Source organism: Barbus barbus (assembly GCF_936440315.1).
Source record: "Barbus barbus genome assembly, chromosome: 43".
In the NCBI taxonomy this organism is placed as follows: Eukaryota; Metazoa; Chordata; class Actinopteri; order Cypriniformes; family Cyprinidae; genus Barbus; species Barbus barbus.
The window spans coordinates 8,586,025-8,874,382 of NC_136721.1; the positions used below are offsets into that span (position 1 = coordinate 8,586,025).

Below are 288,358 nucleotides of genomic sequence, written 5' to 3' on the forward strand. Positions count from 1 at the left end.
TTCTGTATAAGCCTATAAGCCATTGGGGATCTAAAAATGTCCACAAGGTCAATATTTTGTGGTATTACTATCTTTGTGGAGTCATTTGGTCTCCATAGCGTATAGGATTACTAACATACAAACACACACACTTAATACAAAACAAATAAATAAAGAAAGAAAATTATCATTCGTACAACAAATGAGACCTTATTGTAAAACATAACCAAACTGTGTTAATGGTACCCTCAGTTTCACAGACCAGCCCCAGACTAAAGTGTAATTCTGAGCTGTTTCAACTGAAAGAAACTTGCACTGACTGATCTTTAAAAATATCAGTGCCTTTGTTTTGTCTCAAGATGCACGCCAGTAATGTTTTTTCTAAGGCATGTTGTTGAAAATGACTTAAATGTCCTAATTGAACTATGGCCTAATCTTGGCTTAGTCTAAGCCCTGTCTGTGAAACCAGGCCATAAATTCTCAAACCTTTACTAGCACCAACATTAAACAGGACCGAAAGGTTTCTTCTAAAATCTTACTCCAGCATTAGTGAATGCAAATTTGACTAAATAAACAAAGCTCCAAATGAACTTGCTGGGAAGTGTTGTTTGTCAGTGTCCCAGAAGCTCTTCATCGGCAGTAAACTTCAAAAGTCTGAAGTTTAGCTCCACACCATTTCTCCACAGTCTCTGTGAACGGAAATGTTCCAAAGAGACAGGAAAGTCAGAAAAAAATTCCTTGAGGAAAAAAAGAGGAACAATTGTTAAAAAACATATCCAGTCATTATAAATGGTTCAGTTGAGTAAAAGCAATAGACACAGTTGAGGTCCAAAGTTTATATACACCTTGCAGTATCTACAAAATGTTAATAAAAGGTTGCAGGTTCGAGTCTCGGGCCTGAAATACGCTGTCACAGAGGGAGTTTTGGTTCCTTGCCATTGTCGCCTCTGGCTTGCTCAGTTGGGGACACTTGATTTTTTAGCGATTATCGTCAATTTGATTTCACAGATACTATTTAAACTGATCTAGACAATGACGTCACTGAATTCAATGATGAAATGCCTTTAACTGAAAATTGAGTGCTTAATATTATTATTATTATACATTACTAACACTCTATCCTCCAATTTGATACTGTTAAGTGCTTTGACACAATCTGTATTGTTAAAAGCGCTATATAAATAAAGGTGACTTGACTGTATCTCCAGTAACAAATCTGTACTGACCCTGCAAAATGAATAACTTCAGATAAGTACAAAAATATTACATATTACAAACACAACCAGTAATGGAACATCTCGCTCTTCAAATGCAAAAATAAACACAACAACATTCTTTCTAGATGTAGCTGATATATTGAATATTACTGGTGGTTAATATCAATTATGTACATTAAATATTACAAGATCGGATCTTTGAATTTTGTTTTGTAGCCTGACATTGAATTTTAAATCGTTTAGTTAAAAATACAATATTGTATTTTCAGCAGTCAAATTTCTTGGTCCTCGCACGCGATAACATTCCGAAATCAGAATGCATTTCATAGGTAAATTATAGGACATGATTAATTCCCCTCCCGATTCCATAGCAAGAACTGCCGGGTGTGAATGGCCGGAATGATAAGACTAACTTTAGGTTGATTTGAGAAAGCCTAGCCTGAAAGTTTAAAGCAGTTGTAAAAGCCTGAAGTTTGAACATTTAGATTAGATTAGATAGATGTTGATAACATGTTTCTAGCATGATTAGCATGTTTTTAGCATGGTTAGCCTGTTACTAGCATATTGTTGGCATGATTAGCATGTTACTAGCATGTTGTTAGCATGATTAGCAAGTGAGTAGTATGTCTCTAGCATGTGCCAGCATGATTAGCAAGTGACTAGCATGTTGCTAGCATGTCTAGCAAGTGACTAACATGTTGCTAGTATGTTTGCTAGCATGATTAGCATGTTACTAGCATGTTGCAGCATGACTAGCAAGTGACTAGCATGTCGCTATCATGTTTCTAGCATGATTAGCATGTTACTAGCATATTGCTAGCATGATTAACAAGTGACTAGCATGTTGCTAGCATGACTAGCAAGTGACTAGCATGTGCCAGCATGATTAGTAAGTGACTAGCATGTCGCTAGCGTTTCTAGCATGATTACCATGTCACTACCATATTGCCATGATTAGTGAGTGACTAGCATGTTGTTAGCATGTCTAGCAAGTGACTAGCATGACGCTAGCATGTTTCTAGCATGATTAGCAAGTGACTAGCATGTTGCCAGCATGACTAGCAAGTGATTAACATGTCGCTAGCATGTTACTAGCATGTCGCTATCATGTTTCTAATATGATTAGCATGTTAGTACCATGTTGTTAGCATGATTAACAAGTGATTAGCATGTTGCTAGTATGTTTCTGGCACGATTAGCATGTTACTAGCATATTGCTAGCATGATTAACAAGTGACTAGCATGTTGCTAGCATGTTTCTAGCATGATTAGCAAGTGACTAGCATGTTGCCAGCATGATTAGCGAGTGACTAGCATGATTTGCAAGTTACTAACATGTCGTTAGCATGTTTCTAGCATGATTAGCATTCTACTAGCATATTGTTAGTATGTTTCTAGCATGATTAGCATGCCGCTAGGATTCTGGGAGTTTAAATTTGAATTTTGACAGTTTTGAGTTTGAATAGTCTTGGCTCATCTGAACATTCCGTCAATGTAAATCTATGGGATTTTTATGACATTTAATCTTATTTTTTATGAAAACTATAAATCTGATCAGTCTGAAAAGATAAGGCAACTTGAGTCAGAACAGTCTGAAGAGCTGGGCTGAGTTTGGTGGTTCTATCTTGAAAGCTCTAGGAGGAGATGCATTCAGAAATGTAGTCTCATAAGAATAATAATAAGAAGAAGCTTAAATAGCAGATCAGTAGGTTGGCTTTCTCAAGCCAACCTAATTAAGAATAAAGAAAGTTTATATCAAGATATACTTTATTCATATATATTATATGAATATATACTATATTCATTATGCATTTTTCAAACTCTGCTGAAGTAGAGTGCCATCATGACGTAGTATTTTTGGCGCATGCACATAAAACAAAAGAGATACGTGCGTGGTTACATGTTATTTCAGGCTTTTCATTTCTGTTCAAGTTAAAGTTGTTCTAATTCATAGTGTAGTTAGTCAAAAGACTATTGTTAGATTCATTCATGACTCATTCACCTAACTGAACGTCAGTCATTTTTTACAGAGCATAGCCTAGTCTAATTAAAATCAAATGTATTTGAATGCAAATTAATTTTGTTTAGATCTGTTAAACTTTTGCCTGCAGTTAATGCAATTAAATGTGTGTTTAAGTGAGAACAACATAATGATATTGAAAGTATTCTGTACACAGATGTAAAGTACAGTACTATTACATACAAATAAAGTACTCCCATAAATGACACTGAATCAAATGTTATGTAAAAAAAATTAACTTCATAGAGTTCATAGCGCAAGAGCTGTGATGAAAATCGGAAAGTAAAATGGAAAGTAAAATGGTCGCCATGGCAACCACAAGGTGTTTTTGCGATGGCTCCATTTCTGAACATGTTTAGGGCCGCAAACTATAACTATAAGTGTACCAAATTTCACGCTTTTATGAAAAAGTGAAAAAAAAATCACATATCACCTGGACTATAAGGAATTTTGGGAGAAACATCTAAAATGCTTAGGAAGAGCAAACTTTCTTAATTTTTCCTCTGGGAGGGCCTGGTCCTTCTGGAGCTCCTCCTGCGTGGGACTCGAGACCGGTGTGTGCCACAGTTGTTGCTCATTATCATTTGCGTCACCGGCTCCACCCTGCTATATATATTTTATGTCTTGACTTGATTGCATGTAAATGGTTGCATATATGGGTTGCATAAATTTAAATAGAGAAAAAGGCCACTCTTAAAAAGTTTGAAAACCACTGATCTACACAATATGTTGAAGATTATCCATTTAATAAAAAGAGAGTTATTTCTCAAGATATCTTAAATGTTCCACAGAAGACAGACATGTTATACAGGTTTGGAACCACATGACAGTCATTTGTCAGTGAACTATCCCTTTAAGATCTTTCACAATGGTCAACTGTTATGGGCCAGAATAAACTACAATATACACAAAAGTCTATGTTAAAGTGTTTCCTGCCATTACAGTTACAAAATTTTGCAAATATTGTGTGCAGCCAAATTATAAACAGCAGAGGTCAGTATAACAGTTTCAATTCGAACCGTTTTTATTTAGGCATGTCCCCCTTCTTAGTGTGATGTATCTCTTTGATAATCTTTCTCTATTCTACATTTTTGAGTTATCTGCTGAATTTAATATATGTTTGGCAGAAATAAGACAACCACTTTTTCTTTTGATCAAAGAATACCTGAACCTAAATGAGCTTCTATTTATCAGCAAATCCAGGTTAACTCAGCATTTAGTGTGTTCTGGTTTCTGCAAGAACATTGTGAACAAAAATGAATGGGAAACATAGAACTTTGTGAATGATGTGATTGTATAGAAATGTGTTGTGTTTATATACGTGTAATATATAGAGCTTTTCTGCTCTATATAAAGACTTTGAAACACTGTGAAATCATGACACTTGATTTGAGGGAGAAGGACAGAGAAAGAAAGAAAGAAAGAAAGAACAGGAAATATATATGTATAGATATATGTCTTTAAAGTAATCTTTGTCAAAACAATCACCTCTGGTATATGTGCTCCTGTTTTTAGTGAGTCTGACCAAACATGACGAATGATCACTATCCAAGAACAATTATTTAATGTGTTTTGTAGCAGAGTAATATTTAATGCAATGAATTAGCTCTGTTTTCAAACACAGAAAAATAAAATGGCTCATTTTGAATTAGCAATATGATTAATTTAATCATGTGGCCATTGATACCTTGTCCTTGAACAAACAGGTCAACAACAGGCCAATGTCTGCCAAAATAACTGTTGTGCTGATTGAATAAGGTGTTAGAGTAATAAATCACTTCACTCACCACTTGCTGCTCTATACACGGTAGGCCACCCATTTGTCTGAAACAAACTTAGTCAGCACTTCCAGCACATAGTCAACGGTCTTGTACAGGCTACTGTCCAGAAGCAAAATGGCAGACAGCCACCTCACTGTTTCTTAGAGGCATCTCCGAAGCGTTGGACATTTAGTAGACAGATTATCCCAATTACTTGCCAAAGTAAATCACCAGCTAGATTTAACCTCATACAGGACACAATCAGTTTCAGGGAACTATGATGAAATCAAAATTAACAGAATGATTTTCAGATGTCTTGCCAGCAAGATGACATGTAAGCAATATCTGTTATTTCTTTGGAAGGCATAGCTAAATGTAATTCAAGTTAAACTGTCATTTGCCCTTCTTATACATTGTACATTTAAAAAAAAACACAATATAATATGGAATTATTGGTATCAAATTATATTGGGTAGTTAATTGCTGCATGCTCATTTAATCTATTTTATTAAATTGAGATTGTCAATATCTAACACTGAAACTTCATCTTTAAAACAATAATTAAAAACAATACTATAAAATTGAATCTTATATAAAGAATATCTATCTATCAATCAATCAATCAATCAATCAATCAATCAATCAATTTTAATGTAATTACTCATTTCATTTTAAGATTTTCCCCTGCAAATTTATTTTAATTTACATGTATGCTTATGGCCAACAGAAATTACAAGAAGGTGGATGTACGTACTGTTTAAGTGGTAGTTACATAGAAGTTAACTAAGGAAACTGTTGACAGAATATGCTTCCATTAATATCATGACCCTGTCAGTGAAAATATGGGTGAGTAGCTCTCTCGAAGCTGAATGTCATTTATTGTTAGGTTGAGTCAGGTGGCAACAAAGGGGTGGCAAGTTAGTCCCTCAGTCAACATATTCTTTAGAAAATATTTTTAATGGTTTTAGTAGGCCTATTGCATGAATAAGATCCCCAGGGTTTTCATGTAAGTTTCTGGTGCTATACAATGAATCATCAATGTGTTAGCTAGCTAATAATTGAAGTTTACTGTTTTCAATCCTACCCATGTGTCTTTTTAAGCCTCTAGTATATTGAAGCGCAGGTGCACAGTTAAATGAACCCCATTATCTGATCAGTAGCGAGTGTGTGAAAATGCCATTTAGGTCTGGGGTCAGCTGCCGCAGGACCAGCTATGCAACTATGGAAAGAAGGTGGCACCTCCTAGTGCTCTATATTCAGTGACAGGCTTTTTCAGAACCACATTCAGTGCTCTCCGGGTTTCCAGGAACATAAAATGAGGTTCTAGAGCAAATCATAGGTTACGTCAAGACAAACAGCTTCATTCGCTTTTGTTATTCATGGAAAGTTCTGGGCGTGGAAAAGGGTGGTTGCTTTGACTGACATTTTCCTAGAAGACACACTGCTGATGGAAATGATTCAGGCTGTTAAAACTAAATGTCATTTAAGGCATTATAATTATCTCTAATAATAAATACACTGAATGAAGTCTATGCATTTAACACAGTGGGTTGATTCGCAGGTTGAATTGACATCCTAGTGTGTTTCATAACATGATGGCTGAATGGAGATGATGGAAATATAAAATGGCTTGAAATTGTTAATAAAAATAAAACAAAATTATACACTATCCTATTTGTGGCCTTGGACCACAAAACCAGTTGTAAGAGTCCTTTTTTTTACATCATCTGAAAGCTGAATAAATAAGCTTTCCGTTTCCATCCGAGATACAACTATTTGAAAATCTGGAACCTGAGGGTGAATATCAAGTTGTCCAAATGAAGTCCTTAGCAATGCATATTACTAATCAAAAATAGGTTTTGATATATTTACAGTAGGAAATTTACAAAATATCTTCATGGAACATGATCTTTACTTAATATTCTAACGTTAATGTTGGTGTATTGTTGGCTATTGCTACAAATATATCCATGCGGTTTTGTGGTCCAGGGTCATATTTAAGGATTATAAGGATTATCCTGTCTGTTGTGCTGCTGAGAGGTTTGCGATTGTAGCTCTGCTTTTTTATTGAATCTTTACCTTATTTTCACTCTCTGTTGTTTAAAGTGATAATATATAACTTAATTCCCACCATATTTCTGGTATTATCTATCAAACTAATCTAACTAATTTGATCATTCGCTATTAAAACCAGGAGTGCAGCGCGTTAGCATTCGTTAGCCGGCTAGCTTGTTACTCGCGGTTCCACTCGTGTTTCTATTATTCGCGCCTATTATTATTTTCTTTTTTCTTGCTCAGTTTTCATTTCTCTTTCGCTCCGTTTTTCACGAGTTCATCAAACAACAGTGGTAAGTGGTAAGTTAAGTTGGTATATTCATCAATCATGGTGAGTAATGGCTTCTTCTCCTGCTATTGTTGTTTGCACCTCTTGCCACATGTACAGTTTATCTGTCTCTGTCGGCGACGAGGGATTCACATGTGATAAATGCAGGGAAATAGTTAGGCTGACAGAGAAGATTTTAGAACTAGAGACACGCATCCAAACTTTAGTTGAGGATAGTTTGGGGGAAGTCGTGGCCTAATGGTTAGAGAGTCGGACTCGTAATCGAAAGGTTGCGAGTTCGAGTCCCCGGCCGGCAGGGATTGTAGGTGGGGGGAGTGAATGTATAGCGCTCTCTCCACCCTCAATACCACGACCGAGGTGCCCTTGAGCAAGGCACCGAACCCCCAACTGCTCCCCGGGTGCCGCAGCATAAATGGCTGCCCACTGCTCCGGGTATGTGTTCACGGTGTGTGTGTGTGTGTGTGTGTGTTTGTTCAGTTCTGGCATTAGAGCCCATGCAGCAGGGCAACTGGGTGACTGTGATGCGGCCTAGTCGCGGGTCAAAACACAGCTCTTCCGTTCCGATCAAAACATCAAACAGGTTCTTCCCACTCAGTGACGCACCCACTGAGAAACCTGATGAAAGTGCTCTGGTAATTGGCAATTCTATTGTATGGAATGTGAGAATAGAGACACCAGCCACCATAGTCCAATGTTTACCGGGAGCCAGAGCGCCTGACATCTTGGCAAATTTAAAAGTGCTGGCTAATGCTAAACATAAATTCAGTAAGATTGTTATCCACGTTGGCGCTAATGATGTTCGATTTCGCCAGTCGGAGATCACTAAAAATAATGTTAAAAATAAGAGGTGTGTGAACCTGCAAGTACGATGTCAGACACTGTAATATGCTCTGGCCCCCTCCCTGCTTACAAGGGTGATGAGATACATAGCATTCTGTCGTCACTCAATGGCTGGATGTCTAAGTGGTGCCCGCAGAATAACATAGACTTTATAGACAATTGGACAAGTTTTTGGGGCAGACCTGACCTGTTGAAAAGAGATGGTCTTAATCCCTCCTGGGGTGGTGCCACTCTTCTCTCTAGAAATATGTCACATAGTCTTAGAGTCCGTACTTGACTAACTGGGGCCCAGGTCAAGAAGCAAACAGACTGGCTAAACTGATCGTATGCTAGCCGCCTCACGTCACAGAAGTCAGATAATTCTCCGCACATAGAGACTCCTTCACCTAGATATAACACTATAGAGACTGTGTCTGTTCCCCGAACTAGAAAATACAGGTCCAAACCAAATTAAGAGTAACAATTTAATTGATGTTCAACAAATAAAAAATGTTTTCAATACAGAGAAACAATTGATAAAACTTGGCTTACTAAATATCAGGTCCCTTTCTACAAAAGCACTTTTTGTTTATGATTTGATCAACGATCATAACCTAGATTTGCTCTGTTTGACAGAAACCTGGCTAAAACCAGATGAATACACTACTTTAAATGAGTCTACCCCCCAAGATTACTGCTATAAAAATTAGCCACGTCCAAAATGTAAAGGGGGGAGGTGTTGCTACAATTTATAGCAATGTTCGCAGTATTTCTCAAAAGGGTAGGCTTTAAGTATAACTCATTTGAAGTTATGGTCCTGCGTATAACATTATCTAGAGAAACACGTGTTATTGATAAATCCCCTATGATGTTTGTACTGTCTACTGTATACAGGCCACAAGGGCACCATACTTTATACTTCACTTATCATTCTAATACTTTATTAAAGAATTTGCTGATTTTCTATCTTAGTACTGGCTGCAGATAAAGTCTTAATTGTTGGCGATTTTAATATCCATGGCAATAATTAAAAAAATGCATTAGGATCAGCATTCATAGACATTCTGAACTCTGTTGGGGTTAGACAACACGTTTCAGGACCTACTCATTGTCGAAATCATACGCTAGATTTAATACTGTCACATGGAATTGATATTAGTGGTGTAGAAATTCTGCAGCAAAGCGATGATATCTCAGATCATTATCTAGTCTTGTGTAAACTCCATATAGCCAAAACTGTCAATTCTACTCCTTGTTACAAGTATGGTAGAACCATCACTTATACCACAAAAGACTGCTTTGTAAGTAATTTTCCTGATTTATCTCAGTTGCTCAGCATATCCAACAGCGCAGAAAAACTTGATGATGTAACAGAAACTATGGACTCTCTCTTTTCTAGCACTTTAGATACAGTTGCTCCTTTACGCTTAAGGAAGATCAAAGAAAACAGTCTGACTCCGTGGTATAATGAACACACTCGCACCCTAAAGAGAGCAGCCCGGAAAATGGAGTGCAGCTGGAGGAAAACAAACCTAGAGCTATTTCGTATAGCTTGGTGGGAAAGTACCCTATCCAACTGAAAAGCATTAAAAACGGCTAGATCTGATTACTTTTCGTCTCTTCTAGAAGAAAACAAACATAAACCCCGGTATTTATTCAATACAGTCACAAAATTTACGAAAAATAAAGCATCAACAGGTGTTGGCATTTCCCAAGAGCACAGCAGTAATGACTTTATGAACTACTTTACTTCCAAGATCGATACTATCAGAGATAAAATTGTAACCATGCAGCCATCAGCTACAGTATCGCATCGGTGCACTATAGATCCCCTGAGGAACAATTCCACTCATTCTCTATTATAGGAGAGGAAGAATTGTATAAACTTGTTAAATCATCTAAACCAACAACATGTATGTTAGACCCTATTCCATCTAAACTACTAAAAGAGCTGCTTCCAGAAGTCATAGATCCTCTTTTGGCCATTATTAATTAATCATTTTCATTAGGATATGTCCCCAAAACCTTCAAATCGGCAATTATTAAGCCTCTCATTAAAAAACCACAACTTGACCCCAAAGATCTAGTTAATTACAGACCGATCTCAAATCTCCCTTTTCTGTCAAAGATACTAGAAAAGGTAGTATCCTCACACTTATATTCCTTCTTAGAGAAAAATGGTATCTGTGAGGAATTCCAGTCAGGATTTAGATTGTATCATAGAACTGAGACTGCTCTCATTAGAGTTACAAATGACCTGCTTCTATCATCTGATCATGGTTGTATCTCTTTATTAGTTCTACTGGATCTTAGCACTGCGTTAGACACTATCGACCACAACATTCTTTTACATAGACTAGAACACTTTGTTGTCATTAGTGGAAGTGCCTTATCATGATTCAAATCGTACTTATCTGACCGCCATCAGTTCGTAGCAGTGAATGAAGAGGTATCATATCGATCACAATTGTAGTATGGAGTACCTCAAGGCTCAGTACTATGGCCATTACTTTTCACGCTTTACATGTTAGCCTTGGGAGATATTATCAGGAGACATGGTGTTAGCTTTCACTGTTATGCAGATGATACTCAGCTCTATATTTCTTCACGGCCCGGTAAAACACCAAATTGAGAAATTAACGGAATGCATATTCGATATAAAAAACTGGATGACGAGTATCTTCTTACTGCTAAATTCTGAAAAAACAGAAGTGTTAATTATCGGACCTAAAAACCCCACATGATGGCTTCTCTGTCAATTCTTCTTCATCAGTTATTAGGAACCTAGGTGTGCTGTTTGATAGCAATCTTTCATTTGAAAGCCATGTTTCTAGCATCTGAAAACTGCGTTTTTCCTAAATTGCGACCTATGCTCTCAACATCAAATGCAGAAATGCTAATTCAGGCATTTATGACCTCAAGGTTAGACTATTGTAATGCTTTACCGGGTGGTTGTTCTGCATGCTTGATCAACAAACTACAGTTGGTCCAAAATGCAGCAGCTAAAATCCTTACTTGAACCAATAAGTATGACCATATTAGCCTGGTTCTGTCAAAACTGCACTGACTCCCTATCAAACATCGTATAGATTTTAAAATCTTGTTAATTACTTGTAAAGCCCTGAATGGCTTAGCTCCTCAGTACTTGAGTGAGCTCTTATCACATTATAGTCCTCCACGTCCACTGCGTTCTCAAAACTCTGGCTGTTTGATAATACCTAGAATATCAAAATCGACTGCAGGCGGCAGATCCTTTTCATATTTAGCACCCAAACTCTGGAACAATCTACCTAACACTGTTTGGGAGGCAGACACACTCTGTCAGTTTAAATCTAGATTAAAGACACATTTCTTTAACCTGGTTTATACATAACACACTAATATGCGTCTATTATTCAAATCCATTAGAGGATTGTTAGGCCGGGAACACTCCTCATAACACACAATGTAATCATTACATCATAAGAAGAATGGCATCTATGCTAATATTTGTCTGTTTCTTTCTTATTCTGTTTCTCAGTCCTTGTCCGGATCAGATGGTGCATCGGCGCTGGGAGATGATGTCTGTGACCCTGATCGTCAGCGGAGGCCAGACACCTGGATGAACCCCGGGGACATATCCCCAGTGAAAACCTAGACAAAAAAAATACAATAAAACTAAAAATAAAACAAAATAACTAAAAATATAATAAAATACCTAACTACATTATAACTACTATTATTGTTAGAAATTGCAACAATATATATTTTTATGTTAAGTGCTTTGACACAATCTGTATTATTAAGAGCGCTATATAAATAAAGGTGACACACACACACATCAGGCATAAGTGTAGGTTATTATATAATTCATATTACCGTTTGAGTAATATAATAAATGGGCTTGTTTTACGTAGTGCACCTAAATTTCATTGTATGTGTCATGCAATGACAATAAAGGAAACTGAATAAAATAAAATCTTATCAAATATACAGTGTAATATCTATACAGCTGAACAGCAGCTGTTTTGTTCCTGAATGATTTGGTGTTTTTGAACAAATCGTTTGAGTGAATGATTAAATTATCATTCTCATTTTGAATAAATCAGTTGAGTGAATGATTTAGTCACTCATAAAGTCAATGGGTGCATCTGAAATTGCATACTCACCTACTGTACACTAAGCAAAAAACAGTATGTGAAAAGAGTAGTATGTTCTGTGTTAGACATGTTATACTTAAATTTGACCTGAATTTGAAGTTAATATCCCAACTTTTTTCAGCCAGAAGTTGTATATTACTGAATAATTGTTGTGGTATTCATATCATGTGGATGTTTGCTCTTTGTGGTGGGTGTTGGATCATTGTAGGTGACGTGTGGTAGTAAATTATAGAAGCATCTTGATTTATTGAGGTGTCAGTATCAGCATGCTGCTATAACTATTGCTGCCATCCTGGGCAGCTGTATTAAATAAGAGGGGGCTTTCTGGGGATTTGTGGAGGCACAGCAGGTTTGAGTTCCATGAGCACACTGGCTGAGCACGCACCTAATGGCCTTTTATTGCTCAGTCAGGGACACAGGCAAAGAAACAGGTAGTTGTAGGGTTTGGGGATAATGAAAGAACCAGAAAATTCTTTGAAACTAACATTTTCAATGGTAGAGGTTGTCAGAGCCAGTCAGGTACTCTGTAACCCTCTGGAAGTATTTTGCAATCAGCTGAAATTGTGCAGTGATGCTTTATTCCATGTACTGTTTAGTTCAGTACAGTCAGATTCTAATCTTACATTTTGCATTTTCTGAAGCATTTTTATGGTGTCTGCTTGCATAACATGTCTATTCTCCATGTCAATTAAAAGAAATTTCTACTCTACATAAAATACAACTTGTTTAATTTGAGCCTGTGTGTGTCTTTGGGTGCAGATATTCCTGTCTGAGCTATGTAGAGCCCGTGTCAACGTGTCATTCTTCAGTCGGTTGTGATTGTTGTGTCTGTTGAAGATGTGTCAGTTGTGCATTTTCAAAGTAACAGCACCTCACTTACCCCTGGGACAGGGATCATCCCACAGTCACAGTCAAACAGCTGCTTGTCTTTCAGTCTCTGTTCATTCAACTCTGTTTTGTAAGTGTCCCACTCATTAAACCTGGAAGACTCAGGTGTTGCTTTGTTATAAGAATCAGTTTTGGGAAGCTGCTTTGAAACTGTAGTTAGAAACTGAAACAGGTGAAGTGAATTACATGTATCATATTGTACCAATGGTACCTAGAGTCTTCTTTGGTGTTACGGTTATGCAGTGGTTAAACCTACCAAAAGTGGTGCAAGGAAAGACAACCAATCAAAGGTGCCCAAGGCTCACTGATGTACTTTGGAAGTGAAGGATAGCATGTCTGGTCCCATCACACAGATAAGCTACTGTAGGTCAAATTGTTGGAAAACCTAATACCGACCATGGCAGTAAGGTACCAGAACACACAGTGCATCACAGTTTGCTGCATAGTCCAGACCGGTTACAGGGCTCACGATGACCTCTGTCCACCCCTGAAAAGGCGAGTTACAACTGTATAAGCAAATGAACAATTATGGCTTTGCAATAATTTACAATCATTTTTGCTTTGTTATTTCTTGTTTGTTTTCAAGTAAAAAAGTTTGTTTTCAAGTAAAAAAGTAATTCTATTTTTAAACGAGTAAATTTAGATTTTCAATCCAACTTTCCAATGCTACAAAAAAACAACTACTACAGTGAATCTGACGTTACGGTGCTGAGAAGACAGTTTAGATTAAAATTCACTGAAATTAATCTGATTTTAAAATGCTATGATCCAGTTAACTCAAATGAATCAGACTTTCGTATGCCATATATGAGATCATTCAGATTAGCGCTTTTGTTTACTTGCATTAAAAAATAGTGATGTAGCATTTGGTCACTACAGGGTCATTCATAGGATAAAGCAGGCTAGCTTGTTATAAGTTCCAATAATTTAAAAACTACTGTCATTCTACAATAAAATATATGAATACTACATTTAGTTATTTACTGCTTAACACAGATTTTGTTCATTAAAAAAATAGGTTGCCATGCATCACTGCAGAAATAGTCTCTTTTGCTCATTGGTCCTTATTCTGATTTTTTTGGTTTACTTTTTGTCATGCCCTATTTGTGTTCTTCATTTACTAAGTTTAACCTCTCCACCTTTTTAGGATTGCAGGCCTACAGCATATGACAATTGTTTACGGTCCACTGCCCTGTGATCCCTCTCTCTTCATCATTCTCCGTTTATCGGTCAAGTTAAATGTGGACATACTCCTACTGTGTGCAATGTCCTGGCACAGAGCAAAAGGCTGTAAACCTAACTGCATTAGTCTGATGAGAGACAGTAAAGGTGTTTAAATAAGACAAGTAGACAGATAGTAAACCATTCCTAAATTAGCTGTAGATTATGCAGACAAAATAAAATCAGTGTGCATTTGAATTTCAAAAGGGGGAGAAAACTATATTAATTAATAAACAATAATAATAATAAGCTATTATTTTAAAGGTGCTTTATAACACAATTAAGGTTCTATATATAGCACTTTTAGAGCATGGTTCTTTTAAGAGTTATTTTTAGCACAAACATGTTTACACTGTGAGCCTTTTTTCTTAAGAGTACTCAACAAAGGGTTTTCTCTGTCTCTGTTCAAAAACAACATCCTTTTATCAAGGTACATGGACTTGTGCAATAATTGATGTTTTGATGTTTTCCATTTATCCTGTTTCTGACAGTCTTTCTGACATTGCTTATTCATGTTTTGCTTATCCTTTTCAAAATCACACAGCATCTTAGAATTAATTTACATTTCTACATTAAGGTTTATGAAACAATATGCTGAAAAGTGGTGTTATTCATTTATGTGTTTTATTGTGTGTGTGTGTGTGTGTTAGATCCTGGAAGAGATTTGTTTACATGTGATGACCTCTACAGCAGAGGGATTTGGACAGGTGGGATGTGTTTGTTCAGATATAATGGTGCTAATCTAGTGCCTACAAATGGGACACATGAGCCTCTCATGTGCTGTCAGTAGCAATCGTCACATTCGTACATCCCAAACCACTGATTTTCCAAATTGCTTGTCCTATGTAGGGTTGCGGAGCTGCTGGACTCTATTCCAATATCTTAGTCTATAGGTAAGGAAGCACCCTGGACAGATGGCCAGTCCATCACAGAGCTCACACACACTCACACATTCAAACTTTTCACTCACACCTACAGGCAATTTTACAGTACACACACCAAATGGCATCGCAAAGTGATGTGAGTGCATTGACTTTGTGGAGCTCAATGTTATCTTCTGCCCAAAAACATTGAATTCTGCAGAAAAATATACAATTACATCTGAATAGTGTTTCCTTTTTCAGAGTCATGCTTAGCCAAAATGTTCCAAGTTCACCACCAGAGGTCCCTCTCTTCACAGTAGTACTGTGTGCATTATTTCAGTGGTTGATTACTTACATTCACACAAATATATATATATATATATATATATATATATATATATATATATATATGTATATATATATATTTTTTTTTATTATTATTTTTTGTCCACTATCTGAACTACTTTCATGGGTATTACATTATCAGTCTGATGATAAAGATTCCCATTACTTCCCATCTCTTCACAGAATGTCTTTGCCCTCTTGAGCACTCTTCTTTGAGAGTGTGCAGCGCTAGCTGTGGTCCTTTTTTAACACTATCAAGATAAAACGTTGTGTGGTGATCTGTGTACTGCATTGTAGAGTATTCTTTTAAACAGTGCACAGCGGTGAAATAGTAGGTAGTATGCTTCAAATACAGCAATTGTCATTAAAGGGATAGTTCACCCCAAAATATATTCTGTAATCATTTACTCACTCTCATGTTGTTCCAAATATGTATGATTTTCTTTCTGCTATGGAACTTTTGAACAATATCCAAGTGTTTTTTTTTCTGTCCACACAATAAAAGTCAACGGGGCCCAGTGTTGTTTAGGACCCCATTGACTTTCATTGTGTGGACAAAAAGAGTGACACAGGTTTGGAACGATATTCAGGTCAGTAAAAGGGTCAGTTTTGGATGAATTACACCTTTAAATGTGGTAAACCACTGTAACCACTTTTGTTTGACAGTAATGCTGGGAGACAAACAGGCAAAGACAGCCATTCTATCACTCTTCCCAAGATGAATGATTTTTCCCTTAGTAGATCCTCTTTTGTTTGACAAGAAGACAAAAGTAATCTTCATAGCGCCGGTAGTATTTGCATAATGACAGTTAAGTACGTTTTATGAGAACATTGTCTAAACACAAGACACTCATTAATCAATGTTGGTATTAACTGTACTGTATACCCGGTTACTGTTCCTATTAGCAGTTCTCTGTTCTCTACTAGGACTAAAACAAATTTACATTAGAATGTGTACATTCCCAAGCTATATGTATGTCGATCTTGCACATACATAAAGGTCTTGTACACATGGAGACATATATTTACTTCTGGCCTAAATGGAGGTTGCCATAGTGCTTAACAAATTACTGCAATTATGCTTACTGGGCTAACTGCCCGTGGGCACCAGCTGGGCAGCAGTGCTTAGGAAAGGAGGTATAATTCTGTTTGAATGACAGTCAGTGGGGAGATTGAAAGTGAAGATGCTGGAATGGACGTGTGGTCTGTCTCTCAAGGAAAAGTCTTTCAGTCACAGTGGTTAGACCAGTCTAGCTTATATATTGTCAATCCACAAAAGTCAGTGATACTTAAAATTAATCAGTGTCATGACAAATTGGGTCCTCTTTTCGAAATTGAGTCTCCAAGTGATCCCATGGTTTCAAGAATATTTAGGCATACTCTCTTTAGCTCCTAATTACAATTCCTACAAAACGACCATTAATGTCTGGTTTAGTTAACTTGATTAGCCTGACTGCTTACTTTAGTTGTACACCACACATTTGCACTTACACATCATGCATTCAAAACTATTTTTAATGTTAAAATAAGTGTTAAATGTCCAAATGTTTAACAATGTTCAATTATTATTTGTAGTAATTTTCTATAAAGTTCAATTACGTTATGGCCTACTTGTTTTAATATGCACTATATAATCAATTATATCTACCTTTTTCTTCCTGTAAGAGTGGGTGCGGACATTTGTCAATTTTATGGGTGTGGCTTCCGTTCTCATCCGCGTCCAGCTATTTTTAACTGTACAAAACTGCTTGTTATCATTTGTGTGGCTACTTGATACAACGATTAACTGATATGGAAACCCGATTTTGAGGGACACCGGACTGGACAACTAGCCTAATTATCTGAGTAACTGTGCGCTGAAGTTAAGTGTGTTTTCATGTGTGGTTTTCGATAATTTACATAGTCGTTCATTTAGATCTGAAGGAAGAGCTTATGCCTCGTCTGAACCGTTGTCGTTTTAAAGTAGCCAAGACTTTACAGTCTTATTTATGTCGCCATCTTTGAAAATTACTTTCACTGTCGCTATGGTCTGCATATTGACTGCAGTTGCACATTAATACTCAGTACTCAAGCTTCTGTTGTAAGCTGCTGCATGAACAGGACATTTCGAGACTCCCACATGTAAATACGGTTGTTAATGGGATAGTTCACCCCAAAAATGAAAATTCTGTCATTAATTACTCTATGCAGGTTCTGAGAGCTCTCGGATTTCATCAATAATATCCTATTTTGTGTTCTGAAGATGAACGAAGGTCTTACGGGTTTGAAATGACATGAGAGTAAGTAATTAATGACAGAAATGTAACTATCCCTTTAATCCCAAACACTGACAGTATAAACTTAGCCATACACACTCAATTTAAAGTGTTTGTAATACAAAAGTAGATATTTTTAAAAATGTGTTTGTATTGTCCATTGAGTAATCTGTGGCATGCTGTTTTGGACTCCACTAACGTTCAAGTATGCATAAAAACAGTTGAAAACTTTAAAAGGCTATCTTCTATTGTTTTTCACAGAAGAAGAAAAGTCATACAGGTTTGGAATGACACAAGGGTTCCCTGTCAGAAATGATAACACCAGGGATGTGAAGTCCTATGTTTTGTAGTAATATATTTGCCTCTAAATCGGTTTCCTCAGGATGGTGGCAATATTAAAAAGCTAGCCTTTCTTCACATAGGCTAATCTGAAGATACATTTTATGCCCTGCATGCAATCCAAATTTTACACACCTAAAATGATTGTCAGCAACTAACCAATGAAGGAGTGTTTTAAAATCCTAAATGAGCAATCCACATTTTTGTCATTTCCATCACTTTCACACTGACAGACAGAAAAGGCCTCAAAAGAGACATATTAACTAGCCCTGGCAGAGCATAGACACCCTAACCCCTCACACTTCACATTCTCAGGTAATCACACTAGAGACATTTTGAGTGCTGCAGCTGATTGACTTGCTATCACTGATTTTCAAAGGCTAGCAATCACTTTTACAGTGACTTCATATCAGAGCTATGGTGTAATTTGTTACAATGGAAACTGACAGGGAACAAAGCGCGACTGGGGAAGGTGAAGGTAAGAGAGCGAGGGAGAGGGAGAGAAAGAGATTTTCTCTTGTTTGGAACAAATTGCATAAAGGTGATGAGGCTCTTACCTCTGACCTGAGAAACGGCCAGCTGAAGCGACAACCCTAAAACAATTCAGAGACAGGGATCAGAAAATTGTCTTAGTAATGGCGCAACAAAATTATTTTCAGAGACCCCAGCACTGGCCCTGTCCGTAATCTGAATCTTGATTTCAGTCAGCTGATTACTGATTGGTCCATTTTGTCTGTGTACAAATCAAAGTCTTTATTTCAGATGTAGCTATCTAGACATAATCGCCTTGCCATTATGTAAGCATGGGTGTCAACAATATATGGTATGATGAAAAATGTTGAATTTGGTTTGCTCCATTTGCTATGAATAGTTTCAACCCAGCAGGAGTCACATCAGAATTCAAATGACTCTAGAAGTACCGAGCGAGAGCTAGAGAACACAAGTAAATGACCAAATTGTGGAATGATGAAAGTGAGAATGCAGCTTCAAAGCTATCAGAATTTATAACAGAGACGGAAAACCAAGTGCAGTTCTGACCAATCAAAAGCAAATAAATACACATAAAGAAAAGGGCTTATTGGGAACTGTACAAAAAAGAAAAGGGGCGATGTGATCATATTTCAGGTATGTCTAATATAAATGCATAAACAATCTCAAACAATCTGAAATAAACCCCTTAAAACAGAATCCAGAAAGTAATCATGGTCTATATAATATAATATATCAAATAAAATGTTTCTTTAAACTTTATTGGTAGGCCTTCACTTAAAATGACAGTTTACTGGGTAGCCAGAGCAGTTTCATTCATTTCACTCATTTAGATCATCACAGAATGAATCATGTTAGAATTCCTTCATATACAAGCAACTGATGAAAAACAAAGTTTAGATGTAAACTAATGCCATTTGCAACCGCCTTAAGCACAGCTGCACAGGACATTCATGAAGAAAAAGCATACAGAAATAGCCGTAATCTGAAACGCTCAAAAAAACCAAATAATAAGAACGGGTCCATCCTCTAAGACTTAAGTAAGACTTATGCTATGAGTCAATTTATGCTAATCTTTACAAAGCAAACAGTGTGGGAAACAAAGACATTTAACTGAAGCGCACGTTGACGTCTCCACACTGCGTGGTAGATCATTTCACCCCTTTCAAAACATAATAGCCTTCTATTTAGCGATATTCAGGCTCAATTTTCAACAATTAATTACACTGGATTGGCAGCACAAAAATGTCAGTAGCCATGAAAAGGATTTGATTTCAATTATCTCGGCTCAAAGGGGGTATGATTTCCGAATACACTTAAGCAAAATTATAACAGGACTTTGCTCCCCAGAAAATTGGGTGTGTTTAAAGAGTGATTATGTGGTGAATGGACGGGTGTTGAATGGGAGTGAATGCTCCAGGCTCCCTCTGAAAGGCACTCAATTATCCCTGATTGCTCCCCTTCACAGTGTAGCCAGTGGAGATACCTGCTATTGCTGTGATTGGGGAGAAATTTACATGCAGCACTTTCTACTGAGGGAAACAGAAAGGGCTGCAGGGTTAAAGATTTTCAAAAGACAGCCGAAGGGTCAGTTCAGCAGATGTGGTAAAGCGGTAATCGAGGAGAAGTAGGCATAACAGGTCATTAAGGGGTGGTGGCGAATGAGAAGACAGTGAAATCAAAAGAAAAAGGAAACAAAAGAAACATCAGAAGTGGTTAAGGTTGCATATATGTTTAAAGATAGCATCATCTACATGTTCCATGAGGCACTACTTCACATTTGGACATTTGAATGAAGTCAGATGCTGTCTGTCCAATATTTTCCAAACCTTCACTCTTTCTTTATAAATTACAATTTTCATTTCTTCCACTTATTTTTGCTAAGAAATATATGGTCTCGAATGCCAAGTTAGGGAAAGAATTTGCTATAGCAAGGTAGGTTCATTCTGTTTCTTTGCAGTTGCAAGTCTCTTTCTATTTGACAGCTTAACAGTGGCATTCATTCATTTGTAGTATACTTGATGAACAAGAGACAAAGTAAACATTTCAGAAACATGACTGTTGAAATCTACACTGATTCAGCCCTTAAAAGTGGATCCTTCTCAGACTGTGATGATACATTTCACCAGTTATTAAAATTGTAAATCTAGCAAAATATCATAATTACAGAGAACCAGTTGATGTAGCTGCGTGAGTGTTTCTAATACAACAGATGATTTTTTTCCCTCTTTTGAAAAGTCATAGAAAAGCTATGTTGGATTTTTTCTTTTGTTATTAGATTAGAAATTATCTTTTTGTTGTAGTTTTGGTTCCCAACTAGAAGTGTATGATATGATGCCATCTGCTTCTGAGAACCCCAGTAATGTGAAAACGGTCCATGACCACGTGACCTAAAGTCAGGTCGACTCAATCATATGAAATATTGATGTTTTTTTTCCCCCAGTGCCTGATAATATATATTATGAATATAATATCATATATTATATAGTATAATATATGTGTTTCCAAACTCCTTTGGGTGCTCATATAACTTCATGAGCAGCTTGTAATTGTTAAAAAATAAATAAATAAAATAAAATAAAACTGTAAAAGAAGAAGGCACCTGCACTTCTGTAGGAATAGGATACTTGCTTTAATCCTGATCCTCAAAAAGTCACATATAACCACAGGTCTCACAATAGCAAGCCTGGAAAATGTTCAGTTCCTTTCTGTAGCCTAAAGAAAGTCTCTTAATCCGTGCTTGGTAATCAGTGGTTTAAATTGACCATTCAGACATTTTAACATGTTAAGCCCTACGTCATTAAGGGTAGATTTCTGAATAGTGGTCTCTGAATAGCGTTTCAGATCTTAAGCAGGACATTATTTTCTGTATTATTCATTGCTTCGATGTTAGGTCAAATATGCCCCACACTGGTCCAACGACATGCTGTTCTCTCACTTATCAGATAACAAATCACCATATACTCCAAACTAATTGGATGAAGGCTTAGTTAAACTAGTTTAAAAAGTGGTTTACAACGGGCATAGACTTAAAAAGCCTCCTTTGACAAGGAAAAACGCAAAGCAGGAAGCTGAGGTAAACGTAAGCTTCTTAATTTGCGTGAATAGTGAAAACAAGTCTTTGGCATTAATGCCCAGATTACATGGACACCTATGGAGGTGTTAAAGCTCCAAATTTCGCCTTTCTTCACAGCAGTTCCCATGGCTGCAAAAATGACAATTTGTTCCTAAAAGAGATGGAAATTCGTTCCCGACTACAAATAAAAATCATTATAAAATAAACCATACAGCCTACTGATCATTTTGTTCATCGTGGGTATCATGTGGTTTTCAAAACTCAATATTTTTCAGAGCAAAATCTGTTCAGTTCCAGTCACGCAACCAAAACATTGATACATCTGCCAACTAAAGACTCATAGGCTATTTCAAAATATTTAGCGCACGTTGAAATACATCTTTTGGGTTGCAGAAAGCACTGTCTTGTGCAAAATCCTTGGTTTATTTTGGCTATTGTAAGATGATGAAAAAAAGCATTTTAAAAATCCATAGGCTATTACAAGGTCAGAAATTACGCAATAAGCCTTTTGTAACCTGTCCATCGTCCATTTATTTAAAGCATTAAATACAGAAGAAATTTTAAGACAACACAAAACGTTTCTGTTTTTTACTTTCACATTATCTTATTTTCCCTGGCTAATTCATCAAGAGAAGCATATGGATATTTTGTTTATTTCCCTGAATGGTGCCTCGTTGGTTTAATAAAATATAATAAAGCTCATGGTAATGCAACATAACCATATACTTTAGTATTATTCTGTGAACACAGAAAGTGCAGCCTTAAAAATCCTGATATTGTATGATGCAGAATAAATACATGTATAGTAAAAAATCCCTTTTACTGTTACAGAACAAACTTTGAAAAAGTGTTGGATGTGTAACAGATTAAAAGCAGCTTGTCTTGTTAATTTGTTTATATGTAGCTGTTTGATGATTGTTTTATCCATTTCCTAATGAAAACAGGATGAAATGATCTAAAAAGATCATTCAACTAATGAAAGAAAAAACATTCAGCACTAATTAACAACCAACATTAAACAAACGAAAAAAGCTTTAGAATGCTACAGTTCAACTTCCAGAGACTGAAAACTACATGTGTCTATTAATATACCTATTAATAATAACGTAACTCTCCAGATATCAGTGCTTCTGCTTGACTTTGGTCTTTTGCCATCTCTCAAGTGAGAGTGAGTCTTAGCACTCCTCTTTTCTAGCCCTTCCAGCAGCTGTGATGTGAGCCAGCTGAGCAGCATGCTCCTTTGCTTTGAGATGCAGTGCTGCTATGCTGGAAGCGCGGAGGTCCACCGTTGGGGATGAAGGTAAAGGTGGTGAAGAGGAGAGAAGGTTGTTGGTGAGGTGGGAGCGTTGAATTGGACCCTCGATGGCAGGAAGGGGTATCCTTTGCAGTGCCATCGGACCTAAGCTTGTAAAAAGTCTGATGTGAAATGTAACAGAATATTATAACCATTAAGAAGTGTGAAAGGTAAGGTATAAACTTAATGATTTGTGTTGAACATGCAGATGAAGCTCACCTTCCAAAAGTGGGGTTGATGAAAGCAGGATGTCTAAACATTGCTGCCCCTAACAGAGCACTGAAGCCATGAGGGGAGGCAGGGTTTAGGGGAGGCTGAGCTAGTCTTTGGAGGGGGGCAGGCCAAGATGAATCAATAGCTGGATGTGTGTTTGGGACAAAAGGATTCCCACTCAGGTAATGACACAAGGACTGTGCAGCAGGGGGGGTTCCAGGATAGTGTAGGCTCAGAGTGTGTGACTGGACCCCAGCCTTTTCCCTTTTCCTCCATTTTGCACGTCGATTTTGGAACCAGACCTTGAGAGGAAACAATGCTTTTGTCAATTACAAGTAGTTATGACTTTTTTTTCTTTTTTTCTACATTTAGCAAAGAATTACTGTCACTATTGTCCCCTTAGTGAAGGCCTGTATTAGTCTTGAATATAATAATGTTGGTATGACAAGAAAAATATAAACTTGTCTGAGAATATCTGTTAAGGAGTCCACCCAAAAATGTACATTCTGCCATTTACTCTCACAGTCTTTCCAAACCTGTATGATGTTCTGTCTTCTGTATAGAACACAGCAAAATGAACACTACAAAAATATATTTTGTATTCCTGAAGCAGAAAGAAAGTCATTCTAGCTTGTATCATAAATGATGACATAAATTTCATTTTTGGCTGAAAGTTGTTTACTGATGAAGGTAGTTTATAAAACAGAGGGTCAAAAATATACACTATTGGAAATGTAAAGAAAAATTGCCAATAACATTCTAGGCCAAAATTGCAATTTAAAATAAATAAATAAATATGCGATTCTCCAAAACATCTGAATAAACGAATCTTTTATATATTCTTGCGCCATTTTCCCTGTTATATAGGCTATAAATATGACGTAGCCTAATATTTAACAGATCTTGTTAGATTTTACGGTACTTTTTCAATACGATGTATTATGTATCGAAAAAAGCTGTTGAACCAAGTCCAGTATAGCCTAAATTATTGCAACGATGTAGCAAAGGCTAGGAATGGCTGTATGTTTAATGTGAATCTTATATATTTTATATAGCCTGTCGCATTAATTGTTGCTAGCTTAATGTAGAATTTTAATAAAAAAATAAATTAAAAAAACGCATAAAGCCTAAATGTTTTTGACTTAACGGTGACCTTTTGAATTTATAACTCATTGTGATTTTGTTCAATGTTTCTTGATATATTGAGCCCAGTCGCGAGCAGATTAACAGATTAATAGTGAATGTTGATAAGAAAGTGACTTACTTGCACTCGTGCTTCTGTCAGATCAAGCCTCGTTGCTAATTCCTCCCTTAAATTAGAGAGAGAGAAAAACAAGTTGTAGGTCGAGTTTCTTATCTCAATTTTTTTACTCAGATTGACCATGAATTTGACTAAAATATACTAAAAATATAGGCTAATTATTCGTTTGCATTCTAGTGACAAATAAAGCCTAAATTCTAATTTGTGCTATTGAAACTAACACTATTGCAACGAAAAGAAGCAGCGACCAAATATAATTTATCGGCTTAAAATACAACTGCTAAAATCGAAATAATTATTGTATGATTTTAAGCATAAACAATTTGCTTTTAATTAATATATAGCCTATAGCTACTGAAAATGATTAGTGATGTTGTGTTAAAACTTAAATGAAGATAAAGACGAATGGTGTCTTCCAACCATCAATGAATCACTTTATATATATATATATATATATATATATATATATACACATATATGCATTATCGTCTACAATTTGTTGGTGTTTCCGTAACCTTGTGAAAACATCTGGATAATGAGTCTTTTGAAAAGCTCTTTCCAGCTCCTCAAGCTGATAGCTGGTAAATGTGGTCCGGTATCTCCTCTGTTTTCGTTTTAACATCCCATCTTCAGTGTCACTTCCCGCTGAAAAAGTAGTTTCCTCACTGTTCTTCAAATATGCCTCCCGTTTTTGCATCAGACCCGGAGACACAGCTGTCTCTCTATATAGTCTTTCATTGTCGGTTTCTTCCTCTGGTCTTGGCGTGCTAGAGGTGTCTCTACAGGATTGTAGAGAAGCATGCTCCTGATACGATCTAGCACGACTGGTGTTTACAAGCGAGGCCTCTGTCATTTTTAATTTCTCACAAGCTGTGTGTAGCAGTCTTGGGCCCCCTGCCTCATTTTCGTCTGTGTGAATGGAGGAGTCTGTCAACGGGACGAGCCTCGGCGGCAGGTGCATGTCTGGTTGAAGGGGCCACAAAGTGTTTGGTGTTGCTGTAAGCAAAAATAATTATCAACACGTCACGTAAGAATACTGATCATCTAATTAAACTTAGAAGATTCCTCTAAAAGACCACTTTTAGTGTCCATTCTATAATTTCACAGCCTGTCTGTTTTGCATTTAATTAGGCTAGGCTTTTTAGACTGCATTTATAGATACGCTATAGCCTATAACTGCAAATTGTTGTTGTAATTAATTATAGATAGCCTAATAGCATGCAATATTTGGACACTGTAATGAACTTTGCCTATTAAAATAGGTTAAATTCTAATACAAGGCTGTAGCTTCAGCTATTGAGTTTACAAAAAATAATGCAATTCAGTGGACAACATAAAAACAACTAAAACAGAATCACCAAATTAAAGAAGAAACGACTAACCTTTAACTTTTAAGGGACTTTTCCTTCCTAGAATACTGTCGATGCAGTACGATGACAACAGAGTAGGTGATTTACATTTGCAGTTTGTTTGATCTGGATTATCCCCCTCTGCTCCGTTGCTCATATCTCTGGCTTTCATGAAGGCTACAGAAACCAGTGATCTATTGCGCGCGCGTCCCGGTGCTCTCACTGACTGCTCGCGCACGCCGACCTTTGTACTGATGCTTCAGCTCCAAAACTCAGCTACAGCATCTGATTGGTTCTGCGGTGAAGGGCTCTGCCTCAGGTTGTGCGATTCAGTTTAAACATACTTATCAATTCTAACTTTACACATTTAGCATAAACATGTAATATTTCATATAATAATAATAATTATTATTATATCTAGGCTACTTTTGTAAGTGCATATTAATATATAGACCATATTAAAATATATAAAAGTTGCCTGTATTGACTAACTATTAATTTATGCTCGAAAATAATTACCAAAACCTATCGTGCTTTTATTCCTTACACCTGAACCAACTTGCGTGCACATTCAAGCAAACAAATAACATTATTTCAAAGCATTGTTACAGAACTGTCATAGATGTATAATTGTGCATTCCTGTTTAGTGTGGAATTCGCTCAGTGCACTGCTCCTTGTGCGCCATCTACTGTTTATGATGACATATTTACCCTTTCAATCACATGCATGAAATTAAAGGTTAAAAAAGAAAGTAAATAATCACGAATAATTTCCAAGTTACAACGTTGTCAAAAATGTAAAAGTTTAATTAAAAGTAAGCTTTATTATGTGTAAATTTTATAGTTTGTGTAAAACTGTAGTTTATAGTTTTGTGTCACTTTTATATATTTCATGATTTTAAACGAAACAGGTAAAAAATAGCACGGAATATAATTACAACATAATTAATAGTGTTTAAACGAAAACAGGTCTCACGGTCACCATGGAAACAATACACAACTTTGTACAGCGCAACAAAGCGACGTGAAAAATGGCAGCCAGATACGAAGTAGCAGAAGAAGCCGTCGACGGTCCATATTACCTCGAGAACGTTTTAATTCCAGAAGACTCTGAGGATGATTATAAATACGACGAAGTGACTGTCGACGACGAACTCAGCATACCTGAGGGGGAAGAGGACTTGGAAACTGCTATTAAAGCAGTGCAGGATCAAACTGATGCCACCGAATGCACAACACAGACTGAGAGGGTCAGCTCGGCCAAACATCCAGTTCCCAAAAGACCTGAGGTGGTGGACGACTTTGTCCGCAATTATCTGGTAAAAATGGGTATGAAAAGAACATTAGACTGCTTCCAAATCGAGTGGTTTGAGATGGTACACAAAGGCTTAATGAAAACAGACCACATGGAAATCGTCCCTGATGTCTATACACACAACCAGCTCCTGGACAACGAGCTGAAGAACCTGCACAGAGAGCGGGATAGTTATAAACAGGCTGCATTTGAAGCTGGAGAAACCATAGTAAAAGTTCAAAGAGAGAGGGACTTTCATAGGATGCAGCACAAGCGTGTTGTTCAAGAGAAGAATAGACTTATTGAGGACATTAAAAAGCTGAAGAAACACTATGCATCCTACGAGCCTGCTCTTAGACAACTAAACGAGAAGTATCAAACAGCTGTGAGGCAGAAGATGCTGGTTAGTCTGGAGAGAGACAGAGCTGTCAGCCAGGTTCAGAACATAGACAGCTCTCTTCGTACCGCACATTCTTCCCCAGGAACCCAGAAATCTGCTAACACGCCACAGCAAAGAGAAAAAATCCAGAAGAGTCCAGAAAAAGGTGCACACCTGCCATGTGACAACATTGTATCAAGCGATGCTATAAAAGACCCCAACAAAAACACAAGGCATCCTAAAGACTCTGAATTCCCAGCAAGCACTCGAGTCAATCCCTACTTGCCACAAATCAAAGCTCTTTCCTCACTCAACACCAAATCAGCCAACTTCTCACTCTTCAAGTCTTTTAAAGCGCACACGATGGCAGTGAGCTTCCTCGCTCTCCATCCTCGTAAAATGATAGTAGCCTCCTCAAGTGATGACCAGCTTTGGAGATTATGGGGAATACCAGAGGGAGAGATGATCATGACTGGTGAGGGTCACACTGATTGGCTGTCATCCTGTAGTTTCCATCCCAGCGGTGGTTACCTGGGGACCACAAGTGGGGATACCACAGTTAAAATTTGGGACTTTGCTCAAGGTCGATGTGTGCTCAGTTTGGAGGGACACATACACACCACCTGGGCCTGTTCCTTTCATTCCTGTGGTGATTTTGTGGCCTCTTGTTCTATGGATAACACGGCTAAAGTTTGGGACTTGAATAGCGAGCGTTGCCGATGGACCCTGCGTGGACATGTTGACTCGGTGAACAGCATTTCTTTCCTGCCTTTCTCAAACATTCTACTTACCTGCTCAGCAGACAAGACCCTCTCTCTTTGGGATGCTCGTGCTGGATTGTGTGCCCAGACTTTCTACGGGCACAAGCATTCATGCAACTATGCCGCCTTCAATGCCGCAGGTGACACAATTGCTTCATGCGACTCTTTTGGGGTGGTCAAACTATGGGATGTGAGGAATGTCTCAGCAATGGTGACCATGGACACTGGGCCTCATCCCAGTAATCAAGTGGCCTTCAATCCAAATGGAAGAATTCTAGCGGTGGCGAGTAATGATGGCACTGTTAAAATTGTAGAAGTGGCATCTTTACATACGTCGAGTCTAACAGATCATGAAGATGCTGTTCAGAGCATCATTTTTGACCATAAAGGGGAATACCTTCTATCTGCAGGCTCTGACGGTACAGTTCATGTCTGGTCATAACAATATATATTTACAGTGCTTGAGAAATTGTTTTAACATTTAAATACATTCTGACATCCTTTGTTATTAATAAATATAAATATACATTTATTTGTTTAAAAAAATACTAAAAAACGTCTAAATTCTGGAAGAATTTTATAATAAGATTTAAATAACTAAATTAAGAAACTACTAAAAAGCAATGCATGGAAAGACTTTTTTTTTTACCCAAAATATGAATTTACATTCACAAGCATATGGGAACCTTTATTTACTCATATAATAATCATAAATGTGCACTACAGTTCATTTTTATTTATGTTCTTATTACTTAATTTGTATATACCATTTTTTTATAACCTGCTCTCATGACTAATGACTAATGTTTTCCATGTTCCTATATTTTCTCAATGTTGAATTCAGAGAATTAAAAATGTCAAATAAAAATCTGATACAGTTGTTCTCCTTGGTAGTCTAGTTATCTTCATTGCAATGTGTTTACACTACCTGTCAAATAACATTAAAATGATTTTTTAAATGTTTTTGAAAGAAGTCTCGAATGCTCACCAAGGTTGCATTTATTTGAGGAAATTACAGTAAAAAAGTAATATTGTGACATTTTATTACAATTTAAAATAATAGGTGGTATGGAATTAGTTTATTTGAATGTATATTTAAATGTAATTTATGTCTGTGATGGCAAAGTCGAATTTTCAGCAGTCATTATTACTCTATTCTAATATGCTGATTTAGTGCTCAAAAACATTTATTGTATGGACGACTTTTATAATGATTTCATGCTGCTGATTCATTATTCATACTACGATGCTTTTTTGGCAATTTTTAATTGCCAAAGAACTGGGTTACACTATTGGGTAACCCAGTTCTATTTCCTGTCCAAAGGCAATTTTTACACTAATTTGCCATTTGCCAGTTAATTTGAGTCACTATCTGCAGCTGAATCACATCCTGATACTTTGAAAAGTAAATAGAGGGACATAGTGTATCTCCCCTTTGAGATGTCACTTACCTGGTAAATTTATTATCCACATTTCCATTCAAAGTGATAAATATAAACTGGTAAAGTGAGAGGCTTAACCTATCTAAGAAATGAAGCATAATAGGAATGGATAACTTTTATAGATTATCATGTTATAATGCTAATAAAATTGTAGGTGGGTTGTATGCAAGAACATAATGCAAAATGAACGTTTCTCTCTCTCTGTGTGTGTGTTTTTTTTAAATGATAAACTAATAATACTTAGTATGTGGGTCTGAGTCACTCCTGTAATTTCCAAATATGCCAGATCTATGAAGTTCAAAACTATATATTTTACTCCTGCACTCATTGGGAACACAGTGTGTTTGGATGCAGGAAGGAGCTTTAAGAGTATTACGTTGTTAGTGCTGCTTTTAATTTGAATTAATATTATATAAACAGTTGACTTGAAATATCAAAGTCCCTTTAAAATATTCAGAAATATTCTGTCACTATATGTGTAGCTATACCTTCTTTTCAGATGTAGCCTTGCCCACTAACATTTAATCACAGACACATATTTACACAATCCAGAAAAAAAAAGTTCGATAAAATAATGTTAAGAAGGAAAAGGCAAAAACAGTACACAACAATAAAACCCTTATTGCAAATAAAAATCTGATAAACTATTCTCCTTGTCTTTGGGTGGCGCGTTTGCGCCTGCTGATGTGAAGCTAAAGACGGAAGTGCGTTTCTACAAAAACACAGCCACACCCCCTCATGTTATTGGCGCGTGTGGCGGACTGGAGAAGAATGATACATGCTGATAAGCATATTTATTCAAATCACTCGTTAAATATTGATTTGATTGCAGCAATAGATTGAGCTTTACGTACATCTGCATGCTCGAATCAATGATTTAGTATGAGACAAATTGCTGAATAATCATTCACGAGATGGGAATGTAATTTCACAGCACGCGCACGGAAGCATCCTGTTGCTGATCATGTGTCTTTAGCTATAACGTATAACAACTGCTATAATATATTAAGTTGAAAAAATAACAATATTTCTCGGTGTAGCTGAGTCAAGGGTCACTTTTTCTCCGTAAAAATGATGAAAAGCGTAGGAAAGCTTTTTGGGCTGAGGCGAAAATGCCCGCCCCCCAAGTCTCGCATTGACAAGAAAAAGACTCGCGTGAATCCCATTGATCGTATGCTGGATGACAGCGACGAGGGCTCGTACGCCAGCACCACGAGCATCAGTTCAGAAAGTGAATACCAGAACTCCGAGGATGGGTCCGGTACCTCCGACAGCTCTTACCGAGCACGTGAGAGCGACGGGGATGACAGCAGCGAGACGGACGAGAAATGCGCCGTGCCTCGACGACAGAGGAAAAGATCCGCCAGCGCGCCTCCGCTCGACGACAGCGATTCCAGCGATTCTTCCAGCGACGTCGGCGGAGAGCCGCTCAGGAGAGTGTTGCAGAGAAAACGACTCAGGCTGCCGGAGGACTCCGAGGACGAGGCTTTGCGGGACAAGAAGAGAGAGGCAGAACTAAAAGAAGCTGCTGCCAAGAGAAGAGAGAGAAAGAATAAACTCATGGAGCTGTCAAAGAGAAGAAAGTCAGGCACCCCGCGGCGCAGGCGCAGGACGTTGGTAAGTTGACAAGGACAGAACAAGAAAAAGTACATAGCAGCAAGCAAACTGCACTTTTCTGGGTCAAGCACCATAACCTCTTTAGTCCTTAGTAAAACACTTCTGTTTGCATATTTTAATTGTTTACATTTGCCATGCAGATACTAGTGCTATTTACATGTTTCCATCTTGCAGAGCAACCATTTGCCCGAACAGCATCAAGCGTAACATGTTACTTCAGGTGCATGATTTACAAATGTAAAATAAAATAACTATCATCTATCCATCCATTTTCCATGCCACCTATAGGCATGGAAATTGTGTGCATAATATAAAGTTACCTTTAGTCATTTTGTGCATAATATATTTCATTGAGAATAAATTCATATTGATCCATTTTCATGAGGTTCCCATGTTGATCAAAGGTCGTCATGTTTTCGAAATTTATTGACGGTAATGAATTTGATTTATTTGACTGAGTGAAAAACATGTCCTAGTTTTCTGTCAATCGGCCATTGTCCAACTTTATACTTTGGCCACTGAAATCTGATTGGTTGATGGTGATCATTGTTTTAAAAAGGGGTCTCCAAACAGTGTTCTCCAGAGCTCCAACCCCAATTAAACACACCTGAATCAGCTAATCAAGGTCTTATTAGGCATATTAGAAACATCCAGGCAAGTGTGTTGAGGCAAGTAAATTCGGCAGGGCACTGGCCCTCCAGGACCGAGTTTGGAGACCCTTATTTTAAAAGATTGTTGTCCTAATAAACCCACTTATGACATCAAAGATACTGCATACACAATTTAATTTTCAGTAATCATTAACTCTGAATTCAGCTTGACAAGACAGGCTACATTCATGTCCAATTTGATAAAGATTTGGGAAACCCTAGGAGCAGTTTACAATATCCAGTACCTAAAATGATGGCTACGTTTCCTTGTAGAAATGAATAGGAAATGTCTCAGGCTGAGGAATTGATGAATATGAAACACTTCTTTCTGCAACTCATGGTTCAGGAAAATCTGAAATGAATTTTTAATTCTATACATCCAGCACAATTAATGTGACTCTTTCATTCCATGAGTATCTTTTAATACAAACAAAGAAGTTTAAACCATTTACAATTTCCACTGTCGGGCAACAAAATCATGTTACAATAAATAATGTTAATGGTGACCGAGAAAAATATTGGTTTATAACTGGATACCTTGTCTATATGTTGTTTTCTACAGGGTTCAGAAGAAGAGGAAGAAGAGGAGAGAGAGGAGATCAAGGAGGACAAAGTCAAAGAGCAAAGTAAAGCAGATGATTCTGATGATGAATCTAGTGTGGAAGAGAAGGGCAGTCCTCTAAACAGCAGCGAGGAGGAAAAGCTTGCTGATAGCAGTGACAGTCTGAAGGATTTCATTGTGGAGGAAGAGGGACAGAAAAAGGATGAAGATCGGGAGGAAGAGGAGGAGGCCAAAGACAAGGCCTTTCTCTCTCACCTTCCACGCCAGTGTAAGACCACATGATTCTGGCTTTTGTTTTGCTTGCAATCTGGTATCCCAATGTGTGTATAGGGTGAGTAATTTAAAAAAATCTTCTATGTTTCCCTTCACATTACAGTTATCACAGGATCCCAGCTTACCCACTTTCAGGTGGTGGTCAAGGCCTTGCTGATCAATGTACTGGACTCAAGCTTCCTCAAGTCACTTTACAGTATGTTCAAGTTATTCTGTATCTTCTTAGCACTGGAGCTCGCTCTCTCACTATAGCATACAGTGAAGACGTTTAGAATGTTATACAAGACTTCTGCTTCAAATAAATGGCCTACTTTTGAAACGTCCATTCTTTAAAGATTTCTGAAAAAAATGAAGCAGCACATCTGTGCGATGTATGAATATTCAGCATCGCTAATTAAGAAATGTTTCTTGAGCACCAAATCATGGGGAAGTGGGGAAGTCGTGGCCTAATGGTTAGAGAGTCGGACTCGTAATCCAAAGGTTGAGGGTTCGAGTCTCGGGCAGGCAGGGATTGTAGGTGGGGGGAGTGAATGTCCAGCACTCTCTCCACCCTCAATACCACGACTGAGGTGCCCTTGAGCAAGGCATCAACTGCTCCCCGGGATAAATGGCGCCGCAGCATAAATGGCTGCCCACTGCTCCGGGTGTGTGTTCACAGTGTGTGTGTGTTCACTGCTGTGTGTGTGCACGTTGGATGGGTTAAATGCAGAGCATGAATTCTGAGTATGGGTCACCATACTTGGCAGTATGTCACTTCACTTCAACATATTAGAATGTCGTCTTAAGGATCATGTGACACTGAAGACTGATTAATGGCTGCTGAAAATTCAACTTTTCCATCACAGGAATAACTTCTGTTTTATTGTAATACATTTTAAAATATATTTCACAGCGTTTGTAAAATTTTATATAAATATTTACATTTACTGTGTATTTGATCAAATAAATGCAGCCTTCCGAAACATTAAGAAGTCTTACAGACCCCATATTTTGAATGGTAGTGTGTATCTGACATTGTGTTAATGACTAGATGGCGAACGAACAAAACGATACGCCCAGGAGATGAAATCATCATTGCTTCATTTTGATGAGCGACTGGTCCTTCCACGTCTGGAGAACCTAAAGCAGAGGAGCCGCTGGAAAGACCGTTACAAAGTAAGCCGCTTGTGTTTTTGAGTACAATTGATTGCATTACTATTAGTCACTTGTATGTGAAGTTTAAAAAAATGGTGTGGTGTAGATTGCTTTCATGTCTATTTATCATTTTTATTCATTAAAAGGAAAGGGTAGAATGTTATCCCAAATTGCGGGTTATGATGACAAGGGTCCAGACGAAGGGATGCGAAGCCTGTGAGCTTCACAGAACGGGGCGCTTCACCGTGCGGCTCTCTGGCCAGTTGTACTACAACAACACCCTGCAGGAGGACCAGTTCATGCCTGATGATTCCCAGGTTGTTTTCCATGCAAATCACAGTTTAACCGGAAATTGTTTGAAGAATAATTTTGAGCACCACTTGATGGAATGTTTATTTGTTAACAATTGCAGAGTTTCTTTGTTGGCTCTGTCTGTGCCAGTCGCACCGAGGTCTACCATGCCCTGAAGCACTTCAAATACCATCTGTTTGAGAGGTGTCGTACAGCTTTAGAAGCTCAGAAGGAAATAAAGGAAGAGGATACAGTAGAGGATGAAGAACCAGTTAAGGACACAGTCAACAAAGTGTTTACTAAACTGCAGGATGGAGGATGGATCAGCGAGGTGTGAATATGTAACCTTCTTTTATGTGTCTTTTAAAAGCTATTTAAATATGTATGAGCAAACTGATTCCTGTTTTCTTTCTATCCATTTAGCAATACGAGAAGTTTCAGGAACATCTTAATTCTGCCGATTTCTTCCAGGAAGAAAAGCTGGACTGAAAGTGTTGAACTGTTCCTAATGGCATCAAATCTGCAGCTTTATTTCTGTAAATATATATTTTTTAATGTCCTTATATAACGCATGGCTAACTTTGAGTTGTTAAAGTGTGTACCCTGAAGATCTAGCATTTTAATTTTGCATTTATACTACTGTGTAAATTGCTTCTGTATGATCAATATAAATTCAATACTGAGAAAATATACAAACAATAGTACAACCCGAAATGTAACAAATTTGTCCAAATCGTACGGTTTGAAAAAGACAGCGTGAGCATTGTGCTTTCAAAGATCTGTATGCTGGCTTTATGCTTTCATTTATAAATAATCTCATTCTAACGCTTCTGTAAATGCATCCAAATCGTTTTACAGTGTTTCAGTGTTCTTGTAATAAACAAGATTCATAACCAGGTTCTGTTAAATGTTCATGTTATGCAACACAATTTCTGAATTCAAATTTTACATTTTATTAGAAACCGGGGTCAAACAATGCATATAACACAATCTACGGGCTTGAGGTGAAAACAGTGCAGAAACGCCATCTTCACAGGACACCAAGCTTGTATTCGGTCATGATGTGAGGATCACCCATCATCTCACTCTGGACAGGATCTGGGAGGAAAAAGAAGCATGAGACCTAGTACACTGCACAAAATAACAAAATTTTTATAAAGCAAAATCATGCATGGAACTAAACGGGTCATAACTTTGAGGACTTTAAAGCTAACGCGTGACAAATGTTACATACCATTGAGGATGTCCTCAAAGCCAATGGTGTCATCAGAACCTCTGAGGGTATCCAGGGACAGATTTGAGCTTGGCAGGAAGGGCAAACGCTGAATCTGCAAGCAAGTGAAAAGTTTAAAGACTATAGTCTTCCATAATGAGTATAGGGTATATACAGTATAATTTACAGGTGTTTATGACACCAATAATACCTGTCTAGCCGCTCTGTACTCCATCTGTAGTTTGAGGGGAGCATGGAGACCCTGGATGTTCCTTAGTGTGTTGAAATTCATCTTGTCCTGGTTGAGCTGAAACTGATTTCACATAATACAAGCTGCTGTTACACTTTACACAATTACACAAGTATGAAGCCAAATGAAATAACAGTTACTATAAGATTAGGGTTATCTGCTTGTAACGATGCATACTTTAGTGTTATTAATATAGTAAATACATGTAGCAAAACTTAGAAAAAAAGTTATCCAAGCTGATCATAAACCTTCACAGCATGTTACACTGTGTTCTACTTAACAATAATAAGCTTTTCAATACACACTTATTCAGCTAATGGCATAAATAATGTGAATTTTTCATGTTTGCATATTTTAAAATGTATTATAAATCACTAAAACTTTTGTATGTAATTAAAACATTATGTAATATTTTTGTACTATTTAAGATACATATTTTAGCATGAGCATCGTCATTTACTACCAGTACTGTTCTGTATATCATTTATACATTTATATGTCTTTTGAAGGATCACGTACATTGTCGATAGACTGAAGAAGCCAAATCTCATCGCCAATTTCAAACTGTATAGCAGCCCCTTGTGGATTTCCTCCAAAATTTGAACTCAGAAGTGTATTACTATTGTTCTCACTGTTACAACTCGATTTACTCTAATAATCGAATTTAATTTTACGATTATGCTTTGCTTATGTTAGATGTCCCCCACTTGTTTTGTTGGGATTGTTATGGTTGTGTTGTATTGTTTGGTTTCCTTTGTACTCTTTTAGGTTTGTATATTATGTAAATAAAAAATAAAAATAAAAAAATTCTACTCACATTTTTCTCAGAAAGCTCCAATGGATGACTCGGCAGCAGCTCATTCTTTACACTTGAGAACCTATAATCGCAGCAAAATGAAGAATTTAGAATATAAATTAGGCAGAAACAATCATTTACAGGTTTATATGACCAGAACATACCCTCTGCGTAGAGAGTCCTGAACCCCATAAGGACCAGCCTGAGGACACAGACCTGTCACAGGAACACTGTCCTTCAGCTGAGAACGCAGGCCACGAGTATTCTGCAGGAAACACGTAGTATTTCAGAAACATGCACAAAAGGAAGCAGATGTAAAAAATGAAAGAGTGTGAATGAGACAGTCTTTTAAGGTAAAACTACAAACTGAAAGTTAGGCCATGACGCATCACAATTCATTTAGAAGCTAACAACTTAGTAACAAAATAAATTCTGATATGAATAAATTTCTGTCGCGGCAAATAATACCACATGGAGACATCAAATTGCAAACTGACTAATTATTGTGTCCTGGAATATAAATAAACACGAGCTGTTGTGCTATGCTATGTTAGCTAGCTAATAACCGGCACAGCACAAATAAGTACTTTATTAACGCTAAATGCACATTTCACACTGTATGAAGAGCAGAAAATGAACACACGTCACCACCCTATAAATTGAAACAAAAGAAAAGAAAGCACTAGATAATAAACTGGAGCTCTACACTACCATCTTCAAGCGAGGTTCGTCTTTACGATCAGCATAAATTCACTTCCGGTCAATGTCGGAAATACTGTTATCATGTGATCACGACGTATGAAATGTTTTTGGTCGCTGTTTATTTTTTTGAGAATACTCTCATGTTATTATTAATGACAACATATATCTCTTACAGAGATGTTTGGTTGAAAAATACTAGCCAAAGTAACTGAAATTCATTGCGCAGCTCCTCGGTTGAGTTTGAGTAGGTATCTGCGCAGCGGTGAGACGAGGAAGGGGGTATAGCTCAGTGGTAGAGCATTTGACTGCAGATCAAGAGGTCCCCGGTTCAAATCCGGGTGCCCCCTCAAGAAGGGAAAACTTTTTGTCTTTTATCCTGACATAATAATCATTGCGTGCATAACACATTTTGAAGAAAGGCAGTCACCGCTGTGTACAAGCAGCTATTGGCACCCATACTTGTGTGTGTGTGTGTGTGTGTGCATGTTTGTGTGGTTTATGAAGACACAAATTTGTATAATGACATGGGTATGACAGAGGTATTACAATATGAAGGTGGTTCATGAGGACACTGCCTATATATGTCCCCGTAATTCAAAAGGCTTAAAAAACATACTAAATGGTGTTTTTTTGAAAATCTAAAAATGCACAAAGTCTCCTGTGAGGGCTAAGTTTAGGTGTAGGGCAATAGCACACACAGTTTGTTCAGTATAAAAACCATTACACCTATGGAGAGTCCCCATAAACCACAGAAACCAACATGTGTGTGTGTGTGTGTGTGTGTGTGTGTGTGTGTGTGTGTGTGTGTATTTGCCCGCGGTCGGCTAGAATGATCTTTGACCATTTACGTTGCTTCCTCTCCCCTCAGTTGCTTTTTTTGGGCCTTTCTCATGTTTAAAAATAACAGACCTTCGCTCTTTCACTGATCCTTTGGTCTCTAAAGAGTTTCAAGTCTCGAAGTGTGAGTCCGGATACTCAAGAAAGACTAATCAGATTTCTTTCAATTAATTTTCAAAAGTCTAATTACACAAAGATGTGAGAACAACTGTTTTTATTTAGCTTTTCCTTTGCTGATCTATAGCTAAATTATAACCACACTAACATCCATTCAGACAAGAGAAAATAAGCTATAGCCTAGTAATGGTATAGTAGAACAGAAGGGTATAATCAAGGAACCTAATGTCAGGTTGGGGTAAGTATCATTATATCATTTTCTACCATTTATAATAACAATGACTGTTGCCCAGAAACCCTCCCTGAGAAATATTAGGCTAACCAAAGTCAACCATGTGGTCAGGCTATTTGCATTTTAAATGGTTCACTTGCCTATATATGAGAAGTGAACTCAGGAAACTGAGGTGTTTGGGGTGTTGCTACACTTCACAGCGAGAAAAAAAAGGCATTTCATAAGTTCTGCTGTGCAAAAGGTCATCTGAAAACCTCTTGGTTATTTGCTTCTCTGTACCGACTAAAACCCTTCACCCACACATTCTTGGCACTTTGCAGTGCAAATGAAAATTCTATCATATACATTCCTGTGTTACTGAATGTATTTGAACCATAATATAACTTAATGCATATTATCCTAACATTTTTGCTGATACCAGGAAAGATGTCTCGGGCTACTCCAGGTAAGACTTTAATATCATTCACAAACACAACTTGGTTTTGCATTCATAAATTGGTCTTAATTTGACTCAGTGCATGTATATTTTACACCCTGCTTTTTCGCATAAAACAGCAGAATACCAAAGCAACATAACATTGTAATTTTTATGTTCAGCAACATAAAATTTTTAAATATAATTCTTGTTTAATTGTCCAGTGAATTATTCTGCCATTGAAGAAAATGCAACTGTTAAGAACAATTGCTCAGGCAAAGATCCTCTCATCAGTATTTCTATTGCACTGTGGCTTGGTGTCACCGCATCTGTGTTCTTTCTTTACTTGTACTGGAGGCACATCAGTCTCAAAGCAAGGTATTATTCATTTGCTTCATTTGTTTTAGCTACATTATAAAAAATCCACTTATATAAAGATGTTTCATCATGTGCGTATCAACTTCATTTTCCAGTGTACATAATACAGAGATGGAAGAGAGCAATTTACGTTCTGAAAAAACTACTGCTCATACATTCAAAGAAGGCAAGCAACAAGTAAATTCATGAAAGTTAAAGTGCTATTTAATGCTGCATGTTGAAAAATTGCTGCACGTTTTGTGATGTGATACATTTTAAGAGATTGTTTTATTTGTTACAGAGCTTGACCAGAGCGAAACGGAGAACTATGAATCTCTTCAAAACAGAAATGAGGGTAAGCGCACACAATCTGAGATAAATGATCTGATAGAGCGACATACAAAGACGTGCTGTTTATCTGGGATGCATTTTGTAGATTTGCATATGCACACTTATATCAAATCTCCCTTAACATCAAAAACGAAAGCCCTTTACACTTTCGAAGTTAGCAATATGTATTTGAAATGATGCTGTTTTGTAGTAAATGTCTGGTAATTAAAACATTATTTCTCAATTTTAAAGATATTTATGAGAGTCTGGACACAAAACAAGACGAGTTCATCTCAAGAAATGAGGATTCTACCAGTGCCAAAGACATTTAACCTGAAAGAACGCAATGGAGTAATACACACAATAACATAGGCCTATATTTTCTTGTTCTGGACACTTTTCCCCTCAACAAAAGGAAGGAGAAGAGGGATCTGAAATGGTGAGGAAAAAGCAGGTGTTTAAGACACTGACACACAAATGAAAGACAACAGAGCCAGAGATTCAAGCAGTTTAATGTCCCAACACACTCCACATTCATTCTGATTAATAACAACAATAATAACAAACCATTTACATGACATCCTAGTTTGTGCTGAAATACTGCAAATATATAGAGAAAGATTTCTTTACAGAGAGTATAAATAGGAGAAAAATAAGAAACACAAGGTGCTACATGGCCGTTAACTAAGACTATCAGTCAAACTTTCTTCTAAAGGCTTCTTGTCAATGATCTTACATGCTGAAGAGTCGTACGCTTCTATACTTCCCCCTTTGTTTTAGCATTAAGGAAACCTGAGTTCATTTGTGATACATGTTTTTTTTTTAAGTAAGTAAGGGAAGGGAAGGAGCAGTTGCATATATTAGATATAGCATCACATAACTTCCTTCAGTGGCATTCGTGTGGGTGCTTAAGTGCCTGTGGGCATCTCAGATCAACATGCACTGAGGTTGAGTGCTTTGAAAGAGCTTATTACATTCAAATAAATGCGAATATATTGGCTCAAGGGTTGTTGTTTTTTTTGCAGTGAAACCAGTTTTTCCTGTGGGTTCTTCATCATCAAGACCTGCACTGCCTTTGGGAGTAAATCACGTTTTGTATGTTTTTAAGGTATAGTCACATAAGCAAAATTCCACAGGCAAAAAAGGACCATTGTCTATTTTCAAAAGTGTAGCAATATATAAAGCTCACACAAAAGTCACTCTCAAACCAAGCAGCTTTCTATTAGTAAACGCAGTGAATCCACGTGACGGATTTGAACACTTTAACCCTTACACAAAATTCCCAGTCGTTAGGATTCCTATTGAGATGACTGGATTTTGCTTGTGAAAATTTGCACAAGGATGATAAATGTGACTGCACCTTTACTGTGTTTTTTAAAGGATTTTTCTAAATGATCCAAGTACATACTAGTTTTCAAAGCTCCAACACACTCTGCTTGTGTTCTCAAGTGGGGAAGTTGTAGCCTAATGGTTAGAGAGTCGGACTTGTAATCCAAAGGTTGCGGGTTCGAGTCTCGGGCCGGCAGGGATTGTAGGTGTAATGTTCAGCGCTCTCTCCACCCTCAATACCATGACTGAGGTGCCCTTGAGCGTGCGTGCGTGCGTGTTAAATGCAGAGCACGAATACCGAGTATGGGTCACCATACTTGGCAGTATGTCACTTCACGTACCCAAGCGAAGCCTCGAATTTCCTAGCATGTGCAAAATCATGCAACGGTGGCACTAAACTGAGGACTCTACGAACCGGAAGGATCATAACAAGCAATGTCTCTGTTTGGGGTCACTGATATCTCCTCATCTGCATTTCTGAGCTCACAATAGACCCTGATTGTGTCACTATCATTGTTTCTATCTAAAGCACGACTCTTGCACTGATAGCACTAATGTTATTGAGGTCTGTTTGTTGTGTGTGAAAATTGCTCTGTTTGCTCAAGATGGAGTAACGACCTTGACTATTCTTAGCTTCATTTGATATTAAAGGTGTATTAGAACAGAAAACAACAGTCTTTTTCACAAACGGTTTACTGTTAATATATACGGATACTCCTAATAGGTTTGAAGCTAAATTTACTTTCTGAACATAAATGTGACCTAAACAGAAAATCTCTACCCTCTACTAGTCATACAAGAATTAGGTCACTGACTGTACATCAATACTTGTAATCAAAATATTTCACATATTTCGATTCAACTGCGATATACATCTTATTGCACGACATACTGTTGGTCATAGAAATTTAAAATGTCGTTATGATTCATTTATGATTCTGAGGTTGTAATTGCTTAGCCAATGAAAAAAGTTTCTGAGCAACACACAGTTGAGTCAATGATTCAACGACTTAAGCAGAAAGTATACTTTTCCACGTTCTGCTCCAGTTCAAGGAGAGTCAGCATTACATCATTTTCGTCATTAACACAGTCCGCCTATGTCCACATGCAGCTTTTATTTCCGCATTAAGTTATGTGACAACTAGGGGTCGACCGATTATCGGCACCGATATTAAGCATTTTTATGATAATCGGCATCGGTCATTTTCAAAACCGATGTGCCGATAAAATTATTTAATTATGAAACGCGCTATTTGGCTCTGATGCAGCCTGTCGGAACTCACCACTCTGTGGCCTAGAGCAGTCTCCGCCCACCGCGCATCTGATTTGTTGAGAGTCAGGAGTCCGACCAATCAACGTGGAAGACTAAAGGCGCTCTCACACCGAAAGCGCTTGCTAACTGGTGCTGCTTCACGCATCATTTCTCTCTCAAAGGCAGCAGCAGACCTTGCACAAGTTGCAATAAATTACAATCCACTACACTGAAGTTGTAAAAACCTCAATATTATCTATTTATGGTTACCGAGATGGGGGAAACGCAGGGGGAATCGCGGAATCCAGTCATATAAATAGCATTTACTGTATAACGCGGAGTCACGGAATTAGTCAAAGTTTGGATGAATTAATCAAAAGTAGGTCAGTACACTTAAATCGACTCATGATATGGACTATCTGTAAACATTAAGCTGCAAAAAGACTATTTAAATATGAATTCTGCATGTTCGGCGTGTCTCTGTATATGTGAAAGGCACAGACGCGCGGTTTTGACACACACACACACACACACACACACACACACTGAAGTGCGCGACGCTCGCGGCGTTTTCCGCATCTGCCATGTCACTAAATGAGGACATAAATACATGAACATCATCCCCAGAACTGCTCTGAGAGTTACTTCATGAGCATTTGACTGTTTCGTTTGAGTAAAACGATCGTCATATCATAAATAGGCTACAGAAACTTTAAGAGGTCCTGACGGCAACCCGTCAAAATAAAAGTTCGGTTTATTTACTAATACTACTACAATTATTACAACTTTTGTTTAAAAGAACAATCACACAATACGCTATTTCTTAGATGTTTTAATTTTAATAGTAAACCCATTTGTTTGCCAAAAAATAGAGTTCAACTCTCATTTGATTAAAAGATAAATTAAATTAATGTTTTATGCCTTCATTTGCACTGCTCTGTAAATGAAAACTAATGTAAATTACTGTCACATAGGCCAAGACTAAGATACTGTCACATAGGCCAAGATTAAGTTACTGTCACATAGGCCAAGATTAGGATGACGGAAATTGGGACATTTCAATAGGCTATTGAACCAAGTGAGCCTATAACAGGCTATTAGTGTTATAGTTTCATTAAAATAGTTGCAGTCTTCTTCACAACTTCTACAATGGAGCTATGAAGACAATTAAATTATTTACACTTATTATATACATTGTGCTTTTTAAATTAATCAACTGATGTGCATTAGATGATGAATTGAATTGTAGGTTATGATTTAGTCAACCGAAAATAATTCATGAAGAATTATGAGAGGTTATGCTATTACACATACATTTCTAACATGTAAATTATTGAAGCCAAATACTTACATTTCCCCAAGCTGTTTAGCTGTAGTATTTAGTATTCATAGGCTTAATCATGAAGCATGCAGTGGCCCCACTTTTAACTCTCTCTTTATATATTACCCTTATTGTAGATGGATGCATGGGGGAAGACAAGAGTAAGAAGTGCAACCAACACTAGGGAAGGCCGTTTTTGTCAGAGCCCTTGTTATTCTTAATTTTGACATTCATTTTCATTTTTACACCAGACATATATATCGGTTCAATATATCGGTTATCGGTCTACTTGGTCTGTAATAATCGGTATCGGCATCGGCCCTGAAAAACACATATCGGTCGACCCCTAGTGACAACAATAGAATGTGTGAAATTTGAGAGCTTGAAAAGTAAAGGTAAAAGTAAAATCCCAGGTATACATTTTCCATGTTCTGCTCCATCTCATGCACAGTTGAGTGTGTAAGCCTTTCAAAGTATCTCGAAGGATGTGTTCGGATAGTTGTTTCAAGTGCTCAAATCACTTGCACATGTGGTGATGTCCGTGCACAAGTCTGTACAGACCCAATCATTGGGTAGCACCTGAATGTTGTGCACAAACACCAGCAGACAGTGCTGATAATGAAACTTAAATCATGCAGAGTCTCCACGAGCCAGACCGTAACGTGGTCAGCAGAAGACTACTAGATAAAGGTCTACTAGATTCATTAAGACTCATCACTTGTCACCACCTGGCGTAACAGTGTAATCTGCAGAAAGAGTCAAAGAAAAATCCCCACCGCTAATATATAGACTGACAGTCTGTCTGGAACAAATAGACAAGTGCTACAAAGTCCCAGAGAATTTGTACTCTTAATTCATACTGAACTGACAGACATCGATCAATGCATCAATCCCTGTCTGTCTGTGCCGTGTAAATGAGCCTTTTACCAATCACATTTGAGGACAGTAACTAACTGTTGTATAACAGCATTTAAATTTCAGAGCGTTTGGAGTTCTGTCAGTTTTTTGGAATGTGAGAGCACAGCACCTCAATGTCATTTAAACACTGTTCTGCACACCTACATTCAGATATGTCAATCCTCAAAAACACTCTTATTAAGGGCTGTTTTTTTTTTTTTTTGTGAGGTCATACTGGGGAATTTAAGTTGGATTTTTCTAAAAAAGGATACTCCTATTTCTAAGCTTTTTAGGCTTCATGTTTATTCATTCTTCTCATTTCTCCATCTCCTCATATCCCCCTCCTCAAAGCCCATCAGGCCCCATCCTCCTCCCCGAGTTGCTGTTGTTAGGGTGTGGGTACTGCAGAATGTGTATTCCGGAATGTCTCAAAAAATGCCAGCATGCCCTTCTTCACACTGGGAGAAGCCATTTTGGAAGGCGTGTGTCCTTGGTGTCGAAGTGGGAAGCTAGAGCTATCCATGGAGTTGGCTCGTTTGACTTTGGAGCCTGCCCGCCACATTTTGGACCTCACAGGAGGAGTTTGTGCAACCAAACACTTTTGGTATTGAACCTGAAGGGGGCGCCAGACATTTACAAAAGAAATACTGTACTTAGAACACAGATTTTGGACAAAATTATATATCAGTGCTATGAAACTATGAAGGGTGTGTGTGATATTTGTAGGGTGAAAATCAATTAAATTAAAATTATTGCCTCACCATGCATGCTGCCTGAAATGCCTCAGAGATGATCCCAGCATCGGGCTCACACCAGAACACATGGCATTCAAAGCGCTGGGTTCCTGCGTCCACTATGACTGCAAAAGTGTGTGTGTCATGACCCACACCTAGGAAAGTCAAGTAACGTACTTGGCATTCCCAAAATGGGTCATCTCCATCCTGAAATAAAGCAAATGGGAAAGAAAAAGTAAAACACAAGAAAGACTATGTTTATATTAAAAAAGCATACTACTCGTACTACTTCTTTAGTATATAGTGTGTGTACTATGCATAGTATGCAAATTTTCCTGTACACTACTCCAAAATGCATTGTATACTTCAAAAAACAAATACAGTATACAGTACAAATTGTGCAGTATGCAGTTCACTAGTATTTCTAGTATATACACTAAAATGCCGCAATGTCAGTTAGTATATATTCTCACCTCTCCTCTCCATAATGACAGAACTGTATCAGACACATGGATGACTATCGGCTCCCACTCATCTCTGTCTCTGGAGTGCATGATGCTCTCAATAGCTCTGTTCAGCACTTCCATTCCTGTCAGCATATACACAAAAACACATTAACCACAAACCTATACAATACATCACTACCAGGGTCAAATTTGAAGACCATGACTTTCATGGACTATTAAGCTAGAGTTTCCAGGTCTCTATAAATTAGCCACCGAAATAACAATGAACCTGGTTTTAAATATTAATCTTTAATAGCCAGCTAAAACCACTAGTCTTCAGTGGGAATGTCTTAACCCCTGAAACTGTTCGATACTGGTTCAAATTGGATCCACAATCTGTTGTACTGATATTTGACACTTTGTAAATGCTTTAAATGTGACGTTTTAATTCAAACTTGAGGGCCAGGATCTTACCATATGCCAAACATGAAGTCCTAGTTTATAAGAGTATTACAGAGCATAACTCAGCAAATACTCATTCATAGAGTGTAAAATGTGTTTATTAGGTATCTGAATGGCCCAAAACCCACTCACCCATTGCTCTGGATACAGGCAGGTTTCCAATGTACTCCACCTCGAACTTCTGCACCTTTTGCCTCACTGCGTCCAGGAAGTCAACTGGAAAGCATTCAAACACATCAAGTCTCATGAAAGAATACAACAGTAGAGTCAACCAACCATTCAGGTTTAAGAGATGCCGATTTCTCAAAAAGATTGCAGAGGTCATACCCTGGCGGGGCATGTCCTCTGGGCAGATACTCTCCATGGTGAGAGAACGAGCCATAGAAGGCTGCAGTGCTGCCTTCTCTACCATGATCTGTGGAAAGAGACCAATCACAATGAAAGCTGTAATCCACTGACTTTGAAATCTGGCCATTTTCTAATTACAAAATTATGTTAATTATGAGCTTTAATAGTATTGTGTGATCGTACCTTGGAGCACATCTCATGCAGGGCAGATGCAATGGTCTTGGCTGGAGCGTTGCAGCGAAACACATGGCACTTGAGCATGAGGGTATCTTTATCACTGGCCACAAAGGCAAAGTCCCTACAGAGGACCAGGAGACTGGAGTAAATACTCATCACACTCATCACTTTCATGCTTATTCTAACAGCCTGGTAGCAACACTAAACCTACACACACCTAAAAATCACACAAAAATGAGAAATATATAATCTGTCACATGAATGCATTTATGGTCATGAAAAGGATGGTAAAAAAGAGCTATAGCAAAACAGCAATAATGTTAAATATTGTTACAATCTAAAAGAACTGTTTGTTATATTAAAATATTTTACAATTTTATTTATTCCAATAATGCAAAGCTGAATTATTAGCAGCGTGTTCCTTCAGAACGTGTTCCTTCAGAAATCATTCGAATTTACTGGTTTGATGCTCAAGAAACATTTGGTTCTGTTGCTGCCTAATATTTCTGTGGAAACTGATCATTTTATTTTTCAGGATTCATTGATGTAAGGAAAGTTCAAAAGCATTTATTTGAAATAGAAATCCTGGGTATCATTATTAAGGCCTTTACTGTCACTTTTGACCATTTTAATGTATACTTGCTGAAAAAATTATTTCTTTAAAAAAATTATAACAATCCACAAACTTTTAAACAGTAGTGTAGATGTCATATTCTGTATAATAGAATCAAATCTTATTTTGACACTTAAACTATAATGTGGCACCATAATGATTCAGTTGCATTTGACTTTGCCATAAGCAAGCTGAAAGGCCACAGTAGTGAGCGGCCCTTCTAAGAATAGGGCTGTAAAATGCTAAAATAAAATAGGACAAAAACCACTGCAAGCTGGAAATGACATTGGCCAGCTGGGCATTTACAAAGTGATGTTAAACCATCTCTAATCTCTCAACCTATCTTGGTATTCACTAAATCTCTTCACATTAACCATAGAAAGTCTCTTTTAGCATCAGTATCAGATGTCAATGTTCTATAAATACAGATCGATCGGCATTTCTGGGCAGTATGATTTTCCAAAATGCAACGCAGTGACGCGTGCCTACCGATTCTTCAGCTAATGCTGCATGCTGGCTCCATCAAAGAGAATATTTCATTGGAGAAATATAGAGCAGTGGTGCTTCACACGGCGTGTGGCTCAAACTCACACAGCATACCAATGCTCGTGAAATCCAGCACTCGTTTACTCCCAATTTTTAAGAGAGAACATGCAAGTCAAATGGAATAACAAATGAATTTGTCTGGGCAGTAAAGAGAGAGATGGAAATTATGGGAGTTATTGTGCCAGCCCATGCAGATCTCAGCAATGAAAGAGTCCAGGGTTCTACACTTACACTGTAGCTCTGGAGCTATTTAGACTGAAAGGGTCTATTTTTGGATTTGGATCTGAGCACATTGTCACAATATAAATAAGTTTAAAATGTCTCTCATCTAGGAAAGACTATCTCTCATTGGCACGTCAACATGCTCTACTGATGGGTCCATTACAAACTAGTAAATCCCTGCCCCCATGTCCAAACAAAATCCATCAAATTAGGCTTTGATTGGTCAGTCATGGAAGAATCGTCTGCATTTATTGTTTGTTTGAGCACAGGGGAAGGCATTTCTGGAGACATGCAGAGCAAAGCAATACTTCAGTCAATGAAAAAACAGTTGTGTTTTATTATATTTTTTGCATTTAGTACAAATTACACAACCTGAGATGAAGCATGACTGTAAAGGAATGAAAGAAGAGATGGCTAAGGAGCACTACTGTACTTTATAGACCACAATGGAACCCAGACATCACGTTTTCTAGGTCTAGTTGAAAAAAGAAAAAAGTGCAGTTATTACCTGTCTCTGTTTTCACGAGTGGCGGTTTAAAAAAGAAAAAGGAAAAAAAGGTTAATAATAGTTAAAATAAAGCAAAAAAACGTTTTCGCAAGCTCAAGACTGTTGGGAAAAAGAGGTGCATTTAGCATACTTTTAAAAATAGTACATAAAATAAATTACTTAAAGGAATAGTACACCAAAAAAATGTAAATTCTGTCATCGTTTACTCACCCTCATACCTGTATGCATTTCTTTTTTTGCTGAACACAAAAGAAGATATTTTGAAGAATACTGGTAACTAGTTTCCCACTGATTTCAATATGTATACAGATTCAGATACGAGAATAAGATAGAATTTAAATTTTTGTGTGGACTATCCCCTTAAGTGGCCCTTTATTTCATTATTACTATATTATCTGCAAGTACATTAAAAAAAAAAAAACACTTTCAGAAAAAAGTGCACATTCAATACAATTAAGTACACTTCTTTTTCACAAAGGGGAGCTACTCTACTCTCTAACCAGTTACAGCTTTTAACAAAACGCAAATCAAAAACAAAAGCAACACATTTCATGCAAAACATGTCCTATTATAGCTTCAATTGCCAATATTGATCTTCAGTTTCTCTGTGTGTTTTACAGGAAAGCCACATCTAAATTCAAAATAGCTACACTGGGCTTCGCTTTAGCTCTAAATAATAATAAAAAAGCTCTACATTTTCAAAGACCTGTCACTGCCTGTCACTGAATGAGGAAATATAACTTGAATAGAAGGGGTTTATTGGCCATTTATCATTTTCCAGGCTTTTAAATTTTCTCTTAAACTGTAGTGAACAGAGTCTCTGCGGAAATCCAGATATAATCTATGATATACCACTGGAAATGGGAAAAACTGAGGAATTATAGACCCAGAAATAGAACAAGTACAAAGGTCAGTCTACCTGCCATTGTTGCAGCCCACCCCCCATACACGGATGTTGATTATGGGCTGACAATGGATGAGGCTGCGGTCCACAGGGTCCATTAGACTGAGAGTGTCCTTCTTGAGGACCATCATCATATCCTGACCCTGAACACACACACATACACACACACACACACAATTTGAATAGTTACCATAACCTTCTGTAAGAACTAAGATAATTGTACTAAGCAACCAAATCTAATTTAATATAATTCAAACTGGATCGTAAAATAGTGCATAAACCTTATGAAACTTTACAATGGGTAATGGACCAAAATATATACTAGCAACACTCAGCAGTATGTAACAGCAATTTCTTTTGCTGTTACAGAGCTAGCACAATAGTACTACTATTATGCATGTCTGAATGAATAAAGCGGACCTCCAAGGATACTGGTGGGCCCCGGCTAAGCACATCTCATCTATTCTAAATCACGTGTATGAGCCCAGGCTGTTCTCACCTCTCCCCAGGCGCCTACTGCATCCCGGCCGTCTGCTTTGCTGTGAGAGAGCTGCTGGATGCAGTTGTTCACTGCCAGACTACTTTTGCCAGGGGTCAGTTCCTCCTCAGGGATCTCAACCCAGCCCAGTGAGCGCACAGCAAAACACTGAGAGACAAATGCAGAGTTTTTCCTAACAGCACTCATACAATATAAGGCAAACATAAGTTGACACTTGTTGATAAATCCATTAATCTCCCTAAGACTTTCCACTCTATGGTTAAACATAAGTAAAAATAAAAAAAAATGTAAGCTATAAGGTATATTGTGAAATTTAAATTCACATTGTGAGATACAGCTACAGCTGTAAGAGATACAGTTGCAACGGTAAGAAATAAAGTCACATTGTGATATAAAGTCATAGTTATAAGAAATAAATTTGCAATTACAAGAAATAGCCACAATTGCAAGATCTAAAGTCACAACCATAAAAAATCCACACAATCCAAGTAGTGATATTTAGTCACAGCTGAGAAATATATAGTCACACAATTACAAGAAATAGTCAAAATTACGGGAAATAGTCATATTGTGATATTTAAAGTCACGACTGTAAAATATAAAGCTTCAATTATGAATTGTAGTTATACAATTACAAGAAATAAAGTTGAAATTACAAAAAATGTCAAAATTGCTACATAAAAATTCAAAACTACAAGAAATACCAAATTACAAGAAATTAAGTCATATTGTGATATTTATAGTCACAACAAAATATAAAGCCTCAGAGCCTGAGATATTTAGTAATGAATTACAATAAATAAATGTACAATTACAAGAAATGAAATCATGTTGTGATATTTAAAGTCACAGCTATGACATATATTGTCAAGAAATAAAGTTTTTGTTTGTTAATCTGAATTGGAAAGAGCTTTCTATACCAAACTCTTTAATTAGAAGGGTGACATCGCATACATTTGGCCTGTAACTCATGTTGACATTCTGGACAATTTAGATGTTTCATATAATCATACCTTAATATTTCTTAGTAAGCGAGTCATTTAGTAGATGCTTTTATCAAATGTGACTCACATTACACATACACTATATTGCCAAAAGTATTGGGTCGCCCCCTTCTAATGAACATGTTTGACTACTTTAGTAATTTCTATTCTAACATGACAGTGCCTCTGTGTATAAGGCAAGGTTCAAAAAGAAAATGATTGATTCTGTCAGTGTGGAAGAACTTAACTGGTCTGCATAAAACCAAGTCCTAATCCCAGTTTAACACCTCTGGTGTGACTGTAAATGCAGGCCTTGAGCCAAAAACTCATCACGATGGGAACATACATGAATTATGTTCCCATCGTTGTTGCCACAGATTTGGAAGTGCATTTTTCTGTTCTAAAGAAGTGGGTGTCCCAATACTTTTGTCCATTTAGTGTATTTACAAGTCATTGGTGTTTGGTGATGAGTTTTTAGGTCAAGGTCTGCATTTACAGTCACACTAGAGGTGTTAAACTGGGATTAGGACTTGGCTTTCTGCAGACAAGTCAAGTTCTTCCACACTGACTGAATCAATAATTTCTTTTTGAACCGTGCCTTATACACAGAGGCACTGTCATGTTAGAATAGAAAAGGGTCCTGTCCAAACTGTTGCTATAAAATTAGAAGCACACAATTTCCTAGAATATCATTATATGCTTAAACATTAAGATGTGTACTCATAGAAATTACTAAAGTAGTCAAACCTGTTCATTAGAAGGGGGTGACCCAATACTTTTGGCAATATAGAGTATAACAGCAACAAGCCCATGGAAGTATCCTGGGGTTAAGTGTCTTTCTAAGAGGCACATTGATAATTGTTCATGGCTCACTCCTAGGAATCAAATCAGCAAGCTAACGTTCACCAGCCTGGTGACTGACGGAAGTCAAAATGTTTTGTACAGAGCATATATCTATGACCCAGCCTACTAGGATCATTTTACATAGACTCAATAAAGCTGTGTCTTAAAATTGCATCTCTTGTGCATTTAGAGGTTGTAGCCCTCCACCCCCACCTTCTACATTATATACACTCCACCAACACGCACACACATATACACCCTACTGCTTCACTAAACATTGATGCTCCTTTCCAACTCTGACCTTTCACCCTCAGTGGCTGCCTCAGGATGTGCTCTGCATTTCTTTTCGGTGTGATATTTGTGGGGCACAGTGACTAATAGCAGAGAAAACAGTAATAAATTTTACATGTTGAAAAGTATTAGGGCAGCACACAGCAAGATTCTACCTTGGAGTCGGGATCCATGTTGGCACAGAAATACTCTTCCTGCCAAGAGGGCCTGAAGCAGAGCAAGAGAGCACATCATTATGATAATGACTCATAATTAAATACTGGGCTCATTTGAGCAGAAAAAAATAAACAGGAATACAAATTAAGTCCTGAGATGCTGAACACTTGGTTATTTTTCTGTTTGGTGTTCTATTGAAAGCACTTTCATTTATGCTCTAGAAAAGGCTATTCAGACCGCTGGGGTAGTTTGTCCTGTAAACAAGAAACAGCTCTTATAATTATCACTCCCAGATTTATGCATAAATTCTTATGAACAAGTCACAGCTTTTTGCGTATACTTCCTCCCTATAATAAACAGTGGTCTCGGAGAGGAAAATTATATAGTATAGAGCTATAAAATGAAAAGCCCTAGACTGGGTATTTGTTTCAAAATAAAATAATAAAATAAAAATGTATAATTACATTCAACAGAATAGTAGGTCCCACTTTATATTAGGTGGCCTTAACTACTATGTTCTTACATCAAAAAATAAGTACAATGTATTCATGATGTGTTCATAATGTATTGCAAAACACTTTTGCTGCTATTGAGATGGGATACGGGTAAGGTTAGGGACAGGTTTAGTGGTCTGGGTAGGTTTAAGGGTTTACACCTTTAGGTGTAAGGGATGGGTCAACAGTTTAATTATAAATATCATTACAGAAATTAATTACAGATGTAATAACATGCAGGTATTTTAAAAACATAAGTACAATGTAAAAGCATGTATGTACACAATAAGTGCATTGTTACAAATGATTCATTTAAATGTAAGAACACAATATAAGGCCACCTAATAAAGTGGTAACGAATATTATTTTAAAAGTTAGCATCTGAGTACAGTTATTAATATTGTTGATTTTTTCTAAAAGCCTGGAAGACACACTTTCTTTGTCTCATGAGAAATAAGTAAAAAAATAACTGAATAAATAAATAAATAATCATTTATTACAGCTAAATAATACATTCAACTGAAAAAAATTAAGCTGAATACATAATTTAACTGAATATTAAATGAAAAATAAATTATTCATTTTTATTCTGCTCAAGTACACAAACTGCTCTTTAACCTATACTGAGGACAGAAACTTAATGTGCCAGAATCTAATGTTTCCCTCTGCCGTGTTATGCTGCCTCAAGGTGCTGACAAAATAAGTGAAGGTAATTGCATTCCTTGTAGCTGTCAACAATTCCCAAACAACTTAGCAGCAGCCAATCTCAGCTTTCCGAACAAATTCAGAGGAAATGCCAGTCAATGACAAACCTGACACTTAATAAGGGCACATTCCAGCCTGTTAAATGAATGTGTGCACAGTATTTTGTCCTTCACTGGCAAAGACCATGTTTAGCACCACAAAGTGAGGGAAAACTCTTCTCAATGTTCTCAATTCCCCAGGTGAGTGCTCGCTTTTGTTCGAGCATTAGTGTGACTGGGGCCTCATGGCCTGATATCAGAGTGTTTGGAGGTTAGCCAAAGGCAAAACGGCCTGTTTTACTCTCCATCTTACAGTTGTACAGGCCACACCTGACTGGCTGTCTAAAGCAGGGCCGCTTTCGTCATTTCCACTAGCAGCCAGTGGAGACAACATCTGTTCACAGAACTCCAGGTGTGTAATAGCACCTTTAGGGATAAGAATGTGTTTGTTCAAATAAATGTCTTCTGGCTTCATTAGAGGACTAAACAAAAGGTGAAACAGAGAGAAAAGGCTTCTTTTTTTATTTCCAGCAAGTGTGTGTGTGTGTGTGGCTGCTAAGCTGTGCCAGACTTTAATTTACATCAAGGATGCAAATTGACACAGTCCATGGGTAATGTGTTACTACACCCAGCACATTAAAACAATTGCAACAAATTAGTACTGTAGGAGACACATTTTTACCCAATTATTTTGTGGCTGTTGACACATTTGAACAAACTATTCAGTAGTATAAAAATAACTTTGAAGACATGTCCCTAATAACTTTCATTAAATATGGATTCTGGATAAGCATTCTGGAATACTTCATTCTGATTGGTCAAACATAAGATGATGTGGTTAATAACTGACCATTGAACTGCGTAACTAAGCAGAAGAAAACTGCATAGCTTAGAGGTTTCTTTTTCATACTTTCATTTTTCTACTTTGTTAACTTTGCCTCAGACGTTTCTCCTCAATTTCCTTAGGAGACGTAAAAATGGACATGCATGAGACTGTTAACATATTACTGGGGTCCTTTTCACACAAGAAAAATATGAGAAGCATGAGATATAAGTAAAAATTGCCCTCCGTTTAATATTATGGAAGCCCATTTCTACCATGTAAAAAAACACAATCATAATTTAGTATGTCTTTAAAAGTTATTTTGACACACTAAATCATAATTATGATTTTCAAAGTTGAAATTGAGACAAAAAAGCTGAAAGGCTAAATTATGACTTTGAAAGTTGTTATAAAGACATACTAAGTCATAATTGTGAGATTTAAAAAAAAAAGAAGTCACTTTCAACTTTTAGTATGTCATAGTTTTGACTTGCAATAGTGATTTAGTAAGGTTTGCGGTATTCAGTTTACTTGTATTTGCCCCATTATTTAACTATTAAAAATCATGTCTTAAGCCATTTTGCTCCTGTGTTGTTTGTAAACCAACTAATAACAAACTAAACTAATAGCAACTAATTTGAGCTGCTCTTGGTAGATTGCGTTAATGATTGTGGAAATGATCTGGCAACATCTTTGTTCTTTAATTTGCGCATTGTCAGTACTCAGTAGAACTTTTCACTCTCATGAGTGCTTTTATGGATTTGTGCTCTCATGCTAATGTTCTCTGTTTAGTACATCTAGTCCTAAAATAAATGAATAATCTTTGATATCTCATCTCATTGGTTATTGATATTGTTGAGATTTATTTGAATAAAATAAAAGATGTCTGTTGAAGCACTCTACAGTCTCTCTGTTCTCACATAATAAAATATTTTAACTCAAAAGTCAAGATGCCATGCAATAAGTGGAATGTTTTACAGCCGGTCATTATCCTGGAACAACATTCCAATCTATTGAACCTGGAATATTTCTAACTCTTAGAGGGAAATGGCTGATAACAAGCCCATTATCCTTATCCTAAAAAATGTTTTATTCCAACAATGATGTTGATCTAAGAACATTTCCAACTTAATCACGTTAAGCTTTACACACTTTGCAAGTTTTAATGTCTAGTTTCAGAGATACATATGCAGCTTGTCCTCAGCTGTACAGTCATCAGCGCAGGTGTGATTCCCTCACCTTTCGTTCAGAGAGGGCAGAGGGTTTTCAGTCAGTCTGCCTCTTGATTCCCGCCTGCCATCTGCTGCAGTCTGAGAAAATCAAGAGTATAGGGATGCGACAGTTGACAAAAACATACCCAAAACCACATAAAAGCACACACAAACACACACATGCATAGATCAGAGTATCTCACCTTGATCTGGCTGGCAGTGATGCCGTTAATGGCGTTTTGTTCCTCCTCTGCGCTGTAGGAGGGGTGCTGCCACTGTGTTGTGCCTGTGGGCACATGCCAGTAATAGGTGCCAGTGCTATCACGTATAGTGCGCCATCCTGGAGGCAGATCTGAGTCCAGCTCCAGACTCTGATCATTCCAGATGTTATCTGCACAGAGATCGGATTTCTGGATTAATCTGCATCTTAATAACATGTTATTAGCATTTCACATGCATGCTAACTTGAGGGCAGCACACACAGATTCTTGTAAACATGCCATATTACAATTCCCACCAAGTAACACAGAGCCAGCAGTCTTCACACACACACACACACACACACACACACACACTGAGATTCAGCGAGGCATACACACCCCGAGGTGAGGTCACCGGGCTCAGATCTACTCATGAGACAGACCAGGCCATAATCTGCCCACATGACACACAGCCTAAAATGAGGTCAAAACTAAAAGCAGCTCTCTCTTATTAAAAAAAAGGGCTGGACTAATGTTCATTTCCATTATTTTCACCCTGTCTCTTCCACACAGATATTTAGTTGTGGTCAAAAGTTTACATACACCTTGTAGAATCTGAAACATGTTAAAATAAGAGGGAGCATACAAAATATTTCTTATTTTTTATTTAGTACTGACCTATATAATACAGTCACATAAAAATATGTTTACATATACTACACAAAACAAAATAATAGCTGATTTTACAAAAATGACCCCGTTTAAAAGTTGACATACGCTTGATTCTTAATACCGTGCGTCGTTACCTAGATGATTTTTGTTTTGTGATGGTTGTTTATGAGTCTCTCATTTATTCTGAACTGTTGAACTGGCCAATATCAGAAAAATTTGCTGGTTTTCCAGCATCTTTTGCGTATTTGAACCCTTTCCAGCAGTGACTGTATGATTTTGAGATCCATCTTTTCATCAGTTGTGGTGACCATAAATGCACATTAAAAGATTCGGTGAGAATGCTTTAGAAATGAGCAGACAATTCTGTTGCCTGTAGATTTTAGAAGTTATAACCACATAATTCATGATGAATCAGAGTTCATCCACACAGTTCATAAACTGACAAAACTCATGTATAGATGGTGCAGAGTGTCATACACACAAAGACAAACCATCATCAGGGTAACACATAAAAATAATGAAGTAAAGCCACACAGGGGCCTCTGGGATTTAAACTGTATATTACATAGTTCCTTATTAGTAAATTGTATCCTTTTACTTCCAAAAAACATACATAACATTCCATTTAATGTCATTTGAAAACTTTTAGATTTTTTTTCACTTTATATGGTAAGATAGCTTACAACCAAGAGGCAGTTTTTCCTGTTAAAATGACAAAGGTTTTTGCCGTTTTTATGCGTGTCAAAGTCATCCTGTCATGTCTCCTGATGATTTAGTGCTTCAGACATAGGCATAGGGTTACTGGCAGAACAGCAAGCAGGAAAGAGCAGCTGTGTCTGCTGAATTATATGTGCCTGAATTTATCTCTAGCCTGAGAGAATCATTTAACACAATGCATCTGGAGAGCCCTGTCCGTTCTCACAAATAACACAGTGCAGAAGGTTGGAGGGGAGAAAACAACAATGTAAACGTGTGTGTGCGGTATAGAACTGGGTCAGTAGTGACACGAGATTGCTTGGGACGAGTATAAGAGTTGCCTCTGACACAGCAAGACACAGAAAGACAGAGAGTCTCATGGTGACATTTTACAAATGTCATTTGCACATGAATTTTCATGTGCTGCCTTAAAAAAACTTATTTTAACTGTTAATTTGTTGAGGAAACTATTGTGATTTCTAGAACAGTTTTATGCATGCACATCACTGTATGAGTGAAACAAACACACGTATTTATACTTTACTATTATTAAAAGCTACCACTTCATTTCAATTTTGTAAATACACTTGCCGTTTTAAAGATATTTCTCTGAAAAAGGGCCTCCATCGTTTACTGTATTTGACATTGCTGCTACACTGTAAATACAAATATAAATATATAGGAAAATAAGAAAAATTGACATTATATCCATAAATTGCACTTTTAGTTACTGATACTAAGAAATGTAAACAATATTCTTATCAATTTTGCCACATTTAGCCTAAAGGTTCAGTCACATTTACCACTGTTTTTTGAATTCTGTGAATTTATTAAAAATATTTGGTGAACATTTCCATGTGGTCATGTGGACTGAATTTTCATGAGGGCAAAAGATCTTCCCACTCAGATTTCACATCGGGTTCAGTTGGTCATGTGAATTTGGCCTGTTGGTCCACAGAAAGCTGCTTGATTTGAAAATGACTTCCATGTGAGCTATCGCTACACTATTGTCAATAGACATTATACACCTTAACAGGGTTCAATTATTATGTTAAACAGCTGATATACAAGCTCTCAGGATTATGAATAGTGCTACAGGCTCAGTTTTGTTGTTTGTTGACTTCATTTATGCAGCTGTTGTTGTTTTTGTCATCACATTTACTAATTTGTTTGTATTTGTGGAATGATTTTAAGAGCTCATCTTTTTCCTTTTTTTAGTGAGGTCTGCATGTTAACTATTTAAGTCTGTGTGCAATGTAGCAATGGTTTTGCTTTGAAATATTTGTCTCAAAATAAGTCACACATATGTAAAAAGAACTACATTTTAGAACCTTTGAAGTCCAAATTAATATTGGACACATCAATGCCTAAACTTAAACAAATGTAATACATTTTGTGTATTTATACGTACCTTTTTTATTCTTCCTGAATAAATGCATTACAATAAACTTTAACCTTAGTTAACTAAATAAAAAAAAATGGAAAATTATTCTAAAGCGTTAATTAATCACAGTCTAATCTAGTCAACTGTGCTAATGCATTTCAAAACTTGTATCTTTTCATATTATTTAATGAATTTGAGCTAACATTAACAAAGAACAGGTGTATTTTTTTTGTTATCTAACATGATCAAATATTCATAAATACTGTAACAAATGTATTGGAAGGGTACTGCAAAGTTATCAAAAAATAAAAAATACTGACCCCAAACTTTTGAAGCTATAGTGTATAGCTAGCTTCTAAGAGTGTGCAGTGTGTAGTGAGGTATAAACACGAGTGCTGAATGGAAAGGAGATGGTATTACTCAGCTTTGCTTTCAAAAGATTTGAGAGCTTGGAGAGTCCCGTTAAAGCCACAATAATTTTACAACACAAAGGACTGTGGGTTTAACCTCTAAACCAACACCTCATATCTGCTTCAGTCCAATTAAACTTGTCGCAGTGTCGAGGCTTACTAATAATCTGCTTCAAAAGATGCAGTGTCTTTAGTAGGCATGACTGCCAGAAAAGTTTTAAACAACTGGTTAATAAATAAATACTACAAATATATAGAGTCTTCCATTTTGATTGGGTGAGCTGTGTTCATATTATAAATATATAAGTCTTACATATTGAAAACCACTGTAACACATGGCCTCTTGTGGCTTATTGCCATTGTCCAGGATCCATGAGGACACATCTCACTGTCTCTGTTTTACCCCAATCCTGGGTTCACCATAACCAATCCCAAGATGGAGTCCCAACAGTTTCCATAAATCTATAAGAATAATAACCTTAATTGTTCTTAGAGTCTCAGCACACCCTTTATGTTTTTTACTTCATTTCACTTATGTCATCATAGCAAAGGAGTATGGGTGTAAGTGTCTTTGTGAGTGTTTGTGTGTCTCCAGCCCTCTCCAGAGATCATAAATCATGTCCATATCAAACTCCTTTCTTTTTCACAAGCCGCCCCTCGCCTTCTGACAGGCCATAATAATCGCACTGTGTTGCCATGACATTTTTAGTGTTTTGGGCTGGAAAGCTGTGCTGTCAGCTGGCTGAAATAAAACACAGGCAGAAAAAGGCTGAAGGAAGAAGAAAAGCTATTTTCGGTCTAATTCTGGTCCCCATTCAGGGTGCACCTGAAATTATGTCTGCAGACTGTCTGTGTTTGGAGCTGAAGGCAGTTTTAATAACAGTGCAATGTGTGGATGCATGCTAAAACACAGATGCCTCATTGGTTATCGCTTGTTTCTAAGCCTCAGGCCAGTAGATAAATCTTGATGGATATTACAAGAATAAAAAGGTTGCCGATATACAAAACATCTGTTATTCTGTCACCAATCTGCTTCAGATGACGCCTTTGCTACCTACTGCATAATTTGCAGATGTGATATTACACAATTCATCATATAATTTACTATAGATGGATGGATTTCAAATGCAAGTCTGTGGTTTTAAGAAAAAGCGTGGGTTATAAACTCAATAAGCGTACTGGGATGCAGTGAGATACAACCTCACTTCCTGTAATTGTGGTATCACAGCTTTATGCACGTAGGTGGTGCCGCAGTTCCCATCATGCACCCACTAACAACTCCAAGGCTATGTCATGAGGGTGAAGCGATAACAACAGACTGAATGCTGAAAGCAGCAGGGGGTTGGGGGGGTTGCAAAGAGGATGTTTGTGAATTATTGATGATCTCCTGAGAAAACCTCTACTGCCTAATCAGTCCCTATAGCAACTGCTATATAGGGACTGTGTTTGTGTATGTGTCCAATTTGGTGTAGGAAACCATGACAAAGTTTTATATATGCTCATTATTTGGCACTCTGTATCTCAGAGTTTAATGTTTGAGTAGATTTATACATTTCCTGCAAAGTTCTGCTTGGGTGGTTGCCAGGCCATTGCTATACATTCTGAATGGCATAAAGCATATTGCGATGAAGTTGTTGAAGTGTTCTGAATGGTTTTTAGCATGTTGTTTTACAGTTATCAGGGTGTTCTGGATGATTACAAGGGCATTTTTAGGTGGTTGCTTAAAAAAATATTGTCTCACTTTCTCTGTAGTATGAACAAAGCCTTAGAAAAATACATAGCACCTCTCCTTAAGAAGCTGTTTAAGCAATACTGAAGCTCACAACTAAAACACCACTAATTACTGAAATCTACTTGAACAATAAAAATCTGTAAATCTACTTGAACAGTGAAACGGGACACATTACTCAACACCTCCGATCACTCTTGAGAGTGACAACAAGCACATAAAAGAAGAACTGTGGGAATTCTCCATTGACAATCCCTCGTTGTTCTTGATGCACTTGATGTTCTTCTTCACCACTGCAAGCAGTCTAAAAAAAGCTTGCCTGAATTGTGTCTTTTACCAGAGAGCTTTCATGTGGCCAATCAGAACTGACCACTCCTGACACCCATGAGCCACTGAAACAACTGTAATAAAAGGCACCATTACTGCACTGATTGCAATCAATAGATTTTTTCACCTTCCAGTTCAGCCACTTTTAAAGTAAATGAGAAGTATGAGGTAAATACAGGTTACAGAGAGAGCGAGAGAGAGAGTACAGAAATGCATTTAGACTACTCTTAATCCTTGGTTAGGGTCGCTCTTATGCCTGGGTTATAACTATTCTCCACTACAGGCTTAAGGTGTGTCACATTAGCAAAATTGCTAAAATGTTTTTCAGACCAAAAAAGGTCCATTGTGTATTATCAATAGTGTAGTGACACAGTATGAAGTACAGCTCACACAGAAGTCACTTTCAAACTAAACAGCTTTCTTTTGGTCATGATGGTGAATCCGTCTGACCAACTGGAACCCGTTGCGAAATCTTTTGCCCTCACACAAAATTCCAGGTCATGTAAATTCCTATTGAAATTACTGGATTCTGTAAGCGAAAACCAATGTCCAATGTACACATAACCGAAATTATGGTAAAATTTTGCTCTGCAAAAAGGTTTATTGTCTATTGTCAGAGTTGAAATGTATGAAGCACAGCTCACAAAAAGTCACTTTAAAACCAAGCTGCTTTCTGTTGGCCAGTGTGGCGAATCCACGTAGCCAACTTGAACCTGGTGTGAAATCTTTCGCCCTCACACAAAATTCCAGAACATTGATTGCTACGATTTCGCCCACCAAAGTTTGGTGATGGCACCTTTAGCCCTGCTTTTTTGGCACTAAACATTTAGTGTGAATAAACACAGTGTAAAGCAGTTGTATTGCTACATAAAAAGAGTTCTTTAATAACAGACAACCAATTATAAACTAGTGTAAAAAGACCAAGAGGCACCATTGGGAGAAAAAGGGGAATATCGTAAAAAGCCAAGAAAAGGACAAAGCTCTAATATGTCCAGGTTTAAACTCTGTTAGGATAAAAGAGAGAAAGTGAGAAGCAGAAAGAGATAATTGTAGCTACATCTGGAAAAAAATAATCCCAATGGCGTTATGTCAGTGGTCAGATAATCCCAATTCTGCTATGTCCGTGTGAGGTCAGACTAGGAAGATTAAGACTCGCGGTGGATCTAAATGTCCATCTGGAACTTAATCCTTGGGCCTTCAATAAATCAAGAGGCAAGACACAGCATTTTATTTGAGGTGTCCTTATGAAGACATCCACATGGCCACGAGGCAGGCAGTATTTCACTAACTGAAAGTACAACATTGATTAAGACAGAAAAATTTGACGCAAATGCAATCGATTCCTGTACATCAACAGAAGCTCCTATCATCAGCGTATACTCAGCACCATTCAGCATTGTGTCTAAATGCCTTAATGTCCATGCCTTTGCTTTTGGAGAAGGTATTCCATCATTCACTGTCTCTCGTACACAAACAACAGACAAACACATTCTCACACGCACCCCCTCTCAGTGTGTTTAACAGAAGTTATTTTAAGAGCGATGACATGGAGAGGACGCGGTGAGGACAGTTTCTGCCTTTCTACAAATACTGGGTACTTGACGCACTCTTTATTATAAACATCAAGATTTTAGGTTAAAATTTACATGAACGTATAGGGAAAAAAATCCCAATTTTTTTAGACCCTGTGATATTTTATGCAAACAAATTTTTCACTAGTTCTTTTTAAATGGTCCTATGCTGTAACATAACCTATGGTGTGACATAAATTAATTATTTTATTTTTTACAACAAATCTTCCAGGTATTCTCTGAATAAAAAATTACATCTATTAATATATCAATAATAATTTTAGAAAGATTTGGCAAAAACCAAAATCAAGTTTTTAGCATGTCACACTTTATGAAGATTTTTCTGTGAGCAGAATATGAGAATTATACATTGAGATAATGTGATGGTTCAGTGGTCAACAACAGTCTTAGGTCCCATTAAAATGATTTTATGAAAGCAAAAATGAAGAAATCAGCCCACCAATGCTCCATCATCTGGAAAGTTTCATTTGAGTACTTTGGAGACCAACTTTTAGCAAGATCTCAAGGCAGGTCCTTTTAATTATAATAGATTCAATGCTAAATGGATCATCTTTGATACTACACCTCAGGCAGTCGCGAAAATCTTTAACAAACATTACGTTTTCTTTGTTGGAGTTCGCTGTATAAATCATTATACACGGATTCCATTCCAAACTGTAAAAATATCTAGCTCTACCACATGAACACACAATGGGGAGGAGTTTACTGGTCTATCTGATGCTTAATGTTGTGTGGGCAAATTATGCTGCTGTGTTTCCATAATCTAATCCTGCAACAGATGCATAATCCCAACAGAACCGCACAGGTGACATTGTTCACGAACGCATATATGCCTGGTGCTCTATGGATTTTTCAATATTATCAACAGGCTGCTTCTTTTAGACTGTGTGGCTCTCGAGTGTCAAAATCAGTTGATGCAAATCTCCTTGTAATTAATTCCAGCAAAATCAAGTCCATCTCACTAAACACCTCAAAAACAGGGTCTTCAAACAGTCGGGTGGGTCTAGTATGACACAGCACCAGTAGGTAAAGTCCATGAGTGACCAGTGGAGCATGAGAACAACAGACAATGACTGATTACGATCCTGTAGAGGATAGAAAACTCTTCGGCTCACTCCGACACCTCCAGCCTTCACTAACTAGAGAGTGACAAAGAAGAACAAAGAGCAGAGGAAAGTGCAAATGCTTCTATGTACCTACCGTCATAGTTGACGATGATGATGGCGAGCATGTAATCCTTGCCCAGCATGGTGTCTTCCCGAAAGCCCCCAGCGGTTAACTCAGACACATTCCAGTCCAAAGCGTCCCAACACCACCGACAAACTCTGCAGCACACACTCACACACAGGGAGACCACCGCACTCAGTGTCAAACAGCCAGGAATACACTCGCATGCCAAGAGGATTAAAAGCCAAACTCTTCTTTTCCTCTCTCCGTCTATCCCCTCTTTTATTTTGCCCTCAGTTAATTTCACTGCTGTCTAAATCAACCTCATATTTGTCTTTCTGTCTAATGCTTGTGCGATCACGCTATTCTGTTCTCTTCTCTATTCTGTTCACTGTCGTTCCGTCTAATAGAGAGTGATGCGGTTTTGAGATTGCTTCTATCTCTCTCTCTCTGTAACTGTGCGTGTGTCTCTCTGTGGATTCTGTAATTCAGTAATGCCTGCAGCTATTCCCCCTCCTTCATCCCTCCATCCCTCTCTCTCGCTCACTCACATCTCTTTAAGGATGGCTGAACATATAGCCGATGAAAGCAAACTGCCGTCTGCTCCCTATACAATAATTCAGGTGTAAATGGAGACATGCAGCATATATACAGCCAAAAGGGTAATAGTATTTTTCATTCATCAAACAGGGCACAAACTGTGACGTGTGTTCCTGAGAAGAATTAGTGTCTCCAATCTGTTCCACACAGTGAGGCAGAGACTCACCATCTGTAATGTGAAGAGTGAAACAAATTCACATTCTTGACACAGTAGTTGAGTTTCTGTACATTTAAAAGCCTTTAAATTATTGTTAGAATATGCTATTAGGGTTTATTATGTTATACCACAAATTATTTATAAAAAATTAATGTAACTAGCTTCATTAGACTTCATAACAAGGTTTCTGGGAAATATTTAAGTACCCCTTTAGATGTGTTGTAGGCTACTGCGATTAGCAAGCTAATGTTACAAAATACTGAGGCGTGTATAAACATAATAATATGAATATATGACTCATACAGCCGCCCGGGAACTATTATTTAGGAATAGATCAAGAGCTGAGGATGTGTAAAGGTTGTGTTGGTCCACCTTAATTCCTCCCGTCATGAAGTCGAGCGAAGTCCGTCATCTTCCAGCCTCCTCTGTTTGCATCATCCTTTTGGTTGCCGTGGCAACGACTTCTGCAGAGACGGGCTCGCGCCTTTCCGTGATCAGTGTAATAGGCTGATGATGTAACGATAACATAACAACATAATTATATTTTATACATGCATGTTTAAACCATGTAGTTGCCTACACTACACTACTTAAGTGCAGTTTGTAATAATATTAAATTAAAAGTTTTAGTGCTTTAAAGTATATATTAAATTATTATGATTAATAGGCCTAATCGTTTAAAGCATGACGAACCCTTATTTTGATGTTTTGACCAAAATACTAAAGCACATATAAAGCTGCAGTTGGGTTATTTTGATGAGGTTTAAAAATAAAAATAAAATACAGCTAACTAACACAATAAAAACATGATAACATAATAAAATACTAAATAAGTTAAATAATAAAATAAGTTATCTGTTTTGCAAATAAACTCTTCATATACAAGTTTTAATAGAAATTTTACATTTTAGTTTACCATTAATGTTTGTAATCTACTAATATAAATTTATTTATATGAATTTAATATAAATACAAAAATAACTAGTGCTGTCAAAAGATTAATCGTGATTAATCGCATCCAAAATGAAAGTTTTAGTTTACATAATACACACTATATTGCCAAAAGTATTGGGTCACCCCCTTCTAATGAACACTCTACGAACAGTCTAATGGCTAAAATTGCCCACAATCCATTGCGCTTTGGCGAAGGATTCGGTCCAGAACTACAAACACGAATAAACTGCGTTAGAAAAACTACAAACGTGGCGGATTTGCGCGATCGACGTTAGGTAGAGAGGTTTACAAAAAGGAGTTTGAGTTACTAATAATCAACATTTAACCTGGTAAAAAAAAATTTTTTATTTATTATTATCCGTGTTATTTTTCACCTGCAACAGCAATGTGAACTTTTATAAACATCCATTTGGTCGTTAACTTTTAAATGCATCATTATGCAGAAAATATGAGCGCAGAGTTCTCGCCATGAAAGACCCGCGACTGGCAGATAACGAGCTACTTTTTTCTCTCCAATACGGTATGAAATGAAATGCGGAGGATGTTAACAGTGATAAGATGATTTACAGGCCAGTGACAGGGCGCATGTAACAGATGCGACAGAGCGGTCCGTTAAAGACGCAGTTGTGTGAAGTGATAGTATGTCCTACACACTCAAAAGTGTGTACTTTTTCTTCACCAAAAGAGTGCACACTTTAAGGGCGTAGTATAAGTAGGCACACTGGGTCGCAGCATATGTCCCTCATCTATCACACCTGATTCAACTCATTAGTGGAGACTGCAGGACCTGAAGTGGGTCAGATATAGGGAGACGTACAGAATGAGCAGGGCTGGGCTGGGTGTAGGCTACTTCGTGGAGAAGTTTGAAATCCATTACTATAACCAGTGGTTTTCAAACCTGTCCTCGAGGACCCCTAGCCCTGCACATTGTGTATGTCTCCCTAATCAGACAACTAATTTAATTATTGCAGTCTCCACTAATGAGTGGAATCAGGTGTGACATGAGGGAGACATACAAAATATGCAGGGCTGGGGGGTACTGTTTCACAAAACAAGTTTACCAAATAAGCCAGGTTTATTTCAGTTAGTCTGATTTATTTTGAACCAAATCAACTGGCAATAAATCAGACTGAAATAAACCTGGCTTATTTGGTAAACTTGTTTTATGAAACAGGCCCCAGGACAGGTTTGAAAACCACTGCCCTATACTATTTACGTAACAAGTAATTTTTTTTTTTTTTAAGGATGCTAAAGTTTACCGATTTAATTTTCACAAGGGTTCCTATATCGTTAATAAGCGACCAGACATTAATGAGGGCCAAACATTTTAGAAGAATTAAGTGTGGAAGTTTGTTTTAGCGCAAAACAAATGATCTTTTAGTGCCCTTTTATGATGAAACGTAGAGACTTTGTATTTTGTAAATCACACTAAAATAAAACAAATTATATTCCTATTTATTTAACTGATTATTTGAAATCGTCGAGCATGAGACAGACCCGTGTAATCAAACCTGGAGCGCGATCTAGAGCAGGCATGTGTTTCAGGTTGCTCAATCGAGCTCAGCATCTCTGATCCCACACAAGCAGACATGGCGGACAAGGTTGGTGTGCTACCGAACTTACCTAGACGTTTCAGAAGTCACTCTCTGTTCTGTCATTTTGATACTGTTCTCGATTACTGTTTGGCTATTTTGTATGCCATTTTTGGGCAGCGAGATCACGGAAACAAAACTAAATCTAATGTTTCGTACTGTTTTAGATGGTCGCATTGTAGCAAGTTCAACAGACATCAGTCAGTTACGTTTATTTCCTCGACCAGATAACTTATCTGTCTGTAATGTTAAAGACCTGTACTTTATCGTGTCCTTTAACAATAGTTTACTGATACATCTTTGATAGATGCCATTTCTGCTGGCACACCCGCGGTGACTCATACTGCTGACAGGCCATCAGCCACAACTATGATGCGGTTTGTTCGTTTCTCAGTATTTGTTTCTTGATCAGGATCCATTCCGGCAGCTGAAAGACCTGTCTCTGCTTAAAGACCAGCTCGATAACATCCAGCGTCGGGTGGAAGATGAAGTCGGAGTTGGGATTGCACAGGTAACCTAGGGCTTTATATTTTTGGCAAACTCAGCAATGGACCCTTTTTTGACGTAACGTTACTGCGATGACGCATTTCCGCAACAACTAAGGTCATAAGTGTTTATGTTCATTAAAGCAGAGCGAGAGAAAAGAAAACACTGCTGTGAGAGTGCAACAAATGCCCATCTAGTTTTTTCAGCAGCCCGAAAGTAGAAGTATTTGATCTTTTCCTTCCTGTAGATCATGATCCGAGTTGTTTATGCTCACTAGGCAGCTCGTGCATGCTGAATGTAAACAACGCTCTTTACTTTGATTATGTTCTGGGGTAACGTTACTCTCCAAAATGGCGAAAGTTGTTTTCTTTGCACACAAAAAGTATTCTCGTAGCTTTGAACCCCTGATGCAACGTGGACTATTTTACCGATGTCCTTGCTACGTTTCTGCGCGTTGATTGCAGAGAGCTCTCAGATTCCATCAAAAATATCTTAATTTGTGTTAAGATGATGAACGAAGGTCTTAGGGGTTTGGAACTACATGAGGGTGAGTAATTAACACATTTAAAGATGTTTAATTCATGTTTTAAAACGTAGATTAATAAAACTCTTTTCTCTCTATTCACTTGGACGGGCATTGCTGGGAACGCCCACAAAAACGTCATATCCGTTTAGGCCTTGGGGGAAAACAAACCATTCCAATTAACGCGTGGAGACCTTGTTAGGCCATTGATTCTTATTTTTTGTTAGGATTTCGATTGATTTTTGCTTGGTGCAATGCCGAAAAGTTGCTGTGTGGCGTTCTGTACCTCTAATAAGTAAGTAGATAAGTAAATAAGATTTATATAGGCTACTGCCGAATAAACAGACGGAGGTAGCACACAACATCAGAACAGTTACGGATATGCAACATATCAAGCTTAATATTCATATTTATATGCACTCCAGATAGGCTGGACTACTTCCCCTTCAATGACCTGTCATTAGTCCCGTCCCCCACACTGCAGCCCAGTTCTGATGGGGCTTACCCTCCTTCACATCAAATAAATGTCACTCCCTGATATTTTGTGAGGTAAATGTCATAATCTATTAAAACGTATTTCATATTATTATACGCAATCCATTACGAAAGTTAACAATGGTATTACTATAGTAAAAGTAGGTTATAGTAGGCTAACCGTGTTTTTTGGACGTTTTTATTACCAGTTGTAGCCTATAACCACAGTTTTATTACAAATACCATGGTTAAACTAGTGTAGCCATGTTTTTTTTTTTTTTTTTTTTTGGTTGTAACCACGGTTAATTTTCGTAAGGGATATTTTCATGTTATTTTATATCTTTTTATTTTACGACGTGTATTTGTAAAAATTAGGCTATACGTTGAGCGCACCACATAATGTTCTGCATTTCAAGGCACTTCAATAGACCTTTGTTACCCATGTTTTGTCAATGTTAAAATTATTTTTAATATATCAATAAAAAAGTATGAAAGGCTTTTACTCTAGTCTTTAACACTTTATTAAAATTAAGCGAAACAAAACGACAAATGTTTACTTTTTGTAAGCGGTCTCTTTCCTGGAGACTCAATCAGGTAACAAAAAGTGTCGGGAAATGACACCTCTGGCCATTCCGTTGGGTCGTTTGTCCGGTCACAGATACGTACGGACAGTCCGACCTAATACGGCTCGGCTTTTCAACGTATCTTGCTCTGTCGAGTAGCAGAAATGATTTTATGTAGACCATTCTGGGTCAACACCATGCTTTTCCAATGAGGGGGAAAGGACCGTTCTCCCCCACGCCGACTCCGCCCACACAGCTATAACGCGACACCGGCCAAGTCTATTTGCCAATTGCTTTTCTTTATCCATTTGTCAATCGAGTTAAAAAATGCCATTGGACAGTACACACGTGGGAAGCAACCAATCAACTTTCGCCTCGATTTGAAGAACCAACCCCTCTCTTGCTTGTAAATGTAGCACTTCATTGGAAAGTGAGAAAAGCTATACGTCATTACAGCGGGAGTAAGAAGACGGATTCAAGCAAGGCAAAATGTCAGGGGAATCTAAACGTGTTTGGAGAGGGATTGTGGATGATTTGTTAGTTGTAGCTGATTTCTGCGATAGAAAGTCTCCTCTCAGTCATCAGGGGCTGGCACAAAATGCGGCATTGGCATCTCCAGCAGCACAGACTTTCTTCGCTGGCCAATTACATAATTCAATATAATACTTTTTTATTTTAAAAACTAAATTTCAACAAAATAACATTCTATACCATAGGACTGTCATTTGCATTATTTGTGTAAACCATGCTTTGTACTTAACTCGCTTTCTGAAGAAAATATAAATCATCCTCTTCACATGAGCAAATGCTTGGCCCGAGTTCAAGCTGGAGGGCACAGATTGTAAACTACCACTGACTATTTAAATGAATTATTTTTATCATGTGTAAAATGACTGATTAAAGGGGTCCTTTATGCTCTTTTACAAAGTCTTGATTTTGTTTTGGGGGTGTACTAGAACATGCTCTCATGCTTGGTGGTTCAAAAATCAATAATTTTTCACATCATTTACATTATTACAATACCTCTCTCACCAGCCTGACACAAACGACTCGATTAGTTACGGGTTTGATGAAGGCCCGCCTTCCGAAAAATGAAATGTGTTGTGATTGGTTAGCTGTTCCAGTGCGTTGTGATTGGCGAACAGCTTAGTACTGCCCCGCCCCTTACCAGAATGGCAAGTTCGTCAATATTGCATTTGCACGCATGGATATAGCAAGACATATTAAAGTGGTAAGTTTGTTGTTGTTTTTTGGCTAAATCACGTTTTAGATGGGATGTCAACAACAGCTTAAAATAACTGCATTGCCTATGTACAGATAAGTGCAACAGTGATATGTATTGTTTATTGTTCTTTAATTATAACATATTACATGAATTGCACTGAAACTGTTATACAGTTGAATTTATTTATATAGATGAAAACACCCGCACTTGGTTTTGATTTTGAAACGTGCAGAGCTCAACCAAGCCTTCTCCCCACCCGCCAACCACAGTCCAATTTCCGTAGGCGGGATTTACAATTTATGATGTCATAAATTGAGGAAAACAACTTTGTAGTCCAAACGAGCCATTCATTGTAGTTCTTGAAAATATTTCTCCCTTTGGAGTGGACTTTGAGATTTTTAACTTTGTAGATCGTTTTATGCCCAAACATACACACTACACACTAAGATTCAAAAAGTGAAAAAGCATAATAGGACCCCTTTAACAGGGCGGATAAAAGTGAATAAAATGCCAACCCACCGAACGAATATTGGAACAATCTAATATTGTGGTCCAGCCCTAATCCTGAATCACTACAGTACACCTGTAATATAATGTTTATATTCTGACTTTTTTAGACTGGTTCAGGTAGGCACCGCTGTGGAGTAGCCCAGTACATGACTGATTTGTCATAGACATAAACAGAGGGAAGTAGCTCCGCCTACAATGTTCTTCCACAAGATGCATGCAGTTCTATTTATTAACTGCGAGAGCGTCAAAAGTGGACATAATCTGGGCAGATGGTTTTAACACAAGCATATAGAATTGATTACCAACCTTGTAGCTCACAGTAGGTTTGTTTTAAAGGTTTATGAGATCTCCTTAAAAAAAAAAAGTGTTCTGTTGTGGAGAAAGTGAATGAGATTTTTGCACTGTATTGAGACTGTTGCACTCTATTCAGCAGCTGTACTTTCTGCTTTTTTCATTCATTGCAATTTCATTCATTGCAATTTCTTGAAAATTCAATATTCAAAATTTGTGTTCCACATCTGTAAATGTGAATAGGGTCCATCTGATCATTTTGCTTTATGGAGTTCTGTGTTCAAGTTTCTCTCTCTCACACACTTTTGTTTTTTGTTTTGTTTCTTTCCCCCTCTTCCTCAATTTAGGGTGGAAGTGTGCTCAGTTCTCCCTTCCTCAAGGGCTTTTTGGCTGGGTATGTGGTGGCAAAGCTCCGCTCCTCTGCAGTCCTGGGAGTTCTTGTAGGAACCTGCACCGGCATCTATGCTGCTCAGAGCTATCAAGTGCCTAACGTTGAGCAGACCATAAAAAACTACTTTAGCTTATTTAAGAAGAGATAGAGGGAGTCAATATAACAATCTCAGAAATGGTGCCTCATCCAGAAACCTCAACATGTACCTCAACTGAGGTGCCACTCATCAGACCACATAGGATAACTGGATTTATTTAGATGATACTTTGGTGTCCAAAATAATTAAGTTTCTCAGATTAGCAGTTTTAGGTTATTTTTCTATTTAAAATGGGTTAGGTCTGTGCAAACAGCTTTTTTTGAAAGACTATATACACTTGAATTCCTTAAGATGGTAAAATGGCCAAAGCTTTGCTATCAGTTCTTAATATGCTCAAAATGTTAATGTTCTGTCTGTTACATAAACAGTTTTTCCAGTGCCTTTTTGAAAATAGAGGTTTGCACTAAACGGGTGAACAATCAGCCACAGCACACTCTGTAAATAATGTCGAGCATTGAACAATTCCTGTACCTGCCAAATGTCAGAGATTGCTGGACTTGAATAGCTGAAGCCTTTAATGTAGTTGTTGGATAAATAAATGTTGCACTTTACCACACTCAACCACTTCTGCTTTAAATAAATATAATGGAAGTCAGCCTTTGGAAGTGAAATAGAAAAGAGGAAGTAGTCCAGCTTGAGGATATGAAAACTGATTTTCATGCAGTTGGTATTCATACGGAGTACTGAATTCAGTGATGTGGTTTTAAAGTGAAATCAATACAGTGCATACTTTTTCTACGTAAAGAATTATTTCAAAAGAATAGTTTTGAATAATAGGAATTATGTCCTTTGCTTTATGCGAGTAAAGTTTTTCTTTGGCATGTCTTCTAATATCATTGCCATCATGTGATATATATATATATAATTATTTTACATTCATTGCATGTGTTTTTCCAAGAATTTTTGAAAATGTATTTTAATGAATAAAACCTTAAATTGGGTCTAGAAAATGTATGGTTAATTTTTAATAGGAAAAATATAAGAGCTAAAGACAAATCCTTAAACATGTTTTTGAATTTCAGACCATGATATTCAATCCAATATCCTTAAAGTAGGACTTATTGGCTTGACTTTTACAGTATTGCCCAAGCACTGGCCAATACTTGAGCAAAGAATAAAATAATGATTATATAACAAAATAAAAATGCATGTTTTAGAAATAAGAAGATTACTAAGACTATAAAATAGAATATTTCAGACTTTAGTTTGTCTGCTGGCTGACTCACTTTGTAGCAGGCTGTTACATATTTTGCTGCTGCTTTTGTGATCAAGCTAGAGTGTTTTTCCACTATATGCCTTACATTTCTGGATTTTGTAAAGCCATAAAATTAGCTGCAATTTGTTGAAATTTTGGGAAGCAGGCAGATGGAATGTTCTAATGTAGTGACCAGATTCTTCAAATTCTCTATGAGAGCACAAGTGAACACTGTATCTGTTCTGGCATAGATTAAATATTTTATTCATCTTATAGAGAACAACTGAAGAAGTTACTTTGCATGTTTGGGAAAGTTAGTTGGCCTCGTATGTCAGCTGGGTGCATTTTGAAGGCCTCAAGGCCAGGCTATCTGACTGTGTAGGCCTTATGAGTTATGTGACTGCGCTTATGAATACAGGAGGAAGTGTGTAAAAGTTTTTCATTAAAATCCTAAAATGTATATGCCTCTGCAACCTTGGGTACTGAAAAGTGGTAGATAAGAGAAGTTATCTTTTGAGAAACAGACTAGCATGTGGTTTTCTACAATGAAAGCAAAAATAATAAACAATTGTGGAAAGTACAGTGAATGACATATCAAAGAATGGTCTGTACACTCATCGGAAGTGACCGATAACAAAATAGTACAAAGACGGTAGTCTGGACAGAGACAGATTCAGGTGTGCTGCAGGCATCTCGGCTTTAAAGTTACAGGAATTTGTCTAAATCAGACACAGTACACAAGTAGTTGGCAATTAATTTTATTGTCCATCTTTGTTAGCTGTCCATCATCCAATTTCAGCTATCCTTCTATACATTACATCTCTCTTGATCCATTTTACACTCACAAAAAAACATTAAAGGTTAGTCTAAAAAAAAGCAATAGTACAATTCCATCAAGTGAAAGTTTTTCATAAAAGGTCAACACTGCTGAATCTACTATATAGTCTGTTATAATTACCACAAATCAATTAACTTTATTTTAGATTTCCACTATTGTGACAGCACAATATCTTAACTGGCTGAATGAAGCTGTTTACCTCAAACCAAGCATAAATGTGAAAGTAGAACTGTTAAAGACACCAGAAAATGATATTTATGTGAACTGCTCCTTCACTGCTCCTGTTCAATGGCCATCTTTTCCCAAAATAGGCTCTTCCACCACTACATCAGCTATATAAGAACATAATAAAAACAGTCATATGGTAGCATGTTAACATTACTTTAACTGAAAATAATTACAATTGTTGAATATTTAAGTTCTTTAAAGCAACTGTATGCATTTTTGTGTAATTTGTGAATTTGGAGACCCCCAAAGGTATGTGAGTGGAACGTTACTGTTGTAAATGCTGCTGTAAAGAAACCTGGCCTTTTTCCCCCCAGAATTCTGTACCTGCGCTCAAAACTTAAATACTCCCAGAACAGAAGTGTGGGAAAGAAACAGCAGCCATTTGCTTTATTAGAAGTCAGTGTACCATAAGAATGCTTTTGAAACTGATATTTAAAAAAAACTTACATACAGTTGCTTTAAATTATTTGATACACATAAAAGGAAAGCTGTATTTATTTCTGAATATGTAGCATATTTGCTGCTCTTGATCTTAATATAATTATTGTGAGTTGGTCATGTACATCACAGAATAATTCAGCGTCCAGAAATAAGACAAATATTCAGTTCATACCGGAATCGAAGCCCAGACACTTAGCAGTGCCATTGGTCAGGGAATCAGGCATCTCAACACCGTTCTTGTCCACACACCAGCAAAAGTCAGTTTTGTCCCAGCACTGCTGAGCCAGATAGTCTCCGTTCTCATCACACCTGGGGCGGAAAGATGGCAGGAGGCTCTTGATCTCTCCAGAAGTCTCCTTCTGGCACTGGGTGAGCTCTGTGTTACAGAAAATACATATATGTGTGTGAGCAAAAGAGAAATAAGAGCTGAGAAATAATTTGATTCAAAACAGCAAGATCTTGATACCTGGTTTGGGATTTGTGGAAGAGGAATCCTGAAAAATAGAGCCACGATAAAAATCATTTATCTCTTCCTGTTTTGATATTCATTATTTCTAAAGGAAAACCATTTAGTTGTCTGACTCAATCCTGACATCAAGTGGCTGCCAGCCCACATTAAAACACATTCAAGAGGAGAGGAAATGAGTTTTACCTTCTTCTCCTTGGGCTCATCATCATATGTCAGAGCGAGGGAGCTCATGGGGAGATGCATTTGCAAGGGGGCACGCATTACTGCACAAAAAAAGGGGAAGAGAGTCTGTATTATTATGCTTTCATTAGAGGACATCAGTGGTAATGGGTTAAAGGTGATTTAAAAGGTAGTATGACCAGAAGCCCATGAAATAAATATTTGCTGACCAGACTTGCGGCTGATCTCCTGCAGGCGGTCACTGCGTCTCTCCAGGGTGTTGAGCTGCTGCTTCTGGTTGTATGCCATGTAGGCGGTGAAGGCCTGACCTGCGATCAGTATGCCAGCCAGCAGAGTCACTCCTGCCACCCTCAAGGCCTGATTGTTAGATCTGTTAGGAAACATAGACCAGTGTATTCAAATGAGTGAAATGGAGGTGGCAATAACAAATTATTTTTTAAGTCATCCCTTCAAAACTGTTGCATGTCCTAAAATGGACAGAAAAGTTTGATAGAATTTTTTTTGGTAAAAACAGTAAAATATTGTAAGCTAGAAAATCAAATGGAGTGTCTGGTATTTTAATCTGTACTAAATTATTAATCAGATAAATAAATTTGATGTGTGATCAAATGGAAGCAAATACGAAGTTTGCACAAAACACATATACATCATTTTAGTTTAGTTTTTAAATGAAACACTGACAGTGATGACTAAATATATAGTGATCTATTATAAAAGTCACATATACACGTTTTTCTGCCTAATTATTGAAGAAATCACACAAAACAGCTCTTTACACTCAATCGCTTTCCGTTTACCTACACTTAACATATATAAGTGGGGAAAAAATAAAAAAGATTTAGCTATAAAACTGTTTCCTCACCTTCCTTGAGTTCCCATGTTGATTGAAGTTTGCTCACTTGGAGCTCTGATAAGTGGTGAATCGTTCCCGTCGGTGGACATTTCTGATCAATAGTCACAAAAACTTCTCAAAATTTAGTCAGTTTGCTCAAGGGGTTTTTGGAACAGCGCTCTAATATGAAAATATGAGAACTGAGAGTCCAGCACTCGGATGAAAGTGTCTGGAGCAGAGCGAGTTTATTATTTCATTGGTTATGACGACTGCATCATCAGTTGTCGGACAAAAGTGAGCTGGAATATAGTGTCTCCGCCTGCTTCACCTTAATCTTATCATTGTGCAAAGGATTCAGTGGGTCGAAATCGGTTTTGCGAGATTTGTCTTTTAAACAAGACCTTTTGTAATATACTTCTCAAATACAAATGCGCAACAAAGTGATAAACAATGACAATGACAGTTCTTACGTTTTGTTGTTAATGTAACAAAAGACCTCGAGCGGCCTGTTACCACAGTAACCTTTGCAGGAATATTGAAATACTTGCTGAAAATTTGTAATATCTAGTTTTTTTCCCCTCAGTAAAAATAACTGACAGAATGCATCACGAGTCTTTCCCTAATACTAAAAATACATATTAAAGGAACGGTTCACCCAAAAATGAAGATTCTGTTATCATTTACTCTTAAGTTTCTCCAAACCTGCATTCATTTCTTTATGTTCACAAAAATAGTTATTCTAAAAACATACTGGTACCCAGACAGTTAATGGTAGCCATTGAAAAAATGACAAGTCAAGGCTGTTTTATTAAAAATATTTTCTGAAATATCTATGTTCAACGAAAGAAGGAAACTCATGAAGATGAGTAAACAGAATTTTTTAATTTCTGGGCTAACTATCCTTATGAAGTGCAATGCTTTCACTTTCAATTATCTTACCCAACATGAAATAATATGCTCCAAAAGTGAATGACAGCTTATGAAATTCTAGTTTATAGAACCATAAATGAGACAAAGATTATATCTGTTACTTAAAATACAGTTTGTGTTATGGCATTTTTCTTTTGAACTTCTACAAATCTTGTCAATAACCAGCTAGAATTGTGACTTGTGTCTGCACAGGTTGAAATTCTTCAATGAGGAAATTAATTGTTCTGATATAATCTGAACAAGGATGTTTTCTTGGTATTCCCCTAGCATTCATTCATTTGGTTTTAAAAAACAAACGTATCAGATATATCAAACCGGTTAGAAATGTAATCCGCTTTTAAAGGCAGCCGAACAGTTGAGAATCTAAGCTTTTGGTTCTGCTATCCTAAGAAATCATTTCAATGAAGACAGGAGGCTAAAGTATTATTTGACCATTTATTCTGAAAAAATCCAATAGTTTACAGACGACGTCCACGGCGACCTCCCTTTCTGCGGGTGCTGTCTGATGGAATGGGGGTGACGTCCTCTGTAGAAGAAAATGAAAGTGAATGAGACTTCCTCATAAAAACAAGTTTGCACTGAACAGACATTAGGCATCATTCGATGGCAGTGCTAGTGCTAATGCTAACATACCGATACGGCCAATCTTCATACCGGAACGAGCCAGAGCCCTGAGGGCGGACTGTGCCCCTGGTCCAGGGGTCTTGGTTCTTAAGAGGGGGAGGGGGGGGGGAAACAAAAAAGTAAATCATGATGCAATCTCATTCGTTCTTCTCATAAACATGATATTTGAGTTCTTGTCTGTAAATGGGTTGTGCATTCAGGGCCTCACCTGTTTCCACCAGTGGCCCTCAGCTTGATGTGCAGAGCGGTGATCCCCAGCTCCTTGCATCTCTGAGCCACATCCTGAGCCGCCAACATAGCAGCATAAGGAGAGGACTCATCTCTGTCGGCCTTCACCTTCATCCCACCAGTAACACGGCAGATTGTTTCTCTGCAGATCAAGAGGAAGGAAAACTCATTCAGAAGATGATCACCATCCGGATCACCACCTGAAAATAATTTGTTCACCCAAATATGACGAGTCTTTTTTTTTTTCCTCTCTCTCCATGAAACGGAAATGAATTTAAGAAAATCTTGGGCACTATTTACAATTAAATTACTCCAAGAAATAAAACTGCCAATACGACTTGCATGCTATATAGCACTTCTTCAGAAACAAAGTTTAGTAGTTGACAATAATTTTTTTCCTTCTAAAATTAAATGTTAAAATGTGGAAATTACATGTTGTGTGTCTCATATGCAAAAGTCGTTGACATAAAACCTGATATGATGCATCTAATAGCCAGGTTCAATTAGATCAGCGGTTCTCAATTCCAGTCCTCGCGTACCCCCGCTCTGCATATTTTGTATGTTTCTCTTATCGCTTCAGACGTTTGTTCTATTTGACTGTAAGTGCCCTACGAAGTGGACATCACTGGATAGTCCGCCATGATTCCAGTTCGAAGCGAGCGCAAAGGGCATTGATGTGTGCGAGACGTGACTTTAAATTTGATTTATTTACAGAGGTATATTATGTCACTTCTCTAGTAAATTTTGTCTGTGTGCGCAAATCCGTGAATGAACGTTCCGAAGTGAAGTAAACTTCAACGGATTTCCCCTGCTCAGGGAGAAGGAAGCAATAAACCCTGTGTAGGGAGCATGTTGATCAGAACACAGTTCATAGATGGAGCTCACTTCTAACCAGGTGATGATCTGAATCAGGCGTGTTAAAGAGAGACATGCGAAATATGCAGAGCGGGGGTACGCGAGGACTGGAATTGAGAACCGCTGAATTAGATAGCCACAGAGAAGGGATAGGAATGCTTAGTGAATGTAGTGCAACAGTAGGTCCAGAAGTAAAAACCCCATTTATTTTCTCCATAGGGGGATCAAATGTTTAGCAGTGGAATTCCTGGGGATAAACTACATTACCCATGATTCTGCAAAAAAAATCCAATCAGAGAATCCTGACAAGCAAATCATGCACAATCATCTCAGAACTCACCCACACCCATGTACTATGAAGGACAATCTCTTTATTTCTTCCAAAACTAAATTTGTATATTAGGGCTGTCGCGACTAGTCGATTATTAAAATCGTCGATTATTTTGCTCGAGTCGACTAACCGGCAAAATACCGGAAGTGGTGCATTTCATGGACGAGAATCCATAAAACACATTATTAGACTATTTTCTAAGGCTGCATGATATATTAAACCCATTTAATAATTAAGCATAATTGTGAATATATGTGAATATAAATAATTATATGCGATGCAGTTCACACAGTATATGCTCTGTAATTATTTACATGCGTGTAGTTAAGTTTGTGCGTCTCACAGCGGCTCCGTTCACAGTAGCTCCACAGAAACTTATTTATGTGTGGAGCGTCTCATACTCATCTCTGCACGTTGTTGTGAGTTTGGGTTTATTATAACCTTCATCTGGGAACGCAACGCGCGCCATTTCATCAGATTTGTGAGGTAAATCATTAATAAATCTATTCTACACAAACAGGAGAATACATCACGGTTTCAAAATAAAGGCTCAAACCCTCACTCTGAGTTTACACGGTTTGATGTCCACATTCATTTAATTACAGTGTTATAGCATTTCTGTCCTAAAGAAATGGCCAAATATTAAAGATTAAGTGTACGTTTGAATTAAATGGTGTTTTATTACCACTAAATAAATAAATAAATAATAATAATAAAAAAATTACATATATATATATATATATAAAAAATTATAGGGCCCTATGAAATCCGTTTTATTTCCAAATTCAGTTTTGTTAAATTTTATTAATCTAATTAATTGAGTTTAACAGTTTTATCTTTACCAAATTCTGTTTTCCATTTTAATTGTTCTATTACATTTTATAATAAAAAGCATCTCCTTTATATATTAAAAAAAGTATTTGTCAGAAATACTGCACATTTACATTTTTCACCTAAATAAATTCTGGTAAATACTATTTCTGGTAAATACTCCTTTAAAAAGTGTTTTTTGATTATAATATTATTATTAGTAGACTAGAACACGTGGATATGTTGTCATTCTTACACTATAATACTGAACTTTGATTTCAGTGATTTGAACTATGAGATGGACACTTGCTTCTTGCACTCTATGTTGCACTTCACTTTTGTGTTAAAAAAGGATTTCATAGAAATTTAGATTTCATTTGGTTTAATAAAATATTTTAAAGTAAAATTGTTGATTTTTTTTGCGGGAAATTAGTCGTTTAGATTAATCTAAATAAAAAGTCGTTAGTGGCAGCCCTATTGTATATGCATATTATAAAAAAAGGAGCAAATTGTATCTTTTCTATACACAACTATAGAACGTTTAGAGCAGAGGTCTCAAACTCAATTCCTGGAGGGCCACAGCTCTGCACAATTGATCTCCAACTCACAACTGTTTGGAGGTTTCTTGCAATCTTGAAGACCCTGATTATTTGGATCAGGTGTTTGATTAGGGTTGGATCCGGCACATACAGAAGTGGCAGGGAACGAGGAAGCCGATCAGTTAGCTAAACAATTAATGCAAAGGAAAATATAGATATGCAAATTCTGTACAGTAAAGCTGAACTTTAGTCAATATTTAAAAAGGGGATAAATAAAAATTGCCAATTGTTTTGGGATACTGAGTTAAAAGGCAGACATCTACATTCAGTACAACCAATGGTAGGTAGAGGAAGGAATTCGAGAGGGAGAAGAAAGGAAGACTATTTTCAAGACTAAGGTTAGGACATACAGGACTTAAGTCAACATTGCACATAATAGGGAAACCTCCAACATGACTGTGTGATTGGTGTGGAGTCAGAGAAACTGTAGAACATGCACTTATTCAGTGTAATGGATATACGGAGGAGAGAAGAAAGCTAATCAATGAACTTCAAAAGAATGGTGAGCAGCAGTTAACGTTAAGAGAGATTTTGAATCCAGTAGGAGGTGATGGTTTGTTAATACAATTTCTAAAAAGAACTTAATTCATAGAATATAGATTATTAGTATTAATATTATGATGATTATCGTTATTCCTCTTCTCTGGGCTGGGAGGGACTTGGGCTGTAGATGGAGGACCTGAACATCGAAAGCTAGAGTCCTGAAAGGTCTGGGGAAAAGGGAATTCAAGTCTCTGATCCATTGCTACAGTAGATGGCGGTAATGCTCAATGTGTGATTGTGAGCCGCCAATAAAAAACGAAGAAGAAAAAGATTAGGGTTGTAGTTAAACTGTGCAGAACTGTGGCCCTCCAGGAACGGCGTTTGAGACCGCCGGTTTAGAGCAATAGGAAAAATGCAAGATGAGAAATAATTAGGACAAAATTTGAATTGAAATCTATGTAGTATCTGACACTTTACTGTGCGAATTAAAAACCTCACTTCATTTGTTTTGCTGGTTTTTGTGTGCAGAGATTTTTCTCCATGTTCTTGGGGTACCTACTTGCCAGAGAGGTCAGTGACGTGGACGAAGGTGTCGTTGAAGGATGCAAAGATGTGACAGACTCCAAACACATTCTCGCCTTCGGCAACCTGAGGTCCCAGGCTGATGACCTGCTCTTCCTTCTTTTCCTTACCCTTGCGAGGTGCCATTGCTGAAAAACAACAGTCAACACATGGGTCAACTTCATATGAAAATCATCTAGGGACTAATGATAATTTAAACCGAGGTCTAAAAATTTATTTCAACTTAGCTTTAGCTTTTTAACACACTCTTTTAAACCATTATACTGAACATAGGACAACGCATCTTCTTGTAAACATGCTGGAGTGCAACTATGCGTTTAAACTACCAAGTCATAGTGTAATAAACTCCAGACTTAATTCAGTGTGACCTGCAGACAGAAATACCGAGTCAATGATTAAAAAAAGCCCACGGTTTCATTGGCAATGGTCCTTTAGAAGCCAAGTGGGGGCTTACAAATCTACAGTCTTTAGCTCAAGTTCATTGACAAAACGTTGAGGATATTATTAACCAAGATTTGGACGAGAAACCACATTTCTCACACAAACTGTATCGCAGCGCAGCCTATCTGCTCTGAATATCGGTAACTTTAGCGGATCATGCAGCTGCGTTAGCGAGACCAATATGGAGAGCAACACCGAGCATCCGACTAAAATACTACTCATCACTATTCATAATAGAGTAATGTCACGTTCTTTTGGCGCGTGAGGTGTTATGGAGCGTTACAGAAGTGAACTTTTATATGTAACACTCTTTATAAAGGTAGGATTTGAATGGATTGAAACTATAATGCCTTACCTATGTGTATCTCTGATCGAGGCCGAAACAGGAAAGGAAGGAGAAACCGCTGCCGGGTTGAAAGTTCAACTTCCACAAGCGGAAGTGATAGTATCTATATATATATAATAAAAGTCATCTGAATCTGTATGTTCTTTTACCCTTTCCCACTTGTTTAAAGGTACAATATGTAAGATTTTCATAATAAAAGATCAAAAACTACTTGGTGTTCAATATTTTATGCAGTATTTATGTTATTCCAAAAGTTCCCAAGGATTTGTAAATCCAGAGAAATTCCAGTTTTAAATAATGACTCGTCGTAATGAATAACAATTAGGTTAACATATATATGGGCTCAACAATTCTTCTTGATGGTATAATCCTAAGTAAGTCATTTGAAACTCAAATATCCCTCTGCCTTTATATTAATTGGTGGTGATTTCAATGAGGCACCAGATTTTGTAGTCGATAGATTTCCGCCTAGAACTGTGTCTAATAGCGTTAACCCCTAATAGGAAAGTTATGTCAACGGCTGCACATAGATATTTACACCCCGATAGCCACATGTACACTTGGTTTAAATCTGATTTTGCTCAAAAATCTCGTATCGACCTGTGGCTAATATCAGATTCTTTAATTTCATATTTAACATCAGCAGAAATTTCACCCTCACCTCTAACAGATCATGCAGCAGTTGATATGAATTTTTCTGATACAAAATTTAAGCAGAGAAGAAAAGTAACCCCTGGTTATTGGAAGTTAAATTGTTCTTTTTTACTTATCTGCAAAAAAGAAATCGCGGAGAATTTCAAAACGGGAACTTTTTAAATACGAATGTAGAAAATTCTCTATAAAAGTTGGAAAAAATAGTGTCTTTTAAAAAGAAGTTAATTAGAAAGATGAGTGAGATTGGAAAGAATCCTAACCCGGGAGAGGATGACAAGGAATCTCTTTGTACTTTACAAAGCAGGATGATTTATTTTTAGAGAAAGCAAGGGGCGCCTTCATTAGATCAAGAGCAAAATGGGTTAACAGAGAAAAACGTGGAAGTAATAAGACTATCTCCTCTCTATATATTAATGATACATTATCTAATGACCCCTCTGCGATCTCTTCTCATGTTTTTAATTTTTATCAAAATCTATACACCTCTTCTTTTGATCTTAATGCTTCATGCTTGTTTTTCTGTGATTCCTAAAATGAATGACCAGAATAGAGAACTTTGCGAGGAACCCTTTAGTATAGAGGATCTGTTTAATGCAGTAAAAGAATGCCAAACAATAAATCTCCAGGACCGGATGGCTTACCATTTGAATTTCTTTTGGGATTAAGTTTCTTCTTTATGAAGCCCTTGTTGAGTGTTTAAACAATGGTGAATTGGCAGAATCAATGAAACAAGGTCTCATTTGTCTTATTCCTAAACCTAATAAGTTCCAGTCTTTTGGATAATTGGCGCCCAATCACCCTTTTGAACTCTGATTATAAAATATTGGCTTCTGTATATGCTGAAAAGATCAAACATGGCTTAACAAACATAATTTCTAACACTCAATCTGGATTTCTAAAAGGTAGACATATCTCTAACAATATTAGATTAATTATACTCCAATATTGAAGCAATAAATATTGGAGGGAATAGATTGATCATAAGTCAGTTAGCTGACGATACTTGTCTTTTTCTTAAAAATGATTCGCAAGTTTCTGCTGCTTTAAATGAATTTAATCTTTTATCGAAAGCTTCAGGTTTAGTAGTAAATTCCAACAAAAGTGAAATTTTATATGTATATGATTCAAATAAAAAATTCTGTTGATGGTATTAAAGTTAAATGTCATGTAAAATATCTACGGGTTGATATCTGCAGATCAGATTCAGACCGTCTCCATCGCAATTTTCAGCCAAGGCTAGATAATATTAAACACAAATTATGTTGCTGGCTGCAGAGAGACTTGACTATTTATGGGAGAGTCCTGCTGACTAAAGCTGAGGGCATATCACGCTTAGTTTTTTCCCTTTATGTTGATCAAAAAACTATCAAATCTATTAACTCTGCCATTCTGCTTTATTTGGAAAAATAAGACAGAATGTGTTCAAAAGAAATCTATGATTAGAAATTATAAGGAGGGTGGTCATACCGTGTTTAAAACCATTATCCAGACTTTCAAAATGAACTGGATTAAGAATGGTTTATCTAATGATGAGTTACCCTGGTTTTGGATCCCTGACCTAATCTGCAAATGTTGTGGTGGCCTTCAATTTTTATTGTCCTGTAACTTTAAGTGTAGTAAATTACCTACTAAACTCTCAAATCTTCATAAACAAGCCCTAGAATCCTGGAAGATTGCTTTTAAACATAATTTCTCCCTGCACTCTTGTATTATTTGGAACAATGAAAATATCAGAAGTTACCGTGCTGTAACACAATGATCGAAATTACAGAATCTATCATTTTCCTGTCAGATTTTCATTCTAAAGACAGCAATCTTGAACATACTGTATTATTGCTTTGTCTTCTGGGTAAATTTCACCTTCATAAAGCCAGAAGCATTCAATGTAAACCTAACTTTCGAATGTTTTCATCTGATGTAAAATCTCTTTTTACTTCTTTTAAGAATGTGTCCAAAGCTTTGAATTCAAAGGCTTCTAAAACATGTAACATTCTTGAATCTGCTGTGCTGTAAGGTATCTGTAATTATTATTTTTTATTTTTGTGACGATATATCATGCTGATTTGTGTTGCCCTTATGTCCCATGTTCATTCTCAAGTATTGTAAAGTTTTGATTTGCAATAAAAAAATAAAAAAAGACTCGTCCCTCCCTGGTTATTGTCGCCGATCAATTAAATTTTCATTCGTAAAACCGTATATAGACAGCTTTACTGATTATAAGGTTTTTTTTTTGAGTGCTTAAACTCGCGCTAGACTGAAGTCAGTCATAATGTTCTTTGCTTGCATTCTCTGTATAATTTATTCGCTGTTTGAATAACACAGGTAATAAAAAATGAATTCTTTACCTCATCCGTGAACATCTTCCTTCATCATCAAACTTCGCCTTTGTTATTGTTTTGAAAATGCGACCTCTAGTGGCGAAAACCTTTAAAACATAACCTCTGTATTAATATGTACAATGTTTTTCTATATACTTTCATTTCTTCAAGAGTGATTACTTAAGTCATTAAATCACTCTTATCCTATTTACTGCTTTTATCTTTGATTTGTCCGGTGAATATCTGTCATTTTGTACTATGACAAATTCTTAAAAACCCGCAGATAAAAACATGACTTTATTACAGCTGTAATGAATACCAATAATTTAAAAACATGCAATAAGAACAAAATATTTCAATCTATAGTATAGTATATGAGTTACTGCTATTGCATTTATACTATATACATGTATTTGTATAGTAGCCTACATTTGTGTGTAAAATTTACGTTGTTTGTTAATAATTTTCATGTGATTTTCTTAAAGGGTAATAGAAATACTGTTTGCCAGTAGCAAGACAGATTTTGTTTTTCGATTTCTTTTTTCCATATCATATATATTATGCGGTTTTTGAAACACGATCCTCAGATCAAGATTGTACCCCATATATATCTAATAACTGAAAGTTATCTTATGACATTATTCTGTATTGCCTATACGTCAATAACAAGAGACTTCATTAAAATGACAAATGTCTTTTAGGACAGTGTATGCACCTATTTGCATGTTCACCTACTAAAACAACCCACAAATACTGTGGCTATACTAAATGTTCAGCCTTCCAAATGTAAATGAACAGTCTGTGGTTAATGTAGCAGCTCATTGACCGTGTCAGAATGATGGAGTGTATGGCTCTGGCCAATATGCACTCTGCTTTGATGAGTGTGTGATGTGGATGCAAGCCATGCTCACAAATGCCCTGCCGCTGACAGATTGAGATGCAGCTGTAGTTTATGTTCGTTATAAATATCAAACCAACCAGTGACACTCCAATGTTTCATGGATCAAGGATCAGCTGTGAGGTTGCTAATCCGTATGGAATGAAAGATGCCTCTTTTAAGAATTTTCTGTGCTTGATAAATTACATCTATATAACGGTGTCCAAAGCCACAGAATTTGTGTAGAATATATAATTGTTCCATTTCAAAGAGATATTTAATTGTTGCTGTAATTATTTGATATGCACTTAAGTCTAAAATTAAATTATGTTCATGCATTGTCACTTTAAAAAGTAGTCTCCTCTTTAACAAAAGCTATTATTTAATGTAAAATAAATATATGTCTATGTGAAATAATAATAGCAATTTCATGCATCACCATAAACATTAAAAACATAACCTGAAGAGCTTCTGAAGAGCTGATCAAATGTAAAAACTGTCATTTGAATGCAATGTAAGTCGCTTTGGATAAAAGCGTCTGCTAAATGCATAAATGTAAAGCTTATGAAAAGTGATGATAATCACAATATTTATATTTAACTAGTATTATTATATAAAGAGTTTTTTTGCATTGCAATGTCTAAACCATAAATTAAAGTCAAACACATTTTTTTCATATATTAAATGTCATGTGTATACAACACAAACGTGTGTGTATTATTTACCCACTGAAATAATAAATGTGTACTTAATAAAGACAAAGAACTAAAAAGACAGTGGTTTCTTTATTTGCAAATTAATCACAAAAATATTGGCTACCAACAATAAAAAATATTAACAACGGTAGGTTTGATTGTACAGTCCAGATGATTATTTCCTTACAGTTATTTTATTCTATTCATACCCTACATTATGATACTGAAAGCACAATATTGGCAGTGTGAAAGTCATGGGGACTTAACTAGTTCATTCATATTTTATAATATCTCTCTGTTCCATTCACTCAAAATAAATGGGCTCTGTACACTGCGACACATTTTATTTAAACAATTTTGTGCTTGGTGCAAAACTTCCCATTTTACCAGGAAACACAATATTGCATTATTAGATGTCAGTTGTCGGTTTGGGAGCAGGAATACTAAATGATAATATCAATAATAATAAGGTTATGCGTCTGATTATGACGAATCCGAGAGCAGCATGTAAGGTGCATGGTTCTGTACCGCACACAATTGTAAACTACTTACATTTGAACCAAAACCAAGTAAAACTAACTGTAAAAGTTTCTGGTAATACAAAATGCTCTGTGGACCCAAAAGTCTTCCTGTGGACTGGTGCAAAACCTGTGTGGGAAGTGATATCCTTGCACACAAGATATGCATTGTACGCTTTTCCACTCCTTGGTCAACAACACAAACATTGTGCTTCTCAAGCATCACACTCTGAGGTCAATGAAGAAAATTAAGGGTTGTACAATTTTTACAAATAAAATCTGTATTATAGAAAATAAACGATCTTGAGATACTGTCAGTTGTCCATCTGCAATATTGCCAAACCCCTTCCCAAGTGTCCATCCTAAAGCAGGGAATATCAGGGGTGATTAATCATCAAATATGGTTCAATTTGCACTATTTGGTACCTTGTTTTTCCAGAACTCACTAGTGTTATTATGAAAATGCTTGACCTAAGGATGCACTTGAATCGAAACGCCAAATAACTGTAGAGGCACACAGCTGTTAGAGACTGATATATGCTGCGTGAAGTGAGTCCGATGTAATTGTGCATGGAAGTACGGAAGAAAGTGCACAAAAACCTTTCAAAGACGAATGAAAAACAGAAGGGAACAAAATTAAATCCAACTGATTTTGTTATACATAAAATGAGATTTGGGTTCGTTTCATGACTACTCATTTCAGCAGCAAGAGAAATGAAATGCATTAGCGCAGTGGTTTAATTCAGCCCCAGTGACTGGGTTAAGGGGCTTTGTGGAGCTTTCCGTGGATCGCCATGCCTGCCACTGAAAAGGCATCGTGTCTATTATATAGCATCCTTGCTTACATTCATGGGTGTAATTCATACGGTTCAGTAGCAGTCAACAGTTCCCACAGAACACAAGTCATATAAAATGGCCTTTTAAAATGGTCTCTTGGCAGAGGCAATACATTCCTGGACACATTCTGATGACAACCCTGAATGAAAAGTGATTAGATGTTGTGATATGCTAAACAAATCACATAAAAACTGAAAAAGGGTAAAACATTCATTAAAACAAGATAAAAGGGTGATAAAAGGATTATTGGCGGACAGGTTTTATGGATCACTATTAAAACTGAAATACCATTACTTAACGCTCCAGTGAGATTTGTGATATAATGCCAAAATAACACATGGGTCCAGTTCTCGACATTCATCATTCGAATTAAGATTAAAAAGATAAGACCCTTGAGGCCTGTCAAAACACATCAGCTTCTATACTTTAGTGAATTTAACCGTAATTGGCTTGATAAAGTTGCATTAAGGCAGTTACTGCACGTATAACGGGCCAAAAACATACCCAGCATTTTTACAGGTTCATATTTACAGTCACATTGATTATGGATGTAGCTTATCTGTGTTTTAGTACCACAATTTATCACGCATTATTAAGCTGTCATGTGGATTCGCAACTAATAGCCATAAATACATTGTAATGAAATTTCACCTTTAAATGTCACATTTTAAGCCCGGAGGGTGCAGCTGTAATGAATGGGCTTAATATCCTATGAAATAAAAACGGTTTAAAACAGAAGAATGAAACTACAAGGCGAATAGCCTTGTGTTGTGGAACATGAGTGTTAAAATAATATTTAACCAAGAAAACAAAGAAAGTCTGACTTTAAGGTACCACCCTGGCACTTATTAATCTGTTGCAGACTTGAGTATGTCCTACAGCTCAAAAGAAATATGTGCCCTCCTCTCCCATATTGCATGTCCATTTGTTCTGACATTATGTCTTCCTGGTACTTCAACAAACCAGACACAATTAGAATGTCTTTTGGAAGCCTCCCGTTGTGATCCCATGTTCAAGCCAAGGATTGTAGCGGGTGTACCCCAGGGCTATGTCCTGGGCACATCACTGTTCTCCAAAACGGAACAGAGCCACTAGTGCACCTAAGGGCATCTTTCTCTACCTCTCTGTCTTGTCCTCTAGAAGCTCAGTTCTCCGAACTGAATGTCCACAAAGCCGCTGGAGGAGACTTGACCAACCACTGTGGCCGGCGGCATACAGGGGTGGACAAGAGGGCGAGTCCCCTCAAGAGCAGAAGGAGGGGTGTCCGAGTCTGACCAGTGTGTCCCCACCCCCTTCTTCAGGTTACCTGCTGTGGAGCAACTCCTCCCTAAGCCAGCTAGGCAGCGGCTGGCCCATTTTGTACAGTAGCTTGGAGAGCTCAATGTTGTGCTCATGGTAATACTCTCTCAGGAAGGTCCGGGACTGTGGAGGAAGAGGATGGTGTCAGTTTTTCTGCAAATATGTAACGCACAACATGTAAAGTCATGTTCAAGCTATTGGTGGCATTATTATGGAGTTACTTAATTTCCCAATTTTTCCATTTAGATTAGACTTTTACATTTAGCAGACCCTTTTATCCAAAGTGATTTAACTATTATATGATGCTCACTTAAAATTGATTTTTAAAACACAATTTGTATTGAAAGATTATTTCAATTAAAGTGCATTTTCTATAGAGGTTGACCGATATGGCTTTTTCCTCTGGCCGATATTTACAAATCAGGGCAGCTAATGGGCGATTTTTGGGCCGATATGTTTTTGCGTTTTGTGAGAGATTGAGAGAGAGAGAGAGAGAGAGAGAGAGAGAGAGAGAGAGAGAGAGAGGTCACGTATAAGTCACATTTGATTATTTCATTCAGAAATAGGCCTAATGTCGATGCGAAATGTTCACAAACATTATAATAAACACTGTAAACATAGCTAGGCTATTTTAGTTCCCCTCACTCCACAGCAAATTCTTTCAAAACACAGTATTTAGAAAAGAACAAGAATTAAAAATATAAGAAGCTAGCTATAAACGACAAGCCAAAACAAATCTGAAACCAACGTTGGGTCTCTCATTCGACAAAATCAAATGTTTCCGTATTCGCGATGTAATTGAATGCCAAAATATTATTTATTATGTACAGGTGCATCTCAAAAAGTTATTTTTTTTCTTGTAAGTTATTTCAAAAAGTGAAACTTTCATATATTTTAGATTCATTGCCTGACCTGAACCCCATAGAAAATCTATGGGGTATTGTCAAGAGGAATATGAGAGACACCAGATCCAACAATGCAGATGACCTGAAGGCCGCTATCAAAGCAACCCGGGCTTCCATACCACCTCAGCAGTGCCACAAACTGATCACCTCCATGCCACGCCGAATTGAGGCAGTAATTAAAGCAAAAGGAGCCTCTACCAAGTATTGAGACCAATAAAAAAACATTTTTTTTTTTATTGGTCTTATGAAGTACTCTAATTAGTTGAGATGAATTGTTGGGTTTTTGTTAAATGTGAGCTTAAATCATGCATTAAAAGAACCAAAGACTTAAACTACTTCAGTCTGTGTGCATTGAATTCATTTAATACACGAGTTTCACCATTTCAGTTGAATTACTGAAATAAATGAACTTTTCCACGCCATTCTAATTTATTGAGATACACCTGTACTTCACAGAATTACTGAATTTCACAGGAAAGATTTGTTTATTTTTTATAAAAGAACTGTATTTCTTTAGTCAGTTATTAAAGTATTACATGTTACACGGGCTGATTTATTCATTAAGTATTTGGGATTTTAAGAACAAGTGGAAAATGCGCTGAATGTTTCATTTCATCCAAGTGAAAAGACTTGATTTACATTCGTTTCAAACGCGGAGCCAGGCGCGATCTGCGCGCGTCAGGCCTCGTCCATATTGCCAGATGCGCTCGTGAGAGACTTACGGAGCAGAACCGGACGCGAGACCGTGAATATAAAAGAGCATTACGAGACAAGCTGCGTGTGTGCGGCTCGTCCGTGAGACGCACAGCGTGGGGCAGAGCAGAGCGAGTATGAGAAGCATTCAGAGACACGGGCTGTGTGTGCGGTCTTCTGAATTAGCGAACATGCAGGATTTCTTCAGTTTTAATTTGCCTAACTTTCGATCTGACCCTTTTTAAATGGTGGGCATATACGCAGAGCAGTGCTGATCGGGGAGAACGGAGGTGCGCTCACTCTGTTGGTTAGTAAAACTGTCACTCAAGGCTGGCAGTCGTGCATATGCTCTGGATCAGAATAATATCGCGTCCACATCACAGGCTTTGCGATTAGCAAATCGCAACATCTCAAATCATGATTGCGATTCGATTTCGATTAATCGCACAGCCCTACCAGGTAGTTCTCTCTTCAAGTTAGCAGGCAGAGGGGGACATCACAGGGTTATCCGTTGTGCCAGTGGAATGGCAATCTGCGTGCCGCACGAGGCAGCATCACGTGTTGCTTGCAGACGCGCCTGTATATTAATCGGCCTAATTTGCAGCACAATCGGCCAATGCAGATTCATTTAAAAATGCCAAATCAATCGGTCGACCTCTAATTTTCTATAATTATGTTTGACCTTCTGTCCCTTATTGACAGGAAAACTATAGAGTGGAAAGGAAATGCACATCAAAGCATGCGAGCTAACCACTAGGCAATGACATGAAATACTAATTTTCTAAAGCATTACATTTTCATTCATTAAAACATCATCATCACCACCATCCTGGCTTATATACTCATGTTAAACAGCTAAATATTTTTGACTGGATATCAGACCAAACACCTCTGGCCTAGAAAAGGTCATGAACCTTAAGCCACTGCTGTGAATGTGTGTGTTAAATGACAATGTCGTGCTCTTTGTACAGCTCTTTCTTCTCAGGAGTGCTGCTACTGCGACTGCAAAGCCACGACACATCAGCCTGTTCTTTCACACCTCATTAACTTTGATGTGTCTGCCAAGAAGCCTCAAGGTAACATCAAGGTCCTCAGCATCCGACTTAGCCTCTCTTTATCATAGTCTGTTAAAAGATCTGACTGAAGCTGTGCCCTTGTAGAAAATACACCAGTCTGAATGACCCTGAAGTAACACGTTTTTGGCAAAAATAGGCTAAAAAAAGTCTGATTGGTTATAGCAGCACTTTGGGCGGCACCCTGAGCTCTGATTGTTTAGCTTGCAACAGCATGCAGTTCAAAGTATAGACGTGAGAAGAGAGAGAAGCTTGTCTTTGAAGTCACGTAGTGATGTCTGGGTTAGCTACATGCATATCTGATTAATCTAATATAGGATGCGTTGGGATATTAACATGCTGAATGGGCTGCATTTAGTCTTTAGTTTTATGCTCAAATGCAATGCCCGATAATTAGTTATTTGAGACTGTCATATTGCTTTTAGATGTATTCATATTGCTTTTTAAAAAATACTGATCCTATAAAATGAAGAAAATATAGCACAAATCTGCCATACACATTAAAGACATAAGCATTATAATGAGAAATTTATAGAATGGGAAACCTATAGTAAATTCTGTCCTTACCCGTGTTTCAGAGCGTTGCTGAAAGCACATCACAGCAGTAGTTCATGGCAGTGTAATGTTACGTATCTAAGTTATCTGATTAATATCATAGGAAGTGTCATTGAACAGGTTTCAGTTTACTGGCATAAAGTCAGCTTCACCTCAGGCAGCTATTCTTTTTTTAGATGCTTCTTTTTTAATAACATTGCAGCACCATAATCAATCTAACAATGTTCTAATCATGCATTAATTTTTATTTTTAACATTCATTTTCATAACAGTCTTCAGACACTTTCATTATCTCCATTACGGCCACGCATGCATGTTTTATTGTATTTTGATCAAATAAATAGAAGTAATGATGAGCATTAGAAACCTCTTTCAAAAAAAAAAGAAAAAAAAAAGACCAGCATTTTGAACGGTAGTGTATTGATTTCATGTAGTTTTTGCTACTGAGGTTATGAAAACTGAAGGGATTTGAGTCAAATATAACAAAAATGTTTGAACAAGCTTCCTTTTCCCCTTTGTCTTCCAACACTCATTGTAATGCCAAATAACCCCCAAAAGACAGGAATGTTTTTAACTGAAACCGGAATATGAACCAGAATCATAATCTCACATCAGCGTCCATGTCAGGATATCTCCTCCCTTTACTCTTCCCCAGGCATTTGGTCTTCCCTCCATCTAGTAGCTGGCACCAGAAGCCCTTCTTCGGATCGAACCTGCAGCAGGAAGGAAGGGACAAAATGAAGGATAGGCAGCAAAAACAGGGCAATGCTTCAACATCAGCTTAATCAAACGGGAACATAACAAACAGATGGTGCACAGCAAGGCCTCCTGAGAGGCTGCCACAGGACAAACCATCTTCATTGTCCAGTGGGAGATGTGGCTGACAGATGTTACTGCTTATGAGATTATGTGGTACAGCATGAGACAGAGGACAGATAGAGAGAGAAAGAGAGACAAGTGGAAGGGATTGACTAAAGTGAAAGAGTTTACATGAGGTGGTAGAGAAGGCAGAAAATGAACAATTCTCTGTCAGACTAAGGGGATCCATCATGACGAGAAGTCTACTGTGAAACACTTCAAAGCAGCTCTAAACCAAACACTCCAGGTGCTCAATAATGTATTGTATATTACTGACTTTTAATTGTCAATCATAAAAAGACAAACGAGAAACTTTTGGGGACAAGCTTCTTACGCAAGGATCTTGTGGTAGTTGAGCATGTTTGTCAGGCCTAGAAACTTCTGGATTTTGTCCATCACTGAAGCTGGTTCTGTCCTCAGCATCTGTCCATCCAGGACCAGGGTCTGAACGGAAACAAACGGGTTAATATAAATAATAGAAACCTCCTCAATTGCACAGCGCATCTATGGACATGCATGAACTCAGCTCAATACCTGACTGGGGTGATAGTGTGTGAGCCAGCGCTGTAAGTGTGTGGCGTAAAGTCCGGGCACTAGACAACGGCTCTGCAGGACCCTCAATTTGATGGGCGAGTCCCGCCCAGCAGTGATGACATCATGGAATGTGTATTTCTGAGCCACAGGATCATCATGAGCCCTTTGGTGCTGGAAAACAGCCAATTAAGACAATTAATATTTACAATTTCATGATAAAATACAGTGCTGTGAAAAGTAATGAAACCCCATGAAGTGCGTTTTATTTCAGGGTAGAGTTTTCCTGTGATGGGGTAAGCAGCGATAAGAAGAGTTTGTTATATTAAATGCCACATAATTGTGTAACCAACATACCAATAACCACCAGGAAAAAAGATTTTATGCACATGTTTTTTTATTAAATATAAAAAAAAACTAAAATGCATTAGGACTAATATAAAGATAAAATACAAACCTCTACAATACGAAAACCATTAAGTAAACTTTATTTATATATGTAAACTTTCATTATTATGTACGGTCTTCATAGCATGAACCTGTGAACCCACAGAATGCACAATAGGTGCTGTGTTTTTCATTTGAAACATGCAGTGCTCATATTTAAATCACAAACTTGATAATCATGATTAATATGGTACATACTTAATATATGTTCGTACCAAGATATTTAAGACATGGCCTCAAATGATGACATTTTAAGCCTTTTTAAGGACATGCAGAGGCCATGTATTTTGTTTTTCTGTATTAGAACATGCAGATAATACATTTTACAGATGATAATAGATAAAAGGCAGTATATTGCCACCATAACTGCTATTATGAATTCCAAATTATATCAAAGAATGCTTGAGATGAACATGAAGCCATCTGTAAAAAAAACAAAAACAAAAAAAACACACATGCAAACATACCCACAAAGTAATATTTCAGAAAAAAGAAATTGAGTTTTAGAAGTCAAAATCAATATGTCAATTTAACTGAAATGCTATGAGGGAGCTGAAGTCGGCCACACATGCTACAAATCACTCCAAATTCACAGAAGTAATGAAATTCTGCATGAAGGAATGGGAATTAATTCTTGTAGCCAACCATTACACAATTTGTAAAAGATGCTAAATATATGGGTGTATCTCAATCTTCTTCCATCCATACCATCCAAATATAGTTACAGTATCAAAATGTCCACATTTAAAAAAGGACATTCATTTTCATGGGCCATACTTTTTCAGAGCACTGTTGAAGTTGAAATGTTATATCATGGAAAACATAACTTTCCATGCTCTCTTGAAAAAAAAAACAGCAAAAACTTGTTGTTGCAAAAACTACTTACCTTGACTAACATAAGCAGGCTTTTGGGAAAATTAAAACGCCACATGCAAAAGTATAAAATATGGGCCCCATCAGAGCAATGCTGTATACAATTCCTTCCGAATTACATATTTTTCCCATTTGCTGATCTAATCTTCTGTCCAGAGCAGGCATTATGGCCTTGAGTGACCCTGGATGTGACTGGATGACACATGAACAGTTAGATACTGACCTGATACCAGGAATAGGCTCTGTCGGCCGGGTTGATAAGAATGGTGATGATTTTGGCTTTGGGCAGAAGAGCAGCTGCTCGCCGGGCTGCGACCTCGGAGTCGAAGTAGTTGGCACTTTTCTCAAAGTAGAAATCTGAGCTAGTGTTGGAGGGTAGAGGGAAATACTCCATGTACCTAGCATTAAAATAAGCCAAACAATTAGCATTTCATTAAATTTGGTCCACACTTTTGAGAGAAACCAGATGGTGGACATGTGTCAACACCTGTAAAAAAACGTTTAACTATTGTTGCACCATTGTTTATCTCTGTTTGGTGAAATGCACCTCTCTCTTTATAATCAGCATCGTATCCAGCACTTGTTTTTGCGAACGAACCGCCACATGAACCATCAACCTCCGACATTTTTTCCACAAACTGATTAAAGAGAAAAAGAAAGGCAGGGAGAGAGAGACGGTTGAGGATGTACATCAGACACCTGCTTTCTATTAGCCACATTTCAGACTACTGAAAGATGGAAAGAAAGAGCTGGTGGTGAAGGCAGTGCTGTGTTTTGAAATGACCCATAATGCCTTCCGCTCATGGGAACATTAGCTTCCATGTCTCTTAATACTCTTAACATCAAAGCATACCAGATTTTCACAAATCACAGTACTTCACAAGATCTATCGACTGTAAAGAACCCATGAAATCATGCGGTTTTCTTGCCCATGTACTCCCTATAAAACAGGAAGTAGGACGCATCATAAATGGGTTGTTTTAGGGGGAAAGGACATTCTCATTCTAGAGAGCAGTTTTAGACACATTGCATGAGTGAAAGATGATTTTAAATCAGTAATTTTAAGTCAAGGCCTGTTAACACCAAGAACAATAACTGTAACGGTAACTATTATAGCTTCTACATCAATGCACAACAACTTTCTGTGCATTATATGAACATGCCACAATTTTGTTGTCTGCCACTTTAAATGCTGATGTTTTTATAGTTCATCAGCTGGAGGAAAATGTTCTGAAACTGATAGCAGTGATATTGTTTCTGTGTCACGTTACCAATTTAGTTGTGTTGTGGATTTCACTATTCTCACAAAATTACAACAATTATTAAAAACTTTATAGTTATTGTCCTTGGTATGAATGGATTTTCAATCTGCTAAATGTTTTAGGTGTACACTAGCATACAGACAACCTCAAAACTAATATATATGGAGTACATGTCAAACACGTTTTATTTTATTTTATGGGGTCTCGAAATCAGTCATGATTTCAAAGAGACTGCAACTCATGAAGTTGGTAACATATGAAGGAGACATTTTCTTTTACAATATCACCACTTACCAGTCAATGCCTTTGTGGTAGTTTCGGCCGTTGAAGAACTGGATTTCTTCAAAGGTCTCCTTGCTGGGGTAGTTACTGGTCAAATCGGGATGCATGCCCAGGAACAGATAGAGAGCAGTAGTTCCTGAATAGACACAAGACCGCATATGTGGATTATATAATTAACAAAAAACAAACTTAAATTACAAAAATTCCTTAAATATAATAATAACAAAACTATTTCATTAATAGTCTCAAGACTTCTTGACCCCGATTGTGACTCCTAAAATTCTGCAATTGAGCTATAGAGGTAAATATATGTTTGTACAGTATGTAGTATAAAACCTGATTTAATTTGAGCCAAAGAAAAAGTTTCTGTGAAAGTTTACTGAAACGATGATGCTAGCTAATATACAAGTCTAGGAAGTGAAGTAATAACAGTGCAAAAAGAAAAATAAATAAATATATAAACATTGGTCTAAGGCCCAACCCCCTAATCTAACTTTTATTGAGAAGATTAACACAGCCATTTTACTGCCCACTCTTAGAGTGGGCTATTGCTCCCTGAAGACATCTTTAGAAGTTTAATTAGTCAACGCTGTAAAACTGAATTCACATTTACTGAGGAGCAGCCAGGGTTGCAGTAGAAAGCCTGCATACATCTATGAGCCTGAGCCAGTAAGGAAATAAAACCCCACCAATGCTGTTGTGCGCACTTGATTCAAGAGCAGTGGATGAAAAAAAAAACCTGTTGCACGACAATCACAGCTTTAATTCACCCCCATAACGGAGTAATACATTTAGAAGAGAAAAAAAACACAAATCTAAAAATTACTTTTATAAATACACCAAAAAGTTGTAGCTGTTTACAAATGAACCAAAATGAGCCAATGATTCAGTGCCTTGCTTTGTTTATGAATGAATCAGCAATTTGAACATTTGAATGAATGACTCATTCATTAAAACTCACTCATTGGTTCTAGTTTCATATTTACAGAGTGTTTCATTTTTAGTTTTTAAAAATGATCATTTCAGAAATTTCACTATTCGGTTTATTTTTCTTAAAACCAACTAATACTTATTTAAAATCCTTTTTTTCTGCGATTATTATTAATGCATTTTAATTGCAATGTAAATGCATTCCTGACACCTAAACAGTAAATATACAGTTTGTGTAATAAATTCTATGTTGAATCAAAATATTTCTTTCCAAGGCTACTTTTTTTTTAAATGTCTATTCAACATTGTTTTTTCCTCATTTAATACAATAATGACTTTTATTTAACATTTAGGGTAATTTCTCAACCCAAATTGATGTGATTAATTTGATTAATTAATAGGCATATCGTGTAAATTAGATTTTTTTTATCATTTGACAGCTTTACGACAGACAGACAGACAGACAGACAGACAGACAGACAGACAGATAGATAGATAGATAGATAGATAGATAGATAGATAGATAGATAATCTTAAAATTGCTAAATATTGCATCACTATTAGTAACATTCTGAGATGGTCCTCACTGCAGAACACAAGCTCCAGGGGGCATGAGGGGCTACTGAACATTCTGGCAAGCAAAACAATATCCACTCAAAAAAGGGGGATTTATAATAACTACAATTAAAATAAAAGTTAGAAAAAGAATAGGAATTCCTAAAGTAAACTGTATTATTGTAATTTACAGTATTACGTTGGCTGATATGTGCTGGAAGGCACCCATATAACACTGAATCTAGATGGAAATCTGCTATAATTGGTTTTAAAAGAGCATATCCGGCCAACACAGCTAGATGGTGCAAGTGCACACGTGTGTGGATGTGTGGTGAGCACAACACTCACCGGTCTTCTGAGGTCCAATGATAAGCAGCTTGGGGAAACGGTCACAGGTCTTCTCTTTAGACCAGATGTCTTTATGTCTTTTGTCCTCACAGGGGTCCTATAAGGGTAAGAAATGAGCTAAAGTGAAGTGCTACCCATATATCACTAAAATGAGCACATTCACAATAAAAAACACTGCAGCGAGGCAATCGTTGTGCCTCAATAACCAGCAGGAAATTATAAAGAAGCTGGAAAAATTGTTCTCATTCACCAAGTCAGCATGAATATGAGAAACGTACTGTTTTACAAAATTACCCAGGGTGAGATGTTCATTTTTTCTTTTCTTTTTTTTTTTTTGCAGGGAAGTATGCATATTCAAATGTAGGGTACGGCAAAATAGTAGGATGTCCAAAAGTTCAGGACATGCTCAGAAAATATAGGAATTTGGATGTAGACTGAGCGCTTGACTCGGATTTAACATCAGCAGGAAAAGTGCATTATGGGGGAAGGCTGTTTTCCGGCCAAATTAAAACAAACTATTCAAGCATGTCAAATATCTTACAACACATCAGCAGAGTCCAATAACAAGCAGATTTCAGATTAATTCAGACTTTAAATCCTTTAGACTTGCCCTAATAACATCCCAGAGGTGGACGTTTTATGGGATTAACCAGATAGAAATCAGAAGCATAAACCATAAACCAACCCCTGTCAAGAGCTTTGAAGCATCTCAGGAGAAAGATGTCCTGCGGCAGCCATTTTGAGCCCTTCATCCATCACAGCTGAAGATGCTGGCAACGGTGGTAATGAATTAATAGCGTTAACCCTTGCCTCTAAATTAAAATCTTGCACAAATGCAAGATGGTCAAACGGTGCATCAAGACTGCAAATCCAACACCTGTCCGTTCTAATGATTAACAGCTAGGCGCCACGGCACTAACGACCAAAAAGTCACTGAATTAACACATTTGGTTTGTGAATGTATTACTGATGTACTCATGGGGTCACAGTTTATACTAACAGTAAATATGAGCTCTGTTACGAAACCTAGTGAGCTGCCAACATAGACAGCACTTTAATGTCCTATATGATTCCTTCTTTTCAAGACAGCATCACATGTATTCATTTTGGAAAAGGCAATTCGAGAATACATTGCAAGTTAACTAAGAATTTTTGATTTTGAAAATAAATGAATACCTTTATTTAACAAGGACATTAAGACATCAATGTTACAAAAAAAAAAAAAAATCAAATAAATGCTGTTCATTTAAATTAGTGGTTCGCAAATACGTTCCTGTAGCCCCTAATGCCAAGTTCACACTACAGGATCTTAAACTGGATTTAAGCGGGACTTGCACGTCAACAAGCTCGCCGACAGGTCAGGCTGTGATTGTGGGTAAATCAGTGTGTGATCAGCGCTCAGCAGTCTTTATGTGTGAACTACTCAACGACGCATCTAAGAGGGTCCCTGACGCCTCGCCAACGCCAAACAAATATCTAGCATGCTAAATAATTAGACCAGTCAGCCGACTCGATGAGAGTCTGGCAGCCAATGAGACAGCAAGGCATGGGTTGAGACCACAAGAAGAAAATGGCAGCAGCAACATGGCTTTAAAGGCATAGTTCATCTAAAAAAAAAAAAAGAGGCAAAAAATTGGACTAGTAGCACAATCAGAATAAACATCAGAATAAATTGGCCAAATCTTACTGAAATTTAATTCGGATTGTAAGAGGTGGTTTGTAAGTGTTCGACAGGACATGTAAACACTTGATCAGATCGGAAAACTGAAACTGGAGAGTTATACACGTGCAATGACGTAGAAATGGCGTAATGATGTATGACACATGAAACAGCTGCTGCTGTTGAATCAGAAGCGTCATAAATGACTGTCGTGTCAATCTAAAATTCTCCTTCTACTCACCGTCTGTGAAACAGTGCAGGACAAATGTTGTCTCACCAGTCCTTGCCACAGACGCCTTGTTTTGGAAGTGGGGTTTTTACTGTTTGATAAATATATAAGCAGCACGGCACAAAGCTTTGGTCAGCATGCTAACATGAAAATGTATCGCAGGGGTTCTCCCAAACATCTGTATTCTTTAAAACAGTTTACATCGCTTCTGGATCAGGGCTGTGTTTCTCAAAAGCATTGTAAGCCAAGTTGATCGTAGAGACCATTGATGGCAATGGTTTTACAATCTACTTAGGCTTATGATGCCTTTGGGAAATATTGAGCTGTTTTACTTAAAATGCCTTCAAAGAAGATACCAAAGATGATCATAACCGATGCCCCTCACATATGCTGACTGCTATCTGATTCTCATATTCTGATATTAAAACTAAATAAAATGGCAAAAATCAAAAACAACTAGCTAGGTTAGTTGATTACTTGAAAATTCCACTGAAATCAACATCAGTTCATACTGCTGTTAACACTTTCTCTGACAAGCGGGTGCGATGAGACCTGTTTTCTGGTTTGGTCAGGTGACGTTTGACATGGCATACCCCATTGGAATCAATCATAAGGTGAGTCTCATGTTCAGTTTAAGACATGATTTTGCCTTATCTATCATACATTTGCTTTATCTACCAGCACTGTGGCAGGAGATCTCTCTTAGAAAATAGCTGCCCATGTAAGATGTAGACAGAAGAACAGCTCAATGGATTTTGGGAAAGAGCCATGGACATGCTGTATTAAGTATAAAATAAAAAGTAAACTCTTTCCAAGTTGTATCTTTCCTCTGCATGTAACAGCAGCTTGCAGATTTCTTGGGAAAACAACTGCAGAGGAAAGAAGATTATTCAGAGCAGGGCAAGCTGTGGAACGCTGGAGAGCCGACAGAAAAGATGGGACCTCAACCTTGACAGGAAACGAGAGAGATCAAAAGAGGGATTTAGAGCTTTCAGGCTCCCACTTTCTCTTTCTCTAAGGGTGAAACAAAACAAGTGAGTTAGAAAGAGTGAGACAAGAAGAAATAAAGAAGCCGGATAAATTGAAACGGGGAGAGCGGGAGAAAAGATACAGAGAGAAAGACAGATCTTCGGCATTGCCTCCAACTTTCAACTGAATTATAAGAAGCAATTTCAAAAATAGCATTCTCTGATTTCCTGGCAGGCTACACGGAAAACCATTTTCACTCTTCGTACATTAGAGTAAATGTGCAGACAGCCATAAGAAACCTTTCGCCACATATTACGGCAACACCGCTCAATACTCTCAACCTTCGCTGATCTACTTCCACTAGAGTTGTATTTGTTTCCCATAATAATCCCTGGACAATACAGACCCCCAAAAGAGCTCCTCTGTTACCTGCCAGATGGGGTCTCTCTCTTCAGGGAAGATTTGGAAATATCTCTGCGCCAGCTGTACAGGCGGGAGAGTCTGCAGTTTCAGGTTGGTCCACATCTGTATGAACTTCACCAGGTTCTTGAAGGTGTACAGGCCAAGACGATCATTCCCATAGTTGGACAGGTGGGTCATAAAGATGCTAATCTGGTTTGAAATAAAGCGTAACAAGTCATTAAGCGCCCAGCCTATCAGATTAATGAATAATTGACTTTTAAAACCAGCTGAATTTTCACAGCCTTCAGTGTCACATGATCCTTCTAAATTCATTCTAATATGCTGATTTAGGGCTCAAGAAAAATGTCACATCAACTTTGAAAAACATTTTTGTGGAAAATGTTTAATTTTGATTAATAAAAATGTTCAAAGAATATCCTTTATTAGCAATACAGTGGAAATTGTTTGTAACATTATACATCTTAACTGTCACTTTTTAGCAAATTATTTAATTAAATTAAATAATTGTTGAATAAAATTGTAAAAAATCTTACAGACCCTAAACTTTTGAATAGTAGTATACATGTGCTATGTAGAATTAACACTGTTTAACAAAAGAACATTTTCAAAGTTAGATTACAAAATTAATGACCAATATATTATCATAATTTGTTCATTTTTTTAGTCTTTAAAGGAATGATCTAACTGTAAATCGTACAAGATATATTAACAGCTATAAAGGATTGTGAGTGACATTATTCAGTACATATCATTAAATGCATCAATAAATACATATTTAAATTTAATTAAATTTTTCAAGATTAATAATTAATATGGCACTCTCTATCTTTCACAGAAATACGGCAAGTTTGAACATGCAAATGAGATTTGAGTGCTACAGTGTACAGGAAGATTTCCAGTGAATAGAGTAAACAACTAAACCCCTCCACCCCGCCCCCCCCCGAAAAGTTAAAAAAAAAAAGGCCCAAAAGTGATTTTGGAATTCTTTATCAGGTCTGAACCGGTGTGTGAAATACACTGTGTCACTACTTACTGGGTTGAGAAGCACAGTTAGGAAAAGCTCTCCTCCATTTATGAGTTTGTCCAGCTCTTTAGAGCCTCCAGGATACTCATTGTAGAAGATGGTGTGAGTAAAGAGACCACAGGTCTGTCTGGGCAACACCTGAAAAACAAAGACATTGCCTTTCACTATGTAATCACTTTATTTAAACATACACACACATACATTATATACACACACACACACATATATACATATATATATAGATATATAGATGTGTGTGTATACACTGCATATCAAATTGCAATTTTATATACGGTAAATGAGAAAAAAAAAAAAAAAAAAAAAATCACAATCTATACATATTTAGAAATTTTATAGAAACTATAAGCCACTTAAAACCGTCTGTTACTGAGATTTTAACATGGTTAAGGAGCATTGTAGGCTTGCTGAAAAAAAAAAAAAAAACTAAACTAAAAAAACAAACAAAAATGCATCCAAGCAGAAATGTTTGTTTTTGGTTATATGGCCAGTTAGCTTTGGTGTTCACAGCTCCACGTTCAAACAAAGAAACACGTATTTCATCACGCATAATACATCATCTCATTTGAGAGTCATTTTAGACTGGAGTGGCAAATAAATGACTGTCTGACCTCAGCTTTGAAAAATTAAGTACAATAACTAGAGCACGTCCATTAAGAGTTGACATGTAACGAGTTGGAATGCTTCTGCTCTAAGAAAACAGCATCCCCAATAACGTGACCCATGCATCAGCATACATGATCTTATTTGACAGCCAATGATGGTAGAATGAAGATGGTTAACATTAAATGGGCATTTTCCCCTCATTCTGACAGGATTCTTTACATAATACATGTATATACTGCATAATGAGACGACTGTCTTTGCTTCTTTGTAAGCATCTTTCCCTGATATGAACCATGGATAATAATGGTATGTCAGGATAAGGAAATGTTAGATGGTCCTTTTGTGCATATAAAAATATATGTAACACAGCTGCTGTATTTGATTCTCAAGGTGATTTTGTTTCTGCCCATTGTTGCCAGTTCACATACATTCTTACATTCACACACTCAGAAACCGCTCTGTCATGATTCACCAAGCTTTTGTCATGCTCTCTCTGTTGTCCCCTGAAGCGATGCACAGTTGCTAAAAAAATTAAAAAATAAATAGAATTGTACTCTCACAAACAGTTTGCCCTCAACCCCCTACTGGGATTCAAAGCTCAAACCGTACACAAAATAGCCTGGGGTTTTTCGTACGGAATAAGAATTCAACATACTATCGTTTAACCATACAGCTGCACAGGCTACAGTCTGAATAAAAATGTGCCATCTGTTTATTTATAGAGGAGAACTGGAGCCTTAGTGCACTGGCAATGCATGTGTTAGCAACATGTTTGTCCCAAGGATACAGGTTCAAGTCGGTTTTATTTCCAAATTCCATTCTGCCAATTTCTCCCACTTTTTATCTTTACTTTACTCAAAGGCGTTCTTACACTGATGCCACTGTGTATGAAGCCCCTGCGGAAGCGTGCGGGTTTGAGGTGGGGATACTCCTCTGTACTGGTCACTTTGATGCCCCACACTTTCTTCCAGGCCTCATACAGCTGCAAGTGGATGGGATACACTCCAGAGTGATGGGGAGCCACCGCATAACCCATGTTTGTGGGAATACCATGCTCCTGAAAGGAAACAGCAAAAAAAGTGCGCTTCAGCATATGAACCACTAATTGTGCATAACTTCATCCTAACTACCCCTATACCTCTACTAGGCGCTAAAAGTATAGTATATATATATCCCTGGTGATGAGAAAGCGCTTTTGATATTTGTGTTGTAAACTTGTGCTTTGCCACATACTGTGTGGGTTTGCATGTTATTTGTTAATTTAAAATTAATTACACTTTAACTTTAAAGTAAGTACATTTAAAAACTGCTGAGGCAGCTACTGCCTACAATATCTTGCTAATCTTTTACAAAAAAAGAAAAAATGAAATAAAGAAAAAAAAAAAGTTACAAGCCGTGCTTGTGAAATAAGCTCAAACATGCATGACTGCGCAAAAAATAAATAAATAACACATCACAATTTTCTTTCAGCCCGAACAGTGTAAAATAAAATATAGAAACGTTTTCTTCCAAAGTATTATCTGACCAAAAAAAAAAATCTAAATGTAAAAAATGACATAAATATTAAAGGTGCAGTAGGAGATCTTGGAAAATGCTAACTTTAGCCTGATAGTACTGAAAGTGAACGTTCCACCCTCCCTGCAAATCGCCGTCCAAAGCCACGCTTCCTGAACGCGATGCTCGCAAACAGATCAGACGACCAGAAACAACATTACTACAATACATCACATGTCATTTAGCGGTGAGAAAACTTTATAGTACAGTTAGTAAAAGTACTAGAGTACCAGGAAGGAAGATCAGGTTGTTGATGCTTGCCTGCCATACTCGCTCTGTCTGCACAGCGTACGTGAACGAGCTGATGACGTATCCTGTCTGCGCGAACCGGGTGCACAGAGGTATGCAAATACTTATGTTGACAGGCAGGTAGGAAAGTCAATCAAAACGCTAGGATCGAGTGTTTTGATTTGACGAACATTTTGTGGTCCTACGCCTTCCACAGAATATATAAATACATATACCCCCCGTTTCACAGACGAGGCATAAGCCTAATCCTAGACTGAAATGTAATTCTGAGCTGCTTCGACTGAAAGAAACTTGCACTGTCTGATCTTAAAGTATATCAGTGCTTTTGTTTTGTCTCAAGATGCACACCAGTAATTTTTTTTCTAAGTACGTTTATAAAATAAATGTCCTAATTGAACTATGGTCTAATCCTGGTTTAGTCTAAGCCCTGTCTGTGAAACCGGGCCATAAATACATTTAGACCACTTAACTTAATGACTGCTATCGGGATGTGAAGAGACTTTCAACCAGCATAACAAAAAAATGTTTCTGAAGACAATCACCTATTGCACCTTTAACTACAGACATAAAATACATAAAAGGAGCAGCTGGTGCTCAGGCCCTAAACAGCCTAATTTCTGATTATTTTATCTAGAGTCACCTCTGCAAACTTTCGGTTCAGCAGCATTTGTTCGGCCAGCACGGATTGGTTGTGGAAGAGATGTGGCTGCATGTGACTCCACATGTGGGGGAACCACCAGAACTCCTTACTGTAGGACAGAAGCAGGTCATCTCCAAGATCCTCCTCATCTGTGCCTGAAATATATTAATTACATGGACACAAACGGTAAACATCTGGACTCTATTGCAAAAGAAGCTCATAAGTGACTGATGATCACTTGATCAACACTCACACATACCAAAAGAGCATGTTGTTAGCATCTTGCTAAGCTAACAATTTGATATTTGCTTACCAGCATGGAAGAACTTTCCAGAGAATCCTAAGTTGAAGGTGAAATTGGGCACATGGGTTCGGAGTTCGTTCTGCGTCTCCAGTAGGGCCTTTGAAACAAGGAGTATAGAAATGTAATAAAAGTTGTTTAAAAGTCAGTAAACACACAAAACGCATTCAAAAAGCACACAGACAACAGACGAGAACACAAAAGCGATACACAGCCAAAAGACGTACGCCAACGCACGTATGCGCATAAGCACAGCGGTAACACAGTGCTAGAGGGACAGCATAAGCATGTCTGCTGTCTGTTCGTCTCCTGTGTTTGCTTCATTACCCTTCTCAGATTTAGCTCTGCATCTGCCTCTCATTTGATTTGTTTACTGCGCTTGTTTTTGACTGCCTGTCTCTCCAGTGTGACTCAATCAAAAGACTGATTCATATTTAACTGCACAGAGGTCCACAGACAGACAAGATGGCTTTGATTATGTTTGCTTTCTATTCCTTCCCTCGACTGAACATCTGCATCGGGGCGCTCCGAAGATGAGAGATTCACAAGAAGGACGCAGAAAACTATGTTTGAAATATTCATGCTTGCGGCGAGTCTTTGGATGCCCTTTGAATAGCGAGTCGTAAAAAAATAATAAAACAAAAAAGGGAAATGGAAAGAAGAGGAGATGTTTGGAAAAAGAACAGCAGAGGTTGGAGTATTGAAAAAACAGATAACTGATGATAGGAAAAGTGCAGTCACGTCAAAGTTTTGGTGAATTATATGGATCTAACAAACTAGTTTCTCAATGTTCTGCTTCTGAGGTACTATATAGAGAGTAGCATCGCATCCCTATTATGAGTTTTTATCCATGCCTTTTTCATGGCCTCTTCTTTCCCCCAATGTATGTTTCCCTCGTTTTAAGTTATTTCCTTTTCATTCTGTCTCTCATTCACAAATAAGATTTTTTTCTGCTGGTCCAGTCAGTCAGTAGGTCATCATATTTACAGTTCTCCCCACAAAAAAGAAGAACTTTTTACATTTTGAATATTTTTTAATAAATTGTGCAAAATTAAGTAAAAATAATGCCAAATTTAAATCATAATAATGAATGGAAATTGCACAGCTATAAATGTAACAATTTGACCGCTACAAATTCATATAAGTTTGTTACAAAACGATGAAATGCGGTGCACTGGTCATTTACTTTCATTTTCTCACTGATGCTTCAAAGACTATCACAAATCATTCTCGCTATTTCAGAAAACTTCATCCAAATTGGCTAGCTAATGTATGATGTATTTAAATTAGCAGAATTCACAATGTTCAGAACATCAGCGAAAGCTCCCAGAGCACAAAAACATGTACATGATTAATATAACCATCATATGACATAGTGGTCAATAGGGCAGCATAAATAAGTCAACTGGCCAGAAATTCTCTCACACAGGTTCTGGTCCATTTTTCCTATTGAGCCCTGCTTTCTCTCTATGCGCAAGTCTGGATCACAGGAATGATAAGCAGAAAAGGAGCAGGCAAGAGAGGTAATATGATAAAGAAAAGTGGAGAAGAGCAATAGAGCATTAGTTCTGAGTGTATGTATGCTGTGTGGTTATATGGCCCTAAATCCCAGACTTCAGATAGCACAAACAGAATTATCAAACAAAACAGCGCTCACCTTGACATCAGACACCTTCATTCTTGTGCCCTCCTTCCCAACAAAGATGTCATCGATATCCACCAGTATGTAGCGCTCAAGAGCCAATGAGAGACGTTTGCCGGTCAAGAAACTCACTGCGTCCACCAGTACCAGTTTGTGCAGCCAAAAGTTCAGATTGTTGCCAAAGAGTACCCGCTGGATGCCATCATGAAGACCCAAATCCTGAACCACAGCTGCATGAAGTGGTCCAGGGGCTCCACTGGACTCTGTACTCCGTCCCCGAGCTAACAGCACAGGCTCATAGGTGGTATGGTTAGACTGAAAGACCGTCCAGTCATCTCCAGGTAAGGGACCGTGCTCCACCTCCCGGGCCTTGGTGATGAGTAGCAGTGGAGACTTGGGATTGATGCTACAGTCCCTTAAACCCAGATTGGAGTGCAGGAATAGAGGAAAGCCCTTGAGCTGGGCGCTCTGCAAACTGTTCTCATTAGCCTTTCATGAAGTGTTGGAAGAAGAGAGATAAAAATCCACATTAACGAAGCAATATTCACAGACAGGTTTTTAGCATTTTATTTTTTCCCCATTCATACTGTTAGTCTAGGGCTGGGTGATAAAACGATAACTATAATTATTGTGCTATAATTTTATTCAATAAAACGATATGAAGAGTTCAATAAATGTTCAATTTAATGTATATGTGTCAAAACAGGAACAAAAAAGCACAACTCAATTGAAGCATGTCACACGAACCTTTTATCCACTCAACTCAAAGTTCAAACGGCAGCGCAGCGCGAGCTCAGTAGAGCACATGCGTTTACTCGCTGATGAGTCTCGGTCAAGCAAGCAATAAACAGCTCTGTGAGATCCAGTGTGAAATACTTAAATTCAGCAAAGAATGCAAACGACTGTGATTTAAACTAGTTTAAAGCCAGATGAAACAGAGCTGACAAACAGGAGAAACACTGTGCACAACGATACAGTCAGAAGGCTTTTTAAATCTACAAATCGCCATCATTTACCATGGATTTACAGTAGTAACTAACTGCACCATGGTACTGTGTCAGAGATGTGGGATACTCATATTGAATTTTATTATATGATTAATGTAGACATACATTAAATGTATTGATGGAGTAATGGAATATAATTACAGTATATTCTGAGATTTATTGCATTTATACTTAATGTATTTAGGCTACTGTTTTTCATACAAATACTTAGAATATTTAATATAACTCAATCAGTCAGAATAATAAAATTTCACTATATAAAAATGAGGTTGTTACAATTTTTTCTTTTACAGATTTTTACTGTTTTTGATCATGAACATAAATTTACATCTGCATCCTAACTCAAGCTACTACTACTTTCAACAAATTTCTAAGAGACAAAAAAAGTAATTATTAATATTGCAGCCTGCACTGCAAACTGTGCTGAATATACTCGTCAAAGTCAGGCAACACAAACCTGTTTTATGATTTGAAACAATATCATTCATTAGAACATGCGGAAACTAATAATTTTTTTTTTCTATTAAGATATTTATTTTGTTGAAGAAAAATTACTGGAAAAGTTGACATTCAAAAAAGTGAAGTGTTTGACCACAAAGAGTAGTCTAAAACCACAGTTTACACTGTACTTTCTACAACTTTCACTTAGGAGTAGTGTTGTCAAAAATATCGATATTTCGATAAATATCGATACTGAAATATCTGAACGGTACCAATATTAATTTCCCGAAGTATCGATACACCGATACTAGCCGAGCTGTCACTTTCGCTTCTCTCCAAAGGCGCGTGGACAAGCACCACACGTGACCGCACTCGTCTCCTTCGCTCTGGTTAAATAGCAAAAGTGAAGTGAATAGAAAGATGACTGCTCTGGTTGTTAAAGAACACAGCAGGAGCGCTATCTGTAGGGATCTATGATCTCCGCGATGCAGAGAACGCGCACGGAATCCAGTCATAAAAACGGAATTTACAGTTTAACGTGGAATGTCACGGAATTTGTCAAAGTTTGGATCAATTAATCAAAAGTAGGTCATTACACTTAAATCAAATCGCGATATGGACTAGTATATGTAAATATTAAGCTGCAAAAGTGGATTTAAATATGAATCCTGCATGTTCTGCGCGTCTCTGTGTGAATGTGCTGCACGTGCGGTTTTGTTTACTAATGTGGCGCTCGCGGTGATTTCAGCGTCTGCTGTCTCAATGAGGACATAAATACATCAACAATATCTCCAGAACTGATCTGAAAGGCACTTTACGAGCATTTTACCATTTAATTTGAGTAAAACTAGCGTCATATCATACACACACACAGAACTTTAAAAGTATTCACGGCAACCCGTCAAAATAAAAGTCTGGGTTAACTTAGCCTATTAAAGACCGTGTGCCAGAAATAGGCTATATTACTATTATTTAGTAGAATGTACATAATACTACTACTTACTACTACTGTTCATTTTTTTTAAAAGAAATAATCACAAAATATTTTAATTTTAATAGTAAATCCCCTTCATTTGCCAAAAATGTAAATGTTTAATTTTCATTAATTCAAATATAAATGAATTAAAATTGTTTTATGCCTTCATCTGATATCCAGTCAAATTTAAATACACAACACAGAATTTCTGAGGGGGAAAACACATTTCATAAGGCTACTGTAAGAATAAATAAAAATTGTTTGTATGCATTTAAATAATAGACATGCTAAAACACAGAATTTGTTAACAATAAAACATAAGGTGAAAAAAAATAAAACATTTCATACGGCCCTAAACGTGTCATTTTTGTTACACTTTTAATAAATTAAATGTTAAATTGTATAATTTTCATGATTTTAATGAATTAGACATGCTTTTAGATTAATAGCATTTAATTTGACCATTAAAAACAAAAAAAAAGAGTCCAGAAAAATTCAAACGGGAAAAAACGGAATCCAGAAAAATTAAAATGGAAAAAATTGAATGTAGAAAACATTTTAACGGAATTTGGGGAAAAATAAAACGGATTTCATAGGGCCCTATATCTGGAAATATTTTGGTTATGAAGCAAATGAGAATATCAACAAATAGAACTTTGGATTTTAATTAGTACATGTATTAGTAAACATTAGTTTCAATTAACATTTAACTAAGATTAATAAAAGATTAATAAATAAATCAACAAATGCAGTACCTCAAGACATTTTTTTGTTCATGTAAAATATACCGCATGTTCTCGACTTGTTACATTTATCTTTAAATAAAAAAAAATTACCCCCTTAATATTGTGGCAGTTTTTTTCACCGTGGTATCGAAAATGGTATCGAGTATCGATATTTTTCAAGGTATCGTATCGAAGTTAGAAATTCCAGTATCGTGACAACACTTCTTAGGAGCAAACTTTTAAAATAAATAATACATTTAAAATTTATCATGATAATTATCAATACAGATAGGGCTGGGTGAAAAGGAAAAAAAAAAAAAAAGCATTTAAAAAAATAAATAAATCTAGACTAAGTGATCACTTACTGGTTTTTATTACATGTACATGTAACTGAAGTAGTGCAAAACAAGTACAGAACGTGCATTCTGTCAACCTTTTTAGTGCATGCAATTGACAATTTATACTGTGCAACTGGAGTAAATAATTAAAACTGGGATACGTATTTTTTTAAAGTTTTTCGCTAAGAACACAAATCTGTTAACTGTCTCTGGTTTAAGAGAAGCTCTGTGGCATGAAACTATGTTCCCTCAGGCACTAAAAACCCTCTCAGACGGAGAGCTAATTGTTGGAGAACACGGGTATTTCTTAGCTAATGTAGCAAATTTGGGGAAATGTGCCTTATGGATGATCCACCACCATGAGCACAAATCAATAGAATGTGGACTCATACATGGTTTATTTTACCTCATCTAGCCTCCTCATAGGCTTTCCGGGCAGAAAATGTATCCTTGTAACAGGGAAGCTCTGATTCTGATTTGAACTCTTGATATCTGGCAACCGCACTAATGAAAGCTTCCTCACGTCTCTTGCGTGGTAATACTTAGGGGACATAATATTGGACGTTCGGCACATTCTTTTGGGAAAGTATGCTTGAATTTTAAATATTCGATATTCACGATATTTTCAAATTTGACAATTATTGCGATATTATCGCTAATATTCGGTATATATCGCCGAGCCCTAAATATAGATTGATATGATTTTTTTTTTACATGACCATTGTCCATACCTATTGTACTCATGGCTGTGATGTCATTTTTGAATAACCTATTTTACCAGCTTAGACTTTGAGTTGAATTTAAATTCAGCACAAGTTTCAGGAATGCAATCTTTTTGTAGTTAGAAATCAGAGGTAGCTTATTTCATAAATGGTCTGGAAGCATTGTGAAGGGACATTTTTTGTTATGCGCCCTTTAATACAGCAGCAATTTATTGCTTCCTTTACTCTCTAAGCTGAAGTTGACTAGTGCTCTCCTGAGTTAGATGCCTTGTGGTACTATGGGTACCCAAATTTGTTTAAACACCATCCATACTCATCTGCATGCAGTCCACTCTCCTCTCGGCCCAGCTGACCCAGTGAAGCTGGATCAATTGGTGATAAACTGCACACAGAGTGGAACAAACACAATGAGTCTTACAATTTGGAGAGAGGCCTTCACCCTGCTCATCTCTTAACACAGCCATTATTCTACCACCAGAGGTAGCAATGGGACCCTCTGGAGAGATGCATTGTTCACAGGGAATGTCCGATGAATCATGCACATTTTAATCTGTTTCTTTTCATGGCAACACACTGAAACAAGCTGAAACTTCAAGAGTAGGTGGTGATGTCACTCAGCACTTAGAGAATACAAATGGGAGATTTTCACATACCAGTGGCCTTAATCAATATCTTCCCTGAGCCTCTCCCTCTCTCCCTAATCCCATCTTCCGGTCTCCATTGTTCCAGGAACACTTGCTAGCCAAAGGCTCCTTCGAAGTTTATCAGCATTTAACTTACTCTGACACTGAACAGTTCATGAACCATGTTGGATAATTAGTCCAAGCCCAAAAAAGCTGTTAGAGAATTGTAGTCCAGCTTGTTGGCATTGGCAAATGCATTCTAAGGGAGGCACTTCCAAATTTCATAAGTGACTCAGCACAGGTAGTAACTCTAAAGAGAAATTAATATCAGGAGTTTGATGTTAGCATGTTGCTGAGCTAATAATACACTTCTCTAACAAAGTAAACAAAGTAACATACAGCAAACAAATATTGGGTAACCAATCAACTACGTTTATCAATAATCTTTGGCACTAACTGAAATAAGCATAGGCCTACTTTAAATCAAAATCTCTTGACTTGCCCACATTGAAACTGAGCTGTAGTTTGCGTTTTCTCATACAATACATGTGAAGCTGCTATAAATTAGGTAAAGAAAAGGTGGCTTACCTTCATTTACCAAAAAGAAAGTAGCAGCCTTCCCGTCAGGCACCTTATGATGCCTTAAAATGCTAGGTGGTATTGGTAGCCAACTCACTATGTTTTAGAACAGAGCTAGTGAGCTTGGTTGGCGGCCAGAGACTTAATATGGCCCCTAGAGATTATACCAATTTAAGTGCTGGTTAGGAAAACATAAGGGTTTATTCCAATTATACATCGGCTCTATGGAATCCATGGATTAGGTTAGAAGACTAATATGAGGACAAACAAGAGCTTGAACCCATTGATGCATGCAAGCATAACTAAAAGAACTGCTGGTGTCCACTGTGATGCTTCTTTGTGCAACTCTTGGGAGATAAATGCATTTGGCATTGACAGGTGGAAGTCTAGGCTTGATGTGAAGGTAATTATGCATTTTCCATTACTGGAGTGGCAGTGCTTCTTCACTCAAGGGGACAAAAAGGTTTGGTCTGCTGAACCATGTACCTTCAGGGTCTGTTATCAGACACGCTCAAGGCTCTCAATCAATGAAATCCAGCAAGGCAAGGATGTTAACTGCCTGGACAAGAAAACAGCATTTCCAGCCAATAAGGGATTAAACTGCTCTTGTTAGTGTGTAAACAGAAGAGCCTGGGGTAAAACAGCTTTGAGGAGAATCGGAGCAGCCTGAGACAATAAAAATTAACGAGCGCAAATTTCATGCGGTTCCTTTTAAGATGTGTTGATGTCCTCACCCTTCTGCTGCAGACGAGTGAGACTCTTAACAGTCTCATCAACTGGGTTAACCTCCACTAACAATTAGTGTGATGCACTCAAGCTCGTGAGGGTAATAAAAGCGGGCCTGGTCTTAGGCAAACAATACATTAGAACTGGGAGAGGAGGTTTACAAGCTGGCAATGACAGGCAGCAATGAGTAATAGTCAAATGTGCAGACTCTAGAGCCGATTATTTCCTTGGACTGATTTTGAAGAGCAGCTCCCCCATAGAACAAGAGCCAATCAACAAGGACATTCTTGTTCAGTAATGTGCAATTACTGCTATGTTTAGCATAATGCCCCAACCTCCCTCTGTTAGCAATATTTCTGCAAGCTAACATCTGAATCAGACTGTGAAATGTCAGTTGTGAGATCGTTTAGTGCAAGGTGATTGACCCACTGGAATTAAGAGACATTAACAGCCATTAGTGACACTATTTGCTGTGAAAGGTCAAGCTGTACAACACAAATGGCTCACCTTGAAAAAGCCGATGATGCCAACGCCATACTCCACACAGTACTTGTCCAGCAACTCTCTATTCCAGGCATCCAGGTTGACATACTTAAGGATGTTCTCGTAGATGACAAGTGTAAATCGACCCCGGTTCTTGTCTGTGAGTGTGGGCATATCACCCTTCCCAGGTGCGATCTCGGTCTGGTATCGAAATCTCCCAGATTCTAAGATGGCCACGATGTCCTGACCCAACTGGGAATACAAGCTCTCTACAAACACCAGTACCACAGGGTCAGTTCGAGACATGTCTGCTGGCTTGGCGGTTCTGGCTGGCAGCACCCTTGCTGACGGAGGGGAAGGAGTCGCCCGGGGATCTTCCCAATCAGCAGTACCTTCTTCTGGGACCACCACACCTCCAACTCCTGCAGGTTCGAGCTCTCGTTTAACACCATACAAGAAATAGGCTGAGATGAGGACACTGACCATGCAGAAAATGAAGAGCAGCAGCAGGCTGGTCTGCAGCGTGAGCTGACGGAAGAGCCGTCTCACACGTCCACACATCAGCATCATCACCTTGCAACCACACCAATCAGGATAGACACAGTCCTCTATTTACAAGCCTATTGTATGTTTTTTCCAAAGAGACAAAATAGATGCGCTCATGTCACCATTGCAGAGGGTGATGAGACTGGGTTGGGCAGGGGACGGCATGGGCAAGGTGGGCTTCCACTCTCCAGCAAGGGATGTGCACTGCCCCCACATGCATCAGCGGCCCCCTGCCCAACACCTCTATACCCCTTCTCTACCCTCTCTGAGTCCTTGTCTCCTGATCCCGTGCAGAAAAGATTCTGGGTTTTGGACTTGTTGAAGGTGGCTTCTTGTTCTTCGGCACTAGATGCTCTAGATAGATCATGCCCAGAGCATTCTCGCCTCCTTGAGTTTACCTAAAAAGAAAAAAATGAAACATGAATTTAACAAAAGTCCAAATGCAAACAAAATCAATGCAATTAATGCAAAAATATCTACTCCGCACCATTTTAGCGATCAATTCTGTTACTTGTGGACCAAACAGTCCTATAATTTAACTCTAAGCTGCAACTGTGTATTCAAAGGCAATGAATTTTGACTGAGCCAGACGAAAAACTCTTGTATTACCCCTCTCTGAATTCTGGCTGCAAAAGCCAAACCCACATGATGCCGTGGGAGCCCTACAACCTGGTTTTCTTTTCACTGAATACCAAGAGCGTCTAGAGAGGCATTTACAAAGGCATTGCCAGGATTACGGGATAATGGAGGCGGCTTGTATTGATTAGTAAGGGCTTTAAAAAGTGATCCTCACTATCCTTCATGCACTTCAAAGGGCAAAAGTCATTTAATCTTTTCATCTTAAATGAAGGGTTTAGCGCAAAGTGTGGCACAGGTGAATGAGTCGAGAAGGATTCAGATTAGCGCTAACCAAGTAAAGACCTCTGCAGAATAACGATAGAACTAATGGCGACTGTAGGAAGTTGTATTGAAGGCTAAAGGTGAGGAGAGTCACGAAACGAATGGCAAGTGTGAAAGGATCTTGCAAGAGGGATCATGAAAGTGTAACTTCAGATGTAATCTAAACCTGCCAAATATTCCTTGTGCAACTTTCAAAGACATCCTGAACTACAGAAAAGCCCATTACAGACAAAAGGACAATAGAAAGTTTGAAAAGTCAGTAAACATGAAAGTCAATTTAAAGCCATTCACATTAAATAGACACCTAAACAAACAATACGACCAACTTTTACAGACAGTACCGTGGTTTCAGGTTTTGTTCACTTTCAAAGACATCTTTTCAAAAGATACAGAGTTTGTACATACATGCATGTCACCAGTGGCCTACATGTTGTTTACCTAGAGATTAGCACACAATGGGCGTCTGAGGAAAGGCTGAAGCAAAGCTACAAGACACAACATGTCTGAGAAGCAATACAGGTCAATTTTCAAAAGCATCACAGACTCACTTCATGTATGGGTTATGTGAAAAGGGAGACTAGCACAAAGAATCAAAGCCTTGCAGGGGTTCGGGGATAAAAAAAAAGCATGAATACCGCAAAAAAGGGAAAAGACACAAGAGCATGCCTTCAACAAGTTGATGAAGGGAAAAAAGTCTTGACAGAGAAATAATAGAGCCTTAGAGAAGGCCATTTTATCATTTCAAAAGGTTGCTGGGAGTACATGTAAAAATCCTGAAACGCAGCTGTTGACGCTCCTGTCTGCTTGTGTGATCCAAAATCCCCATCAGGAATTTTAGGGGCCGGTGCTGTTAAGAGAAGTACATTAAGTTTTTCAGCTGTAGGGTGGGGAGGGGGCATTGGGTTTTATAAAGAAAAAAGGCAAATCTAGGCTGCATTCCACAAGGGACACTCAAGAATAATGTTTTCGCACCCAGTAAGTAGCTCCACATCTCCTTTCCTTTACACCAGAATTACTCTCAGGCCACAATACCTGTCGCTGGCCTCTCATTGTGTCCGGCAGAGGAACGTGAACAGCCATCAGCGTGTCGTCAGAGGTCGGATTACAGTCAAAGAGCTTTCCTATTCAGAGCCTGGTTCTTTAATATGCAGAAGTCCGGACTAAAGACGGCTGAAGCAGCCCATTGTGTACTGCATACTCTGAACAGCATGACTCAGATGACATGAAGCAAGAGAGCCCACACCCAGAACAAAATTCTAAGGATATGAAATGCCTTTGTAGCATGAAAGAATAGGGGAGTTTTATCACTGATAAAAATGAAACTAAATTAATAAATACCAGTATTCTTATAATATTATTAAATAATTAAATTGCAATTGATATTACTAGAATATTAAAAGGAACATCTCGCCAAAAGATGAAATTGTGTCAATTTCCTCAGCCTCATGTCATTCCAAAAGTGTATGCAATCTTTGAAGAACATTGGGGTCCAATCAAATTAAAAACAACTCGGACATTTTTCGAAATATAAAAAAAAAAAAAAAATGCTTATACTCTACAGAAGAATGAATGTCATACAGGTTTAAAAAGACATGAGGTTGAGTAAATGATGACAGTATTGATTTTGAAGGGAACGTTCCCTTTAATTTGACTAAAGGTCATGTTGTAGATGTTAAAGGAACGTGATGTGCAGTCACAAGTATATTGTCTTTTTTTCTGTCTAAAAATAGAGACAACAGCCGTTAACACATTTCGCGACTATGGCAAAACAAAAATAAAGAAACAAAATGCTGATAGGTTAAAACAAGAAAAAGGGATGAAAAAAGGTGTTGAAACGAAAGTGTCAAGACATGGAAAAATAAGGACCTTGACATTTAGAAACCCGTCACCATCTCACCCACGCCAGCAAGTTTCTTCTGTCCCAGATCTTTCCTTCCTTTTCTTTTTTTTTTTTTTTTTTCACAGTCTCAAAGCCCAACAGACGTGTGAAAAATGCACCCTGCCTGGGAGTCACAAAAGCCATTTTCTGATGGCAGGATAGCTTCCATAATATCTCAAGGGCACAGCATACCTTCATTCCCAAAAGCTCACACTGTACTGTCAGCTATGGCTCTTTCAAATCCTGTTGAGTGTTGGTCAAATCGTGAGCCCTGACAATGCTTGACAACTGCTATATTTCAAAACACAGATAGAAAATGTACGATAAAGTTAGTTTAGACATTATAATGCCACCGATTGCTGCCAAAGTGTTACAATGTTTAAGATTTATGTGCTTCCAGTTATGAGCGCAATAAAACCAGGAGACTGGAAAACAAATCAGAATAGCGACGTCTACATGATATCCGGAATTGATCGGCACAAAATGAAAAAGTTATAGGTCTGGAGTGGGAAAAGCAGAGGATATGAATATACACAGGTGATTTTGAGGGATCCGCTGACGGGAAAAAGATATAGAACCATCAAATGTTTATCATCAAATGTCTCCTTTTTCCTGTTTTATGTCAAAGCAAAACGATGGTACAGATCTGCTGCTGGAAGAATGGGACGATAAAAAGGACGACATGCTCGAACAGCTTCGAACACCAGAGCCGCATTCACTGCCGCTCAGAGACACAGGACACTTCCTGGAGCAAGTGGTGTGCATCTGCGTGCCAGGACAGCAGGACAATAGCTGGCCGATCGCCCTGGACAGCTCGACACACAGGACTAGTTTCTACCAATCTTTAACCACAGGCAGACCTTAAAATCAAAAGAACCCCTCGCAAATCAGTACAGTGCTATTTAACGTTCACAATGACGGACATTGTTTGTAGCGCATGATGATGACGGCGGCTGCTGTGGGGTCCGCTCCTGCTCATGAATGGAAGTAGTCAGACTGAGACTAATGCTGGCTCTGACCACCTCTGTTCTGTTACAAACTCGGCCTAAACCCACAATAAGAGCAGTCCAAGTCTGACTTTGCCTGTCAGTGAAATATCTGGGTATATCATAAAAAGAATGAATAAAACATGTTGAACTTGTCATTACGCTCAGCTGATGCTGAAAAGAAATATGTGCCGTTCTGTTAATTCATGATGTGTCTTTATAGAGCACAGAAAGAAAATAGAGAGGAAAAAAAAATACCCAAGGGAAAAGCTAAATAGTCTAATTTGTTAGAGAGACGAATCACCAGCTGCAGGTCACTGGGAATGAACTCCGCCTCAGTAGACGAGCAACATTCAAAATGTTGTTGACTTCAGGATGACTGCGTCTGTAAAACGTGGGGAGTTGTTGAAAAATAAAGCGCTATTCAAAAGTTATTTTTTTCTTCCTCTGTTACACTTATAGTTATGGGAACTTATTTCTGCCATGGAATAATGATATAAAATGGTAATTGTGACTTTTTACCCCACACTTCTGTCAGCTAACAAAACATTTTTTGGCGTATGTGTTCAACCTAGAACCCAATTACTTTGGCTGTCTGCACTACTGTACCTTTAAGTCTTGGATATGAGGTCTGTTGTGATTGGCTAATCTTCATTTCACTTGATGTGTCATGAACCAGTCATTTTAAATACTGCAAATTGATTAAGGCATCACAACATTATAATGTACATTATAAAAATGCATATGGTACTGATGTATTGAGAATATTGATATATAAACATGGCCGCTCTTGTGCTCTGAGTTGTGATGTCATAACCTTTGCCATTTCAGAAAAGCGCTTTTTTTAGTTGGAAGTATGTCTATGTATTACATCAAACTCAGATTTCAAAAGAACTACGAAAATCAATGATATGGCCCATTTAAAACTACCATTAACAAAATTAATTTCTTGTGTGGGAATATCGCATGTTATGATATCAATATTTAGGCCTAGATCACACAGTTTTTGAGACCTGAGGGGATTACGAACACAGCTTTCATGTCAGATGGGTTCAAATCAAGCCAATAGCCCATAAAGACGGAAATATGTCTTCTTCTGCTAGTGTGGCATCCCATATTCGGTATTATTAGCTATTTATTGACTATAAATCTGAAAGCAAGAATGTGCTTTGAACACATTGGCAGTGGGAATTGCTGGCTCTCCCTTCAGACAGATTTAGATATTTCTCACTAAACATGGTCTTTGAACTTTAGAGGCTTTTGTTTGCAGTCCTTTGCCTTTGAAAAATTAAGATTGCAGCAAATTGTCTCCTCACATCTTCAGTTTTGGGTTGGAGATTAGAACACAACATCCTGCTGCCCCCGAAAATAAGCTCTGCATGTATTTATGAGGCAAAAGCAAGAATCCAAGACATATAAAGAATTTACAACACATTTAGTTCCTTACTGTGCACACTTGATAAGTCAAGTCACTGACCGGTATGACTGTAGACTTTTATGTGCCATTTAATTGTGGTCAATACATATATACATACAAATATACCAGTGTTTCCCCTATAAATTTTTCCAGCAGCGGTGCTGTTACGTGCCGGAGGTTGTTACCAAGCCGCTCGCGGGGGGTCCGAGGGCATGCACCCCGGAAGATTTGTTTTTTTTTTTAATAACCCCTTAAACCATGACTTCTGGCAAGTTTTGTGGATAGAAATGCACATTTTGAGACATACAAACTTGACATACCATCAACAGAAGGCATGATTATTGCAGCACGTACCTTGAACTGGTCACAAACAAGATTAGGACAGGATTATTCATGTTTTTCTTGTGTGTTAATTTTCAGCTGTAAGGTAGAAATAGATAGTGGAAAAATGAAACGGCACAACCCAGAAAAAGATTATTTACAATTTATTGAAAATGTTATCCTAATGGCAAGGGCCACACCCAATCTGTGAGTACTTAATTTTTCTGGGCTTTTCATAGAAGATTCATATCATGTAGGGTGTCATATCAGGTGAGTTTTTATTGATCGGATGTTGGGTTATTTTTTTGTGAAAAAAGGTATGTACCAGGTATCTGCATGAAGAGATTTCAGTGTGCCTGGAGCTGTAGGTATACAGAAATCATGTCAATATGTCTTAATGAATGAATAATGGATCTGATTAAAATCACCCTATTCAGTGTGGAAAAGTCACAGTTCACACTGGAGATTGGTATGCCACAGGATTTCACCCATCTGAAAAATGAATGGTATTTTCAATACCAGTGAAAATTCACAGTTTTCGGTACCAATTTCGCAGTTCGCTTTCTTTCCACAAGCGCTTGCTCGCTCTCCCATGGCGTCTGTCGTTGCTATGCAACCATGAACAGAGGAGCGCAAAACGAGAGTGCCGTTGAAAAATAATTTCCATTTGTGGCTCTTTCCTCCTTTCTTGTCAACAAGTGGATTCAGAGTCATCGCATTAGCAGCGCCGCCGGTTGCCATGTTTGTGTTTTTAGGTATGCAAGTGAATGACGTGATATTACTGATCATGTGAAGATTTTTCAGCGGTGCTGAAAATCCAGCGGCGCCGCTGCTTAATACATTGTAGGGGAAACACTGTATACACATATATACATATAAATACACACACACACATATATACACATATATATATATATGAAGAAATGGGAAGTCTTAGATTGCCCAAGTCAATCTCCAGATTTAAATCTGATTGAACACAAATTTCACCAGCTGAAGAGGAGAGTAAAGGCTCCAAAAATAAATAAATAAATAAACCTCCCCAAAACAAGCAACAATTGGGATTGACAGCATTAAAGGCTGGGAAAAGCATTTCAAAGGATGAGACCAAGAGTCTGGTGATGTCTATGGGTCACAGACTCACTGCTGTGATTGTGTGCAAGGGATCTGCAACTAAATAATAGCTTTTAATCTTTTATATCTGCCTTATGTTCAACTGTCCCAATACTTGTCATGTCCCAATGCTCACATCAATGAGTGGGATGAACTCTAAAAGTGCTGTTCTTTTTATTTGGTCAAACATGTGTGTGTTGAAACGGCTAATAATAAAATGTGACATTCTCATATTCATCTTTTAATCATATGTGACCCTGGACCACAAAACCAGTCTTAAATTGCTGGGGTATATTTGTAACAATAGCCAAAAATACATTGTATGGGTCAAAATTATTGCTTTTTCTTTTATGCCAAAAATCATTAGGATATTAAGTAGAGATCATGTTCCATGAAGATATTTAGTAAATTTCCTACTGTACATATAATCAAAACTTAATTTTTGATTAGTAATATGCATTGCTAAGTTTGACTTAATTTGAACAACTTTTAAAAGGCAATTTTCTCAATATTTAGATTTTTTTGCACCCTCAGATTCCAGATATCCTCAGATTTTCAAATAGTTGTATCTCAGCCAAATATTGTCCGATCCTAACAAACCATACATTATGTATAAATCTCAATTTTGAATAATTGACACTTAAGATTGGTTTTATGGTCCAAGGTCACATATTTGTAAATGTCTTGACTCCACAGCCAACAGAGCAATTTTGTCTTTACTGGTCCAATACCTATGGAGGGCACTGTATATATACACACACACACACACACACCCATATAGAAAATATATACATGTAAATATTTTCTAAATATATACTGTATGTGTGCGTCTTATATATACATAAATATACACAGTATACACATATATTATATAAACAAAAAAAATATTTTGGGTGTGATTAATTGCAATTAATCATTGCCCAGCACTAAATTATGACATAAATTCATATATAAATGCAATGCTACAAATGAATATAATGCCACTAATGTCCCCTGACAGGAGCTTTGTCAGAGATTGAATGAAACTGGATAGGACTGAGGGGGGAGAGAAATGGACAGTCAGAGAAACAGAGCAAAAGATAAAGAGGCTGATTGGATGAGAGCAAACAAGAGCTACATAAAAACAAGCTCTCCATTGAGCAGATTGCTTGGTTCAAAGGGTAAAGACGCCACTGGGACAAATGGTTGGTAAACTCCTCAGGGCTTCAAACGCTGAACTGACAAACAGCATTAGATGCCCGAAGGGCCTAGACACAGCACAATCTGGAGAAGGTCGGGGAAGTGTAATCCTAAATCCCTAATCCTGTTTATCTGGGCTGGACCAAATGTGCCGATGAAAATGGCAGATGAATGCACATCGAGTAGACTACGTGCAACCTGAAACTTCACTGCCGACAGCAAAAAAAAAAAGAAAAAAAGAAAAGGCTCTGCTGATCAGTTCACAGTTCAAATCAATTAGAGGCCCTTACAGAGAGGGCACAAATATGGAAACGCAGAAGCCAGACAGCACAGCAATGCAGACATACCTTACAGGCTGATACTGATGAATAAACAACCGTGAAGTCTGCGGAGCTGAAGAAATCTTGACAGATGCCGAATACTTGAGATGTAAGGACTTCGCTGTCTGTGGTGGCAGACATGGAGGGGACACTCGAAGTCACTATTATGTATGAAGGCACAGTGGAAGCAGCAGAGAGCAACAAATCAATCTTCCCTGCTGGCGGCTCCAATCTCAAGGGCACTCACTCTCCATCAGAAGACTGCATTTGCCCTTGCCAGGCCAGACGGTGTGTGTGCTGAGCTCCATCCTGTGCGCTCTCACACCCGCCATCCACACACACACCAGTTTTGATACAACTGTACTGGTAAACACTCCAGTCTGTCTGCACACAGTGTGCTGCCACCGTTCTGCTGCCGGTGCCAAGCTAGAGGACAGGCTGACTTGCCAAAAGATCCTTCCCCACCCCACGCACAACATGGGCCGCATTCGGCTGTATCTGTGCATCCACCGCACTGCTGATCTAATGTCCATCCTAATCAGTGAACTTAATCTCCTGTTTCACTGGGACTGCACTGACCCCAAGAAACCGGACAGCAAAGACATGCAATCATGCGCCCAACCGACCGTCTTTACCACAGGAGAAATGGGATTATGGATAGGGAGGAGGCTTGTCTCCTAAAAATGAAGGTGAACAGTGCAGTCCGCAGGCTGTTAGGGTAACGGTGTGGAATCTCAGAGATTAAAATAAACACAAGCTAGGGCTCTGGCTGCATGCAGGACCAAAAAGCTCAAAATTAAAATAATGAACAACTAAACTTTATATATTTCTCTTTTTGTATCATTTTAGCAAATTGTACAATAATAATGAATTATTTTAAACATTTCATTTATAAATTAATATTTTAGATTTTTTCATTACAAAATTACTGTGAAATATTTTTACAATTTAAAAATAATTAATGATCTATTTTAATATATATTGAAAGTATATATTTCGTTCTTCATAAGACTGTTGCTTAAACCATTGCTGTGACAGAAAATGCCCCCCCCCCAACAAAAAAGAAATTACCATTACTATTAACAATCCATAAGCAATCATTTTAGCAGGTGTCACCCAAATGAGCCTACAATCATGCAAAATTAGCTAATTACACAGAGTCTGGGCAATCCTCGTGGTAAACAAACAAAAAAACGAGTGAGCAGAATATAAACAGCAACTAGGCACATGGCAGTTTTACAAGACCAATCAGACACTTAGTGCACATGAATGAATCACAGTAGAAGAAGTGGGGCCTACAGGGGTCCTCTTATCCGTGAGACGTAGATAAAAGCTAACCATGAGTTGCATCAGTGCAGCTCCATCCTTTTCTCATGTCCCTCCATCAGTCGCTGATATCCAAATACCTCTCAGGCGGCTTTAAGATAAAGAAGCATTTCAGAAACATGTTTGACAGGCACAGAAAGAAATCAATGAGCTGTCAGCTCAATCTCTTCCCTCGGTGCGCCTTAATGGCTCAAACGGGAGAAGACAGTGCAAGCTTGACCCCATCACTTATAAAGTCATCCAAGCTTCGATTTCACTTTAAATGACAATCTGCAGGGTTAAAAGTGAAGAATTGAGAGATATTTTGATTTAACTAGCCTTCAAGCCCCATGTGGACATTAACCTCAGGACGCCTTGAAGAAATTTAAGAGTGGAAGCAACTAGTCACTTTGGATGTAGCCACCTGGTATCTACAAGTAAAGCTGCACACTCATAACGACAACCAAACATCTTGAATTCCCAAAATAAATGATTCTACTTGTTCAGAATGACATTCAATGCTAAAGGAAACTGCTTATACCGAAGCTCTTGCGACACAGTGCGCCGGGAGACGGGTGCAGAAAAACTTCCGTCAGCTTCTTTATGGATGTCTTCAGTGGTAAGCCATGCTACAGGGGATAATTGGTAGCGGTGTGCATCCACTAGCAAATAAAAACAAGTGCAGCCATTACATACCGAGCCCAGATGCTCGGAAGCACCTCCGTCCCTCTCCTCTTAATTAGGTTGCATAACACGAAGGGAACCAGGCTATTTTTAGCCCCTTTAACTACAGAGGGCTCTCAAAGACCAGGAGAATAGAAACAAGAGAGAAAGAAAGAAATGTCACCTTTATTTCAGAGGACACTGGAGCCACACAGGTCAGAAAAATACATTTCAGACGAGTTGCTTGTTATCTCCGGTCAGAAAATTTAGACTTGACCCTGAAATTACCTCCAAAGATAAGAGTGAATTCATCTTGAGGACGTTACGAATGAGATTACGCTGAAGGCCAATTGCACAAAATCGATTTCAAAGAGCGAATCAACTAAATCAAATATTGCATTTCATACACAGGCCTTCTGATGCAAGGCATTCAATAGCATAGCAATAACTCACTCGCCCTCATTGCAGAGTAATATTTTTGTTTTCAGATTCCCTTATTAAATGGTTTTACAAAATCACAGACAATCTTTTCTATACAATATTAAATCCAAACTGACTTGACATTTTAAAACAATTTTTTAGGCATCATTAATGTCAATAGCTCAAATGGCGAGAGTTGCACCCAACAGTTTATTACACAGAGATATAGGTTTTCTTGAACGCCTCAGCCAAAGCATCAGCAATAGTAATAAGGATGACTGCCTTGGAAAGCATCACTAATAATTATATCACAGCCCACTTTCACAAGCTAATCAAATGCAAATGGGTAAATCATGTCTCAGTCTACAGGATTTCCTGCTGCACTCAGAAATGGCTCACATTACAGAAGTTAAAAGGCTTAGTTTACCCCAAAATGAAAATTGTGTCATATGTACTCACACTCCTGCTAATACAAACCCATATGCAGTTGAAATTTGTTTTTAACTAGAGATGCACCGAATGTTCGGCAACCGAAAATAGCAAAATGACCTCTTTCGGTGTTCAGCTGAATTAGCGAAAAGACCGAATAAATTGTAGCGAACAATGACGTGACGCGATCAAATAGAGGCGCGCACTAATGCAGCAAACACGTCTGCAGTGTGGAAGTATTTAAAACTGTTAAAAGACGCAAAATTCATTACAAGCACGAAGCACCGACAGCGAGAGACTGCTTAGTGCTGCATCTCATGTCTCTGATGAGAAGAGGAAGAGGTGAAATCGCCAAATGGCCTTAAACGATTAGTAAATAAACTGCAGAATGTTATGTTTTCAAATACACGCACAGATTGCATTCAAAAAGCACTGCACGAGCTCTCGATGCCAGGGTTCAAAGTCCAAAGTGAGGAAAATCTGCGCTAAAACACTGTTACTCGTCATTTGCTCAATAACATTCTAATTTTTTTTAAGTGACAATGTGATGTGCGACAAACATCTTCCCAAATTCGTAATGAGAATCATTTAAATATCTGCATGCTGTTGTCAACAAAAAGCTGCACTAAGATCTTCCTGTGGGTTTCTGCCAAAATAAAATCTAAGAAAAAGCATTCATAAATGTTAGTATTGTTATTTTACTGTTGTTCTGTAAAATAAAATAAAAAAATAAGCCAATAATAATGATAATAATAATTACCCTACAACAGCGCTATACATTTATTATAACATTCACACAGTGTTCCAATTGGGATCTGTAATATATTCTAACGTTTTAAAAGAAGTCTCTTCTGCGCAGCAAGGCTGCATTTATTTGCCTGATTCAAGAAGGGGGTCCCAAAAATGGCCAAAGAAATATTAATTCAGTAGCTTATTAATTTTAAGTTAAAGTGCATTGTTGGTATAATGTCTGATTTAAATTGTTGTTTTGTAATTTATTTATTTTTATTTGAAAAGCAGAACAAAACAGTAAAAAGCACATTTTGGCTGTTTAATTTATGAAATAGTGAAAAAACAAAAGGCAAAATAGGCCTACATGGAGGAAAAAATGTGAAAAACCGTGTTCGGTATTCGGCCTTTGGCCCAGTGTTTCATTTTGTTTGGCTTCGGCCAAGAATTTTCATTTCGGTGCATCCCTACTTTTAACACAGGAGAATGCTAAACCAGCTACTTTCCATACAAAGATTAACAGTGATCATGTCTGTCACAATTCAAATATACATAGGCCTATATAAATAAGCTACAAGATTTTTTTTGGCTATAATGTAAAGGGATAGTTCACCCAAAAATTCTGTCATTAATTACTCACCCTCATGTCTTTCCAAACCCGCAAGACCTTCGTTCATCTTCGGAACACAAATTACCATTCTGAGAGCTCTCTGACCCTCCCATAGACAGCAATGTAATTAACACGATCAATGTCCAGAAACATAGCAAGGAGATCGGTAAAATAATCCATGTGACATCAGGGGTTCAACCGTAATATTATGAAGCTACGAGAATACTTTTTGTACGCAAAGAATTTTCATTTTTGGGTGAACTATCCCTTTAAGTTTAAAATAATAGTTCACCCAAAAATTTTACTTCTGTCATTAACTATTCATAAGAAAATTGTATTTATTTGGTTGTTTATGTCATGTCACCATTTAAGGCTACTTTCATGGCAAGAACAGGAAAGAATCAGTTAAAAAAAATATATAAAACACATTTAAAAGGGCATAAGGAATGCTTCACATGGTATAACATTTCCAGTCATGTAATATACAGTCATTCTTCGGCCAGATCTTCAAAAAGATTAAATTCTCAGCTTCGACTGCTGTCCTGAGGCCAGTGCCATATCCTATACTGTCCATCAAACTCAGTGGAGACACAATCCCACAATGCTATAAAGGAGGATATAACAGGCTGTCTAATCTCCCACAGCTCACGCTCGATTAATCCAGGACAGCGGTCTTTTTTTAACCTGTTGTTTAAAAGAGAATTGTGTCAAAGCACTAGGTTTTATTAGCTGTGATTAGATGGGGTTTATTATGATAGAGCCTAATGGAATGCCATTAGCGCAGGCGTGAAGTTCTGCACTGGAGTCCAGTGTCTGAAACACAATGAGACGTCTATGTAAAGCTCCTCTTAAGAGACAAACAACAATGGAGTGTCCGTGTCAGTTTGTACATTGCTCTTGTTATCCAGGCTCCATTTGTGCTGAGGCAGGACAAAAGACGCTTCAGGTTTCACTAAAGTGGGGAAAAACGGTCTCTGATAAGGCCATAGTCCTTTCTTTTTTCCTCATGTACAAGCTTCAGGTTAACTGGTAGAAACAGACATTTTGGCTGATATGATTGCAAATAATGACAATGACAATTTATTGGTCTATTGTTCTAAACAGCATTCACAAAAACTAATAATCTAGTAATCAAGCAAAGCCTTTTGAATGTACAGGCTTAAAGATAAGAAATATCTGTTTGCACTTGAAATTGTTTATTTGGAAAATTAAATTCTGATATTGCTCTGGGCTACACCATTGACTCACGGTCCATCATTATGTTTGGTCTTTCAGGCCACATATGTCTAGAGGTTTATGTTTTCATAATGTGCCTTGTGAATACAATAAACATTTTTATTATCAGTAATCTTAAGGAATTTATTTTTCTGATTCCTCTTAATGTTTCCTTTTCCTTAATGGCTCCATTAATTTTTCAGTACCAAATGATGACACGCACTACTGTTCAAAATTAAGATGTTTTTCCATTTTGAGAAAAAAAAGTGTCATGCTCACCAGAGCTGTTTAACATGGCATCCATCCATCCATCCATCCCCGTGTCACATAATCCTTTTGAAACAATTATAAAAATGTTCTAATATGCAAATTTGGTCTCTTATTATTATCCAAGCTGCTTAATATTTTTGAGGAAACAGTGATACTTTTTTTAGGGTTCTTAAAAGCATAAAAAGTAAAAAAATATAATTTGTTTAAAATGGAAATCTTATAACGTCATAAATATGTTTACTGTCACTTTTGATAATTTTGCATACTAGCTGAATTATAAAAAAAATAAAAATTTGATCGGTGACCCTAACATTTCGAGTGGTAGTGTAATTTGGATAATAATAATAATGATAAAAAAAAAAAAAACTCAATTTTGTTTACTTTTAATTACTTTTTTGAGGTTTAGAAACCTCATGAATCCAATAAATGAGCACATTAAATAAAACTACAATCCAATAATTTATACAGTAGATAAAACAAACTAATTTATTTAATATATTTCATCATATACTGCTAATATATTTCATCATTCATTCATATACTGACAAAACTAAGTGCATATCTTCAAGCAATTATTGTCATATGTACCAGCCAGAAAACAGTTAAAGTCTCACAAGCAAAATGTAAAAGTGTTATACAGCAACCTGTAAGCTGTATTTGTTTGATTAAAAAAAAAAAAAAAAATCTGCTAATAAGTTATTCATTCAGAAAATGAACTATACTGGCCAAACTGTATTTTGTTGATTGATTAAAAAGAAATGACAGTGTTTCCTGCACTACGATTCCAAAACAAATAAGTATTTTAGCGCAGTATTTTGTCTGCAATAGTGAAAGACTAAAAACTACAAAAGTCATCTACTAAAGGCACTGAAAAAAACTTCAACCCTTTCTATTATTTATATTAGTAGCTTAATCAAATTAGTAAAACAATGTGATCGCAACAAACTATTCTTTAATAACAAAAACATTACAGTGAACCTTTTAAAGGATATTTCCAACCATTTCACCACTACACATCAAGTATGTGTGATCATAGCGCACATTCATTTTCTACACCATGAAGGATTTGGGACATAGTCGGTTCTCTGAGAGTCAAAACAAAAGGACTCCATGGTTGAAAAGACGGCTCAGGACTCAAGAGCCAGTGCAAAACCTCCCAATGAAGTGGTTTTGGTACAATAATCCATGTCCATAGAAAAAGTAATAAGCTAAAGCCATAAGGACATGTGCAAGCTTAGATATAATGCATCTTCCATGAAGGATGTAGCTGACTATCACATCTCATCTTCCTAATACTTGTCGGAAAAAAGTGGCAGAGTAAGGGAACACCTTACGGAAACAACTTTGCCCCCATTAATGTAAGAAAGCATCCCAGTGAGAAAAAACATGACACCAGCTCAAAGATAAATGTGTAGCCTACATAAAACTGCAGACTGAATCTACTTGGTAATAAGCAGAAATGAGAGCAAACGCTATTGTGTAGGGTCCTCACAACAGGAGGGGAAAAAAAACCACAGCGCCTTAATCTTTTTGGCATATTCTATATGCTCCATAGCTTAAGGGAACGAGAAGATTTCCTCTTTCTTTTTGAGACAGGGAAGGAGGGATTTAGGTTAAGAGAGGCGAGAGAAGGGAGAGAGCGAGAGAGGATGTTGCTTTAGAAGTTATAGCAAAGCCAGAAGCAATGCATCATGCTGACGTGAACGAGGAACAGAGGGAGAGTGAATTTACTCTATTGGATTTCAGAGGAAACAAATACGATTGGCCACCCTCAAGATTCATCACATTGACTACCAATTAGATGGGCTGAGCAGTAGCAGCCATCGATTTCTGAAGGGTCAAACCTTCCGTTACACCTTAATTGACGCTCACACGGCTGCAGCTTGGCAAAAAAGAGAAACAACTGTATAATCACACTACTGAGATTAACTGCTGAAAACAGGAGGAGTATATGTGTTTGCAAGTGTGCGTGTGTGTGTATCTGTGTGTTTTATTGGCCTTATTGTACTTTGCCTGAGCTGCAAGAAACAAAGTTCAATCACTGTAACATTGGCATTTTGGTGTGTGATCAGCAGTTTGTGAACAGAAACCAGGGATGTGATATTTTATAAACATGTGTGTGCGTATATATATATCTATCTCTCTCTCTCTATCTCGATATTGGGCCCGATACGGAGCTCCTGTACTCGTTAAGATGCCCCGATACCAAACTCCGATACCACACAGCATGTGATAAGTGCCATATTCAGACAAAGAAATACAGACAACAGAATGGAGTTATTAGAGATTAAGGATGTCTACAAAGTATATGCATGCAATTAAATTAATGTTAAACATTCATTATTGACGCCTGTATAGCTGATGTGCGCGAGCTGATGGGCTAAGCAAAGCACGCTGAGTGGATTGCGATGCGCGAGCTCGTCGAGTGAATATCCCTTTCTCACAGACATCACTGGATATTTTGTAGTTCGGTCGGATGTGTCAAAAACAAGTAAAACAATACATGAGTTACATAACGGTTGGGAGGGAGAGAGAGAGAGCGGGCGCGCACTTCTGTTGTGTGATCTTTATTGATGTTCGCTCACTTGGCACAGGCATTATTTGGCTTAAAACTAAATCGTAAATATAAGACAATTTATAGGGGTATTCACTATACACCATTTATTTTCAACCTTAAGCATACACTACATTCTGGCGAAAGTGAAACTAACAGCCTATGCGCTATGTTCTGTACTTGTCCCTCTCATTCTGCACCAGTACAAATACGTGCGCGCATTGCGCGTGTTTTGCTTGCTTCATGAGTGATTATGCATTATATGAGTGGCTTTGGAATATAAATTGCAGCACGTTTCAGATGAAAAAAAACTTTTATTTCTGAAAATATCACAGTTAGGAGATTTATAGCGAGTGGTTCCCTGCATTATTACAGCAAAACGCGTAATTACAGTACTGAGCCGCTGCAATGGAGCAGCTCTAATGCTATTAAATTAAAGATGATGTACCATAGAGCAAAAAAATGAACAGTGAAAGTAACAAAAACTTGTAAAATACATTTTAATGGGCATAATTATAAGTGTGATAAGTGAAGTGACATACTGCCAAGTATGGTGACCCATACTCGGAATTCGTGCTCTGCATTTAACCCATCCATCATGCACACACACAGCAGTGAACATACACACACCGTGAACACACACCCGGAGCAGTGGGCAGCCATTTATGCTGCGGCGCCCGGGGAGCAGTTGGGGGTTCGGTACCTTGCTCAAGGGCACCTCAGTCGTGGTATTGAGGGTGGAGAGAGCGCTGGACATTCACTCCCCCCACCTACAATCCCTGCCGGCCCGAGACTCGAACCCGCAACCTTTGGATTACGAGTCCGACTCTCTAACCATTAGGCCACGACTTCCCCCATTAAGTGTTAAAATAACCGAAGATATTATACAGTCAAATCAAAATAAAGTAAACTGTGACATTTTATAACCAAAAATTATTTTGGGACAAAAAATTAAGTTCAGGTTTGCATGAAGCTGGTTTACAGCATGCCCAGGAGACTACAAGGCTGTCATTAAGGCTAAGGGTGGCCCGACAGAGTATTGATAGTTGTGTAAATATTGTCATACTAACCATTATGTACCTTTCTATCAAAGTTATCTGACATTATCAAGCTGAATTTGTTCAGACACAGTTTTACTCGGAGTTCTTGTCATATTTTATTACCATTTTCTAAACTATAGCGATTAAACCGTGATAATGTGAGAAATTTTAAAGGTTTTTGAATAAATTTTGATTTGACAATTTATTTGATCAATGAAGTTAACCAATTAACATTATACATACTCTTTTGGTTTCTGTACCCAATATTTAAAAAATTTACAAATGCAATATAAATATCGGTACTCATTATCGGCAAGTACCAAAATAAAAGTATCGATATCGGGCGAGTACTGGAAAAAGTGGTATCGGTGCATCCCATATATGCATGTATAGTATGTATGCATGCATGTATGTATGCATGTATATATGTATATACACACACACACATAAATACACAAACACATTTGTACATATATTATGTATACATATAATACATTACATAACATTACATAAATATATTATACCAATATTATATATTACATATGTAATATTTTTTATTAATTATTATTATTATAATAAATTATATTTATATTTTATATAAAGTTTTATATTAACAGTTAATATAAAGCTTAATATAAAATTAGAGATGCACTGATTGCAATTTTCTTGGCCGATTCCAATTTCCGATTTTTTGAAAGTGTGACGTGCCAATGCCGATTTTTGTCGATTCCGATTTTATTTCTAAGAACTATAATTGACAGCATATACAAACAAAAATCTATGCAAATTTCAATTTACATAATAAAAGAAATGATTAAACATTACAATCCCCCCAATCTGGACTAAGTTACAGATTTTCACTCACTTATACAACTCTCAAAATAAAGTGCTCTGTGACTGGAAAGAGGAAGAAATGGCTAATGTGAGTTGCTGTATGTAACAAAACAGTTGTCATTTCCCACTATGTTTATAAATGGTAATTTTTTCCCCCTAACCTTATTAAATGTGTCAGCTTTCACATCAAATTCTTTGTTTCAATTAATTCAGTTCGCATACTAAGAAACAACATGTAGAGTTTTTACTATTCAAATCAAATCAAAAACGGTCAATATTTTGTCTAAAATCTCAGTCACTTAATTTTAAAATTAGAATCATTCTCGTGCGAAACGACGCGTTTACACGCGACTGTGAGTGTGCGTGTGGCAGTGACGTCATTGCCTGCGCCGCTGGCAATAAAAGGAAGGGCTCGGAATCGGCGAGACGTGAGACTGACCGGCCAATCAACGATCCGGGCCGGTCATGCAAAAAATCGTCCGATTCCGATCACTGGCAGGTCAATCGGTGCATCTCTATATAAAATTGTAAATAAATATACAATTATAATATTACTAATATAGAATATTAATACAATATTTTAGATTTATATTTTGTATATATTTTTCATTTGAGAACTATACAGAACAGTGAATAGTGTCAAGTTTTCTGACCTGAACATTATAAAATATAGATTTTATAGCAATCTTTTAATTAAGTTATTAATAAACAAACACATTTGTGAAAATCTAGATATGTTAGTGGACTAGTCAATTATTTGACAACTAGTCAACTATGACTAAGATAAAATTCAGTTTTATGCTGGAATATGATGTACATATACAGTATTCCAAAATGGATAGTTTTCATTGGTGTACATTCCCAAGTGATCTATAATCTGTTTGAATACAGGTAATCTGCCAGGAGAGGAACAATCCAAGCACTCCAAGGACTCACAACGGATGGTGTATTATTGGCAGGTTGTAATACGGTCTAATGTGGTTTCCACATCTCGAGGGCATGATCAAATAATCAAACATAACAAATAAAATTCCCCATCTACCTGCTTTTGTTTTTTCCATTAGCTTTTTTCACTTCGTAAACTTTGAGCAAAATACTTTGTGTGCCCAAAACCAACCGACCAACATGTATAAATGCCTGATTAGCCTTGCCTTTAGATGAAAACTACAGTTCTGATCTCAGAGGACTCATGACCTAAATTAAATCTCCACTAAGGGTCGGTCCAGCTACATTTAGACACTCCAAGGAGAAACTCGTCCTAACCCTGGAACTGAACAAGCGACGTCTGAAGTTCATTCAGCCACAGGTCTCTCTTTTCACCACAGGTGCAGCCATCAGTTCGCAGGGCAGCACTGCACACAACTCTACTGGCACCTGCCAGCCTCTGCATCCCGTTTCTGATGCCAAATCTGACTAGGTAAGCCAGGTGGTGAAAGTCACAGGCATAATCCGGGCCACAGGGTAAGCTTTGTGTGTGAGCAGTGTGGGATAGTGCTAATGATGAGTGCTAATATATGCATCTTTGCTTTACTAGATCCACAGCAGTAACATCTATGTACAGCTGTTACATTTAGCAACGCTGCGTATTTGGAAAGAATGCTGTTGCTACTTTATAAGATGGAGAATAACATCAAAATCAACACGAAATTCTGTTTGTAAGCCATTTCATTGTGAAAGAGTATATTTATTTAGAAAAATATTATTGTATTATTATTTTATGCACCGAGAACTGATGGAAAGTGTAAAGTGGGCATTCTTTTTTCTTTTTTTAACTCTACCGATTAGGTTGCCAAGAGTGCATTTATTTAAAGGGAAAAAAAAAACTAAAAAAAAACTGAAATATTAAAAACTCTTCAATTTTAAAAGATTATAAAACTGATAATATATAATAAATATAATATAAATGTTATATTCAATCAATTTCAAAATTCCAAGAAAAAAAGTCGCTAAATTGAGAAAAATGTTGAGAAAAAAAGTCATTACAAAAAAGTTTTTAATTTGAGAAATTGTCGAAATAAAAAATATTGAGAATAAACTAATTATGAGAAAAATAATGTAAAGTAAATTTGGAGAAAAAAAAGTCAAGAATAAACACTCGTGTCATTCATTTCATCTCATTGAACAGAGTCAAATAGCTTCACATAAACAAAATAAGGCTTTGTCTGTGCTCTTTCCATTTAAAATTAGAGGCAACCACTGCATTTTAATCATGATCCAAACAAAGATGCTGCATGCATGCAACATGAGCAGACTTTAATCTAAATTAAATTGTATAATTTCAAAATTTGAAGCAAAAACATAGTGGTCTGACTTCAGTTTTGTAAAACTACTGCACAAAATGAAACAGCAGACGAGCTGAATGAGGCGCAGATTCACTCTCTGCCAGCAGGTGGCGCTTAAAGCGTTTCCTTGATTTCCGCTGTAAACAAAGCAGCGCTGCACTTGTGAATTTTAATATGCATTATACAGAGGCAAGATGGTATTTTTTCTTTTCATCTAAACTTTTCTAAAGGCAGTAAGTTCCCCTCTCAGACATACATTCATATAAACTCCTACCCCTAATTGAATAGCATCTTAACCGATTTGAATCGTCACATATTTGAATCGATTTTCAACCGGCTCGCGGTTAATCGTTACATCCCTAAATGACTTTAATCTCGATATGGTTTTATTAATATTGCTTAGCCCTTATCCTCTTCCATATAAAATACTTTTAATTTATTTTAAAATGCATTTTAAAATGAACTAAATTATTTGGTATTAATAAGTCTGAATAATTGATTATTATAATGGTTTCTGAAGGTTTGTGCCCATGTACAGTAGACTAGAGTAATGGCAAATGAGAAGGCGAAAAAAACGAATCTTTAAAAAAAATATCACATTTTAAAATCTATTAAAATAGAGAACAATTATTTGAAATTGTAATATTTCACAATATTACTTAACAGTCTTAAGGTCATTGCACACAGAGTACGAAAGATTTCAACCGAATCTTTTGCACGTTAAAAATAAATACAACCTGTCATGTCAATCATGTTTACACACTGCTTCCGAAATTCATTCTTCATAAAAATTTTGGATCGGGTTCTATTTTTTGCATTTTTCACATCCGTAGCAAGCATTTTGAGAGGTGTTTTGACAATTCAGAGCCACCGTACAAGCAGACGCCAAAATCCAGAATGATGAAATAAATGAAATCGCTAGCAAAGCATCAAACTGAGCCACTGACATTCTGAAGTAAACTTTGAATCGTCCGTGATAATCCCGCTGCTCAGTGGTAAGGAGGGGGAATCTCGGAATTGGATGGATCCAATTTGTCCTTTCTTTTTCTCTTTTTAAGAAGCAAGGGGACAACAAAAGCATCCTCACTGCTTGAAGACTCCATTTAGCACTGTTTTGCGAATTTTTTCGCAAAGGATTAATTAATGCGCATCAGACTTAAGTGTGCAAGGTTCCGGTCCGTGACAAATTTTTAGTATAATGAATACGAGAAAGAAAAAAAAAACGCATATGAAAATTTCAGACTCAGTGTGCGACCTTTACTGAGTATATGAGACTTCAAAAAAAGTAAATATTCCAAACATTTGACTAGTAATATAACAATATAACATATACATTTTTAGACCTGTAAGCATTATCCAAAACTTAACGTTTTTTTTTTTTTTTTTTAAATACACATCAGCTACTTTTTTATGGTGAACCCCTAAGATATCCAGTTGGCCTGCCAGAGCATTGACTCATGCTGGAATAACAAGAGTTGGAACAAAGACGCACGTCAATCCACATCCACCCACCTAAAACACCCTGAAACCATCCTGCTTTATTCTCTTGCTCGTCTTCCGAACTGCCAGAGCGCCGGGTGCCATTTGAAGGCGAGGTGTAGCATTTGCACTGCCTTGATCATCAGTGTGTGTGTCCAAGCTCTCAGTGGGGAATTCTGGCTGGCATCTCTTCTGGAATTGGCAACACTATTTGTCAGAAACAGTGAACGACTCTTGCAGAGATGAGCATCTTAAAATGTCAACATCATTGGAAAGGCGCACAAACACTATTTTTTTTTAAGTTATTTGCTTTTTTGCTGAAAAATCAGCAAAAGCTACTTCAGAATTGCACAGCCTTTTTGCACGGCAGGACTTCAAGTCCAACTAGCTTTAATCACAGTGACGCAGTGAGTCATCAGGGAGACTTGGCTCAAGGTTCGCTGCGGGATTTTGCAGAAAATCTCACCCATGTTCACAGTCAAGCATGTGGCGTGCCAATCGATAATAAGCTCTACTGTTTGAGTGAAAGGTCAGTCAACAACTTTCAGCAAATTTCGGATATCACTGAGATCAGACACTATTATTTCTTCAGTAGAGTAGATGCGGCTACTTCAGTGCAGAATAAAGTGCTGAATAATGTTATTTATAAAATCACATCAGTGCAACGCATCCCTGGGGGACCGGTCTGACATTTGAGGCTAAAATCCACTAAGTGGTTCCATCGTCAGGGTGCTAAGTCGAGTCCAGCTTTCAGGCAGTGGAGGAAACGTTCTCTCGGTGAGGGGGAATCTATACACACGGGAACCGTCTCTGTCACTTTCATCGGCACAGCATGCTTAAATGGAGTCATCACCCCATGAGAAGTCAGGTTGGGAATGGTCTAAATGTACCAGACCAAGTCACATGTGATAGGGAGGAAGAGATGGACACTTATTAGACACTTCTATGACGACCGCATTCTGGAGCAAGAGCAAGAGTAACTGGGTCAATGACATATAAGGATGTCCACAGGTATCATAAGGGATTTTTTTGGAAAAATATAGTTTAACAAACGTGTCAAGTTATTAGAAATGTACTGTATTGATGCTGGTTTCATAACGTTAACACAATTTTCAAGTGGGTTTAAGGGTATGACCATCAAGTAAAAAGCAATAATTACACATTAAAGATCCATACGTATGCATAATCAGTTATTTAAAAAAAAAAAATTGATTTTTAAAAAAGTAAAAAGAAAAATGTCAAGATTTTCCATGAATAAATTCATAAATCTCACTTTAAGTTTCAAAACTATATCAGGTTTTTGGAGAATCAGGCGACATTACATTTTACAACTTTATTGAAAATGAATATTCTTTTTAAAAATTGTTGTTAAAGCATAAATATTATATGTATTACATTTTTAAAACCTGAAATAACTTTGCCATCATAAAAGGTTAAATTATTCGATGATGTTTTAATATACTAATTACACAGTAATGAGGGTCTGTCTATATTTTTATGAAAACCTTACAACAACAACAATAAATAGGGGTATGAACAGAAATTAATAAAAATTAATAACAAAGGTTTTATTTACGAGAATTTCCTTTTCATTGAAAGTTTTTTTTCTTCATTATGATATCAGGACAGGTGCATATACACTGACTTTAATTTATATTAAACATATCAAAATGAAGATTAACCCACAACTTAAAAAATAAATAAATAAAGCTAATAAAACTTCATCCCTTGAATCGCATTTGAATGTATTTTTAACAAGTAGGACAAAAACAAGAAATCGAGAGCATCATGTCACTGACCCAAGTGTTACTCTTTTCTAAAATCAAAGATGTTCATCTTTAGACAAACACCAATAACTTTAAGCTGAGGTTTTCAGGATGAAGCGCACAACAAAGCAAGAAAAGTGAACCCAATTCAAAAGGTTAGTTCGATATCCAAAAGATTATCTCTCACGACAATAATTCTCCAAGAAATTAAGTTTAGAGCGAATCGATAGAGAAAATATAGAGGATTAAGTGGAAAAAGCAGGGAATCTTTTTGTATTGCGTCAGCGCCGAGCTCTCTGGGTTGAAGGATGGCTCCCGGGGGCAAGGCCTGTAGGCCTCATTCCCCCCACAGCATGCAAAGAATTCCTAATAGCACCGCACATTATGAGAGCGGAACAGACTACTCAGCGAATCAGATCATTGAGTTGAACAGAAGCTGGGGAGGAAAAGAGCGAGAGAGCAGCGGTAGCATCTCCGCTGAACATTACAGGGGGGAATACATTTCTACCCAGCATCCCAGTCGACGGCTCTTTTCCCGGTCTCCGCCCTACTTGGAGAACATTCGAGCACTTGAAGCATGCTAGCACATGTGGCCTGCTGGTGATTGCCCTGGATCGTGAAGAGAGCACAATGAGATTGTTGAGACGGCTTATTGTTCTGGGACCGCGAATGGAACATGAGGGGCTGCCAGGAAAACCGGGGGATGTTTCATTGTGAATGAGTGCGTATGTCTGAGAACGTCAGTAGCATTATGACTGCACAGAGCAACAAAGTGCTCGGTGCATGTGGAGCCCATGAGAGAGATTGATCGATACCAGGTGCTTGTTCCATTTAAGCCGCCCAAAAAGGACATGAGCTAAAGTTAAAGCACCTCTGTGTCTGCAAAAGTGGGTCGAAGTACCACTCCTGTTGCTGCGCTGCATCCGTGCCGACTCCTCGGGTCAAAGGAGGTTGTGTGGAGCTGGCAGGCAACCTGCTTCTTGTCTCCCAAGGTGCTGGGAAATGAAAGAAGGGTGTTGGTCTCCAGGCAAATTCGATCAATCAGCAGTTAGAGGGCAGTGGTGCAAGACACACAGAGGGGCGTGTATGGAACAGGGTTGAGCGAGGATGGGCATGTGTAAACGTATGCACACACACAAAAACACCAGCTGGCAGACGGCTGTCAACTGACGTAGGATGCGGAGAATGATGGCCACAATGGGAACATATTGTAAGAGTTCATGTAAACTCTTTGATAATTTCATAATGACAATATTAAAATAATGATTAATTTAATAATAATTATCATCATAATCATCACTACTACTACAAATAATTTTTTAATATCATCCATTGTTGGAATAATTTATTATTAGGTGCTGCAGCTAATAATAATAATAATAATAACAACATATATAATATATAATGTATATTAAAAATGTAAAACTTTAGTTTTTGATTTATTACAGTATAATAATAATAATAATAATAATAATACAATTCTAAAAACATATATGTAGTATTGTTTTATTTTGTGGTACCTACAAAATATAATAATAATAATAATAATAATAATAATGTAAGTACTGCTTAAAATCTAAGTCATAATTATTGTAATTATATACATATTAAAAATGAAAAACTTTTAAAACGGTGTTGATTTAATACAGTATAATAATAATAGTATCATCTATTATTATTAAAGAATCATTATCATACTTCTAACATTATAATTTCGATAGCAAATATCCAACGTGAGTACAGAGTTCCAGTGACAGCCCTTTGAAACAACCTTATAATTCAGACATAAATCCAGTATTGCATGCATAAAAATGTTTACTCTAATCCATATTCTCCTTTCAATCTGCACTTTAGAAAACAAACAGCCAGTGGTTTAATAGACATTTCTGTAGGTAGAGTCTTTTCAGTAATGAAGTTTGTGTACGATTAATGCTACACACAGATAAAGGACAACAAAAAGCATGGTGGGTTATCTCGCTCTTCCGAATGGCTCAGAGTGAATGATAATGCCACATGCCGAGTGAGCCGGCGAGAGCGATCCCACCGGTTCCTGCACTCCGCAGGACCCGTGAACACCTGAACCATGTGTGGACGCTGCTTCGTCAGAAAAATCTCTTTCAAGTGTGGAATTGTGATGATTTGGCAGGGCAGGACGACTGGAGTGTGTTGGGTACAGTCATCAGAGGTCCCGGGCCAATATGCAGCTGTCAGCTGTTTGAAATCTCACCTTCATTTCCTTTGACAAAGCAGCACAGGCCATATACTGAGCCCAGACAATGTTACATCCACAGAGAATCATTCTGAAAATGGGAACAGACACAAACCTCACCTTGACCACTGCTGAGACAATCACTAAACAGAATGAGAAATCAAGGGAGGGAGAGAGCGCAAAAACAGGATGACCAAGAGAGTAAACCAGTACTGTTTAAGCATCACGGTGAATTTGCTCAAAAGGCTGTTTCATTAGTATTCATAGACATGATCCAGGCGCCCTCCACAACAGTTGTAGGTTTGCATTTACATTTAAAAACACTCGCACAAAAGACGAGGACGGCACAAGTCTAGTGCTCTTGGCACTGCCATTGTCTAGAGCAAATGATCTTGGGCGCATAATTAACCGTATTTACATGAGTGCAAAAGAACGAGTGTTAAAAGAACTCATTGTGGTTGTTTAAATGCTTATCTATTAAAACTGTTGTTAGTGCAGATTCTTTGCACTATATATAAATGCTATATATAAACACTATTGTTCATAAGTCTGCCATTTTTCATGTTTAGTGTTTTTGAAAGATTTCACCAAGGCTGCATTTATTTGATCAAAATACAGTAAAACAGTAATGCTGTGAAATATTATGCAAATGAAAATATTATTTTTTTAACTTGCCAAACAGGTGTGTAATAGTGCACACAAAGCAGACACAAATGAAGTCAGTGTTTCACGTCAAGCAAGTCGAGCTCCAGCTAAGGATCAAGGGTTTAATCACAGTTCAGAAAAGCCCTGAACTGATTCAAGAATAAGTCTTTATTAAGTACAATTCGATTCCACAAAAGGAGGAAAATCTCCAGACCTTGCCAAGCCATTTCACATGGAGTCAAAGTCAAGCCACTACTTGGTATCTGGCATAGACCAAGGCTGCGGTTCCCAAAAGTGTTGTAAACCTAAACAGATCATAGAAACCATTGGTGCCAGCGGTTTCTACCATCTACTTAGGCTTACAATGCTTTTGGGAAACAGCCTATATTTTGAGTGTATGTATAAACAGCAAAACATAATACACAGCATTTTTTCACATTCTAAATCTGAAATGCTAATCTGGCCCACATCTCACAATTAGCATTAATTTTTTCTCTTATGTTAGGTAAGATAGCAGTGATATCAAATCAGCACTGAGAACTCAGGTGAGTATGTGAGTGTTAACAGCTTACTATTTTTTTAAATTATATGTTGACATATGCAGTTTAATTTAGTTATGAAGTGTATGGGAAGCAAAAATGCTCTAAAAGACAAAGTTGTGCTACTCAACTAAATAGCACAGCACAGTCGGTTATATTTTTCAGGGTTTCTGTAGGTTTTATGATGGTAAATGCAAGACTTTATGACCAAGAAAAGAAAGTTTAAGGACCAAACTGAATGGAACAATGCGTCAATAAATTCTCTAAATGTTCATGTCTAGACAGAGAGCAGACAATGAGCAACACTTTAAAGTTTGAAAAACAACTTCTAATATACTTTACTTTTTAATTGATTTTATAAGAAACAGCTTAACTAGAATATTGTAATAATTTTTACACTACCTTCTGATCACCTTTTTCCTCAGTATTTTTTCGTCTTGTTTTCCAGTGCAATAGATTTACTTGAGATGCAAAACGACGTCAGATCAGAAGATCTTGTTTTCTGAGAAACTGCTCAAAATGTTTATGATTAAAATAAAAATCTCAAGCAAATGTAGCTTGATTTAAGGCCGTTTAGATGTGCAGAGACAATATGTACCCACTTTAACATTGGTTGAACCAATAGCATTTCCTCAAGCGCGGAACTATATGTGACCCTGGACCACAAAATCAGTCTTAAGTTGCACAGGTATATTTAAAGCGATAGCCAAAGATACATTGTATGGGTCAAAATCATAGATTTTTCTTTTATGCCAAAAATCATTATGTTCCATGAAGATATTTTGTAAATTTTCTACCATAAATGTATAAAAACTTAAGTTTTGGTTAATAATATGCATCGCTAAGGACTTCATTTGGACAACTTTAAAGGCAATTTTCTCAATATTTCGATTTTTTTTGCACCTTCAGATTCCAGATATTCAAGTAGTTGCATCTCGGCCAAATATTGTCCGATCCTAACAAACCACACATCAATGAAAGCTTATTTATTCAGCTTTCAGATAATGTCTCAATTTAAAAAATTGACACTTGAGACTGGTTTTGTGGTCCAGGGTCACATTTGACTAATGAAAGGTGGGTGTGTGTTCAGGGAACCTCTTTGAAAAATGTTCACACCTCACATTTTAAATAAAAGTAAATTAAATTTATTGGTGAGGAGGGGGAAGGAGGTGTTGAAAGCACCAAATTAGCTGACTAAAATTATGATCTGTAATCTGATGTTCCATCTTCAAATAAAAAGGATACAAAATACAGCACAAAAATAACTGCAAGTACTCCAGTTGCTCTAACAAAATCACACTTTCTTAATGAGAGGAAATAACATGTCTGTGCTTCATGAAACTAAGACAAGCTCATGTTAGCCCATCACGACGCATCTAGAGTGATGCCTTTTTCACCTATTAATAATTCACTTCTGCCGATGGCTCTCAATTATTTATGAAAGTTTATAATTCATCTTCCACCTTCACTTCCATAAGGTGAAAAACAAAAGGAGTTGATGTAAGGATCAATGATGCCCGTAAACATCACATCACCATCAGGCCCTAAGTACACAGCTGTATGAGGCTGTATGTGCAGGTGTGTTACAACAGCATAAACATCTGAAAATGTTTAGCAGTGACTATTTGAGGCATTTTAACCTAAATGATCAAATACAGCTCACAGCAAAACAACAGATTGGCAGAATTTCAATTTGGTAAGGAATCCAAGGTTTCATTTTTCATGCATTCCCACAGGCAGGAATGTGAACCGTGTGAGGGATACAGTCGGGCTCTTCTCCAAATCTTTGGCTGATCAGAAACACAGGTAACTGCCATCAGTGTGACCCCTGTGCTGTTCTGTCTCTCTCTGAATACAGAAGGGAAATGCTTCATACATGATGCTTTAAGCCCTGTCGCAACGCAATACTTCAATACAGGCCTCTATAGACATCCCCTCAAAGACCTACTAACAAACCATAGCCAGAATGCGGCAATTTGCCATTTTTATTAATAGAATAATGGGAGCATGGCCAGGAAATCATAACTGCAAACTAAAGGCCCTGATGCACTTCTAGTGAAGTAAAAGAATGGACTGGTGCACCATTTTAAACAAAATAGCAGCTCACCAAAGCAAAGAACCCAGAAAGGTTTGCAAACGTTGTTTTGGACTCCATTGACTTTCAAAAACAGTTGAAACTGTCTTCACAATATCTTCTGTGTTTCAGGTTTGAAACAAAAATAATGATGAGTGAATAATTACAGATTTTTGTCACTTTTGGGTGAATTAAAAATTGCATACTGCCCCTGTAAGTTGCAAATTGACTATTCATGAATGAACTATTATGAATTCATAAATGCTACTAAGTCAGAAGCCAGTGGTATGACTATATGTGACTACCCGGTGGTGACCATTTGAGGACTTGAAAATGAGTTTACTCTGTGTTCTGTCCTTTGACAGGCAAGCAGCTGGTGCAAGCACATTACATGAAACAGCAAGGCCACACAACAACGGTCCAACTGGTAAAGCAATAAACCCTGACCGGCTCCCATCCTACCTCTGGTTGACAGTGTGGCCCTCCCAGAATCTCATCAAAAGTGGCTCTGCTCGCCTGAGCTTGGGATCTGTAGGTGAGTCTTCCGAGACGCTGCAGGCATTCCTGCGAAACAAATCAGAGCACATCGATTAACAAAGCAATAACAGGAGCAAGCAGGGGAGAGTATAAGGGACACACTGGTGGGTTTCAGACAGATTACCACCCAGGTTTTCTGCAGAAAAACAGGCCTTGCTTAGATTCATTCAATTAAAGTAACTGGACGGATTTAAAGTGTATTAAATAGGGACATTTGCATATACCTCAGTTTTGAAATTACAGATAGTTATGTTTCAGGTACAGCCGGGGATAACACAATTTAAAATTCCTTTTATTTTAAGCAGTAGTTTACTGACTGAACAATGGCTGTCGATACTGCTGCAACACTACTTGCACTGCAGTTTATGGGGAAAAAAAAGATTTAACGAGTTTCCACTTTTGGATGCAAAACAGTTTAAAAAAAATGTATACTTTAGTCAGAATTACTGCATTCTTCTTCTATTGTGCTCCGACTATTTAAAGTTTAATAGAGACTAATAGAGACAACTACCCCTTTAAATAACCATGCCACTCCATAAGAAGATTAACTAACTAACTAAATAACAGCATGGGTGAGTCACTGCTGTTCACTGCCTGGCTGAAGCGGTAGAGTGCATTAAGAGATCATTTAGAGTATCTAAATCCAGCTACTGCCCCCAAAAAGCAAGTCAGTGTGCTTCGAGATATATTATATGAATAATTCAAGCAGAATTTGTCCTGTTTTGATGCTCCACGGCTTCGGCAAGCACAGGTCAATTTATCCGGTTCCTACCGGAGCAGTCAGGGAACTCGCGGCCTGCAAAAACTCTTTAAATTGAGCTTTCATGCATGAACTACAGTACGCATTGTAGCCCCTGACAGGAGAAAACGAGAACAAGGACCTCTCACAAATGGAGTAAACTTCACATCAATATTAGTGCTGAGACGTGTGCTTTATCTCGAAAAAGATACATTATCTTAGCAAGGCCACATTACAGCAGCGGGAGGGGAAAAGTGCTGAATCCGAGCAGTTGGATTGGAACCACCAAGGGATTGGCAATGACACAGTGGCAGCTCTGGATTCCTGCCAACCGGTTCCTCCAAAAAAAAAGGAAAAAGTCATATCTTGCAGTCTGTCATCTTGGCAAAGAGGCAAGAGAACCAACATGCTTTTCCAGCTACGTTCCAAAAGGGTTAACATAATGCAGATCTGTCCAATCGAGAGGCAAGATATCCAGCAGACGGCCGCAAACGCTGACGCACGGGCGCTCAAGCGCAGTTCTCTGCTCCAATGACCGCTCTCTAATCAAGAGGCTCGTGTGGAGAGGTCTTGAGTGGTGGATTACAATCAGAGGTGCACAAAATCAGCAACGGGTGCCTTCATCGGTCCTGAGGGGTGACAGGCGAGAGCACAGACAGAAAGAATGGTTATTGCAGCTGTTCGGGGCCAAGACCCCTTATATATCCGGCTGGCAAGAGCCACTTTAAAAGAGCATCAAAACACAGTGTAGGTGAGCACAAGGAATGGAGCCAAAAATAACAACTTCACACTTCACTGGTGCCTGTCTGAACAGCTGAGGCCGTTCCTCACCGGCTCACACAACTGCTGCAAGCTCGCTTTCTGGACAAATGCAAATCCGTGGGTTATTAAGGGAGCTCACGAGTTCCTGAGCCCTCACAAGACTGAACATGAAACTTTATGAAGGATCGTTGCAGGCAAAAATCACTGAAAACAAACAGACAAAATTCTAATTCGGAAATCCGGAGTTTACATAAATCTACACCATCTGAAACAGTTTTCTGAATTTTATGGTACCAAAGCAGACCATAAGACCATAGGTAGTGTGTCATAATCACTTACGATTACTAGGGAGAGAAATAAAGAGGTCTTCTGTTTGCCAAATCAGTTCATTGTGTAAACACATGTAGGTATATATTTGACCTCATAACTTGACCTCATACTACAGCGTAACCATTTTCTAAAAAATAAAGTCAATAAACTGTAAATATTATATGTAGTATAGCTGTAGTCTGCAGATAGATAGATGTTGTGAGTGAAATGAAAAACAAAATTTTCCATACAGTTATAACATGGTGTAGCTACATCTTAATCATAAAAAAAAAAAAAAAAAAGTTTTAAATTCATAATCATTTTAATTCTATTAATTTGTAAATATTATTACTTTATGATTTAACCACACAACATTTCCAGAATCATTCAGAGACATTTTTGCTCAAAATGGTATAAAAAGGCTGACGTGAATGCAGAGAATGCCTTTGCATTCATTTTTAAGCTAGGAAAATGTTTCTTTATCTTGAACACTCTGGTTTGTCACTGACCCAGCAGAATCAAATTCTTTGCAAATTGTGTGTCAAAATGCCCAACATATCCCTATTTTCCAAATGTGATTTGTTGTCATAAGATAGTTTAGACGGAGTATGAGACAGGGAGAGGAGGAGAAAACCCTCCTAAAACGGCTGCACATTTAAAGCAAATTTATCAAATTCATGCCTTCGGCCCGTCATCTCTTTTCCTGTGCCTCTTGCCAAAACAGAAGTTGCTTTGCTCTTTATCACAGTTCATATCCCTGAAGCCAGGATATCACTACAGAACCACATACCACAATATAGCTATTTCCCCTGCTCCCCCGCGCGCACAAATGCCAAGACGTAACAGAAAAAGCATTCACTAAACAGCTGCTCAAACCTTTTATGGTGGTTTTGTTATCTAGAGCTCTTTTCAATGACAACAGTGAAGTATTACCTTTAGAAAAAGGCATTTATGATTTTCTGCATCAGACATAAAATCATTTAAAAACTGACAAAATGTCACAAACGTTGTCCGTGGGCTACGACTTCAATATTCCATCAACAGCGCAGCGAGATTTCCATTACGCTTCATTATTCTGTGACCAGAGGACAGCTGACAGCAACTCGAGGCATTGAGTTTCTATACCATTCAATACTTTACATTTAAAAGGTTTGTCTTTTAAAAAAAAGGTATGTAGCAAATACTGAATTTAACATGCAGAGGTTAGCCAATCATAAAAGATTGATTCACAAAGCAAAAACACCCTGTTTTCCTCTAAGGGTCAAAATGAGATAACAGAGAATAGACAAAGCTAAATTGGTGCAAGAAACTGTGACATAATAGGTAAAGTAGAATAAAAAAACTAAATCGAGATTAAAACAAAACAAAACAAAAAAAAGATGAAAGAACAAGAAGACTATTTAAATATTTTTGGAAAAACTATGCCCTTTAAAATGTGTAAAATATTACGGTCTGTTTTATTTTGCAAACCTCTGTAGTACACCAGCATATAGAGACCTCAGAGTGAACAGACATGGACTAAAAGCCACCAAACTTCAATTTCATGAGGTATCTCTCACTCGGCAGCTTGCAGTAATAACTGTTGTACCTTCATAGCAGCCCACAGGAACAGACAGAATTAATACGTTTAGTAAACATTATGTCTTGGGTCATTGCACAGAGCTGGTCCAATCTTTCTCGGTGCAAGATACCCATCTTGGATATCAGTGGAGAAGTAATGGTTTTCACCCCCTAAATCTGGGTTGGAATGCAGCTCACAGCTGTCTGGCTGGATCAGCAGCTGAAGAGGCTGACAGAGCAGGAGGAGCTGGAACCCTGACAGCTCTGGATCCATGCGTCGCTGGCTTGGCCTTCTCCACGGCGGACCCTGGCATGACTCCAGGTCCTTTCCCAGACCCAGGTGGTGGCTTATGAGCGCACTGAGACGCAGCACCCTTTCAGCATTACGCTGGAGCAAAGAAACCCACCCTACGAAAAAGTTTGCATTATGACGTAAATTATGGCCCATCTATTCTAGTTTAATTCAAGGCTATCACCAGTCATTCTTGCAACTTTGCCAGACCGTGTCTATGTCAGACAGCCAGATAATGTTAACAGAGTTCACAACAATAATGTTCAGTACATCCCAGAAAACCAAATGTTTAAGTTGGCAAGGCATAAAAACACACGTGCATGATCAGTGAATGCAAGATGTAGCGACAATGCAACAGTGGCCCAATGAGCCAAAAGACAGTCTGTCAGCTAACCCGTAACTTTCTCACGCTGGCTCCGAGCCAGTGGGACATCTGTACACTTCACCCAAAAATTAAAGTTGACATTATTTTACATTCATATATAATGTCTGAGCTGTTCTATACAATGCAAACATACAGTGACCAGTATGGGGGGCTAGAAGTGCCACTTAAAGGTGCCATAGAATTAAAAACTGTCTTTACCCTGGCATATTTAAATAATAACAGTTCTGTACATGGAAATGACATACAGTGAGCCTCAAACACCATAGTTTTCTCCTTCATATGTAAATCTCGTGATTAAAAAAGACCACTGAAAAACAGGCGAATCAGAACATAACACTGACTGTGACGCAACAGTCAGGATCACTACGCCCCCAACATTTGCATAAACCCGCACTTTAAGCCGGCCGAACCATCAGAAGCTCTGCAGGTATTGTAAATAAACAAGCGCGGACAACAGCGAAAATAACACAATAAATGTTATGTTCCAGGCCGTGCAGGGGGTGTGAAGTGCAGGGATGGGTTGGTGTCTGTATTCAGAAAGGCACAGAAAGCAAATAACGCGAGCCACTAAAGGGACATGGTTAGCTCCTTGCTAGCGGTAGCCTGTTACAGTACATAAGATTTCACTCTCAGTAAGGAGAGATGAGGATGATGGCGAATGACTTACAGATCCTGAGCACCACTGACAAGCATCTGATCTTGTGAAATGTGTGGTAAGTACTGTTGCTCCATAATGTAAACATAGTTTGTGTGATCGCGTCTCTTTAAAGTGAACTATAACGCGATCGATGGATCGTTCAAAAGCAGTTTCAATGCCTCGCATATTAATAACGGCTCCCTGATGCCCGCGTTTTATATACAGTATAATTACCCGACGATATAACTGCGAGAGAAAGTATTTAAATATACATTTTCCTCCCTGTGCTTCCTTCTTCCTGATGAGCCGTACTGTGAAACAGCCAATCAGAGCAGAGCTCATTATTATTCATGACCCTGCCAAATAAGCCAATAACAGACCGTTTCATTCTAGGGAGAAATCCTAGGGTTGTAAATGGACATGTAAAATCGTTTCTGGAGATTTTTTGCCCTTACCTAAGCCACATACCTTCTGTGTAGATATCAGAGAACAATTTAAAATACTGTATCAAATGTATTCTATGGCACCTTTAATACAAAAGGAAAAATAATTAACAAAATTAAAATACATTTTAAACTGATTTCTTATTCATATTTAAAATGTAACAAAATAAAAAAAATTACAAAATGGTAAAAAGAGTTTGGCAAAAGGGTAAAGAAAAAATACTGAATGTATAAAAAATTAAAAATGCATTAATATTTTAAATAAGCAGTCATAATCACTTGGGCAAGAAAGGCATCATATACAATATTTCATAATTCAAATCCATATTGCAAGCGATTTGTGTGATTTGTAGTCTTCTGAAAGCTTTGTGTGACAAACATGCCTTTGGTTCTTTTGTCATGTGACTGCTCAAAATGTACTAACTTTTTTCATACCTTATACATATCAATAATTCAATTTTTGTAAGGTTTCTCACACAAAGCTAGAAACTTGGAATAAGTCATTTAAGGGCTTGACATTCCCTAATTTTTCCTTTCATGTACCATAAATGAAATCAAGCGGATTTTGAATTTCAATCCGTTTAACACATCTGGAAAGTTCTTCTAATTAGATTATTGTACAAAACCAGAGCCACACTTAGAAATTACATCAATGAGATTGAATTACAAGATGCAGATGAATTTGAATTAATTAATTAGTGATCAAAGGCAGAGAAACAGCTGCTTTTATTTTTCCACCTTTGATAGGTACAGATGAGAGAACATGAAATAAGGGAAGAGAGTGTTGAATGTGATTGCAAAAAGATATGAATATTAATTTGGCTGAACTATTCCTTTACTACCTAACGTTCTAATGCAGAAGTGGTAGATCAGGACCATCTAATCAAACTGTAACCTTTTTCCATAACAGACAAGCAATACTCTCTGTTGGGAGCCACACATGAGAATCAAGGCTATATATGCTCACTGATTACATCACCCAATAACGGCTTTGCAGTAGGAGGGTTATTGTGTAGGTAGGTGCACATCTCTGGAGAGGAATTCAACTGAAGAACCACCTCCAGACTGCCATGAATAAACCTCCCCAGACTAAAAGGGGTACACGAGTGCTCTCTTTTTAATTCTTTTGCAAATCGCCCCTCAATTTGGACTTTATTAACCACAAATGCTTTAGAGAATCATAACTCTTTTTGGCAGAAGTACTTTGGCTAAAGCTCTCAATAATCGCTCATCGTTGCTGGCATTCATAAACAGCAGGCACCTGACTAGTGGGTGGTGAAAAATAAAGCTAGAACAGTAAAAGCCTGGCTCTGTTACGATCCCTCATGCATCCTAAGTGATGTGATGATAATGGTCTGACGGATTTTAATCAATTGCTTAACAGACAGTAATGTATAGCTGCCCAGCGATGGCATGAACTTCAAACCACAGCTTCTCAAAGCATATTTGAAGAGCATGAGCTCCAGCAGGATTTCAGAGACATGCATATATGCATACATATGCAGCAAACATGCCTGCTTAACTTTGCTTGAGTATAGTCAAGGGATGCATGATATATTAATATCTTATCCATCATCAGCTGATACAGGGATTTTTTAATTTATCAGTATTGGTTGATATTAGATATTTAATTGAGATGTGTTCATTTCCTCTATTATCATCATCTAATGCTCACTTAAAGGTAATCTTTAACAATCTTCATCTCAAAATGATTTTTTTTTCATTCTGTACATTATAATATTGTGATACCTAAACTCTGCAGGGACACCGGCCCTCTCAGCTAGGTAACTAGTTATGATATAGCTGGGGACTACTTTCAGGCGCTGCGTAATATCATGGTATGGCAGCAAAATTCCTTGATTTTTACGCCGGAATGAGAGTATAGTTCCTAGCCATATTAGCCTAGAAAATCGCAACTTTTCATTTTCCATCGGGCTTAGTACACGATGTAACTACAGAAGTTTTAAATAGGAAAATTATCTAAATTCTTTGTTCATTTTTGAGGGAGATGTTAATGGTCTACTACACCAATTCAATGATCTATGCTACGCTAGGCTAAAAGTGCTACCTCCAGACCCGGAGATAGGCTGAATGGATTCAGTAAAACTCAACTATTTAACTCTAGGGGAGTTGTAAAATGAGCCTATTTTCAAAAAAAGTGGTGTTTTCCTTTAATACAACAAAATATTCTGGGGGCTGTGAAATTGTGAAAATGCATGTGGTAGCTGGCAAGTTTACAAAAAAAATAAAAAAAAATAGGATATTTAAATAAATGCTGAATATGTGACTGACCACATGAGAAACGCATTTCCAGGTTCGTAGGATCCAAAACTCACATACGTTCCATCACTGAGAAAAGCCATGCAAATTAATTTTTTACAGACATCCCCATGAGAAACAATTACCATCCGGCTACTAAACGAGAACTCCATGCTGCATTGAACAGCCTCCTTGACAAACTATCCTCCATTTCTATTAGCTAATGGCAGTGGCTCATGGAGGAATTATGGGAACTGGTCTGCTGATGACCGTAAGCTGGTCATCTCGACTCGATCTTCCAAAGAAGCCTGTATTATCCGCTCCGATGATCTGGTTTATCAGGCGATCACCTCTGACCTATGGTAATTTAGCAAATAGAATGGAAAAAAGCCATTTGTGCTTTTTATATCATTTTATACTGATGATACAATCACAACAACACAAATTTAATCTTATCCAATCTTCTTCGTATCAAACCCTGTAGTCCTCATTTCTATAAAACCAATCTTTCAACAGGGAGCAAAATGACTGACCCATCTGCTTTCCCAGCACCATCTGTGTCCAGGACAGCGAGCGCTTGACAGAGTAAAAGATATCGTGAGAAATGCTGCTTGTCATCTTCGTGAGCTAACAGAGAGATCTACAAAGAGACACGCGGGCTTGTTCCCTTCCTCTCGGCCTACATTTATCCTAACAAATACAGACAGCAGAGGAAAGGAAAAATTACCCACACGAGTTTGATGCTACATATCGGATTTGCCTCTGGGTTCCAGGCAGTAGAAATTTGGCGAGCATGTAAAAAATTCAGATGGGGAAATGAAAGCAGCCCGTGTGTCAGCAATTCGGAAACACAAGTTGGTAAGGAGAAGATTGTGGTAAAAACACAGAATAATTTTACTTTTAAGGTGCAGCCACCTTGCCAGTAAAGGTATTCTATCGCATGAATGGAAATGTGTTTGGAGCAGCGGACTTAGCTGAACACTAATCAATCTTGAATATGCATAAACACGAGGTCTCTAGAGATGCCCCTAGAGATAATTATATAGAGCTAATGAAGAGATCAGAGGAAGAGACACAATTATAATACAACCTTAAAGATCTCTTGAAGCAATATGAGGTCAAGACAAGAGCTTTGCTGAAGAACGCAACAGCAACTCAACACATTCTATGACAGTTTAGCATTTCATTTTTTAAAGACTTGCAGGTCTGCATTGATTTTACAGTAAAATAAATAAATCAATAATACTGTGAATACTACAAGCTAAAAGAACTGATTTCTATTTGAATACATTTTAAAATGTAATTTATTCCTATGATGGCACAGCTAAATTTTCAGCAGCCATTAGGCCTGCTCCAGTCTTCAGTGTCATATGATCTTCCAGAAATCATTCTAATAGGTTGATTTGATGCTCAAGAAACATTTATTTTCTTTTTAACACAATTTGAGGAAACCATGATTTTTTCATCAAAGATTCTTTGATTCTTTTGAAAGTTCAAAAGAAAATAATTACTTGAAACCGAAATGTAACATTAAAAAGACAAATTTTTCACTAAATTGTGACCAATTTAATGCATCTTTGCGGAATAAAAATATTAATAATGGTTTATTAATAATATATTAATAATGATTTTGCTTATTATTATTATTATTATTATTAGGTTTTTTTACTTACCCCAATTTTGAATGATCTTGTATAGGAGTATAGTGATTTTCATTTTTAAAAAAGTGTGTTCATCATTGCTGATAATAAGAAATATAAGAGCATATTAGAATGCTTATTACAGCATATTAGAGTGATTTCTGAAGGATCACGTGAGACTAAAAACTAGAGCAATGGCTGCTAAAAATCAATTGCATTTTAAAATACATTAAAACAAATAACAATTCTTTTAAATTGTAATCACATTTGACAATATTACTGTTTTTTATTATTTTTTGAACAAATTAATGCAGCCTTGCTACACACGAGACTTCTTCCCAAAACTCCTAAAGAGAGAGCTAGGATCTAGGATCATGTGGATCCCTTTGGTAAATCAAAGGACTGACGCCTAGGCTGCTGGGTTCTATCCTGAAGTAAGGGAGAGCTGCTGGAGCTCAGGGGCTTCTGGACTTGAACCTCTGCCATTCCCTTGTCTCTGCTGCCTGTTTCAATGCCATTCTCTGTGACAAAGCGGCCTTTTGTCGGCTCTCCACCAAAACAATGTGGATGGGGGAGAAAAACAAGGCAGTCATTTTGCCACTGCTCTTGACTTCTGAACTCAATTCCTCTCCTCTGCAAAAGTAATCAAAACTGCCTCCGTGCCAGAAGGGTGTAACGGTCCTCCAAAATTCAGCTGATACAAGTGAGAAAATACTAAGGAAAACAACACTGCCGAAATGCCTGAAAGTGGCAGGCTGCTCTGTGAACTTCTCATGGGTTGTGATGCATATAATCCATGTCTTACGAATAAAATATTTCTGCAGAGGCGAGGAGCTCAGGCACTCTTGCATTTGATTGAGATTAAGAATGTGCGCTTTTGTTGCTGTCCTTTCCAGACATGCTCAAGATAATTTAATTCTTCACAGTCTCAGAGATGTGTAAACAATGATGCAACTTCATGGAGCAAATATAACTAGAATATGTAGCAATGCAAGATGCTGTTGTTCCTTTGGCACAGTTATGCAGTTGCTAAGCTGTTCTGATGTGCTGTGCCATTGCTAGATGTGTTATAACTGGATTCTTACTAGGCCAAATAATTAAATAAACAAATAAAATCAATCCACCCCAAGTTTGTTTTGATCCCTCCTTCAATATACATATTTTAAAAATACAACTATTAGCACAGCTAAAAAAACAAATCAATTAAAATAATTTAAAATATTTATAATAAAATACAAGAAATGTTTATAAAGTATACATTTAAAACATTTTAACAAACAAATTATAACCAAGCATTAGCAGTAAACAAAGGATTTTTAACTACACTACCGTTTTGAAATTTTAAAATAAAACTTAGGTGACGGCAAAGTTAATTTTTCAGCATTATTACTCCAGACTTCAGTGTCACATGATCCTTCAGAAATCATTCTAACATGCTGATGAGATACTAATTTTGTAACGATGTCATTTTGATCAATTTAATGCATTCTTGCTAAAAAAGAATTACTGAATCTGTAAGGTATGAACTCAAAGCACATGTAAGTTATGTAATTAAAACACAAACAGCTATAAACACAGATGAAGCAGCCGATGTTCTTCTAATACCAATGGATTCATTAGGGAACTGAATCACTCATTATTAGGGGAATGTAAAAATGTTGGTAGGAGGCCCGTTTAACAATGCGAATATCAGTCTCAGCACACATTCAACAGCGAATAACCCCTGTCCCCCACCGCACCTGAGGCCCGAGGGAAAACAAACAGACTGAAAAAAAAAAAATCTACACTGATGCCTAAATCGAGTCAAGCAAACGTAAAGCAGGGACAAAAGGCAGCAGCTGCCTGAAGGGAAAGCAAAACAACGCCATAGCTCCGCCAAAGCATGACCTAATGACATTTCATCAGTCTTCCATTTACAAAGACTGATGCACTCAATTTTAATACATTTTCACCTACACAAAAACATGTTCAGACAAGAGAGAGACAAATAGTAGCCTTACAAGACTGTAGGTGAAGAGTGGAAGCCCAGCCTTGTGTCCTGATATTTGAGTCTGTTTACCTGTCAGTTTTGACAAGAGTGCCAAACTCCAACTAAAAACTCTGCCGAAAACACTCCATGATGCTAGGAAAGTGCATGTGGTCTCCAGGACACAGCTATGTAGATGCTTTACGGTTTTAAACACAGGGAACCATTTAGACGACCCTTGTGATAATTATAACTGTAAAGTTTTAATAACCGTTTTAATTCCATGTGAATAGGGAAGTCCACACTACAATTATAATGATAACAACACAGAGGAACAATATTGTTGGAATGAATCACTTTCAGAATGATTTTTTTTTCCAGCTGATAAACACTAAAATCACTGGCAGCCAATCAGAATCTACCCGACTTTAAAGAGCTTGAGCATTTTAAGCAGCAGATGGCAACATGCACCCATAATAAACAGTATGTTGTTGTGCAGTGTTGTGGATGCTAATATAGTGATTGTTCTTTGTGTGAATGTTTTTTTTTTTTATGTAAACATGCTAGATGGACGCATTTAGATTTAAAATGGCATTGCATTAAATGTACACATTTACATTTGATCAGTTCTTGCTTTCCCTGGGAGTCAAACCCATGACCCTGGCATTGCTAGCGCCACACTTCACTGTTTGAACTACAGGATAACTGTCAGAAGTACATCAAATCTCAAAAAGAATATCCATGTTATACAGTAGACTTGTAGCATTACATTTAATATATTCATTAGTAGCAATCAAAATCAATGTTAGTTTATTTTTAATTTGGAAAAAATAAACTCTTTGAATACATGCGTATATTAAATTATATATATTATGAAACAATTATAAAAGAAACAATTTATTGAAATTTTAATATCAGTGCATTATTATGTAATTTAATGCAAATATTTTAAAATATTTATGCAAATGAAAACCAAGATGAAACACCAAGATAAAAATACAAACTTTCCAAAATCCATTAAAAAATATAAAAACTTACTTGAGTTGGATACAGGTTTTAGTCTGCAATGTGCATAATCTATGATACAAAAAAAAAAAAAAAAAAAAAAAGTGGTAAAAAAATAGTCATGTGACTGCCTCAAGTCATGAGAATGAACAACCTCTTCAGAGTTGTAATATATTTAAACAAATATTATTGCATACATCTCAATTGTTTCTCTGTGATTCGCTGAATGCTTAGAAACACAAGATCTCATTCATGTCTGTAGCACAAATGGTGCAGGATGAGTTATGTGTTAACATTAAATATTTAGAGTTAGGGGTTTTGAAAAATCATAATCCCATGTATGAGCAATAGCACTGTAGCAAACAGCACTAATGATTCATTGTTATACCTGGCTCTGGTGAATGAGGTTCATTCATTTATCAGGTCGGATGTTAAACACAGCTTGAGATTGTTTAGCCGGTATCAGTGGTGATTATAGATGCTGTGGCAATAGCGCTGCTGTCAGCAGAGCCCACCTGCAATGGCACCGCCTGCTGGGTTACAGGATCATGCAGATTAAAGCTTTTGCGGCTCTGACGCGTTTTTGCAATCGGACTACGCTGAGAAACCACGAGCGGGCAGGTGTGCTGGAAACATTGCAATTTTCTCAGCTCGGTGCATTTGATGCTATATTCTTCTCTGCGTGTTGGCTGTTTACAGGCTTGAAACAAGGACGCTCCGGCATCCAAGCGTTACCACCGCTGCCAGAGGAGCAAAGCCTTCCTGAAGCCCTGCCAAAGACAAGTGTGACCAGATCAGAGAACACAAGCGGATGCATCGATCCGGGATCGGTATCGGCTCCGATACGGTCATTTTCTGCAGATCGGGTATCGGTCAGACGAGACCGATCCAAATCCGATATTGTGTGTATAATATTCTGTGTTATTGTTGAGCCCCACGAAAGGCACAAAAACATTATAAAGCACCATGAAGTTTTTGTGCACTATATTTCAAGTGTTCTGAAGCTGTTCCATAGTTTAATCTGAGGTACAGATGAATATTTAAGGTAAACTCTTCTCTCCGCCGCGGCTGTCTGTCATCCTCCATTCAGCGTTCAAACTGCGTGTCGCATTCGGTTACTACAGTCAAACTCTCTTCAAGAGCGCACAGTTACTGAGGTTTAAAACTGTTAAAAGAAAAGGCTTAATAAACTTAGGCACAGATTTAATACGCTACGCATCAATATCTCTTCCCTTTGTACTTTCAACGTTTCTATGCGGACTCAGAGGGCTGCGCGCTGTGACTCCGTGTCGCTTCAAGCGCATCATTCTGCGCACGGGATGCGCATAAGCGCTTTCTGCTGCTCTATATTGGAGCCTTACTTATTATAATACGTTTGCGCAATTAACGATTATTAACTTTATTAACGTCTTTCTTGTTCTGTCCTATCTATCATATGTTGCTGCCTCCATTACTGTGCTATAGATTTAAAAGAAATGTCTTTTAATTTTATAGTAGCCTATATATTTATATATAAATGTATTTGCTTGTTTTTTCATGAATGTATTTTACAACAATTCAAAGAGCAATGTGTATAATTTCACCAGATTTAGTCCTACACTTACTCACTTTTAATTGTAAATAAAAATGTTTCACTAGGTTTTATAAAATTGTGCACCCATGATTTCTCTAGAGTATCTTTTGCTGTATTATAAACCAAGTTTATAATAGTATTTGTCATAGATTATGATTATATATTTTTTCAATTGCTATTTTTCATTAAAAAGATGTTATGTATATGTAGTAGATTGTGTTTAACACACAAAAGAGTAACACACACAGACACACAGAAATATAGATTCTACATCAATTTAAAAAAAAACTGCGCTGGTATCGGATTGGATCAGTATCGGCAGATACTCAGAATTTTCAGGATCGGATCGGTTCTGAAAAAATGGTATCGTTGCATCCCTAATGCCAACACAACTACATGCTCACACTCCTCACAATACAGGTGTCAACTCATCGGCGAGAAACATAAAAATGCCATTAACTTACAGGTTTCTTTTGATTTGTTTACGCTGATGGAAACAAGCTCGGGATGCGGTTGTCTGCAAAGATCCTTAATTTCAGACGACAATCATGGCCATTTTACCAGACCCCAGACTACAACCAGCAGCTTATAAAAATTCAGAGCAAGAGCAGTTGTTTTCCTTTCCAAATGCTGTCCATCTGTCAGGAAATGTGCGGGCCTTCTTAACCCAGAATGGGATGGTTACTGAGAAACTTGTCTGATCTCTCCAAATGAACTCAATCTGCAAGCTTGTTGGAGTGAGGAAGGAAAAAACTTGACCAGATGGCACAATTTATATGGAAAAGTTAATACGTCTCAGACATGAAAGTGGGTTTTAGCAATTTCATCAAGAAATGTCAAATAGCAACAACTATTTTGCACCGTATTAAAGAGATCGTTCAGCCAAGAATAAAAATTACGTCATCATCTACTCTCCTCATGTCATTCCAAACCTGTTTGACTTCTCTTCTTATGAAACACAAAGGAAGATCTTTCTTTATCTATTTTTAAAATGTTTCAATTGTTTTTTTTTTCCAATCACTGAAAGTCAATGAGGTCAAAACAACAAAACCACTGACTTTGTATGAAGAGAAAACAAAAAACAAAACATATTTCAAAAAGTCTTCTTTTGTGTTCCGCAGAAGAAAGAATTTGCATGTTTATGGTTCTCCGTTGTCAGTTAATGGTGACATGCAAATTAAATAGATAAAATAGTATTAGTAAGTAGGGTTGGGTATATTTTGTTTTTTTATGATCCAGGTGCCAAATCGATACTTTTAAAACCCGTTCTTTCAATACTTTTATTTTAAAATAGTCCATGTGACATCTGTGGTTCAACCTTCAAGCATCATAGTACTCTTATGCGTCGAAGACCGACACAGAGGAGAAGAAATTGTTGAATAAAGTCGTTATTTTGTTTTCTTTGCACACAAAAAGTATTCTTATAGCTTTACGATTGAACCACTCCTTACTACCTTTCTGGGCCTTGAACGTGGTAGCTGCGTTGCGGTCAGAAAGCTCTCAGATTTCATTAAAAATATCTTAATTTGTGTTGTGAAGATGAACAAAGGTCTCACGGGTTTGGAATGACATGAGGGTGAGTAATTAATGACAGAATTTTCATTTTTGGGTGAACTATCCCTTTAAACTAAAACCAATAAAAAAAAAAAAAAAAAAAAAAAAAAAAAAAAAAAAAGTGACATTCATTATTTGTTAGATTAGATCTTGACTCAAGTTTGTTTATTTCAATCTCAGGACACTGTGGACCACATGTGGATCTGACCTCCAGGCACCATCATAGCAACACTGGCACCTATTAATGAAGTGGAGTGTCTTAGGCATGCCAAAAGATAAGCAGCCAGCTGCTGATGTACCCCTGCTCGGATGACGAGAAGCCGATACTGGGGCAAAGTGAACACAAACACTGGCATGTTGACGGAGAGGCGAAGCGACAGCTTGCTCGGTGTTACGTTCCAGCAAGAAGAGAGCAGGGGGAGATCGCGCCAGGCCAAAACTTTTGCCAACGCCCCGGCGAAGACGACAGATTGTTATGCAGTGCCCCGATCTGGCACGGTCCTCCTGGAGATTAATTACTCTTCCCTGCACGTCCAACAGAATCAGCGTCGGAGGGGATGTGGGGGCTGGCGGAGAGGGCAGAGGGCGACACAGGTGGGGAGCACTCTGCGGGACCGTCCCCTTAACTCCTTGAACAGGATGACAAGGTACATGAAATCCAACCATGTAACTATGTATAAACAAGCCTGTGGGATACTATAGCACTAGAGCTGGTGAAATGCTAAGCAGTAGCTAAAGTGAGGGAGGAAAGCGTGATTTAAGGGTGTATGCGAGAATTCATTTCAGGGTGGAGCAATAATTTGTGTTTGTGGGAGTACAGATAATGAGGCTTTTTGAAACCCGAGCCAGGATTTGATCACACTCGAGTGCTCTTCTGGGCCTCCACAAATCACTCTGGCTCTGATTGGTGTTTTTCACAACTCATTTTCTAAGTTCCACCACCCCAATGTCACTAGGGTTGAATGAGGCAACATTAGCACATAAAACACGGGACCTGACTGCTATTGCTCATTACTTTCTCTCTGATTGGATCAGGCTTAACCAATGGAAACCCATCCTCTCTGTGATATGCTACAGATTAGACTGGAAAGATTAGTTCGACCCCACAATTACGCTCAAGTTTAATGGATCCTAAAAGACTGTAGGACCTTTTAATGATAAGAGGGCTTATGAAAAGAAAATGAAGGATAATTCCGGGACTCAGAGGAAAAATAAATACCTTTACCTCGCCTCCTTTCAACATTAAAAGATTAGCAGTGGAAAAACAGCTGGTTGAGTTTCTGCTAAGTGTCCATTACTTTGATAATACCACCGTAGCAGAGCAATAGAGTTAATTGCTTGTATAACATGCATCTGAAACATATCAGCATTAGATTTAGAGAGAATCCCAGACGTTTCAATGCCATTAAGAGTGATTGCGTTACAGAACCACCGGCGAGCTTCTCGGCTGTTGGCGCTGTCGTGATGCTGCACAACAACTGTGACGCTGCAGTGTAGCGAATGGCATTATGGTGCAGACTTCCCACAGTGCAAACGAGAGTGGAAACTGAATATTATATGAAAGAAATTCTTTGTGGTTCTAAACAGCCGTTTAAATGCAACAAAATAATCTGTTAGTTACTGGCTCAATTGGACTGAGCTTTATCTGAATGTAATTTCGTTTGGACTGGAAGGGGTGGTGTAGACCTGATCAATAGGAAAAAAAATGATGTAAATGCTTACCTTTTTCTCAATCAGATTCAAAAATATCTTGTGCAGTGATGCATACGTTTACATACATTTTATGTCTTATGGATGCGCATACGTTTTTTTACATCTTACAAACTAGTAAGTGGAGAAGCCTGAATATTTAATAAATGTTTGCTTAAAAAAAAAAAAATCTCTGACATATACATTAGTTTTCTTTTTAGATATGTCACCAAGACAAAAACAATAATTATACTCATTAACTCTGGTGACACTGATTGATTTTAATAATAATTTTGTAGAAAAATTCAAACCGACAACAATGAAAAATAAATAAAGCATTTCACAGAGCCCTATTATTGTAAAAATTCAATAAATTATTAAAGTTATGAATTATGGATTAGAAATGTGTTTTAATTATTAAAATCTAATTAAACCATTAAAACATTATGCAGATTAAATTATGCAAAATTAAAATAGAAAACACAGAATTTGGTGAAAATTAATAGAAAATTTCATAGGGTGCTAAAATTAGTTTGATCGATTAGGCATGCCTTTTGCTTACCTTAAATTTAAATTACCCATTACAAAATGTAATCCAGAAAAATTAACAAAAAAATTTTTTGAATTTGAAAACGAAAAAAAAAAAAAAAACCTTAATGGATTTCATAGGGCCCTATAAAGTCAGAAATGTATTTTTAGGGCATAAAGTAACACCTAAAATATTTGATATTTTACAGTCCATGTAATTTCACAATATTCCTGATAAGTTAAATGAACAGCAAATCCCTAAAAAGGAGGCCTGTCAAAGCAAATGAAATGAAACGAGCAGTTCAAGGGCAGCAGCTGAGCATTTAGATTACCACAGTAATTAAAAATTATGCTTTTGCACTCAATCAAGAAACTTTAAGTCAACGACCCAAAGTGCACTAACACTTCACATGAACAGAAACCAGCACCATCTTGGGTCACTTGTCAACAAATATAAAAAGAAGAGACGTGATAAAGGATGTACTCCAGAGCCTGTTCAATACATTATCTGTCACCGGCTCAAACTTCAAGCTTCACTGGCTGAGCCTTGGCAAGGAGTCTCTCTTCATACGAAGCTGGCTTTAATTACTGAAGATCAATTAGGCTAATTCATGTGTGCACTTCATGTCAACTAATCAACCATGCGACATGAGCATTAATCAAACATGGGGGGAAAGCACAGGCTCTTATGTTATGCAACAAATGAGATGTTTTTCAATATTCCTGGCCTCCATCATTCATGAAATGGGCGAGAGCATACAAACAACTCGACCTTTACATTTTCTGAAGAAAAGGTGAGTGGCAAAAGTTGTCTCCATGATGCTAGGCTGTTGCTTACTGGCCTTTAAGTATGACATTTTTGTCCCATTTTATCATTCACCAGGTGGAAATCAGAAGTCTGAGAACAAAATCCAAAAGATTTTCATTGACTAGATATGTAATCACTCTGTAAATAAAAACATGATCAGCATTTTCGATTAGACCTTTTTGATGCCTTTATGTAATTGATCTGTATTACATTGACTTCCTGGAACAACAAACACTTGACCTCATCCAGAGGTCCATATCCGGTGGTGGAAGACATGAAGTAAATTAACATGGAAATGATGATACGTTACCAATTTTCTCAAGAATAGCTGATCATCTGTACATGGCGATTATCTAATGCACTTCCCATTTCAACTCATGGTACATGACACTTCTTTATTAAAGTGTTCTGACAAAATTAATGGTCTAGATATAGTCATTATATTTTTTTCATTTAGTACCCTGACCTGAAATCTCATATCAAGCACTGGTTGACATATACCAAGAATTTAAGGAATAGCAAATTATAGGATTCAGAGACTTTGTACTAAAACTACACCTACAAGAACAGAACAGACAAAATGTCTCAAGTTCTCTAGGAAAACTGAGAAAGCATACACTGACCACAGACTGTCAAACCCCAAAAAGGACAAAAAAGGTTTCAATATGTGCAATATAGCTTGCATTATGTAATCAATCTAAATTTTGTCTAATGAAATAACCAATAATTATTCATAATAAACAAACTATTGATATATTGGCTAAATGCCATGGAAAAGCTCTAGAGCCGATTGGAGGACTGTTACTAATTTTATTTGTGTTCAACAATAGGTAGGCCAACTAGAAAAATGTTGGGTCCCATGAACATTTGGCTATTATTTAATCAGATTAAATATATATACCAGCCTATTTTACTTCCCAAAGTGACACTGACAACATTAAAAATGTGCATATTAGGGCTGCAACTAACGATTATTTTAATAATCGATTAATCTGTCGATTATATTTTCGATTAATCGATGAATCGGATTAAAAAAACCAAAAACAAGGCATTCATTTCCAACCCTTTATTCAAAAACAGAACTAAAATATTTAGAAAGTGCACAAACACGTTGCTCCTTGAACATCCCAGAGCTGTTATAATAATAATAAAATAAAAATGGACTAACACAAAAAACATACACATGTATGGTTTACATCTGCCAAATATATAGACTTTTTTTTTTTTAAAATAAAGTGCCACCTGAGCTGCCAGAACAACAGGGGCGTGTCTAGAGCATTTTAAATGGGGGGGCCAGTCTGGGGCACTGCCTCAAAAGAGGGTGGCCGGGGGGAGGGGTTGGATATATGATGTTAATAGGCCTATATTATATAGGCTATTAATTGCACAGTGTGAGATTCATTGGTACTCACAGAACTTTGTGAGATCGCGATGAACAAAGAGTGACAGCTTTATTGGTTATGAGCGCTCTTTGCAAGCTTTCTAGGCAATCCATTTAAAATGTAGAACTTTGTTTTTTGCCCACACACACGTTGCAAAGTTTTGAGAATAACATCTGCATATTTATGCAGGATTCGCTCTCGAAGTATCAGCATATTGATAGTAATAGAAGGGACAAAATATGTGAAAATGTGCATTAAGAGAGCACCCCCACTTATTTCAGAAACAGCTTTGGTGATTATTTCTGGAACCTGGTTGATATGCTTCTATAACTATATACAAAAACAACAAAATACAAATGCACTACATAAAATAATTTAATAAATGCATATTTACAATTTAAGCACTTAACTAAAATAAGTATTAATAAAATTAATAACTAGAGAAGGCTAACTATATTCAGCTTGCTTCCATTTAGTGAGAAAAGCCTACTCTTCACTTGAATTAGAAAAAAAAAGCTTTTCTGGTCTTCAGTGATGCGAGGATAACGTTTGAGCATACACACAATATCTGAGTGAGACCCGAGCCAATTCATAAAAGAACAATGTAGATTTAAAAGCACACGTCCAGTTTTGTGCGAGTGAAGGGAATCCGCTTGCGTGCTCGCGCATTACATGATCGCGTAACATTATGCGCTCTTGACATCTGTCATTTAGATCACCCTAAAATGCCTAAAATTAATAAAGAATTGAAGTAAGCGGCCCTAGGTAGCTGACTACACATGCCAAGATACGCCAGATGCAGTTAGAAATTTACTAAAAACAAGCCTATCGCAAGACATCTGGTAGGGGGGGCACCTAACCACGTAGACACGCACCTGCAGAACAATAAATCATTTATAAAAAATAAAGAACAATACAAATCAGAAAATTTAACAGGATTTGTTTGAATGTCAGAACTTGTTCTCTACACTACACTGCAGACGCACACACTCGCAGACGCACACACACACACTTACTTTGTTCAGACACTTTGCATTGCAGTTAACACTTTTTCTGTTTATTTAGTGTGAAATGCTCCCACACCTTGGATGACTTGGGTCGCACGGATTTCTCTGCCTCCCATGTATCTTTCCTCTACCTCCGCTCGTTTTTTATTTTAGCTCCGCCCTGTCTATGAGGCGCCGAACTCTGCTAGCATCCGTGCGCGAGAGAGACCGAGTGTGTTCACTCCGCTCCGCGCTCAACTAAAGTTTTTTTTTTTTTTTTATATATAATCAAACGTCTCCGCGTCGCGCGACACAACGAATTGATTATGAAATTCGTTGCCAACTCTTTTAGTAATCGATTTTTATTGATTTAACCGATTCGTTGTTGCAGCCCTAGTGCATATATTAAACAATAGTGATATGTGTGTGATATTTATTGAGCATCGCTAATCATGAGACTTCAGAAGGCATATGGACAACTTCATGGCCTTTTTTCTTAAACCTGAAAATCTTAATCTTGAAGCTTGAAACCACTGCTTCCATAGCATGGAAAAGAATAGCTGGGAATTTGGAAAGTCAGAAAGGTTAGGAACAACAAATGGGGAAATAGACCAAATTAAATTTTGGGTCAAACTATGATTTTAAGATCAGAACTTTTGAAATCCGCTGATCACAAGGATATTTTAATTAAATCAAATGCTCCCATGCAATTTGGGATATTATTACTATAATTCATAATTCTTTCAAAACCAAATGCGTGACAGCATTACGCAAAAACCCCAATCACTAGTAATTTGAAAGCTTTGTTGTAATGTCAGTAAACAGCGACTATAGGGATTCAAAACAATTTCCAATCCCAGTTACGTAAATCCACTCGTCCTAATGTTTCATGTATCAAAAACACTGCTATTCAGAGAAAGAGAGAAGAAGGCTACGCTACTGATGTGCTGCAGGAGTAAAATCGAGCTCTAAGCACACTCCGCTTCCCACTGCCCTGCTTAACTTGCCTGATTGCTCGTGGCAGACCACCCCCCTGGCTCTATCCAGTCATGAGAGGTGAACCCATGCCACTGCACAGCGAGAGCTCAAGAGCATTAGATGTGCTACAGACTGCAGTATCACCCGGGTCCAATCCGCTAGTAAAGGGGGTTTTAACCTGAGGGGGAAGGGTCAGAATATCCGCACTTGGAATGCTGCAGGCGTTATTGCTGTTTGCACAAATATACCACCAACCTCATATTAAAATCATCTGCTGTTTGCCTCATTCTGCATAAACATTTAGCCCTGGGTTCAAGTTGACAACAAAAAATTATCATAAAAATGGTTCAAACTTGTCTCTCCTTTTCTTTAAATGAAAAAAAAGCAAAAATCTGAATTAGAGTGAGGCACTTACAATAGAAGTGAACACTAAAAAAAAATGCATGTTTAAACAGAAGAATTACCAAAACGCCTCTTAAAGGAAAGTGTAAGGATGAGTGAAAATTATTTTTGTAGTAAGCAACATTATGGCACAGATGTAGGGCATCAAGAAGTAATGAAAACTATAATAATTGATCATGAAAATTAGCAAATTGATCATTGATAACTGTGCATGCATGCTGTGATATACAGGTAAATACATGCTTTTCTCAAAGCATAACTCTATTTGATGCTTATATCTAGGGTTGGGTATTGTTTTTTGCGATACCGGTGCCAAATTAATACTTTTAAAACTGTACTAGTGCCTATACGGTGCCTGAACCAATACTTAAAAATAATTAATGAATTACCCCAAATAGGATGGATTGGCCATTATAGCGCTATACACACATGTAATGTCTGTTTCATTCACACCTCGCGCAGAAACTCCATGGGCATCCCAGAAGTAGCAGAACTCATGATGCTCCAGGAATTCTCTAATATGGACAAAGGTAATGCTATTGCTGTAACTGAACAAACCAAAAGATATAAACGTTTTGAATGATGAAACGGAGACAAACACTCAACTGCGACTGATTCGGTTCTAGTACATACTAGATAGATTTCGGCACCCAACCCTACTTAATAATAATCCTTATTTGTAAATAAAAGTCACAAAAATATATTAAGTTTTGCATCAAGGCTCGTCCTGACAGAAAACCATAGATATATATATACATAGATGCCTCATTAGCGACTGTTTCTATGGGCCGCTATACGTAAGCCGTCCGCCATATTGTAGCGGTAAACTAAACTTGACTTAAACTTGATTCACCAAAGTAATCACTGAATATTCGAAAGATGCCACAATCCTGCACAGAACGCCTCAACGGCTCTGTGCGAACCTACAGTATGGTGAATGATGTCAAAAATACCGTTCCAAGATGGCGGCCACATCTACGTGCCGAATAGGTCTATATTTGTCTATGACAGAAAAAAAAAAGTCTCCATTAAACTTCACTAAATGAATGGCCACGTGCACATCAAACAGACACAGTGCAATAATTCTGACTTTCTTTATGATAATGCAATAATTCTGACGTTAAATTTTACGCTTAAAATGCCACATGCCAGTTTTTTTGTTCGGTTTTTTTAATAAGAGAGCCTAAACATATACTCTTGATTTTGCACACTGTTTGGATAACAACGCTGGGCAGGATCTAATAACTTATTTGATATATTTTGGCTGTTTGCATCCAATTAATCAATGACAATTGACAGACTAATCGATTATCAAAATAAACAGTTGCAGCCCTAGACAAGTGAGCTTAACTTGTGTTGAACTTTTAAATATTCCTTTAAGGTGTGCATGTCAAAATGCACCGCACGATAAATAGAAGACAAACACCAGATGTAATGTTGAGAGACCCACACAACTAGCTGACTGAAAGTTCACTACTCTCAGCTCTTTGCCAGTCGCCAGAGGCGGTCTGAAATCTTCCTTTACTGACTCGAGGTCATACTCAGGTTCTCTCTGCATTGCCGGCAAGGTCTTTTTCCTTTCTTTAATGAAAAACTCAATTTGATATTTATCTTGCTCCACACAGAGCCACACAAATTGTGAGCCACCTATTTCCATGCCCCCGGTTTCCATCTGACTCCGTTATTCACATTCAAACCAGCGATAAATACCTGCATGAGCACAGACATTCAATGTCTCTGGCTATTCAGCGAGGAGGTTCAGAATGCCCATCATTTCTCATTATTGAATCTTCTAACCTTTCCATTCAGCTGCAGCTTTTCAACCAGCAAAACAAGAGCCTCTCGCCCTAATCCTAGAGACAAACCACTCTGCTGCCCCAACATGTTTTGCTGTGCACTAACAGATATTCCATCCGCAACCACTGCACTGATTTCCCACAAAGCTGTTTTTCAGCGCCTACAGCCAATATTTCCCAAAGACCCTGCTCAGACAGAAAGTCAGTGTACCCCAGCTAAATAAGCATATGCAAAAATATTTGACCAATGTTGTTTATCTGGTGGGCTTGCAACTCGCTTTGACCAGAGCGGCTAAATTTCATGACAGATGAAGGTTAATCTAAATCTCAATGAGAGACCTTAAGACTCCAATTACTTCATCAGCACTATAATGTATTTATGAGCTCCTTAATACGTTAAAGGCTTAAATAAAGCCACAAATCTAATTATAAACCAACAAGCACATTCTTTTTTACAACCCTGCAAAATAAAAAATAAAAAACGATTTGTTTGTGGAACTCACACCTAGTGTTGTTTATTCCCCATAAGCACTGATTTGGGTGAATATGACATTTTAGTTTTACTAATCTGCTTTGCAAAAACATAGCCTCTAGATTTCAGTCGATACCAGACTGCTCTCCTTTACAGTTGCAAACTAGGCATTTAAAAGATTTGACAAAAGAAAAACAGTAAAATTCACAACGTGTACCCACACAACTATTTTAAGTAACAAATGCACTTGGAAATACATTCGTAATATTAACCACAACTCTAGAGAGAAACAGATACTGACCTGTAGTCGTTCAAACAACCACACAACTTCCAAAATAATCCAATTCAAACACAGGAAAAAATGGATTTAATACAGTCCAAACTTCTCTCTCTTCTATGGCTTGTTAGCTTGCTAACAGCTAGCCGACCCGTTTAGATTCAGCACGGCGGCTAATGTCGAGTTGTGCTGGGGTGGACGGATAAAACCATCACATAAAACACCGTTTCCAGCGCTGTTTTAAGTTTACAAACGGTTTTAGAAAATATTGGGACAATGTAGATGTGTATACAACACAAAACAGGTCCAGGGCAGTAGCAGACTGGCTAAGCTAGGCTAAACTGTGGAGAAGGTAAATGAGGTTTATGATCCAGAGAGACTTTGAGCTGCGTTTTAAAACCTAGTGACCTGCCTACCTAGACAGCTTTTAGGGAATCGCTCAAACACGCCCAAAAATACAGTCTGCATAGCCAGCTATGTTTTGAAACAGCCTTTGGGGCTGCTGTTATGCTAAAGACGGACACTCAGAACCTAACTTAGCCTGCTAACGTTACCCATTCCAACTGTAGCCACTATCTCTCGCTTATACTAATTCGGCTACCTCCAGGGCGTGTGCCAACCTAGACAAAACCTAGACCTACTGACGCTTTTTCACAAAATCCGTTTAGTTTACATATTAGCACGATAGCTGATCCAGAATACAAAGATCCACTCACCAAGTTAATATCAAGCCAGCTGCAGTGAGGCAATCTTCAATCCTGAAATATGAATGTAGCATGGGAGGTATTCAGCCTGATAACGCAAGCCTTCTGCTTTAGGGAGACTCGAGAGTCCCCGTCCGAGTACAGAGTAAGCGGTGCGTCTCTGCTGGGCTGAACCCGAGCCTGACTGTCCCTCTCGCACACACTGGACTCCCTCTTCTCCGAGGCTAGTGCTCACTCAGAGGCTGCAGCGCACGCCTCCGCCGCTAGTGGACGGGATATACTCAGACATAAACTCTTTGATGGATATTAGCAGTGATCAGCGTCCTCCGCATTGATGGATAATTAATGCACATAGTTGGGTTTGTGTGTATTTTATGTAATACGTATTTTGTGAAAACCGCAGCAAAACCGTACACAAAATGCAGATATATATATGTTTTTAATGTATTAAATGATTTTTAAATGTTTGATGTTTGAATTAAATCAAACCAATTAAAATAAATCCAATGAATAAAACTACTACTAAAATAAGCATTAGGCTTAGAAGTGCTTTCTAGTTGCTTGGAGAAAGCTTCTGCACACTTGTTTGGCGACAGAATCACACAAACGCCCTCCAAACGTAAATTTATCTCAAATATTAATTCCTTTACACATCAAAAGTATAAGCCTGATAGACCTTGTCATTGTGCATTTATCAGTTGTACGGAGAGTCAGTCTACACAGTCTCAGTCACTCTTTATTTATTAGCTGCAGTGTCTTAAAACACGTGGTCTTCGGTGCTTTGACACTAATAGGGAACTGTAATGGCATTTGAGTGGTTATTATGCTATTGCTCATCCTACATTCCTTATACATCCTAGGACATGTGACATATGTTGACTCCCTCTACATTGCAATCAAAGCACAGTTTTAGTGAGTTATACAAAATACCGAAAGTGGATTTTGTTTAAATCATGACAATGTTGAAGGCGGAGCACAATTCAAATGTTTACATTTTTGCTGGCAGATTTTGATATTTTATATTTATGATGTGTCATTTCTTTCATTAAAAAAATAGAATATACCTATAATATACAGTAATAGGATTACAGATTACATTTTCTTATATTAGCATCTGTGGATGTTAGATTTAAAAGGATTATATATTTATTAAACATTCAAAGCCGGGTTTCAGCCATAGAAGGTTTCAGAATATTAAATTAAATTAAATTAAATTAAATCATTAGTACCGTCTTTTTCTATCCCGCTCGAGGCGACATGTGTATATGCCTCCATAACACTAGGTGGCGCTGTGATTCATTCCCAGGCCTATAGACGCAAAGCATTGTAGGTAAAGGTTCTGTTCGCGGCTAGCCTGTAGCAATGGCGACGTCTTTAGGATCTAACACTTACAACAGACAAAACTGGGAAGATTCGGTGAGTATAAAAATATTTTTGTTTAAGAATATATAAGGAGTATTACTAATCACGACTGGTGCATTTTTGTTCTTTGTTTGAGCTCGCCAAATCAACGGCTTAGCTCATGGCTAATGAAAACCCTTCCAGCATTTAAATGCATCTCATCAATAGCTATTAATGTTGTTATATAATTAAACTGTATAAACTGGCACCGGCATGTGCAAACAGAACAGCGTGAAGCTCCTCTGCCCAGCCTCTGTGTTGTAGTTGATCTTTACTGTATAGGCAAATAAACATCCCATGATGAAATGGATTGCATCATTAATTAGTATATAACTAATCATGTACATGAACGAGTGTCCTGTTAATATAACAGTATTCTTAATATTAATAACCTTTGATATGTGTAATACATGTATATTAATGTAATAATATAAAATTACTGTTGCATATGTATAGAATACATGTATTTATTTAATAATGAATAAAGGCATGCACAGAACTGACCTTTTCTTATTTGAACAGGATTTTCCCATACTCTGTCAAACATGTTTGGGAGAAAACCCTTACATCCGGATGGTAAGCTGAGTTAGTGTAGTATTACTTATTAGTTTCATTATTAATTTTATCTGAATTCAAAGGAAGTTGTATTTAAACACATTTTCACTTTGCATCTGCGTTTGTTTTAACAGACCAAAGAGAAATTTGGCAAGGAGTGCAAGGTACTGCTTCGTTCATCCTCTCAAAAAGCTAAATGTTGTCTTGATTGGGTTCCCACAGTCATTTCAGATTGTTTTATGCCATCATTTTATTATACAAATGGTAACTCATTCCAATAATCTCTTTAAAATTATTTTCAAAATTCTTATCCAGTTCATGATGAAGTCTTGGAAATACACGTTATTCTCGATACTTCCTATCCTCTAGATCTGTGCACGTCCCTTCACGGTGTTCCGCTGGTGTCCCGGGGTCAGGATGCGCTTTAAGAAGACAGAAGTGTGTCAGACCTGTAGTAAAATGAAAAACGTCTGTCAAACCTGCCTTTTGGATCTGGAATACGGTAATGCTATCATTTGTGGCCATAGTCTAAGTATCTGTTAGTGAAATTATGTTGACATTAGTTTGTCAGGATACTTGGATTTCTAACTTTTCTAATACCTTGTAAAATATTGATTTTCTATACCCCTTGAAGAACTTCTAGAACAACATTAAAGACCCATTCAAGCATCACTGACGCGTTGGGTTTCCAAAATACTAAATAATATATATATTTATATTTGTTTTTTGCACAGGTTTGCCCATTCAGGTTCGTGACACTGGGCTGTCCGTTAAAGATGAAGTACCGAGATCAGATGTGAATAAGGAGTATTACACTCAGAATATGGAGAGAGAGGTAATTTGTCTGTACATTACATTTATTCATGTTTTATGATGTCTTTATTGGTAAAAAGAAACCGTTAATGGTTTCCACATAGCATAGTACATGCAAATACTAAACGGCTTTAAGTAATACATACAAGTATCTGTTGGTCAAATAATTGTTTGCCCTCTAGATTGCTAACTCTGATGGCACAAGACCCGTGGGGCTGCTTGGGAAGGCACCGAGCAGCAGTGATATGCTGCTGAAACTGGCTCGTACCACACCGTATTACAAGAGGAACAGACCACACATCTGTTCCTTCTGGGTGAAGGGGGAGTGCAAGAGAGGGGAAGAGTGTCCATACAGGTGAGCAACACCTCAAGAATCTTTTATGGGTGTAAAATTATGACCCACGATTCTCAATTTCACGTGTTGTGTCAGAAAACACCCAGTGTTGGTTGTCACGATTTTCATTTTGGTGTTTGTGTCTTGCATCATGTTAATAAACCGCATGCATTTTATGAAGTGACTTCGTTTAATGAGCTTAAGGTGTGAATTATGTATGAGCGATTTATGAATTTTGATAACATTTTTGACATGAAATGCGTTGCTGTTATATCACAGGCATGAAAAGCCCACAGATCCAGATGACCCATTGGCTGATCAGAACATTAAGGACCGTTACTATGGCATTAATGATCCTGTGGCTAACAAACTCCTGACGCGGGCCTCCACCATGCCCAGACTGGACATACCGGAGGACAAGTCCATCACCACACTCTATATCGGAGGCCTGGGAGAAGATGTTACAGACTCTGAGCTCAGGTAAATGCTCTGCAGAGTTCATAAAGCTAAAACTATGTGTTGAAAATGTTAATTGAAGTATAGAAATATTGTCAACCAACTGCAATAACATGGTATAATTACTAACTGGGAATAAATAATGACTTAAACTGAAATAGAACTAAAATATTTTTAAAAATAACACAACCTTTTTGTGTCATTTCTTGATTAAAGAATACTGTTTACTTTTTCCCAAAGGAACCACTTCTACCAGTTTGGGGAGATTCGTACCATCACAATCGTTCAAAGGCAGCAGTGTGCTTTCATCCAGTTTGCTACACGGCCGGCTGCAGAGACGGCTGCAGAGAAGTCTTTTAATAAACTCATCATTAATGGACGTCGACTTAATGTTAAATGGGGCAGGTTGGTGTCTAATCGTGCAAGAAATTCAAACAGTACCATTTGTGTGGAGGCAGTTCTGAATGTTGTTGTGTGTTGTTCAGGTCACAGGCGGCTCGAGGAAAAGAGAAGGATGGAGTGACGGAGAGTGGAATCAGGCTGGAGCCAGTGCCTGGCCTCCCTGGTGGTATGTGACGAAGTCTCTCATGCATGAGCATGTTTTATATAGTGACATAATATGAATGTGAATTGTATGGATTGCTTTTATACTTATATAAAAGTATATGTACTGCTATATAATATGAATAATAATAATTACTAATAATAATTATAGAAAAACTACTTTTTCTGTATACCACTTTTTACAACAGAATACAATTATTCCAAAATATATAAGGTAGAGCAGTGTGTGAATTTTCCCTTTCTCATACTTTTTCAACAGCTCTGCCCCCACCCCCTTTGTCTGATGAGGATGCCTCCACCAACTACTTCAACCTGGCTCCCACCAGCTCCCCTGCTGTCATGAACCTGGGACTTCCTCCTCCACCTGGGGTTGCCATGCCCCCACCCCCTGGTTAGTTTCACCCCGCTCACTTCCTCCTTCCTCTTTTTTGTAACCTATGATATAATGTGCTTCACTATCCCGTTAATCTTATCTGCTCTCTCCAGGTTTTGGTCCTCCTATGTTCCACACCATGGATCCTATGGCCCCGCCGATGCCCCCTCCAATGGCCATGAGGCCCCCCGGACAGGTCCACTACCCATCCCAGGATCCTCAGCGGATGGGTGCCCATGCAAGTCGCCACGGAGGCCCTTAGATAGTTATACAGCTACCTCACTGTTCAGCAATGACCGCTGAACACCTGAACCCACAGTGATGTCACCTCTGCCCACATTTTTAAGTGTTTATATCTGTCAGTCATTTTCAGAGTAAGTGTAAGGTGCAATGCATAATGAACAAGGAAAATATTGGAAAAAAAAACAGCATCTTAGAATTTAAACCATGACAAACTTTTATTTTTTAGCTTTTGATTTATAATAAACCTTGATGGTTTCTGTTATCTTTTTGTCAGTTTTTTGTGTTTTGTATGTAATGATATGAAACAGATATGCCTTTTTTAGGGCTGAATGACAAAGGATTGGTTGCAGTGACCAACAATTACCAAGTGGGGGCACTATTGACCATTTCATGCACGTGAAGTCTTTATTTGTTTGACACTTTATTGTCCTACACCTCTAGAATATTCCAGGATTCATATTACACTTTGTGCTAGTGTCCATCTCTTCCCCTTTTTCTGTAAAGTATGAAGTGTGTTGTCCTGAATTGTTTTTAAGACCTTTTTTTTTTGTACAGCTGTCTAGCTTGTGGTTACATTAAAGCTTCACATTTTGAAATATTGTGTAAACATGTTCAGAGACAATGTATGTAAACTTTAAAGTGGTATTTGATGGCTCATTATGGCTCAGCTCGCAATTCACAGTAGCAATTTAGGTATCCCTCAAAAATCCAGTCTTCAATTGTAGTTTGGCAAAGTAGTTGCGTATGCCAGCTTCACAGATCGGGAGACTCTGCGGCATACTGGATGCTCCAGCCGCGTGGAGTACGATTGAAATTGGGCCGATGGCACATCCTGTCCCAGGTCATGTGTGGCTCTGTGAGAGCCTGCAGCATCTCAAAGCCAGGCAGCGGCAGAGTCCTTACAGTACCTGCTGTGCCACCAAATGGTGTTGGAGCTCTGTGAAGAATGACAATGATTGTTATTCATGTCCCTTTTTATTGCTGAAAATAGCTTGACTTTCCCTAACAGCTGAGTGGAACAAGTCTCGTCTTTTCCACTTGACATACTGATACATGAGCCTGGACCAGCATGAGGTTTCAAGACACAAATTCTGTTTTAAGGCCTGAGCTTAAATCCAACAGTTTTTTGGCAGGCAGCCTTCCCACTCCAGACATGCTAAGAAGTCTTCTGTGTATAATGTTACTAGTAGTGGCTGATGTCCTTCCTTAATGCAATCACCATTTTGAGGGACCTTTGCTACTTACTTTATCTACTTGTATATAGAGAAGTGGAATTGGGACCTTAACAAAGCTTGTGGAACACAAACTTATTTAGATAATCATGTTTAATAACATGATACCTGAGGAAAAATCTACTCATGTTTCCATATAATTGGGGACCAGTAAGGGAATCTTCACATGCAAATTGTGCCAAAAGTATATATTAGTGTCCCGTTCACTTCCATGAAGTGCAATAAAAGCCTCCCTATTCTCTCAAACTTAAATGCACTAGACAACATTTGAAGTGGATCAAAATCTTTCATCAAAGTTGTCCTACAACCTAAAACCAAAATGTGTTCTTGTCTTAGGACAACTTTGATGAACCTTTTTGATCCACTTCAAATGTTGACTATTATATTTGTGTGTATGTATATCTAAGCTAAAGGCTTCTGGTTCTTTCCCAAGACCTTCTCTGTCTCCCTTGGCTTCCTGTCCAACTGTACTATCTGAATAAAAAAAGTCTCTAAATAATTCACATTCAGTAAATTCATAATAAACATCTTTAAAATATCTCTCATTTTATTAAATTTGTTTTTCATTTGCAATGCTTCAGGAGATTGGAGTTCCTTCCCTCAGGTATAAATTATTTAAGCTTTGTCTTTTTGTCCAATTTTCAAATACTTTTTTGCTTCAAATCAAAGTTTATTGTGATTCACTTCAGTGCTGGTTTGTTTGATTGATGACTTATAACTTAGATAAAAAAGTTGAAGTTGCTTGTTTATAAAAATGTGAAAAATACATATTAATACAAGGCAGATGAAAAAGTTGGTCAGGCACTTTTGTACTGGATTGCCATTTTCAACCCAATTTACTTCCTTAATCTGAATTATGTCTGAGGATTTTCAGCAAGATTTTCAATGGGAAACTAATTTGTGATCATTATTGTTACACTTTTTTTGATAGTCCACTTTAGACATTCTACTAACTATAAGTAACTTTGTAACTACATGCCAACTAATTCTCATTAATTTGCAACTACATGTCTACTAACTCTCAGAGTAGACTGTTAGGGTAGGTTTAGGGTTAGTAGAATAAGTTGAAATATACTTGCAAAGTTTCTCATAGTATGTTGTGGACCCATCTAAATAAAGTGTTGATATGTTGTTGCAAAGTTACTTACTGTTAGTATAGTTACTTCATTATTTAGCTTGTGTGGCCATAAGTAAAACATCAGTAGAAGTAAATTTGTTGAATACATTGAATAATTCACACTGATTCTAACGATTCAATCTTGGTTTCAAGTTTTCATTTAACATTTACTTCATGCTGAGATTACTGTTGAGAGTGGAAGTATCATGTTGTGATTAATTTGTACCTGTTGAAGCATTTGTAGTTGGCTGGGGTGAGTTTGTAAGGTGGTTCAGGCAGATGAGTACTGATGTTAGCCAACAGCGTCTCGTTGTCAATGGGTTTTTCCTCCCAGGGTGAATGGTAAGCCTTGGGGATCACAGTGACATTGAACTTTTCTGGAGGAACCTCTTTCAGAGGCCCTCCATAACCTGTGTAAGAGAATTGAGTGACTTTCAGAATTGTCCTTTGACTTGGAGAACAACAGAAACCTTAATGTACTCATACAGAATTGTGCCTGTATTTACCAGGTGCAAGCACACTTGGGTTTCCTTTCTTAGAAACTGTTTGCTTTAGTGTGGTGACTAGGTTGTTCTTTCCAGGCTGTTTGATGTAGATTTCAGAGGTGAAGCAATCACTTCCTTTATCTCCTTGCATGGCATTCTGGCCTTGAAGTGTTTCCTCTAAGTGCTAGACAGTGTTAAAACATCATCCATTATTACTGAACCTACAAGCTTAAAAATAAAAGGTTCCACAAAGAACCTTTCAGTGAACAGTTCTTAAATTAACTTTTTTTTTTTCTTGTAATTAGTGTGAAGAACATTTTAATAATCCAAGGAACCTTTTTTTTTTGCAATGGACAGATACTATGAATGTTAAAGGTTCTTCATGGAACAAGAACCAGAGCGGAGGGGTAAATAGTTACTTCAGGGTTGTCTAATCCTGCTCCTGGAGGACCTTTAGGGTTTAGCTCACACCAGCTGCCTTGGGATCTTAAAGGCCTTGATTAGCTGGTTCAGAAACTCTGCAAGAATGTGGTCTTCCAGGTGTACGATTGGACACCATGAGTTACTAGTAGAGTTGCTCACTAAACCTCACTAGTTTTGCTCAGGGGTGTCCAGTCCTGCGTCTGAAGGGCCTTCTGGCAGTGTTCAGCCTCAAATACAGAGTTTTGGCATGAAACTCTAGATGGCACAGTCGATTGGTTCTCTGCTGTATAGGTAGCCAATGAGCTCGCTGCTCATTCAAATATATGACTAGTGCTTGCTGTAGTAGTTGCAGCTTGCTTCAGAAACCCTACACCTTCCCCAGCTCCACCTGTATAGATCTGCTATGAGGTGATTTATGTATGCTATATGGGGATCATTTAATGTATGTTATATTTGCAGCAGCAGTATTTCTTACATGCTCACAGCAGCATGTTGTGGATGTATTGGCAGTAGCAAGTCTCGGTAGCAGATCTATTCTGCCAAGACCAAATACATTAATATTGACATGTACATTGCCATGCCAATCCCTCAGAGAGTTGTCATGACAGAACTGTAATTAAACACACCTAACTAACTAATCAAAGTCTTCAGAGGGACTGGAAATTTGAAGGCTGCTGGTTGGATCTAAACTCTTCAGGAAGTTGGCCCCCCAAGAGGAGGATTGGACACTTCTGATTTCACATTCAAACAGCTTTCAAAACCCATTTTACTTCTGTATGGTAAAGATCTTGCAACTCTGAAACAGGATATTAAATGAATAAAAGGGACGTGACTTGATTTTATCCATCAGGGATTGATTGGATCATGAAAAGTGGGTGTTCCAGAACAGAGCTAAACCCGAATGTGAGTTTGCAGTTAATTGTGAAACTTTTGAGGAAGATTTTAACATGGAGGCAGAAGGGCAAATTCACCCTCAAGACAATTTCAGCAAAACTCAAATGTAAAACGTTTTATTCAAACATATTATTTGTTACTATTGCCACAATATTAAAGTTAACCCACATGGTCTTGCCTATTGAGATTAGCCCAAAACAATAAAATAGCTATTAGGCTACTTGTTAACACTGGGACCAAATTTATAAATTTGTAATTATATTGAACCAAAAAGTAAATTGGGTCAATTCTGATTTCATGTAGACCTTAACCCAGTGTAAGATGTCTTACATTGAGGTGTCTCTGTGCTATATTCTCCAAGGTGAACCTCTCCACTCTTTTGAGTCTTTCGTGGAACATTATAGATCCTCTATTGGACAGCAGATTGAGCTCCTCCATCATCAGATCCCGAGGAACACTGATCTTCTTCCCCAGGTTCAAACATACTGATTTACATGTACAGATGTTGAAATGCATTGAAATCAATCATAGAACAACTATGTTTATAACAATGTTATAAACTAGTAATTACAGCACTATAAACTAGTAATTACATGCCATTCTTCTGAAAGTTGATTAACAAACTGGTTTTCATTAATACTGTATGATCATTCATAATTAATGTCATCAAAAGCATGTCTAACATTCTCTGTCATCATTTTGGCTCTCCAATCGTGAGCACAATATGTGACTGTGATTAAATCATTAAATTTGACACAGGCATCTGGGTGTAACCTCAGCCTGCTGTTTGTTCAGTAATGTTTAAGAGGGTTCAGATCTTTCCCAGTCAGGCGTGGATGACTCATGATCTCCTGGAGTAAAGCATTTAGTCTCCTGCTGTCATATTACATTACAAATACCCTTACTGTTTTGGAAACCGAGTTAAAACAGTTGAGACATGCCACAGCAGAAAGTGAAAATTTGGCTCTCTGTTTTCACTTATCAGACTGTTTTCCTTTTTTCCCCAACACGTCACAGTGCTGTTGCTTTCAAGCTGATTTCATTGAATTAGTCTTATCCATTCAGATGGTGTGCTGTTTGAAGAAATTGAGCTTTTTCCCTGCTTCTGATGTGTCTTACCTCCATCTGTGTCCGAACACAGCTCCTGTTGCTCTTTCTTGGATACGTCAGTGTATGGCACAGGCATGGTGAAATTAATAGTATCCAGCCTTCAATAAAACCGGTCCAGTAAGATTAATCATTTATTTTCATTTTTTCCCAACTAAATGAATCTGATTTGACCCTTTCTTTGTGGTAGATATATATGTATTCCTTTGATCACAAATCAGGCCTGAAAACACTTGTTTAAACTGAGTCGCATAGGTCACAGAATAAACAAATCCTTTGATTACAGCAAAACTTACCAGTTTAAAATCCTGTGTTCGCCTTTATGCCAGTCTTGATGATGTATCCCGTCCAGAGGTAGAAATGCTTATGTGAGCCCATATCAGACACACTTTGGACCCTCTTCTTGCCCTGGTTAGATCACTGTCTTATTATAGCAAGTACGGTGTGTATCTAATGGGCTTGGATTAGCACAGTGGAGCTTCAGCATCCACACTAATGAAAATTTGATCCACTGGCCATAATACTGAGTGAGCAGACTGGTGACCGGGGAAGAAGGAAAGACTCGTTTCCAAGTATGTCTGCCTCTGAGGTTCAATACCTTTTTCTCAGGGGTCTGAGAAGGGGCATTATTTTTTTTGTTTTTTCCAGTGTTTGGCTAAATAGAGTGCTGCAGGGATAACCTATTTTTGTAGGCCAAACCTGAAAATAAGCATTTCATCCCTTATGGTTTAATTGCCCTGAAGGTTTTTTGAATGGGGTTTTGGTTAAATGCCTGAAATAAAGTCTGTGGTTAACACAAGCTCAAGATATTTTCACCTTTTACTTTCACATCATAAAATACTTCAGTAATAAATCCCTTGTGATTGCTTTAAAGCTTTTACTTGTCTTAAAAAAGCATTTGCATCGGCTAAATGGGACTACAGAGGTTGTTGGAGACAGAAAACGTTAGATTAAAAAGTTTATAATCAAACTCTTGCAACATTTTTTACTCAAACGTTTATGGAAAATGCTTAATGGTGGTGACGTTATAGTCATGTGAATTTGGTTTAGTTTGTTTATATAGCCAAAGTGTAAATTTTTACTTTGTGCGATTGTATTTAGGATTCAAAATGCATGAAAGTTGTGTTAATTTGTGAAGATTAACATCATTGGTCATAGAGCTTTTTTATGCAATAATCCAAAAGCCAATGAGAAAATCCTCTTTGGTTTTTGTGAAGGGAACCAGGGTGATACTAACTGACAGGTTGGCCTACAAAAATACATAATATGTGGATTATTTAGAAAAACAGCATTCTCTCTTATGTTATATTCCTTGAAAATGTTTTTTAGATCTTTCAAAAATGTTGGAAAACTTGGAAAAAACTAGCATGACTTGTCTAGAATCTTGTTTGAATTAGAATCAAAGACAATCTTAAACAACTAGAGAACATTTAATATCACAACTTCATTTCACGTAATCATAAACAGGTTGTCCACACAGAAAAGTCATTTCATCAAATCCAAACTATCAAATCCAGTCATAAAAGAAAAAACATAGCTTTGACAGATCATCTTACACAAAATACAAGAGTTTTGCTCTGTAAGAGATCATTCTCCAGTGAGACAACTATCAAAACAGCTGAAGAATATATTTGTGATAGCTACACGGATACCTCATTCTTATTTTAGGCTGCAAATCTTGCTTGTGTGCATTATTTATGCCTTGGTATGTCATATTTCTCGAAAACATGACAGCAAAAGATTTACAGATTTTAAAGAAAGCTTGTCTAGTCAGACAGCAATAAAAACTCTCTGAAAGAGCATAAGAGATAAGAGTGGGAAAAATTATTTGTTTTGTTTGATTTCCTGCCAGTCTCTGTTGGCAGCCAATTTACAAACAGGAAGATAGATCATTAATATATTTTAAAAAAAAGAGTTTTCCAAAGTTAATTTCTTTTTATACGTGGTTTACATTAACAGAAGAATCAGAGCAATTGTACAAAATAACACTTGGAAGTGAGCAGATTCATTTCTTCTTATTTACAATATTGTTGCTGATCCAGTTCATGCCATCCTAAAAGAAAAAAAAATAACAATATCTTAAACTATTCCTATAAGGGTAAAACTTAAATAATTCACTGTATATTTACAAACCTGTACACCCTCCCCAGATACGGCAGAACAGGCCTGGATCTGCCACTCTCTGTCCCGGTATGTGTGCAGGTTGAGGCCCTCGGCGATCTCACTGGCCGGAGAGGCTGTGGCCAGGTCCTGTTTATTGGCAAAGATGAGCAATGGCACACCCTTCAGGTTCTCCTCATCGATGAGCTCCGAGAGCTCCTGTGGAAGAAGGTCAACACAGAGGAGTCAAAAAGACTGTAATCAGCACCACAGAGGGGTTATTATATGGTGAGTACTATTTGGCCGATAATATGGTTGTATAGTGTGTATACCAAGGATTGAACCCAAGACTATGCCCTTAAAAAAGTCAATGGGTACCAGCAACTGTTTAGTTTCCCACTTTCTAAAAATATTTTATTTTGTGTTCAGCAGAAGAAAGACATTTATAAAGGTTTGGAACAACTTGAGAGTGAGTAAATGAGTCATGAGTGAATAATTTTTTTGGATGCATCCTTTAAATGAGGAATTCTTCCAACTGTTTTTAATATACATTAATAAATCTATTAATACATTTGATCTTCAAATTCTCATTTTGTTGGCCTGATAGAAATGTGTTTCCCTGTCAATTCTGATTTCAGCCTTTATGAGGTTTTTGAACTCAGTTTTTCTCTAAAAAGTCTTTTGTCTTTTCAGAAGCAAGAGCAAAGTAAAATTCCAGATTGTAACACTTATTGTAAACTATATATAGTTTAATGTTTTACTTTGTGCGATTGTATTTAGGCTTCAAAATTAATTCGGGGGGGGGGGGGGGGGGGGGGGGGGGGGCAAACAATTTTTCACACAGGGTCATGTGGGTTTGGATTTTGTTTTCCCTTCATATAAAAACCCTTCATTTAAAAACTGCATGTTGTGTTTACTTGTGTTATCTTTGATTAATATTTAAATTAGTTTGATGATCTGAAACATTAAAGGGTGACAAACATGCAATAAAATAAAAAATCAGGAAGGGGGCCAATACTTTTTCACACCACTGTAAATATATCAGATAAAATGCTTTTCAAGAAAAAAAAGTAGAAGCTGTGATTGTCACAGATATGTAGACTTACCAATCCTGTTTCCTCAAATCTCTTTTTGTCTGCACTGTCAATCACATAAATCTAAAAAAGGGAGAGAGAAAAGCAACTATTAAAGAGAAAAAAGCTTTTTGATTGATACACAAAACAGAAATGTAATTACATATGTGATTGTATATACTCTCACAACATGGTCAATGTCACTGAGAAAGTTAACTCTCAAGAAACCTCCGCCTGAACACTGCTGTCATACCAATAAATCTGTGTTCTCCAGGTACTTCTTCCAGAATGGTCGAATCTTCCTCTGTCCTCCAATGTCCCACACATTCAGCTTCATGCTATCACAGGTCACACTTTTAATGTTGAAACCCTGAAAGAACAAAATTAGCACATGATACAGCTGTGGCTACACTCAAAAAAGAAGAAAAAAAAAAGCTTTTTTTTTTTTTTTTAAGTTTTACGCAATTTAAATAATAGTAAAATTCCATCAAATTATTTTAATTGAATAACTAAACAATCCTTAATCAGTTATTAAATTCAAATCGAATTTAAAAAAGTTTACGTAAATTGTAAAACTTTACCTTTTTTGAGTGTATGTGACTTTAAAATTATATTGGGAGAAATAAATCTCATAATTGTGAATTTATCTCACATTATAACTTCACTTTTCCAAAGTGGCTTTAAATCTCACAATTTTGACTATATATCCTGCTTGTGACTTTAAATCTTGCAGTTGTGACTATGTCTAGAATTATAACGTGGATCTCACAATGTGACTTTATATCTCATGATTGTGTCTATACATCACAGTTGTGAATTTAAATCTCACAATTATGACTTTATTTCTCACAATGTGACTTCAATCTCTTAATTCTGAATGAATATCTCATACCTGTGACTTTAAATCTCACAATATGGCTTTAATAACAGGGGAAGTCGTGGCCTAATGGTTGGAGAGTCGGACTCGTAATCGAAAGGTTGCGGGTTCGAGTCCCCGGCCGGCAGGGATTGTAGGTGGGGGGAGTGAATGTCCAGCGCTCTCTCCACCCTCAATACCACGACTGAGGTGCCCTTGAGCAAGGCACCGAACCCCCAATTGCTCCCCGGGCGCTGCAGCATGGCTGCCCACTGCTCCGGGTGTGTGTTCACGGTGTGTGTGTGTGTGTGTGTGTGCATTTGTTCACTACTCACTGCTGTGTGTGTGCACTTGGATGGGTTAAACGCAGAGCACCAATTTCGAGTATGGGTCACCATACTTGACAATACGTCACGACGACGACGACTTAATTCTCACAATTGTGCCTATATATCACAATTGTAAATTCAGAAACGCACAACTGTGATGACATCTTGACTTCATATCTCATAATTTCAACTTCTCACAATTGTGACTAGATATCTCACCTGTGACTTCAAATCTCACAACTGTGACTATATATCATTGTGAATATACATTTCACAATTGTGACTTGATACCTCACACTTGTGACTTTAAATCTCACAGCTGTGATATGTCATAATTATGAGATTTAACTTGAGTATGACTTGATATCTCATAATAGTGACTTTAAAGGGATAGTTCAACCAAAAATGAAAATTCTGTTATTAACTCACCCTCATATCCTTCCAAACCTGTAAGACCTTCTTCGGAACACAAATTAAGATATTTTTGAGTATATTCGGGTCAGAAAGCTCTCAGATTTCATCAAAAATATCTTTGTGTTCCGAAGATGAAAGGAGGTCTTATGGGTTTGGAACGACACGAGTAATGAATGATATAATTTTATTTTTGAGTGAACTATACCTTTAAATCTCACGGTTTGGGTTTTATATTTTGACTTTCTGTCTCACAATGTGATTTGAATCTCACAATTCTGACAATATATCACAACTTTAATTCATCTCACAATTGTGACTTGAAATCTCACAATGTGACATAAATCCCAAAATTGTGACTATACAGGTCCTTTTCAAAAAATTAGCATATTGTGATAAAGTTCATTATTTTCTGTAATGTACTGATAAACATTAGACTTTCATATATTTTAGATTCATTACAACACAACTGAAGTAGTTCAAGCCTTTTATTGTTTTAATATTGATGATTTTGGCATACAGCTCATGAAAACCCAAAATTCCTATCTCAAAAAATTAGCATATCATGAAAAGGTTCTCTAAACGAGCTATTAACCTAATCATCTGAATCAACTAATTAACTCTAAAACACCTGCAAAAGATTCCTGAGGCTTTTAAAAACTCCCAGCCTGGTTCATTACTCAAAACCGCAATCATGGGTAAGACTGCCGACCTGACTGCTGTCCAGAAGGCCATCATTGACACCCTCAAGCAAGAGGGTAAGACACAGAAAGAAATTTCTGAACGAATAGGCTGTTCCCAGAGTGCTGTATCAAGGCACCTCAGTGGGAAGTCTGTGGGAAGGAAAAAGTGTGGCAGAAAACGCAGCACAACGAGAAGAGGTGACCGGACCCTGAGGAAGATTGTGGAGAAGGACCGATTCCAGACCTTGGGGGACCTGCGGAAGCAGTGGACTGAGTCTGGAGTAGAAACATCCAGAGCCACCGTGTACAGGCGTGTGCAGGAAATGGGCTACAGGTGCCGCATTCCCCAGGTCAAGCCACTTTTGAACCAGAAACAGCGGCAGAAGCGCCTGACCTGGGCTACAGAGAAGCAGCACTTCTTATTTTAAACTTTGTTTCAAAGTTACCTTCTTAGTTTTTTACCATGAAGCAGAAACAGGCTTCCATAATGAAGGCTTGATTAGGTCACAATCCTAATCACACACAAAACACCAGATAAGAGGCACAATGTATTTAAACTCTCCTAGTCTAAATTTATCCTGGCCCTGAGCAGCCTCCAACTACTGAGACTTTATGGTTAAGTAATCTTTAACCGTGGGATTAAAGACACTGTTGTGGTGCTATTCTTAGAGAGGATCTTCTCTCCCCACAGGCCTCAGCTCTTTAAATCTTTAACTGGCTGCAGCATGTAATATCTGTTAACATAACACATGCTAAATAGCAAATAGTCTCACATTACGTCCCAGGATATTTTAAGTAATCAAGTAATGGTTTACCAACATCTTAACTAGAAGCAAGCTGTGAGCAGCAAAGTTCAAAAGAATCCATGCTAAATGTTGTGCTAACAGCCATCAGTTGCAGCAGTTCTACAAATGGATGATACTGTAAATCAATGACGGATGAATTCAGACTTTTATAAATTGATTTTAGAGACTTTTTTTGTCATATGTGTTATCTCTGGTTAGCTGACTTTATGCTAATAACTAGCACTAACACGCACAGTGATGGTGTATTAGTGCTCTATCCTTGACCCCTCAACAGTAAACAGCGCAGTAAACCAGACTGACCACATTTGATCCTATTAACTTTCTTGGAAGATTGAGATGTTATCATGTCTATTTATACCATTTACTTGGATAGTATTTTTATTTAATTAATTTTTTTCTAGGACAATATCCGCCATCAAGTGGTTAACTAGCAGTGATTGTAGTCTATGCTTTTTTTTGTCTCATGGGTTGTAGGTGAAACAACAAAAGTGGATCACTTTTGTCATGCTACGGTGACACATACAATTAAATAAATCGCATATATATATATATATATATTTAGGGGGTCAAAGGGCAAGGCTAAATGCTTTTTTGATGACAATTGAAACAGATGACATTTAACCATCATTTAACTATTAAAGGTTAAAACTGTACATTTCTAAATGGATATAAATGTACTGTTGCTATAAAATTAGAAGCACACAATTCCGTAGAATATCATTATATGCTTTAACATTAAGATTTGTACTCACAGAAATTACTAAAGTAGTCAAACATGTTCATTAGAAGGGGTGACACAATGCACAATATAGTGTATATTATAATATTATTGATGGGACTGAGGATTGATATATTGATTTGTGTGTTTGTTTTAATATTTTAACAGTATTTTAATTGTATTTTCATAACAGAAATAACAATTGGGTATAACTTAAGAATAGAAGTCCATGTTCACTCCAAACTTAAACAAGGATAATTAAGACTTTATTTATAATAATTGTGACATATTCACTATTTCACTTTATATGTCATAATGTATTTTATATTTTGCAACTGCAAATTTATTTATCATAGTTGTCAGTTTATTTCTCATATTTCTCATATTCTTCACTTTTTTACAAATATGCTAGAAAATATGATTATGTTATATTTTATTATACTTTGTTTCTAGTATACTTTTTTCTCTCTCTCTATCTTAGGCAGACCCCCTAAAAGTTACCCTAAAGTCAAAGACGTGATCATGTCAAACTTTTTAAGGGTTTTTTCACAGTATTATTCATCCACAGTCTGTCCTCTTTGTGACTGATTCATTTATATTGGTTGTACAGTCTAGTGTTATCCAAGATGCAGCTAAAGATACACATTGACTTCACGCCAAAGAATGACTTTACCACTATAATTTACAATTCTGTATGGTAACTAAACTGAAGTGTAACTGTTAAATGCTTTGAGAATTTGTTACAGTAAAAAAGCGCAAGAAATGTGTTAACATTCCACACCAGCTAATAACTTCAGACCTTTCTACAGCCTCAGCAAATTAGGCTGAATTACCCATGAGACATGTTTTTGCCATTCATATCACATCATTAAAAAGTAAATGTACATTCTAAAATGGCAAAGGGCTGTGAGCAAACTGTAACAAATCTAGTGCTTTGAAAGTCCTTTGTGGCTGCTCTTCTCACCTGAGTTGGAGTGATGGTGTTCACATCTTCGGAGGCAAGTTGTTTTAACAAAGTGGTTTTTCCAGCGTTATCGAGACCAAGAAGAACTATTCGCAGCTCTTGCTCAGTAGTGCCTTTTAGCTTCTCAATGACTGAAAACAAACCCTTGAAAACAAACATTTGTGCCTAAAAGATCTAATTAAAGTTTCATTTGAAGTTTTAGGTACATCCATGAAATCTCCTATTCATCACAATGATGTGTATAACATTAATAAAAATCTATTATTTGATTCATATAGGCCCTTCAAGCAGATCAAAACACGCACCTTTTGGACTTCTCCCATAGTGCCTTGAATTTTGTGGTCGGAAGAGGATGTGGAGAGAGATGGAAAGGCGCAGCTACATTATATGCAGGGTATATCCAGGTAAGTGTTTGGTTTTCTTATCTGTCCACTGTTTCCTGGATCCTCTTCCCTCAAAGTACTTGTTCTTCACTTCACAGGGTGCAGTACCTTTCCTTCTCTATGCGCCTGGCCTTCCTCATATGTGACATAGGGGAGGATGTGGAGGTGGGTGAAAGTGGGGGAGGGGTTGGATTAGTAGGCCACAATTAGCAATCTCTCCGCCCGCCTCCCCTCCACTCGTCTCCTCCAGCACATCTTCAGCATTAAAGACTTACCTGGATTATCCTTAACAACCACCTGCTTCAGGACAAGCCACTGAGACTCTGTGCTCTCTTCTAGTCTTCACTATGTTGTCTTCTTGATCCTTTCTTTTATCATTTACAAGCTTGAATGGCCTTCATATCTCACTTGCTGTTTTCTGGAGCAATACAAACAAATTTAGCAAATAATATAAGATATCATGTCATTTTCAATCCTTCTTGTTGTTTAAGTGAATGCAGCCTCACAATACCTCTCCCAAGCAGCAGAGAGCAGTAGTGTTTATATTTGAAATTAGGGTTCTTCAGGGTATAATGTGAGGTAAGGGAACAGTGTTAGGGTGGGGATCAAGAGATTAGGGTTAGCTAATAGAGTGCTGCAGGGATGACATACAGTACGTTCGTAGGCTAAAACCTGGAAACAAGTTTGAATTTTAAGCACTTTCGGTTCTATCTCCCTGAAGTCAATTGAATTTTGAATGGGTTTTTGGTTAAATGCCTGTGGTTAAAGGTCTGTGGTTTACACAATATTTTATGTTAAACGTTTTATATTTTAATACTATTATTTTAATATTATATTTTAAGTTTAATAACAGTAGAATTTAAGAAAGCACAAAATAGAGGATACATAAGAAAATAATATTAATAGGCTATTAAAAATATAAAGCTAAAATCTTAAAAAAAGGACCTGGATAGTTGCTAGTAAAAATTTTCATTGCATATTCATTTGACTGCAGAATAATGTCACATGACATTTATAGCTCAGGTGATTGGCTTGCCATTCTTACCAAAACACTAGCGTAAAAGTTATTTTGTATAATTTTTTGAGCTTCTGGTTAGCAGTCAAATAAGAATTCTCAATTGAAGTAAACCAATAAACCACTCTAGTTATTCCACTATAGTTACAGTATCAAGACCACTTATCATCCCTATATTTAGTTCTCTTACAGGGCTTGAAATAGAGAGTCTTTATTCCAAGATTCCACTTCATATTGAATCTTTAAAGCTACTTTCTCTTCCTACATAAGACCTCAGTAGATACAGGCAGGCCGATAAAGCTTCAGATCTGTTTCGGTAGCAGTATAATAGCGTCCATCATCAAGACTTCATCTTTCTCTTGCAGGAACACTTCCCCGGGGATTAGAAACGGTCCTTCCTTCCCTTTATATTACTCCAAAGAGCCACAATATTCCTTTCTCCCTGTAAATGAAAGCAATAGGGAGCATCTCTATCCACAGAGCAGTCAGAATCCAGACTCACAATGCAGAAGTTCCCTGGTGCATCCCATGGGTCCTTATCACTGCTCTGCAGATGTACTGCACTCTATTGTTGGCTGTTTGCTCTTGTAGGGATTCTATAATATTCTGAGGGATTACGAACCAATTACTGAACTCCTCCAAAGATGTTAACCTAGCATGGATGATGGATCAGCTTCTCTTGTTGCTGCCTTTACTGGCCATCATCTTTTGCATGAGCAAAACTTTGAAAGTTATTACTCATTCTATGATGATAAGTAGTGTCTCTGACATTTCCAACAGTCTAGCATGTTAATTATGGCAACATCATTAGCAAAAAGTACATTAATTTCAGTCTCCATGATTACATTAGCCAACAAGTCACATATATGTGTCGACTTGACTGAAATAAATTGATCCCTTAGGAAAATATACAATCACAAATGAGATCTCAATATCATTTCTCTCCAACAGCAGAGAGATTAGAGTAAAAGCAAATGTAGATGTTTGCTCTCCTGCTTGTTACATTTTAATTTATTTTCTTTCCAGAAAAGGTAGTTTCAGAAGCAATCTTGACATTGTCACACACTGTACTTTTTAGTACTTTTTAAGCTCTTAAATTCTGAGGCTGGAACGAGGTGCTATGAAGTATGTGCAAAAAAATAAAAAATAAAAAAATAAATAAATATATATATATATATATATATATATATATTTTTAAAGAAATGCAATTGATCAAAATTGACATTTATGAAAATATTACTGTTTCAAATCAGTTCTTTTGAAATGTCTATTTATCAAAGAAAAGTACTACGGTTTCTCCGAAAATATTAAGCAACACAAATGTTTTTAACTTTAATAATAAGAACAAATGTTTCTTGAGCAGCAGCATATCATCACATTAGAATGATTTCTAAAGGATCATGTGATACTGGAGTGATGATGCTAAAAAATAAATAAATTATATTTTAAAATAACAAATTACATTTTAAAATATATTACAATTTAAAACAGTAGAAAAAAATAAGAAAATATTTAAAAATTCATACCGACCCCAGACATTTGAAAGGTAGTTTATAATTATTGAAAATATATGCAGTACATATGCATTTTAAATTATAAATAAGAATTTCAAAAATGATTACCATTTTATTCTGCTTTCTACTGTTTGAAGGGATGAAATCAGTTATTTCAATCAAAATGGATTCATAGTTCCCTTCCAGGAACTCGAGCTGCGTCGAAACGCTAGGGGAAAGTCTTCAGCGTGACCGTGCTCTGAATCACATGTGTTATCTGTCCAATGGAAGGGCGAGACATCACGGGTGGGTGACGTAATCGACCAGGAAGCATAAAAGCATGTGCGGTGGAACCGGTGTCAGCTTTTTGTCATTCTGCAACCACTACTCTGTGTGTGTGTCTGTCAATCTGTGTTGTGAGTCTTATTTAGTGTTGTTTGTCCCTTACAATCACTTGAAATAAGCTCCACAATGTGTGCAAGCACTTGGGCGAGAGCAGATCGCGTTACAGGCTGTATGTTCCTCCCTGCAAACGCTACATCACTGCTGGGGATACACACAGTCCGTGTGTGGTTTGCTTGAGAACAGAGCACGCAGAATCAGTTCTCGAGGGAGCTGACTGCCCGCTTTGTGAGCATTTGTATGCTTGCGTATGTTTGCTCTCGGAAGGATCTCTTTGAGGAGTGAGCTTTCACTAGCGTTCCTCACGGTGCCGGTCCCGCTTCTGCCGAAGAAAAAGAAAAAAAGGCGGAGCGGTGGCTGCGCTCATGGGAATCGCACATGGATCAGGTGGAGGGAATGAAAACGGGCGAGCCCCTATCTTCTCGAGGTGGCAAACGCTCTGGGTTGGGGGCCTCTAAGACTAAGCCGGATCTGCGGACCGTACTTCAGTCTAAGAGGTCCTTGACCTCGAAGCCCTGACGAGCGTTGGCCCAGGACTTACGAGGGCAGGCCCCTCTGGGGACAAGCGGGTTACACCGCATTACACGGTGTCCGTCTCCCCCCAGTGCCCTCAGGAAATCAGTCTGCCAACCCTGCCAGAGTTCCAGGGCGCAGCTGGCTCCAGCTAGCGCTTTTCTCAGTTATTTCCGCCCGGAAACATAGCGGAGCTGAGAAGCTCGCCACCCCTGCGGGGGTCTCTAGAGCTGCTGGTTCGGCCGCCTTCTGCCGGTCCTCCGCTTCAGGGCACTGAGCTAGCAGCTCTAGGTACACCAGAGGCCAGTCTCGAGAGATTGGTTCCCTTAGTAGACTATTTGGCAGCGTGGAAACTACTGCCAAATGTGTCTCACTGGGTCCTGCACACTGTAGAGAGAGGCTGCGGAATCCAGTTTGGTTCTCCTCCGCCTCAATTCAACGGGGTGAATCCCACTCTGGTGGGCCCCGAGCAGGCTCTAGTAATGGAATGAGAAGTAGAGTACTCTCTTGAGGAAGGAGGCCATTGAGGTGGTCCCTCCTCACGCAAGAGAGTCCGGGTTCTACAGCCTGTACTTCATAGTTCCCAAGAAGGATGGAGGGTTGCATCCCATTTTAGATCTGCATCAGTTGAACCGCTCAGTCAGCAGACTGAAGTTCAAGATGCTGAAATAGGTTGTGTCTCAGATCAGGTCCGAGGACTGGTTTGTCATGATCGATCTAAAGGATGCACACTTCCACGCCCCCATCCTTCCCACTCACAGGAAGTCCCTGAGGTTTGCTTATTGGGGTAATATATTATATATATATATATATATATTATATATATATATATATATATATATATATATTCCCAATATATTCCCTTTGGCCTTGCACTCTCACCCCACACTTTTACATCAACGATTGGTTGATTCTAGCTCAATCGGAGCAACTGGCGATTCGACATCGAGATGTCGTTCTCACGCACATGAAAGAGCTGTGGTTGAGACTGAACACCAAGAAAAGTGTGCTTTCTCCAGTACAGAGAACCACTTATCTAGGCATAGGATCCGACCACGATGCAGGCACGCATGTCCCCTGCTCGGTTTGAGTTGATCCTCACGTCAGTCAAGAGAGTGAGAGAAGGCCAGTCACTCAATGTCAAGCAGTTTCAAAAACTCCTGGGTCTGATGGCAGCTGCGTCCAACGTGATATCTTTTGGCCTGCTGTATATGAGAACCCTACAGTGGTGGCTCAGAACCAAGGGGTTCTCCCCGAAGGGAAACCCACTTCACATTCCAGGTCACGTGGCGATGCCTACATGCCTTAGACATGTGGAGACGTCCTTGGTTCTCGTCTCAGGGCCTGGTGCTGGGAGCTCCTGGTCGCCGCGTAATGCTAGCGACGGATGCATCCCTCACCGGTTGGAGAGCGGTCATGATTGGCCAACCCGCTCGCGGTCTGTGGAGTGGTCGCCATCTCACATGGCACATCAACTGCCTGGAGATGCTGGCCGTGCTTCGAGCACTCAAACACTTTCTCCCAGACCTAAGAGATCACCATGTGTTGGTGCGCACCGACAACACAGCGGTGGTCTCTTACATCAACTACCAGGGAGGTCTGCGTTCGCGCCCCTTGTACAAGCTGGCGCACCAGATCCTTGTGTGGTCTCAGGGCAGACTTCGCTCACTGAGAGCCGTCTACATTCCTGGGTATCTCAATATGGGAGCAGACATCCTGTCGAGGCAGGGGCCGAGGCCCGGGGAATGGATGCTTCATTCCGAGGTGGTGAAGCAGATATGGAGAGTGTTTGGCCAGGCACAGGTGGACCTTTTTGCAACTCACATCGCAATGTCCCCTCTGGTTCTCTCTGACTCATCCAGCTTCACTGGGGCTGGATGCTATGGTACAGACTTGGCCGAGGCTTCTTCTGTACGCCTTTCCCCGATCACTCTGCTCCTGGGAGTTCTGGCGAGAGTGCACCGGGATGAGGTCAGTCTACTACTGGTAGCATTGTTCTGGCCGGGACGAGTATGGTTTTCGGACCTGATTTCTCTCCTCGACGGCTCTCCATGGGAGATTCCTGTCAGGAGAGATCTCCTCTCACAGGCGGGGGGCGTTTCTCCACAGGGGAAATCAGGTGGATCAGGATGCTATTCTATAACCTCGAGTCCTCTGCTTTCCCCCTTCTTGGGGATCAAGACTCACTTCTCAGAAGTTCGCCTTTGGGACGCAGGCCTGAACACTTTAGCCACTCGTGGCCCTTTTTCTCTCGCCCTCGCTGTACTCCTGAGGGATACACACAGGGCAGGTTCTTGGAAGTCTGGTGGCGTGGGCATCTCATTCCCCTAGCGTATCGACACAGCTCAAGTTCCTGGAAGGGAACGTCTCAGGTTACGTGTGTAACCCTGGTTCCCTGAAGGGAACGAGACGCTGCGTCTCGAGGCCATACTTCCGGCATCACTGCAAGCGCTTGCTTCATTCCTAGAAGCTGACGCCGGTTCCACCACATGTGCTTTTATGCTTCCTGGTCGATTACGTCACCCGCCCATGATGTCTCGCCCTTCCATTGGACAGATTACACATATGATTCAGAGCACAGTCACGCTGAAGATGTTCCCCTAGCGTTTCGACGCAGCGTCTCGTTACATACGTTACGTTACATCTCGTTACATACTCGTTACATAGGAACCAGGGTTACATACATAACCTGAGACGTTTTATGTTCAGTAATCGAATAGTAATTAATTGTAATCTACTTGAATGGTGGAATTAAAAATATGGTATTATTTTACAAATATACTTTGTTTTGTTTTGTTTTTTTGCAAACACTTGCAACAAGATAACAAACAACATTTTCAAAGTTTACATTGTCCACATTTGTTATAACTTTACACTCAGACTGTATGTCAACAGTTTTCCTCATTTGTATCTTTATTTTGTTGTTTCTCTATGGTTATTTTTCATATAAACATAACTGCTATTTCCACTAAGTTGTCGCAAGCTCATAATGTGACTGAATCTATTAAAAATGCTTGTGCCAACCAAGTCTGTTAGTCTAAGTATCTGAATATGAAGATCATGACACACTTTTTTTGCTAAGGGCCATTAATTACCACATTTGCTTTCTCTTCAAACACACAGGAACACAAATGCCTTTGTTGCTGGCTGAGCTCATCTCTCCAGCTGTGAGAGCGATGGCGAGTGGGATGGTGAATGGACTTATGGCCGCACGGACTGCTGCACTGATGAATTGAGATGAACAGGTGTCAGCCATCGTAGAACAGAAGGAGCTTTGGTGACGCAAAACAGAACTGGTTCTGGATGGTTTTCTGGTCTGGACCTGCTTTGGGCAGTTTGGACGATTGGCTGAACACGTGATCACACCAAATCACAGTCTCCATTTCACAATAAACCTTTGAACGTCTATAAGACTGATCATGACCTAATTACTGTTAGTATCCTTACACAAGAAAAAAGTTTCTATTTAGGAGCTACTGTACAGAATAAAGGCTCATCATGGACCAGAAAAACATCACAAGAATCCACAAGATTTCAGCTGTTAAATTAAAGTCTTGTGAAGCAACAAGCTGAGTTTGTAAGACTCAAATCCATCATTAAAGCATTTTAACTTTAAACCATCGCCTCTGCCCAAAATCCATAATAATGCTTCATTCAGTGGAAAAGTCCATCCCCTGTTGTTCTCTCACATCATTTCTTTAGAACAATTTTTGCTTGTGGATTATTGATGGCACTCATTCACTGTAGAGGATCCATTGGTGAGTAAGTGATGTAATGTTAAATTTCTCCAGATCTCTTCTGATAAAGAACATCTAAATCTTGGATGGCAGCAGTAATGTGTAATGTGTTTAGTCTAATGGAACTGTTTGATCTTTGCATTAAATGTTTACCATGCATTACCATTATGTAAAAGAGTGGTAATGACATTTTAATAACTATTTTTGTGTTCCAGTCAAAATGTCTTAGATTATAGAGCTTTGCATTGCAAGAGGTTAAAGATGATGAAAAATGTCAACAAATCACCTGTGGAAAGTGTGTTTCAGATAGATTGACCAAATGTAGACATGCAAACATTTGAGACAAACACTTTTTTTATGATATCTGTGCATTTTATTTGTGTCTGGTGGATGGTCAGTCATGCCCAGGCTTCTCTCGAAGATTGTTGCCTGAATGTGCGTCAGTGTGTTTTCCTTCTCAGTGACTTTTATACCCAGCAGCGTTGTGTTTTATGGTGTTTGCACAGTGACACGTTGTTTCTGTGAGCCCAGACGTTCTAGCGCAGATTTTGTATTACCTCACTGGTCTCCAGCACACAGCCAGCTTCATCATGGAGATCTCTCTGTCTCACCACCAACAGAAACCATCCGTCCAGTCCAAGGAAAAGGTACTAGATTTCCCTTTCACTATACTTACCTGTGTTATACAACTGTAGGGTGGAAACATCTGGGTCATGATGCGATATTATTGATTTTTTTTTATGTTTAGGGTATAGTTATTCAAATACTCACTTGCTTTTTGCAATTATAAATGCAAGTTCCGAGTTTGGATGTGCATGGGCAAAACTGAAATAACTGAATGTGTGTTGACCCAATGAAACTGTACGATTGACTTGGTGGTAAATCTACTTTTTCATAAAAGTCATTCATGAAATAAATAAATTAAAATGATTTATTGTTTGTGTGAGGATATGGATGGAGCACTATGATGTGAAATATTGTAGAATAATATAATATAATATAATATTTATATTTTATATTTTTTGACTTATTAGTATTTATGTCTGTCAGAACCATAGAAATAATGAAAAATCGCCAAATTTTTATATTTCACACACACACACACACACACACACACACACACACACACACACACACACACATGTTGGGTTTCCATGTTTTATGGGGACATCCCATAGGCGTAATGGTTTTTATACTGTACAATCTGTATGTGCTATTGCCCTACACCAACCCTACACCTAAACTTAGCCCTCACAGGAAACATGCTGCATTTTTAGATTTTCAAAAAACTTTATGCTGTATGATTTATAAGCTTGTTTCCTCATGGGGACCAAAAAATGTCCCCACAAGATTAAGATTTACTGGTATTACTATCCTTGTGGGGACATTTGGTCCCCAGGACGTGATGAATACCAGGTGCACACACACACACACACACACACACACACACACACACACACACACACACACACACACAGACAGACAGACATACACAGACATGCACACATGCACACTCACACACACACACATGCACACACACACACACACACACACATATAAAATATCTTCCTAATTATAATATCTATAATACCGTAATACTGTTAAAACTAATATTGTGAGATTTACTTGAATTCACCCCAATATGATGAGATTTTTTGTGTGTGAATTTTGAATCAGAGGACCTTGAGTTTCAATGAAATCACTAGAGGGTTCTCAATTCTTGCTCGACGCAACTCTTTTCGAAGGACTCTTGGGAGACACAACACCCTGTCAGACAGTCACCCACGCACCCTCAACAAGGTAAAACCTTTGAGTAATTTCAGAAGAGCCCTCATTTCCTCATCTCTCTACTGTTGCCAAGCACATGGAGTTCTTGCCATGCTAGCCATTAGCTGAAATTCTAGTAATGACTTTCAAATGTTGGCTTGAATCATCTCAAAATGACAGACTTGACTGTGTTCGATAGCAACTTGATTGACATTAACCAAGAGAAGTGCAGCGGTATTTTAGTCATGATTGCTTGAACGATAATTTTTTTTTAATCTAATCAAAATGTGACAGGAATTCTGCAAAAACATTTCAATAACAATACAACAAATGTTAAATGTCACGAATACACGATCATTTCTTTTCAATGACCATTCTTCTACAAAAATTACTTCATTCATTATGTAATGATGGAAAAACTGCAGCCATGGTTTCACTGTAGAAATGTTCAAAAAAGAGCTCTGTCTGAAACATGCCCACACTTCCTCTTGCGGCATGTTACCATGGTAAGACTTCCTGTTCAAGCAGGAAGTTATATTGTGCTCAGAGCACATCTCATACGCACATCAGAAACAACTCACACATGCACTCATTAATAATCTAAAGTACATGAGAATCAAAGGATATGTCTCTGAAAGGGAACAACATTGGGATATCCAATGGATTTAAGGTATGTTCAGAGGGCGTGACACTGTAAAGGTGTTAGTTTGTGTGTGCAAACAGAGAACTGCCACAAAATATGAATATGATAATGAAAATGCGCTTGGTAACAATGAGCTGACTATTTTTTAACCTTATCAGGTCAGGCTAAAAGTGGCGTCGAACAAGCTAATGTAGAGTTGCAACTACTTTCTTTCATTCAGGGTGAAAAATAATAGTTTTAAAAAGTCTTTTTTGGCACTTCTGCTTGATTCTTTCCTGCAGATCATTGAAGATATCAGCTCTACTACATTACCCTCTGTGAATGAGAAGATCAGAGAACAATAATATCAGTTAATATGCAATTTGGTGGGAAAATGAGCAGCCATTTTGTCTCAGACTCCAATTGTGTGTCACACTGTGAGCAGAGAGCTCTTTCTGTCTCAATCGCCTGCAGGCACTGAATCAAATGACATTAATTTCCAAAGAAATGTGCTTCAAATGAGTCTAAAATGCCACAGATGACTATACGCCATGATCCAACATATATATTTTTGATTAGCCTACTTTATTACAACTCTGATCAATATTATTTCATTTTTCCCACAGAACCTGGCTGTTTCAGATGGAGGTGAGTTATGCATTAATAATGGTTTTTAAAGGGGAGATGGATTCCTCCATTATGTATCTTCAAAGGCATCAGGGGAAAACTGTGTTTTCATACTTTATCCACATGGCTGTTGCAGTCAAACAACTAGGTTTAGAACTATACCATTGACCTGTTTACATCCGGTTTTGGGAGGCAGGTGTAACCACATCAGTTTCCTCTCTCTGTTCAAGTTTCATAATGAGACCGGGAGAGAAAAAAAACAGGCAGGCAGGCAGACAGACAGAGAGGTATAGAAAGTCATGTGACTGTCTGGAAGTGAGGACAATCATCGATAGCACCAGTATAATCATCAAGTGCCTGATGCTAGTCATCTGTGTGACTCTAAATCATGCTTGGGAAATTCCTCTACTGCATTTCAGTGCCACAAAAACAAGTGACAAGTGAAGTGCCGGAATAACGGAAGAGAGCTGTAGAAAGTGTCATTAACAGTTTTTTCGGTTGCATTTACCCCGATGAGACAGTTTAGCAGTGCACACACATTAATAGTACAGAAAAAGAAGTGTCAGATTGATGAGCTGATTATTTAGCATGTCTCACACATTCCCACAGCCTGAGGAGGACAAAACAGGGCTAAATTAGCTCATGCGCCCATTGACAAAACATTGAGATTCACTGACTGACATTGTTTTTTTTTTCACTGTATTATATGAAGTGCTTTTGATTTGACATTACATTCAAATAGAAAAGCTCAGTTATTAGAGCCTAAAATAAGATGAATTGTGTAAAAATTGGCACATTTTCAGCACTGATAAAACCTTCATACTCATATTAAAAGCAAAACCCTCCTAAATGTGAACATATCAAAACCATATGTGACCCTGAACCACAAAACCAGTCATAAGTAGCACGGGTATATTTGTAGCAAAAGCCATATGTGAAAAAACAAAACAAAACATTGTACATTGTATGGGTCAAAATTATCGACTTTTCTTTCATGCCAAAAATCCTTGTAATATTAAATAAAGATCATGTTCCATGAAGATATATTGCAAATTTCCTACCGTAAATATATAAAAACTTTAACTTTAAATTTTTTTTCTCAGTATTTAGATTTTTTTGCACCCTCAGATTCTAGGGATTTCAAATAGTTGTATCTCAGCCAAATATTGTTATATCCTAACAAACCATACATCAATGGAAAGCTTATTTAGTCAGCTTTCGGATGATGCAGAAATCTCAATTTCAAAAAATTGACCCTTATGACTGGTTTTGTGGTCCTGGGTCACATTTAGTGTAATATAATTTTTCAGATAAAGTGGGACAGATCCACAGATAGTTTTTATTTTTTTTTGTGATTTCAAGTTTATAGCATGCATATAAAAAAATATTACATTTAGTTTTTTTTTTTCTCGGAAGTTGGAATCTGTTCAAATTTAGTTGTTTTTGTCCCTGTTAGAAAACTGCTTAATATTAGCTGATCAAGATTTAAAGTTTTTGGAAGATTGTAGCCGAGTTGTTACTTGTCCTCTTGTCATCTTGATCAAGGCCTACCAGGTCAATCACCAGCTGGCAGTTCATCTGATACATCATTTATTCATCTAATGACCATAAATGATGAAAATGGTTACCCTAGAAACAATGTAAACATAACAACCATAATAAGAAACACACCATTATTTCATTGCAGAAAAGAGGCACAAAAGATGTCACTGGGATGGTACCTGTCAGGTGTGGGTGAAGGGATAGAGCGAGGACTCAATTGCAGGAGGCAAAAAGGGCTTTATTAATACAAAAATTTAATAAACAACAAAAACTACCCTGTAGGGGAAAACAGACTGGCAAGGCAGGACAAGACAAAACACGCAGCCAAAGAACGAGCTGCGTGCAACAAAACACACGGACAGAGGAGCGCACGGCCAGAGCGAACTCGAAAAACGCACGCTCCCACAGCAAGAAGAAACCTGGAGCGTGAGTGTCCGAACCCCGACCCGAAACCAGAACTGAGCCTGAACAAGACAGGAGTGCTGGGATCCGAACACCACGCCCCAACATGAAACAGAGCACGCAGACAAGAGAGCGCGAGGCCCGAGCACACACGGAGCCGCACACTCACCAGAAAACAAGACAAGAAGGGAGTGTCAGGGCTCTGTCGCAAAACCATGAATAAACTAGACCGAAGTAACAGAACCCTGACAGGTACCCTTTCAAAAGGTACAAATATGTACCATTTTGGTACTGATATGTACACTTGAGGCACTAATATGTACATTTAAAGTATTAAAGGGGTCATGACATGGATTTGTAAAATTATTTTAATATATTCCTTGAGGTTCACTTATAACATTAATAAAGTTTTTTTTTTTATTGCACAAAAAAATAAAATGAAAGAAGAAAAAATTATTGCCTACTTTCAACCCTCATTCTGACCCTCTCTCTAAAATGACCTGTTTTAAGGGGCATAATCGGCCACTGTTATAATTGGCTAACGTCATTGCATAGGAAACTCTAACAATACCCCATCGCTACTGAATGTGTGTTGACATAATCAAAATAAAATGGTTATTTCCAGATAAAGAATTATGAAATCATTTACTTATGGTATGCAGCTGCAGTCAGATCTAGTACAGCTTCCCATTTCAACAAATGTTTCTTTCTGAATTCTCCATGACACTGTGCCTCGTTTACAAAACAAAATGCTCCGATCAATCCTCTGACATGGATTTATTAAAAACTAACAAATTAGGAACAATGATAAAAGTGTATGGTTTTGGTGGCTTTTTATTTTTTTAACATATAACATTATATTTTCTGCAAATGTATTTATTTAATAATAAATGCTCTTTAACATCCTATTTGTCTCATGGGTGATAGAACTGAATGTACTGGAAACAGATGATCGGTCAGTATCACAGTACTCCAGCAGTAACACCAGTCTGCCCACCGTGCCCAGAGAAGGGAGCAGAGGGGTGGGTCAGGTGGCCAGCTGGGCCGTCAGCTTTGAGAGGCTCCTGGAGGACCCAATGGGCGTACGCTACTTCACGGTGAGTAAAGCACCACTATTCGTATAGCCACAGCAGTGAGAATGAATTTTTATTGACACATCAATGGGCTTTAAGGGAAAATATTGATTTGTTTACTGTGAATGATTATTTTACAAATCGCTCTTCTCATAGCACTTGAGTTAACTGGGTAGGATGGATGCTGGAATGAACTATGTATAATGTCTAAGATTGTCAATTTTATGCATTAATTTAGTCCTTTTTAATACAAAAAAAGCTCCCCCAAAAGCAACTGGAACAATTCAATGTTGATATACCACTGCTGCTACAAGTAACTTCACAAATCTTGCAATTGATTAAAAAATAAATATCAGATTTCAAAACACTGCTTGCTGGTTTTCCAACATCTATTACTCAGCAGACAAAAGCAGAAGTGGTGACCTAGAAATAAACCTTTTCTTCTAGTTTCTAAGTGTACACGTCATACAGTTCTGTACTTAATAAACAGAGTGCCGCTGAGAGCTGCTGCCATGTTGCTCTGCACTCTCATTTGTTTACCAACCATGCAGAGCAAGCATTTCAACCCCAATTCATTGTGAAATGAGGAAGGAGGTGAGGAGGAAAACAGCCCACGGTATGAGTCACTGTAATTATAGGGAAATGAGGAGATGTGGAGAATGTTTCAAAGGAGGAGCTGGAAGAGAGTTTGTGGGGGAAATGAAACATTCAGGCGTTTAGGTGAGAGAGCTCTGAGATGGATAAACCTCTGTGAATTCTTCATTTAGTGGCCAGCAGAGATGCCAGCTAGAACCAGAAATTAAATTGTTGCCTTGTTTTTAATAAAAATACAGGTGATGGTAATTATCATGTGTATATGCCCACCAATACATGCAGTTCATCTAGATTTGAAGCGTATTCTTAGTGGTAAAGAGACAGTGTGTCCCAAAATTAAAATTTTGTCTGTATTCACCACAGGGATTTCTGAAATCTGAGGTCAGTGCTGAGAACATCTTGTTCTGGCTGGCATGTGAAAAGTTTCGCAAGATACTTGTCCATCAAACTGAGCAGGTACATATCAGTATTTTATATCTATCCACTATGTTATCATTGTTTCTTTTTATTAATTCATACAAATAACATAAATATTATGTATGTTTTCTTACACTAGCTTAAGAAAGAGGCATCTTCAATTTATAACACTTTCCTGTCCATCAATGCAACATCTCCCATCAACATAGATGACAGGGTACGAGTCGAGGAGAAAGATGTACAAAATCCTCATCCTGACATCTTTCAAAAAGCCCAACAACAGGTATGTGATGTTAGACCCTAACGCAGGGTTCTCAACCACTGTTTCAAGATGTTAATGCTAAATTAAATAAAAAAAAATAATTTTAATATTTGCTAAAGTTATATATATAATGTTCTGATCTTATATGAGCTATTATTTTTTGTCTTACTCTATAGGTTTTATCTTGTTTTATAAAACTTTCAATCATGACAACTCTCAAAATAGATTTTTACAGCATTTTAACTATAAGTATGTTGTGTAGGTAGGATTGCTCTTGGTGAACTAGATCTGCTACACTGCTGCTGTCATGAGTGAAGGCTTACTGCTTAGAATCACAGAAATTATGATACATGCTGCTGAAGCTGCAAGGTACAAAAGAGAGAACCCCGTAGAAGATGTAGACAAGTGGTGCTAGGGAGGAAGAGGGCTAAAAATTCTCATTGCACACAATACTATTGATGAGTGATGAGTTTTAGGCTCAAGGTCTGCATATAAAGTCACACCAGAGGTGTTCAGCTGGGATTAGGACTTGGCTTTCTGCAGACCAGTCAAGTTCTTCCACACTGACTCAATCAATCCTTTCTTTTTGAACGTTGCCTTATAAACAGAATATATAACATGTTTTAATAGAAAAGAGTCCATTCCAAACTGTTGCTATACAATTAGAATCACACAATACCCTAGAATATCATTGTATGCTTAAACATTAAGATTTGTACTCATAGAAATTACTAAAGTAGTCAAACCTGTTCATTAGAAGGGGGTGTCCCAATACTATTGGCAATATAGTGTACCTCAACCAACCAATCAATCAATGAATCAATGAATCAATGAATCAATGAATCAATGAATGAATCAATCAATCAACCAATCAATCAATCAATCAATATTTATATTAATATTTAGGAGCCCTGGTCATGACAGTGCATCCCAATTTAAAATGCTCTATGTACATGACGTGATTAGAAAAACTAGAGCATTCCCATTATAATCATCAAAGTTGTCTTCACAGCAAGCAGGCACCATCTTAAGTATCTTTTTCAATCAATTTCAAATGCTTTCAACAAGACAGGAGATTTTTGCATTGCTCAAACAAGTGAAAAAGGACCAAAAACCATATGTCTGTGAAAAACCTAAAAGTCTATGCTCTTTTGTGAGGTTTAATAAAGAAGATATGTGTTATGCTGAAAATATTTTTCCATTATATAATAAAAAGTGACAAAGACATTTTTGTTGTGTCATATGGGGTGAGTCAAACCACTTTAGTTTAAGAACAGACAGCAATCATGACTCAATTATCCAGAGCGACTAAAAGCAATCAAATCAAGAGCCTACCCTCCTTTGACTCCTTCTTGAACAGAAGTGTCCTTACCTATCCTATCCTCTCCTTTGCCTCTCCCCCCTTCCAGATCTTCAAACTGATGAAGTTTGACAGCTATACTCGTTTTGTGCGCTCACAGCTCTATCAGAGCTGCATGCTAGCTAATGTGGAGGGCAGGCCTCTGCCAGGGCTGGACTCTCGTGGCAGACCCATCACAGCAACAAAACCCACCAGCAGCAATTCACCCAAAGAGCAAGTCAAATTCGATAGAACTAAGGAGGTATGAAGTTTTCAAAATATGCAAATTATAAATGTTTTATCCTAATTAAAATACTCATATGAGTTTGTTGTTTTCCAGAGGTTAAAGTTGAAGCTAGGAACAGCAGATGGTGATGACGTGGTAGAGAGGAGGAAAGTCAATCTGCAAGGCATGATAGGAAAGGACAAGCGCAAAGAGAAGAGGGGGTCCTGGGGAGGTGAATTTATGATGTCAATATGGGACAAATGGAACTAAGAAGAGGCATTTAGACCGTCTAATAAATTCTCTGTTCTCTGCCGTTTCCAGAATCACCTATCAGCTTCAAGACTGGACTTGTGAAGAGTTCGGAGGTAACTTGCCACAAAGTCTACTAATACCAGTATTATATTATGCCATATCAGTATCAGCTCATCTCAATACTGTTGTTGCAGGTTGAGAAATTAGTGGCACGCTCTGCAGACGGAAGGGTAGATAAGTACTGCTGTGTCTTCCTGCCTGATGGTACAGCTTCTCTGACCCCAGCCCGACCTGGTGTCACCATTCGCAACATGCTCACTGGCTTGTGTGAAAAAAGAGGCCTTCCTCTGTCAGACATCATTATTTATCTACATGGCAAAGACAAAGTAAGTAGTGTGAAACATTTACCATGTGCATAACCAGTCAGAATTTGGACACATTTGCTTAATTTTATTTTGAACTTAAACCTTGTTATATAATGTTTTATATAGACATATAAAAATTATGCCTATATATGAATTTATTTTCAAATCTAAAATTTTGATTTTATTTTATTATGTGTTCATTTTTTATTGTGATCTCCCATTGGATGTTATGTATAGCAACCCCTATCACTGGACCAGGACAGCTCTGTGCTGAAGGACCAGCAGGTGTTTTTGGAACTGAGGGTCACATTTGCGTGAGTGCTAGAGAAAAAAATAAACACATTTTAAAATAAAAATATAATTTTCTGCACAAAAACCTGCTAAAGGGAGAGTCCACCCAAACTTTTGTCATCATTTACCGTTGTTTCAAACCTGTATGACTTCTGCTGCTGTACGCAAAAGAAGATATTTTGAAGAATGCTGATAGCTAAAAACGTTTCAGTTCCTGTTGACTTCCATTGTATTTTTGTGCACATACATGTAACGTGAATGTAAACAAAAACTGTTTAGTTACCAATATTCTTCACCAATACAGAGCACAGAAGAAAGAAGTCATACAGTTTTGGAACCACATGAGGGTAGATAAATGATTTTTGAGTGGACCCAAACAATCTGTTGTGTGCACGTGTTTGTGTTATGTTTCTTGTACAGAGTGAAGGTAGCCTTCACAGGAAAGACGGTGGCTGTTGTGGTTAAGTCCAATAAGACCCTGCAGGACGCCCTCACGGCAATGCTTCAGAAATATCACCTCAGATCACAGGACGCCATTGTCAGCATGGTGAGGAGAGGCCTACAGTGACCGGAACAACCATTTCATTCTTTGTTGAAAGCTAATAGTTTGACCTTTTCTGATGGACCACAAACATGCAGGGAGACATTCACAGATTTTCTTGTTTCTCTGGTTATTAAACTGCTGCTGCAAAAGTAGGACAGTGCCAATACTAAACAAATCATTTAATGTTTTTATGTCCATCAAAGCCCCTGCACACAACTCCGAAAAACTCAATACATTTACAGTTTTTCTCAGTCGCTTTGGTGCATTTCTCGAATCGTCCTTAATATTTGCATGTGTATTTCTCAAAACAATTCAGCACCACAAACAGCACCACACAATGGATTTCCTGCAAAAGCCTGTAACTTACTTAAAATCTTTAGTTCATCTCTCAAAAGTAAGTATTTATGTAATTGAACATATCAGTGCCATCAGAATGAAAAGTCCTTGTGTCATTGTTCACAAACAAGTTGTCAAAATGCTTAGTCATTTTGTCAATACAACAGTGCACTCTGTTAGTATTACCTGATGTAAACTATGGCAACAGTTTGGAGGACAGTTACAGTACTGAAATGCAGAAGGCTGTGCTTCTTATGTATGCCATATTCATTTCAAAAGTACAAATTTACACAAGTATGTGGGATACTGATTGAAAGCATTTCGAAATGTTTGAATTATTGAGGATATGCTCGATCTCCCAATATTTAGCTGCACCCTTCAGCCTTTGTAAGGCCATGATTCACAACATGGTCCACAATAGTGGCCCTTATTTCATCTGATATGCACTTCTGTCCTTGACCTCTTCCTCTGTTTTGCCTCTGTACCCTTCCACCACGCATACTTACTCCTCTTCTTCCTCTCAGCTGTTGATCCTGATCGTTTTCTGGATGCTCATCCACTGACAGAATTTGTAAATCTTTTGTTGTCCTCTGTCTATGTATATATGCTTTCCAATTGAAGATTCATGAGATGCACCTTTGAGCTATTTCAGAGAACTGGTTTATAATTGGTTGATCTATATTCTCTTCATTAGTGAAAGTTCACTTGCACAATTCATGGCAAATTTACAAAAAATCTAACAGAAATGTGCAGAAAATATGCCTGACAGTTTATGACAACTAGATCAACCATTTTGCATTTTATGACTTATACGATTAACTAATGACTAGATGTTTTGAGGGGTAAGACAATAGCACAGAGAACTACATAATTGAGCAACATGATATTAGCAACTGATGTAAGAAACCACAGACAAATGTACATAATCAGTTGCATGAGTGTACCAAAGCAATCGCAACTTGTTCAAAAGAATGAGAAACTGCTTTTTTGATGTGCACAAGTGACTAGATGATGTGGAGGTTGAAAAAGTAGTTTTGAAAATTTAATTTCTGATCTGAGAAATGCACCAAAGCCATTGAGAAAAACTGTATAATGCAGCTCCAATCGGTTCGCGTATCACAAATCGTTTGATTCAGATCGGTACTTCAAGTCGTGTATTGCGAATAGTATTCAGTATAGTAATGTATATTAACCTCAGTTCAAAACAATTATTTTCAGAATATGAGAATAAAGAGAATAGAATAAGAGAACAGAGCCTGCACACCAATAGCAAGAAAACGTCTCAGGTTACTTATGTAACCATGGTTCCCTGAAGGGAACGAGACGCTGCGTCCAGAGACACTTTGGGAACGCCTTCAGCGTGACCATGCTCTGAATATCAGTTCTAATCAGTCCGAAGGAGGGCGAGGCGTCACGGGCGGGGTGACGTCATGACCAGGAAGCATAAAAGCACGTGCGGCGGAGCCGGCGTCAGCTCCAAGTCATGAAGCAAGCGCGGGCAGGGATGCCGGAAGTGTGGCTAAGGGACGCAGCGTCTCGTTCCCTTCAGGGAACCATGGTTGCATACGTAACCTGAGACGTTCCCTTCCAGGAACTTTGAGCTGCGTCCAGAGACGCTTTGGGAGCGAGACACCAACGCCGCCAGACTGACAAGTCCCTGCCTGGTGTCAGGACGATAGGACGGACGAGCCTGGAGTGGCTCGGATGTCGAGGTTATAGAACCTGGCGAAAGTCAGGGGCGTGGACCACCCAGCAGCGTTGCAGATGTCCTGAACCGGGACACCTGCCCAGAGGGCCTTGGAGGCCGCCACACCTCGGGTTGAGTGCGCTCTGACTCCCAGCGGCAGGGGACGCTCAGAGGCCTCGTATGCCAGAAAGATGGCATACACTATCCACCTGCTAAGAGTGGGCTTCGTAGCAGGAATACCCCTCCTAGGGGGACCATAGCACACAAACAGTTGGTCCCATTTCCTCCACAGGGATGTCCTGTGGATGCACGTGCCCAGTGCTCGCACTGGACACATACAGTTGTGCTTCTCCCGGTCTGGCTCCCTGAAGGGAGGAGGACAGAAGGCCTGGAGTACGACTGGCTGTGGTACGACCGATGGGACCTTAGGTACATACCCCACGCGGGGGTAGAGAAATACTTTCGCCATGCCGGGCGCAAAGTCAATAGAGGCCGTAGACAGGGCCTGAAGGTCACTCACCCTCCTCAGAGAGGTGATAGCCAGCAAGAAAGCGGTCTTGATGGTGAGGAGTCTATCAGTTATCTCCTCAATAGGCTCGAAAGGTGCCTTGCACAGAGCCTCCAGAACCACAGCCAGAATCCTCGACCTGATTTGAGACACGACCTGCTTGACAGTGAGCATCTTGAACTTCAGTTTTCTGACTGAGCGGTTCAGCAGACGCAAGTCCAGTATGGGCCTCAGCCCCCCATCCTTCTTTGGAACAATGAAGTACCGGCTGTAGAAGCCGGTGTGAACTTCTTGAGGAGGAACCAACTCGATGGCTTCATTCCTCAGCAAAGTAACGACTTCCTGTTCCAGAACCAGAGCCTGCTCGGGGCGGACCGCAGTCACAACAACCCCGTTGAACGGCGGGGTTGGCCCACCGAACTGAATGCGATATCCATTCGCTATGGTTTGCAGGACCCAACGAGACACATTTAGCAGTCACTGCAAGGCTGCCAAACGATCTACTAAGGGAATCAGTCTCTCGAGACTGACCTCTGGTGTAAGAGATGCGGCCAGACTGCTGTCTCCATGCGGCGCACCGGGAGGAGACGTGTGATCTGGCGGCTGAGGCGAGTTTCTTGGCTCCGCTGTGCTTACAGGCGGAAAGACCTGAGATGAACACTCGCTGGGACCAGCTGCGCCCTGGAACAATGGCAGGGTTGGCAGACAAGTCCCCGGAGAGCACCGGGGGGAGACGGTCACCGTGTACCGCGTTGTAAGCCGCTGTCACCCTTCACGGTCCTGGGGCTCGCCCGTCAGGACCTTTTGCGCTTCCATGCGCGAGGAGCTGGTATGCGGAGGACGCTGCGCCCGCCCAGCAGCCCCCTGCCGCAAACCCTCTGCCCACTTAAAAAAGATTTTGTACGCAGAGGCTTAGTGGGCAGCGCAGGAGCCTTCAAAAACAATGCCGTCGAGGGAGACAGATAACTCGCAAGCGTCTACTCAACCGGCGGTATCGCCCTGTACCCGCGCTCATTCAATTCCCTAACGCTGCCATAATAATCAGCGGAGGGAATGAATGGTCGGGACGAAAAAGGTTTCACCCACGATCTCGACACCTCGGTGTGGAGATCGGGGAGAACGGAAGGCTCCTGTGTAGAGGTGGCGGCCGCGAGCGCCGAAAACACTTATCCAAACGGCTAGTCTGCAGCTCAGATGCTCTCTTGGGGGACTAGCTGATGTCAAGCTTGGCCACTGCCCGAGTAACCACCTCTAAAAGATCCTCATATTGGCGAAAGAGGCGACGAAACCTCGTGAACGCTCGTCACATCAACCTCCTCGGAGGAAGAAAGACGCAGCGTCAAGCCCTCGTCTCGGGGGGAAGAGACCGCTTCCAAACGAGAGACGGGGCGGCAGATCTGGCGGATACGGGAGGAGATAAGGACATACCCGTCTCACTCTCACCAGCCAGATCAGCCTGCGAGCCCCACGAGTGCAGCCGCCGCTCTGCCTCGGCAGAAGCGGGACCGAAACCGCGAGGAGAGCTCGTGAAGGCTCCCTCCTCGAAGAGAGCCCTCCGGGTGTGGAGCTTTTTTTTTTTTTTAACAGCGGCAGCCGCTCGCAATGAGGGCAACCAGCTCCCTCGAGAGCCGATTACGCGTGCTCCGCACTCAGGCAGACTACGCACAGATCGTGTGTGTCCCCACTCGTGATATAGCAAGGGCAAGGATGAACACACGACCTGAAACGCGGTCTGAAACTTTCGCCCCTAAATTATTCATACTGGGGCGAACGAGGCGGCGAAAACCTTGTGAACGCTCGTCACATCAACCTCCTCGGAGGAAGAGAGACGAAGTGTTGAGCCCTCGTCTCGGGGGGGGGAAGAGACCGCTTCCAAACCGAGAGACGGGGCGCCAGATCTGCGAGCCCCACGAGTGCAGCCGCTGCTCTGCCTCGGCAAAAACGGGACCAACACTGCGTGGAGAGCTCGTGAAGGCTCCTTCCTCGAAGAGAGCCCTCCGGGTGCGGAGTGTAAGCAGCGACAGCTGCTCGCAATGAGGACAATCGGCTCCCTCGAGAGCCGATGCCGCATGCTCCGCACCCAGGCAGACCACGCACAGATCGTGTGTGTCCCCACTCGTAATATAGCGAGGGCAGGGACGAACACACAACCTGAAACGCGATCTGGGATCGTACTTGCATTTGGGTATCTTTTTGTTTTTTGAAAGACAGACAACACCAAATAAGACTGACACACACAGAGCGCTTTGCTGAATGACAAAAAGCTGACGCCGGTTCAGCCGCATGTGCTTTTATGCTTCCTGGTCGTGACGTCACCCCGCCCGTGATGCCTCGCCCTCCTTCGGACTGATTACACCTGATATTCAGAGCATGGTCACGCTGAAGGCGTTCCCAAAGCGTCTCTGGACGCAGCTCGAAGTTCCTGGAAGGGAACTGAAGGCCCTCACTCATGTTTTTCCTATGCGAAGTAACCTAATTATTTCTAATTAATAAATTCTAATTAATAAATACTATTATAAGTTACATTGATCTGATTCAGCCATTATGTCAGTCATGTGCTAACATGTTTTATCATTTCTGTTCTCTATTTTCAGAGTGGAACTGGACAGATAATAAATATGAACACAGTAGTCACCTCTCTGGCCAATAAGACACTAATTCTAGATAAAGGTATGTAAAAATTATATTTTAAATTCTACATCTGTCAGGTTTCACATCAGCTAGATAGATAGACTGGCAGGCAGGCAGACAGATGGACTGATAAAATAAACAGACATAGATAGATAGATAGATAGATAGATAGATAGATAGATAGATAGATAGATAGATAGATAGATAGATAGATAGATAGATAGATAGATAGATAGATAGATAGATAGATAGATAGATAGATAGATAGATAGATGATAGAACCTTGGAATTTTCTTTTTTGAGATTGAATAAATAGACGGTGATCCATATGATTTGTGTTCCAATCCCTGCGCGAGAGATTCAGTGGCATCCTTTGTGGAGAACGTCATCTTCCATTTATGTTGTTGTTGTGGGCTCTGTAGAGCACCAAACCTGTCCCACACTAGACCTGATTACATTAAATGTGATATATAGATGGAATTTATCAATATTTTTACAATGGGAAATGATGATTCATTTTCTTCCCTGGAATCAGTCTTGTTAAAACAGCCCACTCTAAGATGAAAATTGAATTCTCTCTAGCAGGTGTTGATCAGGCCAGCAGCCCCAAAGGGAACTTCTCAACTTCTTCATTACAAGTGAGTCTACTGCTTTAGGATAGCAGAACTCAATATCTTGATATTATTCAGTCCTTCTTTGTGGTCTAACATCTTATGCATCTGTCACCAGGATCGGAGAGGTGCTGTGGATGCAAACATGTTCCCTCCAGTGATTTCCAGATCAGCTGCCCGGCAGAAGAACCCTGGATTGAGGAGAACCTATGACATGGAGGGTAAATGATGATTATCTAATTTCTCTTCACTTTTTCCTCACCCAATCTGCTCATCTAAATGTGTTGGGACTTTCAGGTTTGGTGGAGTTGTTAAACCGAGCTCAGTGCTGCAGTGCTGATGATCAGCGAGGCCTCCTGAAGAAAGAACATCTAATGCTGCCTCAGTTCCTCCAGGAACCCCTGGAGGAAGTGGAGGAGGCTGAGACAAACAGATCACTGGAGGAGTCCTGCTCCAGTATGGGGTCTCTCGAAGTGGATTCTCCTGCAGTACGATCAGACACATTAAGGAAGGAACAATCAGTGAATGAGTGCTCAAACCCAGCTAGAGAAACTGTGGTGTGAGCTACACGGACCTGTTACATCTTTTGCTTCAATGATCTGTCACACTGCAACATGAAGAATAGAGAATAATGTTTCAGCAATGCGAACATGGCGGTCTTTAATGATGGACAATTGTCTTTAGGATTTTTTTTTTTATAAAAGCAATTATATGAATTATTGTTTACAGTAGATGTAATTCTGCACATGTTAATGTCCAGCTGCTTGTATTTATTTTAAAACATTCTGTGTTCATGAAGACTTTGCGTACTTGGCTTAAAGGTTAAACATTAGCTAATGCATTAGTTATCAGGAATGGACAGTTTTCAAGCATTTATTAGGCTGGATTCATTTTAATTTATAAATGTATGAATTTGCCTTTAATATTAAAAACATATTAGTGTATGTAAAAATGTACATTCATATTTTAGGTCTTTATTGACTTAAAAAGTTTCCCTAATGTAACGTCTCTGGTTGAAACAGGATATTTTTAAAAACAAAGGATAGGACTTGATGTTTTTCTGATGTGATTTTTTCCTTGATTGGATCATAAAAATAGGGTTCCATACCAAAATGACCAGTGGAGCTATGGAGGCTCAAGTTCACCCTTGAGTGTGTCTAATGTACCAGTGGTTCTGTAATTAGGGAACAAGCACTGAAGGTAATGTAAGTTTTGGTTAGTTGTCTTATTATTCTTCCAGACTTAAAATTAAATTAAAATTAAAATTAAAATTAAGCAAATAATAATTTAAAAAAACAAGTTAAGTGAATTGTCAAGTTTACTTTTTTTTTTTTTTAATTATTAGTTACTTAATTTTAAGGTAATGGGTTTCCTCATTTTTTTTTCAAGTTAAGTCAACTTATCACTTTAATGGCAGCTATATGAAAGGTACATAGAAAAATTATGAAAAATGGCACAATTATAGTGGTTGTAATGAAGAGTACAAAACATGACCAACTTTGGGCTCTCTAGGACCTACTTTATAGTGCCACCACCAGTTCAAAAATTCAATTTTCCAATGGTTATTGCTTTTGAAGCCCTTATTTTAAAAATAGGGGTCAAAAACTTTTGAAATGTTTGCCAGAAAATCATGATCTTTGGTGGGGTTCATTGACAGCATATCCCGAAGATACCTGAGGCATTTACAGACAGTGGCAACTACCATTCAGAAGATATAAGGCTTTAACAAAAACACTTATAACTTTTGAAAACTTTGTAAAAAAAATATTAATTGCTGATTCTGATGAATATCTCACATGTCATTTTCCAACATTTTACTCGTCCACTACTTTTAAGTATACAGAAAAACTATTTTTTTTTTGCTACTTCTCCTACAAATCCTTAACATTTTTGTTTAAAATCAGTTCCTGTTTGGTGCAGCTTCAGATAGTTCTGAGCATAAAATAACAGTCCTGCTTTGCATTTCTTTCTGTATTTGTTGTGTTTTCTGTGCTTTCGGTGAATGGCCCTGAATTGCTTTTTGCAGCTATATTCTGCTATTATTACCAAAACTTTTACAATATTTAATTTAACTGCTAATACAGTTTCATACATTGGTATGCAGAATATAATCTCATTTCCTAAACCATATAACCACATGAACTGTTCCGAGATACAACAACCTTAGCCTCTGTAAATGGTACAGTGGGCTGTGGTCATTCTTTATTTAGTCTTGGAGTGTCCATACCTGTGTCCAAGTGGTGGGCCAAGAGAAGCCAAGAGTAGTATAAAATGCCTGAATGGAATAGATAACATTTAACCTGTGCGTCACAAGTGGAATATCCAAACCTCCAAACAGGAAAAACATTTCAGAGGTTGTTTCAATTGATTACATTTTTTTGAAAGATTATGAAAACATTTTGCATCCACAATAAGACATGAACCTAAATTAAATACTATAATGGGTTAAAATATTGATAATGTCTGGGCTTCTGTGAGGAGCTCTCGAAGTTTGTTGGGTTTCACTCACTCATGATGTGTCTTCTGAAGACATGCAACTGCCCCGAGGTGAATAGAGAGAGAATGACATGGAAGGAAGTAAAATAGAGGCAGGGAGAAAGAAGGAGCTAATGCATGGAGTGTACTCAGCTAGTAAACTTGATGCTGATGGTCCGTAGGCTTTAATAACACACACACAAACCAAGTACACACACATTTTCCCCTATAGTGCACATTATCCTCAGGAAAGTCTTCATCAGGGACATTATTTTTAGGGTCTCAGATTGGACATCGTGTAGCGAGGTAATCAGACTCAATCAGATGACCAGCCCCCAAGCTAAGGCACAGATAGAAAGAAAGAGAAAGGGACAGAGAGAGAGAGAGAGAGAGAACAAGAGAAGAGAAGGGATGGGAAGGCAGAGAGAGAAAGAAGACTGAAGGGAGGGAGGCAAATCTGTGAGGTGAGGATTCTGCCTTACATCACTGAGCATGTCTTTGTGAGGATACGGTTGCTACTGTTCTAACTCATTTTTTAAAGGTCTGTTTTGTGTTGTTTCAAGCAGAACAGTGCTGCACAACTGCATGTCTGTCCTCAATGAGTGTACACTGAAATAACAACAGGGTTTTTCAAGGTAAGACCACTTTAACAAACTCCAATATGTAATGTTTCTTTTATTTTAGTTTTTATGCGAATTGCAGTTTATTCGCCAGATTTGTGTTTTCTTATATTTATTTATTTTAAAAATTATTCTTTTTTTTTTAGTCTAGGGTGTTGATGTCATCTTAACCCTGTGTGTGTGTGTGTGTCTGAGTCTGCCACACACACACGCACACGCACACACACGCACACACACACACACACAAACACACACGCACAGTTGTTTTTCTTTCACGTTGGGGACTTTCCATCGGCTTTTGTTGTTTTTAATACTGAGCTAATGATATGTCATATCCCCTAACCCTACACATAACCTTTTTCAGTTTCATTAAGATGTTATTTTGCATATTCAAGTATGAAATGTATGTAAAGTATATGAGATGATATACAATGCTAAGCTGTCAATCTAACCTTGGCTAATATGTAGTTAAGTGGTCAAAATATATTTATTAAAACCAATGCACAAAAGTGTTTTGGTGCTCTTGTTATATCAGACACTTCTGCATGCATACACCAGAGATAGTCTGTCAGTTTAACTAGAAAGTCTAGTAATGACATTTTAATGAAACATTACGAGGTCCAAAAAAGTGTATGTATGTGTATAGTGCTGTCCCGCAGTTCTACGATTGATTTAAAATATCAAATGGAAACTCTAAACCTAAAGTTACAAACTTTCTAAAATTTGGGGTAAATTTCTCATAGTGACTCATAAAACTGATTTCCTGTGATGTATTAGATTGAGAGGATGATCCTTCTTGCTCTTACCATTTTAATAGATACTTTCTGTTCACAACATGTTCAAAACTGATCTGAGATGAATCATTAGATATAGTTGGCTTGGTTTATGGAACATAATTGTCTTGACTCATCTGCCAGTAAATTGTTCACAACAGACATGAAAAGTACACAAAGACTATTTGAAACAACATGAATGATTCAGTGTAATCAAAACGTGAGGTCAGGCAACTTAAATGAGTCAAGCTAATCATTTTCCATTACTAATTTGAATAAACTCAAACCGGATTGTTGTAATAATTTTCCAGAACACTCTGCACAGGCACAAAGTTCACCTTGCTCTGTTTTGAAAGATGAAAAATCACATTTTGAGACAGGGGTCCCTGTAATCTAAACCCACCGTGGAGGGACACCGCCCGTCACATTCATTCCTTCATCTGTCAGGCTCCTGGTACCGGCTTGTTGCCATGGTAATACAGTCTGGTGATGCAGTCGGAAGAGCTGTAGAGTCCTAATTGGCCTCAGTCCTGGGTGAAATTTTTAATAGCTGCTTCTGTGCCATGCTCTTGTTTAGAATAAATATTGGATACTGATTAAGCATTCTGTTTTAAAGACATAAAATACTGAACCGAGATGCAGGAGGAGAACGGAGGCAATTTTCTCTTTGTATATTCTCTCGCTTAATATTTGCATCTCATTTTAAAACACTCTCGCCCTCTCTATTTATCAATCTATATCTCTATTTCGTAGTCTCTCCCCTGCCAGCAAATACACATGCGTGCAATAGGGCTGATGGTTAGTGTTAGATAAGCCCAATTACGCGCGTACTTGGCAACATTGCCTACAGGGTGACAATTTCTATTTCTATAGTTCCTCTAAAACAATTTTTGTCTAACAACTACAACAATAAGAAGTACTGACAGTTGTAACGGAGCCAACGAGACGTGAGGCATATGGATCCATGTGCAAGCTTTTATTAAACAGAGACGTGGTCAAAACACAGGAAGGGTTAAACATCAGTTAACAGAAATGTTGAGGACAAGACACAAGAGTATTCCGAGGGTATGCGTGGGTCGTCGATAGGCGAACAATATCCAAAGGGTTTAGACAAGGGGGGTAATCCGAGAACACGAGCAAAAGTCCAAGCAGGGGCAAACAGAGTCCAAACGGAAAGACAAAGGGTAAATCCAGGAAACACGGGCAAGAATCAAAATACGAGTAAACAGAAAAGGCAAGACAAAGACAACTAAGTGGGTTCCGTATCACAGCTAAAACTAGTGGAGTAATAAATACAGAACAATACTGGAACTAAACAGAAACACAGAATGGCTCGGTAAGGCAGCTAACATTAGGGGAGTGCTATACGCAGAACAATACACGGCCACTAGATCAGGAGCTGAATGTGTTTTATATGGTGTGTGTAATAGTTCTCAGGTGAGCGTGTGATCAGTGCAATCAGCTGTGTGTGTGTCATTAGTGCAATAGATGATGGGAATTGTAGTCCGTGGGTGATGTGCAACAGTAGTGTCAATTCGATGGAAGGGCGACCTCTGGTGGATTCGTGACAACAGTAAAGAAAAAGATGGTTAATTAATAGAATTTACATGTATAATATTAATTAATAATTTACCAAATAAATAAGTAACTATTAAGTAGTTAATAAGCAATTATTTACACTTACATGCTGACCTCATAAAATTAATGAGAATTTTCAATATTTGTACTTATTGTATTCTTGTACTATTTTTGTACTATATTTTATCATCCTGCATGAACATTGAATTTAATTAGATTAGTCACCGCAGACTGATAGGTCCTTTAAATGTAATATGCTACTGTAACAATCAAGTCATTTACTACATGGCTGAAGCTGATTGGTCGCTGCTGATTCTGCAGCCAATTGCACAACTTTCTCTGAAAGCCTCCACCTCCCCCAGCTCCACCTGTCTTGGAACTGCTATGGGATTTATGTATGACTATTTATGCAGCAGCAGTATATCTTACATGCTCACACATCTCTATCTCTATTACCATTTCCAAGTCCATACTTGTAGCAGTGTTTGTAGCAGATCTAGTCCAGCAAAACCAATTACATTAACATTGTTGTATCTATTAACATGCTAAAAATATTCTGTAAATTGTCATGATTGAAGTTAATCCTAACTTAATGTCTTTTTTCTTTTTCTTTTTTTAAATGTACATACTGTTCTTTAAGAGGAATTGTACTATGTAATTGTGCTGTTTTATAAACTGCTTATTAACTGATTCATCATATTATATTGTACCTCCACTGCTTTGATTCAAAGCTCTGTCTATGCATTGGTCAATATATGAGCTACCATGTGTTTGCAGCTGAAGAGATTTGAAAGGTGTTGATGAGTCATATCAGTGAAAGGAATGACTAAGGACAGAGCAAATAGATGCAGTCAGCCTAGGCTTAGTTTGCCAAAGCCTGAGATTATTAAAGGCATTTATGCAGTCAAGGTTCTGAGCCATCAATGACAATGGAGGTTCAAATCATCTCACATAAACAGAATGAGCCCAGAGATTATTTATTTGAAGCTGAGAAGGCATTCATAAATGCATTTAGCAAACATCAATATTTCTACACAAGCAGTTTCAGATATTATGTGTGCAGAAAGCTAGTCACAAGCTTATTTCTGCTTCAAAAGCTTGATATTTTGGGGTAAAGTGAGTCCTTTGTTCAGAGATTCAGTGAGCATTCACTTCACTGTTCTGCTCCAAATTTTGGATCGTATAGCACAAATCATATGGTTTAAAAAAAAAACTTTACTAGAATAATAAAATGAGTGATGTTTAACATTTAGCGAATAACCTGTAATAATACCGAACACCATCTGGGTCACAAAGATGAATAAATACATAAGAATACATGCATAAATGAATAAAACATCTCAAACATCTAAAACAACATGACAACGCTTTTAGAAAATGTAAAATATTGTTGGTTTGGGATATTCAAATTCAGGCTTCTTTTGACGTGTGCTTTTAAAGGTGCCTTTTTACCTCACAAATGTCTCATTCTCAGCTACGCCTACAGTACCTTGTTATGGGATTCCCGCCAGAAGCAATTTGGAATCGGTTTGTTCGGTGACAAATATTCCACAGAGACTTGGTACAAAAAGTTGTGAAAATGAACCAGGCTGAATGAACCATAATCTCTGTGGACCAATTACAGTTATCATCCTATCAAACAAAAGAGTGACATTCAGAGATGAAGACTGTTCTTTGTGAAGTATTATCATGGCTAATTTTGTTGTTCTCTATATCTCTTTCATATTTTCAGATAACCAATAGCGTTGACTACATTATCTAGAGACACAGCTGATTTGCCTCCTAAAGTCGAGACATGGAAAGGACAGAGAACAAAGTGAGTGGAGACTGAACCAAATGCTGAGAGCATCACAGAAGACAGTCCTAATAGAAAACACAGATGTTCCATTTGTGCAAGCAGAAGATTTTCTGGCCTTAACCCATTTTATTTTCATTCCCCCAAGGTGTCCACCATCTCCCCGCAAAAGCAGACAGTAAAAAATAGATCCATGTCCACAGAGGAGGTACAGCAAGCCAAAAAGGTAATGGCTAATGTCACACACATTTCAATTTAAGTGAACCTCATCTTTAATGCGAATTTTGTGCATTTAGATGACAGTGTGGCATTGGTTCATCAAATGAGATGATGATTAAATGGGCAGGGGACCGCATGTCAATTTTCAGCTTCTAATTTTAAAGTACTTTACTAACCTCGCTGTTTTACACACAGTACTGCCCACAAATAAAAACTGTGTAATGTACAAGCAGTTTGTCACTCTACTAAAGATTTCAGCAGCTGTCCAGCACCATCTAGTGATGTGGTCGAATAATCCCTGAATGTGTGTGTGTGTGTGTGTGTGTGTGTATTCACTCAGGGACAAAGTATCTCAAAGTATCTTTCTTTGAATGCATAGTGACTTAGGAATTTGTAAAAATTATTTCTATTGATAAAAATATAACAACAACAACGATGATAATAATAATAATAATAATAATAAATATTACTTCTACTAGTAGTACAATTATTTATTTATTTATTTTTCTTTTTTGTAATAGACAAAATATCTCAAATACTAATCAAAATATCAAAATATGTTTCCCCCCCTCCATCCAATGAATGAATGAATGAATAAATAAATAAATAAATAAATAAATAAACATATTATTATTAAAAACATGAATGTTGTTTTTAATAATAATAATAATAATAATAATAATAAATATTACTACTACTACTAGTACAAGTATTATTAAATTATTAAATAATTAATTAATTTTATTTTTGCATAGTGACATCCTCTTTTGTAAAAATCATACATAAATAATATTTTCCCCTCTTCCATCCAATAAATAAATAAATAATAAAAACATGACTGTTATTTTTAATAATAATAATAATAAAAACAGTTTTCCTTTTGTGTAGGTCTGTTGTCTTTATAAATAATTTTATGTAAAATAATTGAAGTCTGTCATTGAGCAAAATTGTACCTTTAACTTGTCACGGGGTCAATTGACAAGAGCAGATGAAAACTTGATTAATGCAAATCATATCTTTAATAGTAATCTCTATGTGCTAATATGTGCACCCTCTAGGGGTAGATAAGGTGTAAAGATGTACTGCAGCTTTGAGAGTTCTTCCTCAATCGCAAGCAAAAAAGTCATATTTTTGCACATTTTTGGAGAGTGCATGTCCTCATTTAGGTAGCTGAGTAAACATGCATGTGTTCAGAAATCCTCTTACTGCTTTCTAAAGTCTTTTTTGCCCTCCTGCCACAGGCCTTTCATAAACCACAAAAATCTCTGCCAGCTAAACCAGAAACCGAACAACTAGAGGTAAACATGAAATGATGGATTATGGGCCGCTTTATAGCTTGACTTTGAAAAAATTAGATCAAAGATTAGACCAAAGACCAATCAGTGCTGCTTGTGCTGTCAGAGCTGCTTTATTGTGTGCTTCATGTTTGTGTTTGATGTCCTCGATTACATTGTGTCTAATGTGTTGTATATTTCATAGGAGACCTCAGAACTGAGTGCCTCATCGGAGGAGTTCAAATGATTGCTGGATTCAAACTTCGGGGTGTTGAGATTTAGACAGATCAACTGGAATTATGGGTAATAACAAGAGGATGATTCAGTGTCTCCTTTCCTAAAATTGTGACACAGTTTTACTTAGTTTAGTTAGCATAGAAGAAAACAATAATTATGTGTAGCTTCTTGAATTTGTCTGATAATGTTTGTGAAATAAATGCACAACTGGATATCACAGTGAATTGTGTATGTGTTTCATATTAGCAGGTTCATACAGCACACATATAGTTGTAGTGACTTAAATCATCAATTCAACTTGAAAAACTAAATTCAATTACAAAAAATTACATTTGCACTTTATTTTAATGTACATAAAGTACACATACTTATCTAAGAAAGCAACGAGTAATATAAGGTAGCTACACGGGTTATTACATAGTTATTACCTAGTTATTGTATTATTAAAAAAGTACATAGTATGTGGAACAGGACTGTAAAATAAAGTGCTATACCAAAATCACAAACATGGTATCATAATATTCAAAAGTAACATTTATTGTACATTTTAAGTGCATTGAAAAATATAATTTTCTTAATCTTATTTTTTTTGTGTTCAAATAAAAGTATTTAAAATATTTAAGTGACTAAAATCTAATGCAGTAAAGGTCCTTAAAACAACATCAGTTTTTTACTTTAAATTTGTATAATATAATATAGCTTCAGATAAACAATGTATTCAGTAATATAATATTAATATAATAATATATTCAATAATGTTTATATCTTAAATTAAGCATAAACCTCATTATTTTGTAACAATTATAGGTAATACGAGATAAATATATAAACTTAATTTAAAATATATTCAGTGCAACAGCAGGTCTTAAAGGGATAGTTCACCCAAAAATGAAAAGTCTGTCATTAATAACTCACCCTCATGTCGTTCCAAACCTGTGAGACCTTCATCTTCGGGAGCACAAATTAAGATATTTTTGATGAATTCCAAGAGCTCTCTGACCCTCCCATAGACAGAAAGAGTCCTTACACGATCAAGGTCCAGAAACATAGTATGGACATCGTTAAAATAATCCATGTGACATTATTGGTTCGTATGCAATGTATGTATGCAGATACATTGTTTATGTTGTTAACACTTTGATCTGAACATAAACAATGTATCCGCGTACATGCGTTGCATACATTGTTTGCATACGAGATACTATCCAAAATGGAGCTATAGGGTAACGCAGAGGAGACTAATTGAATAAAATTGTTATTTTTGTTTTCTTTGCACACAAAAAGTATTCTCGTAGATTTGTAAAATTATGATTGAACCACTGATTTCACATGGATTATTTTAATGATGTCCTATACATTTTTGGACCTTGATTGTGTAAGGACCCTTGCTGTCAATAGAGCTCTTGGAATTCATCAAAATATCTTAATTTGTGTTCCCGAAGATGAAGGTCTTACAGGTTTGGAACGACATGAGGGTGAGTAATTAATGACAGCATTTTCATTTTTGGGTGAACTATCCCTTTAAGTAGTTTTTAAATTGATTTTGTTACTTTAAATTGTAATACAGTGTAATACAGCTTCAGATAATATCCTGAATTTTGTTTATATCTTGAATTACAGTTTTTCTTGATTGCTAACACACTATAACTGATTCATTTGACCCAATTTTCCAAACCATTAATACAGTTCTCGAAACAAAGACACGTTTCTTAAAACTTTTAACACATTTCACCTGTTTTCACACACGTTCCAATTTTCTCAGGGTTTTCTGCAAAACTCTACACAAGAACGCCATCATTTTACACAGGTTTAACCATGTTCTCATTCAGAAAACACAAACACACAGTATAATTAACTTGAGCATCAAGAAATGAGCACACATTTATCCCTGTGTGAACATTTAGTAGCAAAACTGATGACACACAGGTCAGAATCTCAGGATGATATGAACAAGAGCACAGGTGATTATGTTTTGGGAAATGAATCCTGGTAGTGGGAGACCAAGAAGAATGGGGGGGGGGTGTAAATGAAGGGGATGAGGTCAAAGGTCATTTGTTCCTGATGAAATACAAAGCACTATGGTTGACCATGCACTGACCATGAGGGAAGTTGGCCTACAGGGTCAGCTACAAGGTTTCAATACTACTGACACATACAATATTACAGTACACAGCAGCAGTACTTCAGATGAGACAACTTTCATTATTCTATATACAGTAAATACTTTAGCACACATTGTAGACCCTCAAACTCATTACTGTTGAATTGATTTGTAGCCAAGTAGTCCTTACATGTCCTCTATTTTTGCAGAACTGAGAGATAAATGTCTAAATAATTTATTTATTTGTGTAAAGTAACTGACACTATATTCCAGTTTATTCCATGTGTGTTTACTGTATATTCAGTTGTTTGGTCTTTGAACTTTTCTCTTCTAGTGCTTTTCATCTACTGTAAGATCTCTTTACAGTAGTGTAATGAAAGTAAACTTTTCTTAAAGTTTATTGCTGAATTTTACTGTATCTGCAGTGCTCTATTTATGTCGTATACTGTAACAGACATTGTCTAGCAAAAGGAATCCTGTTTCCCCAATGGAGGTTTTTGTAATAGTGTTTTGAATTGATCTCACTAGTGTGCTCTAGGCAGGAAAGTAGTGTGTGCATTTGACAGGTTTGTGTGTCATCTGAGGCCAAAGTTTGAGTCTGACAAAAGAGAATGTGTTTTTGACTAAAGTATTTGATTTTGACCTGGAAGTTTGAAGTTTGCAGTCGGTGTGTAGTTTTGAGATTGTGTTTATAGTTGTGAGAAAATGGTGAATTGTTTCATGGATTGTGTGTTAGCAATCGAGAAAAACTGTAAGCACAAACCTCACTAAATCTTATTTTTTAAGCATGCTCAGACATATTTACTGGGAAAAAAAAGACAAAAACACTGATTAAGAACATTATTTTTTGCAGTGTGAGAGGGAAACGTAACATAAATAATGATGCTGGGGATTTAATGAGTGAATTAAACCAATTACACTAAAGTCTGGATTTCTATTCTAAGCACCAAATTTTTATCAGCTTTATGTTTCCAAATTTATCCACTGCAGTCAAAAGGCTACCAGCTCCTATCTGTTGCTAACAACCATGCCAGTGTCCCCTGACTGATAACAGACAGATGCTAGGTGTTCACATCATGAGCTTTCACCCACTCTAAATTATTTCTGCTTATTTGGCACTGAAAATTACTGTGGCCCAGATCATTAGTGCTGTTGCTCCTTTGTCACATCACCACAGTCAGCTCACCGCAGGAGTACGGATTGAGGCTGAAGGCTGGCTTCCCTACAGATCCAGCCCTGGAGCAGAGTGCAAGGTACAGGGTTAGAGAAATAGAGTTTCAGGAAACTATGTGCTCACAGTGACACTTTATGAGAAAATGAATCAATTCTGTCAAGCTTTCATTTCATTGTTCGTGGGTGTCCACGTTTTCCAGCTGGCCAAGACGTAAATTATAGGAATGTTTGGGGAGTATGCTATTTTTATTGAACTCACCACTGTTGCTACTTGATTATTGCGAATATCTGATTTGTTTCTGCGAAGGCAAATAATGGACAAAATAAAATTAAACCAACATGCATCGAGAGATTAAATGAGATTTATACAGTTAATTATTATGTACAAAAAGTAAACCATTTAAGGGATAGCTCACCCAAAATTTTTAATTTCAATTTTAATTTCAAGCCAAATAATCTCTTATTGTTCACATTGTCAGTTTAGTAAAATGGGGGTCTTGTGAGGTCATTTCATTTTACAATTGACTACATCAGGGATTTTATCACTGTGGCATTCATGAGAGGTAGAAAGAATGTTATTCATTCATGCATCTTACAGTTAACAGTGAATTATAGTGTTACTGATTAGCAGACTCTAAAAGGAATAGTTCACCCTGAGGCCATCCAAGATGTAGATGAATTTGTTTGTTCATTGGAACAGATTTGGAGAAGTTTAGCATTTTATCACTTGCTTACCAATGGATCCTCTGCAGTGAATGGGTGCTATATATATATGCATATATATATATTTATTTATTTTTTTTTTTTTTTTTTGAGGATCCATTGGCAAGCAAATGATGTAATGCTTTATTTCTCCAAACGTGTTCAGAAGAAACATATTCCTCTACATCAATATACAAAACTTTTCACATTTTTCAGGTTTTCAGTTTTGGGTCAACTATTACTTTACCTCTACACTCTACCTTTTTATAAGTGTAAACATCAATAATTTATGCATATTTTGCACAAGTCATGCATTTTGCTATCTGCAGTCAGGCAATGTACTTGAAAAGCAGAGCAGGTCTGTAAGTATACAAACCATTCATCAATGTCTTGAAAAAAATCTCACCACTTGGTGTCCCACTGTGCATTCTCTGGCCCCTCAGAGCGACATGAACAACTATTGAGCTATGCACATCGAAATGCTCTGTCACAGCTAAAGCATTGTGAATAAAATCATTTGAGGTTGCGGGTACCTTTAGTAAATAAACAACTTTTATTTCCCATTTACATTTTAACTACGCACTGCATAATGAGCGACTTTGTCCCCCAAACTGAAATGGCAGGTATAAATGATGTCTGATAAACAGATGAGCAGTGCATCATTATATGACGAGGTACTGTACATATTGATCATGCTGTTTTCTTATCATCTCATGTGTTGTGTTTAATTGCTTCACAATCAAGACTGTGATTATCAATAAATTCAAAAAGAGGATGGGGAAAGAAAAAGAAAGAGGAATGAATCAACTCAGAACCGTTTCAGCCTATTGAGCTTTTGATGTTCAGGAACAGAATGAACTTTATAGATATTAATGTTCATTTTTCATTTCAAGTCTTGACGTTCTGGGTGAGACACAGATAACAGAATCTTCATAAAGAGACATTGAATGAAACAGTGGTAAAATGCCTCAGAATTGTAATAAAGCAAAACGAGACACTGAAAACTCATTTTCTTACAATGATGTTTAACCGCAGCAAGCATCAGTGATGTTATTAATTATGCAAACTGAATCAAATGTGTTTCTCCTTTCTGAGTCCTGGATCTGGCAGAGGAGGGTGAAATTAAAGCTAATTAAAATTTTCACTGAATTCACAAATCACATTGTAATGACTCTGGAGCCAACTGCACGATTAAAGCACTTAATCAGCTCCGTTGAATCAAAGGAAAACAATTATTGGAAATAATTTGGATTTGAATTTGGGTTGTACATACACAGTGTGTGTTTGTGTGTGTGTGTGTGTGTGTGTGTGTGTGTGTATTGCCAAATGTACCAATGTCATATATTCTAAAAGAAGAAAATAATTTTTCTTGCAGTGATCCATGGCGAGATGCCCCATAACGTCATCTGAGCAACAGAAAGATTTTTTTTGTCTTACAACAAAGGTCTCAGAACAGTCAATAAAATATTAGTTGAGTGTGTTCTTCTCTTCAATCATTTGATTGCCATAAAATTTGAATACATATAATAGCACAGATACATTTAGCTATAAAAAAATCAAAAATTCTTTAAAACAGACTTTTTAATGGGAAAACACATCTTCATCCATATTTGCAAGATAACCCTTCTTCTATTTCTGTTCATCTGTTCGCTGGACATCCTCAGCTCAGCCTTTCAGTTAGCAGGAGGTAACCTTAAACACCTTTTGTTCTATATTTTCCACTATTCTCTGATACAGTAACTATTGTAAATATCTTATTCTCAAAAGAAATGTGAAAAGCTGGTTACTTTGTGACCACTAACTAGCTCAATATCACATCCACAGTGTGCAAATCAAATCTGTGAGTGGACTGTGTTGTATCTTTGGACAGGTAAGGTTGCAGGGGTCATATTTAAGGACAATGTTGTCCTTTCTAACCCTGTGGCGGGACTGGTGGTGGGAATACTGGTTACTGTCCTGGTCCAAAGTTCCAGCACTTCCACCTTCATTGTTGTCAGCTTGGTCTCCTCTGGATGTAAGTCAAACGCAGCCATTACAAACACAGTATTGCTCTACCAAACATAAAACCTACATATATTAGAATATTATAATTCTTAAACATTTTTACACAGCTCTCTGGAATACTCAATTCTGATTGATCATTAGCGCCATCTAGAGAGCGCTTCTGTTCGATTATACGCGTTTCGTACTATAAAGCTTGTGGAATGAGTATGTTAAAATTCATATTATTCATAAAATAATAGGTGAAAAGTACACAGATGACCTACTACTTCCAATGAGATTCTGAAGTATGCATCCAATACTATCCCATGAGGCCATGGGAGAGGAATTGTGAATGGCAGTAACATATCTTGCCCCTATAAATTATGTCTACAATTTAACCCCACAATTTAAATATATCTTTAGAGCATATTTTGTTAGCCGAATGGCAAAACGCTCTACAAACTGCCTACTTCTAATGTCTCTTGTAGCAAACTGCATACAAAGGCAAATGGCGCTGTGTCTCACTTTTCAGATACTGTTATTATAGTAGGTCACTTTGTCGTTTTTTTATATTCTAATGTGCTATTTTTCTGAATAGCCGTCTAATCCTTATTTCCAGAGAATGAATTTTGTGCACGATAGGAGCCCCTGTTCTGCCTAAGGACGATTGTTGTACTGAATGAAACGTGACTCACATCTATCGATCGGTTTTCTGTGTTCTGTGTTTCATACAGTGTTGGATGTTGGATCCGCAATTCCTATCATCATGGGCTCAAACATTGGCACATCTGTCACCAACACCATCGTGGCTCTGATGCAGGCAGGGGAGAGAGAGGAGTTCAAACGGTAGAGAGAGCATACAGTACCTCATACTGTCAGCATTCAACCATCAATAAAAAGTTTCAATGACACTTTCTGTGTGGGCCTGTTCCAGAGCCTTTGCGGGTGCCACAGTGCACGATTGCTTTAACTGGCTGTCAGGGTTGGTGTTGCTGCCGCTGGAAGCCGTCACTGGCGTGATGAGGCTCATGTCGGAGGCGGTGGTTGAAAGTTTGAACATCGTGACCGGAGAGGATGGTCCGGAGCTCCTGAAAGTCATCACAGAACCCCTCACCAAACAAATTATACAGGTGCAGTATTATTCTGTTATAAAATCTAATTGATGTTCCAGGATCATCAAGGGTGCCTTTCATTATTCTGTGAAAAACAGAAAAAGAGAAGTTGGTACATAGGCTGTCAATATTGAAAAGAGACAAAAGGTAGGCTTACACAATAAAGCTATCATAAAAGTGGTCCACATGACTCATGCTCTATATAAAAGTTTTCTCAATCTATACAATACTTTTTTTATTGAATAATGATTTACATTTTGGTCTGTTTCTCATATAAAGCTGCTTCAGAAAATTAAAGGCCTGTGACAACTATTATTATAAAGTTTTAATAATTGTGCCAATTCTCTAAGAATAGGGAAGTCCACGAAAGATGTTGTTGCAATCAATTTCAGAATGATATTTTCCAGTTGTTGAATGATTAAAAAAAGCTTGAGCATTGAAACCGTCAGATAATATAAACTGCAGAGTGCACTTATAATAAAAACATATTTTGTCGTGGATGCAGACATAGTTGATGCTATTGTTGTCTTTATAGTTATTCTTTGTGTGAACAGGCCTTAAATGTACCCTCACATTTACAGATGAAGCAAACTGAAATTTTGGAGGTGAAATCAAATCATTTTAATCTACACAATCTGAAAATTTTTCCAGTGGGTTCAAATTGGTCAAATGGATTCATCGTGTTGACCAACAGAAAGCTGCTTGATTTCAAAGTGACTTCTGTGTGCTTGAATCATTGCTACACTGTTGACAATAGACAAAGGAATTTGTTGCTTGTGAAATTTCACTAAAATGCGACCGCACCTTTAGAATGTAGCACATAAGTCTTACTTTTATTTTGCTTTTTGACCTTTTTGGCACTTGATGTCCTTTTATAACCATCCACTTTTACTGTATGCAAAAGAGCAGCCTGAACGTTCCGCAAAACATCTGCTTTTGTGTCCCACGGAAGTTTGGAACAACATGAGGATGAATAAATAATAACATATTTTTCATTTCGGATAATTTTATTCCTTTAAGTACAAAGCCAGTTGGGTGTAATTATAAATGAAAAGAAAACTGGTCATTAGTTTTCTTGTTAAATGCCGTGGAGCTTGTTAAAACTTGTGCAGCCTAATTAAATATCACACTGTTTGCCCTCCAGTACTCTTCTGTCTCTCATTAATCTGGATTTAGAGTTAAAAGACAATTTTATTTTATCCCTTTCAGCTGGATAAGACCGTAATTGTAGGTATAGCAACAAGGCAAGAGGTGCTGCGCAATAAGAGCCTGATAAAAGTTTGGTGCCATACACAGATCATGGTGAGCGACGTCTCTGTTTGCCTACAGATGAAGAGCTTTGATGTACTGACGTTATCTAAATTTATTATCCACAGATCCAAGAGAATGTTTCTTTCGTGCCTTCAGAAAACTCAACAGCGCAGACCACGTCACTACACATGAATGCTGAAAAATGTGAGTCAAAACTCTATCAAATTTCTAAAGAATAGAGAATGAAATGGACAAAGACACAGCAAAGGCCGTCCTTTGATTGATCTGCCTTTAGTCATTTCATTCATATGTTTTTAAATAACAAAGTATTGTTCTCCATTCTATCTAACAAGATTTGTTAATACAGAGAAATGCTGTTTTCAGACAATGCACCCTTTTTTCTGTCCTTCTGTAGACTGTTTGGTTGTTCTTCGTTTACTCAAAGCTCCTTCGGGGCTAATAACTATAATTTATTCTGTGTTAGTACATCCTGTGATAGAAATGGCCACTGAGTCATATGCTTGTTTAAAAGACTAACTTCACATTCGACACCAACAACAGTAACAAACATGCTGTATTAGGAAGCAAGATGTTTTTAAACTTTCAATGAGCTTTTGACTCATCCTTCCTTGTATAATGACTTGGAGGCATTAAGCAGCATATTTTTTTTAAATCATCTTTCAAATACAAGAGCCATCACATTAAGATAAAAAACAGAAGTAATAATGCCATATTTATCAGGGGACAGTCAATGGCTAAAGCCCTTAATTATAACTGTGGGCCTCATTTATAGAAGCCCCTGTTTCGTGATGCATAAATAATGGTCATTTATAAGAATCTGAAATCCTCTTTCTTCTAACACACCATAATCGGCAGCTGATGGGCTAATCACTGTTAATATGAACACTTGCCTGTCAACACGTGAGTGACGGACACATTTCCACAGGAGACTGGAGATGTAAATGCATGTGTTGGAGCAGGCACTCATCTATTTGTGGATACGGGATTATCTGATCTGGCTGTGGGGTTGATTCTGTTGGCTTCCTCACTGCTGGTGCTTTGCACCTGCCTCCTGCTGCTGGTTAAGCTTCTCAACTCCCTTCTCCAGGGACAAGTGGCCATAGTCATTCAGAAAATCATCAACACAGGTGGGAACTACCTTTTAGTTAATGCGATTGTGAGGAGCCATGTCAAATGCTGTAAGAAGATTCTTCATATTTCCCAATTATTTTTCTCTTGACCACAGATACAGTATATCACATCTCAATACATGAGTATGCTTTTATTAATTTTGATAGTCTAATAAGAACATCAGCATTTATTCTGAAGATTTATTCTGAACAGTTAATTTATCAATAATTGTGGCATTTCTTTTAGATTATAATCCATTGAATCATTTGCCAATTTACACTATATTGCCAAAAGTATTGGGTCACCCCCTTCTATAGTTTGACTACTTTAGTAATTTCTATGAGTACAAATCTTAATGTTTAAGCGTATAATGATATTCTAGGGAATTGTGTGCTTCTAATTTTATAGCAACAGTTTGGACAGGACCCTTTTCTATTCTAACATGACAGTGCCTCTGTGTATAAGGCACGGTTCAAAAAGAAATGATTGATTCAGTCAGTGTGGAAGAACCTGACTGGTCTGCTGAAAACCAAGTCCTGATCCCAGCTGAACACCTCTGGTGTGACTTTATATGCAGACCTTGAGCCAAAAACTCTTTACCAAACACCAATGACTTGTACATAAGGATCATTTTAGACACGTCCAAAACTGTTGCAACGGAGATGGAAATACAATTTTTAAATACATGAATTATGTTTCCATCTTTGTTGCCACAGTTTTTGTTAGTGCCTTTTTCTGTTCTAAAGAAGGGGGTGTCCCAACACTTTTGTCCTTATAGTGTCTATACAAGTCATTGGTGTTTGGTGATGAGTATTTGGCTCAAGGTCTGTATATAAAGTCACACCAGAGGTGTTCAGCAGGGATCAGGACTTGGCTTTCTGCAGACCAGTCAAGTTCTTCCACACTGACTGAATAAATCATGTCTTTTTGAACCGTGCCTTATACACAGAGGCACTGTCATGTTAGAATAGAAAAGGGTCCTGTCCAAACTGTTGCTATAAAATTAGAAGCACACAATTCCCTAGAATATCATTATATGCTTTAACATTAAGATTTGTACTCATAGAAATTACTAAAGTAGTCAAACATGTTCATTAGAAGGGGGCGACACAATACTTTTGGCAATATAGTGTATATTAAACTCAAGGCGAGACATTGTGTAAGAGAACTGTTGTGTGTGTGTCATGTGTTCCTGCCTCTTGTGCCCATATTTGGTTTGTTTCCTGTTCTCGTTTCATGTAATTAGTAGTTTATTCGTGTCCAGCCGTGTTCGTTAATTTACTTGTGTATTTATAGTCCTGTCTGTGTAGTGCCATTTTGTCTGGTCTACTCGTTACTCCCCGGTGTTCCTGTCAGTGTCTGCCTTGCCTTGTCCTGCCCTGATGTCCTAGTAAAGTATGTTTTTGAGTTACATCCTCGTATGCGTGTTCCTTGTTCCTCCCTGCTGTGTGCACCGTGACAGAAGACCAGACCAGTACAGTAAGCGTCGTCCCTTCACCGCGTTTTGTTTTGTCCAGTTTTCTAGTTTTTGTCTTGTGTTTTGCCCGCCGCTGTCTCAATGCCCGCCGGATCGCCGCTGTCTCAATGCCCGCCGGATCGCCGCTGTCTCAATGCCCGCCGGATCGCCGCTGTCTCAATGCCCGCCGGATCGCCGCTGTCTCAATGCCCGCCGGATCGCCGCTGACTCCAGCCCGCCGTTCGCGGGAGATCACGCCGCCGTCCGCGGCTCAAGGACCCCGCCGTTCGCGGGGTATCACGCCGCCGTCCGCGGCTCAAGGACCCCGCCGTTCGCGGGGTATCACGCCGCCGTCCGCGGCTCACCGTCCCCGCTGTTCGCGGGAGATCACGCCGCCGTCCGCGGCTCAAGGACCCCGCCGTTCGCGGGAGATCACGCCGCCGTCCGCGGCTCAAGGACCCCGCCGTTCGCGGGAGATCACGCCGCCGTCCGCGGCTCAAGGACCCCGCCGTTCGCGGGGTATCACGCCGCCGTCCGCGGCTCACCGTCCCCGCTGTTCGCGGGAGATCACGCCGCCGTACGCGGCTCACCTAGCCCACTGTTTCGCGGGGAAGGCCAACTCGCCGTCCGAGGTCACTCGGCCCGACACCGGTTGGGGCTGCCTCCAGCCCACCGGTCCCTGCCGTTGAGATGGTCAGCCGGCTGCCGCCGTGATGACCAGTGACCGAGGTCTTTTTAACTTGTGTCTAGCCCCGGAGGGCTCCTGATACCCCAACGTCCCCAGGGAAATTTTTGGGGGGGGTAGTAGGGTTCCGGCTGTAGGGGCCGGGCCGAGAGGGGTCCGAGGCCAAGGCTCCGTAGACCTTCTGTGCTCCCTGCACCGCCATGGTCTCCTGAGCCCCTGGCTCCACCATGGCCTCCTGGGCTCTCCTGGGTCTCCGCTGGTCTCGTCCAGCTCTCCTGGGTCTCCGCTGGTCTCGTCCAGCTCTCCTGTGTCTCCGCTGGTCTCATCCAGCTCCGTTGTGTCTCCGCTGGTCTCGTCCAGCTCTCCTGGGTCTCCGCTGGTCTCGTCCAGCTCTCCTGTGTCTCCGCTGGTCTCGTCCAGCTCTCCTGTGTCTCCGCTGGTCTCGTCCAGCTCTCCGATGTCTCCGTCTGTCTGTATCGCTCTGGAGGTCCCTGTCCTGTGTTCCGGTCCGTGTCTGTCCTGAGAGGCCTCCAGAGCGCCCACCCCCCCCCCTCCCCGATGGAACTGTTAAGGCTCGGGACGAGCCTTTCGGGAGGGGGGAGTAATGTAAGAACTGTTGTGTGTGTCATGTGTTCCTGCCTCTTGTGCCCATATTTGGTTTGTTTCCTGTTCTCGTTTCATGTAATTAGTAGTTTATTCGTGTCCAGCCGTGTTCGTTAATTTACTTGTGTATTTATAGTCCTGTCTGTGTAGTGCCATTTTGTCTGGTCTACTCGTTACTCCCCGGTGTTCCTGTCAGTGTCTGCCTTGCCTTGTCCTGCCCTGATGTCCTAGTAAAGTATGTTTTTGAGTTACATCCTCGTATGCGTGTTCCTTGTTCCTCCCTGCTGTGTGCACCGTGACACATTGCAGGTGAATAGTGTAAAAAAAACTAAACCCTAATAGTTATCACCTTACTTACCCAGTTGATTGATCACAGTGATAATTGCAAACATTTTTTGTATTACAAGTTTTCTAAAATGCTAGGTTTAAAGAAACACTTAACAGTGTCTTTTGGAAGTTTTCTCTCCACTAGTCTGAAAAAAAATTCTTCATGAAAAAACAAAAATCTCAAACTTGACGGGTTCATGTACAAAGTAATTGAAAAACATATGATGTCATGACAGTGCATATACTGCAGTTTTTATAAGTACATATGTACATACAAAAAAAACCCCATTTCCTTCAGACTTTCCTTTCCCATTCGGCTGGTTGACTGGCTACCTGGCCATTCTGGTTCGTGCTGGCATGACCTTTGTTCAGAGCAGTTCGGTGTTCACTTCTGCCATCACTCCTTTGATAGGTGAGTCCTTTCTCTATAGATGAACAGGTTGAACATAAGGGCAAGAATGTCAGTAAAGTGTCTGAATTTCTCCTGTATAATTTAGCTGTGCTCCCAGCTGACCAGGGAAACTCATTACACCCAAGAGCACCTCTGAGTAATGCACTAATATTTGCATTTAGACACCACTAAGCCTCAGAGGAGTTAATCTTTAGCCCTCACAGCCAACACTGTTGACTTCCACTCATTCGTATTCACTAGTCTATGAGCTTTGTGCTCTGAGAATCAATGGTCTTTTCTGCCCTGTGAATAATGTGAAGGTTTTACTCAATATGGTAGCTCATGCACTCGATTTCCCAGGGAAATGACAGACATAAGTTGTTATGCGTCAACAAATAAGAGCGAGATAGAGGGAAATTAAATAGAGGAAGGGAAAACCCATGCCAAGAGAACAGAGATGTACACTTGATGCTCTCAACCCTTTCTAATCCACCTGCCCTTCTGATGGATAGACGAGTGCTGGTCTAACATTGCTCCTGGATTTATTGTAATTAGCTACACAGTGATTAGTCTTTCTTGTGAGGCATGACAGCTAGATTATGGATCCACAGCATCCTAATTACACTGCTTGGGAGACCACTAATCCCAAAGAGTTTTAGAGCTGCCACGGAAGCCGTAATTTGTGCAGACTATATTTTTCAAACACTATTTCTTCCTCTCAAAGGCAAACACACAGGTAGACTTTTCAAACAAATGTAGGTCTTGTTGCAAATGGTGCACTTAAAGTGGATGCATGTGCAAACATCTGTTTTAAAAAACTTTAAAGGTTAATGACAAATAGTAGTGTCCATGAAACAAATTGTACTCAGCTGTTCAACTGTTAACTTTAGATTTAAATCCGTGGCGGAAGAATGTAGTTCCGCACTAAAGAGGGCTTTTAAAGATACTCCGTTGTTGTTGATAAATTATTTACACACTCGTGCCGTTGAACTGTTGTATAAACGCAGTATCACACTCGTAGACTTGAGATATATCGCCACGGCTGTGATTACCTACGGCCTCGTGCCTATGGCCGAATCACAGCCGTGCAGATATACAGCCATATCTCACTTCTACTCGTGTGATATTGTTCATATATATATATATATATATATATATATATATATATATATATATATATATATATATATATTAGTGCTGTCAATCGATTAATTTTTTTTTTTACTAATTAATAGCACATTTTTCTAAAATTAATCGCTATTAATCTCACCTAACATTAAAGATTTTAAATATACTTTTATATTGCAATTTCACATTCAATCTTCAAATGTAGTGTATAAACAACATAAAGACAGTATATTTTTAATATTTCTTTAATGGCATCTTTTTTATGATTGAAGGCCAGCATCACTGATATCAATACAACTGATGTCTCTATATAATTGTTTGCATTAATTGCATTAAAAAGTTTTAACGCATTAATCTGAAAAAATTCATTGCATGCGTTAACGCGCTAATTTTGACACCACTAATATATATATATATATATATATATATATACACACTGATGTGGTGCTCTGACAATTAAAAGCATTTCTTTTAATTGTCAGTGTTCAAAACATTTATTTATTTATTTATTTGCCATTGTTACACCCCCCCCCCCCGCCCCCAAGATTATATGATGAAAATAAATTCTAAAAGAACAGCATTTAAAAACAAAATCTTTTGTAACTTTTTCAATGTCTTCACAGACTTTACAGTCCTTGCTGAATAAAAGTATTAATTTATATAAAAAACTATATTTTTCTAAACTTTATAGGTAGTTTGTTAAAAATTTCTTGTTACATTTAATTCTTTTAAAGAGGATTCTTTTTCTTCTTTAGGATATCATAAATATTTTTGACTTTAAGTCCACCTATAAATCAAAGTACATTTTAATTCATACATTGAAAACATAAACAAGCTCATGTATAGAGCTCAATTCACTGTACATGAATTGCATTTTTATATATTTTTGAATAAATTAATACATCAAGACAAAAAAAAAAAAAAAAAAAAAAACTTGTTATATTCCTATAAGGGTGCATAAAAATGCCACTGTGTGCCATCGATGTACCCTTTTACCGAAACCATGTACAGACTTCACAGCAGATTATTATCCAAAAATCCATACATCTTAATGTAGATTCTGAGGGCTCTGTGGTATTTGGGACAAGGCCATTTTCATAAGATAAATGCCAGTTCCGTCATGGTCATACATGGTCATCCAATTTGCTCTTAATAAGGCTAGATTGACCTTATTGGAAGGTCTCATTAGAAATAGAATCATCTGTTCTGGTGAACCCTCACGTTTATTGTGCTTTCAGGTATTGGTGTGATAAGTATCGAGCGGGCCTACCCTCTGACCTTGGGCTCCAATATCGGAACCACCACTACAGCCATCTTAGCTGCATTAGCTAGCCCAGGAGACAAGCTAGCTGCAGCCTTTCAGGTGATCCCATTTGAGACATGAACTTTCTCACTTAATTAAACAGTGGCTAAGTCAGAGGACTCTAGGAATGGTGGATTGATCTTAGAATATTGAAGCTTCCGGCAGTATGTTGTATGGAGAGGATTGATTCTCACATAAAAATATGGATCTTGGATTTTTTTCTAACTAGTGATTTTACTATTTAAATAAATATTTATTATTTTCATTATTTTAGGACTTTTTACTATTATATATAAAAAAATACAAATAAGAATAATAATTTTTCAAGAGCTTCGAAGTGAAAATACACAACACAGGATTTAGTTTTGAGGAAAGGAACAATTTCTCTTTCTGCTCATTTTAACACAGACATGCTGAAACATCTATCACAAACTTCATTTAATGTTATTTTACACTTAATAATGATTTAATGATTGTTATAATTTTTGTATTTGTAATGTTTATTATATTTATTTAAATGAAAATTAAAAGACAATGTTTATTAGTTTTAGTCACCATCAAAATGTTGCTTTCCAATTTAATGTTAAATAGCTAAAATGATTTTTGTGATTTAAAAAAAAAAAAACATTAAACAAACATCAAAATTAAACAGACAAAATGTATTAAAAAAATTTACTGAAAATATAAATAGTTCTAATATACTGATTTGGTGTTCAAGAAACATTTCTTATTATAATCAGTGTTTAAAAAAGTTGTGCTGCTTAATATTTTGTTGAAACCATTTTCAGGACTCTTTGGATAGGAAGTTCAAAAGAACAGCATTTATGTGAAATCTTTTGTAACATTATATATGTCTTTAATGTCACCTTTGAATAATTTACTGCATCATTCCATTTCATGTCAACGTAAAAATTATAAAACAAATGTCTGATAGATAATGAATGATTGGCTTTCCAATTGAATGTTAAATGGCTAGAATTTCATTTTCATGTTTTTGTAATTTTCCAGGAATAAACCTAAAAAAAACATAAAAATTAAATAGACAACATTTATATAAAATTGATCTTTTTATCCATAAATAAATTGGCAAAACATTTCATTTAATAGATAGATTGGTATATCGGTACCAAAATATTGGCCAATATTTATCTTGGTAAGAAACATCTCGGGTTACTTGACTGTAACCCTTTTCCCTTAAAAAGCAGGAACGAGATGCTGCATTTGAATAACACATATGAGAACATTCTTTGTTCGACCGGTTGCGAAGCATGTGCGTAAAACACGCCAAAAATTGGCTTAAGTAACCTCGGTGGGTGATGTCATTTGATTACGTGCACCTCAGTTTATAAATAGATGTGAGACATACCTTCAGGTTAACCTTTGTCTGAAGAGACGTCCAGGCATGTCTACAGTGCGGCATTGAAGGGCAGAATCTCGTTCCCACTTTTTAAGGGAATAGGGTTACAGTCAAGTAACTCGAAACGTTCCCCTACCAAAAGCTACACTCGATGCTGCGTTTCAATAATGCATATGGGAACGAGAATTCCAACGTCGCCGCACTGGAAGTGTCTGGACCCCCCAGGGTTGTGAAGTGTGCGCACAAACATTGAAGAGATCTCAGACATGACTATGGGATCTTGACTCAAAGACACGTGAGCCCGGAGTAGCAAGGACATCTAAACTAAACATCTAGAACCTGAAAACTGTGTGCGGAGAGGACCAGCCAGCCGCATCACACACTTGCTGCAAGGGGACACCTCTTGCCAAAGCCGAAGAAGATGCAATCGCCCTGGTTTAATGGACCCTAAGTCCTAGAGGCGAAGCTTGACCGGGTGTCTCTTAGGCTAGCATCCCTCACCCAATGTGACATTGTTCGTTTAGAGGCAGCCACCCCCCATTTGCGGCCCCCTTTGCAAAAGCTGCTCCGGCTTACGACACTGGCTAGTGAGGTATATAAATATGAAGAGCATGTACTGGACACAGTAAGTGAAGTCTTTCTTGCTCTGGTGTCATGAACGGCGGAGGACAGAAAGCTTCAAGAACAATCGGATTTAAGGTCAAGAATGGAACTTTCGGAAGATAATTAGGGTGAGGGTGCAAAATGGCTTTTTCCAGCCCAGGGGAAACTCTAAGCAGGATGGTGAGGTTGCCATAACCTGCAAATCCCCAATTCTCTTAAGAGAAGTAATAGCCATTAGAAACACCATCTTTAAGGTCAGAAACCTGACAGGCGCTGACTAGTCATTCGAAGGGGGTGTCAACCAGACCCTCGAGCATTATAGGGAAGTCACACGAAGGGGGCTTTCCCACAGAAACCCCATCAATCAGAGCATGGCAAGCCGAAATGGCAGCCACATAGATTCTGAGAGTACCAGGACATATGCCTGAGGACAGTGCAGAAACTCCAGCACTGAAACAATTTGGCAGTGAACTGGGTCTGCATGGTGTGTCATACACAGACTTTTGAAAACACGCCATCTGAGGGCATAACTTCTTCTAGTGGAGGGAGCCCTAGCACTTAGAATAGTCTCTACCACAGTACATCAGCTGGAAGCCCAGCATCTTTTAGTTGGTCCCCCTCAGGGGTCAGACATGAAGGTTCCAGAGCTCGGGCTGGGGATGAAATACTGTCCCCTGCATCAGAGGCAGAAGATCTCTCCTGACCAGAATTAGATCTGAGAACCACATTCTGGTCGGCCATTGAGGCACTATCATTAAGAGGCGAGAACCTTGTTGACGGACCTTGGCCAGGACTCCTGGGAGTAGAGCAATCGGAGGAAATGTGTAAAGATGCTGTCTGGGTCACGTATGGGCCATCGCATCCAGATCCAGGGGAGCTGGAGGAGTCAGAGAGAAGTAGAGGGGACATTGTGCTGTCTCATGTGAAGCAAAGAGGTCCACCTTTGCTTCGTAAATTTTTTCCCAGATTTGACTCACTACTTCGGGGTGGAGTTTCCATTCTCCATGTGTCACAGCTTGTCTGGACAGCAAGTCTGCTCCCACATTCATATGCCCCGGAATGTAAATCACTCTGAGGGACAGGAACTTGTCCTGTGCCCAAAGCATAACCTGCTGCGCTATATTGTTCAGGCGGCGCGGCCGCAGTCCACCCTGGCGATTTATGTAAGAGACTACCGCAGTATTGTCCACCTGCACTAGGACATAGTAGCCTCTTAACTGCTGGAGGAAGTATTTCAGGGCCCGAGATACAGCCATCACTTCGAGCAATTGACGTGCCAGTTGAAAAGATGACCTCTCCAGATCCCTTGGGCTGGACGGTCATCAAAGCTGCATCCCAGCCCGTGAGGGAAGTGTCTGTTAGCATTAGTATCTTGCAATGACAACACGGACCTAGAGTGGGACCTAAAGTCAGAAACTGGGGTCTGAACCACATAGAAAGGGTACAAAGCCCCTGGCGCATAACCCTTATTTGCCTATGGGGATTGGCCCTTGGATGAAATCCCCTGGCTCTGAGCCACAACTGAAATAGTCTCATAAGCAGGAGGCCCAAAGGTATCACTGTGGATGCAGCTGCCATATGATCCAAAACTCTTTGAAAGTAATGAACAGTAACTTGATGTTCTTTAAGGCGTTTAGAATAGATTCGACACCCAAATACATTGTCCTCTGAGCAGGGGAGAGAATGCTTTTCTTGGCGTTGAGTCTCAACCCACGAGATTCGAGATGAGCTAGGGAGACAGCCCGATGCCGAAGCTCCAGCTCTTGAGACTGGGCCACGAGCACTGAATGCCCTGGAGTCACAGAGGAGCCAGTGCTGCATCCATGCATTTTGTGTATGTGCGGGGTGACAAGGCTAGGCAGAATGGAAGAACTCAATACTGGTAAGCTTCACTCTGAAATCGAACCTCAGGAACTTCCTGTGTTGTGATAAAATTTCTACGTGAAAGTAAGCGTTCTTGAGATTGATCGTCATGAACCAATCCCCCGACTGGATTTCAGAAACAATCATCTTGATAGTAAGCATTTTGAACTTGTATGTTCTGAGGTAACGGTTCAACCCTCGAAGATCTAACATTGGACGCAACCCCCCATCTTTTTTGGGAATCAGAAAATAATGGCTGTAACAGCCTGACTTTCTTTCTGGCAGGGGCTCATGTTCTATGGCCCCTTTGTCCAGCATAGCTTGCAATTTCTGTGTCAACAGATGCGCTTCTTACTGTTTCACGGAGGTGAAGACCACGCCATTGAAACCCGGAGGACGACATGCAAACTGTATCCTGTAGCCTCTACCATCCTTACTACTCATGGAGAAATATTTCCACGCTGCCAATTTCTCTGAAAGGGGCACTAATTTTGACACTTCGCTTTGGTGGGGGGATATTAGATGTTCGGTGTCCTGAAACATGGCAGAAAGCAACCAAACATGTAACATTTCAGACTGCTGTCCCACGAAACACCACTGGCAGCAGAGATTGTACAGCGGTCCCCTGAGGGTACCAGAAAGGAGCCCCTACTCTCTGCTTGAACTTTTCACGGCCCTCCCTGAGAGGACACACCCCAATTGTCCTAGGTGCACAACCCTCTGGACTTATTTTTAGACTTAATAATCGTCCTTAGGTCCAGCCTCTTGCTGGGCTGCTGAGAGTGGCAAGGCACTCCCCAGTCCTTACGAGGGGGCACATGGCTTACCACACACTGTTTTTGTGACTCTCGCCACAAAGATACCGGACTAGGTCGGCGGGGCCGACAGCCCAGACGCCTGAGAACGGCAGGGAAGAAACTGGTCGAAAGCTTCCGGGTGTCTTTTAGCCTTCTGAAACCTAGCAATGACAGTTAATAATAGGCCGGAAGGCGACACGGGGGAATCAAGGAGGATCATCTTGTCCCTATCCTTGATGCCTGTGAGGTTGAGCAACAGATGCCTCTCCGAGGCAACCATAGCAGCCATAGAACAGCCGATGGAACAGTCTGTTTGCTTGGTTGCGCGAAGTGACAAATCTGTGGCTCGGCGTAGTTCTAAAAATGCCTCCTCACTAATGCTCCTGCCCATGTCATGTCGCCCTGGTACGCTTGCAAAACCACCATGGTGTGCAAGGTGGCACCAGCCTGACCTGCTGCTTGGATCGCCTTCCCCACTAGCAAAAATATTAACCTACAAGGCTTGGTGGGGAGTGCCAGCTTCTTAAATGAATGTGAGCTCCCAGGGGAGCCCGCAAGTGTCTCCTCCACCTGGAGCATCATTGCACCGCTCCCTAGCACCCATGATAGTCGACTTTGTACCGACGTCATCGGTACAAAGTTGCGAGAGGAATGCGGCTTACTCCATAAACTTGATAACTCGTCATGGAGATTCAGGAAACAGGGAAGAGACCAACGTTGGGATCTCTCCCCCTGGCCACCCAACAGAAACCTGTCGTCAAGCTTGGAGTACCTGGGTTTTTTTTGCTCTTATGGACAGTCCAATTTAAGCCTGGCCACAGTGTTAGTCACCACCTCCAGCAATTGCTCAAACACTTTGTCATCATGTGAGGAATGCTCAGAGCTGGCGCTCTCAGTCTCCATATCGCCAGAGACAAGAGAACCCGCGTATTTGGCTTGCTCTGAAGAAGCGCTAGGGTGTGCTTCAGCAGCGAGGGTGGAGACATTGCGATCTGGGGAGTCTGGGATTGTGCGCTCCTCATCTCTCGGCCAGCAGGGATAACTGATCACCATAAGGTAGCAAGCATCTCCTAATTGAAGCGCTAGACATGGTCTACTGAAAAGAAGTTGTATCGCTCATTCCTAGAAGACTCACAGCACATAGACTGCAATCACACAAGCTTCACCTCCTGCCTTGGTGGCTGCAAACCTGGGACCACCTACCTCTCTGGATGCACTCACTCAAACCAGTGGATAACATCCTCACAAGAGTCACATTGTGCTGCAGGGAAACCCGGAACAATGATCAGAGCCGCACATCTCCCGAGGATCTGCCAGAGCTGACAGAATTTGAAGTTGAGAAAAATCTTGCACCTTTGGCACACAATAGCCCAGCTTTGATTTATAGTTATGTTACTGAGACTGGGGCTGTTTTTGACTCACTGAATGGCAGGAGAAGCAGGCTGTAGACGATGTAGTGTGGTCCATTAAATGCTTTTTGATCCTTAGAATGGTTTATCCTTTTATATTGCTATTAACCCCTTAACTGTCACCCCCTCCCCCCTTTTGAAAACAGACTTGAAAGTGCACTATTTAAAGTTAAATTGTTATAATTCATGAATGCTTTTAAATACAGACCAAATGTTGGTCTCCTTTAAAAGAAGACAATCAGCAGATTATTGCAGAAGTGAATAATTTCAAAAAATGAAAGTTAAAAAAAGTTATAAAAGTTTAAATTTACTGTAAATAATATGTATGGTACTGTTATTACTATATATTATATAAAATAAATATTTTACAAAATATGTTTTAATCCAAATTTGGCATAAAATTAAAGCCATATGTCTAAATAAGTTGTGTTCCAAATTTGAAGTTGATATAAAAACAATTGAGGTTACTATGCAATTTTGTTTAGGCGTTATACCACAAATAGCCACCGGGTGCCATTCAAACCACATTGAATTTTTTTATGCACTTTTCTGTCACAAATGTATCAATTTCTCTCTCACTCTTACTCCTATCACAAAATAAGATATGATATGATACCTTTCCGATGATATGTAATTTGTCAAGATTATAAAAAGTTTTGATTCTATAAGACCGTAATACATTTGGAATATGACACCTCCCACTAAGGGGGAGGAGCCCGCTAAAATATTTTAAAGTACCATTTCTATGGTGAAGCAATATACGATTTCAAAACGGTTTTCACAGGATGAATTTTGAGATTTTAAGCTTTCAAATGATATATAATATATGATGATTACTAAAACATGTGATAGGAAAAAAAGGAACCGAATAGAATTTTTGTGTCAAAGGTCAGAGCTCCTATTATGGTGTATATGTTTTGAGGTGCGCTCTTGTCATAAAAATTATGTAGGAGCAGTAATAGATTAATTTAACAACGAACAATGGTAAAATATGTATTTAGGAGTCTTGGACCTTTCCAATGATATATAGTTTGTCATGATTAGATTAGGATTTAATGGTAATATATTGAAGTAAAGTTAGGTGTCCCGTATATGGGACGGTGACAGTTATCCCTTCACCAAGTGTGAGTGCTAAACTGACACAGCTTGTTGCCAGCAATTGCCACCCTGTTAAATAAGCTGTTATTTTCTATTCATTTTATAAGTTTGGAAGTTTGGAATTTCATAAATCCTGTGACCATGTATCAAGAGTTAAACATCATGGTTTCTGTGTTGTTTTATTATTTTATATAGGAATAAACAGCAAAACAAAACAGACATATTTTAAGAATAAAATACAAATTTTGTCACCACTAAAAATATAGTAATTGGGAAAAATGAGATGGGAGGAAAAATATATTTAAATGCCTTTGCATTCTTTCACAAAACTTGCATTCACCTGAGACATGTTGTAGTGGAAATAATATGAAATGGGAGGTAGAACATGATAACAGCAACTAAATATATTTTTAAATATATGTCAATGTCAAGCCAAAATGTTAGCATGTCGACAGATAGCCATTTGATTTGTTTACTATTAGTTTAAATCTACTATTTAAAGCTATTTTTACATGATAGGTTAATTTTATGCTGGCAAATATTTGAAATCTGACAACAAAAACATATCAAAAACATAATGTGACATAAAGTAACTGGAGTAGCATATTCTTGCAAGTGCCTAATAATTGCCAGATTGATGGAAACACCCCATTTACAGCATGTGGCACAGAATTTTATGAACATGCCTGAAATAATGATCTGTTATAAATTCATGAAGGGTTGTTTTTCAGTCAAGCTCAGTACGACTAGAAGAACACTTTTAAATTCACTTCGTTGAGTGGACCCCGTGGCTTCTACTGACAAGTCAATTTTAAAACACACCGATTCAGTCCTCAGAAGCAATGACATGCATAGTCAAGCATATAAATGGCTGACTAATTACAACACACTTTAAAAATGGGAACGGATATTGTCACATGAAATTACATTGACCAACTTTTCAACGAGTTCAGCTTGCATAAATTAAGTCTTTTCCCATTAAAGATATTTAAATAATTTAATTAATTGTCATTATAAAAAAGAAATCGTACTGATGCTTATATGCACAAATAATCTAAAATTGACCTGCCTAATAATTTTTATGTTAAAAATCTATATAGAACAAAACCTGTCAGACACTCAATGTATAAATATCAGTCCTCTCACTTACAGTTCTCATTGATAGTGCTGCTCAAGATTTGAATGGAAGATAGGCCTACTGTACATACTCTACTTACTGAACTTGTGTATCCGACACATTCCACAGTGTGACCAATAATTCCAGAAACAGCAACTATGTGGGCTTTGAGGACCACCCACACAAACAAGATGCTGTAAAAATCCTTTTAAACTATTTGGTGGTGGTGCAATTAAATTTTGATTGAGGACTTCTGTACATTTCTCTCAAATGTTGATTAAGAGGTTGCTGCAGGACAGAAATCCTAGTGCTTTTACAACATAAATTTGATAAATTTTCGCTCCAGCTTTACTCTCATAAGGCTATTTACTTGAAACACATTTAAACAAACAGCAAATAAAACCTGTACTGTAAACCTGTTTTTTCTAATAAACAATTACTTAGCAACCATTCAAAAATATGTTCTATAATGAATGTGTGTAGTAGGAATTTTATCTGGACATATTATATCCGTTATGTTGTCATTATGCGTCAATTGCATCGCTTCACCAGAGATTCTATTACTGGGAAATACAAGAGTCTGTAGTACTTACCACTGGGGAAAACATAGCTGTCAGCTTGGATCATGCGTGCCTTGATAACCAATCATGTTACAGCTTTGACGTCATTGAATTTCAGTCAGAGTTATGCAACAGTCAACCGCTGTTTACAGATATCATAGTAATTAATGACAAGTGCCGTAAATGGAATCCTACCTGTTGTAAAAAGTCTGTGGCTTCTCTATATAAAACACAATTTTTTGGTCTAAACTCTAAAAATAGTTCTATCATGACAAGGTTTTAGCATGATAATGGATATGACAATGTTAATGTATTTGGTCTTGGCAGAATAGATCTGCTACGCTGCTGCTGAATTGCAGCTCCTGATGGTTATTGCTGTAGTTGTAGATTATTGTTGCTGCTACTGCAAGCAAGTGCATATGGTGATATGGTGCTGTGAGTATTTAAGACATACTGCTGCGGCACAAATCGCATTAACTAACCCATAGCAGATCTACACAGGTAGAACTGGGGAAAGTGGAGGGTTTCAGAGGAGCTCTGAAAGCGTGCAGCAAACTGCTCAAGTGGATGCTAACCAGCCATTTAAATGTAAAGTAGTAAGCTCATTGGCTGCGTATTCAAAATGAACCAATCAGATAGTGCGAAGTCGGTTAACACTGTGAATATCATCAGTCACATTATAAACCCATCAGCCTGCGCCATCTAGACTTTCATGAAAGAACTTGGTATTTCAATCCAAAACTATTGTTTAATGTAAAACATGTTGAAGAAGCCTATAGATGGTCAATTCACTAAATGGTAAGCTGTTTCCTCACAAAAGCTATTTATTCATTCAAGTGAAGCTCATCCTCCATTGACATCCATTGGTCTCCTTCCCTGCTCACCACCAAAGTGGCAGTGTTAACATTAGTCATTATGCTTTTTTGTCTTAAGGTGAGAGGCTTTCCTTCCAGTGGCTTTGGCTTCACTACCATTCACAAAAACAATGTTACAGTGGCAATGTTACAGTGGTGCCTGCAGCTGTATGGCTGTATAAGAATGCTTTGACTGACCCGAGAAACATTTTCCCTGTGAATAGTTCAGTTAGGCTATTGTGTGCATCCCATATTTCTGTCGACTAACCAAGAGCTGCCAATCATTTGTGAATTAATCGTTTTGAGTCGTTTTTTTTCAGTCAGCTGGCCAAACAGGTTTGTAAAATGGTCTGAATCTATTCACATTTGTTCAGAGCACTAAGTTAGTAAATAAGACAGTATCAAGATACTTAATAATCAGCAAACAAACTGCACTCGATAATGTTGCTATTCACCAACAAACTGAAACAGGGATACTATTTTTTGAGAGGAGACTTTGAGAAAAATCAGCACCAATAAGCACCATTCATAGCAAAAAGTCTGTGCTGTTTTCCAGTTGTTTTCCTACATTTGCTTGATGGATGTCTTTGACCGTTTCACTGATTTATGATATTTTTGTGTTTTAAAAGGTTTAAAATATGTCTAGCGGCTGCTTAGTTTGTACATGATTGCTAGACAAATAGTGTATTATAGTATAAATGAGAGTTTTTTTTGTTTTTTTTGGCAAAAAAATCTTTGTAGCATAAAGGGAGTATGTTTGTTGTCCTGAATTTGTGAAATTTATGTGTGAAATCTGAATGAAATTCAGCAGTGCTGTGTTCAAAGGGTGCTGCACTGTTGTAGAGCTGTGCCTTTGCAATCTACAGTCTGATCTGAAACAATCTGATGGGAACAGGCAGGTCCTGGCAGTTTCATCATATGAGGAGTTAAGTTGGTTGACCTTGTGAGACTAGCATGGAACTGGAACTGGATATATGGGGCAGGTTTCTCGGGCCAGACGGCATGTGAGAAATTGGAGAAGATCAAGCAGCACAGCAGTTAATTAATATGAAGCTTTGGCAGTGAAGCAGGTCTTTTCTTCGCTCTTTTTGAGTTTGGAGTGCAGATATTGTTGGCTGTCACTTTTATGAAATATCTGTAATGACAGTTATTAAATTTACAGCAGTTATGAACCTCAGGCTTACTGAGTACCATATATGTGGATGTGTAATCTTCTTGGATAACATGCTGTTGCTTAAAGCAGTTTTCACAGGGAATTAAATATTTTTGGTGGTCCTGAGTATAGGCCTTAGACAGGTTAGACGCCATATTGAATTTAACATGAATGAAAACAAAACTGATATTGAAAGATGAATAGTCATTACAGTGGTGTGCACTGTGTAAAGGTCCTAGATCACACACTTTTCACAACTTTTAAAAATATTCTTCCAAAAGACATCTCGTCAGTTGAGTAGTTCTTAGACATTACAATCCATTGAATGCACCATACTTCCAGTCAACACAACCATGTTTTCGTTCCTTAATTTAATTTAATTTAAAAATTAAACATGGCTCTATTCTGACCAAAGTCTAACAAATTTCTTAAAATTTAAAAGAATAGTTCACCCCAAAATCAAATTTTGCTTATAAATGTACTCATGTACTCACCCTCAGGCTGCCAAGATGTAGATGAGTTTGTTACTTCACCATTTTGGTGAAATGTAACATTTAATTAAATACAATGGGTGCCATCGGAATGAGAGTCCAAACAGTTGATAAAAACAGCACAAGTAATCCACATGACTCCAGTTGATCAATTAATGTCTTCTGAAGTGAAAAGCTGAATGTTTGTAATTAATTCATCATTAGTTTTTAACCTTAAATTGTTGTTTCCGGCATAATATTGGTTTCTTCAGTGAAAAAGTTACCTCATCTGAATCAGGAGAGAAATATCTACAGATCAAGCACCATTTAAAGCAAAAACAGACCACAACAGTTCTAAAGAGATATACTGTGGATTTTGACGTGAGAGGAAACCAGAGGATGGATTTATATATCTCAAATTTGAATTTTTGGGTTATTCCTTTAAGTAATAATCTTAAGTAATAATCTTTAAGTAATAATTTTCTTGAAATTATGAAAATATTTTTATTGACGGTTCTGGGTTCTGCATCTCTTGCTATTTTAACACCGCTGCAAGGGAATATCCCTTAGCATGTGGATTAGCATGCTAAGCATTGCATTAGCAGGCAAAACATTAGCAGCTCTGCATGTAGTCTTCCCTATCCAGCTGTGTTGGAGAAAGTCCATATGCTGTGTCTCCCAGAGGTTCACACAAACATGTCAAGACAAACTCTGTTGTTGTGTTAGTAATTCATGCTGAAAAACACTTTGTCTGAATGCTAAATGGCAGAGATTTTAGTATCTAGTATGTTTAAAGCATTAGACGTGCTACATTAACAAAAAATAAGGAATTGTAGTTTTATTAACTGACATTAACAATTAATAAATTTACATATGCCTATTTCTCCTTGCTAGTTGATGCCAGCTGGTGCATTAACTAATATTAATTAATGGAACCTTATTGTAAAGTGTTACCAAATACCCTTTGGTCAAGATAATGGGGGATCATGATGAGCACCTTATTAATATTTTTTCTACACATATTATCATAATTTCATATGTTTTATAGGTGTAAGAGGAAAAGTAATGGAGAGGAAATTTTCTCATAAAGATCTCATACAAAATTAATGAAACGTTCATTCCTGGCATGTCATCTAATGCATCAAAATCTAGATTTTATTTAGAGAGCGCCTGCTCACTCCAGATGTCTGATTTTCCAGTGGACGTTGTTATTTGATAGACACGAGAGAGACCTTTTCCTTTGAATCTTACAGATTCATTTTTTTTAAAGCCATTTTTGTTAATTAATCACATTGGGATTAATGGAGCTACAATCTTCGTACAGGCAAATTTCACAAATGAATTACCACTGTCAACGGAGTAGTCAAAGTGACTATACTTTCTATTTCCAACAAAACAAACATTCTCCCATTTGGGAAACAATTGATTGCATTACTGTCAATTTTTCTTTTCTGCCTTTAGCCTTTACTTTACCTTTCACCACAAATCGTAAGTCTTTTGTCTCAAAAAGCATCTGATCAATTAATGGATTCTACATACAGCGGTAATCTTTCGAGTTATATAGAGACAAACAGTTGTTTAGAGATGTCCGGTGGTGATATTTGTTGCTATTTGGTGTTTTGGGAGAAAATAAAATTAGGAAGACCTTTTACCTCAAGGGTTCCTTTAGCCATGTTGTACCCTGTGTCTCTGCTGCAGAGGTTTATTTCAGTTTAGGATTAAAGTGTCAAAAATGATTGGGTTTTGATGAAAGCGTTGCTTTCAGGTGACAGCCAGGAAATTGTTTTTTGCAGCTATCCTATGGTGAGACATGATTAAAATAATGTCCTAGACACTTTAATATGTTCACAATGAGAAGCCAAAAATTATTCAATTATGTATGAGGTTATGTTTCTTTTAGCCAAACCTCTTGTGATTGCATTAAAAAAAAGAATAATTGTTTTTGTTCAAACGGCAGTAAACAGTCATCCCATTGTGCTAACTACTTTGTCTCAAAGTTGCTCATGTGTTATTTCATTAAAAGTTCATAAAAATGTAGCTCTTGCTGAATCAGAGCAGATCCAAACAATTGGTAACACTTTATTTTGATAGTCCACTTTAGACATTCTACTAACAGTAAGTAACTTTACAACTACATGCCAACTAGCAGTCATTAGAGTATTAGTAGACTATCTACTTAATATCTACTAACACTTTATTTTGATGGGTCCACAACATACTATGAGAAGCTTTGCAAGTACATATCAACGTATTCTACTAACCCTAAACCTAACCTAACAGTCTACTCTGAGAGTTAGTAGATATATAGTTGCACATTAATGAGAATTAGTAGACATGTAGTTGCAAAGTTACTTATAGTTAGTAGAATGTCTAAAGTGGACTATCAAAATAAATTGTAACCCATGTACTTTTCCATACTAAGAAAAAAGTTGTCACTTCAAGTATAAACAATGAACTGAACCACAGCAGAAAATAAAGTCTTAAAAGGATAGTTCACACAAAAAATAACATTTTGAACTGACATGAGGGTGAGTAAATGATGATATAATATTCACATTTGGGTGAACTATCCCTAAGTCCCAAGTAACATTAAGAAAGTGGTAAATCAAGGAGTTTATTTAGTTTGAAGCTTTTTGAGCATTCTTTTAAGAACTGTTCACTGAAAGGTTCTTTGGGGAGCTTGTATTATTAAGATGCAGGAATGGACCTTCTAAGGGTTCTTCTGTGCCACTGCAGACTACACAACATTTGCAGCCAAGCTATTCTCCAAGACACTCTTCAGAAGAATATTTTAAAAGTTCACCTTTGAATAAACTCTACAGTAGACTGTTATTTTCACATGTATGCCAGCGTAGCAGCATTCATAATAAAGGTTCATTTTCAGTGTAGAAACACAAACAGTCAGAGTTACAAAGTTCTGTCACGAAAATCACCATATTCTGTCTTCACGATCTCTGTTTTGGTTGTCTCTAAGCTTTTTGATTTTAAAGAACAACAAGCTCAAGTTAGTCAACAACTTGATTAGAATACACTAGATCCTTCCCTTCTTTTAGAAGATCCATTCCTGCATCTCAATAATATACTGCTGTCCTTGTGACAGTGTATTCACTGATGGAGTCACCTACACAGTTAAATGAGCTGCACTCCTAGTCACCTCCCCCTCACTTTTATGTAAAGTGCAGCGTGTGTTCCAGCCACCTACATTGAGAATGTTAGCAGCAGGCCTATAGGGAAAGAAACAAACTGTTCCACATTACACAACATTATGGCTTTGATGCATTGAGCTTGGGCAGAACCGTTGGCAAGTTTGATCCACTTCATTCAATGTTACGAATCCTTTATAAAAAAAATCACATCGATTTGATTTTGAAAACCATTTTTTGTCAAATTGTGAATACCACTTTCTTTCAGAGCTGCTTATTTACGATGCATTTCCAAATTGAGTTTCTGCTGTGTTGTTATTTAAAGTGATTTTGTTAGGGGATGTGTATCCGTTTTTAGGTGGACTACAAGGCATGTAATTGACCCAGAAACCATTTCAGTCTACACAGAGGCTGCGTCTGAAACCGCCTACTTCTCTACTATATAGTAGGGAAAATGCAGTAGGCGAGCGAATAAGTATGTCCGGAACCTCAGTATTCATAGAAGAGTAGTCGAGAAGTTCCCGGATGTCCTACTGCTTCTGCCCAGATTCTTGAGGGTTCATCCGATGGACACTTTTCTATCCCAGAAGCCCGCGCGAGAGGATACGTCATCACGTGACGGAGATCAGCGATGCGGGTGTTTACAAATGTGAGTATTATCGATCAAAAACACGGTTGCACGCATTTCTTGAGCTACTGTATAGTAAACTGTTGATTTGCTGAAGGTGTAGATGCTAGACAGTAACGTTACAGTATATTTGTATAGCTCCAGTAAACACAAAGTTCATTTACATAAACCTTATACATCTTAAAGACCATTAAATGTCTATTTAATAAGAGACAGGAAAATATTCTAAAAGAATATTCAAAGGCTCTCAGTGAGCTGAAAACCATAAACAATTATTTTAAATCTTAAGGTTTCGTTTATTTTAATGATTGTAATTTCAAACGAAGCGGTTACAGAGCTTTTCTGATTCTTGATTTCTGTGCATTCGATGCAGAGCTTTTGTGCTGGAGCAGGTGACAGCGGGATTTGTGGGAAAAAAGGATAACAAAAATATAAAGTCTGACTGCAGGAATGAGGGACGTGATGGACAGTAGAGACAGGTGAAGGTGGACACGGTGGTCTTCATCAGAATAAAGCTGCAGAACTGGCTCAGCTGTGTTGAGATGGCAGTAGATGTGGGTCACTGCCTGTAAATACATGATTGATAGAACAATATGTTTGAATAAAGCTTTTTCATGTGTTGTTGACTTGTTTATTTATTGCCATGGTTACTTTTATTTACATTTTACTCATTTGTTCATGTTTCCTGTTGTCAGTAGGCTATATAAAATAAAATTGTTTCATTAACATATGCATTAATTCATTACTTGACTGAAAATTGAGATGTATTCACCTTGGCTGCATTTGTCTAGTGTACAGTCATGCATAGCTATGGCATATGAAAAAGAAAATTACATTTAGCTTGTTTCACTAAGAAATATAATTAATTATTAGTCAGCAAGTGTTTGGCAACCAATGCATTCTGAAGGAATCTTAGGCCTGGTTTCACAGACAGGCCTTAGACTAAGCCAGGATTAGGCCATAGATCAATTAAGACATTTAAGTAATTTTTATAAAAGTGTCTTAAAAAAAACATTACTGGTGTCCATCTTGAGACAAAACAAAGGCACTGATATATTTTAAGATCAGTCAGTGCAAGTTGCTTTCAGCTGAAACAGCTCTGACTTACATTTTAGTCTGGGACTAGGCTTAAGCCTTGTCTGTGAAACCGGGGGTTAATTTCTAAGTAGTAATACTTACATTTTTGGAGTAAAATCAACAATCCTCTCCAAAGGTAAGATCTTTGAGCAGCTGATTGACACCTCCTTTGTGCAGAAATTACAAACATGGAGGAAAACATACTAGGGTTGTGGATTTATTGATGTTTTGAGATGTTTGTACGTCTGTCGCTCTTATTTTATTTTTATTATTATTTATTATTACTGCAGAATATACAAGCTCAGGGAAAGATGGTAGTAGCTTTAACAATGAACAATCATAATGACACAAAGAAAAAGAAAACAACTAATTGGTTTACGTACATCATAGTATGAGATTATATACACAGGGACAAAAAGATTAAATATCTTTGAATAATCATAAAATTAATATAATCATAATGCATTTGTTTTTGTTATTTATACGCCTCAGGGATGAAACGAGAGGGACATTCAACAAGAAAAAGAGGAAAACAAAGGAGATTTAAGCCAGTTTTGCATGTGGATGAACGATTTTGGTTTTTCGTAATAAAAAATTATTTCTTTAAGGATGAAACTGTAGGGTTATATTAGTTGAGTTAAAAATATAAAAACTTAAATCAACCCAAAATTTGTTGGTTATACTACAATCATAAGGGCAGCTGTTTCTTCAACAAGACCAAAAATGAGCAAATTTCATCAGCATCAAAATATTTACAGATAGATGAATTAAAACGTCATAGATCACATGATAACGTAAACATGGCAGACCTCATTCATACTCAACGAGATTTGGCTGTAGAGTACGTACTCTTTTAGCGCTCGTTAAGTAAGTACTTCTTGAAAATAAGTACCTACTCATTGAGTAGGCGGTTTCAGACGCAGCCAGAGAAATCTGCTGCCTGTGATATTAAGCAAACTAACCTGCTCGCACATTTATATTTCACCCACACCTGAAGTCATTAATACACCTTGAGAAACAGAAATGTATATGGAAAATGTCACATTTCTTTGCTTTCTGGATCAACTGATTCATAAGAGCTGACTCAAAAGAATAATTTGTATACGAATCAAGCAGTTCTGCTTCTTTTTAGTGAATTACGATCTGTTGCTCATATGCAACATAAAACTGTTGCTCATAAAATTTGTATAGACGATTTTATATTTAATGTTTTTTATGGTGCTTTTGAATCTTAAAAGCCTTTTTGAACCTTGAAAGCTTTCACATCTATGCATTGCAATTGCATGGAAAAGAGAAACCTGCACATTTTTGACAATTTCTTATTTTGTGTTCCAAGAAGAAAGGTTTAAAACAAGGATACTCAAATCTGGCTTGCGAGATCCACTTTCCTGAAGAGTTTAGCTCTAACCCTAATCAAACACACCTGAGCATGCTAATCAGTGTCTTCAGGATCATTAGAAAATCACAGGTAGGTGAGTTTGATCAGGGTTGAGGCTAAACTTTGCAGGAAAGTGGATCTCGCGAGCCAGATTTGAGTATCACTGGTTTAAAATAACACGGGTGTGAGTAAATGCTAACAGAATTCTAGTATATTTCACTAAGTACATGTTTGTTTATATTTTTGTAGTGCTAAAACATGACACCTGATGATGATCGCATAAGATACTTATTTATTTTGACTGACTCTGAATGAAATTACACCTCTGTTCAGTGGGGCGTTATTACTTTGAGCCTGACTTGAATCTGGTCATGTTTTCAAAGCACCTCCTTTCATGAATTTTTCCCTTAGGGTGAAATAAGAAATGAGACACATACTGCCCATGATCTCATTAAAGATTAAGCAATCACAGTCGGAAAAACCTGCTCTAGGTTTAGAACACATGATGTAATGCATTACAAACATGTTTCTATCTGCTTGAAGGATAAAGTAAAATAAAATTGAAAAAAAAAAAAAAATCTCATCTTCGAAGCACGTTGTCATGCACATCTTGCTGGGTTGTAATCAGCACGCACCTGTTCCATTTTGCTCGCCTTCCATTTACTCTAGATTGTGATTTCAGAGGTGTTATGAAAAACCCACAATGTGGCAGCTGAGCGCTTTTCATAGTAAAATGCGCCCATTGTTATGACCCTGAAACAAAAACAGACTCTGTTTAATGTTATGTGTGGTGCAGTACTAACAGCTTGAGCATACTTTCTTTTGCTAATGCTACGTAAAACCTAAACACTCAAATTGTATAGGCAAGTATATAGGCCGATCTGGAGTTTACTACAGGGATTACATTTTATGAACTTTAAATTAGCTTTCTGTGATCCAGGCAGGCTGAGCCTGAGCTAACAACGTGCAGACTACGTCACTTCAGGGATTTCATCTGAGAAATAATAACTACTAACAATAAGTGTGTTTGTGGAAGGTACAGGGAGAGCAGAGATCTCTGACTATATGTGTCAGACCCAAGAGAGCCCCTGGGAGGCTGTGAAAGCAAACATCACACACAAGAGAAAAGCTATTGAATAAGTTCAAAACACATCTCACAGGACAGAAAAGAGTTATGACAAAAATAGCTTTTTGTCATCACAGAATGGACAAAAAAAATAAAAAATAGGCACTTCATACTAATGGTTTGCCATATGTTTTAAGCTAAGGACTGATTTATAAGTATACAAATACACAGTCAAATGGGCTTATAATTGGCATTGATTTGATTACTTCCATTATGAATGTTTTCTCTGTGCATACGGCAATGCATTCTGGGATTTATATAAAGGATATGTCATGCTGCTGTATTTTGGTCATTTTGCCTAACTTTTTGAAGGCTTTGTGTTTCAAATTCTAGTAAGCTTCATAGCTAGACTGCATAATTTAAAGGGACGATTAACCTACAAGGAAAAGTCTGCACATCTTTCGTTCATCTTTGAAACACAAATGAAGATATTAATGAAACCTGAGAGAATTCCATCTCTCCAATAACAGTCCATTCCAACAAACTTAAGGCTTCAGAAAGTCCATAAACAGATCATAAAAGTAATCTATATGAATCAAGCTGTTTAATCCAAGTCTTCTGAAAATACGTGATTTAATTAATTTATTAACATTAATCATACATAGCACTAGTTTCCTATGGATTACGTTTACAATGCTTTCATGAACTGTTTGAATCAGGAAAGTTTTGTTTACCTGAACGTTCACTGGAGAGATATCTCAGGATTCATTAAAAATATACTCATTTGTGTTTGAAAGATGAATGGAAGTCTTACGGGTTTGGAACAACATGACTGAGTATATGACAGCATTTTCATTTTTATGTGAATTATTCCTTTCAATTATGCTGTCTCGCACAAAGTTTGGGACTTAAATAAAACAATTTAATAAAGGAATTATTAATAAAAAAAATAAATCAAATTAATTATTATAAACACTAAACAATAAAATAAAGTACAAAACAGCAATGGCTATTTACCCTAACAAAAATCTGTATCAGTAAAATCCATTAGCTCAGAACATGAGGATCAGACCAGTAGTGAATCAATATGATCTGTATCAAGAGAATATTGGCAGATTAGATGGAAAATGTCTAGTGAAGCTGAAAAACAGACAGATGCCCTTTAAACAAGAATGAGAGTTAATTAGCTGAAATCTAATTGGAGATATTTTAGGTCTTCCATCTTATGTCCATTGTGTCCAGTTTCTCTTTGTTGGTTATGGTTTATGAGAAACCTAAACTTCCCGTTGTTCTTCCCACTCATTTCTCACAGGAAGGACACTCGAGGTCGGTTTCTCCATGGGGACTCTTTCTTGAGTGTGAGGGAATCAAAGGCTTCAGAAATGCTTTGTCAATTTACCATTCATTCATTGCACCTGGTGAGCAGACATTCGGTCTCAGTTCAGTCTAAAGAACACGTTATCACTTCTCATCACTCTACTGTGATCTTTTGTACTACTGAACATGACAGTTAAATCACAATGCCGCAAATAGTGGCGGCTAAATGACTAGTTTTACTTTTTGAGAGAGCACCAGGTGATGAATGAAAAAGCAGAACATAGGGTGACGGTTATAAAGTAAACTTCTGACTGATACAAAACCTATTTAATCAAATGAAAAGCCATACATACTTAACAACAAACAAGCTTGAAAGCACTTCCTGGAGTTGACGCCCTACAATTTGCATTCCATTTATTAACAGTTCCTGTTAATAAATAGATCATGATGTTCAAACAGCAGATCACATGCCTTCCCCAGGGTTTCTCAGCTTAATCTCGACTTAATGAACAATTTGTCAAATGTACAGGGACTCTGAAGGTGGGAATGAACGTTAGTCCTTTGTAAAGTTGCTTTCACGGCACACACATTAGTAGCATGTCAGTGGCACTGCAATGTATCTGCTACAGCAGGTTAATTTTGTGCTTTCACGCTGGAAATGAAAGGATGGTCTATAAAGTAAACAATAATATTCAATTTTTAAGCTACAAAGTCTTTGATTTGTATTGCTAAAGCTGAAGTTTCTTATTCTATTTGATAAGTAATAATTATAACTAGCCAAATTTATCTTATATATAAAAATTGAGAAAATATTGCCATATTCTGTAACATGGAATGATTACTTTGATGCCATGGGGCAACTCTGTGCTAACTGTGGAATTAACAATACAATGGAATTTTGTAGATGTGTGTATCCAAAAAATAAAGTTACTTTAAATGTAATACATTGTATTTTATGTGGAATGTTTATAGATGGTGGTATTAATTATATTATTATATAGTTCTATAATTGACATGTATTTGTTCTTTTCAGACAAAATTAGCAAGATGTTAGTCGTTGTGGAAAGGGCAAGAATTGAATTAGCTGTTTAAGAGATTCTATTTGACAGCAATGGAAAAGTTAGAAAAGGTTTTTTGTAGAAACGTCAAATGTTTTACTAATTAACTTCAAGAAATTAAAGAAATATGACTTTTTCGTCAATTCTTTATTTTATTTTATAATCAAAGAGGAAAATATTTCAGGTTAGTTGATGTATTATTTTGTGTTCATATATGTTTTTGATTATTGTATTGATTTTTTTATTTTATTTTACTGTACAGCACTGTGGTTAACACTATTGTATTAATATGTGATTTATAAATAAACTGGAATTGGAAAAAATATTGCACTGTTAGAACATACCCACCCTTAAGGGCTAAAATGTTTAGTGTGAGCAGACTGTTGAAAATTATTATTGATTGCACTCATTGTCGTGAAACAAGCCTAATAGTCAGAAATGTAGTCTGTTACAACCACACAGACATTTACCATGCTTGTGAAAATGTAAGCAGTGTTTCCATGTGTAAAAGTCACTCTCGCTGTGCTTTAGGGTCTCGTGGGTGGTTGCCAGGGCATTGCTATGCTGTTGCTAAGGCATTCTGGTTGATTTTTTTTCTTTGGTTACTAGGGCGAAGCTTACTGAACCAAGTCAAAAGAACAGATCCTCAAATCTCTAGGATATTCAGGTCTCTATGTAAGTCTCAGATCACTCCTTTAATGAGGTTTCTGCCAGTTTCATCGTCCAGCAGATGAAAATCATAAGAGCAGTCAACTGGAAAATAATACTGTAATACACTTCTCCTCAACAAGCTATATGATGATTTGAAATGTCTGGATGAGTTATGAGCCAAAGTTTAACACTTGGTTAGAGGTATGAGCAATATACTTCAGATTTTCAGGAATGACATTAAAGCTCATGTTAAGCATGTTAAGACATTCATTCCTCCGATGAAACCCAGACGCTCCTCAAGCAAATGCGCCTGGCCGTTCACTTGCAGGAGCGTATGGGACAGACGTATTAGACACTAAAATGAAGAGCATGCATGCATGACATACATGCAAAATTAAGGATCCTCGATTTTTATCAGCTTTTTAGTTTCCCATTTATAAGACCTAATTTTTTCATCAGAGAGACCAAAAATTTCTGATGAACTGTAAAATCTTGATTACACTTGACATGCAGAATAACACTTGTGAGACTCTTGTGAGTTTTACACTGGGCTGTGTAATTACTCTTGTAACACTGATAATTAGAAAGTGGGACAGAAAAAAGCGAGACAGCGTGTAAATAAAGCACTCATGCGATGATGTTTGGTGAGGATGGTCTTGAGTGTCCGCTGCTGCTAAGTTGTAATTTTTCTGGATTTCTTTGCTGAAATCTTGAAGCAGCCTCTCTCAGACATTCCTCTCAAGTGGGAGCACTATATTTCACAGTCGTCCTTCTTACTAAAGGAAGAATTCTTCTTGAGTAGTTATTCAATATCCAAAATTTAAGAATTGGTTTTCACTTCAATTTTCTGTTCAGAGTTAGCCACAATTAGCCACCATTCAAAGAAATTCATTTATTAGTCCAATACAAATGTTGCAACAGATCATATATAATTACATCAATATGTTGATAATATTAATATTTTTGACATGGGGTGAATTCATATTAATTGGGACATTGTTTGCAATTGAGATGACTGAAAAAAATGATCCTGTCCCAATTATCCTGATTTTTTCTCAACTGATCAGATGTATTTCTATAACCACAGAAATCAATCGTATTGTATTTAGGTAACTTTATAAAAATAAATAATGTCATCAAAATTCAATGAATTGTATTATATATTGAGTTATAACCACATAATGATTCTGGAAAATGATGCATCCGCCCACCATTGTTCATAAAGTTAATTTAAAATTAAAGCTAATTGTGACCCTGGGTCACATTTTATTAAATATAAGGAATTATGTATAAATTAAATAAAACATTCTATATGTTTTATTTTAAACATGAATATTAATATATAATCTTCTAATGTTTCATACTTCATATGTTTTGTTTGTAACATCTATGAGTCAAATTTAAAATCTGTATTTCTCATAAAGAGTTCTTATTTAAAAACTGTGAGTATGTCATAGCGCTATACAAGCCATAACTTGTGACTTAAATTTCCCCTGCGGACAGCTCTTCATATTTTCCAACTTCTCCTTTTGGCTCTTCACATTTCTCTGGTGCTTTTAAGAGGTCGGGGCCAAGAAATCTTCAAACGTCATATGTTGAGTTTCTCAGTCCTTTCAGGCTCACAACTTAACATTGCCGGAGCATGGTGTGCAGGAAGAGACGTCAACACATTTCTTTGACACCGATCCCCAGATCCACTTCTGCTCCCAGCAGCCAATAAACGACCCCACAGGAGAAGTAATACCTCTGATGTGTTGCCAGGGGTTATACACTGTCATGCTATATTCAGGATGTAACTCCACACAGGGTAATCAGAGTTAAAATACCCATAAACCTCTTAATAAAATCCTCCAAAGACACTTTAAGGTCATAGTTTGATATATGCCAGAGCTTGCAGCTGACAGACGGCGCATATGTAAACACATCATGCATGCTTGTATGCCCTTGCGTATTGCAAGATTGGACAAGAGCTGCGCAGCATATTTTTTTTTGTCTATAAATTGCATTATTTTCCAGATAGCATGTTAGAAAAATACTTGTGTCATCTTGAGCTTTGTAGAACATCTTGCAGAATAGAACAATACTTATTGATTTGCTTCCAGCATTGCTCTCTGCCTTTGCTGAATCCCAAGATGTCTCAACAGTCACTATTCAAACCCTGAACCCTTTAGATTGTGCAAGAAAAAATGTGTTAAACCCCTAAAGAACGAATACATAATTTAGAAAACTTGATCATCTTTGATCATCTATTTTAAGACCTCCGTAAAAGTCAAATCACTTTCCTCTCAGTAAGACTTTCATTCTCAAAAAGGCTTCCATTCATTAAGTAAAATCCTGATGTATGTAAAGGCATCTGCTCTCTGATCTAAAAGCAGGCTGGGACATGGAAGGTGGTTTCCATGGTCACCAGCAGAATCATATCCATCAGGAATGCATCCTGTCTGAAAAGAGGACTCTTTTTCTTTGCGCTGGACCGCTCTGTTGATTTATAAGTCTATTTCATATCCCGACTGGTATAAAAAAAAAAGAGTGGGCAATATATATGCAAGTGACCGTGTGAAGCAGGCGTTGAACTTCTGGTAAAGTACTTATCATCTCTGCAGATCATAAGAGGCAGCGTTTTTGGCATTCTAGAGAGCAGAGCGAGTTTCCTCTCAGAGAACTATCAGAATACACATCTAAATGGATCGGCTTCTGCCTGCTTTGGCTCTAAGCAGGATCCATCTTACTGTCAGTTGCTAGATAATGATACACTCTGCTTCGAAGCGATCCAATCAGCAAGATGTCTTGGCGATGATATTAGTGCATCTTAATGCAACTACTGTCTTTCTTTTCATGCCATTTGTGGTTTTATTAGAATAAGTTTATCTGTTTGGCGCCAAGCAGAATTGTTGTGGCAATTAGCAGCATGGCAGTATTGTATGGGTTTTGCTTCTGTCCTCTTTCTACTTTCAAATTACTTAAAGTGGCAATAAGGGCAAAATCAAACTTTTGAGTCATAGTAATAAACAATTATTTTAAGCCATCTGTGAGGAAATGATATAGTGATGGATATGAGCAGTTTAATGGTTCTAATGATCTTTCAGTATAATATGATTATGTCTGTTAAGGTTATTGGTGGTTATTATAACAGAATGTAAAATTAATAAATCAATACACATTGCTGAACAGAGGTTTGGATCAGGATCAAGATTTTTTTATGTTTTTTTATGAAGTCTGTTATGCTTTTTAAGGCTGTATTTATTTGATAATAAAATACAGAAAAAAATGTAATATTGTGAAATGTTAATATTGCATCACTTCTAAACATTGATCACTGCTGGATCTATTAGCAAATATATGTTCCTGCATTCAAAATATAAGCAAAGGTGAATACAGTCAATACAGCAATATTTATATTGGCGTATTCTTTCATAAAGATCCAAAACACACTGTGGTTAATCAGTTATATTGTATTTGTCAGTGCAGTCGCACTTTGAATCAATCATCTGTGACTTGAGGGTTTGCAGGATGCTTTGAGAAATGTAAATCTACCAACAGCAGCCATAGAGCATTCGGTCTTATTAAAGCATGATGAACTCAGGTCTGTGAACTGTCAAATCTCGAGTTAATGATGGAAAGCACAATCTTTTAGAAATGCACCATTTGAATCCCCCACACAGCACTTTTTTTTTTTAATTTATAACTCAATTTGTATGAAGCGCTAATGCAAAGCGGTTCTTTTCAAAGGTGTCAAAAGAACGTAAAAGCATCTCTGTGGTGCATCTGTGGTGCATTACTGTTTGTAAACAGTAATTTAATTATGACTTAAACTGTGTGTCTGGCTGCATGGAGTCAGGTTGTGTAGGATAGTGATTCACAATGTCAGATACCCTGAGGGACAATAAAACCTGGTTATACGGCCCTGAGCTTATGTGCACAATAAGGCCATAAATGTGCTGCCAGATGTAAAGAAAGGACGCTGTAGAGTCAGAATACAGATAAGTGGTCATTCTAACCATAATTCAACAACCTTGACACACAACACACTGTGGAGAAGTAATTATAATGCCGGGCTTTACACAACGCTGACATGAATTATTTATAACTGCAGCATGCAAGAGGCGCCATGGGAATTAGCTATGTGGCATGTTCCTTAGCTTGTCCTGTAAAAATGACAACTCTGTGAAGAAGGTGATTTGCTTGATGTGATTCTTGCTTGAAAAGTGTATCAGTATATGACTCTTTAATGACAGGTGGTTCAATGACAATGATATTTTAAGAGACATATGACCTTGACACAGTCATGAGGCTCTTCAGAGGTCGACTGTGAAATAATTTCCTGTTTTATGATTGTAGGTATATTTCTGCATATTGGTTGCGCCACATGACTTTGACTTTAAAAATATTAATAAGCAATAAAGCATTGTAATAAAAAAATTATGAGAAATAATGGAAGGTTTCTTTAGTTTAAAGGGCCTTTAAATTGTTTAAAATGCTTTCTTTATCTTTATGATTTTCTTTAAAGAACTGAATTATTTTAACCAATTTTATGATAAGACAATTATTATTTTCATCATCATATCTATGCTCTTGTATTGCATTTTTGACTTTATGCCCTTGTATTATTTCAGAATATTTCAAAATGAATTTAATTCAGCAATTAATATCATGTTTGCGTGTTTTTTATTATTAAGCAAGGAAAAAACACACTATACATATCCAATAAGAATATTGACTGACAAGGAGATCTTCATAGCTACACAAATTACTATATGAATTGCAATTTAATAATTTTGAATCTTTGAATTTCATTATTTTAATCAGGATTTTTTCTTTGTTATCACAATATGGCAGTTTTGGCATGACAGCGCTGTTAAACGCGATTAATCGCATATAAAAGAAAAGTTTTTGTTTGCATAATATATTTGTGTGTTCTGTGTATATTTATTATGTATATATATAAATATATATAGATATAAATACACATACATACAGTATATATTTTGAAAATATTTACATGTATTTACATGTCTATTTGTTTATAATTTATATTATAAATAATTATATTTAATATATAAACATAACATATTTTTCTGCAATATATACATGCATGTGTGTGTATTTATATATGCATAATATATATGCACAGTGCACACACATATATTATGCAAACAAAAACTTTATTTTGGATGTGATTAATGGCTATTAATCGCTATTAAGCACTATCACCCTGACATTTTTGACTGTTTTGCTAAAATATTTGAAAATAAATTTAATCCAGAGATTAAAAACATGCTCATCATAGAAGAGGTGTAATTAAGTTCACAGTATTAATTTTTCTTCATTTACTAACATTATCAAAAATTCTGTTTAAAGAAGAAAAAGAGACTATACAGATCCCCAAAAGTCAATAAGAATATTTAAAAACAAACAGATCCTCATATCAGATTTGTTTTATAGATGCAAAAATTCAAATATGAGTTGCAATTTTAATATATTTCAATTATGTAATAGATACACACTGAAGAATGACCACATGTCATTGGCCCAAGTATGTTTTTATTAGACTCCAGATGCAGACTAATAAAGACTTATTTATTCTCAAGTGATTCATACAGTAGCATTGGAAGGAGGGCTCACCACGAACCACCGACTGACAAATCAGTTTGTGTTGATTTTCTGTCTTGTCCTCATAGATGGATAGTTATACCATCACAATATGTGAGACACTGTTGCATATCTATTGAGTAAGATTATGCTGCATCTGCATTTATTCCTGGTGGTTTCCCCTCCAGGCTGATGTCCTGTGATCTGTACTCTGTTTATGTGGAGGTTTAATAACAGCTTACATCAGTTGATAAAAATAAATCTGTGTTAAAATACTTCTGAAAACATTATTTGATTTAGAGACAATCATCAGTATCTGCCAACAGGATATTGAAAACAAACCAAGCCGGTGAAGCATTCTCATAGCCCTCTGCTTTCTCTCGGAGAATTGAAAATTACTCAGACCTAGTCTGCCAAATGCTCACCAGTCATCTGCTCTCAAACAAAGACTTAAATAGTCAAACTGTATGAAAGACAGAGAGTGTCAGAGAGCTTTCGAAATCAAAATGTACTGAGGCAGTGTAATCTGAAATGGATCTTCTAACATACAGTGGCATTTATTAACTTACAACAGCTTATGCCCTGCAAAAAGATAATAATTTTTTTTTTGTCACTGGTTTTACAGCCATTCATTTTGAAATAAAATTAAGAAACTTAATTTATGATGTTTTATGGTTAATAATTTTTTTTTTTAAGTCAGATAATCTATTTTGTCCCCCTAAAATGATAAATTGCCTCAATTCTTTTATATGAAAATTTAAGTTAAATGTCTGAGTGAGCTGATACTTATATTAAACAAATAAGAGACTTGTTATGACAGGACAACCTGTGATAAATAACATTCTCCTCTGGTAAATCATTGAGTGGGTTTCTCATTGTGATTCAGTCAACCTAGTCTTGCAGTCTCGTGTGTGTCTTAATGAAACCCCTGTCCAAGCGATACATTCAATTCCTTCTAGAGAGCGTTCCATCTCCTGTCGGTACATACATATGAGATTACATGTGTTCACTCTCCCATCTTTGTACTAATGATACCTATTTGTATGCCCTACTCGTAGGTCTGTAACCGTAGGATTCATCTTCAAATTCCCCGTCCTCTGACTTCAGTTCAGTGTCAAAATGCTTCTCACCCTAAACTGTTCTGTTTCATATACGCACACACACACACAATACATATATATGCTCATACAAAAATGCACACACACACACACACACACACCTCTGATTATACCTTTATGTCCTTGTGGGTATTTGTGAGAATGTGTTTGTTTGAGAGCAAGCGATTTCTCTACCTTAATGGTCGCTTAAATGATTAAATTATTCCAGAATTAATTTACTGGCAAAATGCAGAGACATTTAGCCTCAGCCCAGGATTTGCACTTCTGCCCTTTTGCTAATGACAGTGTTTATTAGACCCGTTAATGGATATTTGGAGTTAGTACAGATGAAATTTGAGAAATATGCTGACAATGGTGGAATAGAATAAATAAAACGGAGACTCAATTGAGAAGTGTAATGATTGTCTGGGGCTTTTCTGAGTCAAGCCCCTGTAGATATTAAATCATTTGAAATAATGATTTTTTTTCTTAATTGACTGCTGGGTTCCCCTATTAAAACCCAGTTTAAACCAGTGTTCAAAACCATTCAAAAACCAGCAAACCAAAGCAGCCTGTCCAGGCCGAGAGACCAAGTTTTTCTAAGGTTTGGCTTTTAAAGGCATAGTTCACCAAAAATGAAAAATTTGTAATTTACTAACCCTCAAGTTGTTCCAAATCTGAATGAGTTTATTTCTTCTGTTGAACACAGAATAAATAAATAAATAGCGAAGAATATGGGTAGCCAAAGAGGTAAGTGACCCAAAAACACAAATCAATTGCTACTAGCAACTGATTGGTTAATAACTAGATTAAAAATCTACTTTTGAGTTCAACAGAAGAAAGAAATTCATACCGGTTTGGAACATGAGGGTGAGAACATTTTTGTTTTTGGGTGAACTATTCCTAGTTTTTCAGCATGTTCATAATAGAAGTGTGACAACTGAGGATTTATTTTGTAAATTTGTAAAAGTAAAATATATTTATTCTTTACTAGGGACATAAAAAGTTGATGAATTGCATCGCACTGACACAAGCTTGGATATAAAACAGCTCAAATTCAGACTTGCTAGTCAGTTATAAATAAATCTAGATTTTCTCAGAGCTCTGTGGTTTTGTGTGAATTCCAAGCCATAAACTCGCAACTCTGTTCAAAACTCACATCTGAAGGACCGTGAGAACCAAGATGACAGATGCCAAATGCAGCCATTAATATTTCATACAGCTGGTAAAATCACTGGAAAATATTCTCCGGTTGACTTGGGCTTTTCTGAGTCAAGCTCCTTTGTGGGAGATTCTACAGGTATGAAAAACCTAAAAGCTGTCAGAGATAAGGGTATGAACTCCATTGAGAATGCTACTAGTGGAGAAAAGTATAAACTCATAAACTCTCAGAAAGGTCAGGAATCACGCTTTGAGGCTGTGAACACATCGATTTTTGTTTACATTTTAAAATTTTTATTTGAATTCAAATTGTACCTGAATTCCTTTGGTAATATGCTAACATGTCAAAATATAATTTTAGTGTCTGAAAACAATGACTGTATGTTTGGAAATATAGAAATGTCCCTGTCAGCAGAGTGATATCTCTTAACAACCAACTTTCCCTCTTTCTATTTAATAGTTAAATTCACTTCTTTGAAATCGCTTCAAAATCGAAGATATTGGTAAAAATGTTGAGATTGCAAAATTCCCTTAGACTTCATTGATGGTAGATATTTTCAGTTTACTTCCTGCTATATTTACTATGCTTGACAGTATGTAAGATACGGTTACTGAAAATGGAAAGAACAACTCAGTTTAGCTTGCTTTTAATCCAGCCAGACACTGATGTACCACAATTTGCCACTGATTGGCCCTCAAGAGATTTTGAAAGCTGACAGTCATAGAACTCTTCACACTTCTTCACTGAATTTCTCTGCTTCTCCAAGTTTCTGTTATGGCATGCAGCAATTATGGAAGTGAGATAAAGTGGTTAGTCCTTCTGTTTCTAAGATATTGGTAATAGATAATAGTTACAGTTTTTGACTCTTGATGATATCTAAATGCAATTGCTTCAATGTGTTAAATGTTAGTCGCTACTGAATGTGTTGGAGAATTGGATTTCTAAGGTTAAGTCATCAGATGCAAACTTTGAATTTGTGTGTGTGTGTGTGTGTGTGTATGTGTGTGCATGCTTGTGTGTGGTCCCAGTATTCCTTATGTTATGGAAACCAAACAACACGTCCCGACAAGTATAGTAATACCACTACATTTTGACCTTGTTGGGCCATTTCTTTGGTCCCCATGAGGAAACAAGCTTATTAATCATGCAAAATTTTTGCTGAGGCTAAAGCTGTTTTCCGCAGGCAATGGCTCAACTAAGCTTCTCCAACTTTGCAGTGACAGTCTTTATGAGCATTGTTCTTTGGCAATACATTTAATCTAGAGCATTTCTTCCCCACTCAAAATAGCAGTGAGGGGGTGAGTGGTGCAAATGGATTGGCCATGCTCGTGTTTAACTACTGTGGTTAAGAGAACGTTCGGAGATATTGTGGGGAGTTGGACACAAATGAAAAGGTTTTCTGGCGATTTATCAGATTCAAGGTGTTTTACTGATTGATGGACAGTACGCACGACAATTGTTTTCAGTTATGCCTATTTTTTTTGAAAACAGATTTATCCTTGACTGCTTGGGTTTAGGGTTTTTTTTTCTCCAGTGATCCATGTCACTTCCTAGAATCACAATGACTCAATAATTCACACAGAGAAAGAATGACAGAGCTCTTGAATGAACTGTTGACTGCTGATATGATATGTGGTATTCTAGCATGTTCTCACTGACTAAACCAACTTTGAGCGTTGATATTAGCATACATATGTGTTTCAAATTAATAAAAATGGAGCGTAAGTTTTGATAAAATGAATAATTCAGCTAAAAATTTAAATTTGGAGATGAGTTTCATTACCGGATTTGGAGAAATTTAGCACTTATCACTTGCTCACCAATGGATCATCTGCAGTGAATGGGTGCCGTCAGAATGAGAGTCCAAACAGCTAATTTAAGGTAACTCTCTTTCTGATGGCGTATATTCACTGCAGAGGATTCATTGGTAAGCAAAAGATGGCCTGAAGGTGAGTATATTTTAAGCATATTTTCAATTTTGGGTGAACTATTCCTTTAATAAAACTATACTTCCAACCATTTATCTTTGTAAGATATTTTTTGATGAAATCAAATCAGGGCTATCAATTGTTTTAAAACAATTAATCTCCTTTTTCAGTAAATGGTTAGGCCACTTTAGCATGCAATATGTATAAGTAAAAAGAAATACTGTAAGTAAACTGTATTTGTCAAAGAGTTTTGCTGGTAAACCCCTGTGTGTGAATGTTCATCAAAAGTTTTTGTGCAGAACTAGATGGAATTCTCAGACAGGTGAGTCTACCTTCTGTTTCTGACCCCATCAAAGACCCCACAAGCATTTCTGACCCTATTGAAGTTTCTAAAATTGTTTGCTGCTGAGCATTTTTCGCTATCATCAGATATTATCGGTGCTCCTAAATATCCTGTTATCCCTCAGTGTGAACATATTTCAGCCAGCGATTCCTACAGATCACTGAAATTTCATGTATTTGCCACTGATCAGATTTGTCATTAAATATGCAGTTTTTTTATAATTCTATTGTTGTTTTCCTTGATTACACTACAGAAGATTACAACTTGTTCTAACTTACAGAAGTAACTATAAAAAATAGTTTGTATATTTAAAACTGTGTAAAACTTTTTAGTTGGTTAACCATAAGTTGCCTTACCATTATACAAATTTATGAGAAAAAAATAGGAATTGGGATATAATATATGGTTAAATAAATAGATAGATAAATAAATAAATTTGTGCTGTCAAACGATTAATCGCGCTTAATCGCATCCAAAATAAAAGTTTTTGTTTACATAATATATGTATGTGTACTGTTTATATTTATTATGTATATATAAATACACACACATACAGCATACATTTTGAAAATATTTACATGTATATACATTTATATATTTATATAGTCTTATATTTGTTATTATATATAAATATATTTAATATATAAACATAACATATTTTTCTTAAATATATACATGAATGTGTGTGTATTTATATATACATAATAAATATACAAAGTACACACACATATATTATGCAAACAAAAACTTTTATTTTGGATGCGATTAATCGCGATTAATCGTTTGACAGCAGCACTAAGATAAATAAATAAAAGGACATTACCATAAGTTCCTGTCACAGTATTTTTACAGTGAATTTCTGGAAACCACACCTGTCAATTTTTAACAGAATATAAGCCTTTTTAAAATGTTATATATAATATATATTTTCATATATTTTAAAACATTATTTATTCATTTGATGGGAAAACTGAATTTTCTGCAACCATTATTCTAGTCTTCAGTGTCACATGATCCTTCAGAAACCAAACTAATATGCTAATTTGTTGATTTATTGTTATCTGGGGGGAGTGAATGTCCAGCACTCTCTCCACCCTCAATACCACGACTGAGGTGCCCTTGAGCAAGGCACCGAACCCCCAACTGCTCCCCGGGCGCCGCAGCATAAATGGCTGCCCACTGCTCCGGGTGTGTGTTCACGGTGTGTGTGTGTTCACTGCTGTGTGTGTGTGTGCACGTTGGATGGGTTAAATGCAGAGCACGAATTCTGAGTATGGGTCACCATACTTGGCAGTATGTCACTTCACTTCACTTCATCAATCATTATGACGCACAGTTATTAATAATGGTTCTTGTTATTATCAGTTCTGAAAGCAGATTTGCTGCTTACATTTTTTTGTTGAAATACATTTTTCAGGATTATTCAGAACAGAAAGTTCAATGAACAGCATTTATTTTTAAAAGGAATATTTTTGTAACATTATAATTGCCTTTACAGTTACATTTGATCAGTTTAATATATCCTTGCTGAACAAAGAAATTAAGCAGAAAACAGTCATTTTAAATTATTATAATATTTCACAATGTTAGCATTATATTTTTGATCAAATAAATTTGACTCCTTTTAATAAAAACATCCAAAAATTATTATTACAGACTTTTGATATAAATACTATAAAAAGTGGCCTTTGTTTGTGTCTCACGTGATTTTGAAAAATGTTCATTTTGACATTTCCATTTAAATTTTGACATTTCCATCCATCCATTTTCCAAACCACTTGTCCTATATAAGTTTGTGCAGGTGCTATCCCAGCTGTAGGCAGGGAAACAACCTGGACACATAGCCAATGTATTACATATTTCTATTGATATGAACTATTTCTGTATCTATTTTACAGAAGCACTAAGGGGGAAACGGTTGCATTCAGAAGCTGCTCTCACATCAAAGGCCCTTTAAGAAGCGTCTTACATGTGCCGACAAATCATTGTGTCGTCTAAATTGTTTCCCTCTTCATTCAAACACAGGTGTGCATATAGGTTTGTTCATCATAAGCATTTTGAGGTTTCATTGGAGATGTGTTGTCCTGCAAGCCAAATATATTATTTATGTTGCTGATGAGACTTTCAGATGCTTAGAGGCAGCGCTGGGTTTTTCTGCTTTCAGACAAATGAAGACTTGAGGCAAGTTCAGCCTCCCTTCTTCTCTTTGCTTTTGTCTCTTTTCTCACATCTCTCTGGTTTTGTTTCAACATATTCTGCTACTTCAATGTCTGCTGCCAATGTAGACAGCTGTCTTTTATGTGAGCATCCAGCATCCTAACTGAAGTGAGTGATTTGAAATTCATAGCAACAAAAAGCATGTGTGTTCTTAAGGTGCTTTACTCACTATTAATATTGATATAAGCTCAAAACGTTTGGGTAAAACAGGAGATACAATTGTAAAATTATTTGAATGTATTGTAAATTGTAAGTTTTTTTAATGTTTGCATTTCATCAATGCATCAGTGCTGAATAAATAACACTTATAAATAACATTTGTTGCACTCTGCCATCTCAAATTTATTTTTAAAGTCCCACTATGCATTCTGGGGTTGCCTTCTCCACACAGGATAGCATGACGGCTGCCTTAGAATTTGGCTAAAATAATGCTACTTACTTTTTGGAGCAACATTTGCATAAGTAATTAAAAAAATGCTTCGGAACAGAGCATATCTGTTTGTCTTCTGTCTGCATCTCTTCATGCTTTTGAGAGCGTGTGGCATTTATTTTGTTTTGATCTTTCCCTCTTTTGTTGTGTCCCACTGGGTTGTTCTGATTTTCTCTATGTGCCAGCTGTGCCCCAAAAATATAATTTAAATGATGACCAGTAGAGATTACTTCCAGACCGACTGATATGTTTTCATGGTTGTTTCTACTGTTGGGATATAAAGTAGTGGTATCTATCTATCTATCTATCTATCTATCTATCTATCTATCTATCTATCTATCTATCTATCTATCTATCTATCTATCTATCTATCTATCTATCTATCTATCTATCTATCTATCTATCTATCTATCTATCTATCTATCTATCTATCTATCTATCTATCTATCTATCTATCTCCATAGGAATGACATTGTACAAAATCAATGCTACTTCATAAAATGGCTAAAGTAATAACACTTGACCATGCATAAGAAGGTGCTTTTAAGACGCCCACCGAATGAACAAACATAATTTTATCAGTTCAAAGATTTCTTGTAATTAATCTTGGTCATTTTGACTTCTGATTTGATGTGTGATTCCTTCACAAAACACCCCAGTGAGTCTTTTTCAAATCTTCAAAAGAGGAAATGAACTTAAATGTTCTAAAATTAAGACTCGTAAGCATCATTACATGTTGTCAAGCAGCGCTATTAAAGCAGCCACTTCCTGTGCATACATTACGCCGCCTTGCATCACTCGGCAGCCGCCGCATTCATTGCTTACATCTGTGTCTCAAAGCTTGAGGATATCAGAGATACTTCTATCTAATCTTGACACATCCTCAGAAATCTTAAAGGACAAGAGCAGAGGAATAACTTAGCTTAGAATACGCTTAGAATTTGCTGATGCCTGATTCTTTTAAAGAATGAAACAAGAGGACTAAGAAAAGAAACCTTCTCTTTTAATAAGGTTCCATGTGCTTCTGTGCATAGGTTATCTCCAGCAGATGGTATTTTTTTCACCTAACTCATTCCCCAGTGATGGATCTGAGGCTGAGAAGAGCTCCGAGACTTTAGAAGCTTCCCCAGCTACTCAGAATACCTTATTACAAGAGAGCAGACTAAAATATATGCTGGTGGAAAATATTTGAAACTGAAGCTGTATTCTCTGGCTTAGCTTCTCAAGATCATTTTGTTAAGTAATTGTATCTTCAAGAATTATGAGTATTAATAAAGATCTCCTTTGAGATTTGAGTGAATTAAACTGCAGCACAACATGCAAATTTTGTGTGGCAAAAGCATGATGAGAGATGATTTTACGTGGGTCTTTTTATGATGTCTTAAGGAACTCTCGAAGCTAATGGTGTTTACTTCTTTGTCAAACAGCTGACACCTGTGATGGGCGACCATGGGGGTCTCTACAAGGATAATTATACTCTGAATGAATATGCAAGTGCATAAAGCGTTTCTTGATTTCACCCCTGAGAAATTCAAACATCAAACCCATTGACACTGGTGATTACCCTATAGAGAATCCAGAGGAAAATTGCCAATTTAGCCTTAAGTGGCACACTTCTGCTCAGGTAGTCCTCTCAACTTAAATAAAAGTTCATAAAAAAACATGTTCGTGTAATCCTGTTGATCACAACACAGGCGTTTAAATGGCTGCCTCGCACCTGTTTTCTTCTGCATACCTTCACACTAACACAATATCAACCCACTTCAACATAAAACCATGTTTAATTGCTTCCTTACAAACTGAAGTAAATTCAAAATCATTCCATTCACTATTTGAACTTCATATTGTGGAGTATGTTCAAAAAGATATAAAGAAAATGGCCTGTCATGCTAACTGGTATCAATATTTCATGTCCACGTATTCATTTATAAAGTTTATATTACTCTAAAGCTGAGAACGATCCGTCTAGCAAACAAGATGACCACTGCAACAAATTACAGCAATATTTATTTTGTAGTCCTCTGAGGTAATTTGCACTAAAATTAAGATGCAAGGTGGCGCCAGTTGTGTTTATATGAAATGATAGAGTCTGCAGGATATAAGAAACATTAAAGTGCTGCCTGTTTTATTACCTGAATAGATTGAACAATATACTGTATATAATATATTGGTCGATTGCTCTGTTCAAAGTGAGGTTACAACTTAAACTTCATTACACTTAATCTGCTCACTCTGAATTTACTCACGATTAAATGAATTAAAGAATTAACCTCTAGAGTTTTTATGCAGGTTACATAATTGCATCAGTAGGTGGTGGTAAGTGACCGGCTGCATCCAAAGCCATGTACTGAGTAGGCAATACTTTTAAATGTGAACTTTGTGACAGTTAAAAAAAGTATGTTCTATATAGTATGAATATGGGTAGTTGTTAGTAGTATGTTGTTACTGTCACATGACTTACTAATGTTATATCGTTTCACTGCCATTCATAAATGATCTCCTGTGGCCTCATGGGATAAAGTATCCATCGAATGTACATTTCAAAATCTCACCGGAAAAAGTCGATCATCTCATCACTTTTTTTTGCTGTTTTTCTAATCTTATGAATTCTAAAATACTACTCTTTTGGCCCACTGTTTTTTTTGCATGCATATAATAGGGAAGTATTCGATTTTGTCAGTGACTGTCTTCATGAGTGAGTCATTTAAATCACTTATTTAACCGATTCGTTCAAAAACACTGAGAAGTGAGTAACTGCATATGAAATGACATACTGTCTCAATAGAAACTGCATTTAACTTACTTTGAGACTGTTAAAAAAAATACATTTTGTTTAGTATGAGTGTGTGTAGAATGAATAAAATTCGGACTGAATTTGAATGTTGTCACTGTCACGTGATACAACATGAGTTTCATTGCTTCACTGCCATTCAACACCTCTCCTGTGGCCTCATAGGATATTAAGGACCTGTGCTAATACCAACACGTCTTGGCCACTTGAGAGTGAGTGCAAGCGACAGGAAGTGTGCAAGGCTTTCCCAGTTCAAAGCTCAGTGCCTGTAATGCACACTAAATCCACACCATATCTAGTTCAGAGTGGTAGCTGTAGGCTAAGTGCATCCCGCCATTCATAATATTGAGGAACTCAGATGCCCTGAAATTGCGAGATCTTGAGTGTGAAATATTAAATGTACAAAATGTGGAAATAAAGCTCTGTAAAAATTTAAATTTTTACAACAGTATGTTTTAAATGTTTCCCATTGGATCAAGGAAAGTTCTACACACCCCATTGAACACTTTGGCCAAATACAGGAAATACGTCATATAAGTAGACAAGTGGTCAAGAGCAGAGATTATAAGTGTGGGTATTTGGACAAGCCCAGAAGTGTCCATTGTATGCAGTAGGTCATATGGGTATTTTTTTTTGCTTGCTGTTTTATAAATACCATGAATCCGGAATTTCGTTCCATTTTTTTGCCTACTATAATTAGGGAACTAGGCATATTTAGATGCAGAGACTGTCTTTATGACCATTTCCAAATAAGGTTCTATTTGTTATCACTTAACATGAACCAATAGTGAAAAAATACTTCTGTTAGTAAATGCATTAACTAACGTTAATTAATTGGACCGTATTGCATGTAAAGTGTTATGCAACTTTTCTTTATTTATAATTTTTAAAAATCCAGAAACCGTCTTAAATAAGATTTTAAATAGGTCTTTAATGTGATCTCAGACTTTAGACTCCACCATACATAATGGAATTATTTCTTTAAGCCTAACACTGTGTTGTCATATGACGAAAATGCTAAAGCATCTGTCCTGTCTAATTTTTCACCCATAACCTAATTGCAACAATGTGAGTTGTTTTGCTCTGAGGTTGCACACATTCCAGTGAGGACTGAGTGCTTCATCTTCACATCGCTTTCCTCTGTGCTACAGTACACAATGTTGCCCCTCATCAGATTAGTGTGTGCTGGAGCTGCTGCCGCCCGCCCCCGGCTTCCCCTGATCTGACCCCGTTCCATCTCTCACAGGGAAAGCAGGACTCTCATGTGATTTCTTTCTCTCATTTTCCTAACAGTCATCAATGTGTATGCAAAGTGGACGCCTCCCCACTTTTAGTCACTTTACCATGAGCTCTGTTCATTTTTTCTTTTTTCTTTTCTCTTTTCAGCCTGGACAACAACCGACTGCAATTATGGTTCTCTGAAAAATTTATTAAGCTTCTCGCTCGAGTCCTGATGGGGAGCTCTGCCAAATGCAGTTTCTAAGCATGGCCCGAAGCAAGATATTACATATGTTTTGATGGTTTAGCCATCCAAAAGTGACAAGAACATCTAACACTGCCGTTTAAAAGCTTGTAAACAGTGTGTCCACCACAGTATTACACTATTTGTTGTGAAACTGCTTCGTCTTCTATGTTGGGTGGGTCAAGGGCGGAACATAGCGCACATGATGGGCAAAAAAAGAGGCAATCTGTCCTCGCTTTTTGCTTTTCTCTTTTATTCTCTTTGATGTGTGTCTCTGGTCATTGGACACGATGTATCTGTTCTCAGAAGCCGATATCAGAGATGGAAGTTTTTCAATAGCTTTCAAATCAACCCGGTCTCATCCCAACTCGTCACATATTGACGCTTGGTTTTGGCATCGCTTTTTGACGCTCAAGGTACCCCTCTAACGTCACTTTTCGACGTGAAGGGAAGGTACCCCTTTAGCGTAACTTTTCGGCGTCGATATGCTAACGTGATATTGGGAATTTTATCATCATAATAAGGTTGCCATTATTGCATATATGTAGGGGTGTGATTTTTCAATGTAAACAGTCAAAATAGTTTTATTTATATGACTTACCCAACCCCTGCCCCTAAACCTACCATCTGTGAACAAAACGCAAGATATAGGAGGCAGATGCAACTACTGTCATAATTTATTTAAAAATGATTAATATACGCTAAGTGTTTCCTATTTAAAAAAATGGAGGACCCTTCACGTCGAAAAGTGACGCTAAAGGGGTACCTTGAGCGTCAAAAAGTGACGCCAAAACCAAGCGTCAACATGTGACGAGTTGGGATGAGACTATGTTATTCAAATAGGAGAGCGAGATTGCCTTAGATATAACTGTGTACCAGTCCGGTCAGCTCTCTTATTAGGGCACTTGGTTTCAGAAAAGAACAGGGCAGAATTACTGAATGGCCATGTGGAGGGGCCTCCCTGGGGCCCGAAGCAGTGAGGCACCCTCTACTCTGTTTGTACAGTGCATCCATAAAAACCGGAGCCGAATGTGTAATGTGGCCCCTGAACTTGAACAATGTTGTTTCATAATCATGCACAGTATGCATCAGATAACTGAAACAAAACACAACAGGATCCATTTGTCACTTGCATAATTTTCACACATCCTCTAAACTGAGATGTTGCATGAATGCATAATAAATAGAATACTGTATTTATTTTATTAACATCATGGGGAGTTATGGTGAGTAACATCACAACACTGTTAAGATCTGAAACTACAAAGATTTGATTATTCGCCAAAAAAGAACAAACAAACAAAATAATACATGAATCATTCTTATTTGGCTCAGACTTATCAGCTGACAGAACGTGATCTTCCATATAATCTATGATTTTAAAGATGATTTAAATAAGTTAGTCTGTGTAACCGTTCAGTTCAGCTGAGCTTTAAATGCTATGGACATTTTATTATGTAATTATAGTTGCATTAACATATAAATGACATTTAAATTAGGGTAATCAAATTTAGACTTTAAACCTAATTATTCTTCCCATCTTATGTAGCCTTTGATTGATCTAGTAAATTTAACATTATCATATTGCAGGGGTCACCAAGTTCGGTCCTGGAGGGCCGGTGTCCCTGCAGAGTTTAGCTCCAACCCTAATAAAACACACCTGAAGCTGAAGTGTTGAGGCAAGTTGGAGCTAAACTCTGCAGGACACCGGCCCTCCAGGATCAAGTTTGATGACCCCGATCATATTGGGAGGAAAGGAAAAATGAATATTGCATGTGTTTAAAGCCTTTGGATGACACAAATTTACCACCAGGTTTTCTTTGCAGGCCTTTGAAGCCCATCAGCACCGAGGACAGCGGCAAGGATTCAGGTCTGCAGTGTCGTCACAAGACTGGAAAACATGTGCTTCTAATTAGCAAACAGTTGCAATTTAATTAAAGTGTCTGTCATATCTCAGCTGTTTTGGTCCAGTTTTGCAATATTTTGAACATGTACTCCTATAAATAATACATAATTAAAGTGGACTGCCACATCATGTATGGTCTTTGAAGGAGCTTTCACAATTGACCAGGTAACCTGCCCAATAAAAATACTGTATATTTTAAATTTAAATCTTAAACAGGAATACACTACAATCAAAATATGTGCACAAGCAAGAGAAATGCTTAGAGATCCTGTAACACTATTTACAGAGCACACAGACAAACTCATACACAGGTAAACAAGATGTTTACATGCACACACATGCCAACACATACATTATATATGGGTCAATGATGTGGCACTCATTTTTATCAGGATCCATTAAATTATTCAAAAATGCAATTCCTACTTCAGCACTTGCTCTATGTTGATAATTTCTGAATTAGAAGTTACATTCGTAGGGGAAAAATGAAAAGAAGTAGAAAGAAATGTCAAAGGTGTAACCAGCTGGTGATTGTAAAAAATATAATAATTAAATTCTAGAAAAAAAAGATAAATTGCCATTATATCTTTCACTACAAAACAAGCATGGAAGGAGTTTTAAGCAGAACAAATTGGAAAAAGTCATTGTGTTGTAACCAACATGCAGAAAGACATTTTGTTTTCATGTGACATGAAAGCCATAAAACTCGTATTATTGTGTCAAGATGATTTGTTCAGGTCAAATAGGCTCAGCCTAAGAAAACTTTATATTCAAGAAAGTTGTATTATTATTATTATTATTATTATTAATTTATCTACATTCATCTATTCAACATGCAAGAAAACATTTGTAGCTTTTATTTAATCTTTACAGCACTTGGCATTTTAAGGCATTTTTTGTGTGTATATGTTAATGTTATACAGTAAAAACAATTGTAAAAAGTGCTTCACATGGTAACACCTAAAACTAATAAATAAAAAAAATGTTATATTTGGCCAAGATACTACTATTTGAAAATCTGGAATCTGAGGGAACAGAAAATATAAATATTGAGACAATTTAAATCAGCCCTTAGCAATGCATATTACTTATCAAAAGTTAAGTTTTGATATATTTATGGTAGTATGGAAATTTACAAAATATCTTCATGGAACATGATCTTTACTTAATATCCTAATGATTTTTTTTTTGGCATTAAAAATCGATTATTTTGATCCATACAATGACTGGTTTTGTGGTCCAGGGTCACATATCAGATCAGGCAGAAATAGCACTTTAATGTAACAATTGCAGGTTACCACTTTTTTTTTTTTTTTTTTTTTTTTTACAGTGTATTATATTTTAAATCTTTTGAAAATGATTCCCCCTATTTATCATCTCTTGACACTCTTTTATTTGTCATTGACCCATATACATATGTGTGTGCATTTACGTGCGTGTAGAATGTTGACAAATTATCTTCTTGAAAGCTTTCCTAAAGTCTCTATTGAAAATGGTATAAATTATGGGGTTCACAGAGCTGTTGCAGTAACCAATCCAGAAAAAGAGATTGAATAGAGAATCCGGTATTGTGCAACTTTCTCGGCATACGGCATGAAGGCTGTACGTGAAGAAAAAAGGAAACCAGCAGAGCACGAACACCCCCATAACCACTGCCAGCACGAAAGTGAAGCGCTTCTCCCGCATCTGTGCCAGCTTGGACTTGGACAAAGACAGCTGACGCGCCTTCGGCTCCTGATCGAGCTCCGACGCGCGGCTACATGCCCATGACAGCCGCCCATTTTGCTTTGGACACGCTTGTGCCCCTTCCACCTTCCTGCTCTTGGCGAAGCGCGAGTTTCTTTGTCTGTTGGAGACGCTGCTCTCCTCCAGATCGATGTCGTCGAGTTCGCCTTTGCGCTCTCGGCTGCCTGAGCTGTGGCTGCTGCATGGGCTCTCCATTTCTGATTTTCCTTTACGCACGAAGCAGGTCTCGGATTGCGAAGGTTGTCGCTCCATCCCGTTCTTAGCCACGAACACGGTGGACGCGCGCTGTTTAGCCACCCTGTAGATCTTGCAGTACACCAAAATCATGATGAGGCCAGGCGCAAAAAACGACACCATGCAGGAGGAGAGGATGTACCAGGTCTCGTTGTTCAGCAAGCACTCTAGCTCGTCGTGTTTGGTCATGAGAAGCGGTGGGAAGGAAATCACGGCCGAAATGACCCACACCACCGTGATCATGAACTTTATTCTCCGCGGGGTTCTCTTCAGGTTGTAGCTGACCGCTTTGGTGACCGACCAGTAGCGGTCCAAACTTATGGCGCAGAGGTGCACAATGGATGACGTGCAGAAGAGCACGTCCAAAGCCAGGTAGAGGGCACACCAGGTGCTTCCAAAGTACCAGTAGCCCATCACTTCATTGGCTAGGGAGAATGGAATAACCAAAGTGGCCACCAAAATATCAGCAGACGCCAAGGAAACCAGAAACAGGTTCTGTGGCGCACGCAGCGCGCGGCTGGTGAAAACGGCCACCACCACTAATATGTTCCCCACAATGGTCACCAAGATGATCACGGTAACCACAAGAATGATGAGCACCGCCGCGCACTGTGAATGCGGCGGGGGTCTCGGCGCGCTTGTGCCATTAGTATCCGCAGATGAGTTCAGCGAGGGGAATGTGAAGGTAGTTAAATCCATTCTGGGTACCTTTGGCGCTGATCCCCCATTTCCAGGTGTATTCTCATCCAAAACGCGCTTCGACTTCAAACTTGTAGCATCCAATCTGAAGCGCTGCGCGATCCACCAAACACTCCACACCAAACGTATCATACCAAAGATGGTGTGCTAACTTTTAAAACTCCCTGATGATTTGAATATCTTTCATCAATTTCAGCTGCCTTTTTGATGGGGCAGTGGTGAACCACACAGAGCAAAGACATGTTTTGTTTCCTATAGAAGCGCGCGGGGAGACAGGCGGCAGGGAATGTCTGGTGTTGAGCTTGAATCCTCGGTGCGCTCCAGCTTGCGTTGAACAAATATGGGAGTGTTTGTGCCCACTTCTCTCCTCCTCTCTCTCTCTTTACGAGATGGGGGTGGACTGCTTGTGCTGTCAAACTACACAAGCTCTTGAAGTGTGATAAATTAGCAATAAAGCATTGTAAAATCCATAGGTAGTGGCATGCTATAATAACTTTAATTAATAAGTCATGAATGTGCATGGCATATATTAATCAAAGTTTCATTCAAATACTCATCTGTTAAGAATTCTATAATGCAATTTATATAATACAGTTTTTGGTAAGGAACGGGCATCTGTGGTTGTTATAAAAAATGTTACAAAAAAAATTGAGGATACATTAACATAAAATGCAACATAATGTAGCCTTTCTAATTTTGACACTATTGCTTTTATTTTTATAACAATAAGCAATCTAACAATAACTCATTTTTCTTTAATTGTATAATTGCCAGTAGCAACATTTATAACATTTGCATGTAATGTACATAACTAATAATACATTTGTAATAAACACCAATAACTTTTATTCATGTTCATGCAAATTATGATTACCGGGCCAGATTATCGATTACAAAATACTTATTTTTGGTGGTTCCTTACACAATGTCATGACTTCTTGTTATGATCACTTTTACCATAATGCATGATTTGTAAACTAATACATTTTCCCATTTGCATCTCATAACTAGCTTAATATGTACAGTATGCCTTTTCTGATGTAGTAAACTTGCTAGGTAGCTCACCTGGTACACCATTGTGTGTGTGAGGCCTGTAATGCACGAGTCACAGTAAAAGAACAAAACACTTGTTAAAAGCAAGCTAAAATTGCAAGGTTGCATTAACCTTCTAGAGACATTTAATTTCTGAACTGCCTTGAAGTACAATAAACGATATAATAAAATATTGCCAGATTCACTTTCATTTGTTTTCGATAAAACTGAATGTACTTTTAGCACCACTCACTAGGCATTTCAAGTGTTTCGAAAAATGAAAAAAGGAATGTAATATCATCATGAAAATGAACTGAAATGTACTCAGCCTTAGGATGTAGATGAGTTTGTTTCTTCATTGGATTGAAATTTTTGAGACATTTAGCATGGCATCACTTGCTCACCAGTGGATTCTCTGCAGTGAATGGGTGCCGTCAGAATAAGAGTCCAAACAGCCGAACAAAATAATTAACATAATCAATATAAGTACATTATGAGTTAATTAAATATTTATCTAATTTTATTTTACAGTATTTTACATTAAAACTCTGCGTTTTATATGTTTTACCATACATGGTCATGTAACCTATACAGTTTACCAATTATGAGGTTTTTAATGTAGAATGCGTTCATTTTCTGTTTATAATTAAAGCATTTTTCACAATACGTAATCTTGTGACAGCTCCTGCTGAAGTCAATTAGTCACTAATGTAATTCCCAGTGTGAAGTGATAAATGCTATATATATTATGCCACATGCTTGCTCCTTGTGGTAATTTGGATGTTTCATTTTGCCCCACATGCTTAAGCAACAAATATCCTCATTTATTTTTAGAGAAGAGATTGTTAACTTGCTATGCAATTATTAGGCCTGTAATTCTAGTGAATATAGTCATTGAAAGTGGTGTAGAGATTCATTGACTATACTAGCTGAAAATAGCAAATTAGGAAGAATTTAAAATGTCAGTTACAACTAATAATACCTCTGGACTTTTGCTCTTCAGAATCAAATAAAATGAAAGTGTTTATAACAACATTTTTGGAGTGTAAAAGCAGAATTCATGGGGTTAGTTAACTGCTGACCTATAAGTTACAAGTATTCAACAAAGATAATGACCCGTGATGTTGAATAATTCTGAAATTCAGGCATAATGACTTTTGGTATAGTGTCAAAATGAGAATGTTTGCAGAGCATGGGGCTGAATTATTAAATCGCATAAACCTAGTTGATTAAAATAGGAAGTGCTATTGTGTTATAAGATTATTCTTTGAGATTCAACTGTAATTTGCATTCATTTACTATAACACAATTTTGTGCAACAGTTTTACTAACTGATAAATAGGGATGGGTATCGTTAAGGTTTTAACGGTATTACTACTCTTATCGATACTGCTTATCGATCCGGTACTTTAACGGTATTCTTATCGGTACTTTTTGTTTTACTTTGTTTCTTTGTTCATATTCTTACAGTATCTTATCTTATGTATATAAAACACTAAAAATGCCTGCACTTCATCAATTTGTAAATGCACCAGTGTGCAGGTATTTTTAGTGTTTTATATACATAAGATAAGATACAGTAACAACATGAACAAAGAAACAAAGTAAAACAAACTGACAAATACAATAAAACAAACACACAAACGAAATGAAATAAACAGTGCTTTCATTTTTCCATGAAGGTCTACTAATATTAACGTTCAGGTAAGTAGTTACAAAAGTAATCAAATGCAAATGAGCACTGCATAGTTTTCACTGTATGTACTGATAGATTTATGTTTATTAAAGCTATAAGGTTGTTCAGATTAAGAGCTGTGGGTGATTTTCTCTTTGCATTTTGTTCTTTGACTAACATTGATGGCTCAAGCTCCAGTCTAACACTTTAAGACAATATACTGACACGCATCGGATTTTCTCCCAACTGTTCTCGTCCACTTAAAACAAAAGTGAAGACTCTCATAACCGGCCATTTTGACACATTGTGTGTGTATTTTTTGGCATATTTTTGTGTGTTATTTCGACGCGCCCGAAGCTCAAGGTGTACTTTGCTTGTCCGTTTTGGAGCACGTACGCCGCCGCGCAGGCACACGCGCGCACACACATTTCAGCCTGGGGAACAGTAGATCGTACTTTCAACGTTTTACTATCAAATATGTCCTGCAATGTAGCAACAGTAAAGACGGCATTTTATAACAATCACTGATTGAGCTGATTCAGATGTTAAGTTTTGGTTCGGAGGAACGAATCCGCGCCGCTATGAGGGAGTTGTGCTAGAAGAAATGCGGCTATAATCCTTGGAAGCCAAAATCGAAAAAAAAAAAATAAAAATACTTAGCTTAATATAACAGCCACAGGCCTAAAGTGTGAGCAGATGTTTGAATAGTTGGTTCTCTCCTCTATCATAATTAAACAGGACTTTCATGTTGCGTGTGCTGAAGTTCCCCGCGTGAGCGCGATCTGGCTTCTGAATTGCGCATAGCAAAAATGCATCATAGACAAATGTTTGAATATTATTGCACATAAAAACAGCTGGCGACATTATATATATATATATATATATATATATATAGAGAGAGAGAGAGAGAGAGAGAGAGAGAGAAAGAGAGAGAGAGAGAAAGAGAGAGAGAGAGGGGGAGAGAGAGAGCAACAATGTGTGTTTTCTTAATTTCTCCAATACCGACAGAAGTACCGATAACGTCAGAGCTTATCGATACTCCGGTCTTTCATAATTTAGCCCCGAGACCGATTAAATACCGAGTTTCGGTACCCATCCCTACTGATAAACCATAATTTGTGGCCAAGAAACGGAGCAGAATCTTAAATATTTCTTCATTTCATGTCACACAAACATTTTGTGTAATTCCAGACTTCAATTTATTTTTGAACCCCAGCTTTTCATTGTCGTTCTCAGAGCTTTGGGCCCCACTCTATTTTCAGGTCAGACGTTTTCAGTGAGAATGCTTTCGAAGTTTTGCATTGAGGAGCTGACGACGACAGTGTGTTTTCTTCCCCAAGGAGCTGTAAGTCTATGCATTCTAAATGTAACTGGCAAATAATGAAACCTGAAAATTTGACTCAACTTGTTGAGGGAAAGGAAACAGTTTGAGGACATTGTTTTTCATTTATGTACATGTTATTGAAAATGACACCAAATCTCCGCCGCACTGCCTACTGCTTACTGATGTGGAACGCTCTACATACACAAACAGCATTCAACTCACAAATGATTTCAATAGAGTTTGACGTTCATGCTGAAAAACTACAGGTGCTGGTCATAAAATTAGAATATCATGAAAGAGTTGATTTATTTCAGTAATACCATTCAAAAAGTGAAACTTGTATATTAGATTCATTCATTACACACAGACTGATATATTTCAAATGTTTATTTCCTTTCATTTTGATGATTATAACTGACAACTAATGAAAGTCCCAAATTCAGTATCTCAGAAAATTAGAATATCAATTAAGACCAATGCAAAAAAAAAATATTTTTAGAAATGTTGGCCAACTGAAAAGTATGAACATGAAAAGTATGAGCATGTACAGCACTCAATATTTAGTTGGGGCTCCTTTGGCCTGGATTACTGCAGCAATGCGGCGTGGCATGAAGTCGGGTGCTGCTCAGGTGTTATGAGAGCCCATGTTGCTCTGATAGTGGCCTTCAGCTCTTCTGAATTGTTGGGTCTGGCGTATTGCATCTTCCTCTTCACAATACCCCATAGGTTTTCTATGGGGTTAAGGTCAGGCGAGTTTGCTGGCCAATCAGGAACAGGGATACCATGGTCCTTAAACCATGCAGGTACTGGTAGCTTTGGCAGTGTGCAGGTGCCAAGTCCTGTTGGAAAATGAAATTTGCATCTTCATAAAGTTGGTCAGCAGCAGGAAGCATGAAGTGCTCTAAAACTTCCTGGTAGACAGCTGCGTTGACCTTGGACCTCAGAAAACACAATGGACCAACACCAGCAGATGACATGGCACCCCAAACCATCAATGACTGTGGAAACTTTACACTGGACCTCAAGCAACGTGGATTATGTGCCTCTCCTCTCTTCCTCCAGACTCTGGGACCTTGATTTCCAAAGGAAATGCAAAATTTAGTTTCATCAGTGAATATAACTTTGGACCACTTAGCAGCAGTCCAGTCAAGATGCTTCTGACACTGTCTCTTGTTCAAGAGTGGCTTGACACAAGGAATGCGACAGCTGAAACCCATGTCTTGCATACGTCTGTGCGTGGTGGTTCTTGAAGCACTGACTCCAGCTGCAGTCCACTCTTTGTGAATCACCCCCACATTTTTGAATGGGTTTTGTTTCACAATCCTCTCCAGGGTTCGGTTATCCCTATTGCTTGTACACTTTTTTCTACCACATCTTGTCCTTCTCTTCGCCTCTCTATTAATGTGCTTGGACACAGAGCTCTGTGAACAGCCAGCCTCTTTAGCAATGACCTTTTGTGTCTTGCCCTCCTTGTGCAAGGTGTCAATGGTCGTCTTTTGGACAACTGTCAAGTCAGCAGTCTTCCCCATGATTGTGTAGCCTACAGAACTAGACTGAGAGACCATTTAAAGGCTTTTGCAGGTGTTTTGAGTTAATTAGCTGATTAGAGTGTGGCACCAGGTGTCTTCAATATTGAACATTTTCACAATATTCTAATTTTCTGAGATACTGAATATGGGACTTTCATTAGTTGTCAGTTATAATCATCAAAATTAAAGGAAATAAACATTTGAAATATATCAGTCTGTGTGTAATGAATGAATCTAATATACAAGTTTCACTTTTTTAATGGTATTACTGAAATAAATAAACTTTTTCATGATATTCTAATTTTATGACCAGCACCTGTAACTGCACTAAGCTTAAAAATAAACAGCTATTAAGTATATTTCTTCTCATTAAGTTAATTTCTCTCATTTTTATACCATATTGGGATTATTTGTATTATCATTTTATTGTTATTTTGTCAATGAATGTCACTGCCTTTGAATAAATATGAAGTTTGCATATAAGTTTTTGTTTGTGTATATTAAGCCCCGGATTGCTATTGTCTGTGTGAGTTGTTAAGTGTTACCTCCTGTATTTCTTGTGATCCTTTCTCGGTTCTGTCATGTATTTTGGATTTATCTCTGTGGATTATCATTAAAGGACCTTTAAACGGCATTTGGACCCACTGCCTGTTGCCTACTTGTGCTCAATCGTAACATTTATACTGATTGAGAATGGAGCTTTGAGGAGGGGAAAACCTTTTTATTTTTTTATTCAGAGCCCTAAAATGAGCATTTGGAAAATTATGCTAATTCGATGCAGATGTTGATATTTAAATGTAAATGGCCCAAGTGACATTGTATATCCTTAATAAGATGATATTTAAATGTTTATACTCATGTTTGATATTTAATGATCTGTAGTTTCTTACTGTGGGGAGCAAAACATATAATGTAAAGCAATACAATAATGGTTGAGAGATTTACACATAAATGTTCCTCAAAAGCCTGTTTTGCCATATTTGATATTCACATTTCAATATGAATAAAATTGTATATAATCAAATAAACCTAAGCTGAGTCAGCCCATTAGTGTTCATCTTTAAATACCAACAATATAAAAGATTTTACATTTATGAAAATCAGTAAAGATTTCTTGGTAAAAATACATGTTTTTACAATTACAGTGGGGAAAAAAATTATTTGATCCCCTGCTGATTTTGTACGTTTGCCCACTGACAAAGAAAGGATCAGTCCATCATTTTAATGGTAGGTTTATTTGAACAGTGAGAGACAGAATAACAACAACAAAAAAAACATTTCAAAAAAGTTTTAATGAGTCAAATAAGTATTTGACCCCTTCGCAAAACATGACTTAGTACTTGGTGGCAAAACCCTTGTTGGCAATTACAGAGGTCAGACGTTTCTTGTAGTTGGCCACCAGGTTTGCACACATCTCAGGAGGGATTTTGTCCCACTCCTCTTTGCAGATCCTCTCCAAGTCATTAAGGTTTCGAGGCTGACGTTTGGAAACTAAGGATTATGGTATGGGGACCGGCTAGGCCACTCCAGGACCTTAATGTGCTGCTTCTTGAGCCACTTCTGTTGCCTTGTCTCGTGTGTTTTGGGTCAATGTGTAGGTCTACAATCTTGTCCCTGACATCCTTGGACAGCTCTTTGGTCTTGGCCATGGTGGAGAGTTTGGAATCTGATTGATTGCTTCTGTGGAAAGGTGTCTTTTATACAGGTAACAAACTGAGATTAGGAGCACTCCCTTTAAGAGAGTGCTCCTAATCTCAGCTCCTTACCTGTATAGAAGACACCTGGGAGCCAGAAATCTTGCTGATTGATAGGGGATCAAATACTTATTGTCTCATTAAAATGCAAATCAATTTATAACTTTTTTTTAAATGCGTTTTTATGGATTTTTTTGTTGTTATTCTGTCTCTCACTGTTCAAATAAACCTACCATTAAAATGATAGACTGATAATTTCTTTGTCAGTGGGCAAACGTACAAAATCAGCAGGGGATCAAATATTTTTTTTCCCCACTGTATACCAAAAGGCACTTTACTTGCCAAAAATAGTAAACTATAAAAACAGATGAGATAATGCATGCAGTGGATTGTAGGTTTTTCAGCAAAGTTTTAATTAAGAGGCCTTAGAAAATTTTAATTTTTTCATGATAAAGTAGGCTTAGGGTTAAAGGAAATGTTCAACGAAAATAAAAGAAAGAAAATTCTGTCATCACCCTCATGTTGGTCAACACACACACAAAACATTTCTCAAAATCTTCTTTTATGCTCCACAGAAAAAATAAATTCATACAGGAACATCTTGAGGATGAGTAAATGATGACAAAACTTTCATATCTGGATGGATTGGCCCTTTAAAAACGTGTAATTAAGATGTGGTTTGTAACACCTATGATGCCCTAAAATATTGCCTTTGCAGGCAGCTCGCTGGAGCACATGAGAAAGACACTGTGTGATGCTCTGAATGCCGTATTACTAATGTGAGCAATGGACTCACAATAGGTGTTTGCTGGGTAATCAACTGTTCTCTCTTTATGGCCCTCTTAGGGCAAACGCTCTGGCTTCAAAGTGCTGATTGATGCAATTACAAATTCAGTTGAGCCCTCTTAATTGTAATTCAGGGAAAAGGTCAATATTATGCAAGTTTACGATATACTTTGTGTTTGAATAATCAGAAATGAACACTGGAGGTTCAGAGTTTAATGAGTGGAGTGCACTGGGATCTGTTGATCTCATTTGGTTGCTTTGTTCACAGGAGTTAGTGTCTGGACTTATATCTCAGTCTAACAGATGTGTGGCAACTGTGCACTTTTCATGCTCTTTGCATGGCTCACATGCATGCAGTCATTCAGGCAAACACACAGTTTTCTGTGGAATATCCCCACGGTCAGCGTGTTGTGATGGTTTATGAACTCAGGGATGCTGAACTCCCTCAGTGTGTGTAATGACTTGGTGGGTTTACCAGCATCACAGCTGTAGCTTTCTATGACGCCACACACGGCTGGAGAAAAACAGATCCAACACAAGGTTTTACAAAACACTGCCTTGAGCTGGTTTCCGCTCCAAGCTCCTTTGGTTTTTGACCTTCAGCTAATGAGGCTCCTTACTTAAAGCTTCAAAAAGGCGAGAAAAAAAAATCTAATTTAAATCAAACCATGATTTAGTTGTTCATTTGCATTAATTGTCATCTCTTGAAGTGCTGTTGGGACTGATCACTGTCTTCATTTCTGTGTCCAAATCAAAGCAAAGATCTATAAATCATTTCAAATAATATGCTGAAGAAAAAAAACACTTTTTGTCTTTTTCTTTTGTTTTTTTTGCAAAAATAAATAAATAAATACATTTAAAATAATAATAATAATAAATAAAAAGGATTAGAAAAAGGAACTATTTCTGTCAGATCCTTAAATTGAATTTTGTTGGTAAAACCTGATTTTGGATTATTCAGTTTGACATTGATTTCTTAAAAAAATAAAATGAATTTACATGATGCACATTATTAGATTAACGTTTTTCCCATTGAATTTATATTGAAGATTCTAAAAATGTACTTGAGAAAGACAAATTGGGTATCATATTAAGACATATTTTCAGAGAATAATTTATATATATATATATATATATATATATATATATATATATACACAGTGCCCTCCAAAAGTATTTGAACAGTAAAGACAAAATTGCTCTGTTGGCTGTGGAGTCAAGACATTTACAGATATGACTAAAAGATGAATATGAGACAAAACTACAGAATGTCACGTTTTATTATTGGGTGATTCAACTCATAGATGTTTTACCAGCTAAGAAGTTCAGCACTTTTAGAGTTTCATCCCTCTATCTGATGTGAGCATAAGTATTGGAACAGTTGCCTCACAGGTCTTTCTAAGTGATCAGCTGTGTCCTGTTGCATTAATTCTTCAGATATTAAAAGCAGGGAATGTGTCGTATCAGTTATATCCATTACTTCTGTATTCTGAATCTTGCATTCAATGATGACACACACAAACCAGGATGAAGATGAGGGAGCTGACTTTGAGAGAAAAGCAAGTGATTTGGATGCTAAAAGAAAAGAGGAAGTCA

At 37.7% G+C, this 288,358-nt stretch overlaps 16 protein-coding genes across 28 annotated transcripts; 7 read left to right on the top strand and 9 right to left on the bottom strand.

The window, feature by feature from the left end:
• Positions 1-22,266: 22,266 nt before the first annotated feature.
• Positions 22,267-26,043, bottom strand: LOC306862331 (aristaless-related homeobox protein-like; the record flags this gene model as incomplete). Its single annotated transcript, XM_079405083.1, has 5 exons — positions 22,267-23,170; positions 23,268-23,563; positions 24,526-24,571; positions 25,038-25,518; positions 25,905-26,043. 5 exons carry the CDS (start codon positions 26,041-26,043, stop codon positions 22,930-22,932), a joined length of 1,203 nt encoding a protein of 400 aa, XP_079261209.1. The 3' UTR covers positions 22,267-22,929.
• An 859-nt stretch (positions 26,044-26,902) lies between these two features.
• LOC306862195 (sperm-associated antigen 16 protein-like) lies at positions 26,903-29,185 on the top strand (the record flags this gene model as incomplete). The annotated part of the gene is made up of 1 exon (XM_079404925.1): positions 26,903-29,185. The coding sequence occupies one exon, from the start codon at positions 26,903-26,905 to the stop codon at positions 28,745-28,747; it is 1,845 nt and encodes a 614-aa protein (XP_079261051.1). The 3' UTR covers positions 28,748-29,185.
• Positions 29,186-30,469: 1,284 nt separating this feature from the next.
• LOC306862511 (uncharacterized protein) lies at positions 30,470-36,520 on the top strand. Of its 2 annotated transcripts, XM_079405344.1 has the most exons (8): positions 30,470-31,364; positions 32,577-32,844; positions 32,953-33,045; positions 33,880-34,004; positions 34,130-34,300; positions 34,396-34,605; positions 34,698-34,810; positions 35,234-36,520. In XM_079405344.1, the coding sequence occupies exons 1-7, from the start codon at positions 30,819-30,821 to the stop codon at positions 34,761-34,763; spliced, it is 1,479 nt and encodes a 492-aa protein (XP_079261470.1). In that variant the 5' UTR covers positions 30,470-30,818; the 3' UTR covers positions 34,764-34,810; positions 35,234-36,520. The 2 variants fall into 2 exon arrangements, with proteins under 2 accessions (XP_079261470.1, XP_079261469.1); XM_079405343.1 differs by lacking the exon at positions 35,234-36,520 and having other exon boundaries at positions 30,476-31,364; positions 34,698-35,172.
• LOC306862512 (proteasome maturation protein-like) lies at positions 35,042-37,303 on the bottom strand. Its single transcript, XM_079405345.1, has 6 exons — positions 37,245-37,303; positions 36,698-36,798; positions 36,555-36,615; positions 35,699-35,800; positions 35,509-35,602; positions 35,042-35,372 (listed from the first exon to the last, which is right to left on the bottom strand). Exons 1-6 carry the CDS (start codon positions 37,245-37,247, stop codon positions 35,305-35,307), a joined length of 429 nt encoding a protein of 142 aa, XP_079261471.1. The 5' UTR covers positions 37,248-37,303; the 3' UTR covers positions 35,042-35,304.
• Positions 37,304-38,592: 1,289 nt separating this feature from the next.
• On the top strand, positions 38,593-40,525 carry LOC306862211 (uncharacterized protein). Its single transcript, XM_079404945.1, has 5 exons — positions 38,593-38,866; positions 39,061-39,214; positions 39,310-39,380; positions 39,495-39,548; positions 39,776-40,525. Exons 1-5 carry the CDS (start codon positions 38,809-38,811, stop codon positions 39,853-39,855), a joined length of 417 nt encoding a protein of 138 aa, XP_079261071.1. The 5' UTR covers positions 38,593-38,808; the 3' UTR covers positions 39,856-40,525.
• Positions 40,018-64,766, bottom strand: LOC306862209 (amyloid-beta A4 precursor protein-binding family B member 3-like). Of its 5 annotated transcripts, none has more exons than XR_013783550.1 (14): positions 64,632-64,766; positions 63,536-63,672; positions 55,529-55,716; positions 55,354-55,424; positions 52,054-52,105; positions 49,782-49,928; positions 49,298-49,425; positions 46,496-46,610; positions 46,292-46,379; positions 46,097-46,180; positions 45,530-45,645; positions 45,084-45,263; positions 44,595-44,935; positions 40,018-40,292 (listed from the first exon to the last, which is right to left on the bottom strand). XR_013783550.1 is itself a non-coding variant. In XM_079404942.1 (13 exons), the coding sequence occupies exons 2-13, from the start codon at positions 63,582-63,584 to the stop codon at positions 44,711-44,713; spliced, it is 1,443 nt and encodes a 480-aa protein (XP_079261068.1). In that variant the 5' UTR covers positions 63,585-63,660; positions 64,632-64,718; the 3' UTR covers positions 44,546-44,710. The 5 variants fall into 5 exon arrangements, 3 of the variants coding, with proteins under 3 accessions (XP_079261068.1, XP_079261067.1, XP_079261066.1); XR_013783551.1 differs by having other exon boundaries at positions 40,019-40,292; positions 63,536-63,660; positions 64,632-64,718; XM_079404942.1 differs by lacking the exon at positions 40,018-40,292 and having other exon boundaries at positions 44,546-44,935; positions 63,536-63,660; positions 64,632-64,718.
• Positions 64,767-66,771: 2,005 nt separating this feature from the next.
• On the top strand, positions 66,772-73,145 carry LOC306862213 (SLC35A4 upstream microprotein-like). Its single transcript, XM_079404947.1, has 3 exons — positions 66,772-66,814; positions 67,218-67,316; positions 71,225-73,145. Exons 1-3 carry the CDS (start codon positions 66,803-66,805, stop codon positions 71,414-71,416), a joined length of 303 nt encoding a protein of 100 aa, XP_079261073.1. The 5' UTR covers positions 66,772-66,802; the 3' UTR covers positions 71,417-73,145.
• A 157-nt stretch (positions 73,146-73,302) lies between these two features.
• Positions 73,303-75,812, bottom strand: LOC306862212 (uncharacterized protein). The gene is made up of 6 exons (XM_079404946.1): positions 75,579-75,812; positions 74,926-75,086; positions 74,720-74,799; positions 74,534-74,561; positions 74,240-74,443; positions 73,303-73,730 (listed from the first exon to the last, which is right to left on the bottom strand). Exons 1-6 carry the CDS (start codon positions 75,656-75,658, stop codon positions 73,684-73,686), a joined length of 600 nt encoding a protein of 199 aa, XP_079261072.1. The 5' UTR covers positions 75,659-75,812; the 3' UTR covers positions 73,303-73,683.
• A 1,087-nt stretch (positions 75,813-76,899) lies between these two features.
• LOC306862214 (small ribosomal subunit protein uS11) lies at positions 76,900-81,870 on the bottom strand. The gene is made up of 5 exons (XM_079404948.1): positions 81,787-81,870; positions 80,968-81,118; positions 77,311-77,472; positions 77,112-77,188; positions 76,900-77,004 (listed from the first exon to the last, which is right to left on the bottom strand). Exons 2-5 carry the CDS (start codon positions 81,114-81,116, stop codon positions 76,937-76,939), a joined length of 456 nt encoding a protein of 151 aa, XP_079261074.1. The 5' UTR covers positions 81,117-81,118; positions 81,787-81,870; the 3' UTR covers positions 76,900-76,936.
• Positions 81,871-86,391: 4,521 nt separating this feature from the next.
• Positions 86,392-169,885, bottom strand: LOC306861943 (bifunctional heparan sulfate N-deacetylase/N-sulfotransferase 1-like). Of its 3 annotated transcripts, XM_079404451.1 has the most exons (17): positions 169,639-169,885; positions 156,511-156,549; positions 144,406-144,507; positions 114,247-115,166; positions 107,618-108,091; positions 105,973-106,060; positions 105,660-105,814; positions 104,088-104,273; positions 102,602-102,730; positions 101,575-101,757; positions 98,288-98,384; positions 96,467-96,590; positions 95,134-95,308; positions 93,594-93,764; positions 93,394-93,503; positions 92,812-92,914; positions 86,392-89,098 (listed from the first exon to the last, which is right to left on the bottom strand). In XM_079404451.1, the coding sequence occupies exons 4-17, from the start codon at positions 114,790-114,792 to the stop codon at positions 88,979-88,981; spliced, it is 2,661 nt and encodes an 886-aa protein (XP_079260577.1). In that variant the 5' UTR covers positions 114,793-115,166; positions 144,406-144,507; positions 156,511-156,549; positions 169,639-169,885; the 3' UTR covers positions 86,392-88,978. The 3 variants fall into 3 exon arrangements, with proteins under 3 accessions (XP_079260577.1, XP_079260576.1, XP_079260578.1); XM_079404450.1 differs by lacking the exon at positions 156,511-156,549 and having other exon boundaries at positions 169,639-169,875; XM_079404452.1 differs by lacking the exons at positions 144,406-144,507; positions 156,511-156,549; positions 169,639-169,885 and adding an exon at positions 122,908-123,052.
• A 1,039-nt stretch (positions 169,886-170,924) lies between these two features.
• LOC306862909 (pre-mRNA-splicing factor RBM22) lies at positions 170,925-176,145 on the top strand. Of its 2 annotated transcripts, none has more exons than XM_079406000.1 (11): positions 170,925-171,042; positions 171,550-171,603; positions 171,717-171,746; positions 171,952-172,084; positions 172,317-172,417; positions 172,578-172,750; positions 173,009-173,209; positions 173,426-173,590; positions 173,671-173,753; positions 174,009-174,140; positions 174,236-176,137. In XM_079406000.1, exons 1-11 carry the CDS (start codon positions 170,989-170,991, stop codon positions 174,382-174,384), a joined length of 1,275 nt encoding a protein of 424 aa, XP_079262126.1. In that variant the 5' UTR covers positions 170,925-170,988; the 3' UTR covers positions 174,385-176,137. The 2 variants fall into 2 exon arrangements, with proteins under 2 accessions (XP_079262126.1, XP_079262127.1); XM_079406001.1 differs by having other exon boundaries at positions 170,937-171,042; positions 171,717-171,846; positions 174,236-176,145.
• Positions 175,119-179,702, bottom strand: LOC306862267 (myozenin-2-like; the record flags this gene model as incomplete). The annotated part of the gene is made up of 5 exons (XM_079405016.1): positions 175,119-175,302; positions 176,941-177,124; positions 177,221-177,383; positions 178,847-179,001; positions 179,636-179,702. 5 exons carry the CDS (start codon positions 179,700-179,702, stop codon positions 175,119-175,121), a joined length of 753 nt encoding a protein of 250 aa, XP_079261142.1.
• Positions 179,703-181,036: 1,334 nt separating this feature from the next.
• Positions 181,037-188,107, bottom strand: LOC306862339 (ADP-ribosylation factor-like protein 3). The gene is made up of 6 exons (XM_079405095.1): positions 187,869-188,107; positions 187,564-187,707; positions 183,050-183,166; positions 182,830-182,880; positions 181,757-181,942; positions 181,037-181,676 (listed from the first exon to the last, which is right to left on the bottom strand). The coding sequence occupies exons 1-6, from the start codon at positions 187,884-187,886 to the stop codon at positions 181,629-181,631; spliced, it is 564 nt and encodes a 187-aa protein (XP_079261221.1). The 5' UTR covers positions 187,887-188,107; the 3' UTR covers positions 181,037-181,628.
• A 9,282-nt stretch (positions 188,108-197,389) lies between these two features.
• Positions 197,390-212,255, top strand: LOC306862589 (regulator of G-protein signaling 14-like). 5 transcript variants are annotated; one of them, XM_079405476.1, is made up of 15 exons: positions 197,392-197,543; positions 198,122-198,143; positions 200,994-201,163; positions 202,097-202,189; positions 202,290-202,433; positions 203,822-204,013; positions 204,092-204,209; positions 204,299-204,342; positions 204,424-204,615; positions 204,832-204,908; positions 205,306-205,432; positions 210,555-210,630; positions 211,174-211,229; positions 211,321-211,423; positions 211,500-212,255. In XM_079405476.1, the coding sequence occupies exons 1-15, from the start codon at positions 197,499-197,501 to the stop codon at positions 211,763-211,765; spliced, it is 1,725 nt and encodes a 574-aa protein (XP_079261602.1). In that variant the 5' UTR covers positions 197,392-197,498; the 3' UTR covers positions 211,766-212,255. The 5 variants fall into 5 exon arrangements, with proteins under 5 accessions (XP_079261605.1, XP_079261602.1, XP_079261603.1 ...); XM_079405477.1 differs by having other exon boundaries at positions 211,177-211,229; XM_079405480.1 differs by having other exon boundaries at positions 197,431-197,543; positions 197,798-198,143; positions 211,177-211,229.
• Positions 212,256-225,733: 13,478 nt separating this feature from the next.
• LOC306862268 (sodium-dependent phosphate transport protein 2A-like) lies at positions 225,734-241,587 on the top strand (the record flags this gene model as incomplete). Its single annotated transcript, XM_079405017.1, has 11 exons — positions 225,734-225,836; positions 226,020-226,163; positions 226,867-226,978; positions 227,067-227,262; positions 228,454-228,546; positions 228,621-228,699; positions 229,476-229,643; positions 232,996-233,109; positions 235,455-235,579; positions 240,939-241,096; positions 241,266-241,587. The coding sequence occupies 11 exons, from the start codon at positions 225,734-225,736 to the stop codon at positions 241,585-241,587; spliced, it is 1,614 nt and encodes a 537-aa protein (XP_079261143.1).
• Positions 241,588-277,471: 35,884 nt separating this feature from the next.
• LOC306862315 (alpha-2Db adrenergic receptor-like) lies at positions 277,472-278,854 on the bottom strand (the record flags this gene model as incomplete). The annotated part of the gene is made up of 1 exon (XM_079405064.1): positions 277,472-278,854. One exon carries the CDS (start codon positions 278,852-278,854, stop codon positions 277,472-277,474), a length of 1,383 nt encoding a protein of 460 aa, XP_079261190.1.
• Positions 278,855-288,358: the final 9,504 nt, after the last annotated feature.

What these genes read in the sequence shown, in the direction of transcription:
- LOC306862211 (XM_079404945.1), top strand. Translation starts at nt 38,809, where the DNA reads ATGCATATTATCCTAACATTTTTGCTGATACCAGGAAAGATGTCTCGG. An exon ending in GATGTCTCGGGCTACTCCAG is followed by an intron (nt 38,867 to 39,060) that starts GTAAGACTTTAA and finishes TTAATTGTCCAG; the next exon opens with TGAATTATTCTGCCATTGAA. An exon ending in TGCTCATACATTCAAAGAAG is followed by an intron (nt 39,381 to 39,494) that starts GCAAGCAACAAG and finishes TATTTGTTACAG; the next exon opens with AGCTTGACCAGAGCGAAACG.
- LOC306862339 (XM_079405095.1), bottom strand. An exon ending in GATTTGAGGAAACAGGATTG is followed by an intron (nt 181,943 to 182,829) that starts GTAAGTCTACAT and finishes CTTCTTCCACAG; the next exon opens with GAGCTCTCGGAGCTCATCGA. An exon ending in TATCTGGGGAGGGTGTACAG is followed by an intron (nt 181,677 to 181,756) that starts GTTTGTAAATAT and finishes TTTTTCTTTTAG; the next exon opens with GATGGCATGAACTGGATCAG.
- LOC306862511 (XM_079405344.1), top strand. Translation starts at nt 30,819, where the DNA reads ATGATGAAAAGCGTAGGAAAGCTTTTTGGGCTGAGGCGAAAATGCCCG. An exon ending in GGCGCAGGCGCAGGACGTTG is followed by an intron (nt 31,365 to 32,576) that starts GTAAGTTGACAA and finishes TGTTTTCTACAG; the next exon opens with GGTTCAGAAGAAGAGGAAGA. An exon ending in ATGGAGGATGGATCAGCGAG is followed by an intron (nt 34,606 to 34,697) that starts GTGTGAATATGT and finishes CTATCCATTTAG; the next exon opens with CAATACGAGAAGTTTCAGGA.
- LOC306862512 (XM_079405345.1), bottom strand. An exon ending in CAGGACTCTCTACGCAGAGG is followed by an intron (nt 36,616 to 36,697) that starts GTATGTTCTGGT and finishes CTGCGATTATAG; the next exon opens with GTTCTCAAGTGTAAAGAATG. An exon ending in CTTTGAGGACATCCTCAATG is followed by an intron (nt 35,373 to 35,508) that starts GTATGTAACATT and finishes TTTTCCTCCCAG; the next exon opens with ATCCTGTCCAGAGTGAGATG.
- LOC306862212 (XM_079404946.1), bottom strand. Translation starts at nt 75,658, where the DNA reads ATGTCCACCGACGGGAACGATTCACCACTTATCAGAGCTCCAAGTGAG. An exon ending in GGAGATCAGCCGCAAGTCTG is followed by an intron (nt 74,800 to 74,925) that starts GTCAGCAAATAT and finishes TTTTTTGTGCAG; the next exon opens with TAATGCGTGCCCCCTTGCAA. An exon ending in ATGAGCCCAAGGAGAAGAAG is followed by an intron (nt 74,562 to 74,719) that starts GTAAAACTCATT and finishes TCTATTTTTCAG; the next exon opens with GATTCCTCTTCCACAAATCC.
- LOC306862213 (XM_079404947.1), top strand. An exon ending in TCGGAGTTGGGATTGCACAG is followed by an intron (nt 67,317 to 71,224) that starts GTAACCTAGGGC and finishes TCCTCAATTTAG; the next exon opens with GGTGGAAGTGTGCTCAGTTC.
- LOC306862209 (XM_079404942.1), bottom strand. Translation starts at nt 63,584, where the DNA reads ATGCTGGGCAAGGATTACATGCTCGCCATCATCATCGTCAACTATGAC. An exon ending in CAGTAGGCGCCTGGGGAGAG is followed by an intron (nt 49,426 to 49,781) that starts GTGAGAACAGCC and finishes GTGTGTGTTCAG; the next exon opens with GGTCAGGATATGATGATGGT. An exon ending in AGAGGACATGCCCCGCCAGG is followed by an intron (nt 46,181 to 46,291) that starts GTATGACCTCTG and finishes AATGCTTTCCAG; the next exon opens with TTGACTTCCTGGACGCAGTG.
- LOC306862214 (XM_079404948.1), bottom strand. Translation starts at nt 81,116, where the DNA reads ATGGCACCTCGCAAGGGTAAGGAAAAGAAGGAAGAGCAGGTCATCAGC. An exon ending in AGGGCCACTGGTGGAAACAG is followed by an intron (nt 77,189 to 77,310) that starts GTGAGGCCCTGA and finishes CCCCCTCTTAAG; the next exon opens with AACCAAGACCCCTGGACCAG. An exon ending in TATGAAGATTGGCCGTATCG is followed by an intron (nt 77,005 to 77,111) that starts GTATGTTAGCAT and finishes TTTCTTCTACAG; the next exon opens with AGGACGTCACCCCCATTCCA.
- LOC306862909 (XM_079406000.1), top strand. Translation starts at nt 170,989, where the DNA reads ATGGCGACGTCTTTAGGATCTAACACTTACAACAGACAAAACTGGGAA. An exon ending in GACAAAACTGGGAAGATTCG is followed by an intron (nt 171,043 to 171,549) that starts GTGAGTATAAAA and finishes TTATTTGAACAG; the next exon opens with GATTTTCCCATACTCTGTCA. An exon ending in AAAACCCTTACATCCGGATG is followed by an intron (nt 171,604 to 171,716) that starts GTAAGCTGAGTT and finishes TTGTTTTAACAG; the next exon opens with ACCAAAGAGAAATTTGGCAA.
- LOC306862589 (XM_079405476.1), top strand. Translation starts at nt 197,499, where the DNA reads ATGTCTCTGAAAGGGAACAACATTGGGATATCCAATGGATTTAAG. An exon ending in GGATATCCAATGGATTTAAG is followed by an intron (nt 197,544 to 198,121) that starts GTATGTTCAGAG and finishes TTTTTCCCACAG; the next exon opens with AACCTGGCTGTTTCAGATGG. An exon ending in TCTCAACTTCTTCATTACAA is followed by an intron (nt 211,230 to 211,320) that starts GTGAGTCTACTG and finishes ATCTGTCACCAG; the next exon opens with GATCGGAGAGGTGCTGTGGA.
- LOC306861943 (XM_079404451.1), bottom strand. Translation starts at nt 114,792, where the DNA reads ATGATGCTGATGTGTGGACGTGTGAGACGGCTCTTCCGTCAGCTCACG. An exon ending in TACCACAAAGGCATTGACTG is followed by an intron (nt 95,309 to 96,466) that starts GTAAGTGGTGAT and finishes TTTTAATGCTAG; the next exon opens with GTACATGGAGTATTTCCCTC. An exon ending in CACACTATCACCCCAGTCAG is followed by an intron (nt 93,504 to 93,593) that starts GTATTGAGCTGA and finishes GTTTCCGTTCAG; the next exon opens with ACCCTGGTCCTGGATGGACA.